This window comes from Ochotona princeps, chromosome Y (assembly GCF_030435755.1).
Source record: "Ochotona princeps isolate mOchPri1 chromosome Y, mOchPri1.hap1, whole genome shotgun sequence".
NCBI lineage: Eukaryota > Metazoa > Chordata > Mammalia > Lagomorpha > Ochotonidae > Ochotona > Ochotona princeps.
This window is the reverse complement of record NC_080866.1, coordinates 21,435,236-21,723,593: the sequence shown is the minus strand read 5'-3', so window position 1 is coordinate 21,723,593 and position 288,358 is coordinate 21,435,236.

Sequence of the window (288,358 nt, the reverse complement as noted above, 5' to 3'; positions counted from 1 at the left end):
TCACCACCACTGTATCTTCCCTTTCTCTCATATCCACTCTCACATGTATCTGCAGCCAGAGCACTTGGTTTCTATGGCAATGGGAAATGGCTTGAGCGGTGAACTTTCTTTGGTTGTGGAGTTTTGAGTGCCTTGAGTGAGGAGCTCCATGTTAGTTGTGTTTTGGTGGTCAACCTGCTTGATTCCATCCCACTGGGCTCAATGGGTATTTGTCCTCAAGTGACCAAACAGGGTTTCCTAGATAGCTGCCAGGACAGCTGATGGTATGTGAAGTTCATGAGCCAGGTGGAGTTGTTTTGGCACTGCAAGAGCTGTGCTGCTGCTTCAGGCAGTTGCCATTCACCAACACACTCAGTTCTTTAAGTTTCATATCCACTTTCAGAAATATGTGCTGCCAGAGCACTAGGTTTCCATGGCAACATGAAATGGCTTTTTTCGCTGAATTAGTCTTTGGCTGTGGAGTTCTGAGCGCCTTGAGTGAGGAGCTCCATGGTAGTTGTGGGTGAGTGCTCAACCTGCCTGATTCCATCCCACTGGGCTCAATGGGCATTGGATCGGATGTGACCAAACAGTGTTTCCTAGATAGCTGTCAGGACAGCTGATGGTATGTGAAGTTGCTGAGCCAGGTGGAGTGGTTTTCTGAATAGAAGTGCTGTGCTGCTGCTGCTTCGGACAGTTGAAATTCACTACCACACTACCTTCCCTGAGGGAGCATATCCACTGTCACGCATATGTGCTGCCAGAGCACTTGGTTTCCATGGCAACGGGAAATGGCTTCGGCGCTGAACTTGTTTTTTGCTGTGGAGTTTTGAGCGCTTTGAGTGAGGAGCTCCATGTTAAATTTTTTGGGGTCTCAATCTGGTTGATTCCATCACACTTGGCTCAATGGGCTTTGGACGGCAAGTGACCAAACAGGGTTTCCTAGATAGCTGACGCTACAGCTGATGGTATGTGAAGTTCATGAGCTAGGTGGATTTGTTTTCTCACTGGAAGAGCTGTGCTGCTGCTTCGGGTAGTTGAAATTCACCACCACACTACCTTCCTTAGGTGTCATATCCAGTTTTAAACTTATGTGCTGCCAGAGCACTTGGTTTCAATGGCAACGGGAAATGGCTTGGTCTTTGGCTGTTGAATTTTGAGCGCCTTCAGTCGGAGCTCCATTTAGTTTTGTGTGGGTGTTCAACATGCTTGATTCCATCACACTGGGCATTAGACCGGAAGTGACCAAGCAGGGTCTCTTAGATAACTGCCAGGACAGCTGATGGTATGTGAAGTTGATGAGACAGGTGGAGTTGTTTTGGCACAGAAAGAGCTGTGTTGCTGCCTTGGTCAGTCTCCATTCAACACCACACTACCTTCCTTAGGTGTCATATCCACTTACACACATATGTGCTGCCAGGGCACTTGGTTTCCATGGAAACGGGAAATGGTTTGGGCGGTGAAACTGTCTTTGGAAATGGAGTTTTGAGCGTCTTGAGTGGGCAGCTCCATGTTAGTTTTGTTGGGAGCTCAAGCTGCTTGATTCCATCACACTGAGCCCAAAGGGCATTTGACCAGAAGTGACCAAACTGGGTTTCCTAGATAGCTGCCAGGACACCTGATACCATGTGAAGTTGATGAGCCTGGTGGAGTTGTTTTGGCACTGGAAGGGCTGTGCTGCTGCTTCGGACAGTTGAAATTCACCACCACACTACCTTACTTAAGGCGGCATATACACTTTCACACAAATGTGCTGCCAGAGCACTAAGGTTCCATGGCAACGGGAAATGGTTTGGGTGCTGAACTTGTCTTTAGTTCTGGAGTTTTGAGCTCCTTGATTGAGGAGCTCCATGTTAGTTGTGTTTGGGTGCTCAACATGCTTGATTCCATCCCACAGGGTTTGGGTGCTCAAGCTGCTTGATTCTATCACACTGAGCCCAATGGGCATTTAACGGAAAGTGACCAAACCGATTTTCCTAGATAGCTGCCAGGACAGCTGATGGTATGTGAAGTTCATGAGCCAGGTCCAGTTGTTTTGGTACTGGAAGAGCTGTGCTGCTGCTTCGGGCAGTTGCCATTCACTACTAAACTACCTTCTTTAGGTGCCATATCCACTTACAGATATATGTGCTGCCAGAGCTCTTGCTTTCCATGACAACGGGAAATGGCTTAGGCGCTGAATTTGTCTTTGGCTGTGGAGTTTTGAGCGCCTTGAGTGAGCAGCTACATGTTAGTATTTTTTTAGGTGCTCAAGCTGCTGGTTTCTATCACACTTGGCTCAATGAGTATTGACCGGAAGTGACAAAACAGGGTTTCATAGATAGGTGGCAGGACAGCTGATGGTATGTGAAGTTCATGAGCCAGGTGGAGTTGTTTTGGCACTGGAAGAGCTGTGCTGCTGCTTCGCGAATTTGCCATTCAACACCACACGATCTTCCATAGTTGTCATATCCACTTACACACATATGTGCTGCCAGAGCACTTGGTTTCCATGGCAAAAAGAAATGGCTTGGGCGCTGAACTTGTCTTCGGCAATGGAGTTTTGAGCGCCTTGAGTGGGCAGCTCCATGTTAGTATTGTTTGGGTACTCAAGCTGCTTAATTCCATCACACTGGGCCCATGGGTATTTGGACCTCAAGTGAATAAACAGTGTTTCCTAGATAGCTGCCAGGACAGCTGATTGTATGTGAAGTTGATGAGCCAGGTGGATTTATTTTGGAACTGGAAGAGCTGTGCTGCTGCTTCGGGCAGTGGTCATTCATCAGAGAACCTACATATCCTAGGGGTCACATTCAGGGTTCTACATATGTGCTGCCAGAGCACTTGGGTTTGGCTGTGGAGTTTTCAGCGCCTTGAGTGAGGAGCTCCATCATAGTTGTGTGTTTTGGTGCTCAAGCTGCTTGTTTCGATCACACTTGACTCAAAGGGCATTGGATTGCAAGTGACCAAACAGGGTTTCCTAGATAGCTGCCAGGACAGCTGATGGTATGTGAAGTTCATAAGCCAGGTGGAGTTGTTTTGGCACTGGAAGAGCTCTGCTGTTGCTTCGGGCAGTGGCCATTCACCACTACACTGTGTTCTTTATGTGTCGCATCCAATGTTCCACATATGTGCTGGCAGAGCACTTGGTTTCCATGCCAGTGGAAAATGGATTACATGCTGAACTTGTCTTTTGCTGTGGAGTTTTGAGTGCCTTGAGTGAGGAGCTCCATGTTAGTTGTGACTTGTGATCATCTGCTTGTTTAATCACACTGGGCACAATGGGTATTTGACCGCAGGTGACCAAACAGGATTTACTAGATAGCTGACAGGGCAGCTGATGTTATCTGAAGTTCATCAGCCAGGTGGAGTTGTATTGGCACTGGAAGAGCTGTGTTGCTGATTCTGGCAGTTGTCATTCACCACCACACTACCTTCCCTAAGGGAGCTTATCCTCTTTCACACATATGTGCTGCCAGAGCACTTGGTTTCCATGGAAACGGGAAATGGCTTGGGCGATTAACTTGTTTTCGCTCTGGAGTTTTGAGCGCCTTGAGTGAGGAGCTGCACGTAAGTTTTGTTTGGGTGCACAAGCTGCTTGATTGCATCACACTAAGCTGAAAGGGCATTTATAGCGGAAGTGACCAAGAAGGGTTTCCTAGATGGCTGCCTGGACAGCTGATGGTATGTGAAGTTGATGAGCCAGGTGGAGTAGTTTTGCCACTGGAAGAGCTGTGCTGCTGCTTCGGCCAGTGGATATTCACCAATACACAACATTTCTTAGGTGTCATATCCAGTTTCAGACATATGTGCTGACAGAGTACTTGGTTTCCATGGCAGAGGGAAATGGTTTAGGCTCTGAGCTTGTCTTGGCTGTGCAGCTTTGAGCGCCTTTAATCGAGGAGCTCCATGTTAGGTTTCTTTGGGTGCTGAACATGCTTGATTCCATTCCCCTGGACTCAATGTGAGTTGGAGGGGAAGTGACCAAACAGGGTGTCCTAGATAGCTGCAAGGACAGCTGATGGTATGTGAAGTTGATGAGCAAGGTGGAGTTGTTTTGTCACTGGAAGCGCTATGTTGCTGCTTCAGGCAGTTGAAATTCATCAACTTACTAGCTTCCTTAGGTGTCATATCCACTTACAGACATATGTGCTGCCAGACCACTTGGTTTCCGAGGCAACAGGAAATGGCTTGGGCACTGAACTTGTCTTTTCTGCGGAGTTTTGAGCTCCTTGAGTGAGCAGCTCAATTTTAATTTTGCTTGGGTTGTCAAGCTGCTTGATTCCATCCCACGGGGCTCAATGGGCACTGGACCGCAAGTGACCAAACAGGATTCCCTAGATAGCTCCAGGACAGCTGATTCTATGTGAATTTCATGAGCCAGGTAGGGTTGTATTGGCACTGGAAGAGCTGTGTTGCTGCATTGGGCAGCAGCCATTCACCACCACACTACCTTCCCTAGGTGTCATATCCACTGTTCCACATATGTGCTGCCAGAGCACGTGGTTTCCATGCCTACGGGAAGTGGCTTAGGCGATGAACTTGTCTTTTGTTCTGGAGTTTTGAGCACCTGAAGTGAAGAGCAACATGTTAGTTTTGTGTGGGTGCTCAGCAAGCTTCATTCCATCCCGCTGGGCTCAAAGGGCATTGGAGCGGAAGTGAGCAAACAGGGTTTCCTAGACAGCTGCAAGGACAGCTGATGATATGTGAAGTTCATGAGCCAGGTGGAGTTGTTCTGGCACTAAAGAGCTGTGCTGCTGCTTAGTGCAGTTGCCATTCACCACCAAACTGTGTTCTCTATGTGTCACATCCTCTATTCAACTTATGTGCTGCCAGAGCACTTGGTTTCCATGGCAGCGGAAAATGGCGTAGGCGCTGAACTTGTCTTTAACTGTGGAGTTTTGAATGCCTTGAGTGAGGAGTTACATGTTAGTTGTGTTTCAGTGCTCAACATGCTTGATTCCATCACACTGGTCTCCATGGCCATTGGACCAGAAGTGACGAAACAGGGTTTCCTAGATAGCTGCCAGGACAGCTGATGGTATGTGAAGTTCATGAGCCCGGTGCAGTTGTTTTGGCACTGGAAGAGCTGTGTTGCTGCTTCGGGCAGTGGCCTTTCACCACCACACTACCTTCCTTTGGTGTCATATCCACTTACACACATATGTGCTGCCAGAGCACTTGTTTTCCATGACAACGGGAATTGGCTTAGGCGTTGAACTTGTGTTTGACTGAGGAGTTTTGATCTCCTTGAGTGAGGAGCTACATGTTAGTTGTGTGTCGGTGTTCAACATGCTTGATTCGATCCCACTGGTCTCAATGGGCATTGGAGCGGAAGTGACCAAACAGGGTTTCCTAGATAGCTGCCAGGACAGCTGATGGTATGTGAAGTTGATGAGCCAGGTGGAGTTGTTTTGGAACTGGAAGAGCTGTGATGCTGCTTTGGACAAGTCCGTTCACCACCACACTACCTTCCCTAGGTGTCATATCCAGTTTCACACATATGTGCTGCCAGAGCACATGGTTTCCATGGCAGCGAGAAATGTCTTGGGCAATTAACTTGTCTTTGGCTGTGGAGTTTTGAGCGCCTTGATTGAGCAGCTCCATTTTAGTTGTGTTTGGTTGCTCAACATGCTTGATTCCATGCCTCTGTGCTCAATGGGCATTGGAGCGTAAGTGACCAAACAGGGTTTCCTAGATAGCTGCCAGGACAACTGAAGGTATGTGAAGTTCATGAGCCAGGTGGAGTTGTTTTCTCACTGGAATAGCTATGCTGCTGCTTCGTGCAGTTGCCATTCACCACCACACTACCTTCCCTAGGTGTCATATCCAATTACAGACGTATGTGTTGCCAAAATACTTGGTTTCCATGGCAACGGGAAATGGCTTAGGCGCTCAACCTGTCTTTGGCTTGGAATTTTGAGCGCCTTGGGTGAGGAGCTACACATTAGTCGTGTTTGGGTGCTCAACATGCTTGATTCCATCACACTGGTCTCAATGGGCATTTGAACCTCAAGTGACCAAGAAGAGTTTCCTAGATAGCTGCCAGGACAGCTGATTGTATGTGAAGTTGATGAGCCAGGTGGAGTTGTTTTGTCACTGGAGGAGTTGTGCTGCCTCTTCCGGCATTGGCCATTCACCACAATACCACCTTCCATACGTTTCATATCCACTTACACACATATATGCTGTCTGAGCACTTGGTTTCCATGGCAATGGGAAATTGCTTGGGCGCTGAACTTGTCTTTGGCGGTGGAGTTCTGAGCACCTTGAGTTAGGAGCTACATGTTAGTTGGGTTTCCATGCTCATCATGCTTGATTCCATCACACTGGTCTCAAAGGGCATTGGATGGGAAGTGACCAAAGAGGGTTTCCTAGATAACTGCCAGGACAACTGATGGTATGTGAAGTTGATGAGTCAGGTGGAGTTGTTTTGGCACTGGAAGAGCTGTGCTGCTGCTTCGGGCTGTTGCCTTTCACCACCAAACTGTGTTCCTGCGCTGAACTTGTCTTTGACTGTGTAGTTTTGAGCGCCTTGAGTGAGGAGTTTCATGTTAGTTTTGTTTCTGTGATCATCCTGGTTTTTTTTTAATTATTTATTATTTAACTTCATTAATTACATTGTATTATGTGACACAGTTACATAGATTCTTGGGTTCTCCCACCCCTCCCCAAACCCTCCCACCATGGTGGATTCCTCTACCTTGTTGCATAACCACAGCTCAAGTTCAGTAGAGATTCCACCATTGCAAGCGTATACCCAACATAGAATCCAGCATCTTATTGTCCAGTCAAGTTCAACGGCTTCTTAGGTATACCCTCTCTGGTCTGAAGACAGAGCTAGCAGAGTATCATCCCAGTCAATTGAAAGCTCCAACATACCATCAGCAAAAATTTACATCATTATGGAATTAATTGACATAGTAATGAGTAACCAATATGTTAAAACTAAAGGCGAGTTCCCAGCCACCTTCTGTGACCAACTCACCTACACTTCAATTTTAGTTTATACACAGCATATAACATTCAAAACATAACATGTTATACATAAGATCATCCTGATTTTTTAAATCACACTGGGCTCCATGTGCATTTGGACCGTAAGTGACCAATTGGGCTTCCTAGATAGCTGCCAGGACAACTGATGGTATGTGAAGTTGATGAGTCAGGTGGAGTTGTTTTGGCACTGGAATAGCTGTGCTGCTGCTTCGGACAGTGGCAATTCACCACCACACTACCTTCCTTAGGTGTCATATCCACTTTCACACATATGTGCTGCCAGAGCACTTGGTTTCCATGGCAGCGGGAAATGGCTTGGGCGCTGAAATTGTCTTTGGCTGTGGAGTTTTGAGCACCTTGAGTGGGGAGCTTCATATTAGTGGTGTTTTGGTGCTCTAGCGGCTTGATTCCATCACCCTGGGCCGTACAAGCATTTAAGCGGAAGTGACCAAACAGGGTTTCCTAGATAGCTGCCCTGACAGCTAATGGCATGTGAAGTTCATGAGCCAGGTGGAGTTGTTTTGGCACTGGAAGAGCTGTGCTGCTGCTTCGGGAAATGCCATTCACCACCAAACTGTGTTCTGTATGTGTCTCATCCACTGTTCCACTTATGTGCTGCCAGAGCACTTGGTTTCCATGGCAGAGGGAAATGGTTTAGGCGCTGAACTTCTCTTTGGTGGTGAAGTTTTGGGCTCCTTGAGTGAGGACTTAGATGTTAGTTGTGTGTGGGTGCTAGGCATGCTTGATTCCATCTCACTGGTCTCCATGGGCATTTGACCTGAAGTGACGAAACAGGGTTTCCCAGGTAATTTCTTGGACAGCTGATCGTATGTAAAGTTTATGAACCACGTAGTTTGTTTTCGCACTGGAAGAGTTGTGATGCTGCTTTGGGTAGTGGCCATTCACCACCACACTACCTTCCATAGATGACATACCCACTTGCAGACGTATGTGCTGCCAGAGCACGTGTTTTCCATGGCAACGGAAATGGCTAAGGCGCTGAACTTGTCTTTGGTTGTGGAATTTTGAGCGCCTTGAGTGTGCAGCTCCATGTTAGTTGTGTTTGGGTGCTCAAGCTGCTTGATTCCATCACACTGTGCCCAAAGGGCATTTTACCGCAAGTGTTTCCTACATATGTGCCAGGACAGCTGATGGTATGTGAAGTTGATGAGCCAGGTGGAGTTGTTTTGGCACTGGAAGAGCTCTGCTGCGGCTTCGAGCAGTTGCAATTCACCAAATACATGCTGCCAGAGCACTTGGTTTCCATGGCAACGGAAATGGCTTAGGCGCAGAACTTGTCTTTGGCTGTGGAGTTTTGAGCGCCTTGAATGAGCAGCTCCATGTTTGTTTTGTTTGGGTGCTCAAGCTGCTTGTTTCCATCACACTGGGCCCAATGGACATTGGAATGGAAGTGACCAAACAGGGTTTTCTAGATAGCTGTCAGGACAGTTGATGGTATGTGAAATTAATGAACCAGGTGGAGTTGTTTTGGTGCTGGAAGAGCTGTGTTGCTGCTTCGGTCAGTTGCCATTCACCACCACACTGTGTTCTGTATCTGTCACATCCACTGTTCCACATATGTGCTGCCAGAGCACTTAGTTTCAATGGCAGCGGAAAATGGCTTGGGCGCTGAACTTGTCTTTGGCTGTGGAGTTTTGAGTGCCTTGAGTGAGGAGCTCCATGCAAGTCGTTTTTGATTGCTCAACATGCTAAATTCCATCTCACTGCTCTCAATGGGCATTGGAGCGGAAGTGACACAACAGGGTTTCCTAGATAGGTTCCAGGAAAGCTGATGGTATGTGAAGTTGATGAGCCAGGTGGAGTTGTTCTGGTACTGGAAGAGCTGTGCTGCTGCTTCGGTCAGTTGCCATTCACCACCACACTGTGTTCTCTATGTGTCACATCCACTGTTCCACCTATGTGCTGCCAGAGCACTTGGTTTCCATGGCAGCCTGAAATGGCTTAGGCGATGAACTGGTCTTTGGCTGTGGAGTGTTGAGCGCCTTGAGTGAGGAGCTCCATGTTAGTCGTGTTTGATTGCTCAACATGCTATATTCCATCTCACTGCTCTCAATGTGCATTGGAGCGGAAGTGAGCAAACAGGGTTTCCTAGATAGGTTCCAGGAAAGCTGATGGTATGTGAAGTTGATGAGCCAGGTGGAGTTGTTCTGGTCTTGGAAGAGCTGTGCTGCTGCTTCGGTCAGTTGGCATTCACCACCACACTGTGTTCTCTATGTGTCACATCCACTGTTCCACCTATGTGCTGCCAGAGCACTTGGTTTCCATGGCAGCCTGAAATGGCTTAGGCGATGAACTGGTCTTTGGCTGTGGAGTGTTGAGCGCCTTGAGTGAGGATCTCCATGTTAGTTGTGTGTGTGTGTTCATCCTGCTTGTTGAAAACACACGGGGTCACTGTGCATTTGGACCGCAAGTGACGAAATAGGGTTTCCTAGATAGCTGCCGGGACAGCTGACCGTATGTGAATTTCATGAGCCAGGTGCAGTTGTTTTGGCACTTGAAGAGCTGTGCTGCTGCTTCGGGCTGTTGCCATTCACCACCACACTGCCTTCTCTAAATGTCATATACAATTAGAGACATATGTGGTGTCAGAGCACTTGGTTTCCATGGCAAAGGGAAATAGCTTTGGTGCTGAACCTGTCTTTGGATGTGGAGTATTGAGCGCCTTGAGAGAGCCGCTCCATTTTAGTTTTGTTTGGGTGCTCAACATGCTTGATTCCATCACACTGGGCTCAATGTGATTTGGAGCTCAAGTGACCAAACATGGTTTCCTAGATACCTGCCAAGACAGCTGACTGTATGTGTAGTTGATGATCCAGGTGGAGTTGCTTTCTTACTGGAAGAGCTGTGCTGCTGCTTCAGGCAGTTGCCATTCACCACCAAACTGTGTTTTGTTTGTGTCAAATCCACTGTTCCAAATATATGCTGCCAGAGCACTTGGTTTCCATGGCAACGGAAATGGCTTAGGCGCTGAACGTGTATTTGGCGGTGGAGTTTTGAGTGCCTTGAATGAGCAGCTCCATGTTTGTTTTGTTTGGGTGCTCAAGCTACTTGATTCCATCCCACTGGGCCCAATGGGCATTGGAATGGAAGTGACCAAACAGGGTTTTTCTAGATACCTGTCAGGACAGCTGATGATATGTGAAGTTGTTGTTCCAGGTGGAGTTGTTTTCTCACTGGAAGAGCTGTGTTGCTGATTTGGGGTTGCCATTCACCACCACACTGTGTTCTCTATGTGTCACATCCACTGTTCCACCTATGTGCTGCCAGAGCAATTGGTTTCCATGGCAGTGGGTAATGGCTTAGGCGCTGAACTTGTCTTTTGCTGTGGAACTTTGAGCGCCTTGAGTGAGGAGTTCCATGTTATTTGTGTGTCTGTGATCATCCTGCTTGTTCAAATCACTCTGGGCTCAATGGTCATTGGACCGCAAATGACCAAACAGAGTTTCCTAGATAGTTGCCAGGACAGATGATGGTATGTGAATTTGATGAGCCAGGTGGAGTTGTTTTGGCACAGGAAGAGCTGTGCTGCTGCTTCGGGCAGTTGCCATTCACCACCACACTGTGTTCTCTATGTGTCACATCCACTGTTCCACATAGTGCTGCCAGAGCACTTGGTTTCCATGGCAACGGGAAATGGCTTAGGCGATGAACTGGTCTTTGGCTGTGGAGCTTTGAGCACCTTGTTAGGATCTTCATGTTAGTTGTGTGTGTGTGATCATCCTGCTAGTTTAAAACAGTCTGGTTCCATGTGCATTTGGACCACAACCTACCAAACATGGTTTCCTAGATAGATGCCAGGACTGCTGATGGTATCTGAAGTTGATGAGCCAGGTGGAGTTGTTTTGGCACTGGAAGAGCTGTGCTGCTGGTTCGAGCAGTTGCCATTCGCCAGCACACTACATTCATAGGTGTCATATCCACTTACAGAGGTTTGTGCTCCCAGAGAACTCTCTTTCCATGGCAACGGGAAATGGCTTGGGCGCTGAACTTGTCTTTGCTGAGGAGTTTTGAGCGCCTTAAGTGAGCCGCTCCATGTTGGTTTTTGGTGGGTGCTCAAGATGCCTGATACCATCACACTTGTCTCAAAGGGAATGGGAGCTGAAGTGACCAAACAGGGATTCCTAGATAGCTGCCAGGAGAGCTGATGCTATGTGTAGTTGATGAGCCAGGTGGAGTTGTTTTGGCACTGGAAGAGCTGTTCTGCTGCTTCGGGTAGTGGCCATTCACCACCACACTACCTTCCGTTGGAGTCATATCCAATTACAGACGTATGTGCTGTCAGAGCACTTGGTTTCCATGGCAACGGGAAATGACTTGGACTATGAACTTGTCTTTGGCTGTGGAGTTTTGAGCGCCTTGAATGAGGAGCTCCATGTTAGTTGTGTTTGGGGGCTCAACATGCTTGATTCCATCCCACTGGTCTCCAGGGGCATTGCAGCGGAATTGACACAACAGGGTTTTCTAGATAGGTGAGAGGAGAGCTGATGGCATGTGAAGTTGATGAGCCAGGTGGAGTTGTTTTGGCACTGGTAGAGCTGTGGTGCTGCTTTGGGCAGTGGCCATTCACCATCACACTGTGTTCTCTATGTGTCACATCCACTGTTCAACATATGTGGTGCCAGAACACTTGGTTTCCATGACAACGGGAAATGGCTAATGTGCTGAGCTGGTCTTTAGCTATGGGGTTTAAATGCCTTGAGTGAGGAGCTCCATGTTAGTTTTGTGTGTGTGATCATCCTGCATGTTTAAATCACCCTGAGACCAATGAGCATTTGACCGGGAGTGACAAAACAGGGTTTCGTAGATAGCTGCCACACAGATCATGGTATGTGAAGTTAATGAGCGAGGTGGAGTTCTGTTGGCACTGGAAAAGCTGTACTGCTGCCTCGGGCAGTTGCCATTCACCATCACACTGTGTTTTGTAGGTGTCATATCCACTGTTCCACTTATGTGCTGCCAGAGCACTTGGCTTCCATGGCATCGGGAAATGGCTTAGTCGCTGAACTTGTCTTTTGCTGTGTAGTTTTGAGCCCCTTGAGTGATGAGTGTCATGTTAGTTGTATTTTGAGCTCAAGTGGCTTGTTTCCATCACAGTGGTCTCAAAGGGCATTGGATCCGAAGTGACAAAACAGTGTTTCCTAGATAGCTGCCAGGACAGCTGAAGCTATGTGAAGTTGAGGAGACATTTTTAGTTGTTTTGGCACTGGAAGAGCTGTGTTGCTGTTTCGGGCAGTGCCAATTCACCACCATACTGCCTTCCCTTCGTGTCATAACCAGTTTCAGATTATGTGGTGCCAGTGCACCTCATTTCCATAGCATCGGGAAATGGCTTAGGCGCTGAACTTGTCTTTGGCTGTGGAGTTTTGAGCGCCTTGAGTGAGGAGTGTCATGTTAGTTGTGTTTTGGTGCTCAAGATGCTTGATTCCATCACACTGGTCTCAAAGGGCATTGGATCAGAAGTGACGAAACAGGTTTTCCTAGATAGCTGCCAGGACAGCTGATGGTATGTGAAGTTGAAGAGCCAGGTGGAGTTGTTTTGGCATGGGAAGAGCTGTGCTGCTGCTTCGGTCAGTTGCCATTCACCACCACATTAACTTCCATAGGTATCATATCTAAGTACACTTGCTTTCCATGGCAGCGGGAAATGGCTTAGAGGCTGAATTTGTCTTTGGCTGTGGAGTTTTGAGCGCCTTGAGTGAGCAGCTCCATATTAATTTTGTTTGGGTGCTCAAGCTGCGTGATGCCATCTCCCTGGCCTAATGGGCTTTTAAATAGAAGTTACCAAACACGGTTTCCTAGATAGCTGCCAGGACAGCTGATGGTATGTGAAGTTGATGAGCCAGGTGGAGTTGTTTTGGCACTGGAAGAGCTGTGCTGCTGCTTCGGGCAGTGGCCATTCAGCCACCACACTAGCTTCCACAGGTGTCATATGCAGTTTCAGACATATGTGCTGCCAGAGCACTTGATTTCCATGGCAACAGGAAATGGCTTGGGCGCAGGACTTGTCATTTGTTGTGGAACTTTGAGCACCTTGAGTGAGCAGCTCCATGTTACTTTTGTGTGTGTGTGATCATCCTGCTTGTTTAAATCACCTTGGGCTGAATGGGCATTTGGACCGCAAGTGACCAAACAGGGTTTCCTAGATAGCTGCCAGGACAGCTGATGGTATGTGAAGTTGATGAGCCAGGTGGAGTTGTTTTGGCACTGCAAGAGCTGTGCTGCTGCATTGGGCAATGGCCATTCACCACCACCCTACCTTCCACAGGTGTCATATGCAGTTTCAGACATATGTGCTGCCAGAGCACTTGATATCCATGGCAATGGGAAATGACTTGTGCGCTGAACTTGTCTTTGGCTGCGGAGTTTTGTGTGCCTTGTGTGAGCAGGTCCATGTTAGTTTTGTGTGGGTGCTCAAACTGCTTGATTAAATCACACTTGGCTCAATGGGCATTGGACCAGAAGTGACCAAGCAGGGTTTCCTAGATAGCTGCCTGGACAGCTGATGGTATGTGAAGTTGATGAGCCAGGTGGAGTTGTTTTGGCACTGGAAGAGCTGTGTTGCTGCTTCGGGCAGTGGCCATTCTCCACCACACTACCATCCATAGGTGTCATACCCATTTATACACATGTGTGCTGCCAGAGCACTTCGTTTCAATGGCAACGGGAAATGACTTGGTCGATGAACTTTTCTTTGGTTGTGGAGTTTTGATCGCCTGGAGTGAGCAGCTCCATGTTAATTTTGTGCGAGTGCCCAACCTGGTTGATTTCATCCCAATAGCCTCAATTGGCATTGGAGAGCAAGTTACCACACAGGGTTTCCTAGAGAGCTGCCAGGAGAGCTGATGGTATGTGAAGTTGATGAGCCAGGTGGAGTTGTTTTAGCCCTGTAAGAGCTGTGCTGCTGCATTGGGCAGTGGCCATTCACCACCACCCTACCATCCATAGGCCCTGGAAGAGCTGTGCTGCTGCTTCGGGCAGTTGAAATAAACCACCACACTACCTTCCTTAGTTGTTATATCCTCTTACACACATATGTACTGCCAGAGCACTTTGTTTCCATGCCAACGGAAAATGGCTTGTGCGCTGAACTTGTCTTTGGCGATGGAGTTTTAAGCGCCATGAGTGAAGAGTTACATGTTAGTTTTGTGTGGGTGCTCAAGCTGCTTGATTCCCTCACACTGGGCCCAACGGGCATTTGACCGCAATTGACCAAACAGGGTTTCCTAGATACCTGCCAGGACAGCTGATGATATGTGAAGTTCATGAGGCAGGTGGAGTTGTTTTGGCACTGGAAGAGCTGGGCTGCTGCTTTCGGCATTGGCCATTCACCACCACACTACCTTCCATATTTGTCATATCCACTGTTCCACATATGTGATGCCGGAGCACTTAATTTCCATGGCAACGGGAAATTTCTTGGGTGCTGAACTTGTCTTTGGCTCTGGAGCTTTGAGCGCCTTGAGTTAGCAACGCCATGTTAATTTTGTGTTTTGGGGGCTCAACCTGGTTGATTCCATCCCAATGGGATCAAGAGGATTGGACAATAAGTTACCACACAGGGTTTCCAAGATAGCTGCCAGGACAGCTGATGGTATGTGAAGTTCATGAGGCAGCTGGAGTTGTTTTGGCACTGGAAGAGCTGTGCTGCTGCTTCGGGCAGTCGCCATTCACCACCACACTACCTTCCTTAGTTGTCACATGCAGTTTCACACATATGTACTGCCAGAGCACTTGGTTTCCATGCCAATAGGAAATGGCTTGTGCGCTGAACTTCTCTTTGACGATGGAGTTTTAAGCGCCTTGAGTGAGGAGCTGCATGTTAGTTTTGTGTGGGTGCTCAAGCTGCTTGATTCCATCACACTGGGCCCAACGGGCATTTGACCGAAAGTGACCAAACAGGGTTTCCTAGAGAGCAGCCAGTACAGCTGATGCTATATGAAGTTCATGAGCCAGGTGGAGTTGTTGTGGTGCAGAAGGGATTACCTGATGTCCTGGACAGTTGAAATTCACCACCACACTGCATTCCTTAGGTGTCATTTTCACTTTCATTGTTTCACATATGTACTGCCAGAGTACTTGGTTCCCATGGCAGCGTAAAATGGCTTTGGGTGCTGAGCTATTCTTTGGCTGTGTAGTTTTGAGCGCCTTGAGTGAGGAGCTACATGTTAGTTTTTAGTGTGCTCAATATGCTTGGTTCCATCACACTGGCCTCATGGGCATTGGAGCGGAAGTGACCAAACAGGGTTTCCTAGATAGCTGCCAGGGCAGCTGATGGTATGTAAAGTTAATGATCCAGGTGGAGTTGTTTTGGCACTGGAAGAGCTGTGTTGCTGCTTTGGGCAGTTGTCATTCTTCAGAGAACCTACATTCCCTTGGTGTCTCATTCAGTGTTCCACATATGTGCTGCCAGAGCACCTGGTTTCCATGGTGGCGGGAAATGTCTTAAGCGCTGTACTTCTCTTTGGCTGTGGAGTTTTGAAGTCCCTTAAGGAGGACCTCCATGTTAGTTTTGTGTGGGTGCTCAAGCTGCTTGCTTCTATCACACTGGGCTCAAGGGTCATTGGACTTCAAGTGATCAAACAGGGTTTCCTCGATAGCTGCCAGGTCAGCTGATGGTGTGTGAAGTTCATGAGCCAGGTGGAGTTGTTTTGGCACTGGAAAAGCTTGCTGCTGCTTCTGGAAGTGGCCATTCACCACCAAACTGTGTTCTGTAAATGTCATATCCACTGTACAACATACGTGCTGACAGAGCACTTGGTTTCCATGGCAATGGGAAATATCTTGGGCGGTGAACTTGTCTTTGGCTGTGGAATTTTGAGCGCCTTGAGTGGGAGCTTCATATTAGTTGTGTTTTGGTGCTCAAGCGGCTTGATTACATCACACTGGGCCCAACTGGCATTGAAGCCGAAGTGACCAAACAGGGTTTCCAAGTAGCTGACAGAACAGCTGATGGTATGTGAAGTTCATGAGGCAGCTGGAGTTGTTTTGGCACTGGAAGAACTGTGCTGCTGCTTCGAGCAGTGGCTATTCACCACCACACTACCTTCCATAGGTGGCATATCCATTTATACACATATGTACTGCCAGAGCACCTGATTTCCATGGCAACGGGAAATGGCTTGATCGGTGAACTTGTCTGTGGCTGTGGATTTTTGAGCGCCTTGAGTGAGCATCTCCGTGTTAGTTGTGTTTTGGGGCTCAACATTCTTGGTTCCATCAAACTGGGCTCCATGTTCATTGGATCTGAAGTGACCAAACAGGGTTTCCTAGATAGCTGCCAGGAGAGCTGATATTATGTGAAGTTGATGAGCCAGGTGGAGTTGTTTTGGCACTGGAAGAGCTGTGCTGCTGCATTTGGCAGTGGCCATTCACCACCACCCTACCTTCCATAGGTGTCATATGCAGTTTCAGACATATGTGCTGCCAGAGCACTTGATTTCCATTGTAACGGGAAATGGCCTTTGCGCTAAACTTGTCTTTTGCTGTTTAGTTTTGAGCGCCTTGAGTGAGGAGCTACATGTTAGTTTTCTGTGTGTGATCATCCTGCTTGTTTAAATCACACTGGGCTCCAGGGATATTATAGCAGAAGTGACCAAAAAGTTTTCCTAGATAGCTGCCAGGAAAGCTGATGGTATGTGAAGTTGATGAGCCAGGTCGAGTTGTTTTGGCACGGGAAAAGCTGTGCTGCTGCTTCCTGCAGTGGCCATTCACCACCACCCTACCTTTCATAGGTGTCACATTCAGAGTTCCACATATGTGCTGCAGGAGCACTTGGTTTCCATGCCAACGGGCAATGGCTTGGGCACTGAACTTGTCTTTGGCTGTGGAGTTTTGAGCGCCTTGAGTGAGGAGTTCCAAGTTAGTTTTGTTTGGGTGCTCAAGTTGCTTGATTCCATCACACTTGGACCAACGGGCTGTGGAGCCAAAGTGACCAAACAGGGTTTCCTAGCTAGGTGCGAGGACAGCTGATGGTGTGTGAAATTCATGAGCCAGGTGGAGTTCTTTTGGCACTGGAAGAGCTGTGCTGCTGCTTCGGGAATTTGCCATTCACCAACACACTACCTTCCTTAGGTGTCATTTCCACTGTTCCAAATATGTGTTGCCAGATCACTTGGTTTCCATGGCAACGGGAAATGCCCTGGGCTCTGAACTTGTCTTTGGCGGTGGAGTTTTGAGCGCCTTGACTGAACAGCTCCATGTTAGTTTTGTTTAGGTGCTCAAAGTGCTTGATTCAATCTCACTGGGCCCAACGGGCATTGGAGCCGAAGTGACCAAACAGGGTTTCCTGGATATCTGCCAGGACAGCTGATGGTATGTGAAGTTGATGAGCCAGGTGGAGTGGTTTTGGCACTGGAAGAGCTGTGCTGCTGCTTTGGGCAGTGGACATTCACTACCACAATGTGTTCTCTATGTGTTACAGTCACTGTTCATCATATGTGCTGCCATAGCACTTGGTTTCCATGACAACGGGAAAGGGCTTGGGCGCTGAACTTGTCTGAGGCTGTGGAATTTTGAGCGCCTTAAGTGAGCAGCTCCATGTTAGTTTTGTGTGGGTGCTCAACATGCTTGATTCCATCCCACTGGGCCCAACGGGCATTGTAGCGGAAGTGACCAAACAGTGTTTCCTGAATAACTGCCAGGACAGCTGATGGTATGTGAAGTTCATTAGCCAGGTAGAGTTGTTTTTGCACTCGAAGAGCTGTGCTGCAGCTTCGCGCAGTGCCATTCGCCACTGCACTGTGTTCTCTATGTGTCACATTCACTGTTCCACATATGTGCTGCCAGAGCACTTCGTTTCCAGGGCAGTGGGATATGCCTTAGGCGCTGAACTTGTCTTTGGCTGTGGACTTTTGATCACCTTGAGTGAGCAGCTACATCTTAGTTTTTTGTGTGTGATCATCCTGCTTGTTTAAATCACCTTGGACTCCATGGGCATTTGGACCGCAAGTGACCAAACAGGGTTTCCTAGATAGCTGCCAGGACAGCTGATGGTATGTAAAGTTGATGAGCCAGTAGAAGTTCTTTTGGCACTGGAAGAGCTGTGCTGCTGCTTCGGGCAGTTGTCATTCATCAGAGAACCTACCTTCCCTAGGTGTCATACCCACTTACAGACATATGTGCTGCCAGAGCACTTGGTTTCCATGGCAGCGGGAAATGTCTTGGGCGCTGAACTTGTCTTATTCAGTGGAGTTTTGAGCACCTTGAGTGAGCAGATCCATGTTAGTTTTGTGTTGGTGCTCAAACTGCTTGATTCTATCACACTGGGACTAATGGGCATTGAAGCGGAAGTGACCAACAGGGTTTCCTGAATAGCTGCCAGGACCGCTGATGGTATGTGAAATTCATGAGCCAGGTGGAGTTGTTTTGGCACTAGAAGAGCTGTGCTGCTGCTTCCGACTTTTTAAATTCACCACCACACTACCTTCCTTAGGTGACATATTCACTGTTCCAAATATGTGCCGCCAGAGCACTTGGTTTCCATTGCAATAGGAAATGGCTTGGTCGCTGAACTTGTGTTTGGCTGTGCAGTTTTTAGCGCCTTGAGTGAACAGCTCCATGTTAGTTTTGTTTGGGTGTTCAAACAGCTTGGTTCCATCTCACTGGGCCCAACCGGCATTTGACCGGAAGTGACCAAACAGGGTTTCCTGGATATTTGCCAGGACAGCTGATGGTATGTGAAGTTGATGAGCCATGTGGAGTTGTTTTGCCACTGGAAGAGCTGTGCTGCTGCTTCGCGCAGTGGCAATTCAGCACCACACTACGTTTCCTAGGTGTCATATCCATTTTCACACAAAGATGCTGCCAGAGCACTTGGTTTCCATGGCAACGGAAAATGGCTTGGGCGATGGACTTGTCACTGTCTGTGGAGTTTTGAGCACCTTGAGTGAGCAGCTCCATGTTAGTTGTGTTGGGGGCTCAGCATGCTTGATTCCATCTCTCTGGTCTCCATGGGCATTGGAGCGGAAGTGACCAAACAGGGTTTCCTAGATAGCTTACAGGACAGCTGATGGTATGTGTAGTTCATGAGCCAGGTGGAGTTGTTTTGGCACTGGAAGAACTGTGCTGCTGCTTCGGGCAGTGGCCATTCACCACCGCAAAACCTTCCTTAGGTGTCATATCCACTTTCACACATATGTGCTGCAAAAGCACTTGGTTTCCATTGCAATGGGAAATGTCTTGGGCGCTGAACTTGTCTTTGGCTGTGGAGTTTTGAGCGCCTTGAGTGGGCAGCTCCATCTTAGGTTTGTTTGGGTGCACAACATGCTTGATTCCATCACACTGGTCCCAATGGGCATTGGAGCGGAGGTGACGAAACAGGGTCCTAGATAGCTGCCAGGACAGCTGATGGTATGTGAAGTTGATGAGCCAGGTGGAGTTGTTTTCGCACGGGAAGAGCTGGGCTTTTGCTTTGGACTGTTGAAATTCACCACCACACTACCTTCCTTTTGTTTCATATCCACTGTTCCACATATGTGCTGCCAGAGTACTTGTTTTCCATGGCAACTGGAAATGGCTTTGGCGCTGAACTTGTCTTTGGCTGTGGAAATTTGAGAACCTTGAGTGAGGAGCTCCATGTTAGTTTTTTGTGTGATAAACCTGCTTGTTTAAATCACACTGGGCTCCATGAACATTGCAGCAAGTGACCAAAAAGGGTTTTCTAGATAGCTGCCAGGACAGCTGATGTTATGTGAAGTTGAAGAGCCAGGTGGAGTTGTTTTGGCACTGGAAGAGCTGTGCTGCTGCTCGGGCAGTGGCCATTCACCACCACACTACCTTCCATAGGTGGCATATCCCTTTATACACACATGTGCTGCCAGAGCACTTGGTTTCCATGGCAACGGGAAATGGCTTGGGCGCTTAACTTGTCCTTGGCTGTGGAATTTTGAGCTCCTTGAGTCGGGAGCTTCATATAAGTTGTGTTTTGGTGCTCAAGTGGCTTGATTCTATCACACTGGGCCTTACGGGCATTGGAGCGGAAGAGACCAAACAGGGTTTCCTAGATAGCTGCCAGGACAGCTGATGGAATGTGAAGTTCATGAGCCAGGTGGAGTTGTTTTGGCACTGGAAGAAGTGTGCTGCTGCTTCGGGCAGTGGCCATTCACCACCACACTAACTTCCTTAGGTATCATATCCAATTACAGATATATGTGCAGACAGAGCACTTGGTTTCCATGCCAACAGGAAATGGCTTTTGCTCTGACCTTGTCTTTTGCTGTGGAGTTTTGAGCGCCGTGAGTGAGCAGCTCCATGTTAGTTGTGTTTTGGTGCTCAAATGCTTGGTTCCATCACTCTGGGCTCCATGGGCATTGGATCTGAAGTGACCAAACAGGGTTTCCTAGATAGCTGCCAGGATAACTGTATATGAAGTTGATGAGCCAGGTGGAGTTGTTTTTTCACTGGAAGAGCTGTCCTGCTGCATCGGGTAGTTGTCATTCTTCAGAGAACCTACTATCCCTAGGTGTCATAACCACTTAAAGACATATGTGCTGCCAGAGCAAATGGTTTCCATGGCATCGGGGAATATTTTGGGCACTGAAATTGTCTTTGGCTGTGTAGTTTTGAGCGCCTTGAGTGAGGAGCTACATGTTAGTTGTGTTTCAGTGCTCAGTATGCATGATTCTATCACACTGGGCTCAAAGGGCATTGGTACAGAATTGACCACACAATGTTTCCTAGATAGCTGCCAGGACTGCTGATGGTATGTGAAGTTGATGAGCCAGGTGGAGTTGTTTTGGCACTGGAAGAGCTGTGCTGCTGTTTTGGGCAGTGGACATTCACTACCACAATGTGTTCTCTATGTGTTACAGTCACTGTTCATCATATGTGCTGCCAGAGCACTTGGTTTCCATGGCAACGGGAAATGTCTTGGGCGCTGGACTTGTCTGAGGCTGTGAAGTTTTTAGCGCCTTGAGTGAGCAGCTCCATGTTAGTTTTGTGTGGGTGCTCAACATGCTTGATTCCATCCCACTGGGCCCAACGGGCATTGTAGCGGAAGTGACCAAACAGTGTTTCCTGAATAACTGCCAGGACAGCTGATGGTATGTGAAGTTCATGAGCCAGGTAGAGTTGTTTTGGCACTGGAAGAGGTGTGCTGCTGCTTCGCGCAGTGCCATTCGCCACCACACTGTGTTCTCTATGTGTCACATTCACTGTTCCACATATGTGCTGCCAGAGCACTTCGTTTCCAGGGCAGTGGGATATGGCTTAGGCGCTAAACTTGTCTTTGGCTGTGGACTTTTGATCACCTTGAGTGAGCAGCTCCATGTTAGTTTTTTGTGTGTGATCATCCTGCTTGTTTAAATCACCTTGGGCTCCATGGGCATTTGGACCGCAAGTGACCAAACAGGGTTTCCTAGAGAGCTGCCAGGACAGCTGATGGTATGTGAAGTTGATGAGCCATGTGGAGTTGTTTTGGCACGGGAAGAGCTGTGCTGCTGCTTCGCGCAGTGGCAATTCAGCACCACACTACATTTCCTAGGTGTCATATCCATTTTCACACAAAGATGCTGCCAGAGCACTTGGTTTCCATGGCAACGGGAAATGGCTTGGGCGCTGAACTTGACTTATTCAGTGGAGTTTTGAGCGCCTTGAGTGAGCAGCTCCATGTTAGTTTTGTGTGTGTGATCATCCTGCTTGTTTAAATCACCTTGGGATCCCTGGGCATTTCGACCGCAAGTGACGAAACAGGGTTTCCTAGATAGCTGCCAGGATAGCAGATCGTATATGAATTTGATGAGCCAGGTGGAGTTGTTTTGGCACTGGAAGAGCTGTGCTGCTGCTTCGCACCGTTGAAATTCAACACCGCACTACCTTCCTTACGTGTCATATCCACTGTTCCAAATATGTGCTGACAGAGCACTTGGTTTCCATGGCAACGGGAAATGGCTTGGGCACTGAACTTGTCATTTGCTGTGTAGTTTTGAGCGCCTTGAGTGAGGAGCTCCATATTAGTTGTGTTTCGGTGCTCAACATGCTTGATTCAATCCTTCTGCGCTCTTTGGGCATTGGAACGCTACTGACCAAACGGGATTTCCTAGTTAGCTGCCAGGACACCTGATGGTATGTGAAGTTGATGAGCCAGGTGGAGTTGTTTTGGCACTGGAAGGGCTGTGCTGCTGCAGTGGGCAGCTGCCATTTACCACCACCCTCCCTTCCTTAGGTGTCATATGCAGTTTCAGACATATGTGCTGCCAGAACACTTGATTTCCATGGCAACGGGAAATGGTTTGGGCACTGAAATTGTCTTTTGCTGTGATGTTTTAAGCTCCTTCAGTGAGGAGCTCCATGTTAGTTCTGTTTCGGAGCTCAATATGTTTGATTCTATCACATTGGGCTCAAAGGGCTTTGGTCCACAATTGACCAAACAATGTTTCCTAGATAGCTGCCAGGACAGCTGATGGTATGTGAAGTTGATGAGCAAGGTGGCGTTGTTTTCTCACTGGAAGAGCTGTGCTGCTGCTTCGGGCAGTGGCCATTCTCCACCACACTACCATCCCTAGGTGTCATATCCTCTTAAACACATGTGTGCTGCCAGAGTACTTCGTTTCCATGGCAACGGGAAATGACTTGCTCGATGAACTTTTCTTTGGTTGTGGAGTTTTGAGCGCCTTGAATGAGCAGCTCTATGTTAATTTTGTGCGAGTGTCCACCCTGGTTGATTTCATCCCAATGGGTTCAATTGTCATTGGACAGCAAGTTACCACACAGGGTTTCCTAGCTAGGTGCCAGGACAGCTGATGGTATATGAAGTTGATGAGCCAGGTGGAGTTGTTTTGGCATTGGAAGAGCTGTGCTGCTGCTTCGGGCAGTTGAAATAAACAACCACACTACCTTCCTTAGGTGTCATATCCACTTAGACACATATGTATTGCCAGAGCACTTGGTTTCCATGGCAATGGGAAATGGCTTGTGCGCTGAACTTGTCTATGGCGATGGAGTTTTAAGTGCCTTGGTTGAAGAGCTCCATTATAGTTTTGTGTGGGTGCTCAAGCGGCTTGATTCCCTCACACTTGGCCCAACGGGCATTTGACCGAAAGTGACCAAACAGGGTTTCCTAGAGAGCTTCCAGTACAGCTGATGCTATGTGAAGTCATTAGACATGTGGAGTTGTTTTGGCACCCGAAAAGCTGTGCTGCTGCTTTGGGCAGTGGCCATTCACCACCACAATACCTTCCATAGGTGTCATATCCATTTTCAGACGTATGTGCTGCCAGAGCACTTGGTTCCCATGGCGGCGTTAAATGTCTTTGGGCGCTGAACTTGTCTTTGGTTGTGGAATTTTGAGTTCCCTTAGTGAGGAGCTCCATATTAGTTTTGTGTGGGTGCTCCAGCGGCTTGATTTCATCACACTGGTCCCAATGGGCATTGGAGCGGAAGTGATCAAACAGGGTTTCCTAGCTAGGTGGCAGCACAGCTGATGGTATGTGAAGTTGATGAGCCAGGTGGAGTTGTTTTGGCACTGGAAGAGCTGTGCTGCTGCTTCGGGCAGTGGCCATTCATAAGCAAACTACCTTCCTTAGGTGTCATATCCATTTAGAGACAAATAAGCTGCCAGAGCACTTGGTTTCCATGGCAATGGGAAATGACTTGTGCACTTAGCTTCTCTTTTGCTGTTAAGTTTTGAGCGCCTTGAGTGAGCAGCTCCATGTTAGTTGTTTCTGTGTGTGAGATCATCCTGCTTGTTTAAATCACACTGGGCTCCATGGGCATTGCAGCGGAAGTGACCAAATAGGGTTTCCTAGATAGCTGCCAGGACAGCTGATGGTATGTGAGGTTCATGACCAAGGTGGAGTTGTTTCGGAACTGGAAGATCTGTGCTGCTGCTTCATACTGTTGAAAATCACCACCACACTACCTTCCTTAGGAGTCATATTCACTTTCAGAAATATGTGCTGCCAGAGCACTTGGTTTCCATGACAACGTGAAAAGGCTTGTGCACTGAACTTCTGTTTGGCTATGGAGTTTTAGGCGCCTTGAGTGAGGAGCTACATGTTAATTCTGTTTGGGTGCTCAAGCGGCTTGATTCCCTCACACTTGGCCCAACCGGCATTTGACCGAAAGTGACCAAACAGGGTTTCCTAGAGAGCTGCCAGTACAGCTGATGCTATGTGAAGCTCATGAGCCAGGTGGAGTTGTTTTGGTGCAGAAGGGATTGGCTGATGTCCTGGACAGTTGAAATTCGCCACCACACTGCATTCCTTAGGTGTCATTTTCACTTTCATTGTTCCACATATGTACTGCCAGAACACTGGTTTCCCATGGCAGCGTTAAATGGCTTTGGGCGCTGAACTAGTCTTTGGCTGTGTAGTTTTGAGCACTTGAGTGAGGAGCTACATGTTAATTTTTTTGTGTGCTCAATATGCTTGGTTCCATCACACTGGGCTCCATGGGCATTAGAGCGGAAGTGACCAAACAGGGTTTCCTAGATAGCTGCCAGGGCAGCTGATGGTATGTAAAGTTGATGAGCCAGGTGGAGTTGTTTAGGCACTGGAAGAGCTGTGCTGCTGCTTCGGGCAGTTGTGATTCTTCAGAGAATCTACATTCCCTTGGTGTCTTATTCAGTGTTCCACATATGTGCTGCCAGAGCACTTGGTTTCCATGGCAACGGGAAATGGCTTTGTGTGCTGAACTTCTCTTTGGCTGTGGAGATTTGAGTTCCCTTAGTGAGGAGCTCCATGTTAGTTTTGTGTGGGTGCTCAAGATGCTTGATTCCATCACACTGGACCCAACGGCATTGGACCGCATGTGATCAAACAGCACTTCCTAGATAGCTGCCAGGACAGCTAATGGTATGTGAAGTTCATGAGTCAGGTGAAGTTGTTTTGGCACTGGAAGAGCTGTGCTTCTGGTTCGGGCAGTGGCCATTCACCACCACACTGTGTTCTGTATATGTCATATCCACTGTTCTGCATATGTGCTGTCAGAGCCCTTGGTTTCCATGGCAACGGGAAATGACTTAGGCGCTGAAGTTGTCTTTGGCTGTGGAGCTTTGATCGCCTTGAGACAGCAACGCCATGTTAATTTTTGTTTGGGGGCTCAACCTGGTTGATTCCATCCCAATGGGCTCAAAGGGCATTGTACAGCAAGTTACCCCACAGGGTATCCTAGAGAGCTGCCAGGACAGCTGATGGTATGTGAAGCTCATGAGGCAGCTGGAGTTTTTTTGGCACTGGAAGAGCTGTGTTGCTGCTTCGGTCAGTGGCCATTCACCACCACACAACCTTCCTTAGTTGTCACATCCAGTTTGACACATATGTACTGCCAGAGCACTTGGTTTCCATGCCAATAGGAAATGGCTTGTGCGCTGAACTTGTCTTTGGCGGTGGAGTTTTAGGCACCTTGAGTGAGGAGCTACATGTTAATTCTGTTTGGGTGCTCAAACGGCTTGATTCCCTCACACTTGGCCCAATGGGCATTTGACCGAAAGTGACCAAACAGGGTTTTCTAGAGAGCTGCCAGTACAGCTGATGCTATGTGAAGCTCATGAGCCAGGTGGAGTTGTTTTGGTGCAGAAGGGATTGGCTGATGTCCTGGACAGTTGAAATTCGCCACCACACTGCATTCCTTAGGTGTCATTTTCACTTTCATTGTTCCACATATGTACTGCCAGAACACTGGTTTCCCATGGCAGCGTTAAATGGCTTTGGGCGCTGAACTAGTCTTTGGCTGTGTAGTTTTGAGAGCTTGAGTGAGGAGCTACATGTTAATTTTTTTCTGTGCTCAATATGCTTGGTTCCATCACACTGGGCTCCATGGGCATTAGAGCGGAAGTGACCAAACAGGGTTTCCTAGATAGCTGCCAGGGCAGCTGATGGTATGTAAAGTTGATGATCCAGGTGGAGTTGTTTTGGCACTGGAAGAGCTGTGTTGCTGCTTCGGGCAGTTGTCATTCTTCAGAGAACCTACATTCCCTTGGTGTCTCATTCAGTGTTCCACATATGTGCTGCCAGAGTTCTTGGTTTCCATGGCGGCGCGAAATGGCTTTGGGGGCTGAACTTCTCTTTGGCTGTGGAGTTTTGAATTCTCTTAGTGAGGAGCTCCATGTTAGTTTTGTGTGGGTGCTCAAGCTGCTTGCTTCTATCACACTGGGCTCAAGGGCCATTGGACATCAAGTGATCAAACAGGGTTTCCTCGATACCTGCCAGGTCAGCTGATGGTATGTGAAGTTCATGAGCCAGGTTGAGATGTTTTGGCACTGTAAGAGCTTTGCTGCTGCATTCGGAAGTGGTCTGTTCTGTATGTGTCATATCCTCTGTTCCACATACGTGCTGACAGAGCACTTGGTTTCCATGGCAGCGGGAAATGGCTTAGGCGATGAACTTGTCTTTGGTGATGGGGTTCCGAGCGCCTTGAGTGAGGAGCTCCATGTTAGTTTTGTTTGGGTGCTCAACCTGCTTCATTCCATCCCACTGGCATCAAGGGCTCTTGATCAGAAGTGACCAAACAGGGTTTCCTAGATAGTTGCCAGGACAGCTGATGGTATGTGAAGTTGATGAGCCACGTGGAGTTGTTGCAGCACTGGAAGAGCTGTTGCTGCTTTGGGCATTGGCCATTCAACACCACACTGTGTTCTCTATGTGTCACATCCACTGTTCCACATATTTGCTGCCAAAGCACTTGGTTTCCATGTCAGCGGGAAATGGCTTGGGCGCTGAACTTGTCTTGGGTTGTGGAGTTTTGAGAGCCTTGAGTGAGGATCTCATTCTTAGTTGTGTGTGTGTGATCTTCCTGTTTGTTTAAATCACACTGGACTCCATGGGCATTTTGAGTGGAAGTGACCAAACAGGGTTTCCTAGATAGCTGCCAGGACAGCTGACGGTATGTGAAGTTCATGAGGCAGGTAGAGTAGTTTTGGCACTGGAAGAGCTGTGCTGCTGTTTCTGGCAGCTGCCATTCACCACCACACTACCTTCCTTAGGTGTCATATCCAGTTTCAGACATAAGTGCTGCCATAGCACTTGGTTTCCATGGCAACTGGAAATGGCTTGGGCGCTGAACTTGTCTTTGGCTGTGGAGTTTTGAGCGCCTTGAGTGAGGAGCTTCATGGTAGTTTTGTGTGGGTGCTCAGCATGCTTTTTTCCATCACTCGGGGTTCAATGGGCATTTCACAGGAAGTGACAAAACAGGGTTTCCTAGATAGCTGCCAGGACAAATGATGATATGTGAAGTTCATGAGCCAAGTGGAGTTGTTTTGGCAGTGGATCAGATGTGCTGCTGCTTTGAGCAGTTGTCATTCATCAGAAGACCTACTTTCGCTTGGTGTCACATTCAGTGTTCCTTATAAGTGCTCTCATAGCACTTGCTTTACATGGTACGGGAAATGGCTTGGGTGCTGAACTTGTCTTTTGCTGTGGAGTTTTGAGTGCCCTGAGTGAGGAGCTACATGTTAGTTGTGTTTGGGTGCTCAACCTGCTTGTTTCCATGCCAATGGGCTCCATGGGCATTGGACAGCAAGTGACCACACAGGGTTTCCCAGATAGTTGCCAGGACAGCTGATGGTATATGAAGTTCATGAGTCTGGTGGAGTTGTTTTGGCAGTGAAAGAGTTGTGCTGCTGCTTCGCACAGTTGAAATTCACCACCACACTACCTTCCCTAGGTGTCATATCCAGTTTCAGACATATGTGGTGCTAGAACCTTTGATTTCCATGGCAATAGGAAATGGCTTGTGAACTGAACTTGTCTTTGGCTGCGGAGTTTTGTGCGCCTAGAGTGAGGAGCTACATGTTACTTTTATTTGGGTGCTCAACCTGGTTGATTCCATCACACTGATCTCAATGGGCATTGATGCGGAAATGAACAAAAAGGGTTTCCTAGATAGCTGCCAGGACAGCTGATGGTATGTGAAGTTCATGAGCCAGGTGGAGATGTTTTGGCACTGTAAGAGCTTTGCTGCTGCATTCGGAAGTGGTCATTCACCAACAAACTGTTCTGTATGTGTCATATCCTCTGTTCCACATACGTGCTGACAGAGCACTTGGTTTCCATGGTAGCGGGAAATGGCTTAGGCGATGAACTTGTCTTTGGTGATGGGGTTCTGAGCGCCTTGAGTGAGGAGCTCCATGTTAGTTTTGTTTGGGTGCTCAACCTGCTTGATTCCATCCCACTGGCATCAAGGGCTCTTGATCAGAAGTGACCAAGCAGGGTTTCCTAGATAGCTGCCAGAACAGCTGATGGTATGTGAAGTTGATGAGCCAGGTGGAGTTGTTGCGGCACTGGGAGAGCTGTTGCTGCTTCGGGCATTTGCCATTCACCACCACACTGTGTTCTCCATGTGTCACATCCACTGTTCCACATATTTGCTGCCAAAGCACTTGGTTTCCATGTCAGCGGGAAATGGCTTGGGCGCTGAACTTGTCTTGGGTTGTGGAGTTTTGAGAGCCTTGAGTGAGGATCTCGATGTTTGTTGTGTGTGTGTGATCATCCTGTTTGTTTAAATCTCCCTGGACTCCATGGGCATTTTGAGCGGAAGTGACTAAACAGGGTTTCCTAGATAGCTGCCAGGACAGCTGACGAAATGTGAAGTTGATGAGGCAGGTGGAGTTGTTTTGGCACGGGAAGAGCTGTGCTGCTGCTTCGGGCATTGGCAAGTCACCACCACACTACATTCCTTAGGTGTTATTTCCACTGTTCAGCATATGTGCTGCCAGAGCACTTGGTTTCCATGGCAACGGGAAATGGCTTGGGCGTTGAACTTGTCTTTGACTGTGGAGTTTTGAGCGCCTTGAGTGAGCAGCAGCATGTTAGTTGTGTGTGGGTGCTCAATACGCTTGATTCCATCACACTGGTCTCAAAGATCATGGGATCGCATAACCAAACAGGGTTTCCTAGATACCTGCCAAGACAGCTGATGGTATGTGAAGTTAATGAGCCAGGTGGAGATGTTTTGGCACTGGAAGAGCTGTGTTACTGCTTCGGGTAGTGTCTAATCACCACCACAAAAACTTCCTTAGGTGTCACATCCACTGTTCCGCATATGTGCTGCCAGAACACTTGTTTTCCATGGCAGTGGGAATTGGCTTGGGCTCTGAACTTGTCTTTGACTGTGAAGTTTTGAGTGCCTTGAGTGAGGAGCAACATGTTAGTTTTGTTTGGGTGATCAAGCTGCTTGATTCCATGCCACTGGGCTCAACGGGCATTTGACCGCAAGTGATCCCAAAATGTTTCCTAGATGCTGCCGGCACAGCTGATGGTATGTGAGGTTGATGAGCCAGGTGGAGTTGTTTTGGCACTGGAAGAGCTGTGCTGCTGCTTTGGGCAGTTGAAATTCACCACCACATTACCTTCCTTAAGTGTCATATACACTTACACACATATGTGCTGCCAGAGCACTTGGTTTCCATGTCAACGGGAAATGTCTTGGGCGCTGAACTTGTCTTTTTTACTGTGGAGTTTTGAGCACCTTGAGTGAGCATCTCCATGTTAGTTGTGTTTGGTTGCTCAACATGCTTGATTCCATCTCACTGGTCTCCATGGGCATTTAACCTGAAATGACCAAACAGGGTCATTTAGGCTTGGGTGCTAAACTTGTCTTTGTCTGTGGAGTTTTGAGCGCCTTGAGTGAGGAGTTCCTGTTAGTTTTTTTTGGGTGCTCAAGTGGCTTGATTCCGTCACACTAGGTCCAACTGGCATTGGAGCCGAAGTGACCAAACCGGTTTTCCTAGCCAGGTGCCAGGACAGCTGATGGTATGTGAAGTTGATGAGCCACTTGGAGTTGTTCTGGCGCTGGAAGAGCTGTGTTGCTGCTTCGGGCATTTGTCATTCTTCAGACAACCTACCTTCCTTAGGTGTCATACCCACTTACACACATATGTGCTGACAGAGCACTTGGTTTCCATGGCAACGGGAAATGGCTTGGGCGCTGAACTTGTCTTTTCCTGTGCACATTTGAGCGCCTTGAGTCAGGAGCTCCATGTTAGTTGTGTTTCGATGCTCAACATACTTGATTCCATTCCATTGGGCTCAAAGGGCATTGGTCCAGAAGTGACCAAACCATGTTTACTATATAGCTGACAGTACAGCTGATTTTATGTGAAGTTGATGAGCCAGGTGGAGTAGATTTTTCACTGGAAGAGCTGTGCTGCTGCTTTGGGCACTGGCCATTCACCACCACACTACCTTCCTTAGGTGTCATTTCCACTATTCCACATATGTGCTGCCAGAGCACTTGGTTTCCATGGCAACGGGAAATGGCATTGGCGTTGAACTTGTCTTTGGCTGTGGAGTTTTCAGCGCCTTGAGTTAACAGCTCCATGTTAGTTTTGTTTGGGTGCTAAAAGTACTTAATTCCATCTCACTCGGCCCAACGGACATTAGACCGGAGGTGACCAAACAGGGTTTCCTGGATATCTGCCAGGACAGCTGATGATATGTGAAGTTGATGAGCCAGGTGGAGTTGTTTTGGCACGGGAAGAGCTGTGCTGCTGCTTTGGACAGTGGCCATTCACCACCACACTACCTTCCTTAGGTGTTATTTCCACAGTTGCAAATATGTGCTGCCAGAGCACTTGGTTTCCATGGTAACGGGAATTGGCTTTTGCGCTGAACTTGTCTTTGGCTGTGGAGTTTTGAGCACCTTGAGTGGGGAGCTTCATATTAGTGGTGTTTTGGTGCTCTAGCGGATTGATTCCATCACACTGGGCCCTACAGGCATTTAAGCGGAAGTGACCAAACATGGTTTCCTAGATAGCTGCCAGGACAGCTGATGGTATGTGAAGTTCATGAGCCAGGTGGAGATGTTTTGGCACTGTAAGAGCTTTGCTGCTGCATTCGGAAGTGGTCATTCACCAACAAACTGTTCTGTATGTGTCATATCCTCTGTTCCACATACGTGCTGACAGAGCACTTGGTTTCCATGGTAGCGGGAAATGGCTTAGGCGATGAACTTGTCTTTGGTGATGGGGTTCTGAGCGCCTTGAGTGAGGAGCTCCATGTTAGTTTTGTTTGGGTGCTCAACCTGCTTGATTCCATCCCACTGGCATCAAGGGCTCTTGATCAGAAGTGACCAAGCAGGGTTTCCTAGATAGCTGCCAGAACAGCTGATGGTATGTGAAGTTGATGAGCCAGGTGGAGTTGTTGCGGCACTGGGAGAGCTGTTGCTGCTTCGGGCATTTGCCATTCACCACCACACTGTGTTCTCCATGTGTCACATCCACTGTTCCACATATTTGCTGCCAAAGCACTTGGTTTCCATGTCAGCGGGAAATGGCTTGGGCGCTGAACTTGTCTTGGGTTGTGGAGTTTTGAGAGCCTTGAGTGAGGATCTCGATGTTAGTTGTGTGTGTGTGATCATCCTGTTTGTTTAAATCTCCCTGGACTCCATGGGCATTTTGAGCGGAAGTGACCAAACAGGGTTTCCTAGATAGCTGCCAGGACAGCTGACGAAATGTGAAGTTGATGAGGCAGGTGGAGTTGTTTTGGCACGGGAAGAGCTGTGCTCCTGCTTCGGGCATTGGCAAGTCACCACCACACTACATTCCTTAGGTGTTATTTCCACTGTTCAGCATATGTGCTGCCAGAGCACTTGGTTTCCATGGCAACGGGAAATGGCTTGGGCGTTGAACTTGTCTTTGACTGTGGGGTTTTGAGCGCCTTGAGTGAGCAGCAGCATGTTAGTTGTGTGTGGGTGCTCAATACGCTTGATTCCATCACACTGGTCTCAAAGATCATGGGATCGCATAACCAAACAGGGTTTCCTAGATACCTGCCAAGACAGCTGATGGTATGTGAAGTTAATGAGCCAGGTGGAGATGTTTTGGCACTGGAAGAGCTGTGTTACTGCTTCGGGTAGTGTCTAATCACCACCACAAAAACTTCCTTAGGTGTCACATCCACTGTTCCGCATATGTGCTGCCAGAACACTTGTTTTCCATGGCAGTGGGAATTGGCTTGGGCTCTGAACTTGTCTTTGGCTGTGAAGTTTTGAGTGCCTTGAGTGAGGAGCAACATGTTAGTTTTGTTTGGGTGATCAAGCTGCTTGATTCCATGCCACTGGGCTCAACGGGCATTTGACCGCAAGTGATCGCAAAATGTTTCCTAGATGCTGCCGGCACAGCTGATGGTATGTGAGGTTGATGAGCCAGGTGGAGTTGTTTTGGCACTGGAAGAGCTGTGCTGCTGCTTTGGGCAGTTGAAATTCACCACCACATTACCTTCCTTAAGTGTCATATACACTTACACACATATGTGCTGCCAGAGCACTTGGTTTCCATGTCAACGGGAAATGTCTTGGGCGCTGAACTTGTCTTTTTTACTGTGGAGTTTTGAGCACCTTGAGTGAGCATCTCCATGTTAGTTGTGTTTGGTTGCTCAACATGCTTGATTCCATCTCACTGGTCTCCATGGGCATTTAACCTGAAATGACCAAACAGGGTCATTTAGGCTTGGGTGCTAAACTTGTCCTTGTCTGTGGAGTTTTGAGCGCCTTGAGTGAGGAGTTCCATGTTAGTTTTTTTTGGGTGCTCAAGTGGCTTGATTCCGTCACACTAGGTCCAACTGGCATTGGAGCCGAAGTGACCAAACCGGTTTTCCTAGCCAGGTGCCAGGACAGCTGATGGTATGTGAAGTTGATGAGCCACTTGGAGTTGTTCTGGCGCTGGAAGAGCTGTGTTGCTGCTTCGGGCATTTGTCATTCTTCAGACAACCTACCTTCCTTAGGTGTCATACCCACTTACACACATATGTGCTGACAGAGCACTTGGTTTCCATGGCAACGGGAAATGGCTTGGGCGCTGAACTTGTCTTTTCCTGTGCACATTTGAGCGCCTTGAGTCAGGAGCTCCATGTTAGTTGTGTTTCGATGCTCAACATACTTGATTCCATTCCATTGGGCTCAAAGGGCATTGGTCCAGAAGTGACCAAACCATGTTTACTATATAGCTGACAGTACAGCTGATTTTATGTGAAGTTGATGAGCCAGGTGGAGTAGTTTTTTCACTGGAAGAGCTGTGCTGCTGCTTCGGGCAGTGGCCATTCACCACCACACTACCTTCCTTACGTGTCATATCCTCTGTTCCAAATATGTGCTGCCAGAGCACTTGGTTTCCATGGCAACGGGAAATGGCTTGGGCACTGAACTTGTCATTTGCTGTGTAGTTTTGAGCGCCTTGAGTGAGGAGCTCCATATTAGTTGTGTTTCGGTGCTCAACATGCTTGATTCAATCCTTCTGCGCTCTTTGGGCATTGGAACGCTACTGACCAAACGGGATTTCCTAGTTAGCTGCCAGGACACCTGATGGTATGTGAAGTTGATGAGCCAGGTGGAGTTGTTTTGGCACTGGAAGGGCTGTGCTGCTGCAGTGGGCAGCTGCCATTCACCACCACCCTACCTTCCTTAGGTGTCATATGCAGTTTCAGACATATGTGCTGCCAGAGCACTTGATTTCCATGGCAACGGGAAATGGTTTGGGCACTGAAATTGTCTTTTGCTGTGATGTTTTAAGCTCCTTCAGTGAGGAGCTCCATGTTAGTTCTGTTTCGGAGCTCAATATGTTTGATTCTATCACATTGGGCTCAAAGGGCTTTGGTCCACAATTGACCAAACAATGTTTCCTAGATAGCTGCCAGGACAGCTGATGGTATGTGAAGTTGATGAGCAAGGTGGCGTTGTTTTCTCACTGGAAGAGCTGTGCTGCTGCTTCGGGCAGTGGCCATTCTCCACCACACTACCATCCCTAGGTGTCATATCCTCTTAAACACATGTGTGCTGCCAGAGTACTTCGTTTCCATGGCAACGGGAAATGACTTGCTCGATGAACTTTTCTTTGGTTGTGGAGTTTTGAGCGCCTTGAATGAGCAGCTCTATGTTAATTTTGTGCGAGTGTCCACCCTGGTTGATTTCATCCCAATGGGTTCAATTGTCATTGGACAGCAAGTTACCACACAGGGTTTCCTAGCTAGGTGCCAGGACAGCTGATGGTATATGAAGTTGATGAGCCAGGTGGAGTTGTTTTGGCATTGGAAGAGCTGTGCTGCTGCTTCGGGCAGTTGAAATAAACAACCACACTACCTTCCTTAGGTGTCATATCCACTTACACACATATGTATTGCCAGAGCACTTGGTTTCCATGGCAATGGGAAATGGCTTGTGCGCTGAACTTGTCTATGGCGATGGAGTTTTAAGTGCCTTGGTTGAAGAGCTCCATTATAGTTTTGTGTGGGTGCTCAAGCGGCTTGATTCCCTCACACTTGGCCCAACGGGCATTTGACCGAAAGTGACCAAACAGGGTTTCCTAGAGAGCTTCCAGTACAGCTGATGCTATGTGAAGTCATTAGACATGTGGAGTTGTTTTGGCACCCGAAAAGCTGTGCTGCTGCTTTGGGCAGTGGCCATTCACCACCACAATACCTTCCATAGGTGTCATATCCATTTTCAGACGTATGTGCTGCCAGAGCACTTGGTTCCCATGGCGGCGTTAAATGTCTTTGGGCGCTGAACTTGTCTTTGGTTGTGGAATTTTGAGTTCCCTTAGTGAGGAGCTCCATATTAGTTTTGTGTGGGTGCTCCAGCGGCTTGATTTCATCACACTGGTCCCAATGGGCATTGGAGCGGAAGTGATCAAACAGGGTTTCCTAGCTAGGTGGCAGCACAGCTGATGGTATGTGAAGTTGATGAGCCAGGTGGAGTTGTTTAAGCACTGGAAGAGCTGTGCTGCTGCTTCGGGCAGTGGCCATTCACAAGCAAACTACCTTCCTTAGGTGTCATATCCATTTAGAGACAAATAAGCTGCCAGAGCACTTGGTTTCCATGGCAATGGGAAATGACTTGTGCACTTAGCTTCTCTTTTGCTGTTAAGTTTTGAGCGCCTTGAGTGAGCAGCTCCATGTTAGTTGTTTCTGTGTGTGAGATCATCCTGCTTGTTTAAATCACACTGGGCTCCATGGGCATTGCAGCGGAAGTGACCAAATAGGGTTTCCTAGATAGCTGCCAGGACAGCTGATGGTATGTGAGGTTCATGACCAAGGTGGAGTTGTTTCGGAACTGGAAGATCTGTGCTGCTGCTTCATACTGTTGAAAATCACCACCACACTACCTTCCTTAGGAGTCATATTCACTTTCAGAAATATGTGCTGCCAGAGCACTTGGTTTCCATGACAACGGGAAAAGGCTTGTGCACTGAACTTCTGTTTGGCTATGGAGTTTTAGGCGCCTTGAGTGAGGAGCTACATGTTAATTCTGTTTGGGTGCTCAAGCGGCTTGATTCCCTCACACTTGGCCCAACCGGCATTTGACCGAAAGTGACCAAACAGGGTTTCCTAGAGAGCTGCCAGTACAGCTGATGCTATGTGAAGCTCATGAGCCAGGTGGAGTTGTTTTGGTGCAGAAGGGATTGGCTGATGTCCTGGACAGTTGAAATTCGCCACCACACTGCATTCCTTAGGTGTCATTTTCACTTTCATTGTTCCACATATGTACTGCCAGAACACTGGTTTCCCATGGCAGCGTTAAATGGCTTTGGGCGCTGAACTAGTCTTTGGCTGTGTAGTTTTGAGAGCTTGAGTGAGGAGCTACATGTTAATTTTTTTGTGTGCTCAATATGCTTGGTTCCATCACACTGGGCTCCATGGGCATTAGAGCGGAAGTGACCAAACAGGGTTTCCTAGATAGCTGCCAGGGCAGCTGATGGTATGTAAAGTTGATGAGCCAGGTGGAGTTGTTTTGGCACTGGAAGAGCTGTGCTGCTGCTTCGGGCAGTTGTGATTCTTCAGAGAATCTACATTCCCTTGGTGTCTTATTCAGTGTTCCACATATGTGCTGCCAGAGCACTTGGTTTCCATGGCAACGGGAAATGGCTTTGGGTGCTGAACTTCTCTTTGGCTGTGGAGATTTGAGTTCCCTTAGTGAGGAGCTCCATGTTAGTTTTGTGTGGGTGCTCAAGATGCTTGATTCCATCACACTGGACCCAACGGCATTGGACCGCATGTGATCAAACAGCACTTCCTAGATAGCTGCCAGGACAGCTAATGGTATGTGAAGTTCATGAGTCAGGTGAAGTTGTTTTGGCACTGGAAGAGCTGTGCTTCTGGTTCGGGCAGTGGCCATTCACCACCACACTGTGTTCTGTATATGTCATATCCACTGTTCTGCATATGTGCTGTCAGAGCCCTTGGTTTCCATGGCAACGGGAAATGACTTAGGCGCTGAAGTTGTCTTTGGCTGTGGAGCTTTGATCGCCTTGAGACAGCAACGCCATGTTAATTTTTGTTTGGGGGCTCAACCTGGTTGATTCCATCCCAATGGGCTCAAAGGGCATTGTACAGCAAGTTACCCCACAGGGTATCCTAGAGAGCTGCCAGGACAGCTGATGGTATGTGAAGCTCATGAGGCAGCTGGAATTTTTTTGGCACTGGAAGAGCTGTGTTGCTGCTTCGGTCAGTGGCCATTCACCACCACACAACCTTCCTTAGTTGTCACATCCAGTTTGACACATATGTACTGCCAGAGCACTTGGTTTCCATGCCAATAGGAAATGCCTTGTGCGCTGAACTTGTCTTTGGCGGTGGAGTTTTAGGCACCTTGAGTGAGGAGCTACATGTTAATTCTGTTTGGGTGCTCAAGCGGCTTGATTCCCTCACACTTGGCCCAATGGGCATTTGACCGAAAGTGACCAAACAGGGTTTCCTAGAGAGCTGCCAGTACAGCTGATGCTATGTGAAGCTCATGAGCCAGGTGGAGTTGTTTTGGTGCAGAAGGGATTGGCTGATGTCCTGGACAGTTGAAATTCGCCACCACACTGCATTCCTTAGGTGTCATTTTCACTTTCATTGTTCCACATATGTACTGCCAGAACACTGGTTTCCCATGGCAGCGTTAAATGGCTTTGGGCGCTGAACTAGTCTTTGGCTGTGTAGTTTTGAGAGCTTGAGTGAGGAGCTACATGTTAATTTTTTTGTGTGCTCAATATGCTTGGTTCCATCACACTGGGCTCCATGGGCATTAGAGCGGAAGTGACCAAACAGGGTTTCCTAGATAGCTGCCAGGGCAGCTGATGGTATGTAAAGTTGATGATCCAGGTGGAGTTGTTTTGGCACTGGAAGAGCTGTGTTGCTGCTTCGGGCAGTTGTCATTCTTCAGAGAACCTACATTCCCTTGGTGTCTCATTCAGTGTTCCACATATGTGCTGCCAGAGTTCTTGGTTTCCATGGCGGCGCGAAATGGCTTTGGGGGCTGAACTTCTCTTTGGCTGTGGAGTTTTGAATTCTCTTAGTGAGGAGCTCCATGTTAGTTTTGTGTGGGTGCTCAAGCTGCTTGCTTCTATCACACTGGGCTCAAGGGCCATTGGACATCAAGTGATCAAACAGGGTTTCCTCGATACCTGCCAGGTCAGCTGATGGTATGTGAAGTTCATGAGCCAGGTTGAGATGTTTTGGCACTGTAAGAGCTTTGCTGCTGCATTCGGAAGTGGTCTGTTCTGTATGTGTCATATCCTCTGTTCCACATACGTGCTGACAGAGCACTTGGTTTCCATGGCAGCGGGAAATGGCTTAGGCGATGAACTTGTCTTTGGTGATGGGGTTCCGAGCGCCTTGAGTGAGGAGCTCCATGTTAGTTTTGTTTGGGTGCTCAACCTGCTTCATTCCATCCCACTGGCATCAAGGGCTCTTGATCAGAAGTGACCAAACAGGGTTTCCTAGATAGTTGCCAGGACAGCTGATGGTATGTGAAGTTGATGAGCCACGTGGAGTTGTTGCAGCACTGGAAGAGCTGTTGCTGCTTTGGGCATTGGCCATTCAACACCACACTGTGTTCTCTATGTGTCACATCCACTGTTCCACATATTTGCTCCCAAAGCACTTGGTTTCCATGTCAGCGGGAAATGGCTTGGGCGCTGAACTTGTCTTGGGTTGTGGAGTTTTGAGAGCCTTGAGTGAGGATCTCATTCTTAGTTGTGTGTGTGTGATCTTCCTGTTTGTTTAAATCACACTGGACTCCAAGGGCATTTTGAGTGGAAGTGACCAAACAGGGTTTCCTAGATAGCTGCCAGGACAGCTGACGGTATGTGAAGTTCATGAGGCAGGTAGAGTAGTTTTGGCACTGGAAGAGCTGTGCTGCTGTTTCTGGCAGCTGCCATTCACCACCACACTACCTTCCTTAGGTGTCATATCCAGTTTCAGACATAAGTGCTGCCATAGCACTTGGTTTCCATGGCAACTGGAAATGGCTTGGGCGCTGAACTTGTCTTTGGCTGTGGAGTTTTGAGCGCCTTGAGTGAGGAGCTTCATGGTAGTTTTGTGTGGGTGCTCAGCATGCTTTTTTCCATCACTCGGGGTTCAATGGGCATTTCACAGGAAGTGACAAAACAGGGTTTCCTAGATAGCTGCCAGGACAAATGATGATATGTGAAGTTCATGAGCCAAGTGGAGTTGTTTTGGCAGTGGATCAGATGTGCTGCTGCTTTGAGCAGTTGTCATTCATCAGAAGACCTACTTTCGCTTGGTGTCACATTCAGTGTTCCATATAAATGCTCTCATAGCACTTGCTTTACATGGTACGGGAAATGGCTTGGGTGCTGAACTTGTCTTTTGCTGTGGAGTTTTGAGTGCCCTGAGTGAGGAGCTACATGTTAGTTGTGTTTGGGTGCTCAACCTGCTTGTTTCCATGCCAATGGGCTCCATGGGCATTGGACAGCAAGTGACCACACAGGGTTTCCCAGATAGTTGCCAGGACAGCTGATGGTATATGAAGTTCATGAGTCTGGTGGAGTTGTTTTGGCAGTGAAAGAGTTGTGCTGCTGCTTCGCACAGTTGAAATTCACCACCACACTACCTTCCCTAGGTGTCATATCCAGTTTCAGACATATGTGGTGCTAGAACCTTTGATTTCCATGGCAATAGGAAATGGCTTGTGAACTGAACTTGTCTTTGGCTGCGGAGTTTTGTGCGCCTAGAGTGAGGAGCTACATGTTACTTTTATTTGGGTGCTCAACCTGGTTGATTCCATCACACTGATCTCAATGGGCATTGATGCGGAAATGAACAAAAAGGGTTTCCTAGATAGCTGCCAGGACAGCTGATGGTATGTGAAGTTCATGAGCCAGGTGGAGATGTTTTGGCACTGTAAGAGCTTTGCTGCTGCATTCGGAAGTGGTCATTCACCAACAAACTGTTCTGTATGTGTCATATCCTCTGTTCCACATACGTGCTGACAGAGCACTTGGTTTCCATGGTAGCGGGAAATGGCTTAGGCGATGAACTTGTCTTTGGTGATGGGGTTCTGAGCGCCTTGAGTGAGGAGCTCCATGTTAGTTTTGTTTGGGTGCTCAACCTGCTTGATTCCATCCCACTGGCATCAAGGGCTCTTGATCAGAAGTGACCAAGCAGGGTTTCCTAGATAGCTGCCAGAACAGCTGATGGTATGTGAAGTTGATGAGCCAGGTGGAGTTGTTGCGGCATTGGGAGAGCTGTTGCTGCTTCGGGCATTTGCCATTCACCACCACACTGTGTTCTCCATGTGTCACATCCACTGTTCCACATATTTGCTGCCAAAGCACTTGGTTTCCATGTCAGCGGGAAATGGCTTGGGCGCTGAACTTGTCTTGGGTTGTGGAGTTTTGAGAGCCTTGAGTGAGGATCTCGATGTTAGTTGTGTGTGTGTGATCATCCTGTTTGTTTAAATCTCCCTGGACTCCATGGGCATTTTGAGCGGAAGTGACTAAACAGGGTTTCCTAGATAGCTGCCAGGACAGCTGACGAAATGTGAAGTTGATGAGGCAGGTGGAGTTGTTTTGGCACGGGAAGAGCTGTGCTGCTGCTTCGGGCATTGGCAAGTCACCACCACACTACATTCCTTAGGTGTTATTTCCACTGTTCAGCATATGTGCTGCCAGAGCACTTGGTTTCCATGGCAACGGGAAATGGCTTGGGCGTTGAACTTGTCTTTGACTGTGGAGTTTTGAGCGCCTTGAGTGAGCAGCAGCATGTTAGTTGTGTGTGGGTGCTCAATACGCTTGATTCCATCACACTGGTCTCAAAGATCATGGGATCGCATAACCAAACAGGGTTTCCTAGATACCTGCCAAGACAGCTGATGGTATGTGAAGTTAATGAGCCAGGTGGAGATGTTTTGGCACTGGAAGAGCTGTGTTACTGCTTCGGGTAGTGTCTAATCACCACCACAAAAACTTCCTTAGGTGTCACATCCACTGTTCCGCATATGTGCTGCCAGAACACTTGTTTTCCATGGCAGTGGGAATTGGCTTGGGCTCTGAACTTGTCTTTGGCTGTGAAGTTTTAAGTGCCTTGAGTGAGGAGCAACATGTTAGTTTTGTTTGGGTGATCAAGCTGCTTGATTCCATGCCACTGGGCTCAACGGGCATTTGACCGCAAGTGATCGCAAAATGTTTCCTAGATGCTGCCGGCACAGCTGATGGTATGTGAGGTTGATGAGCCAGGTGGAGTTGTTTTGGCACTGGAAGAGCTGTGCTGCTGCTTTGGGCAGTTGAAATTCACCACCACATTACCTTCCTTAAGTGTCATATACACTTACACACATATGTGCTGCCAGAGCACTTGGTTTCCATGTCAACGGGAAATGTCTTGGGCGCTGAACTTGTCTTTTTTACTGTGGAGTTTTGAGCACCTTGAGTGAGCATCTCCATGTTAGTTGTGTTTGGTTGCTCAACATGCTTGATTCCATCTCACTGGTCTCCATGGGCATTTAACCTGAAATGACCAAACAGGGTCATTTAGGCTTGGGTGCTAAACTTGTCCTTGTCTGTGGAGTTTTGAGCGCCTTGAGTGAGGAGTTCCATGTTAGTTTTTTTTGGGTGCTCAAGTGGCTTGATTCCGTCACACTAGGTCCAACTGGCATTGGAGCCGAAGTGACCAAACCGGTTTTCCTAGCCAGGTGCCAGGACAGCTGATGGTATGTGAAGTTGATGAGCCACTTGGAGTTGTTCTGGCGCTGGAAGAGCTGTGTTGCTGCTTCGGGCATTTGTCATTCTTCAGACAACCTACCTTCCTTAGGTGTCATACCCACTTACACACATATGTGCTGACAGAGCACTTGGTTTCCATGGCAACGGGAAATGGCTTGGGCGCTGAACTTGTCTTTTCCTGTGCACATTTGAGCGCCTTGAGTCAGGAGCTCCATGTTAGTTGTGTTTCGATGCTCAACATACTTGATTCCATTCCATTGGGCTCAAAGGGCATTGGTCCAGAAGTGACCAAACCATGTTTACTATATAGCTGACAGTACAGCTGATTTTATGTGAAGTTGATGAGCCAGGTGGAGTAGTTTTTTCACTGGAAGAGCTGTGCTGCTGCTTCGGGCACTGGCCATTCACCACCACACTACCTTCCTTAGGTGTCATTTCCACTATTCCACATATGTGCTGCCAGAGCACTTGGTTTCCATGGCAACGGGAAATGGCATTGGCGTTGAACTTGTCTTTGGCTCTGGAGTTTTCAGCACCTTGAGTTAACAGCTCCATGTTAGTTTTGTTTGGGTGCTAAAAGTACTTAATTCCATCTCACTCGGCCCAACGGACATTAGACCGGAGGTGACCAAACAGGGTTTCCTGGATATCTCCAGGACAGCTGATGATATGTGAAGTTGATGAGCCAGGTGGAGTTGTTTTGGCACGGGAAGAGCTGTGCTGCTGCTTCGGACAGTGGCCATTCACCACCACACTACCTTCCTTAGGTGTTATTTCCACAGTTGCAAATATGTGCTGCCAGAGCACTTGGTTTCCATGGTAACGGGAATTGGCTTTTGCGCTGAACTTGTCTTTGGCTGTGGAGTTTTGAGCACCTTGAGTGGGGAGCTTCATATTATTGGTGTTTTGGTGCTCTAGCGGATTGATTCCATCACACTGGGCCCTACAGGCATTTAAGCGGAAGTGACCAAACATGGTTTCCTAGATAGCTGCCAGGACAGCTGATGGTATGTGAAGTTGAAGAGCCAGGTGGAGTTGTTTTGGCACTGGAAGAGCTGTGCTTCTGCTTCGGGCAGTGGCCATTCACCACCACACTACCTTCCATAGGTGTCAAATTCAGTGTTCCACATACGTGCTGACAGAGCACTTGGTTTCCATGGCAACGGGAAATGCTTGGGCGCTAAACTTGACTTTTGTTGTGGAGTTTTGAGCGCCTTCAGTGGGAAGCCTCATTTTAGTTGTGTTTTCGTGCTCAAGCGGCTTGATTCCATCACACTGGATCCAACGGGCATTGGAGTGGAAGTGACCAAACAGGGTTTCCTAGATAGCTCCGAGAACAGCTGATGGTATGTGAAATTCATGAGCCAGGTGGAGTTGTTTTGGCACTGGAAGAGCTGTGCTGCTGCTTTGGGCAGTGGCTATTCACCTCCGTACTACCTTCCAAGGTGTCATATCCACTTTCACACATATGTGCTGAAAAGCACTTGGTTTCCATGGCAACGGGAAATGGCCTTGGGCGCTGAACTTGTCTTTGGCTGTGGAGTTTTGAGCGCCTTGAGTGGGGAGCTTCAGATTGGTTGTGTTTTGGTGCTCAAATTGCTTGATTCCATGCCACTGGTCTCTCTGGGCATTGGAGCATTAGTGACCAAACAGGGTTTCCTAGATAGCTTACAGGACAGCTGATGGTATGTGAAGTTCATGAGCCAGGTGGAGTTGTTTTGGCACTGGACGATCTGTGCTGCTTCGGGCAGTGGACATTCACCACCACACTACCTTCCATATGTGGCATATCCATTTATACACACATGTGCTGCCAGAGAACTTGATTTCCATGGTAATGGGAAATGGGTTGGGCGCTGAACTTGTCTTTGGCTGTGGAGTTTTGAGCGTCTTGAGTGGGCAGCTCCATCTTAGGTTTGATTTGGGTGCACAATATTCTTGATGCCATCACGTAGGCCCCAAGGTTTTTTGACCGCAAGAGACCAAAAAGGGTTTCCTATTTAGCTGCCAGGACAGCTGATGGCATGTGAAGTTCATGAGTCAGGTGGAGTTGTTTTGGCACTGGAAGAGCTGTGCTGCTGCTTTGGACACTGGCCATTCAATACCACACTACGTTCCATAGGTGTCATATCCACTATTCCACATATGTGCTGCCAGAGCAGTTGGTTTCCAAGGTAACGGGAAATGATTTGGGCACTGAAGTTGTGTTTTGCTGTGGAGTTTTGGGCGCCTTGAGTGAGGAGCTACATGTTACTTGTGGTTCGGTGCTCAATATGCTTGATTCCATCACACTGGTCTCCCTGGGATTTGGAGCGCTAGTGACCAAACACGGTTTCCTAGATAGCTGCCAGGACAGCTGATGGTATGTGAAGTTCATGAGCTAGGTGGAGTTGTTTTGGCATGGGAAGAGCTGTGTTGCTGCTTCGGGCAGTTGTCATTCCTCAGAGAACCTTCCTTCCCTAGGTATCATATCCACTTACAGACATATGTGCTGCCACAGCACGTGGTTTCCATGGCAATGAGAAATGATTTGGGCACTGAAGTTGTGTTTTGCTCTGGAGTTTTGGGTGCCTTGAGTGAGGAGCTACATGTTAGTTGTGTTTCGGTGCTCAATTTGCTTGATTCCATCACACTGGGCTCAAAGGGCATTGGTCCAGAATTGACCAAACAATGTTTCCTAGAAAGCTGCTAGGACAGCTGATGTTTTGTGAAGTGTAAGAGCCAGGTGCAGTTGTTTAGGCACTGGAAGAGCTGTTGTGCTGCTTCGGACAGTTGTCTATCATCAGAGAACCTACCTTCCCTAGGTGTCATATCCACTTAAAAACATATGTGCTGCCAGAGTACTTGGTTTCCACTGCAACAGGAAATGGCTTGGGCGCTGAACTTGTCTTTTGCTGTGGAGTTTTGAGAACCTTAAGTGAGGAGCTCCATATTAGTTGTGTTTCGGTGCTCAACATGCTTGATTCCATGTCAGTGGCTCAAAGGGCATTGCAGCGGAAGTGACCAAACAGGGTTTCCTAGATAGCTGACAGGACAGCTGATGGTATGTGAAGTTGAAGAGCCAGGTGGAGTTGTTTTGGCATTGAAGTGACCAAACAGGGTTTCCTAGATAGCTGCCAGGACAGTTGATGTTAGGTGATGTTGATGAGCCAGGTGGAGTTGTTTTGTCACTGGATGAGATGTGCAGCTGCTACGCAGTGTGGCCATTCACCACCACACTGCCTTCCTTAGGTGTCATATCCACTTATAGTCGTATGTGCTGCCAGAGCACTTGGTTTCCATGGCAACGGGAAATGTCTTGGGCGATGGACTTGTCATTGGCTGTGGAGTTTTGAGCACCTTGAGGGAGCAGCTCTATGTTAGTTTTGTGTTTGTGATCATCCTGCTTGTTTAAATAACCTTGGGTTCCATGAGTTTTTGGACCGGAGGTGACCAAACAGGGTTTCCTAGATAGCTGCCAGGACAGCTGATGTTATCTGAAGTTCATGAGTCAGGGGGAGTTGTTTTAGCACTGGAAGAGCTGTGCTGCTGCTTCGGACAGTGGCCATTCACCACCACACTACCTTCCTTAGGTGTTATTTCCACAGTTGCAAATATGTGCTGCCAGAGCACTTGGTTTCCATGGCAACGGGAATTGGCTTTTGCGCTGAACTTGTCTTTGGCTGTGGAGTTTTGAGCACCTTGAGTGAGCAGCTACATGTTAGTTTTGTTTGGGTGCTCAATATGCTTGATTCCATCACACTGGTCTCCCTGGGCATTGGAGCGCTAGTGACCAAACAAGCTTTCCTAGAGAGCTGCCAGGACAGCTGATGGTATGTGAAGTTGATGAGCCAGGTGGAGTTCTTTTGGCATGGGAACAGCTGTGCTGCTGCTTCGGGCAGCTGTCATTCGTCAGAGAACCTTCCTTCCCTAGGTGTCATATCCACTTACACACATATGTGCTGCCACAGCACGTGGTTTCCATGGCAACGGGAAATTTTTTGGTCACTGATGTTGTGTTTTACTGTGGAGTTTTGGGCGCCTTGAGTGAGGAGCTACATGTTAGTTGTGTTTCGGTGCTCAATATGCTTGATTCCATTACACTGGGCTCAAAGGGCATTGGTCCAGAATTGACCAAACAATGTTTCCTAGATAGCTGCTAGGACAGCTGATGTTTTGTGAAGTTGAAGAGCCAGGTGGAGTTGTTTTGGTACTGGAAGAGCTGTTCTGCTGCTTCGGGCAGTTGTCATTCGTCTGAGAACCTACCTTCCCTAGGTGTCATATCCACTTACTACATATGTGCTGCCACAGCACGTGGTTTCCATGGTAACGGGAAATAATTTGGGCACTGAAGTTGTGTTTTGCTGTGGAGTTTTGGGAGCCTTGAGTGAGGAGCTACATGTTAGTTGTGTTTCGGTGCTCAATATGCTTGATTCCATCACACTGGGCTCAAAGGGCATTGGTCCAGAATTGACCAAACAATGTTTCCTAGATTGCTGCTTGGACAGCTGATGTTTTGTGAAGTTGAAGAGCCAGGTGCAGTTGTTTTGGCACTGGAAGAGCTGATGTGCTGCTTCGGGCAGTTGTCTATCTTCAGAGAACCTACCTTCCCTAGGTGTCATATCCACTTACAAACATATGTGCTGCCAGAGCACTTGTTTTCCATTGTAACACGAAATGGCTAGCGAGCTTAACTTGTGTTTTGCTGTGGAGTTTGGGAAACTGAAGTGAGGAGCTCCATATTAGTTGTGTTTCGGTGCTCAACATGCTTGATTCCATGTCACTGGCTCAAAGGGCATTGCAGCGGAAGTGACGAAAGAGGATTTCCTAGATAGCTGCTAGGACAGCTGATGGTATGTGAAATTCCTGAGCCAGGTGGAGTTGTATTGGCACTGGAAGAGCTGTGCTGCTGATTCTGACTGTTGAAATTCACCACCACACTACATTCCATAAGTGGCATTATCACTTTCACACATATGTGCTGCCAGAGCACTTGGGTTCCATGGCAAAGGGAAATGGCTTAGGCGCTGAATTGTCTTTGGCTGTTGAGTTTTGAGCGCCTTGAGTGAACAGCTTCATGTTAGTTTTGTTTGCGTGCTCAAATTGCTTGATTCCATCTCACTGGGCCCAACGGGCATTGGAGCAGAGGTGACCTAACAGGGTTTCCTAGATAGCTGCCAGGACAGCTGATGGTATGTGAAGTTGATGAGCCAGATGGAGTAGTTTTGGCACTGGAAGAACTGTGCTGCTGCTTCCGGCAGTTGCCATTCACCACCACACTACCTTCCATAGGTGGCATATCCATTGATACACACATGTGCTGCTAGAGCACTTGATTTCCATGGCAACGGGAAATCGCTTGGGCGCTGAACTTGTCTTTGGCTGTGGAGATTTGAGCGCCTTGAGTGAGCATGTCCATGTTAGTTGTGTTTGGGGGCTCAACATGCTTGATTCCATCTCACTGGTCTCCATCCGCATTTGACCTGAAGTGACCAAACAGGGTTTCCTAGATAGCTACCATGACAGCTGGTGGTATGTGAAGTTCTTGAGCCAGGTGAAGTTGTTTCGGCACTGGAAGAGCTGTGCTGTGGCTTCGGGCAGTTGTCATTCTTCAGAACACGTACCTTCCCTAGCTGTCATAACCACTTACAGAGATATGTGCTGCCGGAGAACTTGGTTTCCATTTCAATGAGAAATGGGCTGGGCACTAAACTTGTCTTTTGCTGTGGAGTTTTGAGCGCCTTCAATGAGGAGCTCCATGTTAGTTTTGTATGTGTGATCATCCTGCTTGTTTAAATCACACTGGGCTCCAGGAATATTATAGCAGAAGTGGCCAAAAAAGTTTTCCTAGATACCTGCCAGGACAGCTGATGGTATGTGAAGTTCATGAGCCAGGTGGAGATGTTTTGGCACTGGAAGAGCTGTGCTACCATTTCCGACACTGGCCATTCACCACCACACTATATTTCATAGGTGTCACATTCAGAGTTCCACATATGTGCTGCCCAAGCACTTGGTTTCCATGCCAACGGGCAATGCCTTGGGCGCTGAACTTGTCTTTGACTGTGGAGTTTTGAGCGCCTTGATTGAGGAGTTCCATGTTAATTTTGTTTGGTTGCTCAAGTGGCTTGATTCCATCACACTGGGCTCAACGTTCATTGGAACCGAAGTGAACAAACAGGGTTTCCTAGCTAGGTTCCAGGACAGCTGATGGTATGTGAAGTTCATGAGCCAGGTGGAGTTGTTTTGGCACTGGAAGAGCTGTGCTGCTGCTTCGGGCACTTGTCATTTTTCAGACAACCAACCTTTCCTAGGTGTCATACCCACTTACACACATATGTGCTGCCAGAGCACTTGGTTTCCATGGCACCGGGAAATGGCTTTGGCTCTGAACTTGTCTTTGGCTGTGGAGTTTTGAGCGCCTTGAGTGAGGAGCTCCATGTTAGTTGTGTTTGTTGGCTCAACACGCTTGATTCCATCTCACTGGGCCCAAGGGGCATTTGACCGTAAGTGACCAAACAGGGTTTCCTAGATAGCTGCCAGGACAGCTGATCGTATGTGAAGTTGATGAGCCAGGTGGAGTTGTTTTGGCACTGGAAGAGCTGTGCTGCTGCTTCCGGCAGTGGCCATTCACCACCACACTACCTTCCTTAGGTGTCATTTCCAGTGTTCCAAATATGTGTTGCAAAAGCACTTGGTTTCCATGGCAATAGGAAATGTCTTGGGCGCTGAACTTGTCTTTTGCTGTGAAGTTGTGAGCACCTTGGGTAAACAGCTCTATGTTAGTTTTATTTAGGTGCCCAAAGTGTTTGATTCATTCTCACTGGGCTCAATGGGCATTTGACCAGAAATGACCAAACAGGGTTTCCTGGATAGCTGCTAGGACAGCTGATGGTATGTGAAGTTGATGAGCCAGGTGGAGTTGTTTTGGCACTGGAAGAGCTGTGCTGCTACTTCGGGCAGTGGCCATTCAACACCGTACTACCTTCCTTAGGTGTCATATCCAATTTCACACATATGTGCTGCAAAAGCACTTGGATTCCATTGCAATGGGAAATGGCTTGGGCGCTGAACTTGTCTTTAGCTGTGGAGTTTTGAGCGCCTTGAGTGAGGAGCTCCATGTTAGTTTTCTTTGGGTGCTCAAGTGGCTTGATTCCATCACACTTGCCCCAACGGGCATTGGAGCCGAATTGACCAAACAGGGTTTCCAAGCTAGGTGCTAGGAGAGCTGATGGCATGTGAAGTTCATAAGCCAGGTGGAGTTGTTTTGGCACTGGAAGAGCTGTGTTGTTGCTTCGGGCAGTTGTCATTCTTCAGACAACCTACATTCCCAAGATGTCATACCCACTTACACACATATGTGCTGCCAGATCACTTGGTTTCCATGCCAACGGGCAATGGCTTTGGCTCTGAACTTGTCTTTGGCTGTGGAATTTTGAGTTCCTTGAGTGAGGAGCTCCATGTTAGATGTGTTTCGATGCTCAACATGCTTGATTCCATTCCACTGGGCTTAAAGGGCATTGGTCCAGAAGTGACCAAACAATGTTTTTTAGATAGCTGACAGGACAGCTGATATTATGTGAAGTTGAAGAGCCAGGTGGAGTTTTTAGGCACGGAAAGAGCTGTGCTGCTGCTTCGGGCATTTGCCATTCACCACCACACTACCTTCCTTAGGTGTCATTTCCAGTGTTCCAAATATGTGCTGCCAAGGCACTTGGTTTCCATGGCAATGGGAAATAGTTTGGGCAGTGAAATTGTCTTTGGCTGTGCAGCTTTGAGCGTCCTGAGTGAACAGCTCCATGTTAGTTTTTTGTGGGTGCTAGAGCTGCTAGTTTCTATAACACGTGGCTCCATTGGCATTGGAGCGGAGGTGACCAAAAAGGGTTTCCTAGATAATTGCCGGGACAGCTGATGCTATGTGAAGTTCGTGATCCAGATGGAGTTGTTTTGGCACTGGAAGAGCTGTGCTGCTGCTTTCGGCAGTGGCCATTCAACACCACACTACCTTCCTTAGGTGGCATATCCATTTATACACACATGTGCTGCCAGAGCACTTGGTTTCCATGGCAACGGAATATGGCTTGGGCGGTGAACTTGTCTTTGGCTGTGGAATTTTAAGCACCTAGAGTGGGCACCTCCATCTTAGGCTTCTTTGGGTGCTCAACATGCTTGATTCCATCACACTGGTCCCAATGGACATTGGAGAGGAAGTGACCAAACAGGGTTTCCTAGATAGCTGCCAGGACAGCTGATGCTATGTGAAGTTGAAGAGCCAGGTGGAGTTGTTTTGGCACTGGAAGAGCTATGCTGCTGCTTCGGACTGTTGAAATTCATCACCACTCTTCCCTCCTTATGTTTCATATCCACTGTCCAATATGTGCTGCCAGAGCACATGGTTTCCATGGCAACCAGAAATGGCTTGGGCGTTGAACTTGTCTTTGGCTGTGGAGTTTTGAGCGCCTTGAGTGAGCATCTCCATGTTAGTTGTGTTTGGGGGCTCAACATGCTTGATTCCATTCACTGGTCTCCATGGGCATTGGAACAGAAGTAACCAAACAGGGTTTCCTAGATAGCTGCCAGAACAGCTGATGGTATGTGAAGTTGATGAGCCAGGTGGAGTTGTTTTGACACTGGAGAAGCTGTGCTGCTGCTTTAAGCAGTGGCCGTTAACGACCACACTACCTTCACTTACCAGTCATATAGACTTAGAGACATATGTGCTGCCAGAGCACTTGGTTTCCATGGCAACGGGAAATAACTTAGGCGCTGAACTTGTCTTTGGCTGTGGAGTTCTGGGAACCTTGACTGAGAGGCTCCATATTAGTTTTGTGTGGGTGTTCAACATGCTTGATTCCATCACACTGGGTCCAACGGGCATTGGAGCGGAAGTGACCAAACAGGGTTTCCTAGATAGCTGCCAGGACAGCTGATGGTATGTGAAGTTCAGGGGCCAGTTGGAGTTGTTTTGGCACTGGAAGAGCTGTGCTGTTGCTTCGGGCAGTTGTCATTCACCACTACAGTTCATTCCCTAGGTGTCATATCCTTATAGAGGCATGTGGTGCCAGAGCACTTGGTTTCCATGGCACCGGGAAATGGCTTGGGCGCTGAACTTGTGTTTGACTGTGGAGTTTTGAGCGCCTTGAGTGAGGAGCTACATGTAAATTCTGTCTGGGTGCTCAATATGCTTGATTCCATTAAACTGGTCTCAATGGGCGTTGGACTGGAAGTGACCAAACAGGGTTTCCTAGATAGCTGCCAGGACAGCTGATTGTATGTGAAGTTCATGAACCAGGTGGAGTTGCTTTGGCTCTGGAAGAGCTGTGCTGCTGCTTCGGGCAGTTGCATTCACCTCCACACTACCTGCCTTAGGTGTCATATCCACTATTACACATATGTGCTGCCAGCGCACTTGGTTTCCATGCCAACTTGTCTTTGGCGATGGAGTTGTGAGTGCCTTGAGAGAGGAGGAATATGTTAGTTTTGTGTAGGTGCTCAATATGCTTGATTCCATCACACTGGGTCTCTAATGGCATTGGAGCGGAAGTGACCAAATAGGGTTTCCCAGATAGTTGCCAGTACAGATCATGATATGTGAAGGTCATGAGGTACGTGGAGTTGTTTCCGCACTGGAATAGCTGTGCTGCTGCTTCGAGCAGTGGCCATTCATAACCAAAATACCTTCCCTCGGTGTCATATCCACTTTCAGAAATATGTGCTGCCAGATCATTTGGTTTCCATGGTATGTTGAAGTGGCTTGGGCGCTGAACTTGTCTTTGGCTGTGGATTGTGAGCGCCTTGAATGAGGAACAGTATGTTAGTTCTGTGTGAGTGCTCAATATGCTTGATTCCATCCCCCTGGGCTCAATGGGCATTGGATCGCAAGTAACCAAATAGTGTTACCTAGATAGCTGCCTGGACAGCTGATGGTATGTGAAGTTCATGAGTCAGGTGGACTTGTTTTGGCACTGGAAGAGCTGTGCTGCTGCTTCAGGCTGTTGAAACTCACCACCACACTAACTTCCTTAGGTGTCATATCCAGTTTCACATATGTGCTGCTAGAGCACTTGGTTTCCATGGCAACGGGAAATGGCTTGGGCGCTGAACTTGTCTTTTGCTGTGGTGTTTCCAGCGACTTGAGTGACGAGTTACATGTTAGTTGTGTGTGTGTGATCATCGTGCTAAATTAAATCACTCTTGGCTCCATGAGCATTTGAACCGCAAGTGACCAAACAGGGTTTCCTCGATAGCTGCCAGGACAGCTGATGGTATGTGAAGTTCATGAAACAGGTGGAGTTGTTTTGGCACTGGAAGAGCTGTGCTGCTGCTTCGGGCAGTGGCCGTTACCCACAATACTACATTCCACAGGCATCATATCTACTTTCACACATATGTGCTGCAAGAGCACTTGGTTTCCATGGCAACAATAAATGGCTTGGGCACTGAACTTGTTTCTGGCTGTGGACTTTTGCTCACTTTGAATGAGGAGCTTCACGTTAGTTTTGTGTGGGCGTTCAACCTGCTTCATTCCATCCCACTGGGCTCCACGGGCATTGGACTTCAAGTGACCAAAGAGTGTTTCCTAGATAGCTGCCAAGACAGCTGATGGTATGTGAAGTTGATGAGCCAGGTGGAGTTGTTTGGCACTGGAAGAGCTGTGTTGCTGCTTCGTTCAGTGGCCATTTACCACCACACTACCTTCCCTTGTGTCACATCCACTTACACACATATGTGCTGCCAGAGCACTTGGTTTCCATGGCAAAGCCAAATGGCTTGGGCGATGAGATTGTCTTTGGTTGTGGAATTTTGAGCGCCTTGAGTGAGAAGCTCCATGTTACTTTTGTGTGTGTGATCATCATGCTTGATTAAATCACCCTGGGCTACATGGGCATTTGGACTACACGTGACCAAACTGGTTTTCCTAGATAGCTGCCAGAACAGCTGATGGTATGTGAAGTTCATGACGCACGTGGAGTTCTTATGGCACTGGAAGAGCCGTGCTGCTACTTTGGGCAGTGAACATTCACCACCACACTACCTTCCTTAGCTGTCATGTCAACTGTTCTAAATATGTGCTGCCAGAGCACATGGTTTCCATGGCAGTGGGAAATGGCTTGGCCGATGAACTTGTCTTTGGCTCTGGAGGTTTGAGCGCCTTCAGTGAGGAGGTACACGTTAGCTATGTTTGCTTGCTCTACATGCTCATTTCTATTCACTGGGCTCAATGTGCATTGGAGCAGAAGTGACCAAACAGGGTTTCCTAAATAGCAGCCCGCACAGCTGATGGTATTTGAAGTTGATGATCCAGGTGCAGTTGTTTTGGCACTGAATGAACTGGGCTGTTTCTTCGCGCAATGGCCATTCACCACCACACTACATTCCCTTAGGTATCATATCGAATTAGACACATATGTGCTGCCAGAGCACTTGGTTTCCATGGCAACGGGCAATGCCTTGGGCCCTAAACTTGTGATTGGATGTGGAGTTTTGAGCGCCTTGAGTCAGGAGCTCCATATTAGTTTTGTGTGTGTGCTCAACATGCTTGATTCCATCCCACTGTTCACAAAGGGCATGTGATCGCAAATGACCAAACAGGGTTTCCTAGATAGCTGCCAGGACAGCTGATGGTATGTGAAGTTCATGAGCCAGGTGGAGTTGTTTTCTCACTGGAAGAGCTGTGCTGCTGCTTCGGGCAGTTACAATTCACCACCAAACTGTGTTCTGCAGGTGTCACAATCAGTATTCCACATATGCTCTGCCAGCGCACTTGGTTTCCATGTCAACGGGAAATGGCTTGGGCGCTGAATTTGTTTTGCCTGTGGAGTTTTGAGCACCTTGTGTAGGGAGCTCCATGTTAGTTGTGTTTGAGTGCTCAAGCTGCTTGATTCCATCCCACTGGTCTCAAGTGCATTGGAGCAGAAGTGACCAAATACGGTTTCATAGATAGCTGCCAGGACAGCTGATGGTATGTGAAGTTGATGAGCCAGGTGGAGTTGTTTTGGCATTGAAAGAGCTGTGCTGCTTCTTCGGGCAGTGGCCACTCACCACCAAACTACCTTCCATACGTGTCATATCCACTTACACACATATGTGCTGCCAGAGCTCTTGGTTTCCACGGCAACGGGAAATGGCTTAGGCACTGAACTTGTGTTTGGCTGTGGAGATTTGAGAACATTGAGCGAGGAGCTGCATGTTAGTTGTGTGTGAGTGATCATCCTGTTTGCTTAAATCACACTGGGCTCCATGAGCACCTGGAGTGCAAGTGACCAAACAGGGTTTCCTAGCTAGCTGACAGGACAGCTCATGGTATGTGAAGTTCATGAGCCTGTTGGAGTTGTTTCGACACTGGCTGATCTGTGCTGCTGCTTCGGGCATTGGCCATTCACCACCACACTACCTTCCCTAGCTGTCATATCCACTTAGAGACATATATGCTGCGAGAGCACTTGGTTTCTATCAACGGGAAATGGCTTGGGCGCTGAACTTGTGTTTGGCTGTGGAATTTTGAGCGCCTTCAGTGAGGAGCTACTTGTTAGTTTTGTTTGAGTGCTCAAGCTGCTTGATTACAACCCACTGGTCTCAAAGTGCATTGGAGTGGAAGAGACCAAACAGGGTTTCGTCGATGCCTGCCAGGACAGCTGATGGTATGTGAATTTCATGAGCCAGGTGGAGTTGTTTTGGCACTGCAAGAGCTGTACTGCTGCTTTGGGCAGTTGTTTTTCTTCAGAGAACCTACATTCTCTTGGTGTCACAGTCAATGTTCCACACATGTGCTGCCAAAGCACTTGGTTTCCATGGCAACGGGAAATGGCTTGGGAACTGAACTTGTCTTTGGCTATGGAGTTTTGAGCGTCTTGAATGAGGAGCTACACATTTGTTGTTTTTGAGTGCTCAACATGCTTGAATCCATCCCACTGGTCTCAATGGGCTTTGAAGCAGAAGTGACCAAACAGAGTTTCCTAGATAGTTGCCAGGACAGCAAATGGTATGTGAAGTTTATGAGCCAGGTGGAGTTGTTTTGGCACTGGAAGAGCTGTGCTACTGCTTCGGGCAGTGGCCATTCACCACCAAACTATGTTTTCTACTTGTCACTTCTACTGTTCCACATATGTGCTGCCAGAGCCCTCGGTTTCCGTGGCAACGGGAAATGGCTTGTGCGCTTTACTGGTGATTGGCTGTGGATTTTTAAAGGCCTTGAGTGATGAGCTCCATGTTAGTTTTGATTGGGTGAGCTACATGCTTGAAACCATCCCTCTGGTTTCAATGATCATTGGGCCAGAAGTGACCAAACAGAGTTTCCTAGATTGCTGCCAGGACAGCTGATGGTATGTGAAGCTCATGAGTCAAGTGTAGTTATTTTGGCACTGGAAGAGCTGTGCTGCTGCTTCGGGCAGTGGCAATTCACCACCACACTCCCTTACTTTGGTTTCATATCCACTTTCAGAAATATGTGCAGCCAGAGCACTTGGTATCCAGGCAGCGGGAAATGGCTTGAGCACTGAACTTGTCTTTGGCTGTGAAGCTTTGAGCGCCTTGACTGGGAGCTACATGTTAGTTGTTAGTCGGTGCTCAACGTGCTTGATTCCATCACACTGGGCTCAATGGGCATTTGGACCGCAAGTGATCAAACAGGGATTCCTAGATAGCTGCCAGGACAGCTGATGGTATGTGAAGCTCATGAGTCAAATGTAGTTATTTTTGCACTGGAAGAGCTGTGCTGCTGCTTCGGGCAGTGGCAATTCACCACCACACTACCTTCCCATGTGTCACATCCACTGTTCCACGTATGTGCTGCCATGCACTTGGTTTCCATGGCAGCGGCAAATGACTTGGGCGCTGAACTTGTCTTTGGCTGTGGAGTTTTGAGCGTCTTGAGTGAGGAGGTGCTTGTTAGTTGAGTGTGTGTGATTCTCGTGCTTGTTAAAATCACACTGCGCTCCATTTGCATTTGGACCTGAAGTGACCAAACAGGGTTTCCTAGATAACTGCCATTACAGCTGATGGTATGTGAAGTTGATGAGCCAGGTCGAGTTGTTTTGGCATTGGAAGAGCTGTGCTGCTGCTTCGGGCAGTGGCCATTCATCACCAAGCTACCTTCCTTAGGTGTCATTTCCATTTACACACATATGTGCTGCTACAGCACTTGGTTTCTATGGCAACGTTAAATGGCTTGGACGCTCAAGTTGTCTTTGCTGTGGAGTTTTGAGCACCTTGAGTGAGCAGCTCCATGTTAGTTTTGTTTGGCTGTTCAAGCTGCTTGATTCCATCACACTTGGCTCAATGTGCATTGGAAACGGAAGTGACTAAACCGTGTTTTGTAGACAGCTGCCAGGACAGCTGATGGTATTTGAAGCTCTTAAGCCAGGTGGAGGCGTTTTGGCACCGGAAGAGGTGTGCTGCTGATTCGGGCAGTGGCCATTCACCACCACACTAACTCCTTAGGTGTCATATCCACTTTCAGACGTATGTGTTGCCAGAGCACTTAGTTTCTATGGCAACGGGTAATATTTTGGGCGCTGAGCTTGCCTTTTGATGCGGTTTTTTGAGCACCTTGCGTGAGGAGTTCCATGTTAGTTGTGTTTGGGTGCTCAACCTGGTTGATTCCATCACGCTGGGCTCAATGGGCATTGGAGCGCAAGTGACCAAATAGGGTTTCCTAGATAGCTGCCAGGACAACTGATGTTATGTGAAGTTGATGAGCCAGGTGGAGTTGTTTTGACACTGGAAGAGCTGTGCTGCTGCTTCTGGCAGTTGCCTTTCAGCAGCACAGTAACTTCCATAGGTGTCATATACTGTGATCCACATGTGTGCTGCCAGAGCACTTGGTTTCCATGGCAACAGGAAATACCTTGATCGCTGACCTTGTTAGGTGATGGACTTTTGAGCACCTTGAGTGAGGAGCTACATGTAAATTCTGTCTGAGTGCTCAATATGCTTGATTCCATTAAACTGGTCTCAATGGGCATTGGAGTGGAAGTGACCAAACAGGGTTTCCTAGATAGCTGCCAGGGCAGCTGATGGTATGTGAAGTTCATGAGCCAGGTGGAGTTGTTTTGGCACTGGAAGAGCTGTGCTGCTGCTTCGCTCAGTTCAAATTCACCACCACACTACCTTCTTTAGGTGTCATATCCGCTATCACACATATGTGCTGCCAGAGCACTTGGTTTCCATGAAAACGGGCAATGCCTTGGGCGCTGAACTTGTCTTTGGCTGTGGAGTTTTTAGCGCCCTTAGCGAGGAGCTACATGTTAGTTTTGTGTGGGTTCTCAACCTGGTTGCTTCCATCACACTGGGCTCAATGGGAATTGGTGCGAAAGTGACCAAATAGGGTTTCCTAGATAGCTGCCAGGGCAGCTGATGATATGTGCAGTTCATGATCCAGGTGGAGTTGTTTTGGCACTGGAATAGCTGTTTTGCTGCTTCTGGCAGTGGCCATTCACCACCAAACTGTGTTCTGAATGTGTCATATCCACTGTTCCACATATGTGCTGGCAGAGCACTTCGTTTCCATGTCAACGGGATATGGCTTGGGCGCTGAACTTGTCTTGGCTGTGGAGTTTTAGTGCCTTGAGTGAGGAGCTACATGTTAGTTGAGTGTGTGTGATCATCCTGCTTGTTTATATCACGCTGGGCTCCATTGGAATTTGGACCGCAAGTGACCAAGCAGGGTTTCTTAGATAGCTGCCAGGACAGCTGATGGTATGTGAAGTTCATGAACCAGGTGTACAGGCCCCGGTCTCCCAAGGATTAACTCCACAGCTTAGCTTGTTTCTCAGAGGGTAACATGATGGGCAATTTTGGCCTGATATATCTAGCCACTGGCTTACTCGCAAGTTCCTGCTTCCTATTTGTCAATTTATCAGCCACGGGATTGGATAAACACTGGGAGGAACTCAAGGGATTTAGGGTGGCCACTAGAGGATTGGATAAACACTGGTAGGAAATCAAGGGATTTAGAGTGGCCACTACTGGGAGGAACTCGAGGATTTAGACTGGCCACTTGAGGACTGGATAAACACTGCGAGGAGCTAGGGAGAGTATTAAAGAAAGCCTGGAGTTGCAATAAATATCAATCTGTCATCGATCGGCATTCGGTGTACTGCGTGTTGTCTTGTTTTGTCTCTCTGCGTATGGTCTTTTTTGTAACCCTAGTCCCTCCGCTCGGCTTGGGTTACGTGGCGACATGGGCATTGCCAACATCTGGAGGTCCCACCGAGATTGAGAAAGAGAGGATACGATGAAGGGTCGTCCCGGGAAGCTGGCCAGCTGATTTAGGTAAGTGGGACGTATTGTAAGTCTCTCTTAAACTGGTAGGAGAGGGAGTTTCATTTTGAAATATACTGAGGTTTTAGTTTTATTTTGAAATACAGTTAGGTTTTAGACTTATTTTGAAATATAACTAGGTTTTAGATTTATTTTATAAGTTTTCATTTTATTTTGAAGTATAGTTAGGTTTTAGATTTATTTTGAAGTATAGTTAGGTCTTGGTGTTTAATTTATCCGGTGAAAAGGACTATAAAATGGGTTCTGCCTTCTCCCGGGATAAATTGGCCACCGACCTTGAAGAACTTCTGCATCAGCTGGGGATGCCAGTTAAATTTAAAATGATTAGAAATTTTGTTAAAGCCATTCAATCTAGCAGTCCTTGGTTTTTTGTTTCAGGCAACTTAAATATTCCCAATTGGGAACAGGTTAAGGCCAATTTACAATCCTGTTTACAAAAAGAGCCAGATAATTTCCCCATTGTTAACTTTTCTTTGTGGCGCTTAGTCCGTGATTCATTACTTACTGATAAAGTGAAAGTTGAGAAGCAGTTAAGAGAAGTACAGACTTCTTTTGAAGCAATCCAGGGGTGGGAAGTTCTACGGTCCTTGGAAGCCTGGAATGAGGCGGCCTCGAGTGTGACCGCCCCGAGTGAGACCTCTTCTTTAGAGGAGAATGAGGTCTCTTCTTTAGAGGAGACCGAAGCCTCTTCTTCAGATGAGAACGAGGCCTTTTCCTCGGAACAGAGTGAGGACAAACGAGATGAGGAGGTTTTCTTAAAGCGGAAAATTAAGGATAAAGAGAAGGTTTTCTTAAAGCGGGAAATAAGGGCCATTAAAAGAAAGTCAAAGAAAGCAGGAATAGGTGCACGTTCCTCTGGCAAGTTGTCCAGTTCAAGACCACTACCATATGTCCCTAATTTTGTGCCCCCTACCGCTTCTCCTGAGGAGGAAGCCGCGGGCCATTCACCCAATAATTACCCCACGCGGCCATGGAGTGACGGCCTCACTGATCAGCCTATGGGTGGGGTTCGATGCTTCCCTGTAATAGAGGTCTCAGTTCGAGGAGGTCCCCCTCACCGGGAGCATCAGCCCCATCAATTTAAAGACCTCAAAAATGTAAAGCAGGCTGTTAAAGATTATGGTGCCCAGGCACCCTTTACTCTTGCACTCATAGAATCCTTTTTGAGTTTGAATCTTACTCCTAGTGATTGGATGCGATTGTGCCGTTCGGCTCCCAATGGTGGCGACTTTCTCCTATGGAGAGGGGACTTTCAAGATAGGTGCAGATTTTTTTGCTGAGCAGAACGCGGCTGGGGGACACGCAGATCGAAGCCTTGAAATGCTTACTGGCACTGGACCTTTTGAGGGCATCCAACAACAAGTTAATTATGACTTAGGAGTTTATGCACAGATAGCAAATGCAGCTCTTGGAGCCTGGAAGGCCTTACCTAATGCTAATACAGGAGACCAGCTCTCCAAGGTCTTGCAAGGCCCTACAGAACCTTTTCAAGAATTTGTGGACCATATTATGCAGGTTGCTACTAAGATCTTTGGTAACGTGGAACCAGCAATGCCAGTAATTAAGCATATAGCCTTTGAGAATGCTAATAAATATTGCCAGGATGCTCTCATGTCCCACAGAGATAAGTCCCTGCATGATTATCTTAAAATTTGCAGACATATTGACTCCACCCATGCCCTTGGGCAAGTGATAGCAGCCGCTGTTCAACACCCTCAGCCCCACCCTAGAGCGCCTCCCAAAACCTGTTTCAGATGTGGACAGCCTGGACATTTTAAAAACAGTGCCCCAAAATTCTGCGACAAGGAAGATCACCCCCGCAATCCTTGCAGGCCCCAAATCTTTGTCCAAGATGACATAAAGGCTATCATTGGAGCAGTGATTGTAGGTCCAGATATGATGCCCAAGGCAATCCCCTATCGGGAAACGGGGTCAGGGGCCCGCCCCAGGCCCCCCAACCTCAGGTGTACGAAGCCCAGCAGACACCTGTAACTTACGGAACAGCGCAGACTCCTTTCAGAGTCCCTTTCCCATGGCGAGGAACACCGACATTTCAACCCTCCTCAGAGCAACACCAGGTAGCGCAGGACTGGACCACTGTGCCACCTCTGGAGAGGTATTGACCCCGCTCCTGGGGCCCCAACGGGTAAAAACAGGAGTCAGGGACCTCTTGCCTATGAATACCTTGGGCCTGATCCTTTGAAGAAGTAGTGCTACTATGCATGGAATCAGAGTACTCCCAGGAGTGATAGATGAGGATACTCCCGAAGAAATAGAAGTCATGGCAGAATCAGCCAAAGGCACTATAATCATTCCACCAGGAGCTAGATTTGCCCAGCTGATCTTGATCCCCAAGGTTCCAACTGACAACCCCATTCTTAAGAGAGATAGACAAGGAGGATTTGGAGATTCTGGCCCCTTAGCATGTTGGATCTCCGACATGCAAACCCGACCCACCTTACAGTTAGAGACAGAAGGGAGAAAATTCACAGGTTTACTTGATATCGGGACTGACACTACAGTTATATCCCAGGCACAGTGGCCAAGTTCCTGGCCATTAGAGGCCACCCCAACCGTTTTCCAAGGGATAGGAACATCTCAGCCACAGAAAAGCGCCAGGTTGTTAAGGTGGAAGGATCAAGAGGGGCATTCAGGAGTTTTCCAGCCGTATGTCTTACCACATATTCCCATCAACCTGTGGGGACGAGATTTGTTGAGTGCCATGAATGTTGTATTGACCTCTCAGCCTGTGCCAAATATGCTTAATAGACAGGGATATTTTCCTGGAAAAGGTTTGGGCAGACATCTTCAAGGTGACCCCCAACCAGTCTGTAACAGGGTTAAAAATTAGAGGCTGCAATTGAATTGGTAAAGGAACAGCTTGAGAGAAATTAAAAGAATCCCATTGTTTACAGGCCTTTGCCTATATTTTAATATAACTCACAAAACAGGCATCCCTTATAATCTTCAGGGTCAAGCCATTGTTGAACGTGCCAACCGCACCCTTAAAGTTTATCTAGAAAAAATAAAGAAGGGGGATGTGGCTGAGCATTGCAGCTCACCCCATTCCTTACTGGCATCTGCCATCTATGTGCTAAATTTTTTAACTGTCACTAATGGTGTAGCTCCTGCAGAGTGCCATTGGCTTCGCCCTGCTAATGAGAATAAAGGCCAAGTAAAATGGAAAGATCTGGCCACAAATAAATGGCGAGGACCAGATCCAGCACTAACGTGGGGGCGAGGCTCCATTTGTGTTTTTCCCCAGGATGAAGAAACACCTAGATGGGTTCCCGAGACTTACACGGCAAATCTCCTTGGCTCCAACTCAGCATGATCCCACTCCTAATGATGTTCTTGCAGGATAGGAGACCCTGACAGCAGTGGTGCAACTTCCTGGTATCCTGCCCATGGGAAACGCAGATCTCCAGCTGCTCCCTGATTTACCATCATATATGTGTTACCCCTGTGAAATGGCATTTAGCTGGCAGCATGGATGTTTTAGGAACAAAGCGGAATCTTGGCCATGGGGCTGATGGTCATAGCCATGATTGCAGTACTGTTTACTCTTCTTTGCCGCCTATGCAGGCAACAAGCCTGGGAGCAGGTCATTATTTGACAAACCATGATGGCTTTAGGTGTGGAAAACCCTAGTGCTGAACATGGTGTGATGGGCAGCCAGAGACGGGTAAGATCTGGCAGAGCTGATGACCACCTAAGACAGGGATTCCCCAGGTGGGGCTCCCCAAGACGGGTAAGGCGTCAACTGACTGCTGGACAACCTAAGACAGGCGTTCATTAAAAAAAAAAAACAAAAAAAGGGGGACATGCAGGCCCCAGTCTCCCAAGGATTAACTCCACAGCTTAGCTTGTTTCTCCGAGGGTAACAGGATGGCAATTTTGGCCTGATACATCTAGCCACTGGCTTACTCGCAAGTTCCTGCTTCCTATTTGTCAAGTTATCTGCAAAGGGATTGGATAAACACTGGTAGGAAATCAAGGGATTTAGGGTGGCCACTACTGGGAGGAACTCGAGGATTTAGACTGGCCACTTGAGGACTGGATAAACACTGGGAGGAGCTAGGGAGAGTATAAAAGAAAGCCTGGAGTTGCAATAAATATCAATCTGTCATCAATCGGCATTCAGTGTACTGCGGGTGTCTTGTTTTGTCTCTCTGCATATGGTCTTTTTTGTAGCCCTAGTCACTCCGCTCTGCTTGGGGTACGTGGCGACGCGGGTGTTGCCAACAAGGTGGAGTTGTTTTGGCACTGGAAGAGCTGTGCTGCTGCTTCGGACGGTGGCCATATACCACCAAACTAGCTTCCCTATGTGTCATATCCACTTTCAGAAATATGTGCTGCCAGAGCATGAGGTTTCCATGGCAACGGGAAATGGCTTGAGAACTAAACTTGTCTTTGGCTGTGGAGTTTTGTGCGCCTTGAGTGAGGAACTTCATGTTAGTTGTGTGTGGGTGCTCAACCTGCTTGATTCCATCCCGCTGGCCTCAAGGGGCATTAGATCAGAAGTGACAAAATAGGTTTTCCTAGATAGCTGCCAGGACAGCTGATGGTATGTGAAGTTGGTGAGCCAGGTGGAGTTGTTTTGGCACTGGAAGGGCTGTGTTGCTGTTTCAGGCAATGGCCACTCACCACCACACTACCATACCTAGGGGTCAAAACCACTTACAGACGTATATGCTGCCACAGTACATGGTTTCCATGGGAACGGGAAATGGCTTGGGCACTGAACATGTCCTTGGCTGTAGAGTTTTGAGCGCCTTGAGTGGGCAGCTCCATGTTAATTTTGTTTGAATGCTCAATATGCTTGATTCCATCACACTGGGCTCAATGGACATTGGAGCGGAAGTGACCAAACAGGGTTTCCTAGTTAGCTGCCAGGAAAGCTGATGGTATGTAAATTTGATGAGTCAGGTGGAGTTTTTCGGCACTGGAAGAGCTGTGCTGCCGCTTCGGACAGTTGAAATTCACCACCACACTACCTTTCTTAGGTGTCATATCAAGTTTCAGACATATGTGCTGCCAGAGCACTTGGTTTCCATGGCAATGGGAAATGGCTTGGGCGCTGATCTTGACTTTGGCTGTGGAGTTTTGAGCGCCTTGAGTGAGGAGCTCCATGTTAGTTGTTTTGTGTGATCATCCTGCTTGATTGCATCCCACTGGGCTCCATGGGCATTTGGACTGCAAGTGACCAAACAGGGTTTCCTAGATAGGTGCCAGGACAGCTGATGGTATGTGAAGTTCATGAGATAGGTGGAGTTGTTTTGGCACTGGAAGAGCTTTGCTGTTGCTTAAGCAGTTGTCATTCATCAGCACACTACCTTCCTTAGGTGTCATATCCACTTTGACACATGTGTGCCCTCAGAGTACTTAGTTTCCATGGCAACGGGAAATTTCTTCTGCGCTGAACTTGTCTTTTCCTGTGGAGTTTTGAGCGCCTTGAGTGAGGAGCTCCATGTTAGTTGTGTTTGGGGGCTCAATATGCTTGATTCCATTCCACTTTGCTCAATAGGCATTTGACTGCAAGTGACCAAACATGGTATCCTAGATAGCTGCCAGGACAGCTCATGGTATGTGAAGATGATGAGCCAGGTGGAGTTGTTTTGGCACTGGAAGAGCTGTGGTGCTGCTTCTGGCAGTGGCCTTTCAACACCAAACTACCTTCCTTAGGTGTCATATCCACTTTCACACATATGTGCTGCCAGAGCACTTGGTTTCCATGACAGCGTGAAATGTGTTGGGCGCTGAACTTGTCTTTGGCTGTGGAATTTTGAGCGACTTGATTGAGCAGCTCTGTGTTAGTTTTGAGGGTGTTCAAGCTGCTTGAGTCCATTACGCTGGGCCCAACAGGCATTTGACTGCAAGTGACCAAACAGTGTTAGCTAGATAGCTGCCAGGACAGCTGAAGGTATGTGAAGTTGATGAGCCAGGTTTATTTGTTTTGGCACTGGAAGAGCTGTGTTGCTGCTTCAGGCAGTGACCCTTCACCACAACACTACCTTCCATAATTGTCATATCCAAATTCACACATATGTGCTGCCAGAACACTTGGTTTCCATGGCAACGGGAAATGGGTCAGGCGACGAACTTCTCTTTGGTGATGTAGTTTTGAGGGCCTTGAGTGAGGAGCTCCATGTTATTTGTGTTTGGGTACTCAACCTGCTTGATTCCATCCCTCTGGGCTCAATGGGCCTTTGACTGTAAGTGACCAAACAGGGTTTCCTAGATAGCTGCCAGGACAGCTGATGGTATGTGAAGTTCATGAGGCTTTGGAGTTGTTTTGGCACTGGAAGAGCTGTGCTGCTGCTTCGGGTTGTGGCCATTCACCAGCAAACTATCTTCCTTAGGTGTCATATTCACTTTCAGACATATGTGCTGCCAGAGCACTTTGTTTCTATGGCAACGGGAAATTGCTTGGGCGCTGAACTTGTCTTTTTCTGTGGAGTTCTGAGCGCCTTGAGTTAGCAGCTCCAGGTTAGTTTTCTGTGGGTGCTCAAGCTGCTTGATTCCGTCACGCTGGGCTCAACGGGCATTTGACCGGAAGTGACCAAACATTGTTAGCTCGATAGCTGTCTGGACAGCTGATGATATGTGAAGTTCATGAGGCAGGTGGAGTTGTTTGGCACTGGAAGAGCTGTGCTGCCTCTTCGGGCACTTGCAATTTACCACCACACTACCTTCCTTAGGTGTCATATCCACTTTCTTTCTTTCTTTTTTTTTTAATTTTTATTTTTTAAATTTTATTTTAAATTCATTATTTACATTGTATTATGTGACACAGTTTCATAGGTACTGAGATTCTCCCCACCCCTCCCCAAACCCTCCCACCATGGTGGATTCCTCCACCTTGTTGCATACCCACAGTTCAAGTTCAGTAGAGATTCCCCCATTGCAAGCATATACCAAACATAGAGTCCAGCATCTTATTGTCTAGTCAAGTTCAACGGCTTCTTAGGTATACCCTCTCCTGTCTGAAGACAGGGCCAGCAGAGTATCATGCCGATCAATTAAAAGCTCCAACATACCATCAGCAAAAATTTACATCATCATGGAATTAATTGACATAGTAATGAGTAACCAATATGGTAAAAGTAAATGTGATTTCTTATCCACCTTCTGTGACCCCCTCATTGACATTTCAATTTTGGTTTATACACAACATATAACATTCATAACATAACTTGTTATACATAACATCATATCATCTTAAATTAAGGCAAACATGTGGTATTTAACCTTTTGGGATTGGCTCATTTCCCTTAGCATTATGGTTTCCAGTTTGGCCCATTTGGCCACAAAGAACTGCATTTTGTTTTTTTTAATAGCTGGGTAGTATTCCATGAAGTAGGTGAACCATGGCTTTCTTATCCAATCGTCTGCTGATGGGCATTTTGGCTGCTTCCATGTTTTTGCAATTACTGATTGTGCTGCTATGAACATAGGAGTGCATGTTGGTTTCTCATAAAACAAGTGTTCTGGATATATTCCTAGGAGTGCTGTTGCCAGGCCCTACGGTATGTTGTATTTGAGTTGTTTGAATGTTCTCCATACTGATTTCCATAGAGGCTGTACCAGCCTGCAGACCCACCAGCAGTGGAGTAGGGTTCCCTTTTCCCCGCAACCTCGCCAACAAGTGTTGTTGGTGCTTTTATTCATGTGGGCCAGTCTTACTGGCGTTAGGTGGTACCTCATTGATGTTTTAATTTGGATTTCCCTTATTGCCAGGGAACTTGAGCATTTTTTCATATGTTTATTTGCCATTTGGGTTTGTTCCTTTGTGAAGTGTTTGCCCATTTCCCATGCCCATTTCTTGAGTGGCTTGTTTGTTTTGACATTTTGGTTGTTTTGTAGCTCTTTGTATATTCTGGAGATCAGCCCTCTATCACCTATGTCGTGTGCGAAGATCTTCTCCCATTCTGTGGGTTGCCTTTTTACTTTGTTGATTGTTTCTCTAGCTGTACAGAAGCTTCTTAGTTTGATGAGGTCCCAATTGTTTATTTTGGTCTTGATTTCTACTGCATTTGGAGTCTTTTTTAGGAAGTGAGGGCCTACCCCTAAGTGTTCCAGTGTGTTTCCAACATTTTCTTCCAAAAGTTTGAAGGTTTCTGGATGTAGGTTTAAATCTTTTATCCATTTAGATCTGATCTTAGTGTATGGTGAGAGATGTGGATCTATTTTTTCATTTCTGCAGGCTATTAACCAGTTGTCCCAACAGCATTTATTGAACAGACCTTCCCATTTGCCTGGGTTGTCGTTTGTCTTTTTGTCGAAGATTATTTGGCTGTATTTGTGTGGGTTCCCATCTGGTGTTTCTATTCTGCTCCATTGATCTTCTCTATTTTTTTGCCAGTACCAGGCTGTTTTGATAACCACTGCTCTATAGTATGTCCAGAGGTCTGGGACTGTGATTCCCCCTGCTAACTTCCTGTTCTTGAGAATGGTTCTAGCTATTCGTGGTTTTTTGTGTTTCCAGATGAACCTTTGAATCATTGTTTCCAGATCTGTGAAGAATGTTTTGTGCAATTTGATTGGGATTGCGTTGAATGTATATATTGCCTTTGGCAGTATAGACATTTTAATGATATTGATTTTACCTATCCAGGAGCATGGGATGTTACTCCATCTTTCTAGATCTTGTTCAATTTCTTTTATAAGTATTTTGTAGTTTTCCTCAAATAGGTCTCCAACATTTTTGGTTAGGTTAATTCCCAGATATTTCATGCTTTCCTTTGTTACTTTGAATGGTATCTTGCTGGTTAGATCTTTTTCCAACTTGTGGCTGTTCGCATACACTATGGCTGTTGATTTTTGTTCAATAATTTTGTACCCTGTCACTCTACCAAACTCTCGTATAAGTTCTAGTAGTCTCTGTGTTGAGCTTCTTGGCTCTTCCATATAAAGAATCATGTCATCTGCATATATTGAAAGCTTGACTTCTTCATTTCCCATTTGGATTCCTTTGATTTCTTTTTCTTGTCTTATGGCCTCAGCGAGTACCTCTAGAACTATGTTGAATAGCAGCGGAGAAAGCGGACATCCCTGTCTTGTTCCATATCTCAGTGGGAAGGGTTCCAGTTTTTCTCCATTCAGTATGATGCTGGCGTTGGGTTTTGCATATATTGCTTTGATTATGCTGTGGATTGTTCCATCTGTGCCTACCTTGGTTAGGGTCTTTAGCAGGAAGTTGTGCTGGATTTGTCAAAAGCTTTTTCTGCATCTATTGATACTATCATGTGATTCTTGTTTTTCAGTTTTTGGATGTGGTGTATCACATTTATGGATTTCCGAATGTTGAACCATCCCTGCATTCCAGGGATGAATCCTACTTGATCTGGATGAATGATCTGTCTGATGTGTTTTTGAATTCTGTTGGCTAGGATTTTGTTGAGAATCTTAGCATCAATGTTCATCAAAGAGATAGGTCTGTAGTTTTCTTTCTCTGTAGGATCTCTGCCCGGTTTTGGGATTAAGGTAATGTTGGCTTCATAGAATGAGTTTGCAAGGGTTGCTTCCTTTTCTATTGTTTTGAAGAGTTTGTAGAGGACTGGGGTTAGTTCTGTTCGGAATGTTTTGTAGAATTCTGTAGTGAAGCCGTCTGGGCCTGGGCTTTTCTTTGTTGGGAGGTCTTTAATCACTGATTCAATCTCTGCTTCAGTTATGGGTTTGTTCAGGTTGATTGTTGCCTCTGGGCTAAGTTTTGGCAGGTTGTGTGAGTCTAAGAACTTTTCCATTTCTTGGTGATCTTCTGATTTGTTGGAGTACAGAGCTTTGTAGTAATTTCTGATTATGTTCTTAATGGTTGTAATGTCTGTTGTTATGTTGCCTTTTTCATCTTTGATGCTGTTAATTCTTGCTTTCTCTTGTTTTTTCTTTGTCAGTCGGGCCAGCGGGGTGTCTATTTTGTTCATCTTTTCAAAAAACCAGCTTTTTGATTCGTTGATTTTGTGTATGGTTTTTTTTATTTCTATCTGGTTGATTTCCTCCCTTGTTTTTATGATTTCTTGTTTCCTGTTGTGTGTGGGGCTCATCTGCTGCTGCTTTTCCAATTCCTGGAGGTGTGTGGTTAGTTCCTGTATTTGGCGCCTCTCTTGGGCCTTGACATGAGCTCCAATTGCGATGAGTTTACCCCATAGCACTGCTTGGGCAGTGTCCCACAAGTTTTGGAATGTTGTATCAGAGTTTTCATTGGTTTCCATAAATTTTTTGATCTCATCTTTAATTTCTTCCCTGACCCATTGTTCGTTTAATAGCATATTGTTCAACCTCCAAGAGTTTCTGTATTTCCTTGGGCATTTTGAGTTGCTGATTTCCAGTTTCATTCCGTGGTGGTCTGAGAGGGTACATGGTATGATTCCTATCTTTTTGAAGTTATTTAGATTTGCTTTGTGTCCTATCATGTGGTCGATCCTGGAGAAGGTGCCATGCACTGCTGAAAAAAATGTATAATCTGTGGTCTTAGGATAAAAAATTCTATAAATGTCTACCAAGTCCAGTTGTTCTAATGTTTGTACGAGCTCTGTTGTTTCTTTGTTGAGTTTTTGTTTTGTTGATCTGTCTATAGTTGTTAGCGAGGTGTTAAGATCTCCCACTATTATTGTGTGTGTATCTATGTCTCCCCTTAAGTCTGTAAGTAGTTGCTTCACGAAGCTAGGCGCATTGGAATTAGGTGCATATATGTTCACGATTGTAATTACTTCTTGATGGATCAGTCCCTTCACCAATATATAATGTCCTTCTCTGTGTCCTTTTTGATGTCTGTCAGCTTGAAGTCTAGGTCATCTGAGATTAGAACAGCTACGCCAGCCTTTTTTTCTCATCCATTGGCATGAAATGTCTTTTTCCATCCTTTCACTTTACATTTCTTACAGGATTTTCTGGTTAGATGTGTCTCTTGTAGGCAACATATAGTTGGGTGCTGTTTGATGATCCATTCCGTTAATCTATGCCTTTTGATTGGTGAGTTTAAGCCATTTGTGTTTAGAGATAATATTGAGAGGAATTGGTTTTGGGCTGCCATGAGTGTAAGTGTGCAAGTGTGTATTTGCGACTATTAGAGTTTTTGATTGGTTGACTTTTCTTGTATGGATTTTAGTGGGGAGGTCTTCCCATTTGCCATCTTTGATTTTGGTTTGTATTTTTTCTTTCTGGGTTTAGCACCTTCCTGAGGAGATTTTCCAGAGCTGGTTTCGTGTTGATGTATTCTTCGAGTTTCTCTTTACTGTTGAAGTATTTGATTTCATTCTCAAATATAAATGAGAGCTTTGCTGGGTACATTATTCTTGGTTGGCAGTTGTTTTGTTTCAGGATTTGATAGGTTTTACCCCATGCTCTCCTTGCTTGGAGCGTTTCTTCTGATAGGTCGGCTGTGATCCTGATTTCCCTTCCCCTGAAAGTAATCTTATCCTTTTTTCTTACTTGTCTTAGAATGGTTTCCTTGTTTTCACTTGAAGGTAGCTTGATGACTACATGTCTGGGAGACGATTTGTTTGGGTCGTATCTACTGGGGGTTCTTTGTCCTTCCTGGATTTGTGCTGGATTTATATTTCCAGTATTCTGGAAGTTCTCCTGTATTATCTCATTGAGCACTCGTTGCAAGCCTGTCTCCTTTTCCACTCCTTCGGGAAGGCCTATTATTCTAATATTTGATTTTTTGAGGTTGTCTTTCATTTCCTGTATGGACCTATTGGCTTTCTCTAGATTTGTCTCTAACTGTTTGATGAGCTGCTGCCTTTCATTCTGATTGTCTTCCAATTCTGATATTCTGTCTTCTGCTGTGTTCATTCTGTTGGTTAGGCTTTCAATTTTGTTCTCTATATCGAGGATTCCCTTTTTGACTTGATTTATTTCGGCAGTGATATGGTTTTCGAATGCCTTAGACTCTTCCCAGCGCTTTTCACTCTCTCTGACGAATTTCATCATTAGCTTCTTAAAGTCCTTATCTGATAGTTCCTCTATGTCTTCATCTTGCATCTCAGATATTGGGATTAGTTTTTGGTTGTATTGGGAGGGAGTGCTTGATCTTTCCTCTGGGTCATTGCTTTTTCTGATACTTCTCCTCATTGTGTTTTTGCTTCTTGTTTTGAGGTTTTAGCGGTGATTCAGCTGAGCCGGCTCTGGTTTGGGGTCTCCGGCTGAGCCCAGCAGGGCTTACTGCCTGAGTCACCAGCTGCTTTCAGGGTCTGTAGATCACAGCCCCGAGTTGGGTCAGGAGGCTTTGTGGGCCAGCCCTAGTGCCAGGCCCCTTCCCCTGTGGCTCCCTCTCAAAGGCAGTGCCCTACAGATTCACTCTGCCGAGCCGCGCCTGGGCTTTGGGTCACAAGGCTAATACAGCGGGGGTCTCTGCCTCAGTGCTGAGCCGAGACTCTCCTTCAGGGCTTGAGGTTAGCACAACAAGGGCTCCTGCTGCTCGGAGCCTAAAATCCCCAACCCCGGCCTGTGCTGGGCTGGAAATCTCTGAGGCCCCAGTGCCAAACTCGGAAGCTCGCTGCTCCACTGAGGGCTGCAACACTGCAGGCAGGTCTTCCCGAGCGGGCTCCTGCTGGGAAAACCTGTCCGGCCAGTTCAGCTGAGCCCACTCCGCTCCGGTCTGGCCTCTCTAGCTGAGCCCAGCTGGGGACTCTGCCCTGAAGAAGTCACTTCCTCAGCTGCACTCTCTCAGGGATGGAAGCGGATCTCTGAGAGGCACAGAGCCCTTGAGGTGAGATGTGCCCCCACTAGTCTGCTCCTCTGCCCAGGACATGAGGCCCTGTCAAGCGTTGCCCAGCCTCTGGGGCTCCGGGCGAGTTCCGCAACAAGATCCACGGACTCTCCCCCATCCAGTCCACAGCTCGGAGTCGATATGGGTATCTCTGAGTCCCAGTCCCACAGCGCCGCTCCTGTTCCCTCTGCACTTTCCCACCGCCGCTGAGCAGTGGGTAGGCAAGCCTCTGGGAAATCTCCCCTGCTTTTCCTCCACTTCTGCAGGGATAATGCACCCAATGATCAGTCCAGTAGCCTCCTCTGGGGGCTCCTGCCTTCCAGGGGACTGGTGCCCCTGTCGGTGTGGGCGCCTATCCTTCCAGCCGCCTCTGTTTTCCCTAGGGCGGTTAAGCCTCTGCCACCTTCCCCCTGCCTGGGATCGTGACTCACCAGGTTTCTCGCGGTGTGCTGTATTTTCTTTCCTACTTTTTGCGGCTGTCCCTTCACGCTGTGTAGATCTTCTTGCTTTAGTGAACTCCAGTGACCTTCTCGCTCTTCTCCCTACAGTTTCGCGCCTCCTGGCCTTTTTCTCTGCTGGATCGGCTCCCCTCCTTCCCTACTCCACCCTACACCAGCTCTCTGCAGTCGGCCATCTTATTCCCACTTTCACACATATGTGCTGCCAGAGCACTTTGTTTCCATGGCAACGGGAAATGGCTTGGGCGGTGAACTTGTCTTTGGCTGTGAGTTTTGAGCACCTTGAGTGAGGAGCTCCATGTTAGTTTTGTGTGGGTGCTCAGGCTGCTTGATTCCAGCCCCCTGGACCCAAAGTTCATTTGACCTCAGGTGACCAAACAGGGTTTCCTAGATAGCTGCCCGGACAGCTGATGGTATGTGACGTTCATGAGCCAGGTGGAGTTGTTTTGGCACTGGAAGAGCTGTGCTGCTGCTTCGGGCAGTGGCCATTCACCACCACTCTACCTTCCTTAGGGGTCATATCCACTTTCAGACATATGTGCTGCCAGAGCACTTGTTGCCGGAGTCCAGCTCCTGCCTGGGTTTCGGAACTCAGGAAGGGTGCGTGGACGAGGCGCAGAAAGAAAGAGACGGACCACTAGGATTCCATGATGATAGTGGACTATGCAATAAAGCCGTCCGCTTTATTTATACAGTCAGTCAAACTCTGGCTCAGACTTTTTACGTCATGATCAAATGGGTGTTGCTAAAGATAATTCTGCCGTTTGTCTCACCTAAGGAAAGCTCAACCAGTAACACATACCTCTTGAATCAGCTAAGGGAGGAATGTGTCCGGGAGGCAGGACCCAAAAGATCAAAGAGAGAAAGAATGGGTTTCCCCTATACCTGGGAAGTTAGCACCCTTGATTAACATATCGTCAATGGGAGAGGAAAGGCTGTAAACAAGTCCCCACCACCTGAGGACAGAACACCTTTGATTAACATAGCAATGGTGGCAGCCGTAGCAGCAGTAGGTAAAAACCTTTATGCCAGAAGCGAATATCAGTAACATCAACTTCCAAGCTCGCACAGATATCATACATCAAGTGTTAACTCCGCAGGGGCAGACAATGCCTAGGCAGATTACTGAAAACTCAGTGGGGAAGTCCGGCAATGGAAAGCGGGCTGCATTCAGGTGATCAAAACAACATCCCGCCGGAGCCCTGCCCGACGGGGAGTTCCTTCGCGGCCTTGCCTGCAATGGAAGCAATGTTTCTCACACCTTCCTGTTTCCCTACATCCATCACACGGCCCCCGGCATCTCCCCCTTTCTTTTATTAATAAGTTGAAGAGTGTGGAGTTCTCTGCGAGTAGCTTGAATCATGGAGCCCAAACGGCTGAAGATGACTGGGCCAAAAAATAATACAAAAAGGAGAATAATTAGTGCGATACCTAAATTATAGAGAGCGAGTGAAAGGTCTTGTCAGAAATAAAGGATGAAAGAGATTGTAAGAATTGATTAGTAACGCCTCCCGCAGAGAGAGCCTGAAGGTGAGAGTGAGAGATGGCAGAAATCTGGGCATGTAATTCCTGAATGCTAAGGCTGGTAGATGTGCCATTCCAAACACCTTGGAGATGAGTTTTAACATCACTCCAAGAGATACGCGAGGCATTATAAGGAAGAGGAGTGACACAGATCCACTTATAAATACTATGGCAAGAGGTACCAAATCTGGTTTCTAAGTGTTGAATTTCATTGCCAATATAAATCACTGCCTCTTCTAATGCATTAATCTTAGCCTCTAAATCTTTATCAATACTTTCCTATGAACTATTGCACCAACTGTAAGAGGTCCAATAAAGGTAACAAATGCAGTGAAACCAAAAGATAACCCACAAAGCATGGACAAAGTTGTTGAATACAATTCCAAAGTATAAACAGTAGCAGCATCATACCATAGATCAGGCAAATTTACAGCTAACATTACATATGAGGACCTTCTCAAGACACCAAAAGTACCAGGCATCAAGTAACAATTAAGACAGTTGGTAATAATGCACTAGTACAAATTACAGTGTATACAGAACCATCTTCAGGAAAGCTGGAAGGAGCTTAAGGCTCCATCTGTAAGGGAGAAATGTCACTTATCAACAGTCCTTTTGGAAGTGGCTTGAGTTCTGTGCAGAGATGTCTTTCGTGGTATAAGGTAGTCAGTAGATGTACGCATGACGTGTCCTCATGGCAGGTGTTGATCTTCAGACTCAGCTTTTAAAACAGTTCCGGGTGGAAGTGTCTGTCGATCACAGCAAGCGTAGCACGGAGGCTAGAGAAACTCTTTCCATTATTATGGCCACAGGGAGGCAAGAAGGAGAGATAGCACTCTGGTACCTAGCTTGCTATTCTTCCTCTGGGCCTCTGGGAAAGTGAGCTGTAGAGGCAATCCTTGGGATTTCAGGTCCCTAAGTTAGCCACACCTATATAATCTCTTTGGAGTTTTTGGAGAGGAATTATAAGAGAAGTGAAGGAAAAGTTAAAATAATTAAAAATAATTATATAGATCACTCTCAGTAACAATATCAGGTGAAAGCCATCAAAAAACAGCCTTAGAAAATATTTGCCCAAAGGTCCAATGTTTGCTATAAATTTAAAATAAAGGCATATACCCAAGTAACACATTGAAAAAGGCAATGAGAGTATAACATGAGAAACCTGGCCATAAGTGAACTTAAGCAAAGGTATGGCTGATTAAAAAACATTTTCAATGATAGTCTGAGATTTAAATTAAGTGAGCCAAAAAACAATATTAGCTTAGCACAATAAAGTAGCTTCAATAATGATCTAAGAGCTTTAGACATTTAAAATTATAAATTGGTTAGAATTACCCTGTTGTTTGTAGTAAAATAAGTTTGCATGGTTATTCAGATGGTTTACAAATATAGAATAGAAAATGGATTATAGTAAAGATTTTACCAAGATGGCTAGGAAACATATATCAGACAAGTATATCTGTTCTTTAAATAATTTTTGTTACAAAACCTTTAAGAGTTAGTTAAAAGTATAATATTTCCCAACTAGCAAATGCAGTAATGTATAATAGCAATTAAAAATTGTTCTGTAATAACTAGCTGGGAAAAAATGGCATAAAACTAAGATCTATCATGTACCCATTTCTCATCTGATCTCAAGGAACATTGAAGACAAACAATAAAACAAACACACGCACACATATACATTCTCCCTCTTTTTTTTTAAAACTATAGAGGAGTATAAGAGTAAAATTTCAAACAATTTTAACAAAAAGACGTACAGCAAGACAGACATATGTGGCCACCACACTCACTCAATTTTAAATAGCTAATAAGCCATGACTTCTCATATCCTGACTCAAGAAGTTGTGTTGCATCCAGTCCTCTCAAGTCCCAGATGAGCACTCAAGACAAGCAAATTTGGATGATGAGGTACCTGTATATAGGCAGAGGTCAGTGCAAATCCTGCGAGCCAGGAAGCCAGGACTGGCAGTGGGGCCGTGTTAATCATCACGGTGGCCTCCCCAGACTACTGAGTCAGGCTCTAGAACTCAGGATGGCTACTACCCTCTGACTGAGGCCTCCAAGATGTTACAAAGTGCACAAGAGATCATGTCAGATAAATTTAGGATTAACTAAGGCGCCTTTATAAACCAAGCTTGGTGATAGCATTACCCATTAGAAAATTACTAAGTAAAAGTCAACAATGATAATTCAGTCTGAACTGAAACCCCTGAGAGGAAAAAATTGGTCATTACTGAAGACCCTGATTTTAGTTATCTGAGCAATATAAATTAGCCTAAGAGATAAGCAGTTAACAGCCTAGACATATTTATAAAACCATAAACATTTATCCTTTTCTGGCTTTTTTGTTGTTAAGCATTACCTGTCCTGGAACTCTTGGAAATACAGAAATTTGAATTAACTTCTGTAAAAAAAAATTGTTTTGTAGTAGTATATTGATATGACAAAATTTTGCCCCACTTGGCATCTGGCAGTATCTTTAATACAATCCAAATGCTTACTCAGTTGCATCTATTAAATAAAATTTTTGAATTTTTAAAATGCATATCAAGGATGTCAAGATCTATAACATCTAGTTGAAACAGAATCTTTATATAATGCAATATAGATTAGACATAATTATTGGCATTATGTGATCTCTTTAAATACCTATAAAATAAGTACATAACTTTTATCAATCTTAAGCAATGTGAGCATATTGAAAGGCAGAAAACACAAAGATTACTTCAATAAAAAATCTTATCATATTCTGAGACGCTTCAGCAAGGTCAGATCTGGAGTTCACTGGAGCTAACTAGAAAAATTTGATCATTAATTATATAAAAATAATTAAGATGTTATAATATTTGGTTTTAAAACTTTGTTGTTATGTCAGAGGATCAGATTTTAATTCCATGAATCAATGATGAACGTATTAAAAAACGCTGCAAACAGTATGTTAAAGACTATATCTATAAATATAAAGACTAGCAGATAAAAGCATGGGTGCATCCCATACCTGGAAAAAATTTAACAGTGAATTAAATGTTACTTATTTATTCGGTTACAGTTTACATTTGGTGTAAATGTTACACTTTCAAAGCAATGCCTTAAACAATACCTTAATATTCATAAGATTCAAAAATTCAAGATAAAAATTTAATAGAGTTAAAAAGAGATGTTAATTATGAAAAATTTTTTTTTATGAAGTACAAGAGGCTAGATGTTCTTCTGGGGACCCAGTTTAGTTTATCTCCTATCACTTTTCTCTTGGTTAAAAAAGGTTGGAGGTAGGAGGCTTCACAAAGAAAAAAAAAGGTAAAGTGTCCTGAAGAAACTGCACTTGTGGGACAAAGAGAAGCAGGAGGGGGTCAGGAGTGAGCATACCTGCTGGGGAGAAGAGAATTTAACCCTGAAGTTGCTGGGCAGGAAGAAGAACTTCTGTAGAGGATGCTTGCTGCTGCAAAACGGCAGGGGGGTGGAAATGTAAATTGGATAAGATCTAGAGCCCTAGTCAGCAAGTCCACGCTCTGTGGAAAAAGAAAGCATTCCCTCCTCCAAAAGTTATGAGGAAACCATGTCCTTCCCATTGGCCTGTAAGGACGTTTTCAAAATCTATGATTAAAGAAGCTGTTGTTATATGACCATCTGTAAAGACTAAAGAAGCAGGTTAAGGAAACAAAAAAGGTTAAAAACAAAGGAGTTAAGAAACTATTCTTTTGAAATATAACCAAATGACTTTTAACAAAATGTAAGAGAGGATTTTCAACTAACTGGTTTGAAATTGAAACTACAAGGGTTAAGAGTGCTATTTGTCTTATCTCAACCTTGGATATTAAAAAAAGTAAGCTGTTTAGAGCTATAAGGAATAATTATTTACATCTTAGCCAAAAAAGCTCCTTATTCTTATGACATCTCTTTGTAATTAAGGTGGAGCTCAAAGCACAATAAGAAGTAATCATTTTTATACATGAAAAGAGATGGAGCCACTCTAATGACCTTGTTGCCACAAGCATCCAGTTGGGATATGAACAGTAGGTAGTAAATAATTGCCAAGGAAGATACCAATTTTTAATTAGCATATCCAGTCAATATCAGGTTTTAAGTCTGTTACTCTTCTACAGGCACAGCTTGGGTAAGATAATGCTGTCTTTTAAACCTCTGATTGTTCAAGGCCCAAGACTGGCCCCGCCAGGAGTTTCCTGACCATAGGCGCTGGCCATCAGGATCAATTTTAGATTTACATTTACATACTTTTGCCCAATGATCCTTAGCAGTATAGGTGCCACATTTTTGAGCTAAAAGAGATGCTGTTCCTCATCGCTTTGGAAGGTGGCTGGGTTTCCCACAATTAAAACTCTTAGCATTCATTTGCTTTTGAATACCACTGGCTTGAAACTCTGCAAGGTGAACAGGATGCCTGAAACACTCTCTGCTACCACAGGTTAGATAACCCACAACTTGTTCACCAGACTTCTGGGCCTTTGATTTCTTACAATCCTTCCACGTATGTCCCAATTTGCCACAATTATGACATTTAAATCTATTTTGCTTTAACCCATTGCTTAAGGTAGCACTCAACATTTTAGTTTTGTACCTTTCAGAGACAATATCCATACATGACCCTATTACTTGGGGGGCCCAGGACTGGGCCCTCCCGTTTCCCTGCTTCTGACCCTGTACAGACTGATTACTCAATTTAGATCGACTGCGAGGCAATAGAACTGTTCCATTCTTGTGGAATTTAGACTGACAAGCCTTGTGCCAATGAAATCCCTTCTCACACCGTGGACAGACAGTGCGAGGAATATTTAAATTGGGTCTAGCAATGTCCCTATAAGTTTCTTCCTGTTTGAAATTTTGAGATGAGTTTCTGGCAGGACAACTATGGCTAAAATGCCCTACTCCACCACAAGAATAGCAATTGTTTCTTTTTTTACGTCTTTGATTGCCTCTTATGTTCTTTAAAATCTGAATCGCAGTTTGACCTTGAAGAGCTGCAGCAATAGTTAACCCTTGAACGTAAGACGGAGTTACCTCGGCACAAGCTCGAACATAGTCTGACAACTTTCCTTTCCTTCTCACTGGCTGAATTAAGGTTTGGCAAATTGGAGTAGCATTTTCAAAAGCTAACTGTTTAACTATAAGATCTGTAGCTGTACTGTTAATTACTGTCCGGCTCACCGCTTCTGTGAGTCGAGCTACAAAATCTTCAAAAGGCTCCTCAGCTTTCTGTTTAACATTTATAAAACCTGAAGACTTTTGATCTGGAGGTGGCAGGCGTTTCCATGCTCCCAATGCCAGGGAGGAGATAAGCTGTAGAGTCTCCTTAGGCAGAGTAAGTTGTTCTGGAACGCCAAGATGAGTGCCCTGTCCTAAAAGCATGTCTAAGGTAAAAGAAGGTTTGCCACACCTCACAGATCCCTGAGACTTTACTTCTGCCTTAGCTAATTCCTCATACTCCATTTTCCACACAAGGAAGTCTCCTCCTGTGAGGCAAGCCTTGGCAGTCTGAAACCAATCATATGGAGTCATCCACTTTGCTCCCAAGCTCTCCACCATTGCCATAGTGTACGGGGAGTTTGGCCCGTAGTCTGAGACAGCATGCTTTAGTTCTTTAATAAGCGTATAAGGCAACGGTTCCCATTCAGGTTCATCCCATCCGTAAATCACAGGAAAACAGAAAAAATCGCCTTCCTTATGAGCTTGCTGCATTGCTCCTTTAAAACCAATCTTTGCTATATCTAGTCTATCTGGAAACGGCTTGGAATGCTTAGCCGAATTCCTTGAAGGCTTGTGATTAACAGCAGGAGACCTTTTATCATGTAATTCAGCCATTTGCCCCTTTTCACAATCTCTAACTCCTGGTTCAAATATTTCTGGTTTAAAAAAATCTTCTTCATCTGTTAAACCTTCCTGGTCAGTTTTACAATATTTTACATTATCTTCAGGACAGACACTTTCTATTGAGCCATAACTAAGGCCTAAGCCTCCCTTCTCAGGATCAAGAAGGGGAGTATGTTCTCTCCGCTGAGCTGAAGGTGCGGGATAAGGCTCGAGTCCCACATCTAATGCCTGCCTTAAAACATTCCAAATGGCATATGCAGAGGATGGCATGCCCACTCTTCCATTACTCCGATACCACCTTTTCATATCATTCCCTACCTGATCCCATGTGTGTAAGTCTAAAGTGCCCTGCTCAATAAACCACGGGCTAACTTGTTGCACAAATTATAAAAATTCTAATACTTGCTTTCTGCTAACTTTAATGCTCTTCCTATGTAAGGTATGTTTAATAATATCAGCATATAAACTTCTTTCACTAGAATCACTCTGGCCCATTTTTACAGCACAGAGGGTACACGACTTCTCAATATAAGTTCTGACTATTCACCCCTCCTAACCTGACCTTCTGTCAGCGGGCCTGCAGCGCCCTGGGTGAAGTCCTGTCCACGCCGCAAAGAGAAAGAAAAGACCTACTTTCATTGAGCCACTCACGTTGGGGCACCACTTGCCGGAGTCCAGCTCCTGCCTGGGTTTCGGAACTCGGGAAGGGTGCGTGGACGAAGCGCAGAAAGAAAGAGACGGACCACTAGGATTCCATGATGATAGTGGACTATGCAATAAAGCCGTCCGCTTTATTTATACAGTCAGTCAAACTCTGGCTCAGACTTTTTACGTCATGATCAAATGGGTGTTGCTAAAGATAATTCTGCCGTTTGTCTCGCCTAAGGAAAGCTCAACCAGTAACACATACCTCTTGAATCAGCTAAGGGAGGAATGTGTCCGGGAGGCAGGACCCAAAAGATCAAAGAGAGAAAGAATGGGTTTCCCCTATACCTGGGAAGTTAGCACCCTTGATTAACATATCGTCAATGGGAGAGGAAAGGCTGTAAACAAGTCCCCACCACCTGAGGACAGAACACCTTTGATTAACATAGCAATGGTGGCAGCTGTAGCAGCAGTAGGTAAAAACCTTTATGCTAGAAGCGAATATCAGTAACATCAACTTCCAAGCTCGCACAGATATCATACATCAAGTGTTAACTCCGCAGGGGCAGACAATGCCTAGGCAGATTACTGAAAACTCAGTGGGGAAGTCCGGCAATGGAAAGCGGGCTGCATTCAGGTGATCAAAACAACGTCCCGCCGGAGCCCTGCCCGACGGGGAGTTCCTTCGCGGCCTTGCCTGCAATGGAAGCAATGTTTCTCACACCTTCCAGTTTCCCTACATCCATCACACGGCCCCCGGCAACTTGGTTTCCATGGCAACGGGAAATGGCTTGGGCGCTTAACTTGTCTTTGGCTGTGGAGTTTTGAGCACCGTAAGTGAGGAGATACATCTCAGTTTTGTGTGGGTGCTGAACCGGCTTGATTCCATCCCACTGGTCTCAGAGGGCATTAGACTTGAAGTGACCAAACAGGGTTTCCTGGATAGCTGTCAGGACAGCTGATGGTATGTGAAGTTGATGAGCCAGGTGGAGTTGTTTTGGCACTGGATGAGCTGTGTTGCAGCTTCGGGCAGTGGCCATTCACCACCAAATTAAGTTCCTTAGGGGTCAAAACCACTTACAGACGTATATGCTGCCAGAGCACATGGTTTCCATGGCAGTTGGAAATGGCTTGGGCGCTGAACATGTTCTTGGCTGTAGAGTTTTGAGCACCTTGAGTAGACAGCTGCATGTTAGTTTTGTTTGAATGCTCAATATGCTTGATTCCATCATACTGGGCTCATGGGCATTGGAGCACAAGTGACCAAACAGGGTTTCCTTGTTAGCTGCCAGGAAAGCTGATGGTATGTGAAGTTGATGAGCCAGGTGGAGTTGTTTTGGCACTGGAAGAGCTGTGCTGCTGCTTCGGACAGTTGCCATTCACCACCACACTACTTTTCTTAGGTGTCACATCCAGTTTCAGAAATATGTGCTGCCAGAGCACTTGGTTTCCATGCAACGGGAAATGGCTTGGGCGCTGCTCTTGTCTTTGTGGTGTTTTGAGCGCCTTCAGTGAGCAGCTCCATGATAGTTGTATGAGTGATCATCCTGCTTGTTTAATCACACTGGGCTCCATGGGGATTTGGACCGCAAGTGACCAAACAGGGTTTCCTAGATAGCTGCCATGACAGCTGATGGTATGTGAATTTCATAAGCCAGGTGGAGTTGTTTTGGCACTGGAAGAGCTGTGTTGCTGCTTCAGGCATTGGCCATTCACCACCACACTACCTTCCTTAGGTGTCATATTCACTTACGCACATATGTGCTGCCAGAATACTTGGTTTCCATGGCAACGGGAAATTTCTTCTGCGCTGAACTTGTCTTTGGCTGTGGAGTTCTGAACGCATTGAGTGAGGAGCTCCATGTTAGTTTTGTTGAGTGCTCAACATGCTTGATATCATCCCACTGGTCTCAATGGGCATTTAACTGCAAGTGACCAAACAGGGTTTCCTAGATAGCTGCCAGGACAGCTCATGGTATGTGAACTTGATGAGTCAGGTGGAGTTATTTTTGGCACTGGAAGAGCTGTGCTGCTGCTTCGGGCAGTGGCCATTCACCACCACTCTACCTTTCTTAAGGGTCATATCCACTTTCAGACATATGTGGTACCAGAGCACTTGCTTTCCATGACAGCGGGAAATGGCTAGGGCGCTGAACTTGCCTTTGGCTTTAGAGTTTTGAGCGCCTTGAGTGAGCAGCTCCGTGTTGGTTTTCTGTGGGTCTTTAAGCTGCTTGATTTCATCACGCTAGGCTCAACAGGCATTTAACCGGAAGTGTCCAAACAGTGTTTGCTAGATAGCTGTCAGGACAACGGATGGTTTGTGAATTTGTTGAGGCAGGTGGAGTTGTTTTGGCACTGCAAGAGCTGTGCTGCTGCTTCGGGCAGTGGCCATTCACCACCACTCTACGTTCCTTAAGGGTCATATCCACTTTCACACATATGTGCTGCCAGAGAACTTTGTTTCTATGGCAACGGGAAATGGCTTGGGCGCTGAACTTGTCTTTGGCTGTGGAATTTTGAGTGCCTTGAGTGACGAGCTCCATGTTAGTTTTGTGTGGGTGCTCAAGCTGCTTGAATCAATCCCCCTGGATCCAACGTTCATTTGACCACAGGTGACCAAACAGGATTTCCTAGATAGCTGCCAGGATAGCTGATGGTATGTGAAGTTGATGAGCCAGGTGGAGTTGTTTTGGCACTGGAAGAGCTGTGCTGCTGCTTCAGGCAGCAGCCACTCACCACTACACTGTGTTCTCTATGTTTCACATCCACTGTTCCACATATGTGCTGCCAGAGCACTTGGTTTCCATGGCAACGAGAAATGACCTTTGCGCTGAACTTGTCTTTGAATGTGGAGTTCTGAGCACCTTGAGTGAGGAGCTACAAGTTAGTTTTGTTTCGGTGGACAAATGCTTGATTCCATCCCACTGGGCTCAATGGGCATTAGACCGCATGTGACCAAACAGGGTTTCCTAGAAAGCTGCAGGACAGCTGATGGTATGTGAAGTTCGTGAGCCAGGTGGAGTTGTTTTGGCACTGGAAGAGCTGTGCTGCTGCTTCGGAGAGTTGAAATTCATGAGCACACTACCTTCCTTTGGTGTCATATCCACTTTCACACATATGTGCTGCCAGAACACTTGGTTTCCATGGCAACGGGAAATGGCTTCTGGGCCGATGAACTTGTCTTTGAATGTGGAGTTTTGAGTTCCCTTAGTTAGGAGCTCCATGTTAGTTTTTTGTGGGTGCTAGAGCTGCTAGTTTCTATCACACTTGGCTCCATGGGCATTGGAGAAGAGGTGACCAAACAGGTTTTCCTAGAGAGCTGCCAGGACAGCTGATGGTATGTGAAGTTCGTGAGGCAGGTGGAGTTGTTTTGGCACTGGAAGAGCTGTGTTGCTGCTTCGGGCAGTTTGCATTCACCACCACACTGTGTTCTGTATGTGTCACAACCACTGTTCCACATATGTGCTGCCAGAGCACATGGTTTCCATCACAACGGGAAATGGCTTGGGCTCTGAACTTTTCCTTGGCTGTGGAATTTTGAGCGGCTTGAGTGAGGAGGTCCATGTGAGTTGTGTTTGGGTGCTGAACATGACTGATTCCATCCCACTGGACTTAAACATCATTGAATCACAAGTGACCAAACATGGTTTCCTAGATAGCTGCCAGTACAGCTGATGGCATGTGAAGTTCATGAGCCAGGTGGAGTTTTTTGGCACTGGAAGAGCTGTGTTACTGCCTCAGGCAGTGGCAATTCACCACCACACTACCTTCCCTTGGTGTCATATCCACTTAGAGACATATATGTGCTGCCAGAGCACTTGTTTTCCATGGCAACGGGAAATGGCTTCGGTGCTGAACTTGTCTTTGATTGTGGAGTTCTGAGCTTCTTGTGTGAGGAGCTACACGTTAGTTTTGTTTCGGTGGTCAAATGCTTGATTCCATCCCACTGGGGCTAAATGGGCATTTGACCGCAAGTGACCAAACAGGGTTTCCTAGATAGCTGCACGACAGCTGATGGTATGTGAAGTTCATGAGCCAGGTGGAGTTGTTTTGGTAATGGAAGAACTGTGCTGCTGCTTCGGGCAGTGGGCAATCACCACCACACTGTGTTCTGTTGTTAAACCCGAGTGGGCAGTGGCCAGGGGCCCCTCACCCCCGGACGAACGGAGCCCTCCGGCAGACACGAGACAGGAGACCTAGAGATGCAATCACGCATGAGGCAAGGTTTATTTCACACGGGTTCGTGGACGCTCCCACGCGTTTTAGCAGGGAGTTGCGCCGAGCCGCACAAGCTGGGACTTTTTATAGGATATGGGAAGCAGGAAGCGGGGTTACAGAAGCAGATGTATAGTTACAGGGATCTCATTGGCACCTTTAAGTTACACAAGGCTATGATTGGTACAGGAGCTGCCCTTGCTCAAAGTAGTCTTCAAGAATGACTCAATGTCTGAGAAATGGAAACTTATCTTTCTTTTGTAAAAATGGAAATTTGGGAAACTGAAGCTTACTGTTCCTAGCTCTTGGAAAGCACCCAACGGCTCCTAGCTCTCTATCTTGCAAGGTCTTCTGCCGCTCCTTATCTCACAAGGTCTTCTGCCTGCAGGCATCCTATTGACCCATTTTTTGCTGGAGCTAAATTTGGGCTCTACACTGTATGTTTCACATCCACGGTTCCACATATGTGCTGCCAGAGCACTTGCTTTCAATGGCAACGGAAAATGGTATGGCGCTGAACTTGTCTTTGGTGATCGATTTATGAGCGCCTTGAGTGAGCAGTTCCATGTTAGTTTTGTGTGGGTGCTCAAGCTGCTTGATTCCATCACACTGGGCCCAAAGGGCATGTGACCGGAAGTGACCAAACAGGGTTTCCTAAATAGCTGCCAGGAAAGCTGATGGCATGTGTAGTTCATGAGCCATATGGAGTTGTTTTGGCACTGGAAGAGCTGTGCTGTTGCTTCGGAGAGTGAAATTCACCACAACACTACCTTCCTTAGGTGTCATATCCACTTTCACACATATGTGTTACCAGAGCACTTGGTTTCCATGGCAACGGGAAATGGCTAGGGCGCTGAACATGTCTTTGGTGATGGATTTTTGAGGGCCTTGAGTGAGCAGCTCCATGTTAGTTTTGTGTGGGTGCTCAAGCTGCTTAATTCCATCACCTTGGGCTCAATGGGCAATGGACCGGAAGTGACCAAACAGGGTATCCTAAGTAGCTGCCAAGACAGCTGATGGCATGTGAAGTTGATGAGCCAGGTGGAGTTGTTTTGGCACTGGAAGAGCTGTGCTGCTTCTTAGGGCAACTGTCATTTTTCATAGAACCTATATTCCCTTGGCGTCACATTCAGTGTTCCATATTTGTGCTGAAAGAGCACGTGGTTTCCTTGGTAGTGGGAAATGGCTTTCGGCCGATGAACTTGTCTTTGGCTGTGGATTTTTGAGTTCCTTTAGTGAGGAGCTCCATGTTAGTTTTTTGTGGGTGCTAGAGCAGCTAGTTTCTCTCACACTTGGCTCCATGGGCATTGGAGCGGAGGTGACCAAACAGGGTTTCCTAGATAGCTGCCAGGACAGCTGATGGTATGTGAAGTTCATGAGGCAGGTGGAGTTGTTTTGGCACTGGAAGAGCTGTGCTGCTGCTTCTGGCAGTGGCCATTCACCACAAAACTGTGTTCTGTATATGTCACATCCACTGTTCCACATATGTGCTGCCAGAGCAAATGGTTTCCATCACAACGGGAAATGGCTTGGGCGCTGAACTTGTCCTCAGCTGTGGAATTTTGAGCGCCTTGATTGAGGAGGTCCATGTGAGTTGTGTTTGGGTGCTCAACATGATTGATTCCAACCCACTGGTCTTAAACATCATTGGATCACAAGTGACCAAACAGGGTTTCCTAGATAGCTGCCAGGAAAGCTGATGATATGATAAATTCATGAGGCAGGTGGAGTTGTTTTGGCACTGGAAAAGCTGTGCTGCTGCTTTGGGTAGTGGCCATTCACCACCATACTACCTTACATAGGTGTCACATCCACTGTTCCACATATGTGCTGCCAGAGCACTTGGTTTCTATGGCAACGGGAAATGGCTTGGGCGCTGAACTTGTCTTTGGCTGTGGAGTTTTCTGCGCCTTGAGTGAACAGCTCCATGTTTGTTTTGTTCGTGTGGTCAAGCTAATTTATTCCATCACCCTGGGAACAATGGGCATTTGAGCCTAGGTTACCAAAGGGGTTTCCAAAATAGCTGCCACGACAGCTGATGGCATTTGAAGTTCATGAGCCAGGTGGAGTTGTTTTGGCACTGGAAGAGCTGTGCTTCTGCTTCGGACACTTGGAATTCACCACCACACTATGTTCTCTTAATGTCATTCACTGTTCCACATATGTGCTGCCAGAGCGCTTGGTTTCCATGGCAACGGGAAATGGCCTGGGCAATGAACTTGTCTTTGGCTGTGGAGTTTTGAGCAACTGCAGTGAGGAGCTCCAGATTAGTTTTGTTTCGGTGCTCAACATGCTTGATTCCATCACGCTGAGCTCGACGGGCATTAGACCACAAGTGACCAAACAGGGTTTCCTAGATAGCTGCTAGGACAGCGGATTGTATGTGAAGTTCATGAGTCAGGTGGAGTTGTTTTGGCACTGGAAGAGCTGTGTTGCTGCTTCGGGCAGTTGCCATTCACCACCACACTATTTTTTGTCTTTGTCACATCCACTGTTCTGAATATGTGCTGCCAGAGCACTTGGTTTTCATGGCAACGTGAAATCGCTTGAGCGCTTAACTTTTGTTTTTTTTTTATTTATTTATTTTTTTTTCATCATTTTATTTTTTTAATTTTTTTTAAATTATTTGTTATTTAACTTCAGTAATTACATTGTATTATGTGACACAATTACATAGATACTTGGGTTCTCCCCACCCCTCCCCAAACCTTCCCACCATGGTGGATTCCTCCACCTAGTTGCATAACCGCATTCAAGTTCAGTTAGGATTCCCCCATTGCAAGCGTATACCAAACATAGAGCGCTTAACTTTTCTTTGGCTGTGGAGTTTTGAGCGCATTGAAGGAGGAGCTCCATATTAGTTGTGTGTGGGTGCTCATCCTGCTTGTTTAAATCACATTGGGCTCCATGTGCATTTCGACCGCAAATGAACAAACAGAGATTCCTAGATATCTGCCAGGACAGCTGATGGTATGTGAAGTTCATGAGCCTGGTATAGTTGTTTTGGCACTGGAAGAGCTGTGCTGCTGCTTCGGGCAGTGGCCATTCACCACCACACTGTGTTCTCTATGATTCACATTCACTGTTCCACATATGTGCTGCCAAAGCACTTGGTTTCCATGGCAACGGGAAATTGCTTGGGCGCTGAACTTGTGTTTGGCTGTGGAGTTTTGAGCACCTTGAGTGAGGAGTTCCATGTTAGTTGTGTGTGTGTGATCATCCTGCTTGTTAAATCACACTGGCCTCCATGGAGATTGCAGCATAAGTGACCAAACAGGATTTCCTAGATAGCTGCCAGAAGAGATGATGGCATGTGAAGTTTATGAGTCAGGTGGAATTGTTTTGGCACGGGAAGAGCTGTGCTGCTGCTTCGGGCAGTGGCCATTCACCAGCACACTACCTACCTTAGGTGTCATATCCAGTTTCAGAAATATGTGCTGCGAGAGCACTTTGTTTCTATGGCAACGGAAAGTTGCTTGGGTGATGAACTTGTCTTTGGCTGTGGAGTTTTGAGCGGCTTGAGTGAGCAGCTCCATGTTAAATTTGTTTGGGTGCTCAAGCTGCTAGATTCCATCACACTGGTCTCAAAGGGCGTTAGACTTGAAGTGAACAAACAGGTTTTCCTAGATAGCTGCCAGGACAGCTGATGGTACGTGAAGTTCATCAGCCAGATAGTTCTTTTGGTACTGGAAGAGCTGTGCGGCTTCTGGCAGTGAACGTTCACCACCACACTAGCTTTCCTATGTTTCATATCCGCATAGAGAAATATATTGTGCCAGAGAACTTGGTTTCCATGGCAACGGGAAATGGCTTAGGCGTTGAACTTGTTTTTGGTGATGGATTTTTGAGCGCCTTGACTGAGGAGCTCCATGTCAGTTGTGTGTGTGTGATCATCCCGCTTCTTTAAATCACGCTGGGCTCCATGGGCATTTGACCGCAAGTAACCAAACAGGGTTTCCTAGATAGCTGCCACGACAGCTGATGGTATGTGAAGTTCATGAGCCAGGTGGAGTTGTTTTGGCACTGGAAGAGCTGTGTTGCTGCTTCGGACAGTTGCAAGTAACCACCACACTTTCTCCTCAGGTGTCATATCTACATTCACACATATGTGCTACCAGAGCACTTGGTTTTCATGGCAACGGGAAATGGCTTCAGCGATGAACTTGTCTTTGGTGATGGAGTTTTGAGCGCCTTGACTGAGCAGCTCCATGTTAGTTGTGTTTATGTGCTCAACATGCTTTATTGCATCGCACTGGGCTCAATGGACACTAGACCGCAAGTGACCAAACAGGGTTTCCTGGATAGCTGCCAGGACAGCTGATGCTATGTGAAGTTGATGAGCCAGGTGGAGTTGTTTTGGCACGGGAAGAGCTGTGCTGCTGCTTCGGGCAACTGTCATTTTCAGAGAACCTACATTGCCTTGGTGTCACATCAGTGTTCCATATTTGTGCTGCCAGAGCACTTGGTTTCCTTGGCAGCGGGAAATAGCTTTGGGTGATGAACTCGTCTTTGGCTGTGGAGTTTTGAGTTCCCTTAGTGAGGAGCTCCATGTTAGTTTTTTGTGGGTGCTAGAACTGCTAGATCCTATCACACTTGGCTCCATGGACATTGGAGCGGAGGTGACCAAACAGGGTTTCCTAGATAGCTGCCAGGACAGCTGATGGTATGTGAAGTTCATGAGGCAGGTGGAGTTGTTTTGGCACTGGGAGAGCTGTGCTGCTGCTTCGGGCAGTTGCCATTCACCACAAAACTGTGTTCTGTATATGTCACATCCACTGTTCCACATATGTGCTGCCAGAGCAAATGGATTACATCACAACGGGAAATATCTTGGGCGCTGAACTTGTCCTCGGCTGTGGAATTTTTAGCGCCTTGATTGAGGAGCTCCATGTTAGTTGTGTTTGGGTACTCAACATGATTGTTTCAATCCCACTGGTCTTAAACATTATTGGATCACAAGTGACCAAACAGGGTTTCCTAGATAGCTGCCAGGAAAGCTGATGATATGAGAAGTTCGTGAGCCAGGTGGAGTTGTTTTGGCACTGGAAAAGCTGTGCTGCTGCTTCGGGTAGTGGCCATTCACCACCATACTACCTTCCATAGGTGTCACATCCACTGTTCCACATATGTGCTGCCAGAGCACTTGGTTTCTATGGCAACGGGAAATGGCTTGGGCGCTGAACTTGTCTTTGGCTGTGGAGTTTTGAGCGCCTTAAGTGAGCATCTCCATGTTTGTTTTGTTCGTGTGGTCAAGCTACTTTATTCCATCATCCTGGGCCCAATGGGCATTTGAGCTTAGGTGTCCAAAAGGGATTCCTAAATAGCTGCCAGGAGAGCTGATGGCATTTGAAGTTCATGAGCCAGGTGGAGTTGTTTTGGCACTGGAAGAGCTGTTCTGCTGCTTCGGACAGTAGAAATTCACCACCACACTATGTTCTCTATATGTCACATCCACTGTTCCACATATGTGCTGCCAGAGCGCTTGGTTTCCTTGGCAGCGGGAAATGGCCTGGGCAATGAACTTGTCTTTGGCTGTGGAGTTTTGAGCACCTGCAGTGAGGAGCTCCAGATTAGTTTTGTGTGGCTGCTCAACATGCTTGATTCCATCACACTGGGCTCCATGGGCATTAGAAAGCTAGTGACCAAACAGGGTTTCCTTGATAGCTACAGGACATCTGATGGTATGTGAAGTTCATGAGCCAGGTGGAGTTGTTTTGGCACTGGAAAAGCTGTGCTGTTGCTTCGGGCAGTGGCCATTCACCATCACACTAGCTTCCAAAGGTGTCTTTTCCACTTAGAGACATCTATGTGCTGCCAGAGCACTTGATCCCATAGCAAAGGGAAATGGCTAGGGGGCTGAACTTGTCTTTGGCTGTGGACTTTTGAGCGCCTTGGGTGAGGAGCTCCATGTTAGTTGTGTGTGTGTGATCATCCTGCTTGTTTAAATCACACTGGGCTCCATGAGCATTTTGAACGGAAGTGACCAGAGTTTCCTAGATATCTGCCAGGACAGCTGATGGTATGTGATGTTCATGAGCCAGGTGGAGTTGTTTTAGCACTGGAAGAGCTGTGCTGCTGCTTCTGGCAGGGGCCATTCACCACCACACTACCTTCCATATGTGTCATATCCACTTAGAGACATATATGTGCTGCCAGAGCACTTATTTTCCAGGGCAATGGGAAATGGCCTGTTCGCTGAACTTGTCTTTGGCTGTGGAGTTTTGAGACCCTTGAGTGATCAGCTCCATGTTAGTTGTGTTTGGGTGCTCAACCTCCTTAATTCCATCACACTGGTCTCCATGGGCATTTGACCGAAAGTGACCATACAGTGTTTCCTAGGTAGCTTTCAGGACAGCTGATGGTATGTGAAGTTCATCAGCAAGATGGAGTTCTTTTGGCACTGGAAGAGCTGTCCTGCTTCTTCGGGCAGTGGCCATTCACCACCACACTGTGTTCTGTATGTTTCACATCCACTGTTCCACATATGTGCTGCCAGAGCACTTGGTTTATAGGGCAACGGATATGACTTGGTCGCAGAACTTGTTTTTCAATGTGGAGCTCTGAGCGCCTTGAGAGATGAGCTACACGGTAGTTTTGTTTCAGTGGTCAACATGCTTGATTCCATCCCACAGGGCTCAAGGAGCATTTGAGTGCAAGTGACCAAACAGGGTTTCCTAGATAGCTGCAGGACAGCTTATGATATGTGAAATTCATGAGCCAGGTGGAGTTGTTTTGGCACTGGAAGAGCTGTGCTTCTGCTCGGAGAGTTGAAATTCACCACCACACTACCTTCCTTAGGTGTCATATCCACTTTCACACATATGTTCTGCCAGACACTTGGTTTCCATGGCAACAGGAAATGGCTTGGGAGCTGAACATGTCTTTGGTGATGGATTTTTGAGCGCCTTGAGTGAGCAGCTCCATGTTAGTTTTGTGTGGGTGCTCAATTGCTTAATTCCATCACCTTGGGCCCAAGGGCATTTGACCGGAAGAGACCAAACAGGTTTTCCTAAGTAGCTGCCAGGACTGCTGTTGACATGTGAAGTTCATGAGCCAGTTGGAATTGTTTTGGCACTGGAAAAGCTGTGCTGCTGCTTCGGGCAACTGTCATTTTTCAGAGAACCTACATTGCCTTGGTGTCTCATTCAGTGTCCCATATTTGTGCTGCCAGAGCACATGGTTTGCATGGCAGCGGGAAATGGCTTTGGGGCGATGAACTTGTCTTTGGCTGTGGAGTTTTGAGCACCAGCACTGAGGAGCTCCAGATTAGTTTTGTTTCGGTGCTCAAGCTCCTTGATTCCATCACAATGGGCTCAATGGGCATTAGACCGCAAGTGACCAAACAGGGTTTCCTAGATAGCTGCCAGGACAACTGATGGTATTTGAAGTTCATGAGCCAGGTGGAGTTGTTTTGGCACCGGAAGAGCTGTGTTTCTGCTTCGGGCAGTTGCCATTCACCACCACACTATGTTCTGTCTTTGTCACATCCACTGTTCCACATATGTGCTGCGAGAGCACTTGATTTCCATGGCAACGTGAAATCGCTTGAGCACTTAACTTTTCTTTCTTTTATTTTTTATTTATTTATTTATTTTCATCATTTTATTTTTTTAAATTTTTTTTAATTATTATTTTTTTATCTTCAGTAATTACATTGTATTATGTGACACAATTATATAGATACTTGGGTTCTCCCCACTCCTACCCAAACCCTCGCACCATGGTGGATAACTCCATCTAGTTGCATAACCACAGCTCAAGTTCAGTTGAGATTCCCCATTGCAAGCGTATACCAAACATAGAGCCCTTAACTTTACTTTGGCTGTGGAGTTTTGAGCACCTAGAGTGAGGAGCTCCATGTTAGTTGTGTGTGTGTGCTCATCCTGCTTGTTGAAATCACACTGGGCTCCATGAGCATTTTGAACGGAAGTGACCAGAGTTTCCTAGATATCTGCCAGGACAGCTGATGGTATGTGAAGTTCATGAGCCTGGTGTAGTTGTTTTGGCACTGGAAGGGCTGTGCTGCTGCTTCGGGCAGGAGCCATTCACCACCACACTGTGTTCTCTATGATTCACATCCACTGTTCCACATATGTGCTGCCAAAGCACTTGGTTTCCATGGCAGCGGGAAATGGCTTGAGCGCTGAACTTGTGTTTGGCTACGAAGTTCTGAGCACCTTGAGTGAGGAACTCCATGTTAGTTGTGTGTGTGTGATCATCCTGCTTGTTAAATCACACTGGGCTCCATGGGCATTATCGGAAGTGACCAAACAGGGTTTCCTAAATAGCTGCAAGGACAGCTGATGGTATGTGAAGTTGATGAGCCAGGTGGAGTTGTTTTGGCACTGGAAGAGCTGTGCTGCAGCTTTGGGCAGTGGCCATTCAACACCACACTACCTTCCTTAGGTGTCATATCCACTTGCAGAAATATGTGCTGCCAGAGCACTTTGTTTCTATCACAACGGGAAATGGCTTGAGCGATGAAGTTGTCGTTGGCTGTGGAGTTTGTGCGGCTTGAGTGAGCAGCTCCATGTTAAATTTGTTTGGGTGCTCAAGCTGCTAGATTCCATCCCACTGGGACCAATAGGCATGAAGCGGAAGTGACCAAACAGGGTTTCCTAGATAGCTGCCAGGACAGCTGATGGTATGTGAAGTTCATGAGCCAGGTGAGGTTGTTTTGGCACTGGAAGAGCTGTGCTGCTGCTTAGGGCAGTGACCGTTCACCACCACACTAGCTTTCCTATGTTTCATATCCACATAGGGAAATATATTGTGCCAGAGAACTTGGTTTCCATGGCAACAGGAAATGGCTTGGGCGCTGATCTTGTCTTTGAATGTGGATGTTTGATTCGCTTGAATGAGGAGCTCCATGTTAGTTGTGTTTGGGTGCTCAACCTGCTTGATTCCATCCCACTGCGCTCAAAGACATTGGACCGCAAGTGACAAAACAGGGTTTCCTAGATAGCTGCCAGGATAGCTGATGGTATGTGAAGTTGATGAGCCAGGTGGAGCTGTTTTGGCACTGGAAGAGCTGTGTTGCTGCTTTGGGCAGTGGCCATTCACCACCAAACTGTGTTCTCTATGTGTCACATTCACAGTTCCACATATGTGCTGCCAGAGCACTTGGTTTCCATGGCAATGGGAAATGGTTTGGGTAATAAAATTTTCTTTGGCAATGGAGTTTTGAGCGCCTTGAGTGAGGAGCTCCACGTTTGTTTTGTTTGGGTGCTCAAGCTTCTTGATTCCATCACACTGAGCCCTTTGAGCATTTGACCGGAAAAGACCAAACAGGGTTTCCTAGATAGCTGCCAGGACAGCTGATGCTATGTGAAGTTCATCAGCTAGGTGGAGTTGTTTTGGCACTGGAAGAGCTGTGCTGCTGCTTCCGGCAGTTGAAATTCACCACCACACTACCTTCCTTAAGGGGGCATATCCACTTACAGACAAATATGATGCCAGAGCACTTGGTTTCCATGGCAGCGGGAAATGGCTGGGGCGCTGAACTTATCTTTGTGGAGTTTTGAGCAACTTAAGTGAGGAGCTCCATGTTAGTTTTGTGTGGGTGCTCAACCTAGTTAAATCCATCACCTTGGGCTCAATGAGCATTGGAGTGGAACTGACCGAACAGGGTTTCCTAGATAGCTGCCAGGACAGCTGATGGTATGTGAAGTTCATGAGCCAGGTGGAGTTGTTTTGGCACTGGAAGAGCTGTGTTACTGCTTCGGGCAGTGGCCATTAACCACCACACTACCTTCCCTAGGTGTCATATCCACCTTCACACATATATTCTGCCAGAGCACTTGGTTTCAATGCCAACGGGAAATGGCTTGGGCGCTGAACTTTTCTTTGCTTGTGGAGTTTTGAGCACCTCGAGTGAAGAGCAACATGTTACTTTTGTTTGGATGCTCAATATGCTTGATTCCATCGCACTGGGCTCAATGGGCATTGGAGCAGAAGTGACCAAACAGGGTTTCCTATACAGCTGCCAGGACAGCTGATGGTGTGTGAAGTTCATGAGCCAGGTGGAGTTGTTTTGGTACTGCAAAAGCTGTGTTATCATTCATCAGAGAACCTACATTCCCTTGGTGTCACATTTAGTGTTCCACATATGTGCTGCCAGAGCACTAGGTTTCAATGGAAGCTGGAAATGACTTTAGGAACCGAACACGTGTTTGGCTGTGGAGTTTTGAGTGCCCTTCGTGAGGAGCTCCATGTTAGTTTTGTGTGGGTGGTCAAGCTGCTTGTTTCTATCACACTTGGCTCAATGGGCATTTGGACCGCAAGTGACCAAACAGGGTTTCCTAGATAGCTGCAAGGACAGCTGATGGTATGTGAAGTTCATGAGTGAGGTGGACTTGTTTTGGCATTGGAATAACGGTACTGCTGTTTCAGGAAGTGGCCATTCTCCAGCACACTACCTTCCTTAGGTGTCATATCCACTTTCAGAAGTATGTGCTGCCAGAGCACTTGGCTTCCAAGGCAAAAGGAAATGAATTGTGCGCTAAACATGTCTTTGGTGATGGAGTTTTGAGCGCCTTGCGTTAAGAGCAACATGTTAGTTTTGTTTTGATGCTCAATTGCTTGTTTCTATCTCATTTGGCTCATTGGGCATTTGACCACAAGTGATCAATCAGGGTTTCCTAGATAGCTGCCAGGACAGCTGATGGTATGTGAAGTTCATGAGCCAGGAGGAGTTGTTTTGTCACTGGAATAGCTGTGCTGCTGCTTCGGTAAGTGGCCATTCACCAACAAACAGTGTTCTGTATGTGTCACATCCAGTGTTCCACATATGTGCTGCCAGAAGACTTGGTTTTCATGGCAACGGGAAATGGCTTCTGTGCTGAATTTGTCTTTGTCGATGGAATTTTGAGCGCCTTGAGTCAGAATCAAGATGTTAGTTTTGTATTGGTGCTCAAGCTGCTTGATTCCATCCCCCTGGGCTCAATGGGCATTGGAGCGGAACTGACCAAGCAGGGTTTCCTAGATAGCTGCCAGGACAGGTGATGGTATGTGAAGTTCATGAGCCAGGTGGAGTTGTTTTGGCACTGGAGGAGCTGTGCTGCTGCTTCGTAGAGTTGAAATTCACCACCACAGTACCTTCCCTAGATGTCATATCCACTGTTCCACATATGTGCTGCCAGAGCACTTGGTCTCCAAGGCAACGCAAAATGGCTTGTGCGCTGAACTTTTCTTTGACTGTGGAGTTTTGAGTGCCTTGAGTGAGGAGCAGGATGTTAGTTTTGTCTGTGTGCTCAATATGCTTGTTTCCATCATACTGGGCTCCATCGGCATTGGAGTTGAACTGACCAAACCGTTTTTCCTAGATAGCTGCCAGAACAGGTGATTGTATGTGAAGTTCATGAGGCAGGTGGAGTTGTTTTGGTACTGCAAAAGCTGTGTTGCTGCTTCGTGCAGTGGCCATTACCACAACACTACCTTCCCTTGGTGTCATATACACTGTTCCACATATGTGCTGCCAGAGCACTTGGTTTGCATGGCAGCAGGAAATGGCTTGGGCGCTGAACTTTTCTTTGGCTGTGGAGTTTTGAGCACCTTCAGTGAGGAGCTCCATGTTAGTTGTGTTTTGGTGCTCAACCTACTTGATTCCATCACACTTGGCTCAATGGGCATTTGAGCAGAAGTGACCAAATAGGGTTTCCTTAATAGCTACCAGCACAGCTGATGGCATTTGAAGTTGATGAGCCAGGTGGAGGTGTTTTGGCACTGGAAGAGATGTGCTGTTGCTTCTAGCAGTTGCAATTCACCAGCACACTACCTTCCCTATTTGTCATATCCACTTATACACATATGTGCTGCCAGATCACTTGGTTTCCATGGCATCGGGAAATGGCTTGGGCACTGAACTTGTCTTTGGCTGTGGAGTTTTGAGCACCTTGAGTGAGGAACTCCCTATTAGTTTTGTTTGGATGTTAAACCTGTTTGATTCTATCCCACTGGACTCGTTGGACATTTGATCGGGTATGATCAATCAGGGTTTCCTAGATAGCTGCCAGGACAGGTGATGGTATGGAAAGTTGATGAGCCAGGTGGAGTTGTTTTGAAACTGGAAGAGCTGTGCTGCTGCTTCGGAGAGTTGAAATTCACCACCACACTCCCTTACTTACGTGTCATATCCAGTTTCATACATATGTGCTGACAGAGCAATTGATTTCCATGGCAACGGGAAATGGCTTGGGCGCTGAACTTGTCTTTGGCTGTGGAGTTTTGAGCTCCTTAAGTGAGGAGCTCCATATTAGTTTTGTGTTTGAGCTCAACCGGCTTGATTCTTCTACACTGGGCCCAAATTTCATTGGACCACAAGTGACCAAACAGGTTTTCCTAGATAGCTACCAGGATATGTGATGGTATGTGAAGTTCATGAGCCTGGTGGAGTTGTTTTGGCTCTGGAAGAGCTGTGCTGCTGCTTTGGGCTATAGCCATTTACCACCACACGGTGTTCCCCAGGCGTCACTTCCACTGTTCCACACATGTGCTTCCAGAGCACTTGGTTTCCATGACAGCGGGAAATGTTTTGGGCACTGTACTTTGATTTGGCTGTGGAGTTTTCACCGCCTTCAGTGAGGAGCAACATGTTAGTTTTTTGTAGGTGCTCAAGCTGCTTGATTGCATCACACTGGGAAAAAAGGTCATTGGAGAGGAAGTGACCAAACAGGGTTCCCAACAGAGCTGGCAGGACAGCTGATGGTATGTGAAGTTCAAGAGCCAGGTGGAGTTGTTTTGGCACTGGAAGAGCATTTGTTGAATAGACCAGGTTTTTTTTTTTTTTTTAACCTGGATTGTTTTCCATTTTCTTGTCAAAGATTAGTTGACTATACATGTGTGGATTCCCTTCTGGTGTTTCTGTTCTGTTCCACTGATCTTCTTCTCTGTTTCTGTACCAGTATCAGACTGTTTTGATAACCACTGCTCTGTAAAATGTCTTGAGGTCTGCAATTGTGATTCCTCCAGTTTGATTTCTATTTTTCAGGACAGCTTTAGCTACTCGTGGTCTTTTGTGATTCCAGATGAACTTCTGTATCATCTTTTCTATTTCTGAGAAGAATGTTGCTGGGATTTTGATTGGGATTGCGTTGAATCTATATATTGCTTTTGGTAATACGGCCATTTTGATAATGTTGATCCTGCCAATCCAAGAACATGGTAAGGTTCTCCATTTTTTGTGGTCTTCTTCTATTTGTTTTTTAAATGATTTATAGTTTTCATCATAGAGGTCTTTCACATCTTTAGTTAGCTTAATTCCTAGGTATTTACGATTCCTTTCCTTTATTTTAAAGGGAACTGTACTTACAATTTCTTTCTCAGCAGTGGAATTATTTGTGTACACTAGTGCCATCGATTTGTGTTAATTAATTTTGTATCCTGCGACTTTGCCAAAGTCTCTTAGGAGTTTCAACATTCTCTTGACTGAGTCTTTTGGTTCTCCTATGTAGAGAATCATGTCATCTGCAAATAGCGATAATTTCAATTCCTCATTTGCAAGTTGCATTCCTTTAATTGCTTTTTCTTGCCTAATAGCTCTGGCAAGGACTTCCAAAACTACATTGAAGAGTAGCGGTGAGAGTGGACATCCCTGTCTACTTCCAGATTTTAGCAGGATGACTTCCAGTCTTTCCCCATTTAGTATGATACTGGCATTGGGTTTATCGTAAATTGCTCTGATTGTGTTATAGATTGTTCCTTCTATGCCTATCTTGTTTAGGGTTTTTAACATGAAGTGGTGTTGGGTTTTATTAAATGCCTTCTCTGCATCTATTGAGAGGATCATATGGTTTTTATTTGTCAATTTGTTGATATGATGTATCACATTTGTTGTTTTGTGAATGTTGAACCATCCCTGCATGCCTGGGATGAATCCCACCTGGTCCTGGTGAATGATCTGCCTGATGTGTTGTTGGAGCCTGTTGGCTAGTATTTTATTGAAGATCTTTGCATCTATTTCATCAAGGATATCGGTCTGTAGTTTTCTTTTTCTGTTGTTTCTCTCTCTGGCTTTGGTATTAAGGTGATATTAGCTTCATAGAAGGAGCTTGGAAGGATTGCCTCTTTTTCTATAGTTTGGAAAAGCTTGTGTAAGATTGGGGTAAGTTCCTCTTGGAATGTTTGGTAGAATTCAGCAGTGAAGCCATCTGGTCCTGGACTCTTCTTGGTTGCGAGGGCTTTAATTACTGATTCAATCTCAGTATATGTTATTGGGCTGTTTAGATTGTTAATTGCTTCTTGACTCTATTTTTTCTGATTTGTTCGCATATAGTTGCTTGTAATAGTTCGTGATGATTCTTTGTATTTCTGAGGTATCTGTTGTTATATCTCCTTTCTCATCTCGGATGCTATTGATGTGTATTTTCTCCCTCCTTTTTTTAATTAGTCGAGCTAGTGGGGAGTCTATTTTGTTGATTTTCTCAAAGAACCAGCTCTTTGATTGATTGATCTTGGTCTCTATTTGGTTTATTTCCTCCCTTATTTTGATGATTTCTTTTTTCCTACTCATCTTGGGATTGCTTTGTTGTTGTGTTTCTAGTTCCTTCAACTGTAAGGTTAGCTGATTTACTTGGTGCTTTTCTTGTTTCTTGACATAAGCACTGATTGAAATGAACTTTCCTCTCAGCACCGCCTTGATTGTGTCCCATAAGTTTTGATAAGTTGTGTTGATGTCTTCATTTGTTTCCAGCAATTTTTTAATTTCCCCTTTGATTTCCTCTCTAACCCATTGCTCATTTAGTAACATATTATTTAACCTCCATATGTTTGTAAGTCTTCCTTGGTGTTTTGAATTCTTGGTCTCAAGCTTCACTCCTTGGTGGTCTGAGAAGATGCATGGTATGATTTCCACTTTTTTAAATTTGCTGAGGCTTGTTTTATGGCTTATAATATGATCAATTCTGGAGAAAGTTCCATGTACTGATGAAAAAAAGGTGTATTCTCTGTCTGTAGAATGAAAGGTTCGACAGATGTCAACTAAGTCCATTTGCTCTAGAGTTTGGGTGAGTTCTATTGTTTCTTTGCTGAGTTTCTGGTTTTTTTGATCTGTCCATTTGCATTAATTGGGTATTAAGTTCTCCCACTATGATCGTATTGGAGTCTATTTCTCCCTTTAAGCCCGTTAATATTTGTTTCACGTAGCTAGATGCTTTGGCATTTGGAGTGTAAACATTTATTATGCTGATCTCTTCCTGCTGGAGGCTTCCTTTGATCATTATGTGGTATCCTTCTTTGTCTCTTTTGAGGCTCTTCACATCAAAGTCTATGTCATCTGATGTAAGAATGGCTACACCTGCTCGCCTTTCTTTACCATTAGCTTGAAATATCTTTTTCCATCCTTTCACTTTCAATTTTTTCTGATCTTTGTTGGTGAGATGCGTCTCCTGTAAGCAGCAGATAGTTGGGTTTTGTGTTTTGATCCAATCCTCCAATATATGGCGTTTGACTGATGAGTTTAAGCCATTTACATTCAGCGTTATTATGGATAAGGGGCAGTTTGGTCCTGTCATTTTGGCGATGTGTTTTTCTATGATTGGGTCTTCGGTTAACCTTTTAGTGGGATGTTCTCCACATTTGCCTTTGTTTCTGGTGGTTGCTGTTTCTTTTTACTTTCATGGGAACATCCTTGAGTATCATTTGCAGGGCAGGTTTAGATGAGACAAAATCTTGAAGTTTTTCTTTATTGTGGAAGAATTTTATTTTATTTTCAAAGACAAAGGAGAACTTTGCAGGGTAAGTTATTCTGGGTGGGAAATTTTTCTCTTTTAGAATCTGGAATATGTCACTCCAGTCTCTTCTGGCCTGTAGTGTTTCCTCTGAAAGGTCAGCTGTGAGTTTGATTAGGGTTCCCCTATATGACACCTGATATTTTTCTGGTGCACATTTAAGGATTTTTTCTTTGCGTTCAACTGAAGAGAGCTTGATTATCATGTGTCGTGAGGAAGTTTGTTTTTGGTCAACTCTGTTGGGAGTTCTGTAGCCCTCCTGTATATTACTTTCTAATTCTTTGCTCAGATTAGGAAAGTTTTCCTGTATTATTTCACTGAATAGGCCTCTAATCCCAGCTTCTCTTTCTGCACGTTCTGGAACTCCCATAACTCTTATGTTAGACCTTTTAATTATCTTTTAATTCTTGGATACTTTTTTTTAGCTTGACCTAGCTCTGCTTCCAGCTTTTTGCTTGTTTCTTCATGGTGATAGAAACTATCTTCTAGTTCTGAAATTCTTTCTTCTGCCTCATTCATTCTGTTGTTGAGACTCTCCACTGTATTTTTAGTTTGCTCTACTGTATTCTTCATTTCTGATATATCAGCCTTAATTTGATGTATTACTGCTATTTCTTCTTTGAACTCTTGTTTGTACTTCTCATTGTTGACCAGCAGCTTTGCAATGAGTTTTCTGAGTTCTTTGTCCCCCATTTTCTCAATGTCTTCCTCAGTTAACTCTGGGAGTGGGCGAAGCTTTTGCTCCTTTGTTGGAGAGACTTCAGTAACATCCATAGTGCTTTTGTCTTGTCTTTTACCTTTTGTAGTTGCCAATCTGGTTGATGAAATCATCTCTATGGTGTATTACCTACAGGTCTATAAGTTGATTGTTATGTTCAATCAGTGCCCTGGGTTTGGGGAACACAGCTGCCAGGAATAATTGCTTCCTCTGTGGCACTGATTTTGTAAGCAGCACTGAGCTTGTTGTCCCCTGCTGGCCAATAAGTCTAAGTACCTCTTGGGGTTATTTTGGGTGGAGTTGGAGGCGTGCCTTTTCGGGGCTGTTTTTTTCCGTGGAGCCTATGCAGTGCTCTAAGACGGAGGTATTTTTGTCCCCAGGCCAGCTCTTGGGTGATTCAGCTGACCTCCCTTCAGTGTAAGAGCGTCTGCTCCCGTGACACTGTTATCTGAGAGTTGCTGAATTAGCGCATGCGCAGTTTGCCACTCCTCCTCTTGCAATTTATCAGTGTTTGGAGCACATGCGTCAGTGTCCAAGATGGCACCCGTATGAGGCAACAGTAAAGATCAGGGGGCTGTCGCCATCAACTCCAGGGACCACACAGACCCCACAGGCTGCAAGTCTGTTGCCGTGGGCTCAGCTCCGTGCAATTAACCAGCAACACGCCCACTCTGGATCTCCACTTAGGGTTCACACCTGCTGCCCTGCCACCCAATATGGCTCCAAGTGGAGAACTGCAGCTGCTGTCTTTCAGTTCCACGAACCACACAGACCCTGCAGGGAGCAAAGCTGGTGCTCCCCTCCACCCTTGGATCAGTTCCGTATGAACAGCCAGAAAGGAGCCTGTGTGTTGCTCTGTCAACTCCGTGTTCTGTCTCTCCACACAAGATGGCACCCTCAGCCCCTGACTTTCTCTGCCTGCAGCTAGTCCCACTCACTCAGCTTGTCTGTCCGCTCCCAGACCACACTCAGTTTCCTAGCTCACCACGTGGACACAGGCTCTCACCTGGCGGTCACAACGTCTGTGTGGAGGCCACTGCTGGATGTTTGGCTGGCACTGGAAACGGATTGCTGGAGCCTGGATCACCAGAGCCTGGATCATTGGAGACCGGATCACTGGGATTTGAGTTGCTGCTTGCCGACTGCTGGTGGGATCTTCCATCCACTACAATACTGCTGTCTCCTTTCCACAGCTTCCCTGTGTCTAGGGGGGTTCCTGGTAACACTGCTTACTGCCTGAGCCCTACTTATCCCCTGTAATCTGCTTATTGTACTACTCCCTGCCTAAAGATTCTCCACCTTATCAAACGTGCTGAACTCTTTGCCGTCATCTTGGTTCCTCAGCACTTGGTTTCAATGGTAGCTGGAAATGGCTTGGGCATTGAAATTCTCCCTGGCTGTTGACTTTTGCATGAATTCTAGGAGGATCTCCATCTTTGTTTTGTGCGGTTGCTGAACCTAAAAATTATATTATACTGGGCTCAATGGGCATTGGACAGGAAATGACCAAACAAAATTTCCTGGAGACCTGACAGGACAGCTGATGGTATGCGCAGTGAATGAGCCAGGTGGAGTTGTTCTGTTACTGGAGGAGCTGCGCTGCTTTTGGCAGTTGCCATTCATTAACACACTGAGTTCCTCAAGTGTCATGTCCACTTTCAGAAATATGTGCTGCCAGAGCACTTGGTTTCCATGGCAGCTGGAAAAGGCTTGGGAGCTGAACTCGTCTCTGGCTCTCAGTTTTACATGTGCTCAGCCTGCTTGATTCTCTCCCACTGGGCTCAATGGGCATTGGAACGGAAGTGACCAAACAGGGTTTCCTAGATAGCTGCCAGGACAGCTATTGTATGTGAAGTGAATAACCCAGGTGCATTTGTTTTGGCACTAGAAGAGCTGTGCTGCTGCTTCGGGCAGATGCCATTCAGCACCACAAGCAGTTCCCCAAGTTCACTTCCCAGCCACTTTCAGAAATATGTGCTGCCAGAGTTCTTAGTTTCCACAGCAGCGTGAAATGACTTGGGCGCTGAAATTCTCTCTGGCTTTGGAGTTTTGAGCGCCTTGAGTGAGGATCTCCACCTTTGTTTTTTGTGGGTGCTCAACCTGTTTGATAACATCACACTGGGTTCAATGGACATTGGACTGGAAGGGATCAAACCGGGTTTCAGAAGACCTGCAACGACAGCAGTTGGTATGTGAAGTGAATGAGCCAGGTGGAGTTGTTTTTCCCTGGATGAGCTGTGCTGCTGCTTCGGCAGTTGCCATTCACCAACACACAGAGTTCCCCAAGTGTCACCTCCCAGCCACTTTCAGAAATATGTGCTGTCAGAGCACTTGGTTTCCATGGTTGCCGGAAATAGCTTGGGTAATAAACTGCTCCCGGACTGTGGAGTTTTGAGCGTCTTGAGGGAGTATCTCCATTTTTTATTTCTGTGTGTACTCATCCTGCTTGATTACATCCCCTCGGGATAAATAGCATTGGATAGGAAGTGACCAGACAGGGCTCCGGGAGACCTGCAAGGACAGCTGATGATATATGAAGTGAATGACTCAGGTGGATTTGTTGTTTTCCCTGGACGAGCTGTGCTGTTGCTTCGTTCAGTTGCTGTTCACCAACAAACTGAGTTTTTCAAGTGTCATGACCCAGCCACTTTCAGACATATGGGCTGCCAGAGCACTTGGTTTCCATGGCAGCTGGAAATGGTTAGGGTGTTGAACTTCTCTCTCGCTGTGAAGTTTTGAACGCTTTGAGTGAGGATCTGCATATTTGTTTTTTGTGGGTGCTCAACCTGCTTGATTCTATCCCCCTGTGTTCATTGGGCGTTGGACAGGATGTGACCAACTACGGTTCCAGGAGAACTGCAAAGAGAGCAGACGGTATGTGAAGTGAATGAGCCAGGTGGAGTTGTTTTACCAATGGAAGATGAGCTGCTGCTTCTTGCATTTGCCATTTACCAGCTCACTGTGTTCCCTAGGTGTCACATCCACTTTCAGAGAAATGTGCTGCCAGAGCACTTGGTTTCCAAGGCAGCTGGAAATGGCTTGGGCACTGAAATTCTCTCTGGCTATCAAGTTGTTACGCCTTTAGTGAGGATCTCCATCTTTGTTTTGTGCGGTTGTTGAACATACAGATTCCATCAGCTGGGGCTCAATGGGCTTTGGACAGAAAGTGACCAAACAAGATTTCCTGGAGACCTGTTTGGACAACTGATGATATGTGAAGTGAATAACCAATGTGGAATTGTTTTGGCACTGGAAGAGCTATGCTGTTGATTAGGGCAGTAGCCACTCACCAACAGACAGAGTTAAGCATGTGTCACGCCCACTTTCAGACTTATGTGCTGCCAGAGCTTTTTGTTTCCATGGCAGCTGGAATTGGCTTGGGCGCTTAACTTCTCTCTGGCTCTGAAGTTTTGAGTGCCTTTAGTTTGGATCTCCATCTATGTTATTTGTGTGTGTTCATCCAGCTTGATTCCATCCCCCGGGCTCCTTGGGCATTTGACAGAAAAGAACCAAACAGGGATTCCGGGAGACCTGCAAAGATTATTGATGTTATGTGAAGTGAATGACTCAGATGTATTTGTTTTGGCACTGGAAGAGCTGTGCTGCTGCTTCAGGCAGTTGCCATTCATCAACATACTGAGTTCCCCAAGTGTCACGTCCACTTTCAGACATATGTGCTGCCAGAATTGTTGGTTTCCATGGCAGCTGGAAATGGTTTGAGTGCTGAACTTCTGATTGTGGACTATAAGCGCCAGTAGTGCAGATCTCCATCTTTGTTTTGTGTGTGTGTGCTCAACCTACAAATTCCACCTCCCAGGGCTCAATGGGCATTGGACATGCAATGGAGAAACAAGATTTCAGGGAGATTTGCTAGGACAACTGATGCTATTTGAGTGAATGTGCCACATGGAGTTGTTTTGGCACTAGACGAGCTGTGCTGCTGCCTCAAGCAGTTGGAAGTCACCACCACACTGAGTTTCCTAGGTGCAATAACACTGCTAGATATATGTGCTGCCACAGTGCTTGGTTTCCATGGCAGCTGAAATGTCATGGCGCTGAATTTCTTTCTGGCTGTGTAATTTGTCACGCCTTGAGTGAGGATTTCCATCTTTGTTTTTTGTGTGTTCTCAACCTGCTTGATTCCATCCCACAGGGCTCAAAGGGCATTGGACAAGAAGTGAGCAAACAGGATTTTACATAAATGACTTAGAAGGTCTCCTGAAAAGCATGTCTGGTCACTTGCTGTGCAATGTTGTTTGAGAGCAGGGGGAAGAAATCATCCTGCTTGATTCCATCCCACTGGCCTCAATGGGCATGGGGCAGGAAGTGACCACATAGGGTTTCTGGGAGACTTGCAAGGACAGCTGATGGTATGTAAATTGGAGGATCCAAGTGGAGGTGTATTGGCACTAGTAGACCTGTGCTGCTGCTTCAGGCAGTTGCCATTTACCAGCACACTGTGTTACCTAGGTGTCACATCCACTTTAAACAAATGTGCTGCCAGAGCACTTGGTTTCCATGGTAGCTGGAAATGACTTGGGCGCTGAAATTCTCTCTGGCTGCCTAGTTAGTCACACCTTGAATGAGGATCTCCATCTTTGTTTAGCGGGGTTGCTGAACAAACAGACTGTATCACACTGGGCTCAATGGGCATTAGACAGGAAGTGCCCAAACAAGATTTCCTGGAGACGTGACAGGGCAGCAGATGGTATGTGAAGTGAATGAGCCAGGTGAAGTTGTTTTGGCACTGGAGAGCGGTGCTGCTGCTTCGGGTAGTTGCCATTCACCAACACACAGAGTTCCCCAAGTGTTTCCTCCAAGCCACTTTCAGAAATATATGCTGCCAGAGCACTTGGTTTCCATGGCAGCTGGGAATGTCTAGGGTGCTGAGGTTCTCCCTGGCTGTGTAGATTTGAGCGCCTTGAGTGAGTATCTCCATCTTTGCTTTGTGTGTGTGCTCAATCTGCTTGATTCCATCCCTCTGGGCTAAATGGGCATTGGAAAGGAAGTGGCCAAACAAGGTTTCAGGGAGGTCTGCAGGGACAGCTGATGGTATGTGAAGTGAAGGAGTGAGTTGGAGTGTCTCGTTCATGTTCAGACATGTGTGTTGTCAGAGCACTTGGTTTCCATTGTAGCTGGAAATAGCTGGGGCACTGAAATCTTCTCTGGCTGTGCAGTTTTATATTAATTCTGTGAGGATCTGCATAACACTGGGCTCAATAGGCATTAGACAGAAGGGACCAAACAAGATTTCCCAAAGACCTGATTGGACAGCTGATGGTATGTGAAGTGAATGACCCAGGTGCATTTGTTTTGCCACTGGACGAACTGTTCTGCTTTTTGGGGCAGTTGCCATTCACCACCACACTGTTTTCTCAAGTGTCACATCCAATTACAGATATATGTGCTGCCACAGCAATTGGTTTCCATGTAAACTGGAAATGCTTGAGCGCTGAATTCTTCTCTGTTGAGTTTTACATGAATTCTGTGAGGATCCCCATCTTTGTTTTGTGAGTGTGCTCAAACTGCTTGATTGTATCCACCTGGGCTCAATGGGCATTTGACAGGAAGTGACCAACCAGGATTTCGGGGAGACCTGCAGGGACTGCTGTTGGTATGTGAAATGAATGAGCCAGGTTGAGCTCTTTTGTCACTGGAAAAGCTGTGATGCTGCTTCGGACAGTTGTCATTTAACAATCCACTGTGTTTCCTAGGTGTGACAGCCACTTTCAGACATATGTGCGGCCAGAGCACTTGGTTTCCATGGCAGCTGGAAATGGCTTGGGCACTGAACTTATATCGTGTTGTCGAGGTTGCCACGCCTTGACTGAAGATCTACTTCTTTGTTTAGTGAGGTTGCTGAAACTCCAGATTACATCACATTGAGCTCAATGGGCTTTAGACAGAAAGTGACCAAACAGGGTTTCAGGGAGACCTCACGGAGTGCTGATGGTATGTGAAGTGAATGAGCAAGGTGGAGTAGTTTTGGTACTGGAAGTTCTGTGCTGCTGTTTCGGGCAGTTGCCATTCACCACCACACTGCTTTCCCAAGTGTCACGTCCCAGCCAGTTTCAGACAAATGTGTTGCCAGAGCACTTGGTTTCCATAGCAGGTGTAAATGGCTTGATCTCTGAACTTCTCCCTGGGTGTGGAGTTTTGAGCGCCTTTAGTTATGATCTCCATCTTTGTTTTGTGCGGTTGCTGAACCTACAGATTCCATCACACTGTGCTCAATGATCATTGGACAGGACGTGCTCAATGATCATTGGACAGGACATGATCAAGCAAGATTTCCTGGACACCTGCTGGACAACTGATGGTATGGGAAGTGAATGAGCTAGGTGGTGTTGTTTTGGCACTGGAGAGCTCTGCTGCTGCTTTTGGCAGTTGCCATTCACCAACACAGTTTTCCATAGGTGTCACATCCACTTTGTTTTTTGTTGGCAGAGCATTTGGCTTTCATGGCAGCTGAAAATGGCTTGGACGCTGACCTCTTGTCTGGCTGTGGAGTTTTACATGAATTCTGTGAGAATCTCCGTCTTTGTTTTGTGCGGATGATGAACCTATATATTACATCACACTGGGTTCAATGGGCATTGGACAGGAAGTGACCAAACAAGAAATCCTGGAGACCTGCAGAGACAGCTGAAGGTATGTGAATGAATGAGCCAGGTGGAGTTGTTTTGGCACTGGACAAGCTGTGTTGCTGCTTTGGGCAGTTGCCTTTCTCCACGGCACTGATTTCCCCAAGTGTCATGTCCCAGGCTCTTTCAGAAATAGGCGCTGCCAGAGCACTTAGTTTCCAAAGCAGCTGGGAAATATCTTGTATGCTGATCTTCTCTCTGGCTGTGGAGTTTAGAGCACCTTGACTGAGGATCTCCATCTTTGTATTGAATGTGTGCTCAACCTGTATGATTCTATCCCCCTGGGGCTTAATGGGCATTGGACAGGAAGTGACCAAACAGTGTTTCCGGAAGACCTGCTAGGACAGCTGATGGTATGTGAAGTGAATGAGCCAGGTGGAGTTGTTTGGGTCCTGGAAGAAGTGTGTTGCTTCTTCAGGCAGTTGACATATACCACCTCACTGAGTTCCTCAAGTGTCACCTCCCAGTCACTTTCAGAAATATGTGCTGCCAGAGCACTTGATTTCCATGACAGCTGGAAAAGGCTTGGGTGCTGAAATTCTCTCTGGCTGCAGAGATGTGAGTGCCTTGAGTGAGTATCTTCATCTTTGTTTTGTGTGCGTGGTCAACCTACTTTATTGTACCCCCTGGGCTCAATTGGCATTGGACAGGAAGTGACCAAACACGGTTTCCTGGAGACCTGCCAGGACAGCTGATGGTATGTGAAGTGAATGAGCCAATTGGAGTTGTTTTGGCACTGGAGAGCTCTTCTGCTTTTTCGGGCAGTTGCCGTTCACCACCACATTGAGTTCCTCATGTGTCACATCCGCTTTCAGACATATGTGCTGCCAGAGCACTTGGATTCCATAGCATCTGGAAATTGGTTGGGGACTGAAATTCTCTCTGGCTCAAGAAATTTATGTGCATTGAGTGTTAATCTCTAACTTTATTTTGTGTGTGTGCTCAACCTGATTGATTCCAACTGACTGAGCTCAATGTGCTTTTGGGCAGGAAGTGACCAAACATGGATATCGGGAGACCTAAAAGGACAGCTGAGGGTATGGGAGTTGGATGATCCAGGTGGAGTTGTTTTGCAACGAATGCCTGTGCTGCTGCTTTGGGCAGTTGCTATTCACAACCACACTATGTCCCCTAGGTGTCCCATCCACTTTCAGACATATGTTCTGCCAGAGGTTTTGGATTCCATGGCAGCTGGAAGTGGCTTGGACGCTGAACTTCACTATGGCTCTGGAGTTATTAGCACCTTGAGTGAGGATCTCCATCTTTATTTTGTGTGTGTGCTCAACATTCGTGATTCCATTACCCTGGGCTCAATCGGCATTTAATAGGATGTGTCCAAACAGGGTTTTCTAGGAAACCTGGAAGGACAGCTGATTGTATGTGAAGCGAATTAGCCTGGAGGTGTTGTTTTGGCTTTAGGAGGCCTGCGCTGCTTCTTCGGTAACTTGCCATTCACAAACACACTGAGTTCCCTAGGTGGCACATCCAGTGTTCCACATATGTGCTGAAGAGCACTTGGTTTCCATGGCAGCTGAAACTGACTTAGGCATTGAACTTCCCTCTGTCTGTGGAGTTTTGAGCACCTTGAGTGTGAATCTCCATCTTTGTTTTGTGAGTGTGCTCAACCTTCTTGATTCCATTACACTGGGCTCAACGGGCATTGGACAGGAAGTGACCAAACAGGGTTTCTGGGAGATCAGCCATGATAGCTGAAGGTATGTGAAGTGAATGAGCCAGATGGAGATGTTGGGTACTGGAAGGGCTGTGTTGCTGTTTCTTGTGGTTGCCATTCACCACTACACTGAGTTCCCTAGATGTCACATCCACTTTCAGACATATGTACTGCCAGAGCTTTTGGTTGCCACGGCATGTGGAAATGGCTTTGATGCTGAAATCCTCTCTGGGTCTGGAATTTTCAATGTTTTGAGTGGGGATCTCCATCTTTTTTCTGTGCGTATGCTGAACATGCTTGATTCCATCACACGGGGCTCAATTGGCATTGAACAGGAATTGTTCAATCAGGGTCTCTGATAGACCAGTAAGGACAGCCGATGGTATGTGATTTGACTGACGAAGTTAAAGTTTTTCTGGACTGCAAAAGCTGTGTTGCTACTTCTGGCAGTTGCAATAACCACCACACTGAGTTCCCCAGGTGTCACATCCACTTTCAGATATATGTGCTGCCAGAGCACTTGATTTCCATGGCAGCTAAAAATGGCTTGGGCGCTGAATTTCTCTCTGGCTCTGGAATTTTTAGCGCATTGAGTGAGGATATCCATCTTTGTTTTCTGTGGGTGTTCCATTTGCTTGATTCCGTTACCATGGTTTCAATGGGCATTAAACAAGGGGTCCAAACAGGGTGTCTGGGAGACATACTAGGACAGCTGATAAAATCTGAAGTGAATGACTCAGGTGGACTTGTTTTGGCACTGGAAGTCGTGTGCTGCTAATACGGGCAGTTTCCATTCACCACCTCACTGAGTTTAATTCTTGTCACATCCATTTTCAGACATATGTGCTGCCAGAGCACTTGGTTTCCGTGGCAGCTGGAAATATCTTGGGTTCTGAACATTTACCTGGCTGTGGAGTTTAAGCGGCTTGAGTGAGGATCTACATCTTTGTTACGTGTGAGTGCTCAGCATGCCTCATTCCATCACACTGTACTGAATAGGCACTGGACAGCAATTGAGCAAACAGGGTTTTCGCGAGGCCTGCTATGACAGTTGATGGTAATTGAAGTTCCTGAACCAGGTGGAGTTGTTTTGGTTCTGGAAGAGCTGTGCTGCTGCTTCGGGCAGTTGCCATTCACCACCAAATTTAGATCCCCAAGTGTCACATCCACTTTCAGACATATGTGCTGCCAGAGCACTTGTTTTCCAAGGCAGCTGGAAATGCTTGAGCACTGATCTCTCTGGCTGTGGCATTTTCATGCCTTGAGTGAGAAACTCCACCTTGTTTTCTGTGTGTCCTCCACCTACTTGATTCCATAATGCTGGGCTTTGAATATTGGAAAGCAAGTGACCAAACAGGGTTTCCTAGATAGCTGCCAGGACAGCTGATGGTATGGGAGGTGAATGAGCCAGGTGGAGTTGTCTTGGCCCTGGAAGACATGTGCTGCTGCTTTGAGCAATTACCGTTCAACAGCACAATGAGTTGCCTAGCTTTTCAGCCACTTTGAGAGTTCGTGCTTCCAGAACACTTAATTTCCATGGCAGCTGGAAATGGCTTGGGAGCTGAACTTCTCTCTGGCTCTGGAGTTATGAGCGCCTTGAGTGGGGATCTCCATCCTTGTTTTATGTGTGCGCTGAAACTGCTTGATTCTTTTTCACTGGTGTCAATAGGCATTGGACAGGAAGTGAGCAAACATGTTTTCAGGAGACCTGCAAGGACAGCTGAAGGTAATTGATGTGAATGAGGCAGTTGGAGTTGTTTTGGCACTGGAAGATCTATCAGGCTGCCTTGGACAGTGGCCATTCAACAACACACTGAGTTTCCTAGGTGGCACATCCAGTGTTAAACATATGTGCTGCCAGAGTACTAGGTTTCCATGGCAGCTGAAATTGGCTTGGGCCTTAAACTTCCCTCTGAGGAATTTTGAGCACCTTGAGTATGAATCTCCATCTTTGTTTTGTGTGGTTGCCCAATCTGCTTGATTCCATTCCGTAGGGCTCAACGGGCATTGGACAGGAAGTGACCAAACAGGGTTTCCGGGAGATCAGCCATGATAGCTTATGGTATGTGAAGTGAATGACCCAGGTGGAGATGTTGGGCACTGGAAGGCCTGTGTTGCTGTTTCATGCAATTGCCATTCACCACCACACTTTGTTCCCTAGATGTCCCATCCAGTTTCAGACATATGTGCTGCCAGAGCATTTCGTTGAGATGGCAGCTGGAAATGGCTTTGATGCTGAACTCCTCTCTTGTTCTTGAATTTTCAACGTTTTGCGTAAGGATCTCCATCTTTTTTCTTTGTGCATGCTGAACATGCTTGATTCCATCACACGAGGCTCAACTGGCATTGAACAGGAAGTGTTCAAACAGTGTATGTGGTAGACTTGTAAGAAGAGCTGATGGTATGTGATTTGACTGATGTGAGTCGAGTTTTTCTGAAACTGGAAAAGCTGTGCTGCTATTTTGGGCAGTTGCAATTCACCACCACACTGAAATCCCCAGGTGTCACATCCACTTTCTGATATATGTGCTGCCAGAGCACTTGGTTTCCACGGCAGTTGGAAATGGCTTGGGTGCTAAACTTGTTCTTTGGTTCTGGAATTTTTAGCGCATTGAGTGATGATGTGTTTTGTGTGTGTGCTCAACATGTTTGATTCCATTCCCTTGGGCTCAATAGGCATTGGACAGTAAGTGACCAAACAACGTTGCCGGGAGACCTGCTAGGAGAGCTGATTTTATGTGAAGTGACTGACCCTGTTGGAGTTGTTTTGGCACTGGAAGGCCTCTGCTACTGCCTCAGGCTGTTGCTATTCACCACCTAAATGTTTTTCCCAGGTTTCACCTCCACTTTCAGACATATGTACTGCCAGATCACTTGTTTCCAAGGCAGCTGCAAATGGCTAGGCTTCTGAACTTTTCTCTTGTTGTCGAGTTTTGTGTGGGGGATCCACCTGCATGTTTAATCCCATTAGGCTCAATGCTCACTGTACAGAAAATGACCAAACAGGGTTTCTGGGAGACCAAAAGAGAGCAGATAGTATGTGACATGAATGAGGCCTTGTTATCCATGGTAGCTGCAAATGGCTTGTGCGCTCAATTTCCCTCTGGATATCGAGTTTTGAGCACCTTGAGTGAGGATTTCCATCTTTGTCACGTGTGTGGGTGTTCAGACAGCCTGATTGCATCACACTGGGCTGAGTGGGCTTTGGACAGAAAGTGAACAAATAAGGTATGCAGGAAACCTGATAGGACTGCTGATTCTATATGAATTGAATGAGCCAGGTGGAGTTGTTTTGGCACTGGAAGACCTGTGCTGCTGCTTCATGCAGTTGCCATTCACCACTACACGGAGTTTCCCAGTTGTCACAGCCACTTTGATACATATGTGCTGCCAAAGCACTTGGTTTCCATGGTAGGTGGAAATGGGTTGTGCTTTGAATGTCTCTCTGGATGTCGGCTTTTGAGCGCCTTGAGTGAAGATCTCCATCTTTGTTTAGTGTGGGTGCTCAACCTGTGTGTTTCCAACCCATTGGGCTCAATGCTCATTGGACACAAAGTGACCAAACAGGATTTCCGGGAGACCTGCTAAGAGAGCTGATTGTATGTGAAGTGAATCAGACTCGTGGAGTTGCTTTCGCATTGGAAGGCCTGTGCTACTGCTTCGGGCAGGTGCCATTCACCACCACCTAAATGATTTTCCCAGGTTTCAATCCACTTTCAGACATATATGCTGCCAGATCACTTGTTTCCAAGGCAGCTGCAAAAGGCTTGGGTGCTGAACTTTTCTCTGGTTCTCAAAATTTAGCGCCTGGAGTGAGGATCTTCATCTTTGTTTAGTGCAGTTTGATTCTTTCAAATTTTGCTAAATTGGCATTGGACAGGAAGTGACTAAACATGGTTTCTTGGACACCTGCCAGGACAGTTGATTGCATGAGAAGTCAATGAGCGAGGCAGAGTTGTTTTGGTACTATAAGACCTGTGCTGCCGCTTCAGGCAGTTTCCTTTCACCACAACACTGAGTTCCCTAGGTGTCACATCCACTTTCAGACATATGTGCTGCCACAGCACTTGGTTTTCATGGCAGCTGGAAATGGCTTGGGCGCTGAACTTCTCTCTGGCTCTGGATTTTTTTACGCCTTGTGTGAGGATCTCCATTTATGTTTACTGTGTGTTCTCAACCTGCTTGATTCCATCACACTGGGCTCAATTGGCAGTGGAGAGGAAGACACCAAACAGGTTTTTTGGGAGACCTGTCAGGATAGCTGTGATGGTATGTGAAGTGAATGAGCCAACTGGAGTTGTTTTGGCACTGGAAGACCTGTGCTGGTTTTTGGAGCAGCCTCCATTCACCACAACACTGAGTTTCCTAGGTGTCACATCCACTTTCAGACATCTGTGCTGACACGGCACTTGGTTTCCATAGCAGCTGAAACTGGCTTGGGCGCTGAAATTCTCTCTGACTCTGGATTTTGTCGCTGCTTCTGTTAGGATTTCCACCTATGTTTTCTGTGTGTGCTCAACCTGCTTGATTCCATCCCCCTGGGCTCAATGGGCATTGGACAGGAAGTGACCACACATGGTTTCTGGGCGTACTGCTAGGACAGCTGATGGTAGGTGAAGTGAATGAGCCAGTGGAGTTGTTTTCACACTGAAGACCTGTGCTCATGCTTGTTGTAGTTGTCATTCACCACTACACTGTGTTCCCTAGGTACCACATCCTCTTTCAGACTTATATGCTGTCAGAGCACTTGGTTTCCATGGCAGTTGTAAATGGGGAGACTCGCAAGATGGCCGACATAGGAGGAAGACTGTGAGGGAGCTCACAGACAGAGAGGGCTAGAACATGACTAAAGCGTAAGTGGAGCAGCATAGAACTATAGGGAGAAGAACGTGAAGACCCCTGGACAGTGTGGAGCCAAAAAATCCACACAACTCGGAAGAGCAACCAGGGAAAAACAAAACAAAGGGCAGGGAAGACGACTTTCCACTCCTGACCTGCTGAGTCACCTTTGAGTGCAGCCGCTGAAAGCCGCAGACAACACGCAGACCGACCTGCAGAAGCTGTGGCCTTTTGGACCGGCAGTGATTGGGACCCGCTGGCATCTGCTCACCCTGGTCACCAGGACCGGCCAGGACATGCGCCCGCTGCGGACATCAGGACCTGAAGTCATCGGGACCCGCCGGCATCTGCCCACCCTGGTCGCCAAGCCCCGCCGGGACCTGCACCAGCCCAGCCTCCAGGTTCCATCCACTTGCACCCGCCAGGACCTGCAACGGACGCAGTAGCCAGGAGACACACCCGCGGCGAGGGTTCCCACCAGAAGAAGAGGCAGACTGCAAGAACCTGAGGTTTGAGTGAGTTGGGTGGGGACAGTGGTGGGTTGGAAGCTCCAGGAGTTGGCCCCCTAGGGGCATGCACAGAGCCTGAATACAATTGGTGCTCGTTTCCCCGCCCCCACCCCCGACTCCAGCGTCTAGGGACACAGGGCGAGTGCCTTGAAACTGCCAAAACTGTGTCTGGGAGGCGATGCACAGTGGTCCTGTGCACTGATTAGAAAGGCAAAAGGCACACTGAATACTCCCCCATGCCTTTGCAGTCTGGCACTCTGCTGGGTGGTGCTATCCCACAGGAACCCAAGCACGCCTCTGGGCTGGGCAGTCCCGTGCTAGCGCTGGGGCGGTTGGTCCCCTGCAAGCACTGGGGTGGGCGGGCCTGCTCAGGAGGCGCTTCCAGAGAGCACCTGGAACACCCCACGCCCTATAGTCCCGTGCTTGGGAGACGCACCAGGAGAGCACTGCTGACCCGCGTGCAGGAGGCGTTCCCAGAGAGCACCTGGAACCTCCACGCCCTGCAGTCCCTGGCACTGGGAACACACCGAGAAAACACCTAGAATCCTCCGAGCCCTGTGATTCCGCACACTGGGGGAGCGCACAGAGAGTGCCTTCACTCCCCCACGCCCTGTGGTAGCATACCTGTAGGGGACGAGCTGAGAGTGCGCTTTGAATCCGCTGGGCCTTGGAAGTGGCGCCCTGAGGTCCAGTGTTCTGGAGACGCACCAAAAGTGCCTTGAAAATTCCCACACCCTGCTACTCCACACCTGTAGACTCCGATCTCTATAGGATAGTGCTTGGAGACCCCTCAGCACACTGGTGCCTAGGTCTCTCAAAAAACAAACACTAACACAATGGGAAGAAATACCAGAAAAGGTAATGATCCAGATGAGAGTGCCAACACCCTACCAATAAAGGATCAAAAGCCAATGTCTATTTCGGAGATGTGAGATGAAGACATAGAAGATCTACCAGACAAGGAATTCAAAAAAATAATGTTAAAATATGTCAGAGACAATGAGAAGAATTGGGAGGACTTCAAGGAATTCAAGAACCACATAGCCTCAGAAATACAACAAATGACAATAAAATCCTTGACTTAGAGCACAAAATTGAGAGCCTAACCAACAGAACAAATACAGCAGAAGAGAGGATCTCTGAAACGGAAGATACACAAAACGAACATACCCAGTTCATTAAACAACTGGAGACAAGTCTGAACAAAGCCAATAAGACCATACAAGAAATGAAAGACTATCTCAGAAAATCGAATATTAGGATTATTGGCCTTCCTGAAGGAGCGGAAAAAGAGTCAGGAATGCAAATGGTGCTCGACGAAATTATACAGGAAAACTTTCAAAACACTTGGAACATGAACCCAGCCCAAATCCAGGACGGTCAGAGGACTCCCAGCAGGTATGACCAAAAGCGATCTTCACCCAGACATATGGTGCTCAAGTTCCACTCCAACGAAGACAAAGAAAGAATCCTAAGACAAGTACGAAGCAGAGAAAAGATCACATACCGGGGAAAACCAATCAGGATCACTGCTGACTTCTCTGAAGAGACTTTACAAGCAAGAAGAGAATGGACAAAGATCTTCCAAATCCTGAATCAGAACAACTGTCAACCAAGAATATTGTACCCAGCAAAGATCTCATTCGTATTTGAGAATGAAATCAAATGCTTTCACAGCAAAGAGAAATTAGAAGAATATGCCAGCACATAACCAGCTCTACAATATCTCCTTAGAAATGCACTAAATCCAGAAAAAAAAGGAGGTGAATCATAAGCAAAGATGGCAAACAGGAAGGTCTCCCCACGAAAGTCCACACAAGGAACGGCAATTACACAGATATCAACACCCACAAAAACAAGTATTGCAGGGCAAAATCACAACCTCTCAATTTTAACTGTTAACACAAATGGCCTGAACCCACCAATCAAAAGACATAGATTAACAGAATGGATTATCAAACAGCACCCAACTATCTGTTGCCTATAAAAGACACATCTAACCAGAAGAGACTCTAAGAAGCTGAAAGTGAAAGGTTGGAAACAGATATTTCATGCCAATGGACGACAAAAAAAGGCTGGGGTAGCTGTCTTAATTTCAGATGATGTGGACTTCAATCTGACACACATCAAAAAGGACAGGGAAGGACATTATATATTGGTGAAGGGACTGATCCATCAAGAAGTAATTACCATTGTGAACATATATGCACCAAATTCAAACACACCTAGCTACGTGAAGCAATTACTCACGGACATAAGGGGAGACATAGATACACACACAATAATAGTGGGTGATCTTAACACCCCGCTAACAACAATAGACAGATCAACAAAACAAAAACTCAACAAAGAAACAACAGAGCTCATGCAAACAATAGAACAACTGGACATAGCAGATATTTATAGAATTTTTTACCCTAAGACCACAGATTATACATTTTTTTCAGCAGTGCATGGCACCTTCTCCAGGATCGAACACATGATAGGACACAAAGCAAACCTAAATAACTTCAAAAAGATAGGAATCATACCATGTACCCTCTCAGACCACCACGGAATGAAACTGGAAATCAGCAATTCAAAATGCAACAGGAAACATAGAAACGCTTGGAGGCTGAACAATATGCTATCAAACGAACAATGGATCAGAGAAGAAATTGAAGATGAGATCAAAACATTTATGGAAACCAATGAAAACTCTGACACAACATTCCAAAATTTGTGGGACACTGCCAAAGCAGTGCTACGGGGTAAACTCATTGCAATTGGAGCTCATGTCAAGGCCCAAGAGAGGCGCCAAATACAGGAAATAAACACACACCTCCAGGAATTGGAAAAACAACAGCAGAAGAGCCACACACACAACAGGAAACAAGAAATCATCAAAACAAGGAAGGAAATCAACCAGATAGAAATAAAAAAAAAAACCATACACAAAATCAATCAATCAAAAAGCTGGTTTTTTGAGAAGATAAAGAAGATAGACACCCCAATGGCCCGACTGAAAAAGAAAAAAACAAGAGAAGGCAAGAATTAACAGCATCAAAGATGAAAAAGGCAACATAACAACAGACACCGCATCCATTAAGGCTATAATTAGAAATTACTACAAAGCACTGTACTCCAACAAATGAGAAAACCACCAAGAAATCTAAAAGTTCTTAGACTTCTACCACCTGCAAAAACTTAACCAAGAGGCAACAAACGACCTGAACAAACCCATAACTGAAGTAGAGATTGAATCAGTGATTAAAGACCTCCCAACAAGGAAAGCCCAGGCCCAGATGGCTTCACTACAGAATTCTACAAAACATTCCGAACAGAACTGACCCTAATCCTCTACAAACTCTTCAAAACAATAGAAAAAGAGGCAACCCTTCCAAACTCATTCTATGAAGCCAACATTACCTTAATCCCAAAACCAGACAGAGAACTAACAGAGAAGGAAAACTACACATTAGACAGATCATTCATCCAGATCAAGTAGGATTCATCCCTGGAATGCAGGGATGGTTCAACATTAGGAAATCCATAAATGTGATACACCACACCAAAAAATGAAAAACAAGAATCAAATGATAGTATCAATAGATGCAGAAAAAGCTTTCGACAAAATCCAACACCACTTCCTACTAAAAACCCTAACCAAGGTAGGCATAGATGGAAAAATCCACAACATAATCAAAGCAATATATGCAAAACCCAATGCCAGCATCATACTGAATGGAGAAAACCTGGAACCCTTCCCACTGAAATCGGGAACAAGACAGGGATGACTACTTTCTCCACTACTATTCAACATAGTCCTAGAGGTAATTGCTGAGGCCATAAGACAAGAAAAAGAAATCAGAGCAATACAAATGGGAAACGAAGAAGTCAAGCTTTCACTATATGCAGATGATATGATTCTTTATGTAGAAGAGCCAAGAGACCCAATACAGAGACTGCTAGAACTTGTACGAGAGTTCGGTAGAGTGGCAGGGTACAAAATTAATGAACAAAAGTCAACAGCCATAGTGTATGTGAACAGCCCCAAGATGGAAAAAGACCTAACCAGCAAGATACCGTCTAAAATAACAGAGAAAAGTATGAAATATCTGGGAATAAATCTAACCAAAAATGTAGGAGACTTATTTGAAGAAAACTACAAACTACTTAAAAAAAAAATTGAACAAGACCTCAAAAGATGGAGTAACATCCCATGCTCCTGGATAGGTAAAATCAATATCATTAAAATGTCTCTACTGCCAAAAGCAATATATACATTCAACGCAATCCGAATCAAATTGCCCAAAACATTCTTCATGGAAGTGGAAACAATGATTCAAAGGTTCATTTGGAAACACAAAAAACCACGAATAGCTAGAACCGTTCTCAAGAACAGGAAGTTAGCAGGGGGAATTACAGTCCCAGACCTCTGAACATACTATAGGGCAGTGGTTATCAAAACAGCGTGGTACTGGCACAAAGATAGAGAGGAAGATCAATGGAGCAGAATAGAAACACCAGATGGGAACCCACACAAATACAGCCAAATACTCTTTGACAAAAAGACAAATGACAATCCAGGCAAATGGGAAGGTCTGTTCAATAAATGCCATTGGGAAGACTGGTTAATAGCCTGCAGAAACAAAAAAATAGATCCACATCTCTCACCATACACTAAGATCAGATCTAAATGGATGAAGATCTAAACCTGCATCCAGAAACCTTCAAACTTTAGGAAGAAAATGTCAGAAATACTCTGCAAGATCCAGGGGTAGGCCCTCACTTCCTAAAAAAGACTCCAGATGCAGTAGAAATCAAGACCAAAATAAACAATTGGGACCTCATCAAACTAAGAAGCTTCTGTACAGCTAGAGAAACAATCAACAAAATAAAAAGGCAACCCACAGAATGGGAGAAGATCTTCGCACACGACATAGGTGACTGAGGGCTGATCTCCAGAATATACAAAGAACTACAAAACAACCAAAATGTCAAAACAAACAAGCCACTCAAGAAATGGGCACGGGAAATGGGCAAACACTTCACAAAGGAACAAACCCAAAGGGCAAATAAACATATGAAAAAATGCTCAAGTTCCCTGGCAATAAGGGAAATCCAAATTAAAACATCAATGAGGTACCACCTAACGCCAGTAAGACTGGCCCACATGAATAAAAGCACCAACAACACTTGTTGGCAAGGTTGCGGGGAAAAGGGAAGCCTACTCCACTGCTGGTGGGTCTGCAGGCTGGTACAGCCTCTATGGAAATCAGTATGGAGAATATTCAAACAACTCAAATTCAACATACCGTATGATCCAGCAATAGCACTGCTAGGAATATATCCAGAACAATTGTTTTATGAGAAACCAACATGCACTCCTATGCTCATAGCAGCACAATCAGTAATTGTAAAAACATGGAAGCAACCGAAATGCCCATCAACAGAGGATTGGATAAGAAAGCTATGGTTCACCTACTCCATGGAATACTACTCAGCTAGTAAAAAAAACAAAATGCAGTTCTTTGTGGCCAAATGGGCCAAACTGGAAACCATAATGCTAAGGGAAATGAGCCAATCCCAAAAGGTTAAATACCACATGTTTGCCTTAATTTAAGATGATATGATCTTATGTATAACATGTTATGTTTTGAATGTTATATGTTGTGTATAAACTAAAATTGAAGTATAGGTGAGGTGGTCACAGAGGGTGGCTGGGAACTCGCATTTACTTTTAACATATTGGTTACTCATTACTATGTCAATTAATTCCATCATGATGTAAATTTTTGCTGATGGTATGTTGGAGCTTTCAATTGACTGGGATGATACTCTGCTGGCCCTGTCTTCAGACAGGAGAGGGTATACCTAAGAAGCCGTTGAACTTGACTGGATAATAAGATGCTGGACTCTATGTTTGGTATACGCTTGCAATGGGGGAATCTCAACTGAACTTGAGCTGTGGTTATGCAACAAGGTGGAGGAATCCACCATGATGGGACGGTTTGGGGAGGGGTGAGGAGAACCCAAGTACCTATGTAACTGTGTCACATAATACAATGTAATTAATGAAGTAAAATAATAAATAATTAAAAGAAAAAAAAAGAAAATGGCTTGGGCGTGCTGAACTTCTCTTCGCATTTTGAGATTTTAGCGCCTTTAGTGAGAATCTCCATGATTCTTTAGTGCAGCTGCTCTAACTGTTTGATTCCTTCAAGCCTTGCTCTATTGGTTTTTGGGAGGAACTGACAAAACAGGGTTTCTGTGAGACCTGCTAGGACAGCTGATTGTATGTGTAGTGAATGAGCCAAGTGGAGTTGTTTTGTCAGGGGAAGACTTATGCTGCTGCTTCGGGCAGTTGCCATTTACCACCATAATGAGTTTGCTAGGTTTCCCACCCACTTTCAGACATATGTGCCTCCAGAACACTGGGTTTCCATAGCAGCTGGAAATGGCTGGGGCACTGAACTTCTCTCTGGGTCTGGAGTTTTGAGCACCTTCAGTGAGGATCTTCATCATTGTTTTGTGTGTGGTTCAACCTGCTTGATTGCATCACACTGGGCTGAATGGGCATTGGACAGGAAGTCATCTAACAGGGTTTCCATGAGATCTGCTATGACAGCTGATGGTATGTGAAGTGAATGAGCCAGGTGGAGTTTTTTTGGCACTGGAAGAGTTGTGCTGCTGCGTCAAGCAGCTGCCATTCACCACCACCACACTGAGTTCCCTAGATGTCACATCCACTTTCAGACATATGTGCTGCCACAGCACTTGGTTTCCCTGAGGGTGGAAATGGCTTAGGCGCTGAAGTTCTCTCTGGCTGTGAAATTTTGAATGCCTTGAGTGAGGATCTCCATGTTTGTTTTGTATTGGTGTTCAACCTGCTTGATTCCATCACACTGGGCTAAAAGGGCATAGGACAGGAAGGGACCAACAGGATATCTGAGAGACCTGCTATGACAGCTGATGGTTTGTGACGTGAATGACCAGTGGAGTTCTTTTGATACTGGAAAACCTGAACTGATGCTTCGGGCAGTTGCCATGCACCACCACACTGAGTTCCCTAGGTGTCACATCCACTTTCAGACATACGTGCTGCAAGAGCACTTGGTTTCCATTTCAGCTGGAAAAGGCTTGAGGGCTGGGTGTCTCTCTATCTCTGAATTTTTTCATGCCTTGACTGTCATTCTCCATCTTTGTTATGTGTGAATGCTCATCTTGCTTATTTCCATCTGACTCGGTTCAATGAGCATTGGAAAGCAAGTGATCCGATCAATTAAAGGCTCCAACATACCGTCAGTAACAATTAACTTCGTTGTCTAATCAATAGTTATAATATTGAGTAACCAATATGTTAAAAACAATTGCAATTTCGGGCCTGACGTCGTGGCCTAACAGCTAAAGTCCTTGCCTTGAAAGCCCCGGGATCCCATATGGGCACCAGTTCTAATCCCGGCAGCTCCACTTCCCATCCAGCTCCCTGCTTGTGGCCTGGGAAAGCAGTTGAGGACGGCCCAATGCATTGGGAGACTGCACCTGCGTGGGAGACCCGGAAGAGGTTCCTGGTTCCTGGCTTCAGATCGGCTTGCATCGGCCCGTTGCGGCTCACATGGGGAGTGAATCATCGGACGGAAGATCTTCCTCTCTGTCTCTCCTCCTCTGTGTATATCTGGCTGTAATAAAATGAATAAATCTTAAAAAAAAAAATTGCAATTTCTTAACCTTCTTCTGTGATCACCCCATTGTTAATTCAGTTTTAGTTTATATACGATATATGACATAACATCCATTACATAACATGTTATACATAAGATCATATCATCTTAAATTAAGGCAAACATGTGGTATTTAACCTTTTGGGATTGGATCATTTCCCTTAGCATTATGGTTTCCAGTTTGGCCCATTTGGCCACAAAGAACTGCATTTTGTTTTTTTTACTAGCTGAGTAGTATTCCATGGAGTAGGTGAACCATAGCTTTCTTATCCAGTCTTCTGCTGATGGGCATTTCGGTTGCTTCCAGGTTTTTGCAATTACTGATTGTGCTGCTATGGGTATAGGGGTTCATGTTGGCTTCTCATAAAACAAGTGTTTTGGATATATTCCTAGCAGTGCTATTGCTGGATCATACAGTATGTTTGTTTTGGGTTGCTTCAATGTTCTCCATACTGATTTCCATAGAGGCTGTACCAGCCTGCAGACGCACCCAGCAGTGGAGTAGGCTTCCCTTTTCCCCTCAACCTTGCCAACAAGTGTTATTGGTGCTTTTATTCATGTGGGCCAGTCTTACTGGCGTTAGGTGGTACCTCATTGATGTTTTAATTTGGATTTCCCTTATTGCCAGAGAACTTGCACATTTTTCATATGTTTATTTGCCCTTTGGGTTTGTTCCTTTGTGAAGTGTTTGCCCATTTCCCGTGCCCATTTCTTGAGTGGCTTGTTTGTTTTGACATTTTGGTTGTTTTGTAGTTCTTTGTATATTCTGGAAATTAGCCCTCTGTCACCTATGTAGTGCGCGAAGATCTTCTCCCATTCTGTGGGTTGCCTTTTTATTTTGTTGATTGTTTCTCTAGCTGTACAGAAGCTTCTTAGTTTGATGAGGTCCCATTTGTTTATTGTCGTCTTGATTTCTATTGCTTTTTGAGTCCTTATTAGGAAGTGAGGGCCTACCCCTAGATCTTGCAGTGTATTTCCGACATTTTCTTCCAAAAGTTTGAAGGTTTCTGGATGCAGGTTTAGATCTTTATCCATTTCGATTTGATCTTAGTGTATGGTGAGAGATGCAGGTCTAGCTTTTTGTTTCTGCAGGCTATTAACCAGTCTTCCCAATGGCATTTATTGAACAGACCTTCCCATTTGCCTGGATTGTCATTTGTGTTTTTGTCAAAGATTATTTGGCTGTATTTGTGTGGGTTCCCATCTGGTGTTTCTATTCTGCTCCATTGATCTTCTTCTCTATTTTTTTTTCCAGTACAAGGCTGTTTTGATAACCACTGCCCTATAGTATGTCCAGAGGTCTGGGACTGTAATTCCCCCTGCTAACTTCCTGTTCTTGAGAATGGTTCTAGCTATCCGTGGTTTTTTGTGTTTCCAAATGAACCTTTGAATCATTGTTTCCAGATCTGTGAAGAATATTTTGGGCAATTTGATTGGGATTGCTTTGAATGTATATATTGCTTTTGGCAGTATAGACATTTTAATGATTTTGATTTTACCTATCCAGGAGCATGGGATGTTATTTCATCTTTTGAGGTCCTGCTTGATTTCTTTTAAGTTGATTGTAGTTTTCCTCAAATAGGTTTCCTACATTTTTGGTTAGGTTTATTCCCAGATACTTCATACTTTTCTCTGTTATTTTGGACAATATCTTGCTGGTTAGGTCTTTTTCCATCTTGGGGCTATTTGCATACACTATGGCTGTTGATTTTTGTTCATTAATTTTGTATCCTGCCACTCTTCCAAACTCTCATTTAAGATCTAGCAGTTTCTGTATTGAGTCTCTTGGGTCTTCTATCTAGAGAATCATGTCAGCTGCGTGTAGTGAAAGCTTGACTTCTTCGATTCCCATTTGGATTCCTTTTTTTTTCTTGTCTTATGGCCTCAGCGAGTACTTCTATGACTATGTTGAACAGCAGTGGAGAAAGCTGACATCCTTGTCTTGTTCCCGATTTCAGTGGGAAGGGTTCCAGGTTTTCTCCATTCAGTATGATGCTGGCGTTGGATTTTTCATATATTGGTTTGATTATGTTGTGGATTTTTCCATCTATGCCTACCTTGGTTAGGGTTTTTAGCAGGAAGTGGTGTTGGATTTTGTCGAAAACTTTTTCTGCGTGTATTGATACTATCATGTGGTACTTGTTTTGCAATTTTTGAATGTGGTGTATCACATTTATGGATTTCCGGATCTTGAAACATCCCTGCATTCCAGGGATGAATCCTACTTGATCTGGATGAATGATCTGTCTGATGAATAAACTGTCTGATGTGTTTTTGAGTTCTATTGGCTAGGATTTTGTTGAGAATCTTAGCATCAATTATCATCAAAGAGATAGGTCTGTAGTTTTCCTTCTCTGTTAGTTCTCTGTCCGGTTTTGGGACTAAGGTAATGTTAGCTTCATAGAATGAGTTTGGAAGGGTTGCCTCTTTTTCTATTGTTTTGAAGAGTTTGTAGAGGATTGGGGTCAGTTCTGTTCGGAATGTTTTGTAGAATTCTGTAGTGAAGCCATCTGGGCCTGGGCTTTTTTTTGTTGGGAGATCTTTAATCACTGATTCAATCTCTGCTTCAGTTATGGGTTTGTTCAGGTCGTTTGTTGCCTCTGGGCTAAGTTTTTGCAGGTGGTAGAAGTCTAAGAACTTTTCCATTTCTTGGTGGTCTTCTCATTTGTTGGAATACAGTGCTCTGTAGTAATTTCTGACTATGTTCTTAATGGTTGCAGTGTCTGATATTATGTTGACTTTTTCATCTTTGATGCTGTTAATTCTAACTTTCTCTTGTTTTTTTCTTTATCAGTTGGGTCAGCAGGTTGTCTATTTTGTTTATCTTTTCAAAAAACCAGCTTTTTGTGTCATTGATTTTGTGTATACTTTTTTTGTTTCTATTTGATTAATTTTCTTCTTGTTTTGATGATTTCTTGTTTCCTGTTGTGTGTGTGGCTCTTCTACTATTGTTTTTCCAATTACTTGAGGTGTGTGTTTAGTTCCTGTATTTGGTGCATCTCTTGGGCCAAGACATGGGCTCCAATTGCAATGAGTTTACCCTGTAGCACTGCTTTGGCAGTGTCCCACAAATTTTGGAATGTTGTGTCAGAGTTTTCATTGGTTTCCATAAATTTTAGATCTTATCTTTAATTTTTTCTCTGACCCATTGTTCGTTTAATAACATATTTTTCAACCTCCAGGTGTCTCTGTATTTCCTGGGGCATTTTGAATTGCTGGGGAAGGTGCCATATACTGCTGAAAAAAATATATAATCTGTGGCTCTAGCTCTAAGCAGGGGTAGCCTTTCTAATTTCAGATGATATAGACTTCAAGCTGACAGACATTAAAAAAGACAGGAAGGTCATTACATCTTGGTGAAGGGACTGATAAATCAGGAAGTAATCACCATTGTGAATATATATGCACCAAATTCCAACACACCTAGCTACGTGAAACAATTACTTACAAACTTATGGGGAGACATTGATATGCACACAATAATAATGGGTGACCTTACCACCCCGCTAACAACAATAGACAGATCAACAAAACAAAACTCAAAAAGAAACAACAGAGCTCATACAAACAATGGAATAACTTGACTTGGTAGACATTTATAGAACGATTTACCCCAAGGCCACAGATTAAACATTTTTTTCAGCAGTATATGGCAACTTCCAAAAGATCGACCACATGATAGGACACAAAGCAAACCTAAATATCTTCAAAAATATAGCAATCATAACATGAACGCTCACAGACCACCATGCAATGAAACTGGAAATCTAGCTCTAAGCATATCATTCAGACATAGACTAGAACCTCACCATGATACTCAAATTCACACAAAACAACCTCTTCATCCTCATTGGAGCCCCAGCATTCATCGTAACCTCAAGAGTAACCCTAACTGTATTCTGAATCCGCACAGTCCTTTCCACAGTCCTAACAATAACCCTCACTCAAAGCACTAACTCAAACCAAGCCTGAACCAGAAATGGAACCCAAACTCTCTATCCAGCATTAATCCAAATACTATTCTTTACATAATACTAATCCTCACACAAATCCTACTTCATGCCACATACAAAATCTAAGTCTGGACCTAATCTTATTTGTCAGTTGAACCCTCACCCTCACCCTTACCCTAACCCTAACCCTAACCCTAACCCTAATCCTAACCCTAACCATTGGGATAACCATAACTCAAATCTCAAAACCTCACAGCAACCTCACTACTAGACTTGACCTTTAGCATTAGACCTAGCTCTCACCTTAATTCCACCTAAGCAGAATCCTAGCTCTATTCCTATTAGTAACCCAAATCAGAAGCCTCAATTGAATCTTAACACTCCACCTTGCCCTAATCTGAAATCTAGGCTTTGACATCACTGCAACCATAAGCCTAGATAGCATTCAAAAACTGATTCCAACCCTGTATCCAACCATGGTATTGATCCCAACCATCTCCCAGAAGTCATCTCTTTTACACTATGGTGACCCACTTACATGACACTGGACTGCACTAGGGAAACTTCACTGAGACCTGTGACAGGAAATGGAATGTAAGGTCTGCCTATGGAAAACAGCTTGACTTGGCTCTTCCACAATACATAGGTTATTCCACACACTACCTCTAAAGGAGAACTAGAATTAGATTGGCTCCTTGAAGAGACACAAGGATTCTCATCGACGGAAAATGGAAATGCTTTCATAGTACCGGTGTTGAAAAGGTCCTAGGCTTCACTACATTATCAGCGGATTTTCAAACTCACATTCAAGGGAAACCCAACCCCACACACTCACGCTCTGCTGGCTTCCATGGAGTCTGCACGTCTTCTCAGCTAGGGCCTGTGGAGAGAAGGAACAAAGAAAGCAGAGCTTGAAGCACTCACCATCTTTCTCTACTCCACAGAGGAGGCTGCCTGTCACCATGGCTTTTCTAGAATGCTGAGCCTACAGGATTCTGGGCTGCTATGACCAGGCAGCTGCTGTTTGGACAGCTTGTAGGGCCACACAGCCCTGTGAGGTCTTAGAGATGCAGCCAATCAGAATGTTCCCTGACATCAGGACAGCCACAGGGAGTGATGTGAGTGAAGCAAGAGTGATGTCCGAGCTTGTGCTGGGCAGAATCAGGCTGGACTGCAAGACGCATTGGTTCCAGTAGAAGACAGGCCTGCAAACACAACCAACCCAGCAACTGCAACAAGCAGCTGATTGGGCTGATGGGCTGCGCCGGGCCCTGGACTTGCTAGTATAGACAGAATCTGGACTGGGAATACCTCCGACATAGAGGAGATCTTTGGGGATCTCCCCATTGAAACTGTTGCACTCAGAACCCTAACCATGAGAAGACAGAGGACAGAACAAGTCAATCACCCACTTCTGCCATGTATTGGCAGAGAAAACCTGGGCAAACACAGACTCTAAGATGGACTGTGTCACTCAGTGTATGCTGTAGAGACCTCATTGTGATTGCAGTTGCATGATTGGAAGCAATTCATGACTATCAAAACCACTTGAGAAACAAAGAAATAAACAAGAAACCCACTTGAGCAGGAGTCTCGCAGCATGCCCCACATCAGGGTCCTGGGGTCGGGAGGAGACTGGGTGGGGCTTCTTCCTTTATCTCCCTCCCCATTTACCCCCAGATACAGTCAAAGAAGAGGATGTGGAAATAATAGCCTTACTCACTCCAATAGCCCTTAAACCATTTGACCCAAATCAACTATGTAAAGATTGCCAACAATAGAATTCAACAAAAACAAAAGAAGTTAGGGTTAGCTTTAGGAATTTCATATGTGTTTGAGCTTGGGAAACACTTATGAGCACTTAGTAGTAGTAGAAATGGGGTCATGATTTGGTCTAGGGGTATGATCAGGTAAAGTCTAGGGCTTGGCTTAGAGTTACAGAAAGGGCTGGCCTCAGGGAAGATTTGTTTCTGGAAGGTGGCTGGTTCAGGATGAAGGGAATCTTTAGTGTTGTTTTTGACACTTGGGGCTATGACTCTGCTTGGCATTCTGTTGAGCTTGAATGCTCCTATTTTGGTTACATTGTTGTAAAAATGTTGGGATTACGATTGGCGTAGGACTAAGGTTAGGGCGAGGAGTAGAGATGGACAAGGATTAAGGTTAGTATTTGGGACAGGGTTAAGTCAAAGCAGAGGTCGATGAGAATAGCGCTAGGATCTAAGATTAGAATTAGGGCTACTTCTACAGGAAGAGTTGAGACTAACCCTGCCTGTAAGGCTGACTGAGTCGCTTGACTTTTCATAGATGTAATCAGCAGACAGGCTATACGCCTAATCCTAAACCTCACGTTGACCCTAGTCATAAATTTCAAACTAGGGTAGCCGTAACTCTTTTGTTTTTAAAAATTACGATGTTTTATTGGAAAGTAAGATATGTGGCACTTACCCAATCCCAATTTAAAGACTACCACGTATGGTTATTACAACCTAGAGCACACCCAAAACCAGACAGGTTGATCTCCAACCCTGGCCATCATCCTAACCCGCATGCTGATACTAGCTCTAGCTCTAGCTCTAGCCACAATCCTAAAAGTGATCCTAGCCCTAAACCCAACCAAATCCCTAGTCCCAACACCAACTCCAACCCTGACACAGATGGAGACATCACTGTCATACTAAGCCTAACCCTAACACTGAACCCAATCCCAGCGACATTTCTAAACCTAAACCGCAATGCTAATGTGAATCATCATCCCCATTAGAACACTAAGCCTAAATCCAACTGTAGCCTAAAACTTCACCACAAGATTTGCACCTAACATTAGATTTGGACCTAACCTTAATCATACAACAACTTTCACACTAGCATTAGCCCACACCCTAACATGAACTCTAGCTCTAAGCATAATCATTTGGACATAGACTAGAACCTCACCATGATACTCAAATTCACACAAAACAACCTCTTCATCCTCAATGGAGCCACAGCTTTCATTGTAACCTCAGGTGTAACTCTAACTGTATTCTGAATCCACACAGTCCTTTCCAAGTCCTAACAATAATCCTCAATCAAAGCACTAACTCAAACCAAGCCTGAACCAGAAATGGAACCCAAACTCTCTATCCAGCATTAATCCAAATACTATTCTTTACATAATACTAATCCTCACACAAATCCTACTTCATGCCACATACAAAACCTAAGTCTGGACCTAATCTTATTTGTCAGTTGAACCCTCACACTCACCCTTACCCTAACCCTAACCCTAACCCTAACCCTAACCCTAATCCTAACCCTAACCATTGGGATAACCATAACTCAAATCTCAAAACCTCACAGTAACCTCACTACTAGACTTGACCTTTAGCATTAGACCTAGCTCTCACCTTAATTCCACCTAAGCAGAATCCTAGCTCTATTCCTATTAGTAACCCAAATCAGAAGCCTCAATTGAACCTTAACACTCCACCTTGCCCTAACCTGAAATCTAGGCTTTGACATCACTGCAACCATAAGCCTAGATAGCATTCGAAAACTGATTCCAACCCTGTATCCAACCATGGTATTGATCCCAACCGTCTTCCTCAAGTCATCTCTTTTACACTATGGTGACCCACTTACATGACACTGGACTGCACTAGGGAAACTTCACTGAGAGCCGTGACAGGAAATGGAATGTAAGGTCTGCCTATGGAAATCAGTTGGCTTGGCTCTTCCACATTACATAGGTTATTCCACACACTACCTCCAATGGAGAACTAGGATTAGATTGACTCCTTGAAGAGACACAAGGATTCTCATCGACGGAAAATGGAAATGCTTTCATAGTACCGGTGTTGAAAAGGTCCTAGGCTTCACTACATTATCAGCGGATTTTCAAACTCACATTCAAGGGAAATCCAACCCCACACACTCACGCTCTGCTGGCTTCCATGGAGTCTGCACGTCTTTCTGCTAGGGCCTGTGGCGAGAAGAAACAAAGAAAGCAGAGCTTGAAGCACTCACCATCTTTCTCTACTCCACAGAGGAGGCTGCCTGTCACCATGGCTTTTCTAAAATGCTGAGCCTACAGGATTCTGGGCTGCTATGACCAGGCAGCTGCTGATTGGACAGCTTGTAGGGCCACACAGCCGTGTGAAGTCTTAGAGATGCAGCCAATCAGAATTCACCCTGTCATCAGGACAGCCACAGGGAGTGACATGAGTAAAGCATGAGTGATGTCCAAGCTTGTGCTGGGCAGAATCAGGCTGGACTGCAAGACGCATTGGTTCCAGTAGAAGACAGGCCTGCAAACACAACCAACCCAGCAACTGAAACAAGCAGCTGATCAGGGTAATGGGCTGTGCTGGGCCCTGGACTAGCTAGTAAAGACGGAATCTGGACTAGGAATACCTCAGACACAGAGGAAATCTTTGAGATCTCCCCATTGAAACTGCTGCACTCAGAATCCTAACCATGAGAAGACAGAGGACAGAACAACTCAATCACCCACTTCAGCCACATATTGATAGGACAGCTGATGGTATGTGAGGTTGATGAGCCAGGTGGAATTGTTTTGGCACTGGAAGAGCTGTGTTGCTGCTTCCGGCAGTGGCCATTCACCACCACACTACATTCCCTAAATGTCCTATCACTTAGAGACATATATGCTGCCAGGACACTTAGTTTCCACAGGAACGGGAAATGGCTCGAACGCTGAACTTGTGTTTTTCTGTGGAGTTTTGAGCGACATTAGTGAGGAGTTACATGTTAGTTGTGCTTGGGTGCTCAACATGCTTGATTCCATCACACTGGTCTCAAAGGGCATTGGACCAGAAATGACCAAACAGCGTTTACTAGATAGCTGCCAGAACAGCTTATGGTATGTGAAGTTCATGAGACAGGTGGAGTTGTTTTGGCACTGGAAGAGCTTTGCTACTGCTTCGGGCAGTTGTCATTCATCAGAGAACGTACATTCCTTAGGTGTCATATTCAGTGTTCCGCATATGTGATGTCAGAGCACTTGGTTTCTATGCCGGCGGGAAATGGCTTTGGGCGTTGAACTTATGCTTGGCTGTGGAGTTTTGAGTGCCCTTTTTGAGGAGCTCCATGTTAGTTTTTTGTGGATGCTCAAGCTGCTTGTTTCTATCACACTTGGCTCAATGGGCATTGGAGAGGAATTATCGAGCAGGGTTTCCTAGATAGCTGCCAGGACAGCTAATGGTATGTGAAATTCATGAGCCAGATGGAGTTGTTTTGGCACTGGAAGAGCTCTGTTGCCTCTTCGGTAAGTGGCCATTCACCACCAGACTGTGTTCTCTATGTGTCTCATCCACTGTTCCACTTATGTGCTGCCAGAAACCTTGGTTTCCATGGCCGCATGAAATGGCTTTGGGTGTTGAACTTGTGTTTGGCTGTGGAGTTTGGGGTGCCCTTAGTGAGAGGCTCCATGTTAGTTTTTTGAGGGTTCTCAAGGTGCTTGTTTCCATCCCACCTTTCTTAATGGGCATTGAAGCGGAAGTGAACAAACAGGGTTTCCTAGATAGCTGCCAGGAGAGCTGATGGCATGTGAAGTTGATGAGCCAGGTGGAGATTTTTTGGCACTGGAAGAGATGTGTTGTTGCTTTGAGAAGTGGCCATTCATCACCACACTGTGTTCTCTATGTTACACATCAACTGTTCCACATATGTGCTGCCAGAGCACTTGGTTTCCTTGGCAACAGGAAATGGTTTAAGCGATGAACTTGTCTTTGGCTGTGGAGTTTTGAGCGCCTTGAGTGGGCAGCTGCGTGTTAGTTTTGTTTGTTTGCTCAACCTGTTTGATCCATCATACTGAGCCCAATCGGCATTTGACAGCATGTGACCAAACAGGGTTCCCTAGATAGCTGCTAGGACAGCTGATGGTATGTGAAGTTCATGAGCCAGGTGGAGTTGTTTTGGCACTGGATGAGCTGTGTTGCTGCTTCGGGCAGTGGCCATTCACCACCACACTACCTTCCCTTGGTGTCATATCCACTTACAGATGTATGTGCTGAAACAACACTTGGTTTCCATGGCAACCGGAAATGGCTTCGGTGCTGAACTTGTCTTTGGCTGTGGATTATTGAGCGACTTGAGTGATGAGCTCCATCTTAATTTGTGTGGGTTCTCAAGCTGCTTGATTCCATCACTTTGGGCTAAATAGGCATTTGACCGGAAGTGACCAAACCAGGTTTCCTAGATAGCTGCCAGGACAGATGATGGCATGTGAAGATCATGAGCCTTGTGGAGTTGTTTTGGCACTGGAAGAGCTGTGCTCTTTCGGGCAGTTGCCATTCACACCACACTGTGTTCTCCATGTGTCACATCAACTGTTCCACATATGTGCTGCCAGAGCACTTGCTGACCATGGCAATGGGAAATGGCTTAGGCTCTGAGCTTGTGTTTGGCTGTGGAGTTTTGAGCACGTTGAGTGAGGAGCTCCATGGTAGTTTTTTGTGGGTTCTCAAGCTGCTTGTTTCTATCACACTTGGTCCAATGGGCATTGGAGCGGAAGTGATCAAACAGGGTTTCCTAGATAGCTGCCAGGACAGATGATGGCATGTGAAGTTCATGAGCCAGGTGGAGTTGTTTTCGCAGTGGAATAGCTGTGCTACTTCTTTGGGCAGTGGTCATTCATCAGAGAACCTACATTCCATTGGTGTCACATTCAGTGTTCCACATATGTGCTGCCAGAGCACTTGGTTTCCATGCCGGCGGGAAATGGCTTTGGGCGTTGAACTTGTCTTTGGCTGTGGAGTTTTCAGTGCCCTTGGTGACTAGCTCCATGTTAGTTTTTTGTGGGTGCTCAAGCTGCTTGTTTCTATCACACTTGGCTCAATGGGAATTGGAGCGGAAGTGTTCAAACAGGGTTTCCTAGATAGCTGCCAGCACAGCTGATGGTATGTGAAGCTCATGTGCCAGGTAGAGTTGTTTTGGCACTGGAAGAGCTGTGCTGCTGCTTCGGGCTTGGCCATTCACTACGAACCTATATTTCCTTGGTGTCACATCCACAATTACACATACTTGCTGGTAGAGCACTTGGTTACCATACCAACGGGAAATGGTTTCGGCGTTGAACTTCTCTTTGACTGTGGAGTTTTGAGCGCCTTGAGTGAGGAGCTCCATGTTAGTTTTGTGTGAGTTCTCAACCTGATTGATTCCATCACACAGGGCTCAATGGGCATTGGACCAGAAGTGACGAAACAGGGTTTGCTGGATAGCTGCCAGGACAGCTGATGGTATGTGAAGTTCATGAGCCAGATGGAGTTGTTTTGGCACTGGAAGAGCTGTGCTGCTGCTTCAGGCAGCGGCCATTCACCAGCACACTACCTTCTCTTGGTGTCATATCCACTTACACACATATGTGCTACCACAACACTTGGTTTCCATATCATTGGGAAATGGCTTGGGCACTGAACTTGTCTTTGGCTGTTTAGTATTGAGCGCCTTGAATGAGGAGCTCCATCTTAATTTGTGTGGGTTCTCAAGCTGCTTGATTCCATCAGATTGGGGTAAATAGGCATTTGACCACAAGTGACCAAACAGGGTTTCCTAGATAGCTGCCAGTACAGCTGAGGGTATGTGAAGTTCATGAGCCAGGTGGAGTTCTTTTGGCAATGAGAGTGCTGTGCCACTGCTTCTGGCAGTGGCCATTAAACACCACACTACCTTCCCTATTTGTCATATTCACTTACACACATATGTGCTGTCAGAGCACTTGGTTTCCATGGCAACGGGAAATGGTTAGGGCGCTGAACTTGTGTTTGGCTGTGAGGCTTTGAGCGCATTGAGTGGGCAGCTCCATGTTGGTTTTGTTTCGGTGCTCAAGTTGCTTATTTCCATTACACTGAGCCCAATGGGCATTTGACTGCAACTGACCAAACAGGGTTTCCTACATAGCTGCCAGCACAGCTGATGGTATGCGAAGTTCATGAGCCAGGTGGAGTTGTTTTGGCACTGGAAGAGCTGTGCTGCTGCTTCGGGCTGTTGCCATTCATCACCACACTACCTTCCTTAGGTGTCATATCCACTTTCACACATATGTGCTGCCAGATCACTTGGTTTCCATGGCAACGGGAAATGGCTTGGGTGCTGAACTTGTCTTTGGCTGTGGAGTTTTCAGCGCCTTGAGTGAGGAGCTCCATGTTAGTTTTGTGTGGGTTCTCAAACAGGTTGATTCCATTACACTTGGCTCAATGGGTATTGCACCAGAAGTGACCAAACAAGGTTTCCTACATAGCTGCCAGGAGGGCTGATGGTATGTGCAGTTCATGAGCCAGGTGGAGTTATTTTGGCACTGGAAGACCTGTTGCAGCTTCCAGCAGGTGAAATTCAACACCTCACTGTGTTCTCTATATGTCACATCCACTGTTCCACATATGTGCTGCCAGAGCACTTGGTTTCCATGGAACCGGAAATGGCTTGAGCACTGAACTTGTCTTTGGCTGTGGAGTTTTGAGCGCCTTGAGTGAGGAGCTCCATGTTATTTTTGTGTGGGTGCTAAAGCTGCTTGATTCCATCACTCTGGTTCAATGTGCATTTGACCGCAAGTGACCACACCGGGTTTCCAAGATAGCTGCCAGGACAGCTGATGGTATGTGACGTTGATGAGCCAGGTTGAGTTGTTTTGGCACTGGAAGAGCTGTGTGGCTGCTTCGGGCAGTTGCAATCACCACCACAATGTGTTCTGTACTTGTCGCATCCACTGTTTCACACATGTGCTGCCAGAGCACTTGCTTTGCATGGAAACGGGAAATGGCTTGGGCGCTGAACTTGTCTTTGATGTGGAATTTTAAGCGACTTGAGTGAGGAGCTCCATGATAGTTTTGTGTCGGTGTTCAACATGCTTGATTCCATCCAACTGGTCTTTTTTTTTTAATTTTATTTTAAATTCATTAATTACATTGTATTATGTGACACAATTACATAGATACTTGGGTTCTCCCCACACCTCCCCAAACCCCACCACCATGGTGGATTCCTCCACCTTGTTGCATAACCACAGTTCAAGTTCAGTTGAGATTCCCCCATTGCAAGCATATACCAAACATAGAGTCCAGCATCTTATTGTCCAGTCAAGTTCAACGCCTTCTTAGGTATACCCTCTCTGGTCTGAAGACAGAGCCGGCAGAGTATCATTCCGATCAATTAAAAGATCCAACATACCATCAGCAAAAATTTACATCACCATGGAATTAATCGATATAGTAATGAGCAACCAATATATTAAAAGTAAATGTGAGTTCCCAGCCACCTTCTGTGACCACCTCATTGACATTTCAATTTTAGTTTATACACAACCTATAACATTCATAACATAACTTGTTATACATAACATCATATCATCTTAAATTAAGGCAAACATGTGGTATTTAACCTTTTGTGATTGGCTCATTTCCCTTAGCATTATGGTTTCCAGTTTGGCCCATTTGGCCACAAAGAACTGCATTTTGTTTTTTTTAATACCTAAGTAGTATTCCATGGAGTAGATGAACCATAGCTTTCTTGGAGCGCAAGTGACCAAACAGGATTTCCTAGATAGCTGCCAAGACAGCTGATGGTATGTGAAGTTGATGAGCCAGGTAGAGTTGTTTTGGCACTGGAAGAGCTGTGCTGCTGCTTCGGGCAGTGGTCATTCACTATCGGAGCTATATTTCCTTGGTGTCACATCCACAATTGCACATACTTGCTGGTAGAGCACTTGGTTTCCATAGCAACGGAAAATGGTTTGGGCGTTGAACTTGTCTTTGGGTGTGAGGGTTTGAGCGCCTTGAATGAGGAGCTCCATGTTAGTTGTGAGTGGGTGCTCAACATGCTTGGTTCAATCCCACTGGTCTCAATGGGCATTGGAGCAGAAATGACCAAACAGGGTTTCCTAGATAGCTGCCAGGACAGCTGATGGTATGTGAAGTTCATGAGCCAGGTGGAGTTGTTTTGGCAGTGGAAGAGCTGTGTTGTGCTTCGGGCAGTGGCCATTCACTACCACACTACCTTCCTTGGTGTCATATCCACTAAGAGACATTTCTGCTGCCAGAGCACTGGTTTCCATGGCAACAAGAAATGGTTTGGGAGCTGAACTTGTCTTTGGCTGTGGAGTTTTGAGCGCCTTGAATGAGGAGCTCCATGTTAGTTGTGTGTGAGTGCTCAACATGCTTGTTTCAATCACACTGGTGTCATGGGCATTGGACCGCAAGTGACCAAACAGGGTTTCCTAGATAGCTGTCAGGACAGCTGATAGTATGTGAAGTTCATGAGCCAGGTGGAGTTTTTTTGGCACTGGAAGAGCTGTTGCAGCTTCGATCAGTTGAAATTCACCACCACACTGTGTTCTGTACTTGTCGCATCCAATGTTCCACATATGTGCTGCCAGAACACTTGGTTTCCATGGCAACGGGAAATGGTTTGGGCGCTGAACTTGTCTTTGGCTGTGGAGTTTTGAGCGCCTTGAGTGAGGAGCTCCATGTTAATTTTGAGTGGGTTCTCAACCTGATTGATTCCATCACACTGGGCTCAATGGGCATTGGACCAGAAGAGACGACCCAGGATTTCCTGAATAGCTGCCTGGAGAGCTGATGGTATGTGACGTTGATGAGCCAGGTGGAGTTGTTTTGGCACTGGAAGAGCTGTGTTACTGCTTCGGGCAGTGACCATTCACCACCACACTACCTTCCCTTGGTGTCATATGCACTTACAGACTTATGTGCTGCCACAACACTTGGTTTCCATATCATTGGGAAATGGCTTGGGCGCTGAACTTGTCTTTGGCTGTGGAGTATTGAGCGCCTTGAGTGAGGAGCTCCATCTTAATTTGTGTGGGTTCTCAAGCTGCTTGATTCCATCACATTGGGGTCAATAGGCATTTGACCGCAAGTAACCAAACAGGGAACCTAGATAGCTGCCAGGAGGGCTGATGGTATGTGAAGTTCATGAGCCAGGTGGATTTGTTTTCACAGTGGAAGAGCTTTGCTGCTGCTTCGGGCAGTGGTCATTCATCAGAGAACCTACATTCCCTTGGTGTCACATTCAGTGTTCCACATATGTGCTGCCAGAGCACTTGGTTTCCATGGCAACGGAAAATAGCTTAGGGCGTTGAACTTGTCTTTGGTTGTGGAATTTTGAACGCCTTGGGTGAGGAGCTCCATGTTAGTTTTTTGTGGGTGCTCAACATGCTTGATTCCATCCCATTGGTCTTAAAGGGTATTGGAGCGCAAGTGATGAAAAAGGGTTTCCTAGATAGCTGCTAGAACAGCTGATGGTATATGAAGTTCATGAGCCAGGTGGAGTTGTTTTGGCACTGGAAGAGCTGTGTTGGTGCTTCGGGCAGGTGAAATACACCACCACACTACCTTCCTTAGGTGTCATATCCTCTTACAGACATATGTGCTGCCAGAACACTTGGATTCCATGACAACGGGAAATGGCTTGGGAGCTGAACTTATCTTTGGCTGTGGAGTTTTGGACTCCTTGAGTCTGGAGCTCCATGTTAGTTTTCTGTGGGTGCTGAACCTGCTTAATTCCATCACACTGGGCTCCATGGGCATTGGACAGAAAGTGAAAAAAGAGGGTTTCCTAGATAGCTGCCAGGACAGCTGATGGTATGTGAAGTTCATGAGCCAGGTGGAGTTCTTTTGGCACTGGAAGTGCTGTGCTACTGCTTCTGGCAGTGGCCATTGAACACCACACTACCTTCCGTATTTGTCATATCTACTTACACACATATGTGCTATCAGAGCACTTGATATCCATAGCAACGGGAAATGGTTAGGGCGATGAACTTGTCTTTGGCTGTGAGGCTTTGAGCGCCTTGAGTGGGCAGCTCCATATTGGTTTTGTTTCGGTGCTCAAGCTGCTTGATTCCTTCACACTGATCCCAATGGGCATTTGACTGCAATTGACCAAACAGGATTCCTAGATAGCTGCCAGGAGGGCTGATGGTATGTGAAGTTCATTAGCCAGGTGGAGTTGTTTTGGCACTGGAAGAGCTGTGCTCTTTCGGGCAGTTGCCATTCACACCACACTGTGTTCTCCATGTGTCACATCAACTGTTCCACATATGTGCTGCCAGAGCACTTGCTGACCATGGCAATGGGAAATGGCTAGGGGCTGAGCTTGGTTTGGCTGTGGAGTTTTCAGCGCCTTGAGTGTGGAGCTCCATGTTAGTTGTGCGTGTGTGATCATCCTGCTAGCTTAAAGCACACAGGGCTCCATTGGCATTTTGGACCGCAAGTGACCAAACATTGTTTCCTAGATTGCTGCCAGGACAGCTGATGGTATGTGAAGTTCATGAGCCAGGTGGAGTTCTTTTGGCAGTGGAAGAGCTGTGTTACTGCTTCGGAAGGTGGGCATTCACCACCACACTACCTTCCATAGGTGTCATATCCACTTTCACACATATGTGCTGCGAGAGCACTTGGTTTCCATGGCAACGGGAAATGGCTTGGGCGCTGAACTTGTGTTTGGTGATGGAATTTTGAGCGCCTTGAATAGGCAAGTCCATGTTAGTTGTGTGTGGGTTCTCAAGCTGCTTGATATCATCACACTGGGCCTATGGGCATTTGACCGCAAGTGACCAAACAGGGTTTCCTAGATAGCTGCCAGGACAGCTGATGGTATGTGAAGTTCATGAGCCAGGTAGAGTTGTTTTGGCACTGGAAGAGCTGTGCTGCTTCATCGGATAGTTGTCATTCACCACCACACTACGTTCCTTAGTTGTCATATCCACTGTTCCACATATGTGCTGCCAGAGCACTTGGTTTCCTTGGCAATGGGAAATGGCTTGGCGCTGAACTTGTCTTAGGCAATGGAGTTTTGAGCGCCTAGAGTGGGCGGCTTCATGTTAGTTTTGTGTGGGTGCTGAAGCTGCTTTTTCATATCACACTTGGCTCAATGGGCATTGGACAGCAAGTAATCAAATAGGGATTCCTAGATAGCTGCCACGACAGCTTATGCTATGTGAAGTTCATGAGCCAGGTAGAGTTCTTTTGGCACTTGTTGAGCTGTGCTGCTGCTTTGGACAGTTGAATTTCAACACCACAATACCTTCCTTAGGTGTCATATCCAGTTTCAGACATATGTGCTGCCAGAGCACTTGGTTTCCATGGAACCGGAAATGGCTTGGGCACTGAACTTTTCTTTGGCTGTGGAGTTTTGAGTGTCTTGAGTGAGGAGCTCCATGTTAGTTTTGTGTGGGTGCCAAAGCTGCTTGATTCCATCCCACTGGGCTCAAAGTGCATTTGACCGCAAGTGACCAAACAGGGTTTCGTAGATAGCTGCCAGGACAGGTGATGCTATGTGAGTTGATGAGCCATGTGGAGTTGTTTTGGCACTGGAAGAGCTGTGTTGCTGCTTCGGGCAGTTGTCATTCATCAGAGAACCTACATTCCCTTGGTGTCACATTCACTGTTCCACATAGGTGCTGCCAGAGCACTTGGTTTCCATGGCAGCGGGAAATGGCTTTGGGCGCTGAATTTGTTTTTGGCTGTGGAGTTTTGAGTGCCCTTAGTGGGGAGCTCCATGTTAGTTGTGTGTGGGTGCTCAAAGTGCTTTTTTCTATCACTCTTGGCTCAAAGGGCATTGGACGGCAAGTAATCAAACAGGGTTTCCTTGATACCTGCAAGGACAGCTGATGGTATGTGAAGTTGATGAGCCAGGTGGAATTTTTTGGCACTGGAGGAGCTGTGCTGCTGCTTCGTGTAGTTGCCATTCACCACCAAACTGTGTTCTCTATGTGTCATTTCCACTGTTCCACATATGTGCTGCCTGAGCACTTGGTTTCCTAGGTAATGGGAAATGGCTTGGGCACTGAACTTGTCTATTGCTGTGGAGTTTTGAGCGCCTTGAGTGAGGAGCTGCATGTTAGTTGTGTTTCGTTGCTCAAACTGCTTCATTCCATCCCACTGGGCTCAAGGGGCATTGGAGCGGAAGTGACCAAACAGGGTTTCCTAGATAGCTGCCAGGACAGCTGATGGTATGTGAAGTTCATGAGCCAGGTGGAGTTGTTTTGGCAGTGGAAGAGCTGTGTTGCTGCTTCGGGCAGTGGCCATTCACCACCACACTACCTTCCCTATTTGTCATATCCACTTACACACATATGTGCTGCCAGAGCACTTGGTTTCCAAGGCAGCGGGAAAGGGCTTTGGGCGCTTAACTTGTCTTTGGTGATGGATTTTTGAGCACCTTGAGTGAGCAGCTCAATTTTAGTTTTGTTTGGGTGCTCAAGCTGCTTGATTCCATCAGCCTGGACACAATGGGCATTGGAGAGGAAGTGACCAAACAGGGTTTCCTAGATAGCTGTCAGGACAGCTGATGGTATGTGAAGTTCATGAGCCAGGTGGAGTTGTTTCGGCACTGGAAGAGCTGTGTTGCTTCTTCAGACAGTTGACATTTACCAATAAACTACTTTCCCTTGGTGTCATATGCAGTTTCAGACATATGTGCTGCCAGAGCACTTGGTTTGCATTGCAACGGGAAATGGCTTTGGCGCTGAACTTGTCTTTGGCTGTGGAGTTTTGTGCGCCTTGAGTGGCAGCTATATGTTAGTTATGTGTTTGGGTGCGCAACATGCTTGATTCCATCCCACTGGCCTCCATGGGCATTAGAGCGCAAGTGACCAAACACGGTGTCCTAGATAGCTGCCAGGACGCTGATGATATTTGAAGTTGATGAGCCTTGTGGAGTTGTATTGGCACTGGAAGAGCTGTGCTGCTGCTTTGAGCAGTTGCCATTCACTATGAGACCTATATTCCCTTGGTGTCACATCCACAGTTGCACATATGTACTGCCAGAGCACATGGTTTCCATGGCAACGGGAAATGGCTTGGCCGCTGAACTTGTCTCTGCCTTTGGAGTTTTGAGCGCACTTACTGTAGAGCTCCATGTTAGTTGTGTGTGTGTGATCATCCTGACTGTTTAAATCTCACTGGACTCCATGGGCATTTGACCTGAAGTGGCAAAACAGGGTTTACTAGATAGCTGCCAGGACAGCTGATGGTATGTGAAGTTCATGAGCCAGGTGGAGTTGTTTTGGCACTGGAAGAGATGTGTTGCTGCTTCGGGCATTTACCATTCACCACCACACTACCTTCCTTAGGTGTCATATCCACTTACAGACATATGTGCTGCCAGAGCACTTGGCTTCCATGGCAACGGGAAATGGCTTGGGCGCTGAACTTGTCTTTGGTTGTGGAGTTTTGGGCGCCTTGAATACGCAAGTCCATGTTAGTTGTGTGTGGGTGCTCAAGCTGCTTGATTCCATCACACTGGTCCTATGGGCATTTGACCGCAAGTGACCAAACAGGGTTTCCTAGATAGCTGCCAGGACAGCTGATGGTATGTGAAGTTCATGAGCCAGGTGGAGTTGTTTTGGCACTGGAAGAGCTGTGTTGCTTCATGGGGTAGTTGCCATTCACCACCACACTACGTTCCTTAGTTGTCATATCCACTGTTCCACATATGTGCTGCCAGAGCACTTGGTTTCCATGGCAACGGTAAATGGCTTAGGCGCTGAACTTGTCTTTGGCTGTGGAATTTTTATCGCCCTGAGTGAGGAGCTAAATGTTAGTTGTATGTGGGTGCTCAACATGCTTGATTCCATCCAAATGGTCTTAAAGGGCATTGGACCGCAAGTGACCAAACAGGCTTTCCTAGATAGCTGCCAGGACAGCTGATGGTATGTGAAGTTCATGAGCCAGGTGGAGTTGTTTTGGCACTGCAAGAGCTGTGTTGCTGCATCGGTCAGTGGCCATTCACCACCACACTACCTTCCTTAGGTGTCATATCTAGCTTCAGACACATGTGCTGCCAGAGCACTTGGTTTCCTTGGCAATGGGAAATTGCTTGACGCTGAACTTGTCTTAGGCAATGGAGTTTTTTTCTTTTCTTTTCTTTTCTTTCTTTTTTTTATTGTTAATTATTTTGCATTATGTGACAGTTTCATAGGCTCTGGGAATCCCCCCCCCCCAAACCCCCGGTGGATTCCTCCACCTTGATGCAGTATTACAGCTCAAATTCAATCAAGATTGTTTCATTGCAAACATATACCAAGCATAGAGTCCAGCTACTTATTGTCCAGATGGGTTGAACAGTTTCTTGGGGAGACCTTTTCTGGTCTGAAGTTTGAGCTGGCAGAATATCATCACAGTCAATTAAGAGTCCCAATATAACATCAACAGCAATTTGCAATGTTATGGAATTGACATGGTTTTGAGTAACCAGTGTATTAAAAAGAAAAAAAAAAAAAAGGAAAACAAGTCCTAGCCACAACCTATGATTAGCTCATTGACACATCAATTTTAGTTCATATACAGGACCGGCTGCTCTATACCTTAAAATGGCCATAAGGCACCGTTCAGCTGTTTCGTGTCCATTTCATCTTAGTATTTAGCCAGTTGTTGTGTTGAAGTAAAATTTTGCTGATCTTGGCAGATTTTAGGATAATCCAGACTGGCTTGTAACTCTAACAAGATATATGTCAACATTTTAGGTGCAGAACATTTTTTTTTGGGGGGGGTGTGCAGGAAAATCCTCAACACCATGGTGAGGAGTAACTAATCTTTGTGACCCACCCAGCGAGGCATGAGCCAATCCATGCCAGCTCTTTCCTGTCAGATTTCAAGTTCTACTTTCTGTTGTTTATTTATTTTAGGTTTTTTTTTTTTTTTTTTTTAGTTTGTAGGATTGTTTGCTGTGAAGGGTTTTCAAAGCGATCCCGATGGTCATTGCGAGGGAGGGGGTTCCAGAGGTGGAGCCAGGCTCGGACCAGAGAAAGCTCTCCTCCCTGGTCCCGAAGGACGTTTATTGTTCTTCTGTTTCTGCAGACCACTCAGGGCTTCTGGTTGTGTTTCCAATGACGTTGGTTTCTGCACGGTAGTGTTTGGACTTCTTCCATCCCCTTTGGAAGCTCCGGTTGGGGGTGGGTGACCTCAGAGTACTTGGCCTCCAAGGGCATCCAATTCCCTGTGGCCTCCTTGGCAGTTGGGATATAGTCCTTGTTGCTCGTATTAATAGTTTGTGGTGAACGTCTGGGAGTCTTCATGGTTGGGATCCAAGCTTCCTCCTTACCACCTGTTCCACCCTGGAGTGCTCCCCTGCTCCACGCACATGACCTCCTGTTAAGAGGTTGTCAGGATCGCACCCGATTCCCCCCTCATGCATTGGTATAGTAGTTTTATTGTTGTTTAGTGCCGCTTTGAGTCTGTTGTCTATGAATTACCAGATTTGACCTTGATAGGCTATATTGTACTTTTTTCTCACTCTTTTTATGGTCCTGAAAGATTTCCCTGCACTCCCCCCCATTACAGGTTAACATAGCGTATTGAGGGTATAGTAGGTTTTACAGTTTTTCGATGTAGATCTTAAGTATTCTGACATTAATTGTTGGTTTATAGATTATATCACGTTATCTTATTGCATTGGATACAGGTTATAAGAGATTGCACTAATATTGCGATATACAGGTACTATTTTCCAAGTTGTTCTCTTTTCATCTCAGATTAAGGCAAACATGTGGTATTTAACCTTTTGGGATTGGTTCATTTCTCTTAGCATGATGGATTCCAGTCGGGCCCATTTGTCCACAAAGAACTGCATTTCGTTTTTTTTAATAGCTGAGTAGTATTCCATGGAGTAGATGAACCATAGCTTTCTTAGCCAGTCTTCCGCTGATGAGCATTTTATCTACTTCTAGGTTTTTGCGATCGTAGATTGTGCTGCTATGAACATAGGCGTGCATGTTGGTTTCTTGAGTAGGAGATGTTTTGGATATATCCCAAGGAGTGCTATTGCTGGATCATATGGTATGTTGATTTTCAGTTGTTTGAGTATTCGCCAAACTGATTCCCATAGAGGCTGTACAAGTCTGCACTCCCACCAGCAGTGGAGAAGGGTTCCCTTTTCCCCACATCCTCGCCAGCAAGTGTTGGTGGTATTATGTATGTGTGCCATCTTTACTGGAGTTAGGTGGCACCTCATTGTTGTCTTCATTTGGATTTCCCTTATTGCCAGGGAACTTGAGCATTTTTTCATATGCTTGTTTGCCATTTGGGTTTGTTCTTTTGTGAAGTGTTTGCCCATTTCCCGTGCCCATTTCTTGAGCAGTTTGTTTGTTCTGTTGTTTTGGTTTCTCTGTAGCTCTTTGTATATTCTGGAGATTAGCCCTCTATCACCTATGTCGTGTGCAAAGATCTTCTCCCATTCTGTGGGTTGCCTTTTTACTTTGTTGATTGTTTCTCTAGCTGTACAGAAGCGTTTTAGTTTGATGAGGTCCCAATTGTTTATTTTGGTCTCGATTTCTACTGCTTTTGGAGTCTTTTTTAGGAAGTGAGGGCCTACCCCTAAGTGTTGCAGTGTGTTTCCAACATTTTCTTCCAAAAGTTTGAAGGTTTCTGGATGTAGGTTTAGGTCTTTTATCCATTTAGATTCGATCTTGGTGTATGGTGAGAGATGTGGGTCTATCTTTTTGTTTCTGCAGGCTATCAACCAGTTGTCCCAACAGCATTTATTGAACAGACCTTTCCATTTGCTTGGGTTGTTGTCTGTGTTTTTGTCAAAGATTAATTGACTGTATCTGTATGGGTTTCCATCTGTTGTTTCTATTCTGTTCCACTGATCTTCCTCTCTATCTTTGTGCCAGTACCAGGCTGTTTTGATGACCACTGCCCTATAGTATGTCCATAGATCCGGTACTGTGATTCCCCCTGTTAAGTGCTTGTTCTTCAGAGTGGTTCTGGCTATTCATGGTTTTTTGTGTTTCCAGATGAATCTGTGTATCATTTTTTGCAGTTCGATGAAGAATGCTGTGGGTAATTTGATTGGGATTGCATTGAATGTATATATTGCTTTTGGTAGTGTAGACATTTTGATGATATTAATTTTGCCTATCCAGGAGCATGGGAGGTTGTTCCATCTTTCGAGGTCTTGTTCTATTTGTTTTTTGAGTGTTTTGTAATTTTCTTCATAAATGTCATCTACGCTTTTGTTTAAATTTATTCCCAGATATTTCATGCTTTTCTCTGTTATTTTGAATGGTAGCTTGTTGGTTAGATCTTCTTCCATCTTGCGGCCATTTGCATACACCACGGCTATTGGTTTTTGTTCATTAATTTTGTATCCTGCCACTCTGCCAAATTCTCGTATGAGTTCTAGGAGTCTTTGTATTGAGTTTTTTGGTTCTTCTATGTAGAGAATCATGTCGTCTGCGAATAGTGAAAGCTTGACTTCTTCATTTCCAATTTGGATTCCTTTGATTTCTTTGTCTTGTCTTATGGCTTCTGCAAGTACCTCTAGGACTATATTGAATAGCAGTGGTGATAGTGGGCAGCCTTGTCTTGTTCCAGATCTCAGTGGGAAGGGATCCAGTTTTTCTCCATTTAGTATGATGCTGGCATTGGGTTTTTCATATATTGCTTTGATTATGTTGTGGATTGTTCCTTCTATCCCCACCCTGGTTAGGGTTTTTAACATGAAGGGGTGTTGAATTTTGTCGAAGGCTTTTTCTGCATCTATTGATACTATTATATGGTTTTTGTTTTTCAGTTTTTGGATGTGATGTATCACATTTATGGATTTTCTTATGTTGAACCATCCCTGCATTCCCTGGATGAAACCTACTTGGTCTGGATGGATGATCTGTCTGAGGCTTTTTTGTATTCTATTGGCTAGGATTTTATTGAGAATCTTAGCGTCAACGTTCATCAGGGAGATCGGTCTGTAGTTTTCCTTCTCTGTTAATTCTCTATTTGGTTTGGGGATTAAGGTGATATTGGCTTCATAGAATGAGTTTGGAAGAACTGCTTCCTTTTCTATTGTTTTGAAGAGCTTGTAAAGGATTGGGGTTAGCTCTGGTTGGAATGTTTTGTAGAATTCTGTGGTAAAACCATCTGGGCCTGGGCTTTTCTTTGTTGGGAGCTCTTTAATCACTGATTCTATTTCTGATTCGGTAACGGGTTTATTCAGGTCTTCTGTTGCTTCTGGAGTGAGTTTTGGTAAGTGGTGGGATTCTAAAAATCTTTCCATTTCCAAGTGGTTATCGGATTTGTTGGCGTATAGTTCTTTGTAATAATTTCTAATTATTTCCTTAATGGTAGTAGTGTCTGTTGTTATGTTGCCTTTTTCATCTTTGATGCTGCTAATTCTTGCTTTGTCTTGTTTTTTCTTTGTCAGTCGGGCCAGTGGGGTATCTATTTTGTTTATCCTCTCAAAGAACCAGCTTTTTGATTCATTTATTTTCTGAATGGTTTTTTTAAGTTCTTTCTGATTTAGTTCTTGTCTTGTTTTGATAATTTCTTGTTTCCTCTTGTTTGTGGGGTTCTTCTGCTGTTGCTTTTCCAGTTCCTGGGGGTGTGTGCTTAATTCCTGCATTTGTTGCCTTTCCTAAGCCTTGACGTGCGCGCTAATTGCAATAAACTTACCACGTAACACTGCTTTGGCAGTGTCCCATAAGTTTTGGACATTTGTATCTGGGTTTTCGTTGGTTTCCATAAATTTTTTGATCTCGTCTTTAATTTCTTCTCTAACCCATTGTTCATTTAGTAGCATATTGTTCAGCCTCCAGGAGTTTACATGTTTCCTGGGACATTTTGAGTTGTTGATTTCCGTTTCACTCCGTGATGGTCTGAGAAGGTACATGGTATGATTCTGATATTTCTGTAGTTAGTTAAACTTGCTTTGTGTCCTATTATGTGGTCTATCCTGGAGAAGGTACCATGTACTGCTGAGAAGAAGGTGTAGTCTGTGGCCTTAGGATGAAATATTCTATAGATGTCTACTAGGTCCAGTTGTTCTATTGTTTGTGTGAGTTCTGTGGCTTCTCTGGTGAGCTTTTGCTGCGTTGATCTATCTGTTAGTGTTAGTGGGGTGTTCAGATCTCCCAGAATTATCGTATGTTCATCTATGTCTCCCTTTAAGTCCAAAAGTAGTTGTTTCACATAGCTGGGTGCATCCGGGCTAGGAGCATATATGTTAAGAATTGCGATTGGTTCTTGTTGGATCCTCCCCTTCAAGAAGATGTAGCGCCGTTCCCTGTCCTTTTTGACGTTTGTTACTTTGAAGTCCGTATCATCTGAGAATAGGACTGCTACACCAGCCTTTTTTTCTCGTCCATTGGCATGGAATATTTGTTTCCATCCTTTCACTTTGAGTTTCCTGAAGTTTCTTCTGGTTAGATGTGTTTCTTGCAAGCAGCATATAGTTGGGTCCTGATTTTTAACCCAGTCTGCTAATCGGTGCCTTTTCAGTGATGAATTTAAGCCATTTGTGTTGAGGGTTAATATTGAGAAATTATAATTATGCCGTGACATATGCCTGTGTTTTTGAGGTTGTTAGTAATTGATTGTCGTTTCCGTGGATGGACTTTATTGAGATCTCCCTGATTGCCATCCTTGCTTATGGCTTGCTTCCTTTTTCTCTGGGAGTAGCGCATTTCTAAGGAGATTTTGTAGAGTTGGTTTTGTGTTGGCATATTCTTCTAATTTCTCTTTGCTGTGGAAGTATCTAGTTTCGTTCTCGTATACAAATGAAATCTTTGCTGGGTAGAGTATTCTTGGTTGACAGTTGTTCTCTTTCAGTACTTGAAAGATTTTGTTCCACTCCCTTCTTGCCTGGAGCGTCTGTTCTGAGAATTCGGCAGTGATTCTGATGGTCCTGCCCCTAAATGTAAGCTTCTCTTTGGATCGTGCTAACCTTAGGATTCTTTCTTTGTATTCATTGGAGGGTAGCTTGATTACCACGTGTCTTGGGGAGGATCGTTTTGGGTCCATCCTGTGGGGAGTCCTCTGGCCTTCCTGAATTTGGATTGGACTCATGTTCCAGGTATTTTGGAAGTTCTCCTGCATAATTTCCTCAAGTACTGGTTGTATGCCTGTTTCTCTTTCCACTCCTTCTGGGAGCCCCATGATACTGATATTTGACTTCTTGATGTTGTCATTCATCTCCTGGATCGTCTTGGTCACCTTGTGTAGTTGTGACTCTAGTTGGTTAATAATCTGCCTGCTTTCATTCTGGGAATCTTCTAAGTCGGATATCCTGTCTTCTGCTGCTGTAATTGTGTTGGCTAAGCTCTCAACTTTATTCTTCAAGTCCAGGATTTCGTTTTTGAGTGATTTTGTTTCTGTGATTATGTGGTTTTTAAAATCTTTGAGTTCATCCCATCGTTTTTCATTGTCTCTGAAGAGTTTTATAATTATTTTTCTGAACTCCTTATCAGAGACGTCTTCAATTTCTTCATCTGTAATCTCTGTGATTGACCAGGCTTTATGCTGGCTTTTGGGGTTGGAGGAAGCCGTGTCCAGGTCACTACCTTTCTTACTATGTTTCATATTTGTAGCCTAAGGTGTTGCTGAATTCTCACCCTTGACCTCTGTTGCCACACTAGGCCCAACGGGCATTTGACTGGAGTATCGAAACAGGGTTTCCTAGATAGCTGCCAGGACAGCTGATGGTATGTGAAGTTCATAAGCCAGGTGGAGTTGTTTTTGCACTGGAAGAGCTGTGCTGCTGCCTCGGACAGTTGCCATTCACCACCACACTACCTTCCTTCAGGGGACATATCCACTTTCACACATATGTGCTGCCAGAGCACTTGGTTTCCATGGTAACAGGAAATGGCTTTGGTGCTGAACTTGCCTTTGGCTGTGGAGTTTTGAGCACCTTGAGTGACGAGCTTCATGTTAGTTTTGTGTGGGTGATCAACCTGGTTGATTATGTCACACTGGCCTCAATGGGCATTGGACCACAAGTGACCAAACAGTGTTTCCGAGACAGCTGCCTACACAGATGATGGTATGTGAAGTTCATGAGCGAGGGGGAGTTCTTTTGGCACTGAAAGAGATGTGCTGCTGCTTCGAGCAGTGGCCATTCACCACCACACAACATTCCTTAGGTATCATATCCAGTTTCAGACATATGTGCTGCCAGAGCACTTGGTTTCCATGGCAACATGTTTTGGCTTGGGCGGTGAACTTGTCTTTGGTTGTGGAGTTTTGAGGGCCTTGAGTGAGGAGCTTCATGTTAGTTTTCTTTAGGTGCTCTATATGCTTGATTGCATCCCACTGGTCTTAAAGGGCATTTGAGCGAAAGTGATCAAACAGGGTTTCCTAGATAGCTGCCAGGACAGCTGATGGTATGTGAGGTTGATGAGCCAGGTGGAGTTGTTTTGACACTGGAAGAGCTGTGCTGCAGCTTCGGGCAGTTGTCATTCTTCAGAGAACCTACTACCCTTTGGTGTCACATTCAGTGTTTCACATATGTGCTGCAAAAGCACTTAGTTTCCATGGCAGCGAAAATGGCTTGTGCGCTGAACTTGTCTTTGTCTGCGGAGTTTTGAGTGCCTTGAATGAGGAGCTCCATGTCAGTTTTGTGTGTGCGTGCTCAACATGCTTGATTCTATCCCAGTGGTCTCCATGGGCATTGGAGCAGAAGTGACCAAACAGGGTTTCCTAGATAGCTGCCAGGACAGCTGATGGCATGTGAAGTTCATGAGCTAGGTGGAGTTGTTTTGGCACTGGAGAGCTGTGCTGCTGCTTCGGGCATTTGCCGTTCACTATCGGACCTATATTCTTTTGGTGTCACATTCAGAGTTACACATACTTGCTGGCAGAGCACTTGGTCTCCATGGCAACGGGATATGGCTTGGGTGCTGAACTTCTCTTTGGCTGTGGAGTTTTCAGCGCCTTGAGTGAAGAGCTCCATGGTAGTTGTGTGTTGGAGCTCAACATGCTTGATTCCATCCCACTGGTCTTTAAGCACATTTGAACGGAAGTGACAAAACACCGTTTCTTAGCTAGCTGCCAGGACAGCTGATGGTATGTGAAGTTCATGAGCCAGCAGGAGTTGTTTTGGCACTGGAAGAGCTGTGTTGCTTCTTCGGTCAGTTGCCCTTCACCACCACAATAACTTCCATAGGTGTCATATCCACTTACACACATATGTGCTGCCAGAGCACTTGGTTTCCACGGAGACGGGAAATGGCTTGGGCGCTGAACTTGTCTTTGGCTGTGGAGTTTGGAGCGCCTTGAGTAAGGATGTCCATGTTAATTTTGTGTGGGGGCTTAAGCTGCTTGATTCCATCACACTAAGAACAAGGGGCATTGGACCGGAATTGACCTAACAGGGTTTCCTAGATAGCTGCCGGGACAGCTGATGGTATGTGAAGTTGATTAGGCAAGTGGAGTTGTTTTGGCACTGGAAGAGCTGTGCTGCTTCATCGGATAGTTGAAATTCACCACCAAACTACCTTCCTTAGATGACATATCCACTTACACACATATGTACTGCCAGAGCACTTGGTTTCCACGGAGACGGGAAATGGCTTGGGCGCTGAACTTCTCTTTGGCTGTGGAGTTTTGAGCGCCTTGAGTGAGCAGCTCCATGTTAGTTTTGTGTGGGTGCTCAACATGCAGCTTATTTCCATCCCACTTGGCTCCATGGACATTGGACCAGAAGTGACCAAACAGGGTTTCCTAGATAGCTGCCAGGACAGCTGATGGTATGTGAAGTTGATGAGCCAGGTGGTGTTGTTTTGGCACTGGAAGAGCTGTGTTACTACTTCAGGCATTGGCCATTCACCACCACACTACCTTCCATAGGTGTCATATCCAGTTTCAGACATATGTGCTGCCAGAGCACTTGGTTTCCAGTGCAACGGGAAATGGTTTGGGTAATGAAATTGTCTTTGGCAATGGAGTTTTGAGCGCCTTGAGTGGGCAGCTCCATGTTAGTTTTGTGTGGGTGCTCAAGCTGCTTGATTCCATCACACTGAGTCTAATGAGCATTTGACCGGAAGTGACCAAACAGGGTTTCCTAGATAGCTGCCAGGACAGATGATCATATATGAAGTTCATGAGCCAGGTGGAGTTGTTTTGGCACAGTAAGAGCTGTGATGCTGCTTCGAGCAGTTGCCATTCACCACCACAACGTGTTCTGTATGTGTCACATCCACTGTTCCACATATGTGCTGCCAGAGCACTTGGTTTCCATGGCAACAGGAAATGGTTTGGGCTTTGAACTTGTCTATTGCTGTAGAGTTTTGAGCCCCTTGAGTGAGGAGCTACATGGTAGTTGTGTGTGGGTGCTCAACCTGCTTGTTTCCATCCCACTGGTCTCAAAGGGCATTGTACCACAAGGGACCAAACAGGTTTTGCTTGATAGCTGCCAGGACAGCTGATGGTATGTGAAGGTGATGACCCAGGTGGTGTTGTTTTGGCACTGAAAGAGCTCTGCTGCTGCTTCGGACAGTTGAAACTTAGCACCACACTACCTTCCTGAGGTGTCATATCCACTGTTCCACATAAGTGCTGCCAGAGCACTTGATTTCCATGGCAACGGGAAATGGCTTAGGCGCTGAACTTTTCTTTGCCTGTGAAGTTTTGAGCGCCTTGTTTCAGGAGCAACATGTAAATTTTGTGTTGGTGCTCAATGTGCTTGATTCCATCCCACTGGGCTCAATGGGCATTGGAGCGGAACTATCCAAACACGGTTTCCTAGATAGATGCCAGGACAGTTGATGGTATGTGAAGTTCATGAGTCAGGTGGAGTTGTTTTGGCACTGGAGGAGCTGTGCTGTTGCTTCAGACAGTTGAAAATCACCACCACACTACCTTCCCTAGATGTCATATCCACTGTTCCACATATGTGTTGTCACAGCACTTGGTTTCCGTGATAACGGGAAATGGCTTGTGCGCTGAACTTGTCTTTGGTTGTGGAGTTTTGAGTGACTTGAGTGAAGAGCAACATGTTACTTTTGTGTGGGTGCTCAATATGCTTGATTCCACCGCCCTGGGCTCAATTGGCTTTGGAGCAGAAGTGACCAAACAGGGTTTCTTAGATAGCTGCCAGGACAGGTGATTGTATGTGAAGTTCATGAGGCAGGTGAAGTTGTTTTGGCACTGGAAAAGCTGTGCTGCTGCTTCTTAGAGTTGAAATTCACCACCACACTACCTTCCTAGGTGCCATATCCACTTAGATACGTTTGTGCTGCCAGAACATTTGGTTTCCATAGCAACGGGAAATGGCTTGTGCGCTGAACTTGTCTTTGGGTGTGAGGTTTTGAGCGCCTTGAATCAGTAGCAGCTCCATGTTAGGTTTCTTTGGGTGTTCAAGCTGCTTGATACCATCATACTGGACCCAATGGACATTGGAGCGGAGCTGACCAAACAGGGTTTCCTAGATAGCTGCCAGGACAGCTGATGGTTTGTGAAGTTCATGAGCCAGGTGGAGTTGTTTTGGCACTGGAAGAGCTATGTTGCTGCTTCGGGGATTGGCCATTCACCACCATACTACCTTCCCTAGGTGTCATATCCACTTTCACACGTATGTGCTGCCAGAGCACTTGGTTTCCAAGGCAACGGGAAATGGCTTGGGCACTGAACTTGTCTTTGGCTGTGGAGTTTTGAGCGCCTTTAGTGAGGACTTACATGATAGTTTTGTCTGGGTGCTCAATATGCTTGATTCGTTCCCCGTGGTCTCAATGGGCATTGGACCGCAAGTGACCAAACAGGGTTTCCTAGATAGCTGCTAGCACAGGTGATGGTATGGGATGTTCATGAACAGATGGAGTTGTTTTGGCACTGGAAGAGCTGTGCTGCTGCTTCAGACAGTTTAAACTCACCACAACACTACTTTCCTTAGGTGTCATATCCAGGTTCAGACGTATGTGCTGCCAGAGTACTTGGTTTCCATGTCAACGGGAAATGGCTTGTGCGCTGATCTTGTCTTTTGATGTGGAGCTTTGAGCGCCTAGAGTGAGGAACTCCATGATAGTTGCTTTCAGGTGCTCAACATGCTTGAGTCCATCCCACTGGCCTCAATGGGAATTGGAGCGGAACTGACGAAACCGGTTTTCCTAGATAGCTGCCAGGACAGTTGATGCTATGTGAAGTTGATGAGCCAGGTGGAGTGGTTTTGGCAGTGGAATAGCTGTGCTGCTGCTTCGGGCACTTTCCATTCACCACCACACTACTTTACTTAGGTGTCATATCCAGTTTCAGACATATGTGCTGCCAGAGCACTTTGTTTCCATGGCAACAGGAAATGGCTTGGGCCTGAACTTGTCTTTGGCTGTGGTGTTTTGAGCGCCTTAAGACAGGAGCAGCATGTTAGATTTGTTTGAGTGCTCATTATGCTTGATTCCATCACACTAGGCTCAATGTGAATTGGATTGGATGTGTCCATACAGATTTTCCGAGAGATCTTCCAGGACAGCTGATGGTATGTGAAGTTGATGAGCCAGGTGGAGTTGATTTGCACTGCAAGAGCTGTGCTGCTGCTTTGGACAGTTGTCATTCATCAGAAAACGTACATTCCATTGGTGTCACATCCAGTGTTCCACATATGTGCTGCCAGAGCACTTGGTTTCCATGGCAGTGGGAAATGGCTTGGGTGCTAAACTTGTCTTTGGCTGTGGAGTTTTGAGCACCTTGACAAAGGAGTAAATATTAGTTGTGTGTGGGTGCTCAATATGCTTGATTGCATTACACTGGGCTCAAAGGGCATTGGAGCGGATGTGTCCAAATAGGGTTTCCTAGATAGCTGCCAGGACAGGTGATGGTATGGGAAGTTCATGAGGTAGGTGGAGTTGTTTTGGCACTGGAAGAGCTGTGCTGCTGCTTCGGGCAGAGGCCATTCACCACCACCCTACCTTCTGTAGGTGTCATATGCACTGTTCCACATATGTGCTGACAGAGAACTTGAATTCCAAGGCAACGGGAATGGCTTGGGCGATGAACTTGTCTTGCTGATGGAGTTTTGAGCGCCTTGAATGAGCAGCTCCATGTTAGTTTTGTTTTGGTTCTCATGCTTCTTAATCCCATCACACTGGGCCAAATTGGGAGTTGACCAGAATTGATGAAACAGGCTTTCATAGATAGCTGACAGGACAGCTGATGGTATGTGACGTTCATGAGCCAGGTGGAGTGTTTTGGCACTAGAAGAGCTGTGCTGCTGCTTTGGGCAGTGGCCATTCACCACCACAGCACATTACTTAGGTGTCATATCCACTTTCAGAAATATGTGCTGCCAGAGCACTTGGTTTCCATGGCATTGGGAAATGGCTTGGGCGATGAACTTGTTTTGGCAATGGAGTTTTGAGCTCCTTGATTGAGGAGCAACATGTTAATTTTGTGTGGGTGCTCAATATGCTTGTTTCCATCGCATGGGCTCAATGGGCATTGGAGCGGAACTGACCAAACAGGGTTTCCTAGATACCTGCCAGGACAGTTGATCTTATGTGAGGATCATAAGGCAGGTGAAGTTGTTTGGCAGTGGAGGAGCTTTGCTGTTGCTTCGGACAGCTGAAACTTAGCGCCACACTCTTTTCCTTAGGTGTCATTTCCACTTTCAGAAATATGTGCTGCCAGAGCACTTGGTTTCCATAGCAATGGGAAATGGCTTCGGCGCTGAACTTGTCTTTGTCTGGGGTGTTTTGAGCGCCTTGAGTGAGGCTCTACACGTTAGTTTTGTTTGGGTGCTCAAGCTGACCAGGAAGTGACCATACAGGGTTTCCTAGATAGCTGACAGGACAGCTGAAGGTATGTGAAGTTCATGAGCCAGGTGGAGTTGTTTTGGCACTGGAAGAGTTGTGCTGCTTAGGGCAGTGGACATTCATCACAACACTACCTTCCCTTGGTGTCATATCCACTTACACACATATGTGCTGCCAGAGCACTTGGTTTCCAAGGCAACGGGAAATGGTTTGGACGCTGAACTTGTATTTGGTTGTGGAGTTTTGAGCACTTTGAGTGAGGAGATTCATGTTAGTTATGTGTGGGTGCTCTCTCTGGTTTTTTAAATCACACTGGGCTCCATGGGAATTTGGACCACAAGTGACCAAACAGGGTTTCCTAGAGAGCTGCCAAGACAGCTGATGGTATGTGAAGTTCATGAGCCAGGGGGAGTTGTTTTGGCACTGGAAGAGCTGTGCTTCTGCTTCAAGCAGTTGCCATTCACCACCACATTTTCTTCCCCAGGTGTCACATTCACTTTCTCCAATGTGCTGCCAGAGCACTTGGTTTCCATGGCAACGGGAAATGGCTTATGCGCTGATCATGTCTTTGGCTGTGGAGTTTTGAGCGCCTTGAGTGAGGAGCTCCATGTTAGTTGTGCTTGGGTGCACAACATGCTTGATTCCATCCCACTGGGTTTAATGGGCATTAGACCGCAACTGACCAGTTTTCTTAGATAGCTGCCAGGACAGCTGATGGTATGTGAAGTTGATGAGCCAGGTGAAGTTGTTTTGGTACTGGAAGAGCTGTGCTGGTGCTTCGGGCAGTGGCCATTCACCACCACACTACCTTCTCTATGTGTCATATCCGTGTATGGACATATGTGCTGCCAGAGCACTTGGTTTTCCATGTCATAGGGAAATGGCTTGGGCGCTGAACTTGTCTTTGGCTGTGGAGTTTTGAGTGCCTTGTGTAAGGAGCTCCATGTTAGTTTTTTATGTGTGACCAGGCTGCCTATTTCCATCACACTGGTCTCAATGGGCATTGGATTGGAAGTGATCAAACAGGGTTTCCTAGATATCTGCCAGGACAGCTGATTGTATGTGAAGTTGATGAGCCAGGTGGAGTTGTTTTGGCAGTGGAAGAGCTGTGCTGCTGCTTCGCGCAGTTGCCATTCACCAGCGAAGCTACATTCCCTTGGTGTCACATCCACTGGTCCACATGTGCTACCAGATCATTTGTTTTATATGGCAGTGGGAAATGGCTTGGGCACTGAACTTGTCTTTGGCTGTGGAGTTTTGGGCACCTTGAGTGAGGAGCTCCAATTTTGTTGTGCCGGTGTGATCAAGCTACTTGAGTCCATCACACTGCGTCCAAAGGTAGTTGACCGAAAGTGACCAAACAGGGATTCCTAGAAAATTGCAGGACAGCTGATGGTATGTGAAGTTCATGAGCCAGGTTGCGTTGTTTTGTCACTGGAAGACCTGTTCTGCTGCTTTGGGCTGTTGCCATTTACCACCACTCTTTGTTTCCTAGGTGTCACATCCACTGTTCCACATATATGCTGCCAGAGCACTTGGTTTTCATAGCTCGAAAAATGGCTTGATCACTGTACTTGTCTTTGACTGTGGAGTTTTAAATGCCTTGAGTGTTGAGCTCCATGTTATTTGTGTGTCACTGCTCAACCTGCTTGATTGCATCACACTGCATCAATGGGCCTTTGACCGAATGAAATCAAACAGGGTTTCCTACATAGAAGCCAGAACAGCTGATGGTATGTGAAGGTCATGAGCCTGGTGGAGTTCTTTTGGCACTGGAAGACCTGTGCTGCTGCTTCGGTCAGTTGTCATTCACCAGCGAACCTACATTCTCTTGGTTTCACTTCCACTGTTCCATATGTGCTGCCACAACACTTGGTTTCCATGACAGCTCTAAATGTCTTGGGCGCTGAACTCTTTTGTAACTGCGGATATTTACATGAATTCTTTGAGTATCTCCATCTTTGTTTTCTGGGTGTACTCAAGCTGCTTCATTTTATCCCCTGGGCTCCATGGCTATTTGACAGGAAGTGACCAAACATTAGTTCTGGGAATCCTTCAAGAACTTCTGATGGTATGTGAAGTTCATGAGACAGGTGGAGTTGTTTTGGCGCTGAAAGAGCTGTGCTTCTGCTTCAGGCAGTTGCCATTCACCACTACACTGAGTTCCCTAAGTTTCACATCCTATTACAGACATTAGTGCTGCCAGAGCACTTGTTTACCATGGGAGCTGCAAATGTCTTGGGCACTGAATTTCTCTTTGGCTGTGGAGTTTTTCATGGATTTTTTGAGGATCTCCTTCTGTTTTTTGTGCGGTTGCTAAACATATAAATTACATCAGTCTGGGCTCAATGGGCATTTTACAGGAAGTGACCAAAGAAGATATCCCGGAGACCTGACTGGACAGCTGATTGTATGTGAAGTGAAAGAACCAGGTGGAGTTGTTTTGACACTATAAGACCTGTGCTGCTGCTTCGGGCAGTTGTCATTCACCAACACACAGAGTTCTCCAAGTTTCACCTTCCAGCTACTTTCAGATATATTTGCTGCCAGAGCACTTGGTTTCCATGGCATCTTGAAATGTCTTGGGCGCTGCTATGCTCTGTGGCTTTGAGTTTGTCACACCTTGAGTGAGGATCTTCATCTTTTTTTTGTGCGGTTACTGAACCTATAAATTAAATCATACTGAACTCTATAGGCATTGGAAAAAAAGTGACCAAACAAGTTTTCACCGAGACCTGCAAGTACAGCTTATAGTAATTGAAGTTGATGAGCCAGGTTGAATTGTTTTGGCACTGGAAGAGCTGTGCTGCTGCATCGGGCAGTTGCCATTCACCAACACACAGCCTTCTCCAAGTGTTAAGTCTCAGCCGCTTTCAGAAATGTGTGCTGCCAGAGTACTTGGTTTCCATCTCAGCTGGAAATGTCTTGGTCACTGAACTTCTCTCTGGCTGTGCAGTTTTGAGTGATTTGAGTGAGGATCTCCATCTTTGTTTTGAGTGTTTGCTCTAGTTGCTTGATTCCATCCAACTGGGCTCAATCGGCATTGGACAGCAAGTGACCAAACAAGATTTCCCGGATACCTTGTGGCCAGGTGATGGTATGTGAAGTGAATGGGCCAGATGGAGTTGTTTTGTCATTGGAAGACCTTTTCTGCAGCTTCGGGCAGTTGCGATACACAACCACACTGAGTTCTCTAAGTGTCCCGTCCACTATCACACATATCTGCTGCCACAGCACTTGGTTTCCATGGCAGCTGGAAATGGCATGGGCGCTGAAATTGTCTCTGGCCGTCCAGGTTTTCACGCCTTGAATGAGGATCTCCATCTTTGTTTTGTGTGGATATTTAGCCCTCTTGATTCCATCAACCTGGGCTCAGTTGTCATTGGATAGGAAGTAACCAAACTTGGTTTTTGGTAGACCTGCCAGGACAGATGATGGTATGTGAAGTGAATGAGTCAGGTGGAATTATTTTGGCACTGGGAGAGCTGTCCTGTTGATTCGGGCAATTGTCATTCACCAACACACTGAGTTCCTCAGGTGTCACGTCAACTTTCAGATATATGTGCTGCCAGAGCACTTGGTTGCCATGGCAGGTGGAAATGGCTTTTGCGCTGGAATTGTTTCTCGGTGTCGAGGTTGTCACTCCTTGAGTGCAGATCTCCATCTTTGTTTTGTGCTGTTGCTGAGCCTACACATTCCATCAGCCTGGGCTCAATGAGCATTGGAGCGGAAGTGACCAAACAAGATTTCGTGGAGACCTGTTTGGACAGCTGATGGTATGTGAAGTGAATGTGACAGTTCTTGTTATTTTGGCACTGGGAGAGCTGTCCTGTTGATTCGGGCAATTGTCATTCACCAACGCACTGTATTCCTCAGGTGTCATGTCGGCTTTCAGATATATGTGCTGCCAGAGCACTTGGTTGCTAAGGCAGGTGGAAATGGCTTTTGCACTGAAATTGTTTCTGGGTGTCGAGTTTGTCACACCTTGAGTGCGGAACTCCATCTTTGTTTTGTGCTGTTGCTGAGCCTACACATTCCATCAGCTTGGGCTCAATGAGCATTGGAGAGGAAGTGACCAAACAAGATTTCGTGGAGACCTGTTTGGACAGCTGATGGTATGTGAAGTTCATGAGCCAGGTGGAATTGTTATGGCACTGGACATGTTGTACTGCTTCTCCAGGCAGTTGCCATTCACCAACACACTGAGTTCGCCAAGTGTCACGTCCACTTTCATACATATGTGCTTTGAAAGCACTTGGTTTTTTTTTAAACATATTTTTATTGCCTTTCATTTTTTTACTTAATTACATTTCATTATGTGACACATTTTTTATGTACTGGGATTCCCTCCGCCCCTACCCACACCCTCCCCTATGACGGATTGCTCCACCTTGTTGCATTTCCATAATTCAAATTCAGTTGACATTCTTTCATTGGAGGTATTTACCAAGCATGAAGTCCAGCATCTTATTGCCTTGGTAAGTTCCATGGTTTGTTTGTGAGACCATCTCTGGTCTGATGGTAGAGCCGGCAGAGTATCATCCCAATCCATTAAAAGCCCCAACATAATATTTCCAACCATTTACAACATTGTGCCAATAATTGACATGGTATTGATTAACTAATATATTACTAGGAAAATGCAGGTTCTCAACCACAACCTGTGGCTTCTTCTTAGACATTTCAATTTTGCTTTATATTCAACCATGCTCTATACATATTAAATGGCTATAGATTGCTATTCAGCTGTCTCATGCGTATTTTAATTTTAGTCTTTAGCAGTTTATAGCATTGAAGCATGTTTTCGCTGAACCTGGCTGTTTTTCAGGTGGTCTAACTCTATGATTCCAACGGGATATAAGACAACTGTTTAGGTGAGCATGTTTAGGAGGGGTGTGCAGAGAAATCATCCATACCCCAGTGAGGAGTAACGAATCTTTGTGTCCCACCCAGTGAGGTATAAGTGCATCCCCGCTGAATGTTTCCTGTCAGTTTCTAAGCTTTCCTTGTTGTTCTCTATCTATTCTAGTTTTGTTTGTTTGTTTGCTTTGAGGGGTTTCTGGAATGCTCCTGATGGTTATAACGAGAGGGGGTGGGGACCCAAAATTGGAAGCAGAAAAGGACCAGAGAAAGCTCCTCTCCCTAGTCCCAAAGGAAGTTTACTGTTCTTCTGTTTCTGCAGACCACTCAGGGACACTGGTTGTTGTTCCAACGACCTTGGATCCTGCAAGGTAGGATTTGGGCTTCTTCCATCCTATGTGGTAGATCCAAATGTGGGTGGATGGGTGACCTAAGAGTTCTTGGTCTCCAAAAGCACTCCATTTCCCCGTGGTCTCCTTGGCAGTAGGGATGTAGTCCTCGGTGCTCATACTGATAGTCCTTGGTGAGGATCTACGAGTCTTCAGGTTTGGGATAAAAGCCTCCTTCTGTCCACCTGCTCCACTCTGGTTACCCCTCCCTGCTCTAAGGGCATGACCTCCTGTTAAGAGGTTGTTAGGATTACTCTTGATTCCCCCATTTGCCTTTGTAGTTTTGCTATTGTCTAATGCTAATTCAAGTCTGTTGTCTATGAGTTACCAGTTATGATCCTGATAGGTTATATTTCTCGTCTTCCTCACACCTTCTGGGTGATGCAAGATTTCTCTGCCCTTCCTCCCCATTTCCAAGTATCATGGGTTCTTACAAGTACATTAGGTTTTACAATTCTTTGATGTAGATCATAAGCAATCTGCCTCATATCATTGGTTACTTCACAAAATCTTATTGCATGAGATACAGGCTGTTTGGGGTTGAGATAATATTACTGGTTTTGGATTGACATCATTTCATAACAGCCACATCGATCACAATAACAACAACAACATCAACAACAAATTGTAGCACCCTGCGAAAATTATGTGCCACTGAGTATGCAACACATGCTGAACCAAAAGGAAACACAGAAGTCTTTTGGGAAATGTAATGCCCTCGTATACTTCATGAGCACTCTATGAATTCTACTAGAGAATAGAGATTATTTGGAAGCAAACAAACTGACATAAAAACATCAAAACATATGTGATACAGCCAAAAGAGCAAACAGATAATCACCGAAAAAAAAAGTATAGATTGGACTGTTGGAGTTACACTTTCCATGTTGGCCTCCTTATATGAAAGAGAATATATGGTATTTGTTCTCTTGTGAATGACTCATTTCACTGAGCATAATGACTTCTAGTTGGGACCACCTGGATTTAAATAGAATAATATCATTCTTCTTAATAGCTGAATAATATTCCATAGAGTAGATGTACCACAGTTTCTTTAACCACTCTTCCTTGGACGCACATCTGTTTTGTTTCCATGACTTTGCTATTGTAGATTGTGCTGCTGTAAATATAGGATTAAAGATCCCCTTCTCATATGCAGATTTCATTACTTTTGGGTATATTCTTAAGAGTGGGATTGCTGGGTCATATGGCAGGTTTATTTGCAATTTTCCAAGCACTCTCCATGCTGATTTCCACACTGCTTGTACTAGCCTACACTCCCACTAGCAGTGAAGGAGGGTGCTGGAGTCCAGCTCTGGCTGAGTTTGGAGCTCAGGAAGGGTGCGTGGATGAGGCGTGAAGAGAGAAAGAAAGGAGACGGACCACCAGGATTCCTTGGACATAGTGGATAAAGCGAGAAAGCTGTCCACTTTATTTATACAGAAGCAGTACAAAGTTTTTTCTTAGGGCATATTGACATAGCTTCAGGGGGCACAATTTACAACTTCTTGAGAAATGATTGAGGAAGGATTCCATATTCCTTGCTTATCTTGGCTTGCCAGTCTTCATCTGCTCTCCTCAGGTCTGGACTATAACCTAGGCGCCACCTGTGTCAACCAGACCCCTATCTTGTATGAGTTAAAAGGTCTGGGGCCTTGGTCTATGGGGATTGGGGTTATTGACATTAGTTGGCCATTAGGTCTGTAAGCTCACACAGTTTGTTGACCAAACAAGTAAAGCAAGGATTATAATGGCGGAAAGAATTGAAGTTAGCAATGAGCTAAGTTACTCTATTTAAGTTTCAACTCTACAATGGATGAGTGAGTGTTTCCAAAGACAATTCTACAAATTATTTCAGTATTAGACAAGGCATTATCCATTCCAACGTTGCAGCCAAGAGTTTCTCAGTAGACAACACATCTTATGCAGTAATACACTCCTACTACAATTCTTATTCTACAACTTAGCGATCACGAAATGGGAGAAATACATCAAGAGAGAAAAAACATGAAGATCTAAGACAAAAAGCTTTAAACATTACATTCCTCTACAACCGCAGGCTCTACAACTTCATAAGTGATCAAACAATAATCAAAAATATATCTTTATGATATTAGTGAAATCACCCTGTATTTCCTCTAGCTAAAAATTTGTGAAAACAACTAAAGCAAATACATTTTCTATATTCTAAAGAATTGCAAGGACAGGCTAACCTTTTAAGACCACAGTGACTATATTTTTTGCCTTAGCAGGAAAGCCTTCAGAGTTACAGTAGCTATATTCTTCGTCATAGCAGGATGGCCTTTAGGGTCACAGTAACTATATTCTTTGTCATAGCAGGATGGCCTTTAGGGTCATACTAACTATATTCTTTGTCATAGCAGGATGGCCTTTAGGGTCACAGTAACTATATTTTTGTCATAGCAGAATGACCTTTAGGGTCACAGTAACAGGATAACTTTTAGGGTCCCTCTTATCAAGCCATTTCCTAGAAAGCATGATAAATATCTGGGCCAGATTTTCTGGCAATGGGTAAACAGCACAGACTTAATTATACTCCTGTGTGTAGTTAAAGGCCCACTCACCAGGACATCCTCAGTCACATTAACTCTTAACCTCACGTTGGTTGTAAAAGCCATCTCACAGGGGCAGACAATGCATCAATAGATTACAAAATTCTTAGTGGGGTGGTTGAGTGCACATGCGGAGGGGGGTGAAAACTGCGTCAAGGTGGTCAGAAATGAATCCACTTAGTCCTGCTAAGCAGTTGGTAGCTCCACAGGCCCTGCCAGTCAGGGAGCTGTTCTCTTCACACCTTCGTGTTATTCACACCTACTGCATGGACCCCATCAGGAGGGTGCCTTTCTCCCCACATCCACGCCAGCAGGTGTTGTTTTTTAAGTTCTGAATGTAGGCCAGTCTCACTGGAGTTAGGTGGTACCTCAAGGTGGTTTTCATTTGTATCTCTGTGATGGCTAGAGAGCCTGAGCATCTTTTCATATGTCTGTTAGCCATTTGAACCTGTTCTTTTGAGAAATGTCTGTTCATTTCTTTTGCCCATTTTGCTACAGGGTTGGTTTATTTTACTGTCCCTGTGTTTCTGAAGCTCTTTGTAGATTCTGGATGTTAGTCCCCTATCACTCATGTAGAATGCAAACATTTTCTCCCATTCTGTTGGTTGCTTCTTCACTTTGTTAATTGTTTCTTTTGCTGTACAGAAGCTTTTTAGTTTGATGTAGTCCCATTTGTTCATTTTGGATTTGATTGCCTTTGCTTTAGGCGTCTTTTCTAAGAAGTCTTTCCCTGTTCCTATATCTTGGAATGTGTTTCCTATGTTTTCCTTTAATAGTTTGATGGTTTCTGAGTGTAGATTTAGGTCCTTGAGCCAGTTAGAGCTGATTTTTGCATAGTGCGACAGGTGCGGGTCTTGCTTCTTTATTTTGCAAGCTGCTATCCAGTTGTCCCAACAGCATTTGTTGAATAGACCAGGTTTTTTTTTTTTTTTTTTTTTTTTTAACCTGGATTGTTTTCCATTTTCTTGTCAAAGATTAGTTGACTATACATGTGTGGATTCCCTTCTGGTGTTTCTGTTCTGTTCCACTCATCTTCTTCTCTGTTTCTGTACCAGTATCAGACTGTTTTGATAACCACTGCTCTGTAATATGTCTTGAGGTCTGCAATTGTGATTCCTCCAGTTTGATTTCTATTTTTCAGGACAGCTTTAGCTACTCGTGGTCTTTTGTGATTCCAGATGAACTTCTGTATCATCTTTTCTATTTCTGAGAAGAATGTTGCTGGGATTTTGATTGGGATTGCATTGAATCTATATATTGCTTTTGGTAATACGGCCATTTTGATAATGTTGATCCTGCCAATCCTAGAACATGGTAAGGTTCTCCATTTTTTGTGGTCTTCTTCTATTTGTTTTTTAAATGATTTATAGTTTTCATCATAGAGGTCTTTCACATCTTTAGTTAGCTTAATTCCTAGGTATTTACGATTCCTTTCCTTTATTTTAAAGGGAACTGTACTTACAATTTCTTTCTCAGCAGTGGAATTATTTGTGTACACTAGTGCCATCGATTTGTGTTAATTAATTTTGTATCCTGCGACTTTGCCAAAGTCTCTTAGGAGTTTCAACATTCTCTTGACTGAGTCTTTTGGTTCTCCTATGTAGAGAATCATGTCATCTGCGAATAGCGATAATTTCAATTCCTCATTTGCAAGTTGCATTCCTTTAATTGCTTTTTCTTGCCTAATAGCTCTGGCAAGGACTTCCAAAACTACATTGAAGAGTAGCGGTGAGAGTGGACATCCCTGTCTACTTCCAGATTTTAGTGGGATGACTTCCAGTCTTTCCCCATTTAATATGATACTGGCATTGGGTTTATCGTAAATTGCTCTGATTGTGTTATAGATTGTTCCTTCTATGCCTATCTTGTTTAGGGTTTTTAACATGAAGTGGTGTTGGGTTTTATCAAATGCCTTCTCTGCATCTATTGAGAGGATCATATGGTTTTTATTTGTCAATTTGTTGATGTGATGTATCACATTTATTGTTTTGCGAATGTTGAACCATCCCTGCATGCCTGGGATGAATCCCACCTGGTCCTGGTGAATGATCTGCCTGATGTGTTGTTGGAGCCTGTTGGCTAGTATTTTATTGAAGATCTTTGCATCTGTGTTCATCAAGGATATCGGTCTGTAGTTCTCTTTTTCTGTTGTTTCTCTCTCTGGCTTTGGTATTAAGGTGATATTAGCTTCATAGAAAGAGCTTGGGAGGATTGCCTCTTTTTCTATAGTTTGGAAAAGCTTGTGTAAGATTGGGGTAAGTTCCTCTTGGAATGTTTGGTAGAATTCAGCAGTGAAGCCATCTGGTCCTGGACTCTTCTTGGTTGCGAGGGCTTTAATTACTGATTCAATCTCAGTATATGTTATTGGGCTGTTTAGATTGTTAATTGCTTCTTGACTCTATTTTTTCTGATTTGTTCGCATATAGTTGCTTGTAATAGTTCGTGATGATTCTTTGTATTTCTGAGGTATCTGTTGTTATATCTCCTTTCTCATCTCGGATGCTATTGATGTGTATTTTCTCCCTCCTTTTTTTAATTAGTCGAGCTAGTGGGGAGTCTATTTTGTTGATTTTCTCAAAGAACCAGCTCTTTGATTGATTGATCTTGGTCTCTATTTGGTTTATTTCCTCCCTTATTTTGATGATTTCTTTTTTCCTACTCATCTTGGGATTGCTTTGTTGTTGTGTTTCTAGTTCCTTCAACTGTAAGGTTAGCTGATTTACTTGGTGCTTTTCTTGTTTCTTGACATAAGCACTGATTGAAATGAACTTTCCTCTCAGCACCACCTTGATTGTGTCCCATAAGTTTTGATAAGTTGTGTTGATGCCTTCATTTGTTTCCAGCAATTTTTTAATTTCCCCTTTGATTTCCTCTCTAACCCATTGCTCATTTAGTAACATATTATTCAACCTCCATATGTTTGTAAGTCTTCCTTGGTGTTTTGAATTCTTGGTCTCAAGCTTCACTCCTTGGTGGTCTGAGAAGATGCATGGTATGATTTCCACTTTCTTAAATTTGCTAAGGCTTGTTTTATGGCTTATAATATGATCAATTCTGGAGAAAGTTCCATGTACTGATGAAAAAAAGGTGTATTCTCTGTCTGTAGGATGAAAGGTTTGATAGATGTCAACTAAGTCCATTTGCTCTAGAGTTTGGGTGAGTTCTATCGTTTCTTTGCTGAGTTTCTGGTTCTTTGATCTGTCCATTTGCATTAATGCGGTATTAAGGTCTCCCACTATGATCGTATTGGAGTCTGTTTCTCCCTTTAAGCCCGTTAATATTTGTTTCACATAGCTAGATGCTTTGGCATTTGGAGTGTAAACATTTATTATGCTGATCTCTTCCTGCTGGAGGCTTCCTTTGATCATTATGTGGTATCCTTCTTTGTCTTCTTTGAGGCTCTTCACATCAAAGTCTATGTCATCTGATGTAAGAATGGCTACACCTGCTCGCCTTTCTTTACCATTAGCTTGAAATATCTTTTTCCATCCTTTCACTTTTAATTTTTTCTGATCTTTGTTGGTGAGATGCGTCTCCTGTAAGCAGCAGATAGTTGGGTTTTGTTTTTTGATCCAATCCTCCAATATATGGTGTTTGACTGATGAGTTTAAGCCATTTACATTCAGCGTTATTATGGATAAGGGGCAGTTTGGTCCTGTCATTTTGGCGATGTGTTGTTCTATGATTGGGTCTTCGGTTAGCCGTTTAGTGGGATGTTCTCCACATTTGCCTTTGTTTCTGGTGGTTGCTGTTTCCTTTTTCTTTCATGGGAACATCCTTGAGTATCATTTGCAGGGCAGGTTTAGATGAGACAAAATCTTGAAGTTTTCTTTATTGTGGAAGAATTTTATTTCATTTTCAAAGACAAAGGAGAACTTTGCAGGGTAAGTTATTCTGGGTTGAAAATTTTTCTCTTTTAGAATCTGGAATATGTCACTCCAGTCTCTTCTGGCCTGTAGTGTTTCCTCTGAAAGGTCAGCTGTGAGTTTGATTAGGGTTCCCCTATATGACACCTGATTTTTTTCTCGTGCACATTTAAGGATTTTTTCTTTTTGTTCAACTGAAGAGAGCTTGATTATCATGTGTCGTGAGGAAGTTTGTTTTTGGTCAACTCTGTTGGGAGTTCTGTAGCCCTCCTGTATATTACTTTCTAATTCTTTGCTCAGATTAGGAAAGCTTTCCTGTATTATTTCACTGAATAGGCCTCTAATCCCAGCTTCTCTTTCTGCACCTTCTGGAACTCCCATAACTCTTATGTTAGACCTTTTAATTATCTTTTACCTCTTGGATACTTTTTTTAGCTTGACCTAGCTCTGCTTCCAGCTTTTTGCTTGTTTCTTCATGGTGACAGAAACTATCTTCTAATTCTGAAATTCTTTCTTCTGCCTCATTCATTCTGTTGTTGAGACTCTCCACTGTATTTTTAGTTTGCTCTACTGTATTCTTCATTTCTGATATATCAGCCTTAATTTGATGTATTACTGCTATTTCTTCTTTGAACTCTTGTTTGTACTTCTCATTGTTGACCAGCAGCTTTGCAATGAGTTTTCTGAGTTCTTTGTCCCCCATTTTCTCAATGTCTTCCTCAGTTAACTCTGGGAGTGGGCGAAGCTTTTGCTCCTTTGTTGGAGAGACTTCAGTAACATTCATAGTGCTTTTGTCTTGTCTTTTACCTTTTGTAGTTGCCAATCTGGTTGATGAAATCATCTCTATGGTGTATTACCTACAGGTCTATAAGTTGATTGTTATGTTCAATCAGTGCCCTGGGTTTGGGGAACACAGCTGCCAGGAATAATTGCTTCCTCTGTGGCACTGATTTTGTAAGCAGCACTGAGCTTTTCGCCCCCTGCTGGCCAATAAGTCTAAGTACCTCTTGGGGTTATTTTGGGTGGAGTTGGAGGCGTGCCTTTTCTTGGCTGTTATTTTCCGTGGAGCTAAGACAGAGGTATTTTTGTCCCCAGGTCAGCTCTTGGGTGATTCAGCTGACCTCCCTTCAGTGTAAGAGCGTCTGCTCCCGTGACACTGTTATCTGAGAGTTGCTAAATTAGCGCATGCGCAGTTTGCCACTCCTCCTCTTGCAATTTATCAGTGTTTGGAGCACATGCGTCAGTGTCCAAGATGGCACCCGTATGAGGCAACAGTAAAGATCAGGGGGCTGTCGCCATCAACTCCAGGGACCACACAGACCCCACAGGCTGCAAGGCTGTTGCCGTGGGCTCAGCTCCGTGCAATTAACCAGCAACACGCCCACTCTGGATCTCCACTTAGGGTTCACACCTGCTGCCCTGCCACCCAATATGGCTCCAAGTGGAGAACTGCAGCTGCTGTCTTTCAGTTCCACGAACCACACAGACCCTGTAGGGAGCAAAGCTGGTGCTCCCCGCCACCCTTGGATCAGTTCCGTATGAACAGCCAGAAAGGAGCCTGTGTGTTGCTCTGTCAACTCCATGTTCTGTCTCTCCACACAAGATGGCACCCTCAGCCCCTGACTTTCTCTGCCTGCAGCTAGTCCCACTCACTCAGCTTGTCTGTCCGCTCCCAGACCACACTCACTTTCCTAGCTCACCACGTGGACACAGGCTCTCACCTGGCGGTCACAACGTCTGTGTGGAGGCCCCTGCTGGATGTTTGGCTGGCACTGGAAACGGATTGCTGGAGCCTGGATCACCAGAGCCTGGATCATTGGAGACCGGATCACTGGGATTTGAGTTGCTGCTTGACGACTGCTGGTGGGATCTTCCATCCACTACAATACTGCTGTCTCCTTTCCACAGCTTCCCTGTGTCCAAGGGGGTTCCTGGTAACACTGCTTACTGCCTGAGCCCTACTTATCCCCTGTAATCTGCTTATTGTACTACTCCCTGCCTAAAGATTCTCCACCTTATCAAACGTGCTGAACTCTTTGCCGTCATCTTGGTTCCTCAGCACTTGGTTTCAATGGTAGCTGGAAATGGCTTGGGCATTGAAATTCTCCCTGGCTGTTGACTTTTGCATGAATTCTATGAGGATCTCCATCTTTGCTTTGTGCGGTTGCTGAACCTATAAATTATATTATACTGGGCTCAATGGGCATTGGACAGGAAATGACCAAACAAAATTTCCTGGAGACCTGCCAGGACAGCTGATGGTATGTGAAGTGAATGAGCCAGGTGGAGTTGTTCTGTTACTGAAGGAGCTGTCCTGCTGCTTTCGGCAGTTGCCATTCATTAACACATTGAGTTCCTCAAGTGTCATGTCCACTTTCAGAAATATGTGCTGCCAGAGCACTTGGTTTCCATGGCAGCTGGAAAAGGCTTGGGAGCTGTACTCGTCTCTGGCTCTCAGTTTTACATGTGCTCAGCCTGCTTGATTCTCTCCCACTGGGCTCAATGGGCATTGGAACGGAAGTGACCAAACAGGGATTCCTAGATAGCTGCCAGGACAGCTATGGTATGTGAAGTGAATAACCCAGGTGCATTTGTTTTGGCACTAGAAGAGCTGTGCTGCTGCTTCGGGCAGATGCCATTCACCACCACAAGCAGTTCCCCAAGTTCACCTCCCAGCCACTTTCAGAAATATGTGCTGCCAGAGTTCCTAGTTTCCACAGCAGCATTAAATGACTTGGGCGCTGAAATTCTCTCTGGCTTTGGAGTTTTGAGCGCCTTGAGTGAGGATCTCCACCTTTGTTTTTTGTGGGTGCTCAACCTGTTTGATAACATCACACTGGGTTCAATGGACATTGGATTGGAAGCGATCAAACCGGGTTTCAGAAGACCTACAAGGACAGCAGTTGGTATGTGAAGTGAATGAGCCAGGTGGAGTTGTTTTTCCCTGGATGAGCTGTGCTGTTGCTTCGGGCAGTTGCCATTCACCAACACACAGAGTTCCCCAAGTGTCACCTCCCAGCCACTTTCAGAAATATGTGCTGCCAGAGCACTTGATTTCCATGACAGCTGGAAATAGCTTGGGCGATAAACTGCTCCCAGACTGTGGAGTTTTGAGCGCCTTGAGGGAGTATCTCCATTTTTTATTTCTGTGTGTACTCATCCTGCTTGATTACATCCCCTTGGGATAAATAGCATTGGATAGGAAGGGACCAGACAGGGCTCCGGGCGACCTGCAAGGACAGCTGATGATATGTGAAGTGAATGACTCAGGTGGATTTGTTTTTTCCCTGGACGAGCTGTGCAGCTGCTTCGTACAGTTGCCATTCACCAACAAACTGAGTTTTTCAAGTGTCACGACCCAGCCACTTTCAGACATATGGGCTGCCAGAGCACTTGGTTTCCATGGCAGCTGGAAATGGTTATGGTGTTGAACTTCTCTCTCGCTGTGAAGTTTTGAACGCTTTGAGTGAGGATCTCCATATTTGTTTTTTGTGGGTGCTCAACCTGCTTGATTCTATCCCCCTGTGTTCATTGGGCATTGGACAGGATGTGACCAACTACGGTTCCAGGAGAACTGCAAAGAGAGCTGACAATATGTGAAGTGAATGAGCCAGGTGGAGTTGTTTTACCAATGAAAGATGAGCTGCTGCTTCTTGCATTTGCCATTTACCAGCACACTGTGTTCCCTAGGTGTCACATCCACTTTCAGACAAATGTGCTGCCAGAGCACTTGGTTTCCAAGGCAGCTGGAAATGGCTTGGGCACTGAAATTCTCTCTGGCTATCAAGTTTGTTACACCTTTAGTGAGGATCTCCATCTTTGTTTTGTGTGGTTGTTGAACATACAGATTCCATCAGCTGGGGCTCAATGGGCTTTGGACAGAAAGTGACCAAACAAGATTTCCTGGAGACCTGTTTGGACAACTGATGATATGTGAAGTGAATAACCAATGTGGAATTGTTTTGGCACTGGAAGAGCTATGCTGCTGATTAGGGCAGTAGCCACTCACCAACAGACAGAGTTAAGCATGTGTCACGCCCACTTTCAGACTTATGTGCTGCCAGAGGTTTTTGTTTCCATGGCTGCTGGAATTGGCTTGGGCGCTTAACTTCTCTCTGGCTCTGAAGTTTTGAGTGCCTTTAGTTTGGATCTCCATCTATGTTATTTGTGTGTGTTCATCCAGCTTGATTCCATCCCCCTGGGCTCCTTGGGCATTTGACAGGAAAGAACCAAACAGGGATTCCGGGAGACCTGCAAAGATTATTGATGTTATGTGAAGTGAATGACTCAGATGTAGTTGTTTTGGCACTGGAAGAGCTGTGCTGCTGCTTCAGGCAGTTGCCATTGATCAACATACTGCGTTCCCCAAGTGTCACGTCCACATTCAGACATATGTGCTGCCAGAATTTTTGATTTCCATGGCAGCTGGAAATGGTTTGGGTGCTGAACTTCTCTCTGATTGTGGACTATAAGCGCCAGTAGTGAAGATCTCCATCTTTGTTTTGTGTGTGTGTGCTCAACCTACAAATTCCACCTCCCAGGGCTCAATGGGCATTGGACATGCAGTGAACAAACAAGATTTCTGGGAGATTTGCTAGGACAACTGCTGCTATTTGAGTGAATGTGCCAGATAAATTGGTTTTGGCACTAATTGAGCTGTGGTGCTGCTTCGAGCAGTTGGAAGTCACCACCACACTGAGTTTCCTAGGTGCAATAACACTGCTAGATATATGCGCTGCCACAGTTCTTGGTTTCCATGGCAGCTGAAATGTCATGGCGCTGAATTTCTTTCTGGCTGTGTAATTTGTCACGCCTTGAGTGAGGATTTCCATCTTTGTTTTTTGTGTGTGCTCAACCTGCTTGATTCCATCCCACAGGGCTTAATGGGCATTGGACAAGAAGTGACCAAACATGATTTTACATAAAAGACTTAGAAGGTCTCCTGAAAAGCATGTCTGGTCACTTCCTGTGCAATGTCTTTTGAGAGCAGGGGGAAGAAATCATCCTGCTTGATTCTATCCCCTGGCCTCAATGGGCATGGGGCAGGAAGTGACCACATAGGGTTTCTGGGAGACCTGCAGACAGCTGATGGTATGTGAATTGGAGGAGCCAGGTGGAGGTGTTTTGGCACTAGTAGACCTGTGCTGCTGCTTCAGGCAGTTGCCATTTACCAGCAGATTGTGTTACCTAGGTGTCACATCCACTTTAAACAAATGTGCTGCCAGAGCACTTGGTTTCCATGGTAGCTGGAAATGACTTGGGCGCTGAAATTCTCTCTGACTGCCTAGTTAGTCACGCCTTGAATGAGGATCTCCATCTTTGTTTAGCGGGGTTGCTGAACAAACAGACTGTATCACACTGGGCTCAATGGGCATTAGACAGGAAGTGCCCAAACAAGATTTCCCGGAGACGTGACAGGGCAGCTGATGGTATGTGAAGTGAATGAGCCAGGTGGAGTTGTTTTGGCACTGGAGAGCGGTGCTGCTGCTTCGGGTAGTTGCCATTCACAAACACACTGAGTTCCCCAAGTGTTGCCTCCAAGCCACTTTCAGAAATATGTGCTGCCAGAGCACTTGGTTTCCATGGCAGCTGGGAATGTCTAGGGTGCTGAGGTTCTCCCTGGCTGTGTAGATTTGAGCGCCTTGAGTGAGTATCTCCATCTTTGCTTTGTGTGTGTGCTCAACCTGCTTGATTCCATCCCTCTGGGCTAAATGGGCAATGGAAAGGAAGTGACGAAACAAAGTTTCAGGGAGGTCTGCAGGGACAGCTGATGGTATGTGAAGTGAAGGAGCGAGTTGAAGTGTCACGTTCATGTTCAGACATGTGTGTTGTCAGAGCACTTGGTTTCCATTGTAGCTGGAAATAGCTGGGGCACCGAAATCTTCTCTGGCTGTGCAGTTTTATATTAATTCTGTGAGGATCTGCATAACACTGGGCACAATAGGCATTGGACAGAAGGGACCAAACAAGATTTCCCAAAGACCTGATTGGACAGCTGATGGTATGTGAAGTGAATGACCCAGGTGCATTTGTTTTGCCACTGGACGGACTGTTCTTCTGCTTTTTGGGGCAGTTGCCATTCACCACCACACTGTTTTCTCAAGTGTCACATCCAATTACAGACATATGTGCTGCCACAGCAATTGGTTTCCATGTAAACTGGAAATGGCTTGAGCGCTGAATTCTCCTCTGTCTGTTGAGTTTTACATGAATTCTGTGAGGATCCCCATCTTTGTTTTGTGAGTGTGCTCAAACTGCTTGATTGTATCCACCTGGGCTCAATGGGCATTTGACAGGAAGTGACCAACCAGGATTTGGGGGAGACCTGCAGGGACTGCTGTTGGTATGTGAAATGAATGAGCCAGGTTGAGCTCTTTTGGTACTGGAAAAGTTGTGATGCTGCTTCAGGCAGTTGTCATTTAACAATCCACTGTGTTTCCTAGGTGTGACAGCCACTTTCAGACATATGTGCGGCCAGAGCACTTGGTTTCCATGGCAGCTGGAAATGGCTTGGGCACTGAACTTATATCGTGTTGTCGAGGTTGTCACGCCTTGACTGAGGATCTACTTCTTTGTTTAGTGCGGTTGCTGAAACTCCAGATTACATCACATTGAGCTCAATGGGCATTAGACAGGAAGTGACCAAACAGGGTTTCAGGGAGACCTCACGGAGTGCTGCTGGTATGTGAAGTGAATGAGCAAGGTGGAGTAATTTTGGTACTGGAAGTTCTGTGCTGCTGTTTCAGGCAGTTGCCATTCACCACCACACTGCTTTCCCAAGTGTCACGTCCCAGCCAGTTTCAGACAAATGTGTTGCCAGAGCACTTGGTTTCCATAGCAGGTGTAAATGGCTTGATCTCTGAACTTCTCCCTGGGTGTGGAGTTTTGAGCGCCTTTAGTTATGATCTCCATCTTTGTTTTGTGCGGTTGCTGAACCTACAGATTCCATCACACTGTGCTCAATGATCATTGGACAGGACGTGCTCAATGATCATTGGACAGGACATGATCAAGCAAGATTTCCTGGACACCTGCTGGACAACTGATGGTATGGGAAGTGAATGAGCTAGGTGGTGTTGTTTTGGCACTGGAGAGCTCTGCTGCTGCTTTGGCAGTTGCCATTCACCAACACAGTTTTCCATAGGTGTGACATCCAATTGGTTTTTTGTTGCCAGAGCATTTGGCTTTCATGGCAGCTGAAAATGGCTTGGACGCTGACCTCTTGTCTGGCTGTGGAGTTTTACATGAATTCTGTGAGAATCTCCGTCTTTGTTTTGTGCTGATGATGAACCTATATATTACATCACACTGGGTTCAATGGGCATTGGAGCGGAAGTCACCAAACAAGAAATCCTGGAGACCTGCAGGGACAGCTGAAGGTATGTGAATGAATGAGCCAGGTGGAGTTGTTTTGGCACTGGACAAGCTGTGTTGCTGCTTTGGGCAGTTGCCTTTCTCCACGGCACTGATTTCTCCAAGTGTCATGTCCCAGGCTCTTTCAGAAATAGGCGCTGCCAGAGCACTTGGTTTCCGAAGCAGCTGGGAAATATCTTGTATGCTGTTCTCTCTGGCTGTGGAGTTTAGAGCACCTTGACTGAAGATCTCCATCTTTGTATTGAGTGTGTGCTCAACCTGTATGATTCTATCCCCCGGGGCTTAATGGGCATTGGACAGGAAGTGACCAAACAGTGTTTCCGGAAGACCTGCTAGGACAGCTGATGGTATGTGAAGTGAATGAGCCAGGTGAAGTTGTTTGGGTCCTGGAAGACGTGTGTTGCTTCTTCAGGCAGTTGACATATACCACCGCACTGAGTTCCTCAAGTGTCACCTCCCAGTCACTTTCAGAAATATGTGCTGCCAGAGCACTTGATTTCCGTGACAGCTGGAAAAGGCTTGGGTGCTGAAATTCTCTCTGGCTGCGGAGATGTGAGTGCCTTGAGTGAGTATCTTCATCTTTGTTTTGTGTGCGTGGTCAACCTACTTTATTGTACCCCCTGGGCTCAAATGGCATTGGACAGGAAGTGACCAAACACGGTTTCCTGGAGACCTGCTAGGACAGCTGATGGTATGTGAAGTTCATGAGCCAATTGGAGTTGTTTTGGCACTGGAGAGCTCTTCTGTTTTTTCAGGCAGTTGCCATTCACCACCACATTGAGTTCCTCATGTGTCACATCCGCTTTCAGACATATGTGCTGCCAGAGCACTTGGTTTCCATAGCATCTGGAAATTGGTTGGGGACTGAAATTCTCTCTGGCTCAAGAAATTTATGTGCATTGAGTGTTAATCTCTAACTTTGTTTTGTGTGTGTGCTCAACCTGATTGATTCCAACTGATTGAGCTCAATGTGCTTTTGGGCAGGAAGTAACCGAACATGGATATCAGGAGACCTAAAAGGACAGCTGAGTGTATGGGAGTTGGATGATCCAGGTGGAGTTGTTTTGCAGAAAATGCAAGAGCTGCTGCTTTGGGCAGTTGCTATTCACAACCACACTATGTCCCCTAGGTGTCCCATCCACTTTCAGACATATGTTCTGCCAGAGGTTTTGGATTCCATGGCAGCTGGAAGTGGCTTGGACGCTGAACTTCACTATGGCTCTGGAGTTATTAGCGCCTTGAGTGAGGATCTCCATCTTTATTTTGTGTGTGTGCTCAACATTCGTGATCCCATTACCCTGGGCTCAATCGGCATTTAATAGGATGTGTCCAAACAGGGTTTTCTAGGAAACCTGGAAGGACAGCTGATTGTATGTGAAGTGAATTAGCCCGGAGGTGTTGTTTTGGCATTAGGAGGCCTGCGCTGCTGCTTCGGTAAGTTGCCATTCACAAACACACTGAGTTCCCTAGGTGGCACATCCAGTGTTCCACATATGTGCTGAAGAGCACTTGGTTTCCATGGCAGCTGAAACTGGCTTGGGCATGAACTTCCCTCTGTCTGTGGAGTTTTGAGCACCTTGAGTGTGAATCTCTATCTTTGTTTTGTGATTGTGCTCAACCTGCTTGATTCCATCACACTGGGCTCAACGGGCATTGGACAGGAAGTGACCAAACAGGGTTTCTGGGAGATCAGCCATGATAGCTGAAGGTATGTGAAGTGAATGAGCCAGGTGGAGATGTTTGGCACTGGAAGGGCTGTGTTGCTGTTTCTTGCGGTTGCCATTCACCACTACACTGAGTTCCCTAGATGTCACATTCACTTTCAGACATATGTACTGCCAGAGCTTTTGGTTGCCATGGCAGGTAGAAATGGCTTTGATGCTGAAATCCTCTCTGGGTCTGTAATTTTCAACGTTTTGAGTGGGGATCTCCATCTTTTTTCTTTGCGTATGCTAAACATGCTTGATTCCATCACACGGGGCTCAATCGGCATTGAACAGGAATTGTTCAATCAGGGTCTCTGATAGACCAGTAAGGACAGCCGATGGTATGTGATTTTATTGATGAAGTTAAAGATTTTCTGGATTGGAAAAGCTGTGCTGCTACTTCGGGCAGTTGCAATTACCACCACACTGAGTTCCCCAGGTGTCACATCCACTTTCAGATATATGCGCTGCCAGAGCACTTGGTTTCCATGGCAGCTAAAAATGGCTTGGGCGCTGAATTTCTCTCTGGCTCTGGAATTTTTAGCGCATTGAGTGAGGATATCCATCTTTGTTTTCTGTGGGTGTTCCATTTGCTTGATTCCGTTATCATGGTTTCAATGGGCATTAAACAAGGGGTCCAAACAGGGTGTCTGGGAGACATACTAGGACAGCTGATAAAATCTGAAGTGAATGACTCAGGTGGAGTTGTTTTGGTACTATAAGACCTGTGTTGCTGCTTCAGGCAGTTTCCTTTCACCACCTCACTGAGTTTAATTCTTGTCACATCCACTTTCAGACATATGTGCTGCCAGAGCACTTGGTTTCCATGGCACCTGCAAATGGCTTGAGTGCTGAACTTCTCTCTGGCTGTGGAGTTTAAGCGCCTTGAGTGAGGATCTACATCTTTGTTACGTGTGAGTGCTCAGCTTGCCTCATTCCATCACACTGTACTGAATAGGCACTGGACAGCAATTGAGCAAACAGGGTTTTCACGAGGCCTGCTATGATAGCTGATGGTAATTGCAGTTCCTGAACCAGGTGGAGTTGTTTTGGCACTGGAAGAGCTGTGCTGCTGCTTCGGGCAGTTGCCATTCACCACCAAATTTAGATCCTCAAGTGTCACATCCACTTTCAGACATATGTGCTGCCAGAGCACTTGTTTTCCAAGGCAGCTGGAAATGCTTGAGCACTGATCTCTCTGGCTGTGGCGTTTTCATGTCTTGAGTGACAAACTCCACCTTGTTTTCTGTGTGTCCTCCACCTACTTGATTCCATAATGCTTGGCTTTGAATATTGGAAAGCAAGTTACCAAACAGGGTTTCCTAGATAGCTGCCAGGACAGCTGATGGTATGGGAGGTGAATGAGCCAGGTGGAGTTGTCTTGGCCCTGGAAGACATGTGCTACTGCTTTGAGCAATTACCGTTCAACAGCACAATGAGTTGCCTAGCTTATCAGCCACTTTGAGACATCCGTGCTTCCAGAAGACTTAGTTTCCATGGCAGCTGGAAATGGCTTGGGAGCTGAACTTCTCTCTGGCTCTGGAGTTATGAGCGCCTTGAGTGAGGATCTTCATCCTTGTTTTGTGTGTGTGCTGAAACTGCTTGATTCTTTTTCACTGGTGTCAATGGGCTTTGGACAGGAAGTGAGCAAACATGGTTTCAGCAGACCTGCAAGGACAGCTGAAGGTAATTGATGTGAATGAGGCAGTTGGAGTTGTTTTGGCACTGGAAGACCTATCAGGCTGCCTTGGACAGTGGCCATTCAACAACACACTGAGATTCCTAGGTGACACATCCAGTGTTAAACATATGTGCTGCCAGAGCACTTGGTCCATGGCAACTGAAATTGGCTTGAGCCTTAAACTTCCCTCTGAGGAATTTTGAGCACCTTGAGTGTGAATCTCCATCTTTGTTTTGTGTGGGTGCCCAATCTGCTTGATTCCATTCCGTAGGGCTCAACGGGCATTGGACAGGAAGTGACCAAACAGGGTTTCCGGGAGATCAGCCATGATAGCTGAAGGTATGTGAAGTGAATGAGCCAGGTGGAGATGTTTGGCACTGGAAGGCCTGTGCTGTTGTTTCATGCAATTGCCATTCACCACTACACTGAGTTCCCTAGATGTCACATCCCCTTTCAGACATATGTACTGCCAGAGCCTTTGGTTGCCATGGCAGCTGGAAATGGCTTTGATGCTGAAATCCTCTCTGGGTCTGGAATTTTCAACGTTTTGAGTGGGGATCTCCATCTTTTTTCTTTGCGCATGCTGAACATGCTTGATTTGATCACACGAGGCTCAATTGGCATTTAACAGGAAATGTTCAAACAGGGTATCTGGTAGACCTGTAAGGAGAGCTGATGGTATGTGATTTGACTGATGTGAGTCAAGTTTTTCTGAAACTGGAAAAGCTGTGCTGCTATTTTGGGCAGTTGCAATTCACCACCACACTGAATTCCCCAGGTGTCACATCCACTTTCTGATATATGTGCTGCCAGAGCACTTGGTTTCCACGGCAGTTGGAAATGGCTTGGGTGCTAAACTTGTTCTTTGGTTCTGGAATTTTTGGCGAATTGAGTGAGGATCTGTTTTGTGCGTGTGCTCAACATGCTTGATTCCATTCCCTTGGGCTCAATAGGCATTGAACATTAAGTGGCCAAGCAACGTTGCCTGGAGACCTGCTAGGAGAGCTGATTTTATGTGAAGTGACTGACCCTGTTGGAGTTGTTTTGGCACTGGAAGGCCTCTGCTACTGCCTCGGGCTGTTGCCATGCACCACCTAAATGTTTTTCCCAGGTTTCACCTCCACATTCAGACATATGTGCTGCCAGATCACTTGTTTCCAAGGCAGCTGCAAACGGCTAGGCTTTTGAACTTTTCTCTTGTTGTCGAGTTTTGTGTGGGGGATCAACCTGCATGTTTAATCCCATTAGGCTCAATGGTCACTGGACAGAAAATGACCAAACAGGGTTTCTGGGAGACCTAATAAGAGAGCAGATAGTATGTGACATGAATGAGACCTTGGTTTCCATGGTAGCTGCAAATGGCTTGTGCGCTCAATTTCTCTCTGGATATCGAGTTTTGAGCACCTTGAGTGAGGATTTCCATCTTTGTTATGTGTGTGGGTGTTCAGACAGCCTGATTCCATCACACTGGGCTGAGTGGGCTTTGGACAGAAAGTGACCAAATAGGGTATGCAGGAAACCTGATAGGACTGCTGATTCTATATGAATTGAATGAGCCAGGTGGAGTTGTTTTGGCACTGGAAGACCTGTGCTGCTCTTTCAGGCAACTGCAGTTCACTACCACACTGAGTTCTCTAGATGTCGCAGCCACTTTCAGACATATGTGCTGCCAGAGCACTTGGTTTCCATGGCAGCTGGAAATGGGTTGGGCACTAAATTTCTCTCTTGGGGTGGAGTTTTTGGTGCCTTAATGAGGATCTCCTCCATGTTTTCTGCTGGTTCTCAGCCAGCTTGATTCCATTGCACTGGCTCTGTTGTCATTGGACAGGAAGTGATCAAACAGGATTTCCAGGAGACTTGCGAGGACAGCTCATTCTATGTGTAGTGAATGAGCCAGATGGAGTTGTTTTGCCACTGGAATACCTGTGTTGCTGCTTCATGCACTTGCTATTCACCACTACACTGAGTTTCCCTGTTGTCACAGCCACTTTGATACATATGTGCTGCCAAAGCACTTGGTTTCCATGGTAGGTGGAAATGGGTTGTGCTTTGAATGTCTCTCTGCATGTCGGCTTTTGAGCACCTTGAATGAAGATCTCCATCTTTGTTTAGTGTGTGTGCTCAGCCTGTATGTTTCCAACCCATTGGGTTCAATGCTCATTGGACACAAAGTGACCAAACAGGATTTCCGGGAGACCTGCTAAGAGAGCTGATTGTATGTGAAGTGAATCAGACTTGTGGAGTTGCTTTCACAATGGAAGGCCTGTGCTACTGCTTTGGGCAGGTGCCATTCACCACCACCTAAATGATTTTCCCAGGTTTCAATCCACTTTCAGACATATATGCTGCCAGATCACTTGTTTCCAAGGCAGCTGCAAAAGGCTAGGGTGCTGAACTTTTCTCTGGTTCTCAAAATTTAGTGCCTGGAGTGAGGATCTTCATCTTTGTTTAGTGCAGTTTAATTCTTTCAAATTTTGCTAAATTGGCATTGGACAGGAAGTGACTAAACATGGTTTCTTGGACACCTGCCAGGACAGTTGATTGCATGAGAAGTGAATTAGCCAGGCAGAGTTGTTTTGGTACTATAAGACCTGTGCTGCTGCTTCAGGCAGTTTCCTTTCACCACAACACTGAGTTCCCTAGGTGTCTCATCCACTTTCAGACATATGTGCTGCCACAGCACTTGGTTTACATGGCAGCTGGAAATGGCTTGGGCGCTGAACTTCTCTCTGGCTGTGGATTTTTTTGCGCCTTGTGTGAGGATCTCCATTTATGTTTACTGTGTGTTCTCAACCTGCTTGATTCCATCACACTGGGCTCAATTGGCAGTGGAGAGGAAGACACCAAACAGGTTTTTTGGGAGACCTGTCAGGATAGCTGTGATGGTATGTGAACTGAATGAGCCAACTGGAGTTGTTTTGGCACTGGAAGACCTGTGCTGGTTTTTGGAGCAGCCTCCATTCACCACAACACTGAGTTTCCTAGGTGTCACATCCACTTTCAGACATCTGTGCTGCCACAGCACTTGGTTTCCATGGCAGGTGAAACTGGCGTGGGCGCTGAAATTCTCTCTGACTCTGGATTTTTTTGCCCCTTGTGTTAGGATTTCCATCTATGTTTTCTGTGTGTGCTCAACCTGCTTGATTCCATCCCCCTTGGCTCAATGGGCATTGGACAGGAAGTGACCACACATGGTTTCTGGGCGTCCTGCTAGGACAGCTGATGGTAGGTGAAGTGAATGAGCCAGTGGAGTTGTTTTCACACTGAAGACCTGTGCTCATGCTTGTTGTAGTTGCCATTCACCACTACACTGTGTTCCCTAGATACCACATCCTCTTTCAGACTTATATGCTGTCAGAGCACTTGGTTTCCATGGCAGTTGTAAATGGGGAGGCTCGCAAGATGGCCGACATAGGAGGAAGACTGTGAGGGAGCTCACAGAGAGGGCTAGAACGTGACAAAAGCGTAAGTGTAGCAGCATAGAACTATAGGGAGAAGAACGTGTAGTCCCCTGGACAGTGTGGAGCCAAAAAAATCCACACAACTCGGAAGAGCAACCAGGGAAAAACAAAACAAAGGGCAGGGAAGACGACTTTCTGCTCCTGACCTGCTGAGTCACCTTTGAGTGCAGCCACTGAAAGCCGCAGACCGACCCGCAGACCGACCCGCAGACACTGTGGCCATGAGGACCAGCAGTGATCGGGACCCGCTGGCATCTGCTCACACTGGTCACCAGGACCCACCAGGACCTGCGCCCGCTGAGGACATCAGGACCTGAAGTCATCGGGACCTGCCGGCTTCTGCCCACCCTGGTCGCCAAGCCCCGCCGGGACCTGCACCAGCCGCAGCCTCCAGGTTCCACCCGCCTGCACCCGCCAGGACCTGCAACGGACGCAGTAGCCAGGAGACACACCCGCGGCGAGGGTTCCCACCAGAAGAAGAGGCAGACTGCAAGAACCTGAGGTTTGAGTGAGTTGGGTGAGGACAGTGGTGGGTTGGAGGCTCCGGGAGTTGGCCCCCCAGGGGCATGCCCAGAGCCTGAACACAATTGGTGCTAGTCTACCCGCCCCTCCCCTCCCCGACTCCAGCATCTAGGGACAAAGGGCGAGTGCCTTGAAACTGCCAAAACTGTGTCTGGGAGGAGACGCACACTGGTCTTGTGCGCTGAGGAGAAAGGCAAAAGGCACACTGAATACTCTCCCATGTCTTTGCGGTCTGGCACTCAGCTGGGTGGTGCTATCCCACAGGAACCCAAGCACGCCTCTGGGCTGGGCAGTCTCGTGCTAGCGCTGGGGCGTCGGTCCCCTGCAAGCACTGGGGTGGGTGGGCCTGCGCAGGAGGCGCTTCCAGAGAGCACCTGGAACACCCCAAGCCCTATAGTCCCGTGCTTGGGAGACGCACCAGGAGAGCACTGTGGACCCGCGTGCAGGATGCGTTCCGAGAGAACACCTGGAACCTCCATGCCCTGCAGTCCCTGGCACTGGGAACACACCGAGAAAACACCTAGAATCCTCCGAGCCCTGTGATCCCGCGCATTGGGGGAGCGCACAGAGAGTGCCTTCACTCCCCCACGCCCTGTGGTAGCATACCTGTAGGGGACGAGCTGAGAGTGCGCTTTGAATCTGCTGGGCCCTGGAAGTGGCGCCCTGAGGTCCAGTGTTCTGGAGACGCACCAAAAGTGCCTTGAAAATTCCCACACCCTGCTACTCCACGCCTGCAGACTCCGATCTGTACAGGATAGTGCTTGGAGACCCCTCAGCACACTGGTGCCTAGGTCTCTCAAAAAAGAAACACTAACACAATGGGAAGAAATACCAGAAAAGGTAATGATCCAGATGAGAGTGCCAACACCCTACCAATAAAGGATCAAAAGCCAATGTCTATTTCGGAGATGTGAGATGAAGACATAGAAGATCTACCAGACAAGGAATTCAAAAAAATAATGTTAAAATATGTCAGAGACAATGAGAAGAATTGGGAGGACTTCAAGGAATTCAAGAACCACATAGCCTCAGAAATACAACAAATGACAATAAAATCCTTGACTTAGAGCACAAAATTGAGAGCCTAACCAACAGAACAAATACAGCAGAAGAGAGGATCTCTGAAACGAAAGACACACAAAACGAACATACCCAGTTCATTAAACAGCTGGAGACAAGTCTGAACAAAGCCAATAAGACCATACAAGAAATGAAAGACAACCTCAGAAAATCGAATATTAGGATTATTGGCCTTCCTGAAGGAGCAGAAAAAGAGTCAGGAATGCAAATGGTGCTCGACGAAATTATACAGGAAAACTTTCAAAACACTTGGAACATGAACCCAGCCCAAATCCAGGACGGTCAGAGGACTCCCAGCAGATATGACCAAAAGCGATCTTCACCCAGACATATGGTGCTCAAGTTCCACTCCAACGAAGACAAAGAAAGAATCCTAAGACAAGTACGAAGCAGAGAAAAGATCACATACCGGGGAAAACCAATCAGGATCACTGCTGACTTCTCTGAAGAGACTTTACAAGCAAGAAGAGAATGGACAAAGATCTTCCAAATCCTGAATCAGAACAACTGTCAACCAAGAATATTATACCCAGCAAAGATCTCATTCGTATTTGAGAACGAAATCAAATACTGTCACAGCAAAGAGAAATTAGAAGAATATACCAGCACATAACCAGCTCTACAAAATCTCCTTAGAAATGCACTAAATCCAGAAAAAAAAGGAGGTGAATCATAAGCAAAGATGGCAAACAGGAAGGTCTCCCCACTAAAGTCCACACAAGGAAAGGCAATTACACAGATATCAACACCCACAAAAACAAGTATTGCAGGGCAAAATCACAACCTCTCAATTTTAACTCTTAACACAAATGGCCTGAACTCACCAATCAAAAGACATAGATTAACAGAATGGATTATCAAACAGCACCCAACTATCTGTTGCCTATAAAAGACACATCTAACCAGAAGAGATTCTAAGAAGCTGAAAGTGAAAGGTTGGAAGCAGATATTTCATGCCAATGGACGACAAAAAAAGGCTGGGGTAGCTGTCTTAATTTCAGATGATGTGGACTTCAATCTGACACACATCAAAAAGGACAGGGAAGGACATTATATATTGGTGAAGGGACTGATCCATCAGGAAGTAATTACCATTGTGAACATATATGCACCAAATTCAAACGCACCTAGCTACATGAGGCAATTACTCACGGACTTAAGGGGAGACATAGATACACACACAATAATAGTGGGTGATCTTAACACCCCGCTAACAACAATAGACAGATCAACAAAACAAAAACTCAACAAAGAAACAACAGAGCTCATACAAACAATAGAACAGGACATGACAGATATTTATAGAATTTTTTACCCTAAGGCCACAGATTATACATTTTTTTCAGCGGTGCATGGCACCTTCTCCAGGATCAACCACATGATAGGACACAAAGCAAATCTAAATAACTTCAAATGATAGGAATCATACCATGTACCCTCTCAGACCACCACGGAATGAAACTGGAAATCAGCAATTCAAAATGCCCAAGGAAATACAGAAACTCTTGGAGGTTGAACAATATGCTATTAAACGAACAATGGGTCAGGGAAGAAATTAAAGATGAGATCAAAAAATTTATGGAAACCAATGAAAACTCTGACACAACATTCCAAAATTTGTGGGACACTGCCAAAGCAGTGCTACAGGGTAAACTCATCGCAATTGGAGCTCATGTCAAACCCAAGAGAGGCGCCAAATACAGGAACTAAACACATACCTCCAGGAATTGGAAAAACAACAGCAGAAGAGCCCCCCACACAATAGGAAACAAGAAATCATCAAAACAAGGAAGGAAATCAACCAGATAGAAATAAAAAAAAAATACACAAAATCAATGAATCAAAAAGCTAGTTTTTTGAGAAGATAAACAAGATAGACACCCCACTGGCCCAATTGATAAAGAAAAAACAAGAAAAGGCAAGAATTAACAGCATCAAAGATGAAAAAGGCAACATAACAACAGACACCGCATCCATTAAGGACATAATTAGAAATTACTACAAAGCACTGTACTCCAACAAATCAGAAGATCACCAAGAAATGGAAAAGTTCTTAGACTTCTACCACCTGCCAAAACTTAGCCCAGAGGCAACAAACGACCTGAACAAACCCATAACTGAAGCAGAGATTGAATCAGTGATTAAAGATCTCCCAACAAAAAAAAAGCCCAGGCCCAGATGGCTTCACTACAGAATTCTACAAAATATTCCGAACAGAACTGACCCTAATCCTCTACAAACTCTTCAATACAATAAAAAAAGAGGCAACCCTTCCAAACTCATTCCATGAAGCCAACATTACCTTAATCCCAAAACCGGGCAGAGATCCTACAGAGAAAGAAAACTACAGACCTATCTCTTTGATGAACATTGTTGCTAAGATTCTCAACAAAATCCTAGCCAACAGAATTCAAAAACACATCAGACAGATCATTCATCCAGATCAAGCAGGATTCATCCCTGGAATGCAGGGATGGTTCAACATTCGGAAATCTATAAATGTGATACACAACATCCAAAAACTGAAAAACAAGAATCACATGATAGTATCAATAGATGCAGAAAAAGCTTTCGACAAAATCCAACACCATTTCCTGCTAAAAACCCTAACCAAGGTAGGCATAGATGGAACAATCCACAACATAATTAAAGCCATATATGAAAAACCCAATGCCAGCATCATACTGAATGGAGAAAAACTGGAACCCTTCCCACTGAAATCTGGAACAAGACAGGGATGTCCACTTTCTCCACTGCTGTTCAACATAGTCCTAGAGATACTCGCTGAGGCCATAAGACAAGAAAAAGAAATCAGAGGAATCCAAATGGGAATCGAAGAATTCCAACTCTCACTATATGCAGATGATATGATTCTTTATGTAGAAGAGCCAAGAGACTCAATACAGAAACTGCTAGATCTTAAATGAGAGTTTGGAAGAGTGACAGGGTACAAAATTAATGAACAAAAATCAACAGCCATAGTGTATGCGAACAGCCCCAAGATGGAAAATGACCTAACCAGCAAGATACCGTCCAAAATAACAGAGAAAAGTATGAAATATCTGGGAATAAATCTAACCAAAAATGTAGGAGACTTATTTGAAGAAACTACAAACTACTTAAAAAAGAAATTGAACAAGACCTCAAAAGATGAAATAACATCCCATGCTCCTGGATAGGTAAAATCAATATCATTAAAATGTCTCTACTGCCAAAAGCAATATATACATTCAACGCAATCCCAATCAAATTGCCCAAAACATTCTTCACAGATCTGGAAACAATGATCCAAAGGTTCATTTGGAAACACAAAAAACCACGAATAGCCTGAACGGTTCTCAAGAACAGGAAGTTAGCAGGGGGAATCACAGTTCCGGACCTCTGAACATACTACAGGGCAGTGGTTATCAAAACAGCCTGGTACTGGAAAAAAATAGAGAAGAAGATCAATGGAGCAGAATAGAAACACCAGAAGGGAATCCACACAGATACAGCCAAATAATCTTTGACAAAAAGACAAACGACAATCCAGGCAAATGGGAAGGTCTGTTCAATAAATGCCATTTGGACAACTGGTTAATAGCCTGCAGAAACAAAAAGCTAGACCTGCATCTCTCACCATACACTAAGATCAAATCCAAATGGATAAAGATCTAAACCTGCATCCAGAAACCTTCAAACTTTAGGAAGAAAATGTCGGAAATACTCTGCGAGATTTAGGGGTAAGGACTCAAAAAGCAATAGAAATCAAGACGACAATAAACAAATGGGACCTCATCAAACTAAGAAGCTTCTGTATAGCAAAGGAAACAATCAACAAAATAAAAAGCAACCCACAGAATGGGAGAAGATCTTCGCGCACTACATAGGTGATAGAGGGCTGATCTCCAGAATATACGAAAAGCTACAAAATAACCAAAATGTCAAAACAAACAAGCCACTCAAGAAATGGGCATGGAAAATGGGCAAACACTTCACAAAGGAACAAACCCAAAGGGCAAACAAACATATGAAAAAATGCTCAAGTTCCCTGGCAATAAGGGAAATCCAAATTAAAACATCAATGAGGTACCACCTAACGCCAGTAAGACTGGCCCACATGAATAAAAGCACCAACAACACTTGTTGGCGAGGTTGTGGGGAAAAGGGATCCCTACTCCACTGCTGGTGGGGCTGCAGGTTGGTAGAGAATCTATGGAAATCAGTATGGAGAACATTGAAACAACTCAAATTCAACATACCGTATGATCCAGCAATAGCACTGCTAGGAATATACCCAAAACACTTGTTTTATGAGAAACCAACATGAACCCCTATACCCATAGCAGCACAATCAGTAATTGCAAAAACATGGAAGCAACCAAAATGCCCATCAGCAGACGATTGGATAAGAAAGCTATGGTTCATCTACTCCATGGAATACTACTCAGCTATTAAAAAAAACAAAATGCATTTCTTTGTGGCCAAATGGGCCAAACTGGAAACCATAATGCTAAGGGAAATGAGCCAATCCCAAAAGGTTAAATACCACATGTTTGCCTTAATTTAAGATGATATGATGTTATGTACAAGAAGTTATGTTATGAATGTTATATGTTGTGTATAAACCAAAATTGAAATGTCAATGAGGTAGTCACAGAAGGTGGATAAGAAATCGCATTTACTTTTACCATATTTGTTACTCATTACTATGTCAATTAATTCCATAATGATGTAAATTTTTGCTGATGGTATGTTGGAGCTTTCAATAGACTGGGATGATACTCTGCTGGCTCTGTCTTCAGACCAGAAAGGGTATACATAAGAAGCCGTTGAACTTGACTAGACAATAAGATGCTGGATTCTATGTTTGGTATATGCTTGCAATGGGGGAATCTCAACTGAAATTGAGCTGTGGTTATGCAACAAGGTGGAGGAATCCACCATGATGCGAGGGTTTCTGGAGGGGTGGGGAGCACGCAAGTACCTATGTAACTGTGTCACATAATACAATGTAATTAATGAAGTAAAATAATCAATAATCATGGCGTGCTGAACTTCTCTTCGCACTTTGAGATTTTAGCGCCTTTAGTGAGAATCTCCATGATTCTTTAGTGCAGCTGCTCTAACTGTTTGATTCCTTCAAGCCTTGCTCAGTTGGTTTTTGGGAGGAACTGACAAAACAGGGTTTCTGTGAGACCTGCTAGGACAGCTGATTGTATGTGTAGTGAATGAGCCAAGTGGAGTCGTTTTGTCAGGGGAAGAGTTTTGCTGCTGCTTCGGGCAGTTGCCATTTACTACCATAATGAGTTTGCTAGGTGTCCCACCCACTTTCAGACATATGTGCCTCCAGAACACTGGGTTTCCATAGCAGCTGGAAATGGCTGGGGCGCTGAACTTCTCTCTGGGTCTGGAGTTTTGAGCGCCTTCAGTGAGGATCTCCATCATTGTTTTGTGTGTGGTTCAACCTGCTTGATTCCATCCCCCTGGGCTGAATGGGCATTGGACAGGAAGTCATCTAACAGGGTTTCCGTGAGATCTGCTATGACAGCTGATGGTATGTGAAGTGAATGAGTCAGGTGGAGTTTTTTTGGCACTGGAAGAGCTATGCTGCTGCATCAAGCAGCTGCCATTCACCACCACACTGAGTTCCCTAGATGTCACATCCACTTTCAGATATATGTGCTGCCACAGCACTTGGTTTCCCTGAGTGTGGAAATGGCTTAGGCGCTGAAGTTCTCTCTGGCTGTGAAATTTTGAGTACCTTGAGTGGGGATCTCCATGTTTGTTTTGTGTTGGTGTTCAACCTGCTTGATTCCATCACACTGGGCTAAAAGGGCATAGGACAGGGAGGGACCAACAGGATATACGAAAGACCTGCTATGACAGCTGATGGTTTGTGATGTGAATGACCAGTGGAGTTCTTTTGATACTGGAAAACCTGAACTGATGCTTCGGGCAGTTGCCATTCACCACCACACTGAGTTCCCTAGGTGTCACATCCACTTTCAGACATACGTGCTGCCAGAGCACTTGGTTTCCATTTCAGCTGGAAATGGCTTGAGGGCTGGCTTGAGGGCTGGGCATCTCTCTGGCTCTGAAGTTTTACGTGCCTTGACTGTCATTCTCCATTTTTGTTATGTGTGAATGCTCATCTTGTTTATTCCATCTGACTCATCTCAGTGAGCATTGGAAAGCAAGTGATCCGATCAATTAAAGGCTCCAACATACCGTCAGTAACAATTAACTTCGTTGTCTAATCAATAGTTATAATATTGAGTAACCAATATGTTAAAAATAATTGCAATTTCGGGCCTGACGGCGTGGCCTAACAGCTAAAGTCCTTGCCTTGAAAGCCCCGGGATCCCATATGGGTGCCTGTTCTAATCCCGGCAGCTCCACTTCCCATCCAGCTCCCTGCTTGTGGCCTGGGAAAGCACTTGAGGACGGCCCAATGCATTGGGACACTGCATCCGCATGGGAGACCCGGAAGAGGTTCCTGGTTCCCGGCTTCAGATCGGCGCGCATCGGCCCGTTGCGGCTCACATGGGGAGTGAATCATCAGACGAACGATCTTCCTCTCTGTCTCTCCTCCTCTGTGTATATCTGGCTGTAATAAAATGAATAAATCTTTAAAAAAAACAATTGCAATTTCTTAACCTTCTTCTGTTATCACCCAATTATTAATTCAGTTTTAGCTTATATACGATATATGACATAACATCCATTACATAACATGTTATACATAACATCATATCATCTTAAATTAAGGCAAACATGTGGTATTTAACCTTTTGGGATTGGATCATTTCCCTTAGCATTATGGTTTCCAGTTTGGCCCATTTGGCCACAAAGAACTGCATTTTGTTTTTTTTAATAGCTGAGTAGTATTCCATGGAGTAGGTGAACCATAGCTTTCTTATCCAGTCTTCTGCTGATGTGCATTTCGGTTGCTTCCAGGTTTTTGCAATTACTGACTGTGCTGCTATGGGTATAGGGGTTCATGTTGGCTTCTCATAAAACAAGTGTTTTGGGTATATTCCTAGCAGTGCTATTGCTGGATCATACGGTATGTCGATTTTGAGTTGTTTCAATGTTCTCCATACTGATTTCCATAGATTCTCTACCAACCTGCAGCCCCACCAGCAGTGGAGTAGGGATCCCTTTTCCCCACAACCTGGCCAACAAGTGTTGTTGGTGCTTTTATTCATGTGGGCCAGTCTTACTGGCGTTAGGTGGTACCTCATTGATGTTTTAATTTGGATTTCCCTTATTGCCAGGGAACTTGCGCATTTTTTCATATGTTTATTTGCCCTTTGGGTTTGTTCCTTTGTGAAGTGTTTGCCCATTTCCCGTGCCCATTTCTTGAGTGGTTTGTTTTTTTTTTTTACACTTTGGTTATTTTGTAGTTCTTTGTAGCTTTTCTGGAGATCAGCCCTCTGTCACCTATGTAGTGCACGAAGATCTTCTCCCATTCTGTGGCTTGCTTTTTTACTTTGTTGATTGTTTCCTTTGCTGTACAGAAGCTTCTTAGTTTGATGAGGTCCCATTTGTTTATTGTCGTCTTGATTTCTATTGCTTTTGAGTCCTTTTAAGAAGTAGGGGCCTAACCCTAGATCTTCAGTGTATTTCCGACATTTTCTTCCTAAAGTTTGAAGGTTTCTGGATGCAGGTTTAGATCTTTATCCATTTGGATTTGATCTTAGTGTATGGTGAGAGATGCAGGTCTAGCTTTTTGTTTCTGCAGGCTATTAACCAGTTGTCCAAATGGCATTTATTGAACAGACCTTCCCATTTGCCTGGATTGTCGCTTGTCTTTTTGTCAAAGAGTATTTGGCTGTATTTGTGTGGGTTCCCATTTGGTGTTTCTATTCTGCTCCATTGATCTTCTTCTGTATTTTTTTCTAGTACCAGGCTGTTTTGATAACCACTGCCCTATAGTATGTTCAGAGGTCCGGAACTATGATTCCCCCTGCTAACTTCCTGTTCTTGAGAACGGTTCTAGCTATCCGTGGTTTTTTGTGTTTCCAAATGAACCTTTGAATCATTGTTTCCACTTCCATGAAGAATGTTTTGGACAATTTGATTGGGATTGTGTTGAATGTATATATTGCTTTTGGCAGTAGAGACATTTTAATGATATTGATTTTACCTATCCAGGAGCATGGGATGTTATTTCATCTTTTGAGGTCTTGTTCAATTTCTTTTTTAAGTAGTTTGTAGATCTCTTCAAATAGGTCTCCTACATTTTTGGTTAGATTTATTCCCAGATACTTTATAATTTTCTCTGTTATTTTGGACGGTATCTTGCTGGTTAGGTCATTTTCCATCTTTGGTCTATTTGCATACACTATGGCTGTTGATTTTTGTTCATTAATTTTGTACCCTGTCACTCTTCCGAACTCTCATTTAAGATCTAGCAGTTTCTGTATTGAGTCTCTTGGGTCTTCTATCTAGAGAATCATGTCATCTGCGTGTAGTGAAAGCTTGACTTCTTCGATTCTCATTTGGATTCCTCTGATTTCTTTTTCCTGTCTTATGGCCTCAGCGAGTACCTCTAGGACTATGTTGAACAGCAGTGGAGAAAGCTGACCTCCTTGTCTTGTTCCAGATCTCAGTGGGAAGGGTTCCAGCTTTTCTCCATTCAGTATGATGCTGGCGTTGGGTTTTTCATATATTGGTTTGATTATGTTGTGAATTTTTCCATCTATGCCTACCTTGGTTAGGGTTTTTAGCAGGAAATGGTGTTGGATTTTGTCGAAAGCTTTTTCTGCATCTATTGATACTATCATGTGGTACTTGTTTTGCAATTTTTGGATGTGGTGTATTACATTTATGGATTTCCGGATCTTGAACCATCCCTGCATTCCAGGGATGAATCCTACTTGATCTAGATGAATGATCTGGATAAATAATCTGTCTGATGTGTTTTTGAGTTCTGTTGGCTAGGATTTTGTTGAGAATCTTAGTGTTGATTTCATCAGAGAAATAGGTCTGTAGTTTTCCTTCTCAGTTGGGTCTCTGTCGGGTTTTGGGATTAAGGTGATGTTGGCTTCATAGAATGAGCTTGGAAGAGTTGCCTTTTTTTGTTGTATTGAAGAGTTTGTAGAGGATTAGGGTCAGTTCTGTTCGGAATATTTTGTAGAATTCTGTAGTGAAGCCATCTGGACCTTGGCTTTTTTTTGTTGGGAGATCTTTAATCACTGATTCAATCTCTGCTTCAGTTATGGGTTTGTTCAGGTCGTTTGTTGCCTCTGGGCTAAGTTTTGGCAGGTGGTAGAAGTCTAAGAACTTTTCCATTTCTTGGTGGTCTTCTGATTTGTTGGAGTACAGTGCTTTGTAGTAATTTCTAATTATGTCCTTAATGGATGCGGTGTCTGTTGTTATGTTGCCTTTTTCATCTTTGATGCTGTTAATTCTAACGTTCTCTTGTTTTTTTTTTTTTCTTTATCAATTGGGTCAGTGGGGTGTCTATTTTGTTTATCTTTTCAAAAAACCAGCTTTTTGATTCATTGATTTTGTGTATAGTTTTTTTATTTCTATCTGATTAATTTCCTCCCTTGTTTTGATGATTTCTTGTTTCCTATTGTGTGTGACTCTTCTGCTGTTGTTTTTCAAATTCCTGGAGTTGTGTGTTTAATTCCTGTATTTGGTGCATCCTTTGGGCCAAGACATGGGCTCCAATTGCGATGAGTTTACCCTGTAGCACTGCTTTGGCAGTGTCCCACAAATTTTGGAATGTTGTGTCAGAGTTTTCATTGGTTTCCATAAATTTTAGATCTTGTCTTTAATTTTTTCTCTGACCCATTGTTCGTTTAATAACATATTTTTCAACCTCCAGGTGTTTCTGTGTTTCCTGGGGCATTTTCAATTGCTTTGGAAGGTGTCATATACTGCTGAAAAAAATGTATAATCTGTGGATTTGGGGTAAAAAGTTCTATAAATGTCTACCAAGTCCAGTTATTCTATTGTTTGTATGAGCTCTGTTGTTTCTTTTTGAGTTTTGTTTTGTTGATCTGTCTATTGTTGTTAGCAGGGTTGTAAGGTCACCCACTATTATTGTGTGCATATCAATGTCTCCACTTTAGTCTGTAAGTAATTGCTTCACGTAGCTAGGTGCGTTGGAATTTGGTGCATATATATTCACAATGGTGATTACTTCCTGATGGATCAGTCCTTTCACCAATATATAATGACCTTCCTGTCTTTTTTCATGTCTGTCAGCTTGAAGTCTATATCATCTGAAATTAGAAAGGCTACCCCTGCTTAGAGCCAGGGCCACAGATTACACAATTTTTTCAGCAGTATAGGCCAACTTCCAAAGGATCGACCACATGATAGGACACAAAGCAAACCTAAATAACTTCAAAAATATAGGAATCATAACATGAACGCTCACAGACCACCATGGAATGAAACTGGAAATCTAGCTCTAAGCATAATCATTCAGACATAGACTAGAACCTCACCATGATACTCAAATTCACACAAAACAACCTCTTCATCCTCAAGGGAGCCACAGCTTTCATCGTAACCTCAAGAGTAACCCTAACTGTATTCTGAATCCACACAGTCCTTTCCACAGTCCTAACACTAACCCTCACTCAAAGCACTAACTCAAACCAAGCCTGAACCAGAAATGGAACACAAACTCTCTATCAGCATTAATCCAAACATTATTCTTTACCTAATACTAATCCTCACACAAATCCTACTTCATGCCACATACAAAACCTAAGTCTGGACCTAAACTTATTTGTCAGTTGAACACTCACCCTAACCCTCACCCTAACCCTAACCATTGGGATAACCATAACTCAAATCTCAAAACCTCACAGCAACCTCACTACTAGACTTGACCTTTAGCATTAGACCTAGCTCTCACCTTAATTCCACCTAAGCAGAATCCTAGCTCTATTCCTACTTGTAACCCAAATCAGAAACCTCAATTAAACCTTAACACTCCACCTTGCCCTAACCTGAAATCTAGGCTTTGACATCACTGCAACCATAAGCCTAGATAGCATTCTAAACCTGATTCCAACCCTGTATCCAACCATGGTATTGATCCCAACCATCTCCCGAAAGTCATCTCTTTTACACTATGGTGACCCACTTACATGACACTGGACTGCACTAGGGAAACTTCACTGAGAGCCGTGACAGGAAATGGAATGTAAGGTCTGCCTATGGAAATCAGCTTGGCTTGGCTTTTCCACAATACATAGGTTATTCCACACACTACCTCTAATGGAGAACTAGGATTAGATTGGCTCCTTGAAGAGACACAAGGATTCTCATCGACGGAAAATGGAAATGCTTTCATAGTACCGCTGTTGAAAAGGTCCTAGGCTTCAACACATTGTCAGCGGATTTGCAAACTCACATTCAACGGAAACCCAACCCCACACACTCACACTCTGCTGGCTTCCATGGAGTCTGCACGTTTTCTCTGCTAGGGCCTGTGGCAAGAAGGAACAAAGAAAGCAGGGCTTGAAGCACTCACCATCTTTCTCTACTCCACAGAGGAGGCTGCCTGTCACCATGGCTTTTCTAGAATGCTGAGGCTACAGGATTCCGGGCTGCTATGACCAGGCAGCTGCTGATTGGACTGCCCTGTGAGGTCTTAGAGATGCAGCCAATCAGAATGCTCCCTGTCATCATTACAGCCACAGGGAGTGACGTGAGTGAAGAAAGAGTGATGCCCGAGCGTGTGCTGGGCAGAATCAGGCAGGACTGCAAGACGCATTGGTTCCAGTGGAAGACAGGCCTGCAAACACAACCAACCCAGCAACTTGAATAACCAGCTGATTCGGCTGATGGGCTGTGCCGGACCCTGGACTTGCTAGTATAGACAGAATCTGGACTGGGAATACCTCAGACATAGAGGAGATCTTTGGGGATCTCCCCATTGAAACTGCTGCATTCAGTACCCTAACCATGAGAAGACAGAGGACAGAACAAGTCAATCACCCACTTCAGCCACGTATTGGCAGAGAAAACCTGGGCAAATGCAGACTCTAAGATGGACTGTGTCAATCAGTGTAAGCTGCAGAGACCTCATCGTGCTTGCAGGTGCATGATTGGCAGCAATTCATGACTATCAAAACCACTTGAGAAACAAAGAAACAAACAAGAAACCCACTTGAGCAGGACTCTCGCAGCAGGCCCCACATCAGGGTCCTGGGGTCCGGAGAGACTGGGTGGGGCTTCTTCCTTTATCTCCCTCCCCATTTACCCCCAGATACATCAAAGAAGAGGATGTGGAAATAATAGCCTTACTCACTGTCCCGCAGCCCTTGAACCTTTTGACCCAAATCAACTACGTACAGATTGTCAACAATAGAATTCAACAAAAACAAAAGGAGTTAGGGTTAGCTTTAGGAGTTTGATTTGTGTTTGAGCCAGGGATGCACTTAGTAGTAGTAGTAGAAATCAGGTCATGATTTGGTCTAGGGGTATGATCAGGTAAAGTCTAGGGCTTGGCTTAGAGTTACAGAAAGTGCTGGGCTCAGGGAAGATTTGTTTCAGGAAGCCGGCTGGTTCGGGATGAAGGGAATCTTTAGTGTTGTTTTTGACACTTGGGGCTATGACTCTGCTTGGCTTTCTGTTGAGCTTGAATGCTGCTATTTCAGTTAGATTGTTGTAAAAATGTTGGGATTACGATTGGCGTAGGACTAAGGTTCGGGCGAGGAGTAGAGATGGACAAGGATTAAGGTTAGTATTTGGGACAGGGTTAAGTCAAAGCAGAGGTCGATGAGAGTAGCACATGGTGTAAGATTAGAATTAGGGCTACTTCTGCAGGAAGAGTTGAGACTAACCCTGCCTGTAAGGCTGACTGAGTCGCTTGACTTTTCATAGATGTAATCAGCAGACAGGCTATAGGCCTAATCCTAAACCTCACGTTAACCCTAGTCATAAATTCAAGCTAGAGTAGCCATAACTCTTTTGCTTTTAACAATTATGACGTTGTATTGGAAAGTAAGATATACAGCACTTTCCCAACCCCTAGATCGAAGACTAGCTCAAATATGAATTATAACCTAGAGCACACCCAAAGCCAGACAGGTTGATCTCCAACCCTGGCCATCATCCTAACCCGCATGCTGATACTAGCTCTAGCTCTAGCTCTAGCCCCAATCCTAAAAGTGATCCTAGCCCTAAAACCAACCAAATCCCTAGTCCCAACACCAACTCCAACCCTGACACAGATCGAGACATCACTGTCATACTAAGCCTAGCCCTAACAATGTACCCAATCCCAGCGACATTTCTAAACCTAAACCGCAATGCTAATGTGAATCATCACCCCCATTACAACACTAAGCCTAAATCCAACTGTAGCCTAAAACTTCACCACAAGATTTGCACCTAACACTAGATTTGGACCTAACCTTAATCCTACAACAACTTTCACACTAGCATTAGCCCACACCCTAACATGAACTCTAGCTCTAAGCATAATCATTCGGACATAGACTAGAACCTCACCATGATACTCAAATTCACATAAAACAACCTCTACATCCTCAATGGAGCCACAGCTTTCATCCTAACCTCAAGAGTAACCCTAACTGTATTCTGAATCCACACAGTCCTTTCCACAGTCCTAACAATAACCCTCACTCAAAGCACTAACTCAAACCAAGCCTGAACCAGAAATGGAACCCAAACTCTCTGTCCAGCATTAAACCAAACACTATTCTTTACCTAGTACTAATCCTCACACAAATCCTACTTCATGCCACATACAAAACCTAAGTCTGGACCTATTTTTATTTGTCAGTTGAGCCCTCACCCTCACCCTCACCCTAACCCTAACCCTCACCCTCACCCTAACCCTCACCCTAACCCTAACCATTGGGATAACCATAACTCAAATCTCAAAACCTCACAGCAACCTCACTACTAGACTTGACCTTTAGCATTAGACCTAGCTCTCACCTTAATTCCACCTAAGCAGAATCCTAGCTCTATTCCTACTAGTAACCCAAATCAGAAACCTCAATTGAACCTTAACACTCCACCTTGCCCTAACCTGAAATCTAGGCTTTGACATCACTGCAACCATAAGCCTAGATAGCATTCTAAACCTGATTCCAACCCTGTATCCAACCATGGTATTGATCCCAACCATCTCCCGGAAGTCATCTCTTTTACACTATGGTGACCCACTTACATGACACTGGACTGCACTAGGGAAACTTCACTGAGAGCCGTGACAGGAAATGGAATGTAAAGTCTGCCTATGGAAATCAGCTTGGCTTGGCTCTTCCACATTACATAGATTATTCCACACACTACCTCTAATGGAGAACTAGGATTAGATTGGCTCCTTGAAGAGACACAAGGATTCTCATCGACGGAAAATGGAAATGCTTTCATAGTACCACTGTTGTTAAGGTCCTAGGCTTCAATACATTGTCAGCGGATTTGCAAACTCACATTCAAGGGAAACCCAACCCCACACACTCACACTCTGCTGGCTTTCATGGAGTCTGCACGTCTTCTCTGCTAGGGCCTGTGGCGAGAAGGAACAAAGAAAGCAGAGCTTGAAGCACTCAACATCTTTCTCTACTCCACAGAGGAGGCTGCCTGTCACCATGGCTTTTCTAGAATGCTGAGGCTACAGGATTCCGGGCTGCTATGACCAGGCAGCTGCTGATTGGACAGCTTGTAGGGCCACATAGCCCTGTGAGGTCTTAGAGATGCAGCCAATCAGAATGCTCCCTGTCATCAGGACAGCCACAGGGAGTGACGTGAGTGAAGCAAGAGTGATGCCCGAGCGTGTGCTGGGCAGAATCAGGCTGGACTGCAAGACGCATTGGTTCCAGTGGAAGACAGGCCTGCAAACACAACCAACCCAGCACCTGCAACAAGCAGCTGATCGGGCTGATGGGTTGTGCCGGGCCCTGGACATGCTAGTATAGACAGAATCTGGACTGGGAATACCTCAGACACAGTGGAGAACTTTAGGGATCTCCCCATTGAAACTGCTGCACTCAAACCCTAACCATGAGAAGACAGAGGACAGAACAAGTCAATCATCCACTTCAGCCACGTATTCCCAGGACAGCTAATGGTATGTGAAGTTGATGAGCCAGGTTGAGTTGTTTTTGCACTGGGAGAGCTGTGCTGCTGCTTCGGACTGTTGAAATTCACCAAAACATTACCTTCCTTAAGGGGGCATATCCATTTAGTGACATATATGCTGCCAGAGCACTTGGTTTCCACAGCAACGGGAAATGGTTTGGTCGCTGAACTTGTCTTTGGCTGTGGAATTTTGAGCGCCTTGAGTGAGGAGTTACATGTTAGTTGTGTTTGGGTGCTGAACATGCTTGATTCCATCCCACTGGTCTTAAAACGCACTGTAGCGCAAGTGACCAAACAGGGTTTCCTAGATAGCTGCTAGGTCAGATGATGATATGTGAAGTTCATTAGCCAGGTGGAGTGTTTTTGCCACTGGAAGACCTGTGTTGCTGCTTCAGACAGTTGAAATTCTCCACCAAACTATCTTCCTTAGGTGTCATATCCAGTTTCAGACGGATGTGGTGCCAGAGCACTTGGTCTCCGTGGCAACGGGAAATAATTTGGGCATTGAACTTGTCTTTGGTGATGGATTTTTGAGTGCCTTGAATCAGCAGCTCCATGTTAGTTTTGTTGGGTGCTCAACATGCTTTTTTCCATCACACGGGGTTCAAGCGTCATTTGACCAGAAGTGACCACACAGGGTTTGCTAGATAATTGCCAGGACAGCTGATGGTATGTGAAGTTGATGAGCCAAGTGGAGTTGTTTTGACACTGGAAGAGCTGTGCTGCTGCTTCGCTCACTGGCCATTCAAGACCACACTACCTTCCATAGGTTTCATATCCACTTGCAGAAATATGTGCTGCCAGAGCACTTGGTTCCATGCAAAGGGAAATTGCTTGGGCACTGAATTTGTCTTTGGCTGTGGAGTACTGAGTGCCCTAAATGAGGAGTTCCCTGTTAGTTTTTTGTGGGTGCTCAAGCTGCTTGTTTCTATCATACTTGGGTCAAAGGGCATTTTAGCAGAAGTTATCAAACAGGGTTTCCTAGATAGTTGCCAGGACAGCGATGGTATGTGAACTTCATGAGAAAGGTGGAGTTGTTTTGGCACTGGAAGAGCTGTGCTGCTGCTTCGGTCTGTGGCCATTCACCACCACACTACCTTGATCAGGTGTCATATCTACTTTCACACATATGTGCTGCCAGAGCACTTGGTTTATTTGGCAACGGGAAATGGCTTGGGCGCTGAACTTGTCTTTTCCTGTGAAGTTTTGAGCGCCTTGAGTGAGGAGCTCCGTGTTAGTTTTCTGTGGGTGCTCAAGCTGCTTGATTCCATCACATGGGCTCAATGGGCATTGAACCGGAAGTGACCAAACAGGGTTTCCTAGATACCTGCCAGAACAGCTGATGACATGTGAAGTTCATGAGACAGGTAGAGTTCTTTCGGTATTGGACGAGCTGTGTTGTTGCTTCGAGCAGTGGCTATTCACCACCACTCTATGTTCCCTATGTGTCACATCCACTGTTCCACATATGTGCTGCCAGAGCACTTGGTTTCCATGGCAACGGGAAATGGCCTTGGGCGCTGAACTTGTCTTTGGCAATGGAGTTTTGAGCGCCTTGAATGAGGAGCTACATGTTAGTTTTGTGTGGGTGCTCAACATGCTTGATTCCTTCCCACTGGGCTCAAAGGGCATTGGACCAGTAGGTACCAACATAGTTTCCTATATAGCTGCCAGGACAGATGATAGTATGTGAAGTTGATGTGCCAGGTGGAGTTGTTTTGGCACTGGAAGAACTGTGCTGCTGCTTTGGGCAGTGGTCATTCATCTTAAAACTACCATCCCTTGGTGTCACATTTCGTGTTCCACATATGTGCTGCCAGAGCACTTGGTTCCCATGGCAACGGGAAATGGATTTCGGCGTTGAGCTTGTGTTTGGCTGTGGAGTTTTGATTGCCCTTAATGAGGAGCTTCATGTTAGTTTTGTGTGGGTGCTCAAGCTGCTTTTTTCTATCACACTTGGCTCAATGGGCACTGGAGTGGAAGTGATCAAAAAGATTTTCCTAGATAGCTGCCAGGACAGCTGATGGCATATGAAGTTCATGAGCCAGGTGGAGTTGTTTTAGCACTGGAAAAGCTGTGCTGCTGTTTCTTTGGTTAGTTGCCATTCACCACCACACTACCTTCATTAGGTGACATATCCACTTTCACACATATGTGCTGCCAGAGGACTTGGTTTATATTGCAACAGGAAATGGCTTAGGCGCTGAACTTGTCTTTGGCTGTGGAGTTTTGAGCGTCTTGAGTGAGGAGCTACTCTTTAGTTTTGTTTCGGTGCCCAAGCTGCTTGATTGCATCCCCCTTGGCTCAATCGGAATTAGACCGCAAGTGACCAAACAGGGTTTCCTAGATAGCTGCAAGGACAGCTGATGGTATATGAAGTTGATGAGCCAGGTGGAGTTGTTTTGGCACTCTAAGAGCTGTGCTGCTGCTTCGGACAGTTGAAATTCACCACCACACTACCTTACTTAGGGGGTATATTGACTTAGAGACATATATGCTGCCAGAGCACATGGTTTCCACAGCAACGGGAAATAGATTGGTCGCTGAACTTGTCTTTGGCTGTGGAGTTTTTAGCGCCTTGAGTGAGGAGTTACATGTTAGTTGTGTTTTTGTGCTCAACATGCTTGATTCCATCACACTGGTCTCAAAGAGCATTGGACCAGAAGTGACCAAACAGGGTTTCCTAAAAGCTGCCAGGACAGCTGATGATATGTGAAGTTCATGAGCCAGGTGGAGTTTTTTTGGCACTGGAAGAGCTGTGTTGCTGCTTTGGTCAGTGGCCATTCACCACCACACTACCTTTCCTTGGTGTCATATCCTCTTACACACATATGTGCTGCCAGAGCTCTTGGGTTCCTTGGCAACGTGAAATGGCTTCGTAGTTGAACTTGTCTTTGGCTGTGCAGTTTTGAGCACCTTGAGTGAGGAGCTCCATGTTAGTTGTGTGTGGGTGCTCAACATGCTTGATTCCATCACATTGAGCTCAAAGGGCATTGGACGGCAAGTGACCAAACAGGGTTTCCTAGATAGCTGCCAGGTCAGATGATGGTATGTGAAGTACATGAGCCAGGTAGAGTTGTTTTGGCACTGGAAGAGCTGTCTTGCTGCTTTGGTCAGTGGCCATTCACCACCACACTTCCTTGCATAGGTGTCATATCCACATTGCGACGTATGTTGTGCCAGAGTACTTGGTTTCCATGGCAATGGGAAATGGCGTGGGCGATGAACTTGTTTTTGGCTGTGGTGTTTTGAGCGGCTTTAGTGAGGAGTTCCATGTTAGTTGTGTGTGTGTGTTCAACATGCTTGATTTCATCCCACTCGATCAATGGAATTGGACCAGAAGTGAACAAACCCGGTTTCCTAGAGAGCTGCCAGGACAGCTGATGGTATGTGAAGTTCATGAGCCAGTTGGAGTTGTTTAGGCCCGGGAAGAGCTGAGCTGCTGCTTAGGTCAGTGGCCATTCACCACCAAACTGTGTTCACTATGTATTACATCCACTGTTCCACATATGTGCTGCCAGATAACTTGGTTTCCATGCCGGAGGGAAATTGCTTTGGGCGCTGAATTTGTCTGTTCTGTGTAGTTTTGAGTGCCCTTAGTGAGGAGCTCCATGGTAGTTTTTTGTGCGTGCTCAAGCTGCTTGTTTCTTTCACACTTTGCTCAATGGCCATTGAAATGTAAGTAATCAAACAGGGTTTCCTAGATAGCTGCCAGGACAACTGATGGTATGTGAATTTCATGAGTCGGATGGAGTTGTTTTGGCACTGGAAGAGCTGTGTTGCAGCTTCGGGCAGTGGCCATTAACACCACACTCTGTTCTCTATGTGTCACATCCACTGTTCCACATATGTGCTGCCAGAGTAATTAATTTTCTTGGCCACGGGAAATGGCCTGGCGCTGAACTTGTCTTTGGCTGTGGAGTTTTGAGCGCCTTGAGTGAGCAGCTCCATGTTAGTTTTGTGTGGGTGCTCAAGCTGCTTGATTCCATCGCAATGGTCTTAAGGGGCATTCGAGCGCAAGTGACCAACAAGTTTCCTATATAGCTGTCAGGACAGCTGATGGTATGTGAAGTTCATGAGCCAGGTGCAGTTGGTTTTCTGCACTGGAAGAGCTGTGTTGCTGCTTCGGTCAGTGACCATTCACCACCACACTACCTTCTATAGGTGTCATATCCACTTACACACCTATGTGCTGCCAGAGCACTTGGTTTCCATGGCAACGGAAAATGGTTTGGCCGATGAACTTCTCTTTGGCAATGGAGTTTTGAGCGCCTTGAATGGACAGCTCCATGTTTGGGTGCTCAAGCTGCTTGATTCCATCCCACTGGTCTTAAAGGGCATTAGAGCAGAAGTGACCAACCAAGGTTTCTTAGATACCTGCCAGGACAGCTGATGGGATGTGAAGTTCATGAGCCAGGTGGAGTTGTTTTGGCACTGGAAGAGCTCTGCTGCTGCTTCGGACAGTTGAAATTCACCACCACACTACCTTCCTTAGGTGTCATATCAACTTTCACACTTATGTGCTGCCAGAGTACTTGGTTTCCGTGCAAAGGGGAAATGGCTTGGGCGCTGAACTTGTCTTTGGTGATGAAGTTTTGAGTGCCTTGAGTGAGGAGCTTCATGTTAGTTTTGTGTGGTTGCTCAACCTTGTTGATCCATCACACAGGGCTCAATGGGCATTGGACGTCAAGCGACCCAACAGGTTTTCCTATTAGCTGCCAGGACAGATGATGGTATGTGAAGTTCATGAGCCAGGTGGAGTTGTTTTGGTACTGGAAGAGCTGTGCTGCTGCTTCGGCCAGTTGCCATTCACTATCCCACCTATATTCCTTTGGTGTCACATCCACAGTTGCACATATGTGCTTCCAGAGCACTTGGTTTCCATGGCAACGGGAAATGGCCTTGGGCGCTGAACTTGTCTTTGGCTGTGGAGTTTTGAGCGCCTTGAGAGGGGCGCTCCATGTTAGTTTTGTTTGGGTGCTGAACATTCTTGATTCCATACCACTCAGCTGAAAGGGCATTAGACCGCAAGTGACCAAACAGTGTTTCCTAGATAGCTGCCAGGACAGCTGATGGTATGTGAAGTTGATGAGCCAGGTGGAGTTGTTTTGGCACTGGAAGAGCTGTGTCGCTGCTTCGAGCAGTTGCCATTCGCCAAAACACTGTGTCCTCCATGTGTCACATCCAGTGTTCCACATATGTGCTGCCAGAGCACTTGGTTTCCATGGAAACGTTAAATGGCTTTGGGCGCTGAACTTGTCTTTGGCTGTGGAGTTTTGAGCGCCTTGAGTTCGGAGCTCCTTGTTAGTTGTGTGTGTGTGATCATCCTGCTTGTTTAAATCACATTGTGCTCCATGGACATTTGGACTGCAAGTGACCAAACAGGGTTTCCTAGATAGCTGCCAGGACAGCTGATGGTATGTGAAGTTCATGAGGCAGGTGGAGTTGTTTTGGCAGTGGAGGAGCTGTGTTGCTGCTTTGGGCAGTTGCCATTCACCACCATTTTATGTTCTCTGTGTTTCACATTTACTGTTCCACATTTGTGCTGCCAGAAGCACTTGGTTTCCTTGGCAACGGGAAATGGCTTAGGCTCTGAACTTGTCTTTGGCTGTGGAGTTTTGAGCACCTTGAGTGAGGAGCTCCATGTTAGTTGTGTGTGTGTAATCATCCTGCTTGTTTAATTCACACTGGGCTCCATGGGCATTTGGACTGCAAGTGACCAAACAGGGTTTCCTAGAGAGCTGCCAGGACAGCTGATGGTATGTGAAGTTGATGAGTCAGGTGGAGTTGTTTTGGCACTGGAAGAGCTGTGCTGCTGCTTCGGACAGTTGAAATTCACCACCACATTACCTTCCTTAAGGGGGCATATCCACTTTCACACATATGTGCTGCCACAACACTTGGTATCCATGGCATCGGGAAATGGCTTGGTTGCTGAACTTGTCTTTGGCTGTTGAATTTTGAGCGCCTTGAGTGGGCAGTTCCATGTTATGTTTGTGTGTGGGTGCTCAACATGCTTGATTCCCTCACACTGAGCCCAATGGGCACTGGACTGCAAGTGACCAAACAGGGTTTCCTAGATAGCTGCCAGGACAGCTGATGGTATGTAAAGTTGATGAGCCAGGTGGCGTTGTTTTGGTACTGGAAGAGCTGCGCTGCTGCTTCAGGCAGTTGCCATTCACTATCCACCTATATTCCTTTCTTGTCACATCCAAAGTTGTACATATGTACTGCCCGAGCACTTGGTTTCAATGGCAATGGGGAATGGCCTTGGGCGCTGAACTTGTCTTTGGCTGTGGAGTTTTGAGCGTCTTGAGAGGGGAGCTCCATGTTAGTTTTGTTTGGGTGCTGAACATGCTGGATTCCATCGCACTCAGCTCAATGGGCATTAGACCGCAAGTGACCAAATAGTGTTTCTTAGATAGCTGCCAGGACAGCTGATGGTATGTGAAGTTCATGAGCCATGTGGAGTTGTTTTGGCGCTGGAAGAGCTGTGTTGCTGCTTTGGGCAGTTGCCATTCACCACCACAGTATGTTCTCTATGAATCACATCCAGTGTTCCTCATATGTGCTGCCAGAGCACTTGGTTTCCATGGCAACGGGTAATGGCTTGTGCGCCTAAGTTGTCTTTGGCTGTGGAGTTTTGAGCACCTTGAGTGAGCAGCTCCATGTTAGTTGTGTTTGTGTCATCATCCTGCTTGTTTAAATCACACTGGGCTCCATGGGCATTAGATGGCAAGTGACCAAACAGGGTTTCCTAGATAGCTGCCAGGATAGCTGATGGTATGTTAATTTCATGAGGCAGGTGGAGTTCTTTTGGCACTGGAAGAGCTGTGTTGCTGCTTCGGGCTGTTGCCATTCTCCACCACACTACCTTCCATAGGTGTCAAATCCACTGATCCTCATATGTGCTGCCAGAGCACTTGGTTTCCATTGCAACGGGAAATTGCTTGGAAGCTGAACTTGTCTTTCGTTATGGGTTTTTGAGAACCTTGAGTGAGTAGCTCCATTTCAGTTTTGTTTTTTGTGCTCAATCTTCTTGATTCCATCACACTGAGCACAATGGGCATTTGACGGCAAGTGACCAAACAGGGTTTCCTAGATAGCTGCCAGGACAGCTGATGGTATGTGAAGTTGATGAGCCAGGTGGAGTTCTTTTGGCACTGGAAGAGCTGCGCTGCTGCTTCGGGCAGTTGCTATTCACCACCACATTACCTTCCTTAAGGGGGCATATCCACTTTCACACATATGTGCTGCCACAACACTTGGTTTCCATGGAATCGGGAAATGGCCTGGGCACTGAACTTGTCTTTGGCTATGGAATTTTGAGCCCCTTGAGTGGGCAGCTCCATGTTAGTTTTGTTTGTGTGCTGAACATGCTGGATTCCATCCCACTCGGCTAAAAGGGCATTAGACCGCAAGTGACCAAATAGGGTGTTCTAGATAGCTGCCAGGACAGCTGATGTTATGTAAAGTTCATGAGCCAGGTGGAGTTGTTTTGGCACTGGAAGAGCTGTGCTGCTGCTTCGGGCAGTTGCCATTCACTATCCCACCTATATTCCTTTGATGTCACATCCATAGTTGCACATATATGCTGCCAGAGCACTTGGTTTCCATGGCATTGGAAATGGCCTTGGGCGCTGAACTTGTCTTTGGCTGTGGAATTTTGAGCGCCTTGAGAGGGGAGCCCCATGTTAGTTTTGTTTGGGTGCTTAACATGCTGGATTCCATCCCACTCTGCTCAAAGTGCATTAGACCGCAAGTGACCAAACAGGGTTTCCTAGATAACTGCCAGGACAGCTGATGCTATGTGAAGTTGATGAGTCAGGTGGAGTTGTTTTGTCACTGGAAGAGCTGTGCTGCTGCTTCGGGCAGTTGCCATTCACCACCATTTTATGTTCTCTGTTTTCACATTTACTGTTCCACATATGTCCTGCCAGAAGCACTTGGTTTCCATGGAAACGTTAAATGGCTTTAGCGCTGAACTTGTCTTTGGCTGTGGAGTTTTGAGCGCCTTGAGTGCGGAGCTTCTTGTTAGTTGTGTTGTGTGATCATCCTACTTGTTTAAATCACATTGGGCTCCATGGGCATTTGCACTGCAAGTGACCAAACAGTGTTTCCTATATAGCTGCCATGACAGCTGGTGGTATGTTAAGTTCATGAGCCAGGTGGAGCTCTTTTGGCACTGGAACAGCTGTGTTGCTGCTTCGGGCAGTTGCCATTCACCACCACACTACCTTCCATAGGTGTCATATCCACTTACACACCTATGTGCTGCCAGAGCACTTTGTTTGCAATCCAACGGGAAATGGCTTGGGCGGAGAACATGTCTTTGGCAATGGAGATTTGATCGCCTTCAGTGAGGAGCTACTCTTTAGTTTTTTTTGGGTGCTCCAGCTGCTTGATTCCATCCCACTGGTCTCAATGGGCATTAGACGGCAAGTGACCAAACAGGGTTTCCTAGATAACTGCCAGGACAGCTGATGCTATGTGAATTTGATGAGTCAGGTGGAGTTGTTTTGTCACTGGAAGAGCTGTGCTGCTTCTTCGGGCAGTTGCCATTCACCACCATTTTATGTTCTCTGTGTTTCACATTTACTGTTCCACATAAGTGCTGCCAGAAGCACTTGGTTTCCTTGGCAACGGGAAATGGCTTGGGCGCTGAACTTGTCTTTGGCTGTGGAGTTTTGAGCGCCTTGAGTGAGGAGCTCCACTTTAGATTTGTTTGGGTGCTCTACATGCTTGTTTAAATCACACTGGGCTCCATGGGCATTTGGACTGCAAGTGACCAAACAGGGTTTCCTAGATAGCTGTCAGGACAGCTGATGGTATGGGAAGTTCATGAGCCAGGTGGAGTTGTTTTGGCAGTGGAAGAGCTGTGCTGCTGCTTCGGACAGTTGAAATTCACCACCACACTAACTTACTTTAGCGGGCATATCCAATGTTCCACATATGTGCTGCCAGAGCACTTGGTTTCCATGGCAAAGGAAATGGCTTGTGCTCTGAACTTGTCTTTGGCTGAGGAGTTTTTATAGCCTTGAGTGAGAAGCTACATGTTAGTTTTGCTTGGGTGCTCACCTGCTTGATTCCATTACTCTTGGCCCAATGGGCATTTGAGCGGAAATGACCAAACAGGGTTTCCTAGATAGCTGCCAGGACAGCTGATGGTATGTGAAGTTGATGAGCCAGCTGAAGTTGTTTTGGACTGGAAGAGCTGTGCTGCCGCTTCAGGCAGTTGCCATTCTTCAGAGAATCTACATTCCTTTGGTGTCACATTCACTGTTTCACATATGTGCTGCCAGAGCACTTGGATTCCATGGCAGCGGTAAATGTCTGCGGCAATTAACTTGTGTTTGGCTGTGGAGTTTTGAATGCCCTTAGTGAGGAGCTCCATCTAGTTTTTTGTGGGTGCCAGATTTGCTTGCTTCTATTACACTTGGCTCAATGGGCATTGGACTGCGAGAGATCAAACAGGGTTTCCTAGTTAGCTGCCAGGACAGCTGATGGTATGTAATGTTCAATAACCAGGTGGAGTTGTTTTGGCACTGGAGAGCTGTGCTGCTGCTTCGAGCAGTTGAAATTCACAACCAAACTCTGTTCTGTATGTGTCACATCCACTGTTCCACATATGTGCTACCAGAGCACTTGGTTTCCATGGCCACGGGAAATGGCTTGGGCGCTGAACTTGTCTTTGGCTGTGGAGTTTTGAACGCCTTGAGTGAGCAGCTCCATTTTAGTTGTGTGGGTGTGATCATCCTGCTTGTTTAAATCACACTGGGCTCCATCGGCACTTTTTAGTGCAAGTGAGCAAACAGGGTTTCCTAGATAGCTGCCAGGACAGCTGATGGTATGTGAAGTTCATGAGCCAGTTGGAGTTGATTTCGCACTGGAAGAGCTGTGCTGCTGCTTCGGGCAGTTGAAATTCACCACCAAACTGTGTTCTGTATGTGTCACATTTACTGTTCCACATATGTGCTGCCAGAGCACTTGGTTTCCGAGAAATGCCTTAGGCCCTGAAATTGTCTTTGGTTGTGGAGTTTTAAGCGCCTTGAATGAGGGGAGCTCCATGTTAGTTTTGTGTGTGGGTGCTCAAGCTGCTTGATTCCATCACGCTTGACCCACCGGGCATTGGAGCTGTGGAGTTTTGAACGCCTCGAGTGAGCAGCTGCATGTTAGTTTTGATTTTGTGATCATTCTGCTTGTTTAAATCACACTGGGCACAATGGAGATTTGGACCACAAGTGACCAAACAGAGTTTCCTAGATAGCTGTCAGGACAGATGATGGTATATGAAGTTCATGAGCCAGGTGGATTGCTTTTGGCCCTGGAAGAGCTGTGTTGCTGCTTTGGGCAGTTGCCATTCACCACCACACTACCGTCCTTAGGTGTCATATCCACTTTCAGATAAATGTGCTGCCAGAGCACTTGGTTTCCATGGCAATGGGAAATGGCTTGGGCGCTTGCCTTTCTTTTGCTGTGGAGTTTTGAGCGCCTGGAGTGAGGAGCTACATGTTAGTTGTGTTTCGGTGCTCAACATGCTTAATTCCATCCCACTGGGCTCAATGGCCATTGGACCAGAAGTGACAAAAAGGGTTTCCTAGATAGCTGCCAGGACAGCAGCTGGGATGTGATGTTCATGAGCCAGGTAGTGTTGTTTTGGCACTGGAAGTGTTGTGCTGCTGCTTCGGGTTGTGGCCATTTACCACCACACTTTGTTCTCTATGCGTCACATCGACTGTTCCACATATGTCTTAACAGAGCACTTGGTTTCCACGACAGCGGGCAATGGCTTGGGCGCTGAACTTGTCTTTGGCTGTGGAGTTTTTAACGCATTGAATGAGGAGCTATGTTAAAGTTTTTCTGGGGTGCTCATTATGCTATATTCCATCACACATGGCTCAATGGGCATTGGAGTGAATGTGACCCTTTAGGATTTCATAGATAGCTGCGAGGACAGCTGATGGTATGTGCAGTTCATGACCCAGGTGGAGTTGTTTTGACACTGGAAGAGCTGAGTTGCTGCTTCAGGCAGTGGCCATACACCACCACACTAACTTCCATAATTGTCACATCCGCTTTCAGAAATATGTGCTGCCAGAGCACTTGGTTTCCTTGGCAACGGAAAATGTTTGTGCGCTGAACTTGTCCTTTGCTGTCAAGTTTTAAGCGCCTTGTGTGAGGAGCTCCATATTAGTTGTGTGTGTGTGATCATCCCTCTTGTTTAAATCACTCTGGGTTCCATGTGCGTTTGGACCGCAAGTGACGAAACAGCGCTTTCTAGATAGCTGCCAGGACAGCTGATGGCATGCTAAGTTGATGAGCCAGCTTGAGTTGTTTTGGCAATGGAATAGCTGTGTTGCTGCTTCGGGCAGTTGCCATTCACCACCACACTACCTTCCTTAGGTGTCATATCCAGTTTCAGACAAATGTGTTGCCAGAGCACTTGGTTTCCATGGCAGCAGGAAATGACTTGGGCGCTGAACTTGTCTTTGCCTGTGTAATTTTGAGCGCCTTGACTGAGGAGCTACATGTTAGTTGTGTGAGAGTGCTCAAGCTGCTTGAATTCCATCCCAGTGGGCTCAAGGGTCATTGGACAAGAAGAGACCAAAAAGGGTTTCCTAGATAGCTGCCAGGACAGCTGATGATATGTGAAGTTGATGAGCCAGGTGGAGTTGTTTTGGCACTGGAAGACCTGTGCTACTGCTTCGGGCAGTTGCCTTTAACCACCACACAACCTTCCTTAGGTGTCATATCCAGATTCAGAAATGTGTGCCCTGCCAGAGCATTTGGTTTCCATGGCAACAGGAAATGGCTTGGGAGCTGAACTTGTGTTTTGTTGTGGAGTTTTGAGCACCTTGAGTGGGGAGCTCCATGTTAGTTTTGCTTGGGTGCTCAACATTCTTTATTCTATCCCTCAGGGCTCAATGGTCATTGGGTCGGAAGTGACCAAACAGGGTTTCCTAGATAGCTGCAAGGACAGCTGATGGTATGTGAAGTTGATGAGCCAGGTGGAATTGTTTTGGCACTGGAAGAGCTGTGCTGCAGCTTCGGTCAGTTGTTATTCACCACCACACTACCTTCATTAGGTATCATATCCAGTTTCAAATATATGTGCTGCTAGAGCCCTTGGTTTCCTTGGCAACAGGAAATGGGTTGGGCGATGAACGTGTCTTTGGCTGTGGAGTTTTGAGCGCCTTGAGTGAGCAGCCCCATGTTAGTTTTGTGTGTGTGTGCTCAACATGCTTGATTCCATCACATTGTGCTCAAAGGGCATTGGAGCGGAAGTGATCAAAAAGGGTTTCCTAGATACCTGCCAGGACAGCTGATGGTATGTGAAGTTCATGAGCCAGGTGGAGTTGTTTGGCACTGGAAGAGCTGTGCTGCTGCTTCGGACAGTTGAAATTCACCACCACACTACCTTCCTTAGGTTTCATATAATCTTTCACATATATGTGCTGCCAGAGCACTTGGTTTCCATGGCACCAGGAAATGGATTGTGCACTGAACTTGTGTTTGGCTGTGGAGTTTTGAGCGCCTTGAATGAGCAGCTCCATGTTAGTTGTGTTTAGGTGATCATCCTGTTTGTTTAAATCACACTGTGCTCAATGGGCATTTGGAGCAGAAGAGACAAATCAGGGTTTCCTAGATAGCTGCCAGGACAGCTGATGGTAAGTGAAGTTGATGAGCCAGGTGCAGTTGTTTTGGCACTGGAAGAGCTGTGTTGCTGCTTCGGTCAGTTGTAATTCACCACCACACTACCTTCATTAGGTATCATATCCAGTTTCGGATATAAGTGCTGCCAGAGCACTTGGTTTCCTTGGCAACAGGAAATGGCTTGGGCGATGAACGTGTCTTTGGCTGTGGAGTTTTGAGCGCCTAGAGTGAGCAGCACCATGTTAGTTTTGTGTGTGTGTGCTCAACATGCTTGATTTCATCACATTGTGCTCAAAGGGCATTGGAGCGGAAGTGACCAAACAGGGTTTCCTAGAGAGCTGCCAGGACAGCTGATGGTATGTGAAGTTGATGAGCCAGGTGGAGTTGTTTTGGCACTCTAAGAGCTGTGCTGCTGCTTCGGACAGTTGAAATTCACCACCACACTACCTTCCTTAGGTTTCATATCCTCTTTCACATATATGTGCTACCAGAGCACTTGGTTTCCATGGCACCAGGAAATGGCTTGTGCGCTGAACTTGTGTTTGGCTGTGGAGTTTTGAGCGCCTTGAATGAGCAGCTCCATATTAGTTGTGTTTGGGTGATCATTAAGTTTGTTTAAATCAGACTGTGCTCAATGGGCATTTGGAGCAGAAGAGACAAATCAGGGTTTCCTAGATAGCTGCCAGGACAGCTGATCGTAAGTGAAGTTAATGAGTCAGGTGCAGTTGTTTTGGCACTGGAAGAGTTGTTGCTGGTTCGGGCAGTTGTCATTCACCACCACACTAAATTATTTAGGTGTCATATCCACTTTCACACATATGTGCTGACAGAGTACTTGGTTTCCATGGCAACGGGAAATGGCTTGGGCGCTGAACTTGTCTTTGGCTGTGGAGTTTTGAGCGCCCTGAGTGAGGAGCTACATGTTAGTTATGTGTGTGTGCTCCACATGCTTGATTCCATCCCAATTGTCTCCATGGGCATTTGACGGGAAGTAACTAAATAGGTTTTCCTAGATATCTGCCAGTACAGCTGATGGTATGTGAAGTTGATGAGCCAGTTGGAGTTGTTTTGGCACTGGAAGAGCTGTGTTGCTCCTTCGGGCAGTTGCCATTCACAACCACACTACCTTCCTTAGGTGTCATATCCACTTTCAGAAATATGTGATGCCAGAGCACTTGGATTCCTTGGCAACGGGAAATGGCCTGGGCACTGTACTTGTCTTTGGCTGTGGAGTTTTGAGCGCCTTGAGTGAGGAGCTACATGTTAGTTGTGTGTGAGTGCTCAACATGCTTTATTCAATCCCTCTGGTCTCCATGGGCATTTGATCGAAAGTGAACAAACAGTTTTTCCTGGATAGCTGCCAGGACAGCTGATGGTATGTGAAGTTGATGAGCCAGGTGGAGTTGTTTTGGCACTGGAAGAGCTGTGCAGCTGCTTCAGGCAGTGGCCAGTCACCACCACACTGTGTTCTCTATGTGTCATATCCACTGATCCACATATGTCCTGCCAGAGCACTTGGTTTCCATGGCAGCGGGAAATGTCTTGGGTGCTGAACTTGTCTTTGGCTTTGGAGTTTTGAGCGCCTCCAGTGAGCAGCTCCATGTTAGTTGTGTTTTTGTGATCATCCTGCTTGTTTAAATCACACTGGGCACAATGGACATTTGGACCACAAGTGACCAAACAGCGTTTCCTATATAGCTGTCAGGACAGATGATGGTATATGAAGTTCATGAGCCAGGTGGATTGCTTTTGGCCCTGAAGAGCTGTGTTGCTGCTTTGGGCAGTGCAATTCACCACCACACTACCGTCCTTAGGTGTCATATCCACTTTCAGAAAAATGTGCTGCCAGAGCACTTGGTTTCCATGGTAACGGGATATGGCTTGGGCGCTTGATTTGTCTTTGGCTGTGGAGTTTTGAGCGCCTTGAGTGAGAAGCTATATGTTAGTTGTGTTTGACTGCTCAACATGCTTGATTTCATCCCACTGGGCTCAATGGGCATTGGACCAGAAGTGACCAAACAGGTTTTCCTAGATAGCTGCCAGGACATCAGCTGGGATGTGATGTTCATGAAGCAGGTGGAGTTGTTTTGGCACTGGAAGTGTTGTGCTGCTGCTTCGGGTTGTGGCCATTTACCACCACACTTTGTTCTCTATGCGTCACATCGAGTGTTCCACATATGTCCTAACAGAGCACTTGGTTTCCACGACAGCGGGAAATGGCTTGGGCGCTAAACTTGTCTTTGTCTGTGGAGTTTTGAGCGCCTTGAGTGAGGAGCTACATGTTAGTTGTGAGTGGGTTCTCAACATGTTTGATTCCATCCCATTGGTTTCCATGGGCATTGGACCAGATGTGACCAAACAGGGTTTCCTAGAGAGCTGCCAGGACAGCTGATGGTATGTGAAGTTGATGAGCCAGGTGGAGTTGTTTTGGCACTGGAAGAGCTGTGTGGCTGCTTCGGGCAGTTGCAATTCATCACCACACTACCTTCCATATGTGTCATATCCACTTTCAGAAACATGTGCTGCCAGAGAACTTGATTTCAGTGGCAGCGGGAAATGGTTTGGGCACTTAAAGTCTCCATGGCTGTAGAGTATTGAGCGCTTTGATTGGGCAGATCCATGTTAGTTGTATTTGTGATCATCCTGCTTGTTTAAATCACACTGGGCTCCATGGGCATTTGGAAGGCAAGTGACCAATCAAGGTGTCCTAAATAGCTGCCAGGACAGCTGATGGTATGTGAAGTTCATGAGCCAGGTGGAGTTGTTTTGGCACTGGAAGAACTGTGTTGCTGCTTCAGACAGTTGAAATTCACCACCGCAGTAACTTCCTTACGTATCATATCCAATTTCACACATATGTGCTTCCAGAGCACTTGGTTTCCATGGCAGCGGGAAATGGATTCTGCACTGAACTTGTCTTTGGGTGAGGAGTTTTGGGCGCCGTTAGTGATCAGTTCCATGTTAGTTGTGTTTGAGTGCAGAACATGATTGATTTCATCCCACTGGTCTTAAACGTCACTGGATCACAAGTGACCAAACAGGGTTTCCTAGATAGCTGCCAGGACAGCTGATGGTATGTGAAGTTGATGAGCCATTTTGAGTTGTTTTGGCACTGGAAAAGCTGTGCTGCTGCATTGAGCAGTGACCATTCATCACCACACTACCTTCCCTAGGTGTCATATCCACTTACAGACATATATGCTATGAGCTCTCTTGGTTTCCAAGGCAGCGGTAAATAGCTTGGGCGCTGAACTTCTCTTCGGCTGTGGGGTTTTGGGCGCATTGAGTGAGGAGCTCCATGTTAGTTTTATTTGGTTGTTCAACCTGCTTGATTTCATCCCACTGGACTTATTGGACATTTGATCGGATATGATCCATCAGGGTTTCCTAGATAGCTGCCAGGACAGGTGATGGTATGTGAAGTTGATGAGCCATGTGGACTTGTTTTGGCACTGGAAGAGCTGTACTGCTGCTTTGGACAGTTGTCATTCATCAGAGATTCTGCATTCCCTTGGTGTAACATTCAGTGTTCCACATAAGTGCTGCCACAGCTCTTGGTTTCCATGGCAACGGGAAATGGCTTGGGCGCTGAACTTGTCTTTGGCTGTGGAGTTCTGAGGGCTTTGAGTGAGGAGCTACATGTTTGCTATGTGTGGGTGCTCAACCTGCTTGATTCCATGCCACTTGGCCCAACGGGTCTAGGAGCGCTGGTGACCAAACAGGGTTTGCTAGATAGCTGCCAGGACAGCTGATGGTATGTGAAGTTCATGAGCCAGGTGGAGTTTTTTTTGCACTGGAAGAGCTGTGCTGCTGCTTCAGACGTTGAAATTCACCACCACACTGCCTTCCTTATGTGTCATATCCAGTTTCATACATATGTGCTGATAGAGCACTAGGTTTCCATGGCAAGGGGAATTGGCTTGTTCGATGAACTTGTCTTTGGCTGTGGAGTTTTGAGCGCCTTGAGTGAGGACCTCAATGTTAGTTTTGAGAGGTTACTCAATCGTCTTGATTCCACCACACTGGGCCCAAATTTCATTGGACCACAATTGACCAAACAGTGTTTCCTAGATAGCTGCAAGGACAGCTGATGGTATGTGAAGTTCATGAGCCAGGTGGAGTTGTTTTGCAATGGAAGAGCTATGCTGCTGCTTCGGGCTATTGCCATTTACCACCACACGGTGTTCCACAATTGTCACTTCCACTGTTCCACATATGTGCTTGCAGAGCACTTGGTTTATATGACAACGGGAAATGTTTTGGGCACTGTATTTGGCTTTGGCTCTGGAGTTTTGAGCGCCTTCAGTGAGGAGCTTCATGTTAGTTTTGTGTTGGTGCTCAACCTGCTTGATTGCATCACACTGGGAAAAATGGTCATTCGAGCGAAAGTGACCACATGGCTTCCCAAGAGAGCTCCCAAGACAGTTTATGGTATGTGAAGTTCATGAGCCAGATGGAGTTATTTTGGCACTGGAATAGCTGTGCTGCTGCTTCGGGCAGTGACCAATCCCCATCACACTACCTTCCCTAGGTGTCATATCCACTGTTCCACATATGTGCTGCCAGAGCACTTGATTACCATGGCCTCTTTAAATGGCTTGGACACTGAGCATGTGTTTGGCTGTGGAGTTTTGAGCCCCTTGAGTGAGGAGCTTAATGTTACTTTTGTGTGGGTGCCCAAGGTACTTGTTTCCATCAAACTGGACACAATTGTCATTGGATCACAAGTGATCAAAAAGGTTTTCCTAGATCACCGCCATGACAGCTGATGGTATGTGAAGTTCATGAGCTAATTGTAGTTGTTTTGGCACTGGAAGACCTGATCTGTTGCTTCGGGCAGTGTCCATTCACCAACGAACATATATTCCCTTGCTGTCACATCCTCTTTCACACATATGTGCTGCCAGATCACTTGGTTTCCATGGCAAAGTGAAATGGCTTGGGCGCTGAACTTGTGTCTGGCTGTGGACATTTGTTCACCTTGAATTGGAGCTCCAGTTTAGTTTTGTGTTGGTGTTCAACCTCCTTGATTCCTACCGTCTGGTTTCCATTTGCATTGGAGCTGAAGTGACCAAACAGGGTTTCCTAGAGAGCTGCCCAGACAGCTGATGGTATGTGAAGTTCATCAGCCAGGTGGAGTTGTTTTGGCACTGGAAGTGCTGTGCTGCTGCTTCAAGCAGTTGCCATTCACCACCACACTTTGTTCCCCACGTTCACATCCACTTTCAGACATATGTGCTTTCAGAGCACTTGGTTTCCATGGCAACGGGAAATGGCTTATGCGCCTAACTTTTTCTTTGGCTGTGGAGTTTTGAGAGCCTTGAGTGAGGAGCTCCATGTTAATTTTGTTTGTGTCCTGAGCCTGCTGAATTCCATCACACTGGGCTCAAAGGGTATTTGACCGGAAGTGATCAAATAGGGTTTCCTAGATAGCTGCCAGGACAGCTGATGATATTCGAAGTTCATGAGCCAGGTGGAGTTGTTTTGGCACTGGAAGAGCTGTGCTGTTGCTTCGGGCAGTTGTCATTCACCAGAGAAGCTGCATTCCCTTGGTGTCACATCCACTGCTCCACATGTGCTGCCAGATCATTTGTTTTATATGGCAGTAGGAAATGGCTTGGGAGCTGAACTTGTCTTTGGCTGTGGAGTTTTAGGCACCCTGAGTTAGGAGCTCCATTTTTGTTGTGCCATTGTGATCAAGCTGCTTGATTCCATCTCACTGAGCCCAAACGTCATTTGACCGGAAGTGACCACACAGGGTTTCCTAGATAGCTGCCAGGACAGCTGATGGTATGTGAAGTTCATGAGCCACGTGGAGTTGTTTTGGCACTGGAAAACCTGTACTGCTGCTTTGGGTTGTTGCCATTTACCACCACTCTGTGTTTCCTAGGTGTCACATCTACTGTTCCACATATGTGCTGCCAGAGCACTTGGTTTTCATAGCTTGGGCAATGGCTTGATCACTGTACTTGTCTTTGACTGTGGAGTTGTAAATTCCTTGAGTGTGGAGCTCCATGTTATTTATGTGTGGTTCCTCAACCTGCTTGATTGCATCACACTGCGTCAATGGGCCTTTGACCGAATGAAATCAGACAGGGTTTTCTGCATAGAAGCCACAACAGCTGATGGTATGTGAAGTTCATGAGTCAGGTGGAGTTGTTTTGGCACTGGAAGACCTGTGCTGATGCTGCGGTCATTTGTCATTCACCAGTGAACCTATATTCTCTTGGTTTCACATCCACTGTTCCACATACGTCCTGCCACAACACTAGGTTTCCATGACAGCTCTAAATGTCTTGGGCGTTGAACTCTTTTGTAACTGTGGGTATTTACATGAATTATTTGAGGATCTCCATCTTTGTTTTCTGGGTGTACTCAAGCTGCTTCATTTTATCCCCTGGGCTCCATGGCTATCTGACTGGAAGTGACCAAACAGGAGTTCCGGGAATCCTTCAAGGACTTATGATGGTATGTGAAGTTCATGAGCCAGGTGGAGTTGTTTTGGCACTGGAAGAGCTGTGCTGCTGTTCAAGCAGTGGCCATTCACCACCACACTACCTTCCTTAGGTGTCATATCCACTTTCAGAAATTTGTGCTGCCAGAGCACTTGGTTTCCATGGCAGCAGGAAATGGCTTGGGCGCTGAACTTGTCTTTGGCTATGGAATTTTCAGCGCCCTTACTGAGTAGCTCCATGTTGGTTGTGTGTGAGTGCTCAAGCTGCTTGATTCCATCCCAGTGACCTCAAGGTTCATTGGACCAGAAGCGACCAAAAAGGGTTTCCTAGATAGCTGCCAGGACAGCTGATGATTTGTGAAGTTGATGAGCCAGGTGGAGTTGTTTTGTCACTGGAAGAGCTGTGCTACTGATTCGGGCAGTTGCCTTTCACCACCACACAACCTTCCTTAAGTGTCATATCCATTTTCACTAAATGTGTGCTACCCGATCATTTGGTTTCCATGGCAATGGGAAATGGCTTGGGAGCTGAACTTGTGTTCGGCTGTGGAGTTTTGAGCGCTTTGAGTGAGAAGCTCCATGTTAGTTGTGTGTGGGTGCTCAACATGCTTCATTCCATCCCAATGGTCTCCCTAAGGATTGGAGCATTAGTGATCAAAAGGGTTTCCTAGATAGCTGCCAGGACAGCTGATGGTATGTGAAGTTCATGAGCCAGGTGGAATTGCTTTGGCACTGGAAGAGCTGTGCTGCTGCTTCAGGCAGTTGCCATTCAACACCACACTACCTTCCATAGGTGTCATATCCACTTAAACACATATGTGCTGCCCGAGCACTTGGTTTCCTTGGCAATGGGAAATGGCCTGGGCGCTGAACTTGTTTTTGGCTATGGAGTTTTGAGCGCCTTGATTGGACAGCTCCATGTTAGTTGTGTGTGTGTGATCATCCTGCTTATTTAAATCACACATGGATCAATGGGAATTTGGACCGCAAGTGACCAAACACGGTTTCCTATATAGCTGCCAGGCAGCTGAGGGTATGTGAAGTTCATGAGCTAGGTGGAGTTGTTTTGGCACTGGAAGAGCTGTGCTGCTGCTTCGGGCAGTGGCCATTCACCACCACATTACCTTCCATTTCGAGCTTTCACATCCACTCTTCCACATATGGGCTGCTAGAGAACTTGGTTTCCATGGCAGCAGGAAATGGATTCTGCACTGAATTTGTCTTTGGCTGTGGAGTTTTGAGCGCTTTGAGTGAGCAGCTCCATATTAGTTGTGTGTGTGTGACCATCCTGCTTCTTTAAATCACACTGGGCTCCATGAGCTTTGGACCAGAAGAGACAAAACAGGGTTTCCTAGATAGCTGCCAGGACAGCTGATGATATGTGAAGTTGATGAGCCAGGTGGAGTTGTTTTGGCACTGGAAAAGCTGTGCTACTGCTTCGGGCAGTTGCCTTTCACCACCACACAACCTTCCTTAGGTGTCATATCCAGTTCAGAAATGTGTGTTGCCAGAGCATTTGGTTTCCATGGCAATGGGAAATGGCTTGGGAGCTGAACTTGTGTTTTGTTGTGGAGTTTTGAGCGCCTTGAGTGAGGAGCTACATGTTAGTTGTGTTTGGGTGCTCAAACTTCTTTATTCTATTCCTCAGGTCTCAAAGGGCATTGGACCGGAAGTGATCAAACAGGGTTTCCTAGATAGCTGCCAGGACAGCTGATGGTATATGAAGTTCATGAGCCAGGTGCAGTTGTTTTGGCACTGGAAGAGCTGTGCTGCAGTTTCGGTCAGTTGTGATTCACCACCACACTACCTTTGATAGGTGTCATATCCAGTTTCAGATATATGTGCTGCCAGAGCACTTGGTTTCATTGGCAACAGGAAATGGCTTGGGCGCTGAACGTGTCTTTGGCTGTGGAGTTTTGAGAGCCTTGAGTGAGCAGCTCCATGTTAGTTTTGTGTGTGTGTGCTCAATATGCTTGATTCCATCACACTGTGCTCAAAGGGTATTGGAGCGGAAGTGACCAAACATGGTTTCCTAGAGAGCTGCCAGACAGCTGATGGTATGTTAAGTTGATGAGTCAGGTGGAGTTGTTTTGTCACTGGAAGAGCTGTGCTGCTGCTTCGGGCAGTTGCCATTCACCACCACACTACCTTCCTTAGATGTCATATACTTTTTCAAACATATGTGCTGCCAGAGCACTTGGTGTCCATGGCAACGGGAAATGGCATTAGGCACTGAACTTGTGTTTGCTCTGGAGTTCTGCGTGCCGTTAATGAGGAGCTCCATGTTAGTTTTTTGGGTGCTCAAGCTGCTTGTTTCTATCATGCTTGATAAGTGGGCATTTGGACCGCAAGTGATCAAACAGGTATTCCTAGATAGCTGCCAGGACAGCTGATGGTATGTGAAATTTATGAGCCAGGTTAAGTTGTTTTGGCACTGGAAAAGCTGTGCTACTGCTTCGGACATTTGAAATTCACCACCAGAGTTATTTCCATAGGTTTCATATTCAATTTCAGACAATATGCTTCCAGAGCACTTGGTTTCCATGGCAACGGGAAATGGCTTGCGAGCTGAACTTGTGTTCAGCTGTTGAGTTTTGAGCGCTTTGAGTGAGAAGCTCCATGTTAGTTGTGTGTGGATGCTCAAGATCTTGATTGCGTCCCACTGGTCTGAATGGGCATAGGACCGCAAGTGACCAAACAGGGTTTCCTAGATAGCTGCCAGGACAGTTGATGGTTCTGATGGTATGTGAAGTTCATGAGCCAGGTGGAGTTGTTTTGGCACTGGAATAGCTGTGTTGCTTCTTCGGGCAGTTGCCATTCACCACCACAGTACCTTCGGTTGGTGTCATATCCTCTTTCACACATATGTGCTGCCGGAGCACTTGGTTTCCATGGCAACGGGAAATGGCTTTGGTTCTGAACTTGTCTTTGGCTGAGGAGTTTTGAGCACCATGAGTTAACAGCTACATGTTAGTTTTGTTTGAGTGCTCAATAAACTTGATTCCATCACACTGGTCTCAATAGGCATTGGAGCCGAAGTGACAAACAGGGTTTCCTAGAGTCCTGCCAGGACAGCTGATGGTATGTGAAGTTGATGAGCCAGGTGGAGTTGTTTTAGCACTGAAAGAGTTGTGCTGCTGCTTCGGACAGTTGAAATTCACCACCACACTGCCTTCCCTAGGTGTTCTATCCACTTTCAGAAATATGTACTTTCAGAGCACTTGGTTTCCATGGGAACGGGAACTGGCTTTGTTCGCTGAACTTGTGTTCGGCTGTGGAGTTTTGAGGGCTTTGAGTGAGAAGCTCCATGTTTGTTGTGTGTGGGTGCTCTACATGCTTGTTTCCATCCCAAACGTCTCCCTAAGGATTGGAGCATTAGTGATCAAAAAGGGTTTCCTACATAGCTGCCAGGACAGCTGATGGTATGTGAAGTTCATGAGCCAGGTGGAATTGCTTTGGCACTGGAAGAGCTGTGCTGCTGCTTCAGGCAGTTGCCATTCACCACCACACTACCTTCCATAGGTGTCATATCCACTTTCGCACATATGTGCTGCCAGAGCACTTGGTTTCCATGGCAACGGGAAATGCCTTGGTCGCTGAACTTGTGTTCGGCTGTGGAGTTTTAAGCGCCTTGAGTGAGGAGCTCCATGTTAGTTGTGTGTGTGTGATAATCCTGCTTGTTTGAATCTCACTGGGCTGATTAGGCATTTGGACCGCAAGTGACCAAACACGGTTTCCTAGTTAGCTGCCAGGACAGCTGAGAGTATGTGAAGTTCATGAGCCAGGTGGAGTTGTTTTGGTACTGGAAGAGCTGTGCTGCTTCTTCGGACAGTTGAAATTCACCACCACACTACCTTCCCTAGGTGTCATATCCTCTTAAACACATATGTGCTGCCAGAGCACTTGTTTTCCATGGCAACAGGAAATGGCTTGAGAGCTGAACTTATGTTCGGTTTTTTAGTTTTGAGCGCCTTGAGTGAGGAGCTCCATGTTAGTTGTGTGTGGGTGTTCAAGCTGCTTGTTTCTATCATACTTGGCTAAATGGGCATTTGGACCGCTAGTGATCAAAAGCAGGTTTCCTAGATAGCTACCAGGACAGCTGATGGTATGTGAAGTTCATGAGCCAGGTGGAGTTATTTTGGCACTGGAAGAGCTGTTTTGCTGCTTCGGACACTTGAAATTCATCACCATATTAGCTTCCCTAGGTGTCATATCCATTTAAACACATATGTGCTTCCAGAGCACATGGTTTCCATGGCAACGGGAAATGGCTGGTGCGATGAACATTTCTTTGGCTGTGGAGTTTAGAGTGCCTAATGTGAGGAGCACCAATTTAGTTGTGTGTGTGATCAAGCTGCTTGTTTAAATATACCTGGGGTAAATGAGCATTGGACCACAAGTGACCACACAGGGTTTCTTAGATAGCACCAGGACAGCTGATGGTATGTGAAGTTCATGAGCCAGGTGGAGTTTTTTTGGCACTGGAAGAGCTGTGCTTCTGCTGCTTCCGGCAGTGGCCATTCACCACCACAGTACCTTCCGTTAGTGTCATAACCACTTTCAGAAATATGTGCTGCCAGAGCACTTGGTTTTCATTGCAACGGGAAATGGCTTATGCGCTGAACTTGTGTTTGGCTGTGGAGTTTTGAGCATCTTGAGTGAAGAGCTACATGTTAGTTTTGTTTGGGTGCTCAATATCCTAGATTACATCACACTGGGCTCCCTGGTCATTGGACAAGAAGTGACCAAACAGGGTTTCCTCGATAGCTGCCAGGACAGCTGATGGTATGTGAAGTTCATAAGCCAGGTGGAGTTGTTTTGGCACTGGAAGAGCAGTGTTGCTGCTTCGGGCAGTGGCCATTCACCACCTCACAACCATTCCTAGTTTTCACATTCACTGTTCCACATATGTGCTGCCAGAAAATTTGGGTTCCGTGGCAATTGGGAAATGGCTTGGGCGCTGAACTTGTCTTTGGCTGTGGAGTTTTGAGCGCCTTGAGTGAGGAGCTCCATGTTAGTTGTGTGTGGCTGCTCAACATGCTTGATTCCATCACACTGGGCTCAGGGGGCATTGGAGCGCATGTGACCAAAAAGGGTTTCCTAAATAGCTGCCAGGACAGCTGATGGTATGTGAAGTTCATGAGCCAGGTGGAATTGTTTTGGCACTTTAAGAGCCGTGCCGCTGCTTCAGGCAGTGGCCATTCACCACCACACTACATTTCCTTGGTGTCATATCAACTTACACAGGTTTGTGCTGGCAGAGCACTTGCTTTCCATGGCAACGGGAAATGGCTTGGGCACTGAACTTGTCCTTGGCTGTGGAGTTTTGAGCGCCTTGAGTGAAAAGCTACATGTTTGTTTTGTTTGGGTACTAAATATGCTTGATTCCATCACACTGGGCTCAATGAGCATTGGAGCAGAAGTGACCAAACAGTGTTTCCTAGATAGCTGCCAGGACAGCTGATGGTATGTGAAGTTCATGAGGCAGGTGGAGTTGTTTTGGCACTGGAAGAGCTGTGTTGCTTCTTCAGGCAGTTGCTTCTTCAGGCAGTTGCCATTCACCACCACACTTCCTTCCATAGGTGTCATATCCTCTTACACACATATGTCTGCCAAAGCACTTGGTTTTCTTTGCAACGGGAAATTTCTTTAGGCGCTGAACATGTTTTGGCTATGAACATGTTTTGGCCAGGCGGAGTTGTTTTTGCACTGAAAGAGCTGTGCTGCTTCTTCGGGAAGTTGTTTTTCATTTGAGAACCTACATTCCTTTGGTGTCACATTCAGTGTTCCACATATGTGGTACCAGATCACTTGGATTCCATGGCAGCTGGAAATGGCATGGGCGATGAAATTCTCTCTGGCCGTCCAGGTTTTCCCGCCTTGAATGAGGATCTCCATCTTTGTTTTGTGTGGATATTTAACCCTCTTGATTCCATCAACCTGGGCTCAGTTGACATTGGATAGGAAGTAACCAAACTTGGTTTTTGGGAGACCTGCCAGGACAGATGATGGTATGTGAAGTGAATGAGTCAGGTGGAATTGTTTTGGCACTGGGAGAGCTGTCCTGTTGATTCGGGCAATTGTCATTCACCAACACACTGAGTTCCTCAGGTGTCACGTAGACTTTCAGATATATGTGCTGCCAGAGCACTTGGTTGCCATGGCAGGTGGAAATGGCTTTTGCGCTGAAATTGTTTCTGGGTGTCGAGTTTGTCACTCCTTGAGTGCGGAACTCCATCTTTGTTTTGTGCTGTTTCTGATCCTACACATTCCATCGGCCTGGGCTCAATGAGCATTAGAGTGGAAGTGTCCAAACAAGATTTCGTGGAGACCTGTTTGGACAGCTGATGGTATGTGAAGTGAATGTGACAGTTCGAGTTATTTTGGCACTGGGAGAGCTGTCCTGTTGATTTGGGCAATTGTCATTCACCAACACACTGTATTCCTTAGGTGTCATGTCGACTTTCAGATATATGCTGCCAGAGCACTTGGTTGCTAAGGCAGGTGGAAATGGCTTTTGCACTGAAATTGTTTCTGGGTGTCGAGTTTGTCACTCCTTGAGTGCGGAACTCCATCTTTATTTTGTGCTGTTGCTGAGCCTACACATTCCATCAGCTTGGGCTCAATGAGCATTGGAGAGGAAGTGACCAAACAAGATTTCGTGGAGACCTGTTTGGACAGCTGATGGTATGTGAAGTTCATGAGCCAGGTGGAATTGTTATGGCACTGGACGTGTTGTACTGCTTCTCCAGGCAGTTGTCATTCACCAACACACTGAGTTCGCCAAGTGTCACGTCCACTTTCATACATATGTGCTGTGAAAGCACTTGGTTTTTTTTTTTTAAACATATTTTTATTGCCTTTCATTTTTTTACTTAATTACATTTCATTATGTGATACATTTTTTATATACTGGGATTCCCCCCGTCCCTTCCCACACCCTCCCCTATGACGGATTGCTCCACCTTGTTGCGTTTCCATAATTCAAATTCAGTTGACATTCTTTCATTGGAGGTATTTACCAAGCATAAAGTCCAGCATCTTATTGTCTTGGTAAGTTCCATGGTTTGTTTGTGAGACCATCTCTGGTCTGATGGTAGAGCCGGCAGAGTATCATCCCAATGCATTAAAAGCCCCAACATAATATTTCCAACCATTTACAACATTGTGCCAATAATTGACATGGTATTGATTAACTAATATATTACTAGGAAAATGCAGGTTCTCAACCACAACCTGTGGCTTCTTCTTAGACATTTCAATTTTGCTTTATATTCAACCATGCTCTATACACATTAAATGGCTATAGATTGCTATTCAGCTGTCTCATGCGTATTTTAATTTTAGTCTTTAGCAGTTTATAGCATTGAAGCATGTTTTCGCTGAACCTGGCTGTTTTTCAGGTGGTCTAACTCTATGATTCCAACGGGATATAAGACAACTGTTTAGGTGAGCATGTTTAGGAGGGGTGTGCAGAGAAATCATCCATACCCCAGTGAGGAGTAACAAATCTTTGTGTCCCACCCAGTGAGGTATAAGTGCATCCCCGCTGAATGTTTCCTGTCAGTTTCTAAGCTTTCCTTGCTGTTCTCTATCTATTCTAGTTTTGTTTGTTTATTTGTTTTGAGGGGTTTCTGGAGTGCTCCTGATGGTTATAACGAGAGGGGGTGGGGACCCAAAATTGGAAGCAGAAAAGGACCAGAGAAAGCTCCTCTCCCTAGTCCCAAAGAAAGTTTACTGTTCTTCTGTTTCTGCGGACCACTCAGGGATACTGGTTATTGTTCCAATGACCTTGGATCCTGCAAGGTAGTATTTGGGTTTCTTCCATCCTATGTGGTAGATCCAAATGGGGGTGGGGGACTTCAGAGTTCTTGGTCTCTGAAGGCACTCCATTTCCCCGTGGTCTCCTTGGCAGTAGGGATGTAGTCCTCGGTGCTCATACTGATAGTCCTTGGTGAGGATCTATGAGTCTTCAGGTTTGGGATAAAAGCCTCCTTCTGTCCACCTGCTCCACTCTGGTTACCCCGCCCTGCTCTAAGGGCATGACCTCCTGTTAAGAGGTTGTTAGGATTACTCTTGATTCCCCCATTTGCCTTTGTAGTTTTGCTATTGTCTAATGCTAATTCGAGTCTGTTGTCTATGAGTTACCAGTTATGATCCTGATAGGTTATATTTCCCGTCTTCCTCACACCTTCTGGGTGATGCAAGATTTCTCTGCTCTTCCTCCCCATTTCCAAGTATCATGGGTTCTTACAAGTACATTAGGTTTTACAGTTCTTTGATGTAGATCATAAGCAATCTGCCTCATATCATTGGTTACTTCACAAAATCTTATTGCATGAGATACAGGCTGTTTGGGGTTGAGATAATATTACTGGTTTTGGATTGACATTATTTCATAACAGCCACATTGATCACAATAACAACAACAACATCAACAACAAATTGCAGCACCCTGCGAAAATCATGTGCCACTGAGTATGCAACACATGCTGAACCAAAAGGAAACACAGAAGTCTTTTGGGAAATGTGTTGCCCTCGTATACTTCATGAGCACTTGATGAATTCTACTAGAGAATAGAGATTATTTGGAAGCAAACAAACTGACATAAAAACATCAAAACATATGTGATACAGCCAAAAGAGCAAACAGATAATCACCAAAAAAAAAGTATAGATTGGACTGTTGGAGTTACACTTTCCATGCTGGCCTTCTTATATGAAAGAGAATATATGGTATTTGTTCTCTTGTGAATGACTCATTTCACTGAGCATAATGACTTCTAGTTGGGACCACCTGGATTTAAATAGAATAATATCATTCTTCTTAATAGCTGAATAATATTCCAAAGAGTAGATGTACCACAGTTTCTTTAACCACTCTTCCTTGGACGCACATCTGTTTTGTTTCCATGACTTTGCTATTGTGCTGCTGTAAATATAGGATTAAAGATCCCCTTCTCATATGCAGATTTCACTCCTTTTGGGTATATTCCTAAGAGTGGGATTGCTGGGTCATATGGCAAGTTTATTTGCAATTTTCCAAGCACTCTCCATGCTGATTTCCACAGTGCTTGTACTAGCCTACACTCCCACCAGCAGTGAAGGAGGGTGCCGGAGTCCAGCTCTGGCTGAGTTTGGAGCTCGGGAAGGGTGCATGGATGAGGCGTGAAGAGAGAAAGAAAGGAGACGGACCACCAGGATTCCTTGAAAATAGTGGATAAAGCGAGAAAGCTGTCCGCTTTATTTATACAGAAGCAGTACAAAGTTTTTTTCTTAGGGCATATTGACATAGCTTCAGGGGGGCACAATTTACAACTTCTTGAGTAATGATTGAGGAAGGATTCCATATTCCTTGCTTATCTTGGCTTGCCAGTCTTCATCTGCTCTCCTCAGGTCTGGACTATAACCTAGGCGCCGCCTGTGTCAACCAGACCCCTATCTTGTATGAGTTAAAAGGTCTGGGGCCTTGGTCTATGGGGATTGGGGTTATTGACATTAGTTGGCCATTAGGTCTGTAAGCTCACACAGTTTGTTGACCAAACAAGTAAAGCAAGGATTATAATGGCGGAAAGAATTGAAGTTAGCAATGAGCTAAGTTACTCTATTTAAGTTTCAACTCTACAATGGATGAGTGAGTGTTTCCAAAGACAATTCTACAAATTATTTCAGTATTAGACAAGGCATTATCCATTCCAACGTTGCAGCCAAGAGTTTCTCAGTAGACAACACATCTTATGCAGTAATACACTCCTACTACAATTCTTATTCTACAACTTAGCGATCACGAAATGGGAGAAATACATCAAGAGAGAAAAAACATGAAGATCTAAGACAAAAAGCTTTAAACATTACATTCCTCTACAACCGCAGGCTCTACAACTTCATAAGTGATCAAACAATAATCAAAAATATATCTTTATGATATTAGTGAAATCACCCTGTATTTCCTCTAGCTAAAAATTTGTGAAAACAACTAAAGCAAATGCATTTTCTATATTCTAAAGAATTGCAAGGACAGGCTAACCTTTTAAGACCACAGTGACTATATTTTTTGAATTAGCAGGAAAGCCTTCAGAGTTACAGTAGCTATATTCTTCGTCATAGCAGGATGGCCTTTAGGGTCACAGTAACTATATTCTTTGTCACAGCAGGATGGCCTTTAGGGTCATAGTAACTAAATTCTTTGTCATAGCAGGATGGCCTTTAGGGTCACAGTAACTATATTTTTGTCATAGCAGAATGAGCTTTAGGGTCACAGTAACAGGATAACTTTTAGGGTCCCTCTTATCAAGCCATTTCCTAGAAAGCATGATAAATATCTGGGCCAGATTTTCTGGCAATGGGTAAACAGCACAGACTTAATTATACTCCTGTGTGTAGTTAAAGGCCCACTCACCAGGACATCCTCAGTCACATTAACTCTTAACCTCACGTTGGTTGTAAAAGCCATCTCACAGGGGCAGACAATGCATCAATAGATTACAAAATTCTTAGTGGGGTGGTTGAGTGCCCATGCGAAGGGGGGTGAAAACTGTGTCAAGGTGGTCAGAAATGAATCCACTTAGTCCTGCTAAGCAGCTGGTAGCTCCACAGGCCCTGCCAGTCAGGGAGCTGTTCTCTTCATACCTTCGTGTTATTCACACCTACTGCATGGACCCCATCAGGAGGGTGCCTTTCTCCCCACATCCACGCCAGCAGGTGTTGTTTTTTAAGTTCTGAATGTAGGCCAGTCTCACTGGAGTTAGGTGGTACCTCAAGGTGGTTTTCATTTGTATCTCTGTGATGGCTAGAGAGCCTGAGCATCTTTTCATATGTCTGTTAGCCATTTGAACCTGTTCTTTTGAGAAATGTCTGTTCATTTCTTTTGCCCATTTTGCTACAGGGTTGGTTTATTTTACTGTCCCTGTGTTTCTGAAGCTCTTTGTAGATTCTGGATGTTAGTCCCCTATCACTCATGTAGAATGCAAACATTTTCTCCCATTCTGTTGGTTGATTCTTCACTTTGTTAATTATTTCTTTTGCTGTACAGAAGCTTTTTAGTTTGATGTAGTCCCATTTGTTCATTTTGGATTTGATTGCCTTTGCTTTAGGCGTCTTTTCTAAGAAGTCTTTCCCTGTTCCTATATCTTGGAATGTGTTTCCTATGTTTTCCTTTAATAGTTTGATGGTTTCTGAGTGTAGATTTAGGTCCTTGAGCCAGTTAGAGCTGATTTTTGCATAGTGCGACAGGTGCGGGTCTTGCTTCTTTATTTTGCAAGCTGCTATCCAGGTGTCCCAACAGCATTTGTTGAATAGACCAGGTTTTTTTTTTTTTTTTTTTTAACCTGGATTGTTTTCCATTTTCTTGTCAAAGATTAGTTGACTATACATGTGTGGATTCCCTTCTGGTGTTTCTGTTCTGTTCCACTCATCTTCTTCTCTGTTTCTGTACCAATATCAGACTGTTTTGATAACCACTGCTCTGTAATATGTCTTGAGGTCTGCAATTGTGATTCCTCCAGTTTGATTTCTATTTTTCAGGACAGCTTTAGCTACTCGTGGTCTTTTGTGATTCCAGATGAACTTCTGTATCATCTTTTCTATTTCTGAGAAGAATGTTGCTGGGATTTTGATTGGGATTGCATTGAATCTATATATTGCTTTTGGTAATACGGCCATTTTGATAATGTTGATCCTGCCAATCCTAGAACATGGTAAGGTTCTCCATTTTTTGTGGTCTTCTTCTATTTGTTTTTTAAATGATTTATAGTTTTCATCATAGAGGTCTTTCACATCTTTAGTTAGCTTAATTCCTAGGTATTTAAGATTCCTTTCCTTTATTTTAAAGGGAACTGTACTTATAATTTCTTTCTCAGCAGTGGAATTATTTGTGTACACTAGTGCCATCGATTTGTGTTAATTAATTTTGTATCCTGCGACTTTGCCAAAGTCTCTTAGGAGTTTCAACATTCTCTTGACTGAGTCTTTTGGTTCTCCTATGTAGAGAATCATGTCATCTGCAAATAGCGATAATTTCAATTCCTCATTTGCAAGTTGCATTCCTTTAATTGCTTTTTCTTGCCTAATAGCTCTGGCAAGGACTTCCAAAACTACATTGAAGAGTAGCAGTGAGAGTGGACATCCCTGTCTAGTTTCAGATTTTAGCGGGATGACTTCCAGTCTTTCCCCATTTAGTATGATACTGGCATTGGGTTTATCGTAAATTGCTCTGATTGTGTTATAGATTGTTCCTTCTATGCCTATCTTGTTTAGGGTTTTTAACATGAAATGGTGTTGGGTTTTATCAAATGCCTTCTCTGCATCTATTGAGAGGATCATATGATTTTTATTTGTCAATTTGTTGATGTGATGTATCACATTTATTGTTTTGCGAATGTTGAACCATCCCTGCATGCCTGGGATGAATCCCACCTGGTCCTGGTGAATGATCTGCCTGATGTGTTGTTGGAGCCTGTTGGCTAGTATTTTATTGAAGATCTTTGCATCTGTGTTCATCAAGGATATCGGTCTGTAGTTCTCTTTTTCTGTTGTTTCTCTCTCTGGCTTTGGTATTAAGGTGATATTAGCTTCATAGAAAGAGCTTGGAAGGATTGCCTCTTTTTCTATTGTTTGGAAAAGCTTGTGTAAGATTGGGGTAAGTTCCTCTTGGAATGTTTGGTAGAATTCAGCAGTGAAGCCATCTGGTCCTGGACTCTTCTTGGTTGTGAGGGCTTTAATTACTGATTCAATCTCAGTATATGTTATTGGGCTGTTTAGATTGTTAATTGCTTCTTGACTCTATTTTTTCTGATTTGTTCGCATATAGTTGCTTGTAATAGTTCCTGATGATTCTTTGTATTTCTGAGGTATCTGTTATATCTCCTTTCTCATCTCGGATGCTATTGATGTGTATTTTCTCCCTCCTTTTTTTAATTAGTCGAGCTAGTGGGGAGTCTATTTTGTTGATTTTCTCAAAGAACCAGCTCTTTGATTGATTGATCTTGGTCTCTATTTGGTTTATTTCCTCCCTTATTTTGATGATTTCTTTTTTCCTACTCATCTTGGGATTGCTTTGTTGTTGTGTTTCTAGTTCCTTCAACTGTAAGGTTAGCTGATTTACTTGGTGCTTTTCTTGTTTCTTGACATAAGCACTGATTGAAATGAACTTTCCTCTCAGCACCGCCTTGATTGTGTCCCATAAGTTTTGATAAGTTGTGTTGATGCCTTCATTTGTTTCCAGCAATTTTTTAATTTCCCCTTTGATTTCCTCTCTAACCCATTGCTCATTTAGCAACATATTATTCAGCCTCCATATGTTTGTAAGTCTTCCTTGGTGTTTTGAATTCTTGGTCTCAAGCTTCACTCCTTGGTGGTCTGAGAAGATGCATGGTATGATTTCCACTTTTTTAAATTTGCTGAGGCTTGTTTTATGGCTTGTAATATGATCAATTCTGGAGAAAGTTCCATGTACTGATGAAAACAAGGTGTATTCTCTGTCTGTGGGATGAAAGGTTCGATAGATGTCAACTAAGTCCATTTGCTCTAGAGTTTGGGTGAGTTCTATCGTTTCTTTGCTGAGTTTCTGGTTCTTTGATCTGTCCATTTGCATTAATGGGGTATTATGGTCGCCCACTATGATCGTATTGGATTCTATTTCTCCCTTTAAGCCCGTTAATATTTGTTTTGCGTAGCTAGATGCTTTGGCATTTGGAGTGTAAACATTTATTATGCTGATCTCTTCCTGCTGGAGGCTTCCTTTGATCATTATGTGGTATCCTTCTTTGTCTCTTTTGAGGCTCTTCACATCAAAGTCTATGTCATCTGATGTAAGAATGGCTACACCTGCTCGCCTTTCTTTACCATTAGCTTGAAATATCTTTTCCATCCTTTCACTTTCAATTTTTTCTGATCTTTGTTGGTGAGATGCATCTCCTGTAAGCAGCAGATAGCTGGGTTTTGTTTTTTGATCTAATCCTCCAATATATGGTGTTTGACTGATGAGTTTAAGCCATTTACATTCAGCATTATTATGGATAAGGGGCAGTTTGGTCCTGTCATTTTAGCGATGTGTTGTTCTATGATTGGGTCTTCGGTTAGCCTTTTAGTGGGATATTATCCACATTTGCCTTTGTTTCTGGTGGTTGCTGTTTCTTTTTTCATGGGAACATCCTTGAGTATCATTTGTAGGGCAGGTTTAGATGAGACAAAATCTTGAAGTTTTACTTTATTGTGGAAGAATTTTATTTCATTTTCAAAGACAAAGGAAAACTTTGCAGGGTAAGTTATTCTGGGTGGGAAATTTTTCTCTTTTAGAATCTGGAATATGTCACTCCAGTCTCTTCTGGCCTGTAGTGTTTCCTCTGAAAGGTCAGCTGTGAGTTTGATTAGGGTTCCCCTATATGACACCTGATTTTTTTCTCGTGCACATTTAAGGATTTTTTCTTTTCGTTCAACTGAAGAGAGCTTGATTATCATGTGTCATGAGGAAGTTTGTTTTTGGTCAACTCTGTTAGGGGTTCTGTAGCCTCCTGTATATTACTTTCTAATTCTTTGCTCAGATTAGGAAAGTTTTCCTGTATTATTTCACTGAATAGGCCTCTAATCCCAGCTTCTCTTTCTGCACCTTCTGGAACTCCCATAACTCTTATGTTAGACCTTTTAATTATATCTTTTAATTCTTGGATACTTTTTTTAGCTTGACCTAGCTCTGCTTCCAGCTTTTTGCTTGTTTCTTCATGGTGACAGAAACTATCTTCTAATTCTGAAATTCTTTCTTCTGCCTCATTCATTCTGTTGTTGAGACTCTCCACTGTATTTTTAGTTTGCTCTACTGTATTCTTCATTTCTGATATATCAGCCTTAATTTGATGTATTACTGCTGTTTCTTCTTTGAACTCTTGTTTGTACTCCTCATTGTTGACCAGCAGCTTTGCAATGAGTTTTCTGAGTTCTTTGTCCCCCATTTTCTCAATGTCTTCCTCAGTTAACTCTGGGAGTGGGCGAAGCTTTTGCTCCTTTGTTGGAGAGACTTCAGTAGCATTCATAGTGCTTTTGTCTTGTCTTTTACCTTTTGTAGTTGCCAATCTGGTTGGTGAAATCATCTCTATGGTGTATTACCTACAGGCCTATAAGTTGATTGTTATGTTCAATCAGTGCCCTGGGTTTGGGGAACATAGCTGCCAGGAATAGTTGCTTCCTCTGTGGCACTGATTTTGTAAGCAGCACTGAGCTTGTTGTCCCCTGCTGGCCAATAAGTCTAAGTACCTCTTAGGGTTATTTTGGGTGGAGTTGGAGGCATGCCTTTTCGGAGCTTTTTTTTTTCGTGGAGCTAAGACAGTGGTATTTTTGTCCCCAGGTCAGCTCTTGGGTGATTCAGCTGACCTCCCTTCAGTGTAAGAGCGTCTGCTCCCATGACACTGTTATCTGAGAGTTGCTGAAATAGCGCGTGCGCAGTTTGCCACTCCTCCTCTTGCAAATTATCAGTGTTTGGAGCACATGCGTCAGTGTCCAAGATGGCACCCATATGAGGCAACAGTAAAGATCAGGGGGCTGTCGCCATCAACTCCAGGGACCACACAGACCCCACAGGCTGCAAGGCTGTTGCCGTGGGCTCAGATCCGTGCAATTAACCAGCAACACGCCCACTCTGGATCTCCACTTAGGGTTCACACCTGCTGCCCTACCACCCAATATGGCTCCAGGTGGAGAACTGCAGCTGCTGTCTTTCAGTTCCACGAACCACACAGACCCTGCAGGGAGCAAAGCTGGTGCTCCCCTCCACCCTTGGATCAGTCCCGTATGAACAGCCAGAAAGGAGCCTGTGTGTTGCTCTGTCAACTCCGTGTTCTGTCTCTCCACACAAGATGGCATCCTCAGTCCCCGACTTTCTCTGCCTGCAGCTAGTCCCAGTCACTCAGCTTGTCTGTCCGCTCCCAGACCACACTCAGTTTCCTAGCTCACCACGTGGACACAGGCTCTCACCTGGCGGTCACAACGTCTGTGTGGAGGCCACTGCTGGATGTTTGGCTGGCGCTGGAAACGGATTGCTGGAGCATGGATCACCGGAGCCTGGATCATTGGAGACCGGATCACTGGGATTTGAGTTGCTGCTTGCCGACTGCTGGTGGGAACTTCGATCCACTACAACACTGCTGTCTCATTTCCTCAGCTTCCCTGTGTCCAGGGGGGTTCCTGGTAACACTGCTTACTGCCTGAGCACTACTTATCCCCTGTAATCTGCTTATTGTACTATTCCCTGCCTAAAGATTCTCCACCTTATCAAACGTGCTGAACTCTTTGCCGTCATCATGGTTCTTCAGCACTTGGTTTCGATGGTAGCTGGAAATGGCTTGGGCATTGAAATTCTCCCTGGCTGTTGACTTTTGCATGAATTCTAGGAGGATCTCCATCTTTGTTTTGTGTGGTTGCTGAACCTATAAATTATATTATACTGGGCTCAATGGGCATTGGACAGGAAATGACCAAACAAAATTTCCTGGAGACCTGCCAGGACAGCTGATGGTATGTGAAGTGAATGAGCCAAGTGGAGTTGATCTGTTACTGGAGGAGCTGTCCTGCTGCTTTCGGCAGTTGCCATTCATTAACACACTGAGTTCCTCAAGTGTCATGTCCACTTTAAGAAATATGTGCTGCCAGAGCACTTGGTTTCCATGGCAGCTGGAAAAGGCTTGGGAGCTGAACTCATCTCTGGCTGTCAGTTTTACATGTGCTCAGCCTGCTTGATTCTCTCCAACTGGGCTCAATGGGCATTGGAACGGAAGTGACCAAACAGGGTTTCCTAGATAGCTGCCAGGACTATGGTATGTGAAGTGAATAATCCAGGTGCATTAGTTTTGGCACTAGAAGAGCTGTGCTGCTGCTTCGGGCAGATGCCATTCACCACCACAAGCAGTTCCCCAAGTTCACCTCCCAGCCACTTTCAGAAATATGTGCTGCCAGAGTTCTTAGTTTCCACAGCAGCGTGAAATGACTTGGGCGCTGAAATTCTCTCTGGCTTTGGAGTTTTGAGCGCCTTGAGTGAGGATCTCCACCTTTGTTTTTTGTGGGTGCTCAACCTGTTTGATAACATCACACTGGGTTCAATGGACATTGGACTGGAAGGGATCAAACTGGGTTTCAGAAGACCTGCAAGGACAGCAGTTGGTATGTGAAGTGAATGAGCCAGGTGGAGTTGTTTTTCCCTGGATGAGCTGTGCTGCTGCTTCGGGCAGTTGCCATTCACCAACACACAGAGTTCCCCAAGTGTCACCTCCCAGCCACTTTCAGAAATATGTGCTGCCAGAGCACTTGGTTTCCATGGTAGCTGGAAATAGCTTGGGCGATAAACTGCTCCCAGACTGTGGAGTTTTGAGCGCCTTGAGGGAGTATCTTCATTTTTTATTTCTGTGTGTACTCATCCTGCTTGATTACATCCCCTCGGGATAAGTAGCATTGGATAGGAAGTGACCAGACAGGGCTCCGGGAGACCTGCAAGGACAGCTGATGATATGTGAAGTGAATGACTCAGGTGGATTTGTTTTTTTCCCTGGATGAGCTGTGCTGCTGCTTCGTTCAGTTGCCATTCACCAACAAACTGAGTTTTTCAAGTGTCACGACCCAGCCACTTTCAGACATATTGGCTGCCAGAGCACTTGGTTTCCATGGCAGCTGGAAATGGCTAGGGCGCTGAACTTCTCTCTCGCTGTGAAGTTTTGAACGCTTTGAGTGAGGATCTCCGTATTTGTTTTTTGTGGGTGCTCAACCTGCTTGATTCTATTCCCCTGTGTTCACTGGGCGTTTGACAGGATGTGACCAACTACGGTTCCAGGAGAACTGCAAAGAGAGCTGACGGTATGTGAAGTGAATGAGCCAGGTGGAGTTGTTTTACCAATGGAAGATGAGCTGCTGCTTCAGGCATTTGCCATTTACCAGCACACTGTGTTCCCTAGGTGTCACATCCACTTTCAGACAAATGTGCTGCCAGAGCACTTGGTTTCCAAGGCAGCTGGAAATGGCTTGGGCACTGAAATTCTCTCTGGCTATCAAGTTTGTTATGCCTTTAGTGAGGATCTCCATCTTTGTTTTGTGTGATTGTTGAACATACAGATTCCATCAGCTGGGGCTCAATGGGCTTTGGACAGAAAGTGACCAAACAAGATTTCCTGGAGACCTGTTTGGACAACTGATGATATGTGAAGTGAACAACCAATGTGGAATTGTTTTGGCGCTGGAAGAGCTATGCTGCTGATTAGGGCAGTAGCCACTCACCAACAGACAGAGTTAAGCATGTGTCACGCCCACTTTCAGACTTATGTGCTGCCAGAGCTTTTTGTTTCCATGACAGCTGGAATTGTCTTGGGTGCTTAACTTCTCTCTGGCTCTGAAGTTTTGAGTGCCTTTAGTTTGGATCTCCATCTATGTTATCTGTGTGTGTTCATCCAGCTTGATTCCATCCCCCTGGGCTCCTTGGGCATTTGACAGAAAAGAACCAAACAGGGATTCCGGGAGACCTGCAAAGATTATTGATGTTATGTGAAGTGAATGACTCAGATGTAGTTGTTTTGGCACTGGAAGAGCTGTGCTGCTGCTTCAGGCAGTTGCCATTGATCAACATACTGAGTTCCCCAAGTGTCACGTCCACTTTCAGACATATGTGCTGCCAGGATTTTTGATTTCCATGGCAGCTGGAAATGGTTTGGGTGCTGAACTTCTCTCTGATTGTGGACTATAAGCGCCAGTAGTGAAGATCTCCATCTTTGTTTTGTGCGTGTGTGCTCGACCTACAAATTCCACCTCTCAGGGCTCAATGGGCAATGGACATGCAGTGAACAAACAAGATTTCTGGGAGATTTGCTAGGACAACTGCTGCTATTTGAGTGAATGTGCCAGATGGAGTAGTTTTGGCACTAATTGAGCTGTGCTGCTGCTTCGAGCAATTGGAAGTCACCACCACACTGAGTTTCCTAGGTGCAATAACACTGCTAGATATATGCGCTGCCACAGTTCTTGGTTTCCATGGCAGCTGAAATGTCATGGCGCTGAATTTCTTTCTGGCTGTGTAATTTGTCATGCCTTGAGTGAGGATTTCCATGTTTGTTTTTTGGGTGTGCTCAACCCTCTTGATTCCATCCCACAGGGTTCAATGGGCATTGGACAAGAAGTGAGCAAACAGGATTTTACATAAACGTCTTAGAAGGTCTCCTGAAAAGCATGTCTGGTCACTTCCTGTGCAATGTTGTTTGAGAGCAGGGGGATGAAATCATCCTGCTTGATTCCATCCCACTGGCCTCAATGGGCATGGGGCAGGAAGTGACCAGATAGGGTTTCTGGGAAACCTGCAAGGACAGCTGATGGTATGTGAATTGGAGGAGCCAGGTGGAGGTGTTTTGGCACTGGTAGACCTGTGCTGCTGCTTCAGGCAGTTGCCATTTACCAGCACACTGTGTTACCTAGGTGTCACATCCACTTTAAACAAATGTGCTGCAAGAGCACTTGGTTTCCATGGTAGCTGGAAATGACTTGGGCGCTGAAATTCTCTCTGGCTGCCTAGTTAGTCACGCCTTGAATGAGGATCTCTATCTGTTTAGCGGGGTTGCTGAACAAACAGACTATATCACACTGGGCTCAATGGGCATTAGACAGGAAGTGCCCAAACAAGATTTCCCGGAGACGTGACAGGGCAGCTGATGGTATGTGAAGTGAATGAGCCAGGTGGAGTTGTTTTGGCACTGGAGAGCGGTGCTGCTGCTTCGGGTAGGTGCCATTCACCAACACACAGAGTTCCTCAAGTGTTGCCTCCAAGCCACTTTCAGAAAAATGTGCTGCCAGAGCACTTGGTTTCCATGGTAGCTGGGAATGTCTAGGGTGCTGAGGTTCTCCCTGGCTGTGTAGATTTGAGCGCCTTGAGTGAGTATCTCCATCTTTGCTTTGTGTGTGTGCTCAACCTGCTTGATTCCATCCCTCTGGGCTAAATTGGCATTGGAAAGGAAGTGACCAAACAAGGTTTCCGGGAGGTCTGCAGGGACAGCTGATGGTATGTGAAGTGAAGGAGCGAGTTGGAGTGTCACGTTCATGTTCAGACATGTGTATTGTCAGAGCACTTGGTTTTCATTGTAGTTGGAAATAGCTGGGGCACCGAATCTTCTCTGGCTGTGCAGTTTTATATTAATTCTGTGAGGATCTGCATAACACTGGGCTCAATAGGCATTGGACAGAAGGGACCAAACAAGATTTCCCAAAGACCTGATTGGACAGCTGATGGTATGTGAAGTAAATGACCCAGGTGCATTTGTTTTGCCACTGGATGAACTGTTCTTCTGCTTTTTGGGGCAGTTGCCATTCACCACCACACTGTTTTCTCAGGTGTCACATCCAATTACAGACATATGTGCTGCCACAGCAATTGGTTTCCATGTAAACTGGAAATGGCTTGAGCGCTGAATTCTTCTCTGTCTGTCGAGTTTTACATGAATTCTGTGAGGATCCCCATCTTTGTTTTGTGAGTGTGCTCAAACTGCTTGATTGTATCCACCTGGACTCAATGGGCATTTGACATTAAGTGACCAACCAGGATTTGGGGGAGACCTGCAGGGACTGCTGTTGGTATGTGAAATGAATGAGCCAGGTTGAGCTCTTTTGGTACTGGAAAAGCTGTGTTGCTGCTTCGGGAAGTTGTCATTTAACAATCCACTGTGTTTCCTAGGTGTGACAGCCACTTTCAGACATATGTGCGGCCAGAGCACTTGGTTTCCATGGCAGCAGGAAATGGCTTGGGCACTGAACTTATATCGTGTTGTCGAGGTTGTCACGCCTTGACTGAGGATCTACTTCTTTGTTTAGTGTGGTTGCTGAAACTCCAGATTACATCACATTGAGCTCAATGGGCATTAGACAGGAAGTGACCAAACAGGGTTTCAGGGAGACCTCACGGAGTGCTGCTGGTATGTGAAGTGAATGAGCAAGGTGGAGTAGTTTTGGTACTGGAAGTTCTGTGCTGCTGTTTCGGGCAGTTGCCATTCACCACCACACTGCTTTCCCAAGTGTCACATCCCAGCCAGTTTCAGACAAATGTGTTGCCAGAGCACTTGGTTTCCATAGCAGCTGTAAATGGCTTGATCTCTGAATTTCTCCCTGGGTGTGGAGTTTTAAGCGCCTTTAGTTATTATCTCCATCTTTGTTTTGTGCGGTTCCTGAACCTACAGATTCCATCACACTGTGCTCAATGATCATTGGACAGGACGTGCTCAATGATCATTGGACAGGACATGATCAAGCAAGATTTCCTGGACACCTGCTGGACAACTGATGGTATGGGAAGTGAATGAGCTAGGTGGTGTTGTTTTGGCACTGGAGAGCTCTGCTGCTGCTTTTGGAAGTTGCCATTCACCAACACAGTTTTCCATAGGTGTCACATCCCCTTTGTTTTTTGTTGCCAGAGCATTTGGCTTCCATGGCAGCTGAAAATGGCTTGGACGCTGACCTCTTGTCTAGCTGTGGAGTTTTACAGGAATTTTGTGAGAATCTCCGTCTTTGTTTTGTGCGGATGATGAACCTATATATTACATCACACTGGGTTCAATGGGCATTGGACAGGAAGTGACCAAACAAGAAATCCTGGAGACCTGCAGGGACAGCTAAAGGTATTTGAATGAATGAGCCAGGTGGAGTTGTTTTGGCACTGGACAAGCTGTGTTGCTGCTTTGGGCAGTTGCCTTTCTCCACGGCACTGATTTCCCCAAGTGTCATGTCCCAGGCTCTTTCAGAAATAGGCACTGCCAGAGCACTTGGCTTCCGAAGCAGCTGGGAAATATCTTGTATGCTGATCTCTCTGGCTGTGGAGTTTAGAGCACCTTGACTGAGGATCTCCATCTTTGTATTGAGTGTGTGCTCAACCTGTATGATTCTATCCCCCTGGGGCTTAATGGGCACTGGACAGGAAGTGACCAAACAGTGTTTCCGGAAGACCTGCTAGGACAGCTGATGGTATGTGAAGTGAATGAGCCAGGTGGAGTTGTTTGGGTCCTGGAAGACGTGTGTTGCTTCTTCAGGCAGTTGACATATACCACCGCACTAAGTTCCTCAAGTGTCACCTCCCAGTCACTTTCAGAAATATGTGCTGCCAGAACACTTGATTTCCATGACAGCTGGAAAAGGCTTGGGTGCTGAAATTCTCTCTGGCTGCGGAGATGTGAGTGCCTTGAGTGAGTATCTTCATCTTTGTTTTGTGTGCGTGGTCAACCTACTTTATTGTACACCCTGGGCTCAATTGGCATTGGACAGGAAGTGACCAAACATGGTTTCCTGGAGACCTGCCAGGACAGCTGATGGTATGTGAAGTGAATGAGCCAATTGGAGTTGTTTTGGCACTGGAGAGCTCTTCTGCTTTTTCAGGCAGTTGCCATTCACCACCACATTGTGTTCCTCACGTGTCACATCCGCTTTCAGACATATGTGCTGCCAGAGCACTTGGTTTCCATAGCATCTGGAAATTGGTTGGGGACTGAAATTCTCTCTGGCTCAAGAAATTTATGTGCATTGAGTGTTAATCTCCAACTTTGTTTTGTGTGTGTGCTCAACCTGATTGATTCCAACTGATTGAGCTCAATGTGCTTTTGGGCAGGAAGTGACCAAACATGGATATCGGGAGACCTAAAAGGACAGCTGAGGGCATGGGAGTTGGATGATCCAGGTGGAGTTGTTTTGCAGAAAATGCAAGAGCTGTTGCCTTGGGCAGTTGCTATTCACAACCACACTATGTCCCCTAGGTGTCCCATCCACTTTCAGACATATGTTCTGCCAGAGGTTTTGGATTCCATGGCAGCTGGAAGTGGCTCGGACGCTGAACTTCACTATGGCTCTGGAGTTATTAACGCCTTGAGTGAGGATCTCCATCTTTATTTTGTGTGTGCTCAACATTCGTGATCCCATTACCCTGGGCTCAATTGGCATTTAATAGGATGTGTCCAAACAGGGTTTTCTAGGAAACCTGGAAGGACAGCTGATTGTATGTGAAGTGAATTAGCCCGGAGGTGTTGTTTTGGCATTAGGAGGCCTGCGCTGCTGCTTTGGGAAGTTGCCATTCACAAACACACTGAGTTCCCTAGGTGGCACATCCAGTGTTCCACATATGTGCTGCCAGAGCACTTGGTTTCCATGGCAGCTGATACTGGCTTGGGCATTGAACTTCCCTCTGTCTGTGGAGTTTTGAGCACCTTGAGTGTGAATCTCTATCTTTGTTTTGTGAGTGTGCTCAACCTGCTTGATTCCATCACACTGGGCTCAACGGGCATTGGACAGGAAGTGACCAAACAGGGCTTCCGGGAGATCAGCCATGATAGCTGAAGGTATGTGAAGTGAATGAGCCAGGTGGAGATGTTTGGTACTGGAAGGGCTGTGTTGCTGTTTCTTGTGGTTGCCATTCACCACTACACTGAGTTCCTTAGATAGATGTCACATCCATTTTCAGACATATGTACTGCCAGAGCTTTTGGTTGCCATGGCAGGTGGAAATGGCTTTGATGCTGAAATCCTCTCTGGGTCTGGAATTTTCAACGTTTTGAGTGGGGATCTCCATCTTTTTTCTGTGCGTATGCTGAACATGTTTGATTCCATCACACGGGGCTCCACCGGCATTGAACAGGAATTGTTCAATCAGGGTCTCTGATAGACCAGTAAGGACAGCCGATGGTATGTGATTTGACTGATGAAGTTAAAGTTTTTCTGTACTGGAAAAGCTGTGCTACTACTTCGGGTAGTTGCAATTACCACCACACTGAGTTCCCCAGGTGTCACATCCACTTTCAGATATATGTGCTGCCAGAGCACTTGGTTTCCATGGCAGCTAAAAATGGCTTGGGCGCTGAATTTCTCTCTGGCTCTGGAATTTTTAGCGCATTGAGTGAGGATATCCATCTTTGTTTTCTGTGGCTGTTCCATTTGCTTGATTCCGTTACCATGGTTTCAATGGGCATTAAACAAGGGGTCCAAACAGGGTGTCTGGGAGACATACTAGGACAGCTGATAAAATCTGAAGTGGATGACTCAGGTGGAGTTGTTTTGGCACTGGAAGTCGTGTGCTGCTAATTCGGGCAGTTTCCATTCACCACCTCACTGAGTTTAATTCTTGTCACATCCACTTTCAGACATATGTGCTGCCAGAGCACTTGGTTTCCATGGCAGCTGGAAATATCTTGGGTTCTGAACTTCTACCTGGCTGTGGAGTTTACATGCCTTGACTGAGGATCTCCACCTTTTTTTTAAGTGTGTGCTCCACCTATATCATTCCATCATCTGGGCTATGGATTTGTGACATAAGTGTTCAAACAGGGTTTCTGAGAGACCTGCCAGGGCAGCTGATGATATGTGAAGTGAATGAGTCAGATGGAGTTGTTTTGGCCCTGGAAGACCTGTGCTTCTGCTTAGGGCAGTTATCATTCAATACCACACTGAGTTCTCCAAGCGTCACATCCACTTTCAGACATATGTGCTGCCAGAGCACTTGGTTTCCATGGCACCTGCAAATGGCTTGAGTGCTGAACTTCTCTCTGGCTGTGGAGTTTAAGCGCCTTGAGTGAGGATCTACATCTTTGTTATGTGTGAGTGCTCAGCTTGCCTCATTCCATCACACTGTACTGAATAGGCACTGGACAGCAATTGAGCAAACAGGGTTTTCACGAGGCCTGCTATGACAGCTGATGGTAATTGAAGTTCCTGAACCAGGTGGAGTTGTTTTGGCACTGGAAGAGCTGTGCTGCTGCTTCGGGAAGTTGCCATTCACCACCAAATTTAGATCCCCAAGTGTCACATCAACTTTCAGACATATGTGCTGCCAGAGCACTTGGTTTCCAAGGCAGCTGGAAATGCTTGAGCACTGATCTCTCTGGCTGTGGCGTTTTCGTGCCTTGAGTGAGAAACTCCACCTTTGTTTTCTGTGTGTCCTCCACCTACTTGATTCCATAATGCTGGGCTTTGAATATTGGAAAGCAAGTGACCAAACAGGGTTTCCTAGATAGCTGCCAGGACAGCTGATGGTATGGGAGGTGAATGAGCCAGGTGGAGTTGTCTTGGCCCTGGAAGACATGTGCTGCTGCTTGAGCAATTACTGTTCAATACCACAATGAGTTGCCTAGCTTATCAGCCACTTTGAGACATCCGTGCTTCCAGAACACTTAGCTTCCATGGCAGCTGGAAATGGCTTGGGAGCTGAACTTTTCTCTGGCTCTGGAGTTATGAGCACCTTGAGTGAGGATCTCCATCCTTGTTTTCTGTGTGTGCTGAAACTGCTTGATTCTTTTTCACTGGTGTCAAAGGGCAATAGATAGGAAGTGAGCAAACATGGTTTCAGGAGACCTGCAAGGATAGCTGAAGGTAATTGATGTGAATGAGGCAGTTGGAGTTGTTTTGGCACTGGAAGACCTATCAGGCTGCCTTGGACAGTGGCCATTCAACAACACACTGAGTTTCCTAGGTGGCACATCCAGTGTTAAACATATGTGCTGCCAGAGTACTAGGTTTCCATGGCAGCTGAAATTGGCTTGCGCCTTAAACTTCCCTTTGAGGAATTTTGAGCACCTTGAGTGTGAATCTCCATCTTTGTTTTGTGTGGGTGCCCAATCTGCTTGATTCCATTCCATAGGGCTCAATGGGCATTGGACAGGAAGTGACCAAAAAGTGTTTCCGGGAGATCAGCCATGATAGCTGATGGTATTTTAAGTGAATGAGGCAGGTGGAGATGTTTGGCACTGGAAGGCCTGTGCTGTTGTTTCATGCAATTGCCATTCACCACCACACTTTGTTCCCTAGGTGTCCCATCCACTTTCAGACATAGGTGCTGCCAGAGTATTTGGTTGCCATGGCAGCTGGAAATGGCTTTGATGCTGAACTCCTCCTTTGTTCTTGAATTTTCAGCCTTTTGCGTAAGGATCTCCATCATTTTTCTTTGCGCATGCTGAACATGCTTGATTCCATCACACGAGGCTCAATTGGCATTGAACAGGAAGTGTTCAAACAGGGTATCTGGTAGACCTTTAAGGAGAGCTGATGGTATGTGATTTGACTGATGTGAGTAGAGTTTTTCTGAAACTGGAAAAGCTGTGCTGCTATTTTGTGCAGTTGCAATTCACCACCACACTGAATTCCCCAGGTGTCACATCCACTTTCTGATATATGTGCTGCCAGAGCACTTGGTTTCCACGGCAGTTGGAAATGGCTTGGGTGCTAAACTTGTTCTTTGGTTCTGGAATTTTTAGCGCATTGAGTGAGGATCTGTTTCGTTTGTGTGATCAACATGCTTGATTCCATTCCGTTGGGCTCAATAGGCATTGGACAGTAAGTGACCAAACAACGTTGCCGGAGACCTGCTAGGAGCGCTGATTTTATGTGAAGTGACTGACCCTGTTGGAGTTGTTTTGGCACTGGAAGGCCTCTGTTACTGCCTCGGGCTGTTGCCATTCACTACCTAAATGTTTTTCCCAGGTTTCACTTCCACTTTCAGACATATGTGCTGCCAGATCACTTGTTTCCAAGGCAGCTGCAAATGGCTAGGCTTCTGAACTTTTCTCTTGTTGTCGAGTTTTGTGTGGGGGATCAACCTGCATGTTTAATATCATTAGGCTCAATGGTCACTGGACAGAAAATGACCAAACAGGGTTTCTGGGAGACCTAATAAGAGAGCAGATAGTATGTGACATGAATGAGGCCTTGGTTTCCATGGTAGATGCAAATGGCTTGTGCGCTCAATTTCTCTCTGGATATCGAGTTTTGAGCACCTTGAGTGAGGATTTCCATCTTTGTTATGTGTGTGGGTGTTCAGACAGCCTGATTCCATCACACTGGGCTGAGTGGGCTTTGGACAGAAAGTGACCAAATAGGGTATGCAGGAAACCTGATAGGACTGCTGATTCTATATGAATTGAATGAGCCAGGTGGAGTTGTTTTGGCACTGGAAGACCTGTGCTGCTCTTTCAGGCAATTGCAATTCACTACCACACTGAGTTCTCTAGATGTCGCAGCCGCTTTCAGACATATGTGCTGCCAGAGCACTTGGTTTCCATGGCAGCTGGAAATGGCTCGGGCACTAAATTTCTCTCTTGGGGTGGAGTTTTTGGCGCCTTAATGAGGATCTCCTCCATGTTTTCTGCTGGTTCTCAGCCAGCTTGATTCCATTGCACTGGGCTCTGTTGTCATTGGACAGGAAGTGATCAAACAGGATTTCTGGGAGACTTGCGAGGACAGCTCATTCTATGTGTAGTGAATGAGCCAGATGGAGTTGTTTTGCCACTGGAAGACATGTGCTGCTGCTGCTTCATGCACTTGCCATTCACCACTACACTGAGTTTCCCAGTTGTCACAGCCACTTTCATACATATGTGCTGCCAGAGCACTTGGTTTCCATGGTAGGTGGAAATGGGTTGTGCATTGAATGTCTCTCTGGATGTCGGCTTTTGAGCGCCTTGAGTGAAGATCTCCATCTTAGTTTAGTGTGTGTGCTCAACCTGTATGTTTCCAACCCATTGGGCTCAATGCTCATTGGACACAAAGTGACCAAACAGGATTTCCGGGAGACCTGCGAAGAGAGCTGATTGTATGTGAAGTGAATCAGACTTGTGGAGTTGCTTTCGCATTGGAAGGCCTGTGCTACTGCTTCGGGCAGGTGAGATTCACCACCACCTAAATGATTTTCCCAGGTTTCAATCCACTTTCAGACATATATGCTGCCAGATCACTTGTTTCCAAGGCAGCTGCTAAAGGCTAGGGTGCTGAACTTTTCTCTGGTTCTCGAAATTTAGCGCCTTGAGTGAGGATCTCCATCTTTGTTTAGTGCAGTTTGATTCTTTCAAATTTTGCTAAATTGGCATTGGACAGGAAGTGACTAAACATGGTTTCTTGGACACCTGCCAGGACAGTTGATTGCATGAGAAGTGAATTAGCCAGGCAGAGTTGTTTTGGTACTATAAGACCTGTGCTGCTGCTTCAGGCAGTTTCCTTTCACCACAACACTGAGTTCCCTAGGTGTCTCATCCACTTTCAGACATATGTGCTGCCAGAGCACTTGGTTTTCACGGCAGCTGGAAATGGCTTGGGCGCTGAACTTCTCTCTGGCTCTGGATTTTTTCGCGCCTTGTATGAGGATCTCCATTTATGTTTACGGTGTGTTCTCAACCTGCTTGATTCCATCACACTGCGCTCAATTGGCAGTGGAGAGGAAGTGACCAAACAGGCTTTTTGGGATACCTGTCAAGATAGCTGTGATGGTATGTGAACTGAATGAGCCAACTGGAGTTGTTTTGGCACTGGAAGACCTGTGCTGGTTTTTCAAGCAGCCTCCATTCACCACAACACTGAGTTTCCTAGGTGTCACATCCACTTTCAGACATCTGTGCTGCCACAGCACTTGTTTTCCATGGCAGCAGAAACTGGCTTGGGCGCTGAAATTCTCTCTGACTCTGGATTTTTTCGCGCCTTGTGTTAGGATTTCCATCTATGTTTTCTGTGTGTGCTCAACCTGCTTGATTCCATCCCCCTGGGCTCAATGGGCATTGGACAGGAAGTGACCACACATGGTTTCTGGGCGTCCTGCTAGGACAGCTGATGGTAGGTGAAGTGAATGAGCCAGTGGAGTTGTTTTCACACTGAAGACCTTTGCTCATGCTTGTTATAGTTTCCATTCACCACTACACTGTGTTCCCTAGGTACCACATCGTCTTTCAGACTTATATGCTGTCAGAGCACTTGGTTTCCATGGCAGTTGTAAATTGGGAGATCGCAAGATGGCCTACATAGGAGGAAGACTGTGAGGGATCTCACAGACAGAGAGGGCAAGAACGTGACAAAAGCGTAGGTGGAGCAGCATAGAACTATAGGGAGAAGAACGTGAAGTTCCCTGGACAGTGTGGAGACAAAAAAATCCACACAACTCAGAAGAGCAACCAGTGAAAAACAAAACAAAGGGCAGGGAAGACGACTTTCCGCTCCTGACCTGCTGAGTCACCTTTGAGTGCAGCCGCTGAAAGCCGCAGACGACCCGCAGACCGACCCGCAGACGCTGTGGCCGTGAGGACCTGCAGTGATTGGGACCCGCTGGCATCTGCTCACACTGGTCACCAGGACCCGCCAGGAACTGCGCCCGCTGCAGACATCAGGACCTGAGGTCATTGGGACCCACCGGCATCTGCCCACCCTGGTCGCCAAGCCCCGCAGGGACATGCACCAGCCGCAGCCTCCAGGTTCCATCCGCCTGCACCCGCCGGGACCTGCAAAGGACGCAGTAGCCGGGAGATGCACCCGCGGTGAGGGTTCCCACCAGTGCAAGAGGCAGACTGCAAGAACCTGAGGTTTGAGTGAGTTGGGTGGGGACAGTGGTGGGTTGGAGGCTCCGGGAGTTGGCCCCCTAGGGGCATGCACAGAGCCTGAACACAATTGGTGCTAGTCTCCCTGCCCCTCCTCCCCCGACTCCAGCATCTAGGGACACAGGGCGAGTGCCTTGAAACTGCCAAAACTGTGTCTGGGAGGTGACACAGAGTGGTTCTGTGCACTAAGGAGAAAGGCAAAAGGCACACTGGATACTCCCCTGTGCCTTTGCGGTCTGGCACTCAGCTGGGCGGTGCTATCCCACAGGAACCCAAGCACGCCTCTGGGCTGGGCAATCCCGTGCTAGCGCTGGGGAGGTCGGTCCCCTGCAAGTGCTGGGGTGGGCTGGCCTGCGCAGGAGGCGCTTCCAGAGAGCACCTGGAACACCCCACGCCCTATAGTCCAGTGCTTGGGAGACGCACCAGGAGAGCACTGAGGACCCACGTGCAGCAGGCGTTCCCAGAGAGCACCTGGAACCTCCACGCCCTGCAGTCCCTGGTACTGGGGACACACCAAGAAAACACCTAGAATCCTCCGAGCCCTGTGAACCAGCGCACTGGGGGCGCACACAGAGAGTGCCTTCACTCCCCCACACCCTGTGGTAGCATACCTGTTGGGGACGAGCTGAGAGTGTGCTTTGAATCCGCTGGGCCCTGGAAGCGGCGCCCTGAGGTCCAGTGTTCTGGAGACGCACCAAAAGTGCCTTGAAAATTCCCACACCCTGCTACTCCACGCCTGCAGACTCCGATCTCTACAGGATAGTGCTTGGAGACCCCTCAGCACACTGGTGCCTAGGTCTCTCAAAAAAGAAACACTAACACAATGGGAAGAAATACCAGAAAAGGTAATGATCCAGATGAGAGTGCCAACACCCTACCAATAAAGGATCAAAAGCCAATGTCTATTTCGGAGATGCGAGATGAAGACATAGAAGATCTACCAGACAAGGAATTCAAAAAAATAATGTTAAAATATGTCAGAGACAATGAGAAGAATTGGGAGGACTTCAAGGAATTCAAGAACCACATAGCCTCAGAAATACAACAAATGACAATAAAATCCTTGACTTAGAGCACAAAATTGAGAGCCTAACCAACAGAACAAATACAGCAGAAGAGAGGATCTCTGAAACGAAAGACACACAAAACGAACATACCCAGTTCATTAAACAGCTGGAGACAAGTCTGAACAAAGCCAATAAGACCATACAAGAAATGAAAGACAACCTCAGAAAATCGAATATTAGGATTATTGGCCTTCCTGAAGGAGCGGAAAAAGAGTCAGGAATGCAAATGGTGCTCGACGAAATTATACAGGAAAACTTTCAAAACACTTGGAACATGAACCCAGCCCAAATCCAGGACGGTCAGAGGACTCCCAGCAGATATGACCAAAAGCAATCTTCACCCAGACATATGGTGCTCAAGTTCCACTCCAATGAAGACAAAGAAAGAATCCTAAGACAAGTACAAAGCAGAGAAAAGATCACATACCGGGGAAAACCAATCAGGATCACTGCTGACTTCTCTGAAGAGACTTTACAAGCAAGAAGAGAATGGACAAAGATCTTCCAAATCCTGAATCAGAACAACTGTCAACCAAGAATATTATACCCAGCAAAGATCTCATTCGTATTTGAGAACGAAATCAAATACTGTCACAGCAAAGAGAAATTAGAAGAATATGCCAGCACAAAACCAGCTCTACAAAATCTCCTTAGAAATGCACTAAATCCAGAAAAAAAAGGAGGTGAATCATAAGCAAAGATGGCAAACAGGAAGGTCTCCCCACTAAAGTCCACACAAGGAAGGGCAATTACACAGATATCAACACCCACAAAAACAAGTATTGCAGGGCAAAATCACAACCTCTCAATTTTAACTCTTAACACAAATGGCCTGAACTCACCAATCAAAAGACATAGATTAACAGAATGGATTATCAAACAGCACCCAACTATCTGTTGCCTATAAAAGACACATCTAACCAGAAGAGATTCTAAGAAGCTGAAAGTGAAAGGTTGGAAACAGATATTTCATGCCAATGGACGAGAAAAAAAGGCTGGGGTAGCTGTCTTAATTTCAGATGATGTGGACTTCAATCTGACACACATCAAAAAGGACAGGGAAGGACATTATATATTGGTGAAGGGACTGATCCATCAGGAAGTAATTACCATTGTGAACATATATGCACCAAATTCAAACGCACCTAGCTACGTGAAGCAATTACTCACGGACTTAAGGGGAGACATAGATATACACACAATAATAGTGGGTGATCTTAACACCCCGCTAACAACAATAGACAGATCAACAAAACAAAAACTCAACAAAGAAACAACAGAGCTCATACAAACAATAACAATAACAATACAATAACAATAACAATAAAACTGCACATGACAGATATTTATAGAATTTTTTACCCTAAGGCCACAGATTATACATTTTTTTCAACAGTGTATAGCACCTTCTCCAGGATCGACCACATGATAGGACACAAAGCAAACCTAAATAACTTCAAAAAGATAGGAATCAGACCATGTACCCTCTCAGACCACCACGGAATGAAACTGGAAATCAGCAATTCAAAATGCCCCAGGAAATACAGAAACGCTTGGAGGCTGAACAATATGCTATTAAACGAACAATGGATCAGAGAAGAAATTAAAGATGAGATCAAAAAATTTATGGAAACCAATGAAAACTCTGACACAACATTCCAAAATTTATGGGACACTGCCAAAGCAGTGCTACGGGGTAAACTCATCGCAATTGGAGCTCATGTCAAGGCCCAAGAGAGGCGCCAAATATAGGAACTAAACACAAACCTCCAGGAATTGGAAAAACAACAGCAGAAGAGCCACACACACAATAGGAAACAAGAAATCATCAAAACAAGGGAGGAAATCAACCAGATAGAAATAAAAAAAAAATACACAAAATCAATGAATCAAAAAGCTGGTTTTTTGAAAAGATAAACAAGATAGACACCCCACTGGCCCGACTGACAAAGAAAAAACAAAAGAAGGCAAGAATTAACATCATCAAAGATGAAAAAGGCAACATAACAACAGACACTGCATCCATTAAGGACATAATTAGAAATTACTACAAAGCACTGTACTCCAAAAATCAGAAGATGACCAAGAAATGGAAAAGTTCTTAGACTTCTACCACCTGCCAAAACTTAGCCCAGAGGCAACAAACGACCTGAACAAACCCATAACTGAAGTAGAGATTGAATCAGTGATTAAAGACCTCCCAACAAAGAAAAGCCCAGGCCCAGACGGCTTCACTATAGAATTCTACAAAACATTCCGAACAGAACTGACCCTAATCCTCTACATACTCTTCAAAACAATAGAAAAAGAGGCAACCCTTGCAAACTCATTCTATGAAGCCAACATCACCTTAATCCCAAAACCAGACAGAGAACTAACAGAGAAGGAAAACTACAGACCTATCTCTTTGATGAACATTGATGCTAAGATTCTCAACAAAATCTTAGCCAACAGAATTCAAAAACACATCAGACAGATCATTCATCCAGATCAAGTAGGATTCATCCCTGGAATGCAGGGATGTTTCAACATTCGGAAATCTATAAATGTGATACACCACATCCACAAACTGAAAAACAAGAATCACATGATAGTATCAATAGATGCAGAAAAAGCTTTCGACAAAATCCAACATTACTTCCTACTAAAAACCCTAACCAAGGTAGGCATAGATGGAAAATTCCACAACATAATTAAAGCCATATATGCAAAACCCAACGCCAGCATCATACTGAATGGAGAAAAGCTGGAACCCTTCCCACTGAGATCTGGAACAAAACAGGGATGTCCACTTTCTCCACTACTATTCAACATAGTCCTAGAGGTACTCGCTGAGGCCATAAGACAAGAAAAAGAAATCAGGGGAATCCAAATGGGAAACGAAGAAGTTAAACTTTCACTATACGCAGATGATATGATTCTTTATGTAGAAGAGCCAAGAGACTCAATACAGAGACTGCTAGAACTTGTACGAGAGTTTGGTAGAGTGGCAGGGTACAAAATTAATGAACAAAAATCAACAGCCATAGTGTATGCGAACAGCCCCAAGATGGAAAAAGACTTAACCAGCAAGATACCATTCAAAATAACAGAGAAAAGTATGAAATATCTGGGAATAAATCTAACCAAAAATGTAGAAGACTTATTTGAAGAAAACTACAAACTACTTAAAAAAGAAATTGAACAAGAGCTCAAAAGATGGAGTAACATCCCATGCTCCTGGATAGGTAAAATCAATATCATTAAAATGTCTATACTGCCAAAAGCAATATATACATTCAACGCAATCCCAATCAAATTGCCCAAAACATTCTTCATGGAACTGGAAACAATGATCCAAAGGTTCATCTGGAAGCACAAAAAACCACGGATAGCTAGAACTATCCTGAAGAACAGGAAGTAAGCAGGGGGAATCACAGTTCCGGACCTCTGGACATACTATAGGGCAGTGGTTATCAAAACAGCGTGGTACTAGCAAAAAGATAGAGAGGAAGATCAATGGAGCAGAATAGAAACGCCAGAAGGAAATCCACACAGATACAGCCAAATAATCTTTGACAAAAAGACAAACGACAATCCAGGCAAATGGGAACGTCTCTTCAATAAATGCTGTTGGGACAACTGGTTGATAGCCTGCAGAAAAACAAAAAAATAGATCCACATCTCTCACCATACACTAAGATCAGATCTAAATGGATAACAGATCTAAACCTACATCCAGAAACCTTCAAACTTTTGGAAGAAAATGTTGGAAACACACTGGAACACTTAGGGGTAGGCCCTCACTTCCTAAAAAAGACTCCAGATGCAGTAGAAATCAAGACGACAATAAACAATTGGGACCTCATCAAACTAAGAAGCTTCTGTACAGCTAGAGAAACAATCAACAAAGTTAAAAGGCAACCCACAGAATGGGAGAAGATCTTCGCACACGACATAGGTGATAGAGGGCTAATCTCCAGAATATACAAAGAGCTACAAAACAACCAAAATGTCAAAACAAACAAGCCACTCAAGAAATGGGCACGGGAAATGGGCAAACACTTCACAAAGGAACAAACCCAAATGGCAAATAAACATATGAAAAAATGCTCAAGTTCCCTGGCAATAAGGGAAATCCAAATTAAAACATCAATGAGGTACCACCTAACGCCAGTAAGACTGGCCCACATGAATAAAAGCACCAACGACACTTGTTGGCGAGGTTGCGGGGGAAAAGGGAACCCTACTCCACGGCTGGTGGGGCTGCAGGCTGGTACAGCCTCTATGGGAAACAGTATGGAGAATATTCAAACAACTCAAATTCAACATACCGTATGATCCAGCAATAGCACTCCTAGGAATATATCCAGAACAATTATTTTATGAGAAACCAACATGCACTCCTATGCTCATAGCAGCACAATCAGTAATTGCAAAAACATGGAAGCAACCAAAATGCCCATCAACAGAGGATTGGATAGGAAAGCTATGGTTCATCTACTCCATGGAATACTACTCAGCTATCAAAAAAAACAAAATGCAGCTCTTTGTGGCCAAATGGGCCAAACTGGAAACCATAATGCTAAGGGAAATGAGCCAATTCCAAAAGGTTAAATACCACATGTTTGCCTTAATTTAAGATGATATGATGTTATGTATAACATGTTATGTTTTGAATGTTATATGTTGTGTATAAACTAAAATTGAAGTATAGGTGAGGTGGTCACAGAAGGTGGCTGGGAACTCGCATTTATCTTTAACATATTGGTTACTCATTACCATGTCAATCAATTCCATAATGATGTAAATTTTTGCTGATGGTATGTTGGAGCTTTCAATTGACTGGGATGATACTCTGCTGGCTCTGTCTTCAGACCAGAGAGGGTATACCCAAGAAGCCGTTGAACTTGAATGGACAATAAAATGTTGGACTCTATGTTTGGTATACGCTTGCAATGGGGGAATCTCAACTGAACTTGAGCTGTGGTTATGCAACAAGGTGGAGGAATCCACCATGGTGGGAGGGTTTGGGGCAGGGTGGGGAGAACCCAAGTATCTATGCAACTGTGTCACATAATACAATGTAATTAATGAAGTTAAATAATAAATAATCAAAAAAAGAAAAATAAAAATAAAAAATAAAAAAAAGAAGAGGATGTGTAAATAATAGCCTTACTCACTGTCCCGCAGCCCTTGAACCTTTAGACCCAAATCAACTACGTAAAGATTGTCAACAATACAATTCAACAAAAACAAAAGGAGTTAGGGTTAGCTGTAAGAGTCTGATTTGTGTTTGAGCTAGGGATGTGCTTTGTAGTAGTAGTAGAAATTGGGTCATGATTTGGTCTAGGGGTATGATCAGGGAAAGTCTAAGGCTTGGCTTAGAGTTACAGAAAGGGCTGGCCTCAGGGAAGATTTGTTTCAGGAAGCCGGCTGGTTCAGGATGAAGGGAATCTTTAGTGCTGTTGTTTTTGACACTTGGGGCTATGACTCTGCTTGGCTTTCTGTTGAGCTTGAATGCTGCTATTTCAGTTAGATTGTTGTAAAAATGTTGGGATTACGATTGGCGTAGGACTAAGGTTAGGACGAGGAGTAGAGATGGACAAGGATTAAGGTTAGTATTTGGGACAGGGTTAAGTCAAAGCAGAGGTCGATGAGAGTAGCGGTAGGTGAAAGATTAGAATTAGGGCTACTTCTACAGGAAGAGTTGAGACTAACCCTGCCTGTAAGGCTGACTGAATCGCTTGACTTTTCATAGATGTAATCACAAGACAGGCTATAGGCCTAATCCTAAACCTCACGCTGACCCTAGTCATAACTTCAAACTAGAGTAGCCATAACTCTTTTTGCATTTAAGAATTACGATGTTTTATTGGAAAGTAAGATATACAGCACTTACCCAACCCCTATTTCAAAGACTACTACAAATACGTATTACAACCTAGAGCACAGCCAAAGCCAGACAGGTTGATTTCCAGCCCTGGCCATTATCCTAACCCGCATGCTGATACTAGCTCTAGCTCTAGTTCTAGCCCCAATCCTAAAAGTGATCCTAGCCCTAAACCCAACCAAATCCCTAGTCCCAACACCAACTCCAACCCTGACACAGATCGAGACATCACTGTCATACTAAGCCTAGCCCTAACACTGAACCCAATCCCAGCGACATTTCTAAACCTAAACCGCAATGCTAATGTGAATCATCACCCTCATTAGAACACTAAGCCTAAATCCAACTGTAGACTAAAACTTCACCGCAAGATTTGCACCTAACACTAGATTTGGACCTAACCTTAATCCTACAACAACTTTCCCACTACCATTAGCCCACACCCTAACATGAACTCTAGCTCTAAGCATAATCATTCGGACATAGACTAGAATCTCACCATGATACTCAAATTCACACAAAACAACCTCTTCATCCTCAATGGAGCCACAGCTTCCATCCTAACCTCAAGAGTAACCCTAACTGTATTCTGAATCCACACAGTCCTTTCCACAGTCCTAACAATAACCCTCAAAGAAAGCACTAAGTCAAACGAAGCCTGAACCAGAAATGGAACCCAAACTCTCTATCCAGCATTAATCCAAACACTATTCTTTACCTAATACTAATCCTCACTCAAATCCTACTTCATGCCACATACAAAACTTAAGTCTGGACCTAATCTTGTTTGTCAGTTGAACCCTCACCCTCACCCTCACCGTCACCCTCACCCTCACCCTCACCCTCACCCTCACCCTAACCCTCACCCTAACCCTAACGATTGGGATAACCATAACTCAAATCTCAAAACCTCACAGTCACCTCACTACTAGACTTGACCTTTAGCATTAGACCTAGCTCTCACCTTAATTCCACCTAAGCAGAATCCTAGCTCTATTCCTACTAGTAACCCAAATCAGAAACCTCAATTGAACTTTTACACTCCACCTTGCCCTAACCTGAAATCTAGGCTTTGACATCACTGCAACCATAAGCCTAGATAGCATTCTAACCCTGATTCCAACCCTGTATCCAACCATGGTATTGATCCCAACCATCTCCCGGAAGTCATCTCTTTTACACTATGGTGACCCACTTACATGACACTGGACTGCACTAGGGAAACTTCACTGAGAGCCGTGACAGGCAATGGAATGTAAGGTCTGCCTATGGAAATCAGCTTGGCTTGGCTCTTCCACATTACATAGGTTATTTCACACACTACCTCTAATGGAGAACTAGAATTAGATTGGCTCCTTGAAGAGACACAAGGATTCTCATCGACGGAAAATGGAAATGCTTTCATAGTACTGCTGTTGAAAAGGTCCTAGGCTTCAACACATTGTCAGCGGATTTGCAAACTCACATTCAAGGGAAACCCAACCCCACACACTCATGCTCTGCTGGCTTCCATGGAGTCTGCACGTCTTCTCTGCTAGGGCCTGTGGCGAGAAGGAACAAAGAAAGCAGAGCTTGAAGCACTCACCATCTTTCTCTACTCCACAGAGGAGGCTGCCTGTCACCAGGGCTTTTCTAGAATGCTGAGGCTACAGGATTCTGGGCTGCTATGACCAGGCAGCTGCTGATTGGACAGCTTGTAGGGCCACACAGCCCTGTGAGGTCTTAGAGATGCAGCGAATCAGAATGCTCCCTGTCATCAGGACAGCCACAGGGAGTGACGTGAGTGAAGCAAGAGTGATGCCCGAGCGTGTGCTGGGCAGAATCAGGCTGGATTGCAAGACGCATTGGTTGCAGTGGAAGACAGGTCTGCAAACACAACCAACCCAGCAACTGCAACAAGCAGCTGATCGGGCTGATGGGCTGTGCCAGGCCCTGGACTTGCTAGTGTAGACAGAATCTGGACTGGGAATACCTCAGACACAGAGGAGATCTTTGGGGATCTCCCCATTGAAACTGCTGCACTCAGAACCCTAACCATGAGAAGACAGAGGACAGAACAAGTCAATCACACACTTCAGACACGTATTCCCAGGACAGCTGATGGTATGTGAAGATGATGAGCCAGGTGGAGTTGTTTTGGCACTGGAAGAGCTGAGTTGCTGCTTCAGGCAGTGGCCATTCACCACCACACTACCTTCCGTAAAGGGGCATATCCACTTAGAAACATATATGCTGCTAGAGAACTTGGGTTCCACAGCAGCGGGAAATGATTTGGTCGCTGAACTTGTCTTTGGCTGTGGAATTTTGAGCGTCTTCAGTGAGGAGTTAAATGTTAGTTGTGTTTGTGTGCTCAACATGTTTGAATGCATCACACTGGTCTTAAAACGCATTGGAGCGCAAGTGACCAAATAGGGTTTCCTAGATAACTGCCAGGACAGCTGATGGTATGTGAAGTTCATGAGCCAGGTGGAGTTGTTTTGGCACAGGAAGAGCTGTGCTGTTGCTTCGGGCAGTCGCCATTCACCACCACACTACCTTACCTTGGTGTCATATCCATTTAGAGACATATGTGCTGCCAGAGCACTTGGTTTCCTTGACAACGGAAAATGGCTTCGGAGCTGAACTTGTCTTTGGCTCTGCAGTTTTGAGCGCATTGAGTGAGGAGCTCCGTGTTAGTTGTGTGTGGGTGCTCAACATGCTTGATTCCATCACTTTTGGCTCAATGGGCATTGGACGGCAAGTGACCAAACAGGGTTTCCTAGATAGATGCCAGGTCAAATGATGGTATGTGAAGTTCATGATCCAGGTGGAGTGTTTTTGGCACTGGAAGAGCTGTGTTGCTGCTTCGGAAAGCTGAAATTCTCCACCAACCTATCTTCCTTAGGTGTCATATCCAGGTTCAGACGTATGTGCTGCCAGAACACTTGGTCTCCGTGCAACGGGAAATAATTTGGGCACTACACTTGACTTTGGTGATGGATTTTTGAGCGCCTTGAATCAGCAGCTCCATGTTAGTTTTGTGTGGGTGCTCAACATGCTTGATTCCATCACACGGAGTTCAAGTGGCATTTGACAGGAAGTGACCAAACAGGATTTCCTAGATAGCTGACAGGACAGCTGATGATATATAAAGTTCATGAGCCAGGTGGAGTTGTTTTGGCACTGGAAGAGATGTCTTGCTGCTTTGTTCAGTGGCCATTCACCACCACACTTCCTTACATAGGTGTCATATCCACATAGAGACGTATGTTTGACGGAGCACTTGGTTTCCATGGCAATGGGAAATGGCTTGGGGGCTGAACTTGTCTTTGGCTGTGGAGTTTTGAGCGCCTTAAGTGAGGAGCTCCAAGTTAGCTTTGTGTGTATGTGATCATCCTGCTTATTTAAATCACACTGGGCTCAATGAGCAATGGAGCGGAAATGATCAAACAGGGTTTCCTAGATAGCTTCCAGGGCAACTGATGGTATGTGAAGTTCATGAGCCAGGTGGAGTTGTTTTGGCACTGGAAGAGCTGTGTTGCTGCCTCGGTCAGTGGCCAATGACCGCCACAGCACCTTCCCTTGGTGTCATATCATCTTTCAGAAATATGTGCTGCAAGAGCACTTGGTTTCCATGGCAACGGGAAATGGCTTGGGCGCTTAACTTGTCCTTGTCTGTGGAATTTTGAGGACCTTGAATGAGGAGCTTCATGTTAGTTTTATGTGTGTGATCATACTGATTGTTTTTATCAACTGGGCTACATGAGCATTGGTGCGGAAGTGATCAAACAGGGTTTCCTAGATAGCTGCCAGGGCAGCTGATGCTATGTGAAGTTCATGAGCCAGGTGGAGTTGTTTTTGCACTGGAAGAGTTGTGCTGCTGCTTCGCGAAGTTGCCATTCACCACCAAATTGTGTTCTGTATCTGTCACATCCACTATTCCACTTATGTTCTGCCAGAGCACTTGATTTCCATGGCAGCGGCAAACAGCTTGGGCATTGAACTTGTCTTTGGCTGTGGAGTTTTGAGCGCCTTAAGTGAGGAATTACATGTTAGTTGTTTGTGGGTGCTCAAAATGCTTGATTCCATCACACTGGTATCAATTGGCATTGGAGCGGAAGTGACCAACAGGGTTTCCTAGCTAGCTGACAGGACAGCTGATGCTATGTGAAGTTAATGAGCCAGGTGCAGTTGTTTTGGCACTGGAAGAGGTGTGCTGCTGCCTCTGGCAGTGGCCATTCACCACCACACTACATTCCATAGGTGTCATATCCATTTACACACACATGTGCTGCAGAGCACTTTGTTTCCATGGCAACGGAAATTGCTTAGGATCTGAACTTGTCTTTGGCTGAGAAGTTTTGAGCGCCTTGAGTGAGCAGCTCAAATTTGTAGTGTTTGGGTGCTCAAGATTCTTGAATCTGTCAAACTGAGCTCAATGGGTTTTCGACCGGAAGTGACAACACAGGATTTCCTAGACAGCTGTCAGGACAGCTGATGGTATGTGAAGTTCATGAGCCAGGTTGAATTTTTTGGCACTGGAAGAGCTGTGCTGCTGCTTCGAGCAGTGGCCATTCACCACCACATTGTGTTCTGTATGTGTCACATCCACTGTTCCACATATGTGCTCCCAGAGCACTTGGTTTCCATGGCAGCGGGAAATGGCTTGGGCGCTAAATTTGTCTTTGGCTGTGGAGTTTTCAGTGCCTTGAGTGAGGAACGACATGTTAGTTTTGTGTGTGTGATCATCCTGCTTGTTTAAATCACCCTCGGCTCCATGGGCATTGGAGCGGAAGTGACCAAACAGGGTTTCCTCGATAGATGCCAGGACCGCTGATGGTATGTGAAGTTGATGAGCCAGGTGGAGTTGTTTTGGCACTGGAAGAGCTGTGCTGCTGCTACGAACAGTGACCATTCACCACCACACTACCTTCCCTAGGTGTCATATCCATTTACACACACATGTGCTAACAGAGCGCTTGGTTTCCATGGCAACGGGAAATGGCTTGGGCGCTGAACTTGTCTTTGGCTGTGGAGTTTTGAGCGCCTTTAGTGAGCAGCTCCACGTTACTTTTGTGTGGGTTCTCAAGCTGCTTGATTCTATAAAACTGGGCCCAACGGGCATTTGACCTGATGTGACCAAACAGGGTTTCCTAGATAGCTGCCAGGACAGCTGATGGTATGTGAAGTTGATGAGCCAGGTGGAGTTGTTTTAGCACGGGAATACTTGTGCTGCTGCTTCGTGTGGTGGCCATTCACCACCACACTCTGTTCTGTAGGTGTCACATCGACTATTCCACATATGTGCTGCCAGAACACATGATTTCCATGGCAGCGGGAAATGGCTTGGGCGCTGATCTTGTCTTTGGCTGTGGAGTTTTAGCGCCTTGAGTGTGGAGCTCCATGTTAGTTGTGTGTGTGTGATCATCCTGCTTGTTTAAATCACACTGGGCTCAATGGAATTGGAGCGGAAGTGACCAAACAGGGTTTCCTAGATAGCTGCCAGGACAGCTGATGGTATGTGAAGTTGATGATCCAGGTGGAATTGTTTTGGCACTGGAAGAGCTGTGGTGCGACTTCGAACAGTGGCCATTCACCATCACACTACCTTCCATAGGTGTCAAATCCAATTACAGACGTATGTGCTGCCAGAGCTCTTGGTTTCCATGGCAACGGGAAATGGCTTGGGCGCTGAACTTGTCTTTGGCTGTGGAGTTTTGAGCGGCTTGAGTGAGCCGCTCCATGTTAGTTTTGTTTGGGTGCTCAATATGCTTGATTCGATCACACTGGGCTACAATGGCTTTGGAGCTCAAGTGACAAAACAGGGTTTCCTAGATAGCTGCCAGGGCAGCTGATGGTATGTGAAGTTTATGAGCCAGGTGGAGTTGTTTTGGCACTGGAAGAGCTGTGTGCTGCTTCAGGCAATGGCCATTGACCACCACACTACCTTCCCTTGATGTCATATCCAGTTTCAGACATATTTGTTGCCAGAACACTTGGTTTCCATGGCAACGGGAAATGGCTTGGGCGCTTAACTTGTCCTTGGCTGTGGAATTTTGAGGACCTTGAATGAGGAGCTTCATGTTAGTTTTATGTGTGTGATCATCCTGATTGTTTTTATCACACTGGGCTACATGAGCATTGGTGCGGAAGTGATCAAACAGGGTTTCCTAGCTAGATGTCAGGACAGCTGATGCTATGTGAAAGTTCATGAGCCAGGTGGAGTTGTTTTTGCACTGGAAGAGTTGTGCTGCTGCTTCGCGAAGTTGCCATTCACCACCAAATTGTGTTCTGTATCTGTCACATCCACTATTCCACTTATGTTCTGCCAGAGCACTTGATTTCCATGGCAACGGGAAACAGCTTGGGCATTGAACTTGTCTTTGGCTGTGGAGTTTTGAGCGCCTTAAGTGAGGAATTACATGTTAGTTGTTTGTGGGTGCTCAAAATGCTTGATTCCATCACACTGGTATCAATTGGCATTGGAGCGGAAGTGACCAACAGGGTTTCCTAGCTAGCTGACAGGACAGCTGATGCTATGTGAAGTTAATGAGCCAGGTGCAGTTGTTTTGGCACTGGAAGAGGTGTGCTGCTGCCTCTGGCAGTGGCCATTCACCACCACACTACATTCCATAGGTGTCATATCCATTTACACACACATGTGCTGCAGAGCACTTTGTTTCCATGGCAACGGAAATTGCTTAGGATCTGAACTTGTCTTTGGCTGAGAAGTTTTGAGCGCCTTGAGTGAGCAGCTCAAATTTGTAGTGTTTGGGTGCTCAAGATTCTTGAATCTGTCAAACTGAGCTCAATGGGTTTTGGACCGGAAGTGACAACACAGGATTTTCTAGATAGCTGTCAGGACAGCTGATGGTATGTGAAGTTCATGAGCCAGGTTGAATTTTTTGGCACTGGAAGAGCTGTGCTGCTGCTTCGAGCAGTGGCCATTCACCACCACATTGTGTTCTGTATGTGTCACATCCACTGTTCCACATATGTGCTCCCAGAGCACTTGGTTTCCATGGCAGCGGGAAATGGCTTGGGCGCTAAATTTGTCTTTGGCTGTGGAGTTTTCAGTGCCTTGAGTGAGGAACGACATGTTAGTTTTGTGTGTGTGATCATCCTGCTTGTTTAAATCACCCTCGGCTCCATGGGCATTGGAGCGGAAGTGACCAAAAGGGTTTCCACGATAGATGCCAGGACCGCTGATGGTATGTGAAGTTGATGAGCCAGGTGGAGTTGTTTTGGCACTGGAAGAGCTGTGCTGCTGCTACGAACAGTGACCATTCACCACCACACTACCTTCCCTAGGTGTCATATCCATTTACACACACATGTGCTAACAGAGCGCTTGGTTTCCATGGCAACGGGAAATGGCTTGGGCGCTGAACTTGTCTTTGGCTGTGGAGTTTTGAGCGCCTTGAGTGAGCAGCTCCACGTTACTTTTGTGTGGGTTCTCAAGCTGCTTGATTCTATAAAACTGGGCCCAACGGGCATTTGACCTGATGTGACCAAACAGGGTTTCCTAGATAGCTGCCAGGACAGCTGATGGTATGTGAAGTTGATGAGCCAGGTGGAGTTGTTTTAGCACGGGAATACTTGTGCTGCTGCTTCGTGTGGTGGCCATTCACCACCACACTCTGTTCTGTAGGTGTCACATCGACTATTCCACATATGTGCTGCCAGAACACATGATTTCCATGGCAGCGGGAAATGGCTTGGGCGCTGATCTTGTCTTTGGCTGTGGAGTTTTAGCGCCTTGAGTGTGGAGCTCCATGTTAGTTGTGTGTGTGTGATCATCCTGCTTGTTTAAATCACAATGGGCTCAATGGAATTGGAGCGGAAGTGACCAAACAGGGTTTCCTAGATAGCTGCCAGGACAGCTGATGGTATGTGAAGTTGATGATCCAGGTGGAATTGTTTTGGCACTGGAAGAGCTGTGGTGCGACTTCGAACAGTGGCCATTCACCATCACACTACCTTCCATAGGTGTCAAATCCAATTACAGACGTATGTGCTGCAAGAGCTCTTGGTTTCCATGGCAACGGGAAATGGCTTGGGCGCTGAACTTGTCTTTGGCTGTGGAGTTTTGAGCGGCTTGAGTGAGCCGCTCCATGTTAGTTTTGTTTGGGTGCTCAATATGCTTGATTCGATCACACTGGGCTACAATGGCTTTGGAGCTCAAGTGACAAAACAGGGTTTCCTAGATAGCTGCCAGGGCAGCTGATGGTATGTGAAGTTTATGAGCCAGGTGGAGTTGTTTTGGCACTGGAAGAGCTGTGTGCTGCTTCAGGCAATGGCCATTGACCACCACACTACCTTCCCTTTATGTCATATCCAGTTTCAGACATATTTGTTGCCAGAACACTTGGTTTCCATGGCAACGGGAAATGGCTTGGGCGCTTAACTTGTCCTTGGCTGTGGAATTTTGAGGACCTTGAATGAGGAGCTTCATGTTAGTTTTATGTGTGTGATCATCCTGATTGTTTTTATCACACTGGGCTACATGAGCATTGGTGCAGAAGTGATCAAACAGGGTTTCCTAGCTAGATGTCAGGACAGCTGATGCTATGTGAAATTTCATGAGCCAGGTGGAGTTGTTTTTGCACTGGAAGATTTGTGCTGCTGCTTCGCGAAGTTGCCATTCACCACCAAACTGTGTTCTGTATCTGTCACATCCACTATTCCACTTATGTTCTGCCAGAGCACTTGGTTTCCATGGCAGCGGGAAACGGCTGGGGCATTGAACTTATCTTTGGCTGTGGAGTTTTGAGCGCCTTTAGTGAGGAATTACATGTTAGTTGTTTGTGGGTGCTCAAAATGCTTGATTCCATCACACTGGTATCAATTGGCATTGGAGCGGAAGTGACCAACAGGGTTTCCTAGATAGCTGCCAGGACAGCTGATGGCATGTGCAGTTAATGAGCCAGGTGCAGTTGTTTTGGCACTGGCAGAGCTCTTCTGCTTCTTCGGGCAGTGGCCATTCACCACCACACTACATTCCATAGGTGTCATATCCATTTACACACACATGTGCTGCAGAGCACTTTGTTTCCATGGCAACGGAAATTGCTTAGGATCTGAACTTGTCTTTGGTTGAGAAGATCTGAGCGCCTTGAGTGAGCAGCTCAATGTTTGTAGTGTTTGGGTGCTCAAGATTCTTGAATCTGTCAAACTGAGCTCAATGGGTTTTGGACCGGAAGTGACCACACAGGATTTCCTAGATAGCTGCCAGGACAGCTGATGGTATGTGAAGTTCATGAGCCAGGTTGAATTTTTTGGCACTGGAAGAGCTGTGCTGCTGCTTCAAGCAGTGGCCATTCACCACCACATTGTGTTCTGTATGTGTCACATCCACTGTTCCACATATGTGCTCCCAGAGCACTTGGTTTCCATGGCAACGGGAAATGGCTTGGGCGCTGAACTTGTCTTTGGCTGTGGAGTTTTGATCGCCATGAGTGAGCAACTCCATGTTAGTTTTGTTTGGGTGCTCACGCTGCTTGATTCCATCATACTGGGCCCAAAGTGCATTGCAGCGGGAGTGACAAAACAGGGTTTCCAAGCTGGCTGTCAGGACAGCTGATGGTATGTGAAGTTGATGAGCCAGGTGCAGTTGTTTTGGCACTGGAAGAGGTGTGTTGCTGCCTCGGGCAGTGGCCATTCACCACCACACTACCTTCCCTTGGTGTCATATCCAATTACACAATTATGTGCTGCCAGAGCACTTGGTTTCCATGGCAGCGGGAAATGGCTTGGGCGCCTAATTTGTCTTTTGCTGGGGAGTTTTCAGCGCCTTGAGTGAGGAACTACATGTTAGTTTTGTGTTTGGGATCATCCTGCTTGTTTAAATCACCCTGGGCTCCATGGGCATTGGAGCGAGAGTGACCTAAGGGTTTCCTAGATAGATGCCAGGACCGCGGATGGTATGTGAAGTTCATGAGCCAGGTGGAGTTGTTTTGGCACTGGAAGAGCTATGCTACTGCTACGAACAGTGACCATTCACCACCACACTACCTTCCCTAGGTGTCATATCCATTTACACACACATGTGCTAACAGAGCGCTTGGTTTCCATGGCAACGGGAAATGGCCTGGGCGCTGAACTTGCCTTTGGCTGTGGAGTATTGAGCGCCTTGAGTGAGCAGCTCCACGTTACTTTTGTGTGGGTTCTCAAGCTGCTTGATTCCATCACACTGGGCACAACGGGCATTTGACCTGATGTGACCAAACAGGGTTTCCTAGATAGCTGAAAGGACAGCTGATGGTATTTGAAGTTGATGAGCCAGGTGGAGTTGTTTTGGCATGGGAATAGTTGTGCTGCTGCTTCGTGTGGTGGCCATTCACCACCACACTCTGTTCTGTAGGTGTCACATCGACTATTCCATATATGTGCTGCCAGAGCACATGATTTCCATGGCAGCGGGAAATGGCTTGGGCGCTCAACTTGTCTTTGGCTGTAGAGTTTTGAGCGCCTTGAGTGTGGAGCTCCATGTTAGTTGTGTGTGTGTGATCATCCTGCTTGCTTAAATCACACTGGGCTCAATGGGCATTGGAGCAGAAGTGACTAAACAGGGTTTCCTAGATAGATGCCAGGACAGCTGATGGTATGTGAAGTTGATGAGCCAGGTGGAGTTGTTTTGGCACTGGAAGAGCTGTGGTGCTACTTCGAACAGTGGCCATTCACCATCACACTACCTTCCATAGGTGTCAAATCCAATTACAGACGTATGTGCTGCCAGAGCTCTTGGTTTCCATGGCAACGGGAAATGGCTTGGGCGCTGAACTTGTCTTTGGCTGTGGAGTTTTGAGCGGCTTGAGTGAGCCGCTCCATGTTAGTTTTGTTTGGGTGCTCAATATGCTTGATTCCATCACACTGGGCTACATGGGCATTGGAGCAGAAGTGACCAAACAGGCTTTCCTAGATAGCTGCGAGGACAGCTGATATTATGTGAAGTTGATGAGCCAGCTGGAGTTGTTTTGGCAATGGAAGAGCTGTGTGCTGCTTCAGGCAGTTGTCATTCTTCAGAGAACCTACCTTCTCTAGGTGTCATATCCACTGTTCCACATCATTCCTGCCAGAGCACTTGGTTTCCATGGCAACGGGTAATGGCTTACTCGCTGAACTTGTCTTTGGTTGTGGAATTTTGAGCGCATTGAGTGAGGAGTAAGAAATTAGTTGTGTTTCGGTGCTCAACATGCTTGTTTCCATCACACTGGCCTCAATGAGCATTGGAGCATAAGTGACCAAACAGGCTTTCCTAGATAGATTCCAGGACAGCCGTTTACAGACATATGTGCTAACAGAGCGCTTGGTTTACATGGCAACGGGAAAATGGCTAAGGCGATGAACTTGTCTTTGGCTGTGGAGTCTTGAGCGCCTTGTTTGAGTAGCTCCATGTTAGTTGTGTGTGTGTGATCATTCTGCTTGTTTAAATCACACTGGGTTCAATGGGCATTGGAGCAGAAGTGACCAAACAGGGTTTCCTAGATAGATGCCAGGACAGCTGATGGTATGTGAAGTTCATGAGCCAGGTGGAGTTGTTTTGGCACTGGAAGAGTTGTGCTGCTGCTTCGGGCAGTGGCCATTCACCACCACACTGTGTTCTCTAGGTGTCACATCGACTGTTCCACATATGTGCTGGCAGAGCACTTTGTTTCCATGGCAGCGGGAAATGGCTTAGGCGCTGAACTTGTCTTTGGCTGTGGAATTTTGAGCGCCTTCAGTTAGCAGCTCCATGTTAGTTTTGTGTGGGTGCTCAAGCTGCTAGATTCCATCACACTGGGCCCAACGGGCATTTGACCAGAAGTGACCAAACAGGGTTTCCTAGCTAGATGCCAGGACAGCTGATGGCATGTGAAGTTCATGAGCCAGGTGGAGTTGTTTTGGCACTGGAAGAGCTGTTCTGTTGCTTTGGACAGTGGCCATTCTCCACCACACTACCTTCCTTTGGTTCATATCCACTGTTAAACTTATGTGCTGCCACAGCACTTGGTTTCCATGGCATCGGGAAATGGCTTGGGCGCTGAACTTGTCTTTGGCTGTGGAGTTTTAGCGATTTAAGTGAGGAGCCCCATGTTTGTTGTGCGTTTTGATCATCCTGCTTGTTTAAATCACACAGGACTCCATGGGCATTGGACCGCTAGTGACCAAACAGGGTTTCCTAACTAGCTTACTGCACAGCTGATGGTATGTGAAGTTGATGAGCCAGGTGGAGTTGTTTTGGCACTGGGAGATCTGTGCTGCTGCTTCTGGCAGTGGCCATTCACCACCGCTCTGTTCTCTATGTGTCACATCCACTGTTCCACCTATGTGCTGGCAGAGCACTTGGTTTCCATGGGAACGGGAAATGGCTTAGGCGCTGAACTTCTCTTTGACTGTGGAGTTTTGAGCACCTTGACTGAACAGCTCCATGTTAGTTTTGTGTGGGTGCTCAATATGCTTGATTCCATCACACTGGGCCCAACGGGCATTTGACCAGAAGTAACCAAACAGGGTTTCCTAGATAGCTGCCAGGACAGCTGATGGCAAGTGAAGTTCATGAGCCAGGCGCAGATGTTTTGGCACTGGAAGAGCTGTGCTGCTGCTTCTGGCAGTAGGCATTCAACACCACACTACATTCCGTAGGTGTCAAATCCAATTACAGACGTATGTGCTGCCAGAGCTCTTGGTTTCCATGGCAATGGGAAATGGCTTGGGTGCTGAACTTGTCTTTGGCTGTGGAGTTTTGAGCGCCTTGAGTGAGCCGATCCATGTTAGTTGTGTTTGGTTGCTCAATATGCTTGATTCCATCACACTGGGCTGCACGGACATTGGAGGGGAAGTGACCAAACAGGGTTTCCTAGATAGCTGCTAGACAGCTGATGGTATGTGAAGTTCATGAGCCAGGTGGAGTTGTTTTGGCACTGGCAGAGCTTTGTTGCTGCTTCGGGCAGTTGTCATTCTTCAGAGAACCTATCTTCTCTAGGTGTCATATCCACTGTTCCACATATGTGTTGCCAGAGCACTAGGTTTCCATGGCAACGGGAAATGGCTTGGGCGATGAACTTGTCTTTGGTTGTGGAATTTTGAGCGTGTTGAGTGAGGAGCAAGATGATAGTTGAGTTTCGGGACTCAACATGCTTGAATCCATACCCTGGTTTCAATTTGCATTGGAGTTGATGTGACCAAACAGGGTTTCCTAGATAGCTTCCTGGACAGCTGATGGTATGTGAAGTTGATGAGCCAGGTGGAGTTGTTTTTGACCTGGAAGAGCTGTGCTGCTGCTTTGGACAGTGGCCATTCACCACCACACTTCCTTTCTTAGGTGTCATATCCACCGTTCCACATGTGCTCCCAGAGCACTTGGCTTTGATGGCAACGGGAAATGGCTTGGGCGCTGAACTTGTCTTTGGCTGTGGAGTTTTGAGCGCCTTGAGTGAGCAGCTCCATGTTAGTTTTGTGTGGGTGCTCAAGCTGCTTGATTCCATCACACTGAGCACAGCGGGCATTTGACCTGAAGTGACCAAACAGTTCTTCCCTGCAAGCTGCCAGGACAGCTGATGGTATGTGAAGTTCATGAGCCAGGTGGAGTTGTTTTGCACTGGAAGAGCTGTGCTGCTGCTTCGGGCAGTTGCCATTCAGCACCACACTACCTTCTTTATCTGTCATATCCAATTTCACACATATGTGCTGCAAAAGCGCTTGGATTCCATGGCAACGGGAAATGGCTTGGGCGCTGAACTTGTCTTTTGCTGTGGAGTTTTGAACGCCTTGAGTGAGGAGCTCCATGTTAGTTGTGTGTGTGTGATGCTCAACATGCTTGATTCCATCACCCTGGGCTCAATGGGCATTGGAGCAAGTGACCTAACAGGGTTTCCTAGATAGCTGCCAGGACAGTTGATGGTATGTGATGTTCATCAGTCAGGTGGAGTTATTTTGGCACTGGAAGATTTGTGGTGCTGCTTCGGGCAGTGGCCATTCACGACCCCTCTACCTTCCCTAGGTGTCACATCCAATTACAGTTGTATGTGCTGCCAGAGCATTAGTTTCCATGGCAACGGAAAATGGCTTGGGCGCTGAACTTGTCTTTAGCTGTGGAGTTTTGAGCACCTTGAACGAACAGCTGCATGTTAGTTTTGTTTGGGTGCTCAACATGCTTGATTCCATCACACTGGGCTCAAAGGGCAATGCAGAGAAAATGACCAAACAGGGTTTCCTAGATAGCTGTCAGGACAGCTGATTGTATGTGAAGTTCATGATCCAGGTGGAGTTGTTTTGGCACTGGAAAAGCTGTGCTGCTGCTTCGGTCAGTGGCCATTCACCACCACACAACCTTCCTTAAGTGTCATATCCAGTGTTACACATATGTGCTTCCAGAGCACTTGGTTTCCATGGCAACGGGAAATGGTTTGGGCGCTCAACTTGTTTTTGGCTGTGGAGTTTGAGCGCCTTGAGTGAGGAGCTCCATGTTAGTTGTGTGTGTGTGATCATCCTGCTTGTTTAAATCACACTGGGCTCCATGGGCAAGTGATCAAACAGGGTTTCCTAGATAGATGCCATGATAGCTGATGGTATGTGAAGTTGATGATCCAGGTGGAGTTGTTTTGGCACTGGAAGAGCTGTGCTGCTGCTTCGAACAGTGGCCATTCACCACCACACTTCCTTCCATAGGTGTCATAGCCGTTTACAGACATATGTGCTAACAGAGCGCTTGGTTTACATGGCAACGGGAAAATGGCTTGGGCGATGAACTTGTCTTTGGCTGTGGAATTTTGAGCTCCTTGAGTTAGAAGCTCCATGATAGATTTGTGTGGGTGCTCAACCTGCTTGATTCCATCACACTGCTCCCAACGGGCATTTGAACTGAAGTGACCAAACAGGGTTTCCTAGAGAGCTGCCCAGACAGCTGATGGTATGTGAAGTTCATGAGCCAGGTGGAGTTGTTTTGGCACTGGAAGAGTTGTGCTGCTGCTTCGGGCAGTGGCCATTCACCACCACACTGTGTTCTCTAGGTGTCACATCGACTGTTCCACATATGTGCTGGCAGAGCACTTGGTTTCCATGGCAGCGGGAAATGGCTTAGGCGCTGAACTTGTCTTTGGCTGTGGAATTTTGAGCGCCTTCAGTTAGCAGCTCCATGTTAGTTTTGTGTGGGTGCTCAAGCTGCTTGATTCCATCACACTGGGCCCAACGGGCATTTGACCAGAAGTGACCAAACAGGGTTTCCTTGCTAGATGCCAGGACAGCTGATGGCATGTGAAGTTCATAAGCCAGGTGGAGTTGTTTTGGCACTGGAAGAGCTGTTCTGTTGCTTTGGACAGTGGCCATTCACCACCACACTACCTTCCTTAGGTGTCATATCCACTGCTCCACATATGTGCTGCCACAGCACTTGGTTTCCATGGCAACGGGAAATGGCTTGGGCGCTGAACTTGTCTTTGGCTGTGGAGTTTTGAGCGCCTTGAGTGAGCAGCTCCATGTTAGTTTTGTGTGGGTGCTCAAGCTGCTTGTTTCCATCACACTGAGCACAGCGGGCATTTTACCTGAACTGAACAAACAGGGTTTCCCTGCTAGCTGCCAGGACAGCTGATGGTATGTGAAGTTCATGAGCCAGTTGGAGTTGTTTTGGCACTGGAAGAGCTGTGCTGCTGCTTCGGGCAGTGGCCATTCACGACCACACTACCTTTCCTAAGTGTCATATCAACTTACAGATGTTTGTGCTGCCAGTGCATTGGTATCCATGGAAACGGGAAATGGCTTGGACAATGAACTTATTTTTTGCTGTGGAATTTTGAGCGCCTTGAATGAGGAGCTAAATGTTAGTTTTTTGTGTGTGCTCAAAATGCTTGATTCCATTACCCTGGGCTCAATGGGCATATGGACCGGAAGTGACCAAACAGGGTTTCCTAGCTAGATGCCAGGACAGCTGATGGTATGTGAAGTTCATGAGCCAGGTGCTGTTGTTTTTGGCAATGGAAGAGCTGTTCTGTTGCTTTGGACAGTGGCCATTCACCACCACACTACCTTCCTTAGGTGTCATATCCACTGTTCCACCTATGTGCTGCCACAGCACTTGGCTTCCATGGCAACGGGAAATGGCTTGGGTGCTGAACTTGTCTTTGGCTGTGGAGTTTTAGCGATTTAAGTGAGGAGCCCCATGTTTGTTGTGCGTTTTCGATCATCCTGCTTGTTTAAATCACACAGGGCTGCATGGGCATTGGACCGCTAATGACCAAACAGGGTTTCCTAGATAGCTGCCAGGACAGCTGATGGTATGTGAAGTTGATGAGCCAGGTGGAGTTGTTTTGACACTGCGAGAGCTGTGCTGATGCTTCTGGCAGTGTCCATTCACCACCGCTCTGTTCTCTATGTGTCACATCCACTGTTCCAAGTATGTGCTGCCAGAGCACTTGGTTTCCATGGGAACGGGAAATGGCTTAGGCGCTGAACTTGTCTTTGGCCGTGGAGTTTTGAGCACCTTGAGTGAACAGCTCCATGTTAGTTTTGTGTGGGTGTTCAATATGCTTGATTCCATCACACTGGGCCCAACGGGCATTTGACCAGAAGTGACCAAAAGAGTTTCCTAGATAGCTGAAAGGACAGCTGATGGTATGTGAAGTTGATGAGCCAGGTGAAGTTGTTTTGGCACTGGAAGAGCTGTACTGCTGCTTAGGGCAGTTGGCATTCTTCAGACAACCTACCTGCCCTAGGTGTCATAACCACTTACAGATATTTGTGCTGCCAGAGCACTTGCATTCCATGGCAATGGGAAATGGCTTGGGCACTGAACTTGTCTTTGGTGATGGAGTATTGAATGCCTTGAGTGAGGAGCTCCATGTTAGTTTTGTTTGGGTGCTCAAAATGCATCCATCCTACTGGTCTCAATGGATATTGGATCGCAAGTGACCAAACAGGATTTCCAGATTCATGCCAGGACTGCTGATGGTATGTGAAGTTCATGAGCCAGGTGGAGATGTTTTGGCACTGGAATAGTTGTGCTGCTGCTTTGGGCAGTGCCCATTTACCACCACACAGCCTTCTTTAGGTGTCATATCCACTGTTCCACATATGTGCTGCCAGAGCACTTGGTTTCCATGGCAGCGGGAAATGGCTTAGGCACTGAACTTGTTTTTCCCTGTGGTTTTTGAGCGGCTTGAATGAGGAGCTTCTTGTTAATTTTGTGTGTGTGATCATCCTGATTGTTTCATTCACTCTGGGCTCCAAGGGCATTTGGACCGTAAGTAACCAAACAGGGTTTCCTAGATAGCTGCCGGGACAGCTGATCTTATGTGAAGTTGATCAGCCAAGTGGAGCTGTTTTGGCAAGGGAAGAGCTGTGCTGCTGCCTCAGGGAGTAGCCATTCACCACCACACTACTTTCCCGGGTGTCATATCCAATTTCACACATATTTGCTGCCAGAGCTCTTGGATTCCATGGAAACGGGGAAATGGCTTGGACGCAGAACTTATTTTTTGCTGTGGAGGTTTGAGCGCCTTTAGTGAGGAGGTACATGTTAGTTTTGTGTGGGTGTTCAACATGCTGGATTACATCCCTGTTGTCTCAATGGGCATTGGAGCGGAAGTGACAAAACAGGGTTTCCTAGATAGTTGCCAGCACAGCTGATGGTATGTGAAGTTCATGAGCCAGGTGGCGATGTTTTGGCACTGGAAGAGCTGTGCTGCTGCTTCAGTCAGTGAATATTCACCACTGCACTACCTTCCTTAGGTGTCATATCCACTTTCACACATATGTGCTGCCAGAGCACTTGATTTCCATGGCAACGGGAAATGGCTTGGGTGCAAAACTTGTCTTTGGCTGTGGAGTTTTGATCGCCATGAGTGAGCAACTCCATGTTAGTTTTGTTTGGGTGCTCACGCTGCTTGATTCCATCATACTGGGCCCAAAGTGCATTGCAGCGGGAGTGACAAAACAGGGTTTCCAAGCTGGCTGTCAGGACAGCTGATGGTATGTGAAGTTGATGAGCCAGGTGCAGTTGTTTTGGCACTGGAAGAGGTGTGTTGCTGCCTCGGGCAGTGGCCATTCACCACCACACTACCTTCCCTTGGTGTCATATCCAATTACACAATTATGTGCTGCCAGAGCACTTGGTTTCCATGGCAGCGGGAAATGGCTTGGGCGCCTAATTTGTCTTTTGCTGGGGAGTTTTCAGCGCCTTGAGTGAGGAACTACATGTTAGTTTTGTGTTTGGGATCATCCTGCTTGTTTAAATCACCCTGGGCTCCATGGGCATTGGAGCGAGAGTGACCTAAGGGTTTCCTAGATAGATGCCAGGACCGCGGATGGTATGTGAAGTTCATGAGCCAGGTGGAGTTGTTTTGGCACTGGAAGAGCTATGCTACTGCTACGAACAGTGACCATTCACCACCACACTACCTTCCCTAGGTGTCATATCCATTTACACACACATGTGCTAACAGAGCGCTTGGTTTCCATGGCAACGGGAAATGGCCTGGGCGCTGAACTTGCCTTTGGCTGTGGAGTATTGAGCGCCTTGAGTGAGCAGCTCCACGTTACTTTTGTGTGGGTTCTCAAGCTGCTTGATTCCATCACACTGGGCACAACGGGCATTTGACCTGATGTGACCAAACAGGGTTTCCTAGATAGCTGAAAGGACAGCTGATGGTATTTGAAGTTGATGAGCCAGGTGGAGTTGTTTTGGCATGGGAATAGTTGTGCTGCTGCTTCGTGTGGTGGCCATTCACCACCACACTCTGTTCTGTAGGTGTCACATCGACTATTCCATATATGTGCTGCCAGAGCACATGATTTCCATGGCAGCGGGAAATGGCTTGGGCGCTCAACTTGTCTTTGGCTGTAGAGTTTTGAGCGCCTTGAGTGTGGAGCTCCATGTTAGTTGTGTGTGTGTGATCATCCTGCTTGCTTAAATCACACTGGGCTCAATGGGCATTGGAGCAGAAGTGACTAAACAGGGTTTCCTAGATAGATGCCAGGACAGCTGATGGTATGTGAAGTTGATGAGCCAGGTGGAGTTGTTTTGGCACTGGAAGAGCTGTGGTGCTACTTCGAACAGTGGCCATTCACCATCACACTACCTTCCATAGGTGTCAAATCCAATTACAGACGTATGTGCTGCCAGAGCTCTTGGTTTCCATGGCAACGGGAAATGGCTTGGGCGCTGAACTTGTCTTTGGCTGTGGAGTTTTGAGCGGCTTGAGTGAGCCGCTCCATGTTAGTTTTGTTTGGGTGCTCAATATGCTTGATTCCATCACACTGGGCTACATGGGCATTGGAGCAGAAGTGACCAAACAGGCTTTCCTAGATAGCTGCGAGGACAGCTGATATTATGTGAAGTTGATGAGCCAGCTGGAGTTGTTTTGGCAATGGAAGAGCTGTGTGCTGCTTCAGGCAGTTGTCATTCTTCAGAGAACCTACCTTCTCTAGGTGTCATATCCACTGTTCCACATCATTCCTGCCAGAGCACTTGGTTTCCATGGCAACGGGTAATGGCTTACTCGCTGAACTTGTCTTTGGTTGTGGAATTTTGAGCGCATTGAGTGAGGAGTAAGAAATTAGTTGTGTTTCGGTGCTCAACATGCTTGTTTCCATCACACTGGCCTCAATGAGCATTGGAGCATAAGTGACCAAACAGGCTTTCCTAGATAGATTCCAGGACAGCCGTTTACAGACATATGTGCTAACAGAGCGCTTGGTTTACATGGCAACGGGAAAATGGCTAAGGCGATGAACTTGTCTTTGGCTGTGGAGTCTTGAGCGCCTTGTTTGAGTAGCTCCATGTTAGTTGTGTGTGTGTGATCATTCTGCTTGTTTAAATCACACTGGGTTCAATGGGCATTGGAGCAGAAGTGACCAAACAGGGTTTCCTAGATAGATGCCAGGACAGCTGATGGTATGTGAAGTTCATGAGCCAGGTGGAGTTGTTTTGGCACTGGAAGAGTTGTGCTGCTGCTTCGGGCAGTGGCCATTCACCACCACACTGTGTTCTCTAGGTGTCACATCGACTGTTCCACATATGTGCTGGCAGAGCACTTTGTTTCCATGGCAGCGGGAAATGGCTTAGGCGCTGAACTTGTCTTTGGCTGTGGAATTTTGAGCGCCTTCAGTTAGCAGCTCCATGTTAGTTTTGTGTGGGTGCTCAAGCTGCTAGATTCCATCACACTGGGCCCAACGGGCATTTGACCAGAAGTGACCAAACAGGGTTTCCTAGCTAGATGCCAGGACAGCTGATGGCATGTGAAGTTCATGAGCCAGGTGGAGTTGTTTTGGCACTGGAAGAGCTGTTCTGTTGCTTTGGACAGTGGCCATTCTCCACCACACTACCTTCCTTTGGTTCATATCCACTGTTAAACTTATGTGCTGCCACAGCACTTGGTTTCCATGGCATCGGGAAATGGCTTGGGCGCTGAACTTGTCTTTGGCTGTGGAGTTTTAGCGATTTAAGTGAGGAGCCCCATGTTTGTTGTGCGTTTTGATCATCCTGCTTGTTTAAATCACACAGGACTCCATGGGCATTGGACCGCTAGTGACCAAACAGGGTTTCCTAACTAGCTTACTGCACAGCTGATGGTATGTGAAGTTGATGAGCCAGGTGGAGTTGTTTTGGCACTGGGAGATCTGTGCTGCTGCTTCTGGCAGTGGCCATTCACCACCGCTCTGTTCTCTATGTGTCACATCCACTGTTCCACCTATGTGCTGGCAGAGCACTTGGTTTCCATGGGAACGGGAAATGGCTTAGGCGCTGAACTTCTCTTTGACTGTGGAGTTTTGAGCACCTTGACTGAACAGCTCCATGTTAGTTTTGTGTGGGTGCTCAATATGCTTGATTCCATCACACTGGGCCCAACGGGCATTTGACCAGAAGTAACCAAACAGGGTTTCCTAGATAGCTGCCAGGACAGCTGATGGCAAGTGAAGTTCATGAGCCAGGCGCAGATGTTTTGGCACTGGAAGAGCTGTGCTGCTGCTTCTGGCAGTAGGCATTCAACACCACACTACATTCCGTAGGTGTCAAATCCAATTACAGACGTATGTGCTGCCAGAGCTCTTGGTTTCCATGGCAATGGGAAATGGCTTGGGTGCTGAACTTGTCTTTGGCTGTGGAGTTTTGAGCGCCTTGAGTGAGCCGATCCATGTTAGTTGTGTTTGGTTGCTCAATATGCTTGATTCCATCACACTGGGCTGCACGGACATTGGAGGGGAAGTGACCAAACAGGGTTTCCTAGATAGCTGCTAGACAGCTGATGGTATGTGAAGTTCATGAGCCAGGTGGAGTTGTTTTGGCACTGGCAGAGCTTTGTTGCTGCTTCGGGCAGTTGTCATTCTTCAGAGAACCTATCTTCTCTAGGTGTCATATCCACTGTTCCACATATGTGTTGCCAGAGCACTAGGTTTCCATGGCAACGGGAAATGGCTTGGGCGATGAACTTGTCTTTGGTTGTGGAATTTTGAGCGTGTTGAGTGAGGAGCAAGATGATAGTTGAGTTTCGGGACTCAACATGCTTGAATCCATACCCTGGTTTCAATTTGCATTGGAGTTGATGTGACCAAACAGGGTTTCCTAGATAGCTTCCTGGACAGCTGATGGTATGTGAAGTTGATGAGCCAGGTGGAGTTGTTTTTGACCTGGAAGAGCTGTGCTGCTGCTTTGGACAGTGGCCATTCACCACCACACTTCCTTTCTTAGGTGTCATATCCACCGTTCCACATGTGCTCCCAGAGCACTTGGCTTTGATGGCAACGGGAAATGGCTTGGGCGCTGAACTTGTCTTTGGCTGTGGAGTTTTGAGCGCCTTGAGTGAGCAGCTCCATGTTAGTTTTGTGTGGGTGCTCAAGCTGCTTGATTCCATCACACTGAGCACAGCGGGCATTTGACCTGAAGTGACCAAACAGTTCTTCCCTGCAAGCTGCCAGGACAGCTGATGGTATGTGAAGTTCATGAGCCAGGTGGAGTTGTTTTGCACTGGAAGAGCTGTGCTGCTGCTTCGGGCAGTTGCCATTCAGCACCACACTACCTTCTTTATCTGTCATATCCAATTTCACACATATGTGCTGCAAAAGCGCTTGGATTCCATGGCAACGGGAAATGGCTTGGGCGCTGAACTTGTCTTTTGCTGTGGAGTTTTGAACGCCTTGAGTGAGGAGCTCCATGTTAGTTGTGTGTGTGTGATGCTCAACATGCTTGATTCCATCACCCTGGGCTCAATGGGCATTGGAGCAAGTGACCTAACAGGGTTTCCTAGATAGCTGCCAGGACAGTTGATGGTATGTGATGTTCATCAGTCAGGTGGAGTTATTTTGGCACTGGAAGATTTGTGGTGCTGCTTCGGGCAGTGGCCATTCACGACCCCTCTACCTTCCCTAGGTGTCACATCCAATTACAGTTGTATGTGCTGCCAGAGCATTAGTTTCCATGGCAACGGAAAATGGCTTGGGCGCTGAACTTGTCTTTAGCTGTGGAGTTTTGAGCACCTTGAACGAACAGCTGCATGTTAGTTTTGTTTGGGTGCTCAACATGCTTGATTCCATCACACTGGGCTCAAAGGGCAATGCAGAGAAAATGACCAAACAGGGTTTCCTAGATAGCTGTCAGGACAGCTGATTGTATGTGAAGTTCATGATCCAGGTGGAGTTGTTTTGGCACTGGAAAAGCTGTGCTGCTGCTTCGGTCAGTGGCCATTCACCACCACACAACCTTCCTTAAGTGTCATATCCAGTGTTACACATATGTGCTTCCAGAGCACTTGGTTTCCATGGCAACGGGAAATGGTTTGGGCGCTCAACTTGTTTTTGGCTGTGGAGTTTGAGCGCCTTGAGTGAGGAGCTCCATGTTAGTTGTGTGTGTGTGATCATCCTGCTTGTTTAAATCACACTGGGCTCCATGGGCAAGTGATCAAACAGGGTTTCCTAGATAGATGCCATGATAGCTGATGGTATGTGAAGTTGATGATCCAGGTGGAGTTGTTTTGGCACTGGAAGAGCTGTGCTGCTGCTTCGAACAGTGGCCATTCACCACCACACTTCCTTCCATAGGTGTCATAGCCGTTTACAGACATATGTGCTAACAGAGCGCTTGGTTTACATGGCAACGGGAAAATGGCTTGGGCGATGAACTTGTCTTTGGCTGTGGAATTTTGAGCTCCTTGAGTTAGAAGCTCCATGATAGATTTGTGTGGGTGCTCAACCTGCTTGATTCCATCACACTGCTCCCAACGGGCATTTGAACTGAAGTGACCAAACAGGGTTTCCTAGAGAGCTGCCCAGACAGCTGATGGTATGTGAAGTTCATGAGCCAGGTGGAGTTGTTTTGGCACTGGAAGAGTTGTGCTGCTGCTTCGGGCAGTGGCCATTCACCACCACACTGTGTTCTCTAGGTGTCACATCGACTGTTCCACATATGTGCTGGCAGAGCACTTGGTTTCCATGGCAGCGGGAAATGGCTTAGGCGCTGAACTTGTCTTTGGCTGTGGAATTTTGAGCGCCTTCAGTTAGCAGCTCCATGTTAGTTTTGTGTGGGTGCTCAAGCTGCTTGATTCCATCACACTGGGCCCAACGGGCATTTGACCAGAAGTGACCAAACAGGGTTTCCTTGCTAGATGCCAGGACAGCTGATGGCATGTGAAGTTCATAAGCCAGGTGGAGTTGTTTTGGCACTGGAAGAGCTGTTCTGTTGCTTTGGACAGTGGCCATTCACCACCACACTACCTTCCTTAGGTGTCATATCCACTGCTCCACATATGTGCTGCCACAGCACTTGGTTTCCATGGCAACGGGAAATGGCTTGGGCGCTGAACTTGTCTTTGGCTGTGGAGTTTTGAGCGCCTTGAGTGAGCAGCTCCATGTTAGTTTTGTGTGGGTGCTCAAGCTGCTTGTTTCCATCACACTGAGCACAGCGGGCATTTTACCTGAACTGAACAAACAGGGTTTCCCTGCTAGCTGCCAGGACAGCTGATGGTATGTGAAGTTCATGAGCCAGTTGGAGTTGTTTTGGCACTGGAAGAGCTGTGCTGCTGCTTCGGGCAGTGGCCATTCACGACCACACTACCTTTCCTAAGTGTCATATCAACTTACAGATGTTTGTGCTGCCAGTGCATTGGTATCCATGGAAACGGGAAATGGCTTGGACAATGAACTTATTTTTTGCTGTGGAATTTTGAGCGCCTTGAATGAGGAGCTAAATGTTAGTTTTTTGTGTGTGCTCAAAATGCTTGATTCCATTACCCTGGGCTCAATGGGCATATGGACCGGAAGTGACCAAACAGGGTTTCCTAGCTAGATGCCAGGACAGCTGATGGTATGTGAAGTTCATGAGCCAGGTGCTGTTGTTTTTGGCAATGGAAGAGCTGTTCTGTTGCTTTGGACAGTGGCCATTCACCACCACACTACCTTCCTTAGGTGTCATATCCACTGTTCCACCTATGTGCTGCCACAGCACTTGGCTTCCATGGCAACGGGAAATGGCTTGGGTGCTGAACTTGTCTTTGGCTGTGGAGTTTTAGCGATTTAAGTGAGGAGCCCCATGTTTGTTGTGCGTTTTCGATCATCCTGCTTGTTTAAATCACACAGGGCTGCATGGGCATTGGACCGCTAATGACCAAACAGGGTTTCCTAGATAGCTGCCAGGACAGCTGATGGTATGTGAAGTTGATGAGCCAGGTGGAGTTGTTTTGACACTGCGAGAGCTGTGCTGATGCTTCTGGCAGTGTCCATTCACCACCGCTCTGTTCTCTATGTGTCACATCCACTGTTCCAAGTATGTGCTGCCAGAGCACTTGGTTTCCATGGGAACGGGAAATGGCTTAGGCGCTGAACTTGTCTTTGGCCGTGGAGTTTTGAGCACCTTGAGTGAACAGCTCCATGTTAGTTTTGTGTGGGTGTTCAATATGCTTGATTCCATCACACTGGGCCCAACGGGCATTTGACCAGAAGTGACCAAAAGAGTTTCCTAGATAGCTGAAAGGACAGCTGATGGTATGTGAAGTTGATGAGCCAGGTGAAGTTGTTTTGGCACTGGAAGAGCTGTACTGCTGCTTAGGGCAGTTGGCATTCTTCAGACAACCTACCTGCCCTAGGTGTCATAACCACTTACAGATATTTGTGCTGCCAGAGCACTTGCATTCCATGGCAATGGGAAATGGCTTGGGCACTGAACTTGTCTTTGGTGATGGAGTATTGAATGCCTTGAGTGAGGAGCTCCATGTTAGTTTTGTTTGGGTGCTCAAAATGCATCCATCCTACTGGTCTCAATGGATATTGGATCGCAAGTGACCAAACAGGATTTCCAGATTCATGCCAGGACTGCTGATGGTATGTGAAGTTCATGAGCCAGGTGGAGATGTTTTGGCACTGGAATAGTTGTGCTGCTGCTTTGGGCAGTGCCCATTTACCACCACACAGCCTTCTTTAGGTGTCATATCCACTGTTCCACATATGTGCTGCCAGAGCACTTGGTTTCCATGGCAGCGGGAAATGGCTTAGGCACTGAACTTGTTTTTCCCTGTGGTTTTTGAGCGGCTTGAATGAGGAGCTTCTTGTTAATTTTGTGTGTGTGATCATCCTGATTGTTTCATTCACTCTGGGCTCCAAGGGCATTTGGACCGTAAGTAACCAAACAGGGTTTCCTAGATAGCTGCCGGGACAGCTGATCTTATGTGAAGTTGATCAGCCAAGTGGAGCTGTTTTGGCAAGGGAAGAGCTGTGCTGCTGCCTCAGGGAGTAGCCATTCACCACCACACTACTTTCCCGGGTGTCATATCCAATTTCACACATATTTGCTGCCAGAGCTCTTGGATTCCATGGAAACGGGGAAATGGCTTGGACGCAGAACTTATTTTTTGCTGTGGAGGTTTGAGCGCCTTTAGTGAGGAGGTACATGTTAGTTTTGTGTGGGTGTTCAACATGCTGGATTACATCCCTGTTGTCTCAATGGGCATTGGAGCGGAAGTGACAAAACAGGGTTTCCTAGATAGTTGCCAGCACAGCTGATGGTATGTGAAGTTCATGAGCCAGGTGGCGATGTTTTGGCACTGGAAGAGCTGTGCTGCTGCTTCAGTCAGTGAATATTCACCACTGCACTACCTTCCTTAGGTGTCATATCCACTTTCACACATATGTGCTGCCAGAGCACTTGATTTCCATGGCAACGGGAAATGGCTTGGGTGCAAAACTTGTCTTTGGCTGTGGAGTTTTGAGCGCCTTGAGTGAGCATCTCCATGTTAGTTGTGTTTTGGTGCTCAACATGCTTGATTCCATCACACTGGGCTCAATGGGCATTGCAGCGGAAGTGACCAAACAGGGTTTCCTTGATAGCTGCCAGGACAGCTGATGGTATGTGAAGTTGATTAGAAGGAGTTGTTTTGGCACTGGAAGAGCTGTGCTGTTGCTTCGGGCATTTGCCATTCACCACTACACTATCTTTCATAGGTGTCACATTCAGTGTTCCATTATGTGATGCCAGAGCACTTGGTTTCCATTGCAACGGGAAATGGCTTAAGCGCTGAACTTGTCATTGGCTGTGGTGTTTTGAGCGCCTTGAGTGAGGAGCTCCATATTAGTTTTGTTTGGGTGCTCAAGCGGTTTGATTCCATCACACTGGACTCCATGGGCATTGGACCGCTAGTGACCAAACAGGGTTTCCTAGATACCTGCCAGGACAGCTGATGATATGTGAAGTTCATGAGCCAGGTGGAGTTGTTTTGGCACTGGAAGAGCTGTGGTGCTGCTTCGGTCAGTGGTCATTCTTCAGAAAACCTACCTTCCCTAGGTGTCATATCCGCTTACAGTTATATGTGCTGCCAGAGCACTTGGATTCCATGGCAACGGGAAATGGCTTAGGCGCTAAACTTGTCTTTTGCTGTGGAGTTTTGAGCGCCTTGAGTGAGGTGGTCCATGTTAGTTTTATGTGTGTGATCATCCTACTTGTTTAAATCACACTGGGCTCCATGGGTTTTGCAGCGGAATGACCAAATAGGGTTTCCTAGATAGCTGCCAGGAAAGCTCATGGTATGTGAAGTTGTTTGGTCACTTCTGCTCCAATGCCCATGGAGCTCAGTGGGATGGAATCAAGCATATTGAGAACCCACACAAAATTAACATGTTATTTTTGAATCAAGTCGCGGAAAACTTCACAGCAAAAGACAAGTTCGGCGCTCAAGACATTTCCCGCTGCCATGGAAATCAAGTGGTCTGGCAGCACATATGTCTGGAACAGTGGATGTGACACCTATCGAAGGTTTTATGCTGGTGATTTGACACTGCCCGAAGCAGTAACACAGCTCTTCCAGTGCCAAAACAAATCCATCTGGCTCATCAACTTTACATACCATCAGCTGTCCTGGAAGCTATCTAGGAATCCTGTTTGATCACTTGCAGTCCAAATGCCCATTGAGCTAGGGGGATGGATTCAAGCATGTTGAGCACCGACTAACAACTAACATATAGCTCCCACTCAAGGCGCTCAAATCTTCACAGCCAAAGACAAGTTCAGCGCCTAAGCCATTTCCCGTTTTATGGAACCCAAGTGCTCTGGCAGCACATATGTGTGAAACTGGATATGACACCTAAAGAAGGTAGTGTGGTGGTGAATGGCCACTGCCCGAAGCAGCAGCACAGCTCTTCCAGTACCAAAACAACTCCACCTGGCTCATCAACGTCACATACCATCAGTTGTCCTGGCAGGTATCTAGGAAACCTTGTTTGGTCACTTCCGCTCCAATTCCCATGGAGCCCAGTGTGATGGAATCAAGAATGTTGAGCACCCAAACACAACTAACATGCAGCTACTCACTCAAGACGCTTAAAAGTCCACAGCCAAAGGCAAGCTCAGTGCCCAAGCCATTTCCCGCTGACATGGATACCAAGTGCTCTGGCAGCACATATTTCTGAAAGTGGGTATGACACGAAAGTAAGGGAGTGTGGTGGTGAATGGCCACTGCCCGAAGCAACAGCACAGCCTTTCCAGTGCCAAAACAACTCCACCTGGATCATCAACTTCACATACCATGAGCTGTCCTGGCAGCAATCAGGGAAAACTGTATGGTCACTTCTTGTAAAATGATCATTGAAGCAGAGGGATGGAATCAAGCATGTTGCTCACCCAATCAAAGCTAATATGGAGCTCAGCAATAAAGGCGTTAAAACTCCACAGCCAAAGACAAGTTCAGCGAACAAGAAATTTCTCGTTGCCATGGAAACCAAATGCTCTGGCAGCACATATGTGGAACAGTAGATGTGACACATAGAGAACATATTGTGGTGCTGAATGGCCACTGCCAGAAGCAGCAGCACAACTCTTCCAGTGCCAAAACTACTCCACCTGTCTAATCAACTTCACATACGATCAGCTGTCCTGACAGCTATCTAGGAAACCCTGTTTGGTCACTTCTGATCCAATGCTCATTGGAGACAAGTGAGATGGAATCAAGCATATTGAGCACCCACACAAAACTAACATGTTATTTTTGAATCAAGGCGCTCAAAACTTCACAGCAAAAGACAAGTTCAGCGCCCAAGCCATTTCCTGCTGCCATGGAATCCAAGTGCTCTGGCACCACATATGTGGAACAGTGGATATGACACCTAAGAAAGGTTGTATGGTGGTGAATGGCCATTGTCCGAAGCAGCAGCACAGCTCTTCCAGTGCCAAAACAACTGAACCTGGCTCATCAACTTCACATACCGTCAGCTTCCTGGCAGCTATCTAGGAAACCCTGTTTGGTCAATAAAGCTCGAAATGCCCATGGAGCACAGTATGATTTAAAAAAGCAGGATGATCACACACACACAACTAACATGGAGCAGCTCACTCAAGGCGCTCAAAACTCCACAGTCAAAGACAAGTTAAGCACCCAAGCCATTTCCCGCTGCCATGGAAACCAAGTACTCTGTCAGCACGTATGTGGAACAGTGGATATGACACATACAGAACACAGTTTGGTGGTGAATAGCCACTTCCCGAAGCAGCAGCACAGCTCTTCCAGTGCCAAAACAACTCCTCCTGGCTCATGAACTTCACATACCATCACCTGCCTGGCAGGTATCAAGGAAACCCTATTTGGTAACTCCCGGTCAAATGCCAGTTGGGCACAGTGGGATGGAATCAATCATCGTGAGCACCCACAGAAAACTAATAGGAGCTGCTCACTCAAGGTGCTCAAAACACCACAGCCAAAGACAACTTCAGAGCCTAAACCATTTCCCGTTGCCATGGAAACCAAGTGCTCTGGCAGCACAAATGTGGAACAGTGGTTATGACACCTAGGTAAGGTAGTGTGGTGGTGAATGGCCACTGCCCAAAGAAGCAGCAGAGCTTTTCCAGTGCCAAAAGAACTCCACCTGGCTCATGAACTTCATATACCATCAGCTGTCCTGTCAGCTATCTAGGAAACCCTGTTTGGTCACTTGCATTCAAATTCCCGTTGGGCCAAGTGGAATGGAATCAAGCATATTGAGAAAAAACACAAAACTAACATGTAGCTCCTCACTCAAGACGCTCATAACTCCACAGCTAAAGACAGGTTCAGCACCTAAGCCATTTCCCGCCACCTGGCTTATGAACTTCACATACCATGAGCTGTCAGGGAAGCTATCTAGGAAATCCTGTTTGGTCACTAGTGGTCCAATGCCCATGGAGCCCAATGTGATTTAAACAAGCAGGATGGTCACACACATAAAACTAACATGGAGCTCCTCACTCAAGGCGCTAAAACTCCATCGCCAAAGACAAGTTCAGCGCCTAAGCCATTTCCCGTTGCCATGGAAACCAGGTGCTCTGGCAGCACATATGTGTGTAATTCGATGTGACACCTAAGGAAGGTAGTGTGGTGGTGAATGAGCACTTCCCAAAGCAGCAGCACAGCTCTTCCAGTGCCAAAATAACTCCACCTGGTTCATGAACTTCACCTACCAACAGTTGTCCTGGCAGCTATCTAGTAAGCCCTGTTTGGTCACTTCTGCTTCTAATACCCATTGAGTCAAGTGTGATGGAATCAAGCATGTTGAGCACGGGAAAACGCAACTGACATGGAGCTCCTCACTCAAGGCGCTCAAAACTCCACAGCCAACGAGAAGTTCAGCGCCTAAGCCATTTCCCGTTGCCATCAAACTAAGTGCTCTGGCAGCACATATTTGGAACAGTGGATATGACACCTAAGGAAGGTAGTGTGGTGGTGAATGGCAACTGCCCGCAGCAGTTGCACAGCTCTTCCAATGCCAAAACAACTCCACCTGGCTGTTCAACTTCACATAGCATCAGCTGTCCTTGCAGCTATCTAGGAAACATTGTTTGGTCAATTCTGGACCAATGCCCTTTGAGCCCAGTGTAATGGAATCAAGCATGTTGAGCATCGAAGCACAACTAACATGGAGCTCCTCACTCAAGGCTCTCAAAATTCCACAGCAAAGGACAAGTTCAACGTCCAAGCAATTTCCCATTACCATGGAAACCAAGTGCTCTGGCCGCACATATGTGTGTAACTGAAAATGACACCTAGGGAATGTAGGTTCTGTGAAGAATGACAACTGCCTGAAACAGCAGCACAGCTTTCCCAGTGCCAAAACAACTCCACCGGGCTATGGAACTTCTCATACCATCAGCTGTCCTGGCAGCTAGCTAGGAAACCCTGTTTGGTCACTTCTGCTGTAATGCTCATGGAGCCCAGTATGATTTTAAAAAGCAGGATGATCACACACAAAAAACTAAAATGGAGCTGCTCACTAAAGCCGCTCGAAACTCCACAGCAAAAGACAAGTTTAGCGCCCAAGACATTTCCCGTTGCCATTGAAACCAAGTGCTCTGGCAGCACATATATCTTTAAGAGATTATGACACCCAAGGAAGGAGGTTGTCTGAAGAACGACAACTGCCTCAAGCAGCAGCACAGCTCTTCCAGTGCCAAAACAACTCCCCCTGGCTCATGAACTTCACATACCATCAGCTGTCCTTTCAGCTATTTAGGAAACCTTGTTTGGTCACTAGCGGTCCAATGCCCATTAAACCCTGAGTGATGGAATCAAGCATATTGAGCAATAAACAAAACTAACATGGAAATGCTCACTCAATGCGTTCAAAACTCCACAGCTAAAGAGAAGTTCAGCGCCCAAGCCATTTCCCATTGCCATGAAAACCAATTGCTCTGGCAGCATATATGTGGAACAGTGGATATGAAACCTAAGGATGGTAGTGTGGTGGTGAATTTCAACAGTCCGAAGCAGCAGCACAGCTCTTCCAGTGCCAAAACAACTCCACCTGGCTCATCAACTTCACATACCATCAGCTGTCCAGGAAGCTATCTAGGAAACCCTGTTTGGTAACTTGCAGTGCAATGCCCACTTGGACCAGTGGCGATTCACCACTACACTTCCTTCACTTACCAGTCATATCGACTTAGAGACATATGTGCTGCCACAGCACTTGGTTTCCATGGCAGCGGGAAATAGCTTAGGCGCTGAACTTGTCTTTTGTGGAGTTTTGGGCGCCTTGAGTGATGAGCTCCATAGTAGTTTTGTGTGAGTGTTCAGCATGCTTGATTCCATCCAATGGGCCCAACGGGCATTGGGGCGGAAGTGATCAAACAGGATTTCCTGTATAGCAGCCAGGACAGCTGATGGTATGGGAAGTTCATGAGCCAGGTGGAGTTGTTTTGGCACTGGAAGAGCTGTGCTGCTGCTTCAGGCAGTTGAAACTCACCAGGACACTAACTTACTTAGGTGTAGTCTCCAGTTTCACATACGTACTGCCAGAACACTTGGTTTCCATGGCAATGGGAAATGGCTTGGGCGCTAAGGTTCTCATTGGCTGTGGTGTTTTCAGGGCCTTGAGTGAGGAGTTACATGTTAGTTGTGTGTGTGTGATCATCCTGTTAGATTAAATCACTCTTGGCTCCATGAGCATTAAAACCGCAAGTGACCATATATGGTTTTCTAGATAGCTGCCAGGACAGCTGATGGTATGTGAAGTTCATGAGCCTTTTGGAGTTGTTTTGGCACTGGAAGAGCTGTCCTGCTGCTTCGGGCAGTTGTCATTGACCACTAAAGTTCCTTCCCCAGGTTTCCTATCCTTATAGATGTATGTGGTGCCAGAGCCCTTGGTTTCCATTGCAATGGGAAATGGTTTGGGCGCTGAGCTTGTGTTTGGCTGTGGAGTTGAGGACCTTGAATGAGGAGCTACACATTTGTTGTGTTTGAGTGCTCAACATGCTTGATTCCATCCCACTGGTCTCAAAGGGATTTGGAGCGGAAGTGACCAAACAGGGTTTCCAAGATAGTTGCCAGGACAGCTGATGGTATGTGAAGTTGATGAGCCAGGTGGAGTTGTTTTGGCACTGGAAGAGCTGTGCTGCTGCTTCTGGCAGTGGCCATTCAGCACCACACTATATTCTCTATGTGTCACATCTACTGTTCCACATATGTGCTGCCAGAGAATTTGGATTCCATGGCAACGAGAAATGGCTTTTCCCTGAACTTGTCTTTGGTTGTGGAGTTTTGGGAGCCTTTATTGCTGAGCTCCATATTAGCTTTGATTGGGTGAGCAACATGCTTGATTCCATCCCTCTGGTCTCAATGATCATTGGACCAGAAGTGACCATACAGGGTTTCCTAGATTGCTGCCAGGACAGCTCATGGTATGTGAAGTTGATGAGCCAGGTGGAGTTGCTTTGGCAATGGAAGGGCTGTGCTTCTGCTTCGGGCAGTGGCCATTCACCACCACACTCCCTTACTTTTGTGTCATACCCACTTACAGAATATGTGCTGCCAGAGCACTTGGTATTCATGGCAGCGGGAAATGGCTTGGGCACTGAGCTTGCCTTTGGCTGTGGAGTTTTGAGCGTCTTGAGTGAGTAACTGCATGTTAGTTGTGTTTGGGTGCTCAACATTCTTGATTCCATCTCACTGGGCTCCATGGGCATTGGAGCGGAAGTGACCAAACAAGGTTTCCTAGATACCTGCCAGGACAGCTGATGGTATGTGAAGTTCATGAGCCAGGTGGAGTTGTTTTGGCACTGGAAGAGCTTTGCTGCTGCTTCGGGCAGTGGCCATTCACCACCACACTACCTTCTTTAGGTGTCATATCCAGTTTCACACATTTGTGCTGCCAGAGCACTTGGGTTCCATGAAAACGGGAAATGTCTTAGGCACTGAACTTGTCTTTGTCTGTGAAGTTTTGAGCGCCTTGAGTGGGAGCTATATGTTAGTTGTTAGTCTGTGCTCAACATGCTTGAATCCATCCCCCTGGGCTCAATGGGCATTTGCACTGCAAGTGATCAAACAGGGATTCCTAGATAGCTGCCAGGACAGCTGATGGTATGTGAAGCTCATGAGTCAAGTGGAGTTGTTTCAGCACTGTAAGAGCTGTGCTGCTGCTATGGTCAGTGGCCATTCACCACCACACTACCTTCCCATGTGTCATATCCACTTAGAGACGTATGTGCTGCCATAGCACTTGGTTTGCATGGCAGCGGGAAATGTCTTTGGCACTGAACTTGTCTTTTGCTGTGAAGTTTTCCGCGCCTTGAGTGAGGAGCTCCATATTACTTGAGTGTGTGTGATCATCCTGCTTGTTTAAATCACACTGCGCTCCATTTGCATTTGGACAGCAAGTGACCAAACAGGGTTTACTGGATAGCTGCCAGGACAGCTGATGGTATGTGAAGCTCATGAGCAGGTGAAGTTGTTTGGCACTGGAAGAGCTGTGCTGCATCTTCGGGCATTGGCCATTCACCACCAAACTACCTTTCATAGGTTTCATTTCCATTTACACACATATGTGCTGCCAGAGCACTTGGTTTCCATGGCAACGGGTAATGCTTGTGCGCTGAACTTGTCTTTGCTGTGGAGTTTTGAGCGCCTTAAGTGAGCAGCTCCATGTTAGTTTTGTTTGGCTATTCAAGCTGCTTCATTCCATCACACTTCTCCCAATGGGCATTGGAAACGGAAGTGACTAAACGGTGTTTCCTAGATAGCTGCCAGGACAGCAGATCATATTTGAAGCTCTTGAGCCATGTGGAGTTGTTTTGGCACTGGAAAAGCTGTGCTGCTGCTTCTGGCAGTTGACATTCACCAAAAACTGTGTTCTGCAGGTGTCACAATTAGTGTTCGACATATGTGCTGCCAGAGCACTTGGTTTCCATGGCAGTGGGAAATGGCTTGGGCGCTGACCTTTTCTTTGGCTGTGGAGTTTTGAGCGCCTTGAGTCAGGAGCTCCATGTTAGTTTTGTGTGGGTGCTCAACATGCTTGATTCCATCACACTGGGCCCAAAGGGCATTGAATCGTAAGTGACCAAACAGGGTTTCCTAGATTGCTGCCAGGACAGCTGATAGTTTGTGAAGTTCATGAGGTGGTGGAGTTGTTTTGGTACTGGAGGAGCTGTGCTGCTGCTTCGGGCCGTGGCCATTCACCACCACACTACCTTTCCATGTGTCATATCCACTTAGAGATGTATGTGCTGCCAGAGCACTTGGTTTCCATGGCAGCGGGAAATGTCTTGGGCGCTGAACTTGTCTTTGGCTGTGAAGTTTTGAGCGCCTTGAGTGAGGAGCTCCATGTTAGTTGTGTGTGTGTGATCATCCTGCTTGTTTAAATCACACTGCGCTCCATTTGCATTTGGACCGCAAGTGACCAAACAGGGTTTCCTGGAGAGCTGACAGGATAGCTGATGGTATGTGAAGCTCATGAACCAGGTGGAGTTGTTTTGGCACTTTAAGAGCTGTGCTACTTCGGGCAGTGGCCATTCACCACCAATCTACCTTCCTTAGGTGTCATATCCATAAACACACTAATGTGCTGCCAGAGCACTTGGTTTCAAGGGCAACCGGAAATGGCTTGGGCGCTGAACTTGTCTTTGGCTGTGGAGTTTTGTGGGCCTTGAGTGAGCAGCTCCATGTTAGTTTTGTTTGGCTGTTCAAGCTGCTTGATTCCATCACACTTGGCCCAACGGGCATTGGAGAGGAAGTGACAAAACGGTGTTTCCTAGATAGCTGCCAGGACAGCTGATGGTATGTGTAGTTCATGAGCCAGGTGGAGTTGTTTTGGCACTGGAAGAGCTGTGCTGCTGCTTCTGACAGTTGAAATTCATGACCACACTAGCTTCCCTAGGTCATGTCCACTTACAGACGTATGTGTTGCCAAAGCACTTGGTTTCAATGGCAACGGGAAATGGCTTGGTCGCTGAACTTGTTTTGTGATGGAGTTTTGAGCGCCTTGAGTGAGCAGCTCCATATTAGTTGTGTTTGGGTGCTCAAGCTGCTTAATTCCACCACTCAGGGCTCAATGGGCATTGGAGTGTAAGTGTCCAAACAGGGTTTCCTAGATAGCTGCCAGGACAGCTGATGGTATGTGAAGTTTATGAGCCAGGTGGAGGTGTTTTGGCACTGGAAGAGCTTTGCTGCTGCTTCGGACAGTTCAAATTCACCACCACACTACCTTCCTTAGGTGTCATATGCAATTTCACACTTATGTGCTGCCAGAGCACTTGGGGTCCATGAAAACGGGAAATGGCTTAGGCGCTGATCTTTTCTTTGGCTGTGGAATTTTTAGCACCCTTAGTGAGGAGCTACATATTAGTTTTGTGTGGGTGCTCAACCTGTTTGATTCCATCCCACTGGGCTCTATGGGAATTGGTGCGGAAGTGACCAAACTTGGTTTCCTAGATAGCTGCCAGGACAGCTGATGGTATGTGCAGTTCATGAGCCAGGTGGAGTTGTTTTGGCACTGGAAGAGCTGTGCTGCTGCTTCGGGCAGTGGCCATTCACCATCGCACTACCTTTTTTAGGTGTCATATCCAGTTTCACACATATGTGCTGCGAGAGCACTTGGTTTCCATGGCAACGGGAAATTTCTCGGGCGATGATCTTGTCTTTGGCTTTGGAGTTTTGAGCGCATTGAGTGAGGAGCTCCATGTTATTTGTGTGTGTGTGATCATCCTGGTTGTTTAAATCACACTGGGCTCCATTGGAATTTGGGCCGCAAGTGACCAAACCGGGTTTCCTAGATAGCTGCCAGGACAGCTGATGGTTTGTGAAGTTGATGAACCAGGTGTGCAGGCCCCGGTCTCCCAAGGATTTACTCCACAGCTTAGCTTGTTTCTCACAGGGTAACAGGATGGGCAATTTTGGCCTGATACATCTAGCCACTGGCTTAACCGCAAGTTCCTGCTTCCTATTTGTCAAGTAATCTGCCAAGGGATTGGATAAACACTGGTAGGAAATCAAGGGCTTTAGGGTTGCCACTACTGGGAGGAACTCGAGGATTTAGAGTGGCCACTTGAGGACTGGATAAACACTGGGAGGAGCTAGGGAGAGTATAAAAAAATCCTGGAGTTGCAATAAAGATCAATCTGTCATCGATCGGCATTCGGTGTACTGCGTGCTGTCTTGTTTTGTCTCTCTGCATATTGTCTTTTTTGTAACCCTAGTCCCTCCGCTCGGCTTGGGTTACGTGGCGACATGGGCGTTGCCAACATCTGGAGGTCCCACCGAGATTGAGAAAGAGAGGATACGATGAAGGGTCGTCCTGGGAAGCTGGCCAGCTGGTTTAGGTAAGTGGGATGTATTGTAATTCTCTCTTAAACTGGTAGGAGAGGGAGTTTCATTTTGAAATATACTCAGGTTTTAGTTTTATTTTGAAGTACAGTTAGGTTTTAGACTTATTTTGAAATATAACTAGGTTTTAGATTTATTTTATAAGTTTTTGTTTTATTTTGAAGTGTAGTCAGGTTTTAGATTTATTTTGAAGTATAGTTAGGTCTTGGTGTTTAATTTCTCCGGTGAAAAGGACTATAAAATGGGTTCTGCCTTCTCCCGGGATAAATTGGCCACCGACCTTGAAGAACTTCTGCATCAGCTGGGGATGCCAGTTAAATTTAAAATGATTAGAAATTTTGTTAAAGCCATTCAATCTAGCAGTCCTTGGTTTTTTGTTTCAGGCAACTTGAATATTCCCGATTGGGAACAGGTTAAGGCCAATTTACAATCCTGTTTACAAAAAGACCCAGATAATTTCCCCATTGTTAACTTTTCTTTGTGGCGCTTAGTCCGTGATTCATTATTTACTGATAAAGTGAAAGTTGAGAAACAGTTAAGAGAAGTACAGACTACTTTTGAAGCAATCCAGGGGTGGGAAGTTCTATGGTCCTTGGAAGCCTGGAATGAGGAGGCCTCGAGTGAGACTACCCCGAGTGAGACCTCTTCTTTAGAGGAGAATGAGGTCTCTTCTTTAGAGGAGACCGAAGCCTCTTCTTCAGATGAGAACGAGGCCTCTTCCTTGGAAGAGAGTGAGGACAAACGAGATGAGGAGGTTTTCTTAAAGCAGAAAATTAAGGATAAAGAGAAGGTTTTCTTAAAGCGGGAAATTAGGGCCATTAAAAGAAAGTTAAAGAAAGCAGGAATAGGTGCACGTTCCTCTGGCAAATTGTCCAGTTCAAGACCACTACCATATGCCCCTAATTTTGTGACCCCTACCGCTTCTCCTGAGGAGGAAGCCACGGGCCATTCACGCAATAATTACCCCACGCGGCCATGGAGTGACGGCCTCACTGATCAGCCTATGGGTGGGGTTCGATGCTTCCCTGTAATAGAGGTCTCAGTTCGAGGAGGTCCCCCTCACCGGGAGCATCAGCCCCTTCAATTTAAAGACCTCAAAAATGTAAAGCAGGCTGTTAAAGATTATGGTGCCCAGGCACCCTTTACTCTTGCACTCATAGAATCCTTTTTGAGTTTGAAT